General features: G+C 44.6%; 3 protein-coding genes across 7 annotated transcripts; 2 read left to right on the top strand and 1 right to left on the bottom strand.

Annotated features, from left to right (window-relative positions):
* The first annotated feature begins 64,912 nt into the window (after positions 1–64,912).
* Positions 64,913–239,972, top strand: CADPS (calcium dependent secretion activator). Of its 5 annotated transcripts, XM_085236218.1 has the most exons (29): positions 64,917–65,393; positions 93,018–93,131; positions 95,593–95,925; positions 120,173–120,253; positions 123,521–123,757; positions 125,429–125,550; positions 140,543–140,654; positions 144,894–145,033; positions 147,244–147,310; positions 154,692–154,800; positions 155,335–155,547; positions 165,238–165,374; positions 170,569–170,756; positions 171,799–171,963; positions 180,133–180,234; positions 181,033–181,096; positions 181,718–181,841; positions 193,391–193,497; positions 198,161–198,317; positions 199,197–199,338; positions 205,288–205,434; positions 208,513–208,668; positions 211,886–212,033; positions 215,954–216,028; positions 216,943–217,026; positions 220,712–220,744; positions 223,337–223,444; positions 237,037–237,141; positions 238,628–239,972. In XM_085236218.1, the coding sequence occupies exons 1-29, from the start codon at positions 65,022–65,024 to the stop codon at positions 238,805–238,807; spliced, it is 4,122 nt and encodes a 1,373-aa protein (XP_085092344.1). In that variant the 5' UTR covers positions 64,917–65,021; the 3' UTR covers positions 238,808–239,972. The 5 variants fall into 5 exon arrangements, with proteins under 5 accessions (XP_085092349.1, XP_085092344.1, XP_085092347.1 ...); XM_085236221.1 differs by lacking the exon at positions 171,799–171,963; XM_085236220.1 differs by lacking the exon at positions 205,288–205,434 and having other exon boundaries at positions 64,918–65,393.
* A 10,562-nt stretch (positions 239,973–250,534) lies between these two features.
* Positions 250,535–252,411, top strand: FEZF2 (FEZ family zinc finger 2). The gene is made up of 4 exons (XM_085236224.1): positions 250,535–251,329; positions 251,408–251,542; positions 251,640–251,772; positions 252,149–252,411. Exons 1-4 carry the CDS (start codon positions 250,535–250,537, stop codon positions 252,409–252,411), a joined length of 1,326 nt encoding a protein of 441 aa, XP_085092350.1.
* Positions 252,412–258,685: 6,274 nt separating this feature from the next.
* CEP15 (centrosomal protein 15) lies at positions 258,686–272,618 on the bottom strand. The gene is made up of 5 exons (XM_010718632.4): positions 272,462–272,618; positions 271,275–271,354; positions 270,427–270,550; positions 265,641–265,715; positions 258,686–262,935 (listed from the first exon to the last, which is right to left on the bottom strand). Exons 2-5 carry the CDS (start codon positions 271,325–271,327, stop codon positions 262,795–262,797), a joined length of 393 nt encoding a protein of 130 aa, XP_010716934.1. The 5' UTR covers positions 271,328–271,354; positions 272,462–272,618; the 3' UTR covers positions 258,686–262,794.
* Between the last annotated feature and the right edge of the window lie 15,740 nt (positions 272,619–288,358).

The following is a 288,358-nucleotide window of genomic DNA, read 5'->3' as shown; positions in this document are numbered from 1 at the left end:
TTTATTTTAATGTGTTTAATTCTTTTTTCTTTTATTGATTTATTGTAATGCATCCAATAATCTGTAATAATATTTATTGATTTTCTTTTTATTGATGCATACAGGTGTTCAGTGAGCATTAAAGGAGTTTCTTAGGGAAATAACTGTTGCCCAGTATTACATATTCCAATACATTTGGACTCTGCAACACTGCAGAGCAATACATAGCATTGCAAAAGCCCTCCCAGCAAGGGAAGGAGAGACTCTACTTCAGAGCTGAGCTTTCCGTGCCTCTGTCTGTTCACATCCCTCTCTGAACTCTTGGTTCTTCTCATGCTGTCATCGCTCTCCAGAGCACATCATGGGCACATGAACTCAGCTCTCTCTCCACAGCACCAAGTTTCCTTATGAAACACTACAGCACAAAAAGAAGACAACTCAGAGATTCTAAAATATCGCCCCTAAAGCCTGTAGGGATTTAGGGAGAAAAATGGATGTCTGAAAGCAAGAGGCTCTGGGAAAAGGAGAAAAGGGGAATAAGGTAAAGAAAGAGGGGAGAAACAAACTGCTGGCAGCATGTCAACGTGAAGTCGGTACCTCTGCCAGCTGACAACCAAGGGTGCAGATTAGGGCAGTTTATGTAATGCAGAGCCACGCAGCCTCGGCTCTCAGACCTAAGGGACGTTTGATGTCTGTCACCAGCATCTGGGAGAACTGCTCCCCCCGAACCACATGGCTGTGTTTGACATAACGGGGATGTGACAGCTTCATGTGTGAGATAGCACAGGCTTGGGTGAGTGCTGTAAAGGCTGATACGGTGAGTGCAGCATGGATCACGCCTGAGCAGAAAGAAGATAATTGTGCCATGAAGTCATCCCTAGTTTTGCAATGAACAAACATCTCAGAAGGTCCCTGCTCTTACAAGTCTTCATCTCAGTGAAATGCCGTTGGAAGGACAGGGCAGATATGACTGTCAGTGAAGAGCTTTCTCTCTAGTCAGTGTCTATCGATGCAGGAAGGCTCCCAGAGCCCAGGATGTGCTGGGAGTGCAGGGAGAGGGATGTAGCTCATGCAAACTGCTGGTTCAATCATAAGGCAGTTACAGAGATGTAAATGGAGCCAGGAACAGTCTGCCAGCATCCAGGCTGTGTCTGCCCTTGTCCCAGCACTATTGTGCAGCAAGCAGACCAGGGTGCAAGTGGGTGGTGCTCCCTATGGAAGCAGCAGACAATAGGGGAAATACATAAAGATCTGAAAGGGAGATGAACACATCCCAGTGGCTGATCCTCCAGCCCTACAGGGCGTCAGTTTACGCTGGTTACAGCCAAACCAGAAGCACAGGTAATAAAGAGGTCGGATGTACAGCTGAGCACAGCACTGTGCAGTGCACTAAAGAAGCATTCAGAGGCTTGATCAGAAAAATGCACTTTAATGATAAGGTTTTGCTATGAAAAAAAGGATTGTACTTCTGTTTCTAAATTCTGGGAGCCAGAGGGGGATGTGCTGGTGCTGCAGGGTGCTGAGGCACTGTGCCCCACGGTCACCTCCTGCATCCCCTGTAGGCAGTGTGAGAGCAGACAGTCAGCATTGTGTCAGCTGTGTGAGCATCCATCAACAGGTGCTGAGGAAGAGCTGCAGGACAGTGTGTGATTAGAAGCATTCTTATTTATTTTGGTGAGTTTTACTTTCATTTCTGCCTTTTTTCCTCAGAATGCATCTTTTTGTACTCCATATTCCTAGAAATAATGGTGGACAGATAGCTGCTATTTTATGAATGGGCAGTTATTGAATCAGTTAAAAAAAATGCACTGTTAGGTTCATGGTGTTTTAAGAATGCTGTGGTTACCTCAGGTGCTTAAAATGCAGAAGCCTCTGCTTGCTCTGTTCTCCATTTTCCCACAATCACCAGGAGATACAGAATGGCCTGTGCTGCCTATGGAAGGACTGTGCATCTCCTTCAGAAGTCTGCAGGTAGAAATGAACCAATTGTATCCCAGAGCCAGAGAGCCCGGGAGCCTCCCCAGCCTAAGGCTCGTGCTGATGGATGGCTCACCCTCCTTCACAGCTGAGATACCAGAGTTAGCAGAAAACCAGAATACAACAGATGCCTGCAGGAGAAGAGAAAGGGTCTCCCAGAGGCTGATTTTTACATCCTGATTCTGTCCAAATGTACATATCCATGGGAGATGCGATCTGGGCCCCTAAAGGGGACAAGCACGAGGTTGCTGCCAGCGATGCTCTCAGCTTTGCATCATTTGCATCTCCTTGCTGGCGGCCACAGCATCACCAGGAGCAGTGATGCTGCTTCTCATCTCTATTTTAATCATCCCACAATACAAAGGCATTATTAGTACCCCACAGCCAGAGGGCTGCTGGCCAAAGCCACATGCTCAGACCAACCAGCTGCACTGGGAATTGTCTCAGAGGTGGGAGAGGAGCAGGGAGATGCAGCAGACACTTTCCAGCAGCACATTCCCAGACTGTAAGCTACTGAAGTCCATGCATGCACTGTTCCTACAGGCAATAATCTTTGGATGGGGCTGTATCATGATGATGATCACTGAAGAATGGGGATTTTGTTCCAGAGCTGCATTTTGAATGTAATCCAGATTCTCTTCAATCGAATTCATTTTTCTTTCAAGGGAGGAAAGCGTCAGGATGAGGGTGTGAACATGGGCAGGCAGAGGACCAGGCTGTGTAGCAGCTCAGCCTTCTTGCCCAACAGATGTGCCAGGTCCTTGGCAAACCCCAGCAGATGGAGAACTGTGCATCATCTGCGTTTCAGGAGAAATGGAACATTAGCTCTGCCTTGGAAGGTGCAAACTTCACCCTCTTTAATCCTCTAAATTGCACTTGCGAGCAAGAAATGCTTTGGCAGCACTGGATTCCAACGAGAACTTCTTTGTTGTCACACTTCATACTGTGAATCAAAGTTGGCCTTGATTGCCATTTAGATGTACAGTTTGCAAACTCTTTTATCAAAGAGCTGACGTGTTCTGGAGAGGTTGCATCAGCAGATCTACTTATTTTGCTGGAGCAAATCCTTGAGTACAGACATTTTCAAATCACTTCTACAAATTGTGAAGCAGAGCTTTGCCTCCTGAATACGTGACCCACCTGCTAAGTCTTTTCCATTTGCTACTTTGCTTTTGCATTATGAAGGCTCCCAGCTTCCAGAAGTGCCTTTAATTTTCCCTTTATAGGTTATAGACCCTCACAGTTAAAGGATCTGATCTCCTTTTTAAGTTCTCCTTCTCACAGGGTTGTTAACACTGCAGTTAACATCTGAACCACCGTCATGTTGCTCCAGTGGCTTTCTGTCTGTGTTTGCCATGCTTCAGAAATACTACAGCTGCACTGCTGTGGGCCTGCAGACAGCAGGGTATATTCTGCTAATCGACAGCTGACGTCTCCCCTCTGTCTTTTTGCTTTGGATCAATTTGTTCGCTGGTTTTATCTGCACGGTTAATTATCTTATGAGCTCTCACGATAATTGAGGTCTTTGCCCTGGATGTATTTCTCAGCACTGCAGAAGATAAGAGCACAGCTGCATCCCCTCCCTTATCCATTGCATTGTCCCCACACTGCCACCAGCACCCCGTGGGTCTCATGGCAGTGCCACAGAGTGCACACAGCGCTTCCCAGAGCTGCCCAGCACTCTGCACAGATCACACAATTACAAGCATTTGTCTCCCAAACTTTATTAAGAATTTTCTTAAAATCTATCTGCAGCGCCTCATCATTAGATGTAATTAATGGCTGTGCTGCGGACAGGGGTAACCTCACAGATCAAAGCTGCAGTAATTCATTTCTTCTGTTGCAAACAGCAACAATGCCCAGAGCTCCCTTGAATCGCTCCATTTTTATTAAATAGGCAGAGCCTCTGCTGCTTGGATCTGATAAATCAGGGGCCATGATGTGGGCTGAGGTGCAAGTGTGTATCTCCAAACATTCAATCAACCACCAATATAGCGAGCAGAGGGCTGATAATTATAGAAACCTAGCATATTAACAGGAAGAACGTTAATGGTGAGGAACAACACAGAAGCTTATATTCCCTCCGGCTGAGAAGGTAAATTGCATTTCCAAGTTACGACAAACTTGACATTTATTATTATCTATTATTATATTATTTATCTCCTTTAAAGTATCATTTAGAGGCCTCAGATGTGGTCAGAGTCTGACCGTGTTCTGAAAAGGTTATATTTTAAGACCTTGACATTAAAGATAATATTTCCTCTTGTCTTGGCTCTACCAGCTCCAGCAGAAGTTGAGCTAATTGGGAATACGTCCATCTGAGTGTGCAGAGGAGTGTCAAATGCAAATGTGAAAAGTTCCAGGTGTACAACAGGTGCATATCCACACCCCCTCCTCCATCCTTCTGCATCTTACACCTCATCACCATGTGCCATCGTAATTAAGAATGATGACAACGGAGTGCAGATGTGTTGGTGTCACAATGGCAGCATTTTCTTTTCTCACTTGGCATTATGAGATAATAATTAAAGCTTTACATTTTTAGCAACTTCTAATTCAGGGCCAATTTGCTGTGGTGTTCCCTGATGTTCTCTTCATAACCCAGACTGCCACCAATCAGAGGTGATTTTTTTCTTAAAAAGACAATTAGATTAAAAATTATATTGTATAAAAACAAATTGAGGCTGAATATATCTTTCAAGATGGATGAATGAATTAGAAGACAGTTCTCTTCTGGTTTTACATTGTTTTTGTGAGCTTTGCTTCTTCATGCTGATTATGAAACAAGGAGCTCCCAACCTGCCACAATATTTTGATCTGTGAACAATACACAGATATAGGAATGTATGGTTAAAAAATGTTTAAAGAGCTAAGTAGTCTGAGGTCTTAATTGCATACACAATTGTAAATAAGAACACAGGGGAACTGCTAAGAGTCTTGGGGCTCTTATGACATAAACTGGGGGGACATTGAACAGATGTGAATAAAAATAAGAGTAGATATCAAAGAGCCCCAGAAGGCCACTTCAGATGAACTTGAGAAATATGGTGATTATTGCACTGGTAAGGAACGCTGTGCTGCAGAAATGGAGTGTCTCATTGCCAGGAAATAGATCAGCTGGCTCAGGTGCAGCCTAATAATTCAGCTGAATTTATCTACAGGTAGGTGCACTTACGAACAAGTATCAGAAGCATTGGAGCGTTAGAAAGCCAAAGTGAATCATGGATGGAAGCATTCCAAACTCCACATATCAACTTTCCTACTTACAGGAAAGTTACTCCAGCACTCACACGTTAGATGTTTGCTCTTACTTAGATTTAAACTTAACAAGCTGTTAGCAACATCTGTGTGCTTCACTTCATGTATTTCATAAGGAGATAGTCACTGATTCCCCACCTTTACTGAATCTGAAGGCAATTCCATGGAAATCACCAAGCTTGCTTCCTCCCTTCCTTCCTCCCTTCCTCCCTTCCCCCCTCCCTCCCTTCCTTCCTTCCCCCCTCCCTTCCTTCCTTCCTTCCTTCCTCCCTTCCTTCCTTCCTCCCTCCCTTCCTTCCTCCCTACCTTCCTTCCTTCCCCCCTCCCTTCCTTCCTTCCTTCCTTCCTCCCTTCCTTCCTTCCTCCCTCCCTTCCTTCCTCCCTCCCTTCCTTCCTTCCCCCCTCCCTTCCTTCCTTCCTTCCTTCCTCCCTTCCTCCCTTCCTCCCTCCCTCTCTCCCTCCCTCCCTTCTCTTCCCATGGCTGGGAGTGCTGCATTGGCTCCAATAAGGACATTTTTCATGCTCACCAGAAGACAGATGCTGCAGTAATAACCATTATTTTCTAGAAAAAAGCAAGCAGACTGATGGCACGAGAGCTTGGGGTGGGTTGGTTACAGCCACCGAACAGCACTCTGCCTTTTGCCAGGTCTCAGGGAGCCCTTTCCCATCAGACTGCACTCAGAGGCTTTATCATCTCTGCACATGGCACAGTGCCTCCCTGGCTGCCCCAGGCTCTGCTCACATCCAGTCAGGAACACACCTGATAGCTGCTGCACCATTCCTCATTAAAAGACACTGCTTAATTTTTGGTCTATTTCTTTCATTTGAGACTGTTAGTCTTTTGTTCTCGGCTCAGGTTGTTTAAAACACTGTGTTTTGCAGGTTTTTTTTTTTTAATGAAACTCCTCCAGTGACCTACTTTGAGTTTAAAATAACCTTATTAGCAACACAGAAATGATAGTTAGCCTTCCTACGTACATTTGTCTTCAAGGCATTTCTCCAGCCTTAGGTAATCTTCACAGTGATGGTGAGAGGCAGGTGCTCATTGCAGTATTTTGAGACATTTCTGTTAAAAATGGAGACAATGCAGCAAAAAATGTTTGATACTTAGTCTTATCTTCCACCTGCTTTTATTTAATGTCTATTACTAAATTCTGTTGGAAAAACGAGGTCATTAAGAGATGTGGAGCTAATGGCTGTCTAACACTCAGCCGGGAGAAACTCTCATGTATGAGCAGCCAGGGGAAGGATAGCAGCATCTCCTCAGTCTTTTTTGGCACCAAGACCATTCCTAGCACTTCAATCATTAAGGGATCTTCTGGGTCATTTGACATAATGAGACAAGCAAGAACAAGCTGAAAGCCCAGAAGAGCATCTCCACGCTCTCACCTACCCCAAAATATTTGAGAACGTGGTCAAGTCCTGATAAAGTGAAAAAATCAAGTGTTATGCTTTTGCTGCTTGTTCTTTCCCAGCTCTCTTGCTTAGTCCTACATTAAACCAAGTCTCTTTCATATGGAACATCGCACTTAACCCTCCCTTGACCGTCTCTGAGATGAATGCCAGCTCTTGCCAGCCTCCATCCTCTTTTGAAAAGAAGTTTCCAGAGGGAAGCAATTGCTGTATTTTACTGCCATGCTGTTGCTGCAGTTAGATCTGAGTAATTCCCTGAGCAGCCAAAAGCCCCCTTGCTGCTCAATTTTTGGACCATGCTAAGGCATTCGATATGCTGCCATATGTTTTGGCCTAGAGACTGGATGGAATGTCAAACAGAATGGGATTCTACGTGTAATTTAGTGACTCATGTGAATAGACATCAAATTGGCACATTTTAAACAGATGTAGGAGCTGAGCCTTGCAGGGGAGAATGTGAAAGGAAAAAATGAAAGGGGCAGATTTTCTGAGTCTGGTGCTAGTTGGGCACTCTAGTTTTAAGCAACAGGTAATCTATTAACCCCAAGAAGGCTATAGATGCCAAGAAAGGAATCTGAGTTGTGTGTATTTTCTGTATATCCTCCCCCAGGGCATGGACTTATCTTAACAAAGACTTAAACTGGGGGAGCTCATCCTTCCCAGCTGCAGCAAAGCACTGACAGACTCCCACTGCAACGAGCCGGCTTTCCTCTGCGCAGGCATTTCACCTGAATTCCCTTGAGGTGAACCTCAGGTAAGAAACAATAGGCTTTGTGATTCACTGCTTGGCATGTGGGAGAGAAAACCTCGCCGTCAGGGGCTCAGCACAGCATCTGCAGCTTCTCTCAGCCCTGTGGGTACTTGGGGCTCCTGGAAGCTCTGTCCTGAATGAACCATGATGGGAAGGCCAGACCCATCCTCTTCCACTTGCTCAGCAGAGACTCTGGTGACTCCTTATCTTACTGATCTTTTCTGATCTTAATGATTCTATGAGGCTATGATTCTTACTAATAAAAAATGCTTACCGCGTCTTTACGTGCTTCTGGGAATAGCCAGCATTGGCCTCAAATACAGAAATGTTGGAGATTTTCCTACCTTTTATTTGGTCAATTTAAATCTTTTCTAATTCTTCTAATCTTCTCCTGGTCCTTTTCTGTGGGAGGTTGACCTCAGTCTGACTCACCCATCTTTTACAGGGAAGGAAATCGATGGGGAGTATGGTTCCCATTTTGGAGTGCTAAGAAGTTGTTTTCCATCTCATGGTGTTTTTCAAGTTTTCATGCAGGAGAAAACATTTTTGGCTTGTCAAACTAAAAGCAGAAATCAATTCAGAGTTGTTTCATTTTCTCTGAAAATAAACCATTTTGAAAATATATTTGGATGGAGAAAACTGAGGTGAAAAATTATGTGAAATTACAGAATTAAAGCAGTTTTAGAATGAAAATCAAGGTTGCTCTTTGACTATCCAAACACGATCTTGCAGCAATGACAAGGCCATCATTATTTTTGTTGGAAAGCTCTTTAATTTGGTTTTCACTTTTCATTATCAGTTGCAGAAATCTGGAGATGATTTAACTGGTCTTCGCTTCATTAAGTTTAGCAAGAAATCAACAAAGTGGGCAGACTGGGAGGGGAGATGTGTGAGGAAGCCCTGCCCAAGCGTCTGGGAACTTGGCCCATGCATATGTTGAAACCTGTCTCAGGAGATGGATTGGGTTTCTTGAGGCAGGTCCTGTGCTGCAACTTCGAAAAGAATTAAGTCGGATGTGTCACTGTTCTCAAAAACAGAATGTGGCACCATGACTCATTCCACATAAACCTGATGGTCCTAAAACACAAAGAAACGCTTATAAATGTCTGCTGGAAAGTTTATTTCTCTGTTCACAGAGCTAAAGCAAATGGCTTGGTACCACGTAGCCCTTTCATTATTTGTGCATTCTATTTTTTCCCCATTTTTCTCTGCCAGTAACTTAAAATGGAAAATACCTGCAGGAGACCCAGCATTTTCAGCTGTGCTGTGGAGCATCAAGAGCATTGGAAGGCTGACCTCTGAGTAATATTAATAAATTGGCCCTCATTGAAAGCCATGTTAGCACTGCATTCTCATCCTTGAAGTGCTATTTGAGTGGTTTCTACATAATGAAAATTACAGCACCTTGTAGGGCTTAATGAAAACACCTGGTGTCTGCACGTTACTGCTTCTATTGTAGCTGAATATCTCCAAGTATATGTACAAAGATAGGTTGACACTGAGATTTTCTTTGATGGGGAAATCATCATAGACTGAAGGCAAGCTGTATAAAGCCAGGCCCTCCTCTGTGCTCAGCAGAAAGCAGCAGCTTTCTGTTTAACCAAGGAGAGCTGAGTTGCATGCTTGCCAAACCACGATTTGGAGAACCAAAAAGCCAAAGCTCTGAGGCAAGCACAGAGAAATCAGCATTCATCTAAACACAGAATGAAATTAAACAGAAAATTTTAAATGAGGAAGGTTGTTGGCTGTCTCAACAGGAAATTACTGTTCCCTAACACAGTTAAGCAGCCTGGCCTCAGGGTGGCTGGGCAGATCTCTTGTCAATGCCCTGAGCACAGAGAGGTTGGTAAAGGAGGATGCTCAGACCAAGTTCAGGCCTGATGCGTGATGTTTCCTCCATCATGGGGTTGGTCACCAATGTGAGCTCTTTCTCCTGTGCCATCTCTCCAGAAAAGAGGCTACAGAATGAGCTTTTCTCAACCCAAGAAGGGTAGGATCTGTCACAAGGCAGCATTGTGCATTAGCACTTTGCATCTTGCTCAGCTTCCCCATGGGCAGCAAGGATCACCAAATCCAGCCCCAAAATGACAAACTCTGTGGGGTGATGGCCCTTCAGCTCTTCAGGTTTTGTTTCGAAATCACACAGGGCAATACAGTTGATGATTTCAGCATTCCTGGGAATGCTGAAATGTTGAGGGCAATAGAGAGAGGCCATGAAAAGGTCCCTGGGTGGAAATAACAAAAAATAGACTAACTGGGTGTAAAAAAAGTGCTAGCTTTGTTCATCCAAACTTGGAGCACAACTCAAGCCCAGAAATTCTCCAAGGACAGAGTGAATTAATGATAACCCTCAAGAACAGAGAATAAAGTTTGCAACTGAGAACAGCGTCATCTTCAGCACAGACAGAGAACAGAGCAGAGCAAAGTTAGTCAGTAAAAACATGAGCTAAAAGGTCTCCTTTGCATCAGCAGTTCGATATTTAATGCATATTTTCTATTAGGAAGAGCAGGTAAGTTAGAAAAGGTCTTCTGGCAGGTTACAAGTCTTCTATAATGTTTGAACATATTTCACCACTTTAGAACTGTGTTCACGTTTATGCTAATAATCCCTCTTAACTACCAATTCAAACACAAATTCCTGAAGCTGAAATCCATTAAATATACTGTAGATGAGTGCTGCAGATCTGAGAACTTGTATAGCTCATATTGTAGTATGAGAAACAGCAGCAACTTGATAATGCTAACTGCTTAGTAAACATAATGGAGATGAGCAGAGAACATTGAATACTTAATACAGCTCCTTTCTAAGTGCTGAAGACTGCCTTAAAGTGGTGGGTAAGGAGGTGAGGACTTGCCAGCTCCTTTTAAATGAGGAAAAGCATAAGATGTCAAGTCATGCATTTCAAGATCCAGAGAAGCCAGTGAAAACATCTTCAAAAGAAAGTCTTAAGTGTGAAGATTTCCTGTTTGCTGCCTTCTGCCTATATATGGACAATATGCATCTTCATCCCAGCCTTACGTTTGGTGGAAATTTGGATTTATCATACCTTTAGCTGAGTTCATGTTGGAAAGCAATTAGTAAAAGAGCTCAAGCAAAGGCCATCAATATTGCTTTGCTTGATTAAAAAACCCATCTGGAGCTGGCACTGAAGTAGCCTGCTATTGGCAGGGTTTATTTATTGCATCACTGTTCCTCTGCAAAACTGCATTTCCTCCATTATCACAGGGTGAGATCCCTGTGAGCAGATATTTGGGAGATGGTTTAAAAAGCAAATATGAAATGGAGTGAGACTGCAACGTTTGTCAAAAAGATCAGCCCTAGAGGCTGCTGGCTTTCTGGATTTTGGTACAATAGATCTAATTGAGGGGCATCGGCATCATCATTTGCTCCTTTAGCTGCTTATCACAACAACCAAAGCTTTTTTAGCTCCTCTATTTTAATCCCAGGGGTCGAAGGACATGAACAGAGCAAGACCTTAAGGGAAAGGTAACATATTACTTGATATCATCACCAATAGCTGGAAGAAAAGCCAACAGGAGTTCTTTTTTCAGCTCTGAAATCTTGTCAGTGTAGAGTTGTGTGGGTTGAGCACTGCAAAGAGAACAAAGGAAGGTAGAAATTAAGCCTACCTTAACTGAGCTTGAATTCTCCTTTTTCTGTACTGGGTCCAGTTTTATTTTGGAGCTAAATCAGGCAGTGCAGAGGTGGAGAAGGACAGCATTTAAGATGGTCAACCAAGAGCCAAAGGTCTATTTATGTTGACTGGGAGCTGATAGTGAACTGAAGAGATCTACATTTGAGGTGGAGAAGGAGAAAAAGGGCCAAGTAACATGAAGTAAGGAGTTATGCACCATGGATATAGTCTCATCACTACTGGTTTCAGCTGCACTCTCATTTTCATTCAAAACAATTGATTCCAAAGAAAGCTACTCCCAGGAGTAGAACCCTTCCAATCTGAAACATTTTATCTTGGGTGAATCACTGAGTCATTAACAAAATGAAACTAGCTTGATTGCTTATTTTTAAACCTGCTTTTCTTAGATTCCTCTGGAAGTGGAATTTCACAGCTCTCATGGCCCAGTCTTTACTTATTGCCTGCAGCATCTAAGAGCTGTGGAGGATCACCTCCATCATATACATTCCTGAAAGCCAGTGTTCAGAAAGCTGCATTACCTTTCACAGCAATATATGTGCTATTTCTCACCAGCTAGGGTATTATTAAGTCCTTTTCAGCTCAAGACTGGCACATTTCCCTTGAAGCTTAAGACCTGAAGATGAAAAACGATGGAAAAATTCTCCTTCAGTCACTGCTGTGACAAAACCCTTGGATTTCACTAACACCTGGACCCAAATTTAGTTGTGGTAGAACAGGGCATAGCAAGTATTTAAGTCACTTAGCTTGGATGCAGAATAGTATCAGTTCTAGAGAGCTCAGCTACTGCTTCCTCCCAGAGTCACTTGGCCACCTGAAGACCAAATATGTTGATAAAGGCATGAGATCTCAGGGAACCTGTGTGAAGCAGAAGTGAAGGCTCTGGAGGTGTTCTGGCACAGGAGGGTTTCTGTCTCCAGCTATTACTCATTTGTGAGTGTGATGGGCATGGTGATGCACTAGGACAAGAAAAGTATTTACAAAAGTAGTTTCTAATTTGTTTAATATCTCAGTCTATGGAGCATGAAACCATAAAGGATCACTCTTGTGTCCCTTGGAGCCCTGCAAAGGGCCCCAGACATGTCCCAGGGAGGGGAACGGCACAGGGCCGTGCAATGACAGGATGGCACGTGGAGGAGTCCTCCGCACTGGAGGATGGAAGGAGAAGACTGATCTCCACCATCTGTTATTAAAGAATCTCAGTTTTGCCAAGATCTTTCAGTTATCTGCAGCAGCCACCCCACAGTGCAGGTTTTCTTTTCTTGATGGTACCAAGGATCCTGCAGATAACAAAATCTGTCTGGGTTCTTCTGCTTCCATTCAAAATCATTAAAAAAACGGCACAATGTGAGATCTGTACTGAGCCAGGACCTTGGTCCTGCTGCCCAAGGACACTGGAGCATGGCACATCTTGTGTCACAGGTAAGGATACCCAGACACTGAGGGAATACAAAACATGATTAAAAAAATAGTTTTGAGTTAACATTTTAACAGGGGAAAAAAAAAATCTGGAAAACAAACTGTTGTTCGTCGGCTTTAAGCAGCTTTAAAAGGAATAAGAGAAGTACAAGACCATTGATTGTGTACATCCCACTCTGGTTTATGAATTCAGGTGTCAAAGCAATTCTCTAGGTCAGATTTGCCTTGTCTGGCAATGCTAGTGGTGGGATACAACAGTCTGAAGAAGGACATAATTGGTAGAGCATATTCACACTATTTTTACAGCTAGATAGAAATAAGTCTGTTATTCTTTGCCTCTCTGGGTCAGGTCAAGCTCCCATGTGGTCTCCTCTGTAGGAAAACCACTATAAACAAGAATATGACCCTGAGTAAAAGAAAATACATATAAACAATAATATAATACAGTGAGGCTGAACAGCAGAATATGCAGAAGGGGAAATCATTGAAACCCAGCTGGACTGGTTGCCAGGATGGTACCACAGAGCTGGCAATGGAAACAGTTTTGTTGGATTTACTTGTGGTCTAAACTCAACTGAAATATATTGGTCACTGTGGATTTTAATTAGTCTAATAGCCATGCCTAAAATGTACTCAGATTTAATTCATTAGAAATTCTTCAGTTGTCTTTATTTTGTGAAGAATTAATGCTAGAAGACAATTCTAGAACAACAACGAAGAAAAACATTACTCATATGGTAGGTATGATTTAAATACATAAATTTCTTCAGGCCTTAACTACAAAGAAATTACTGAGAAGATTCTGGATGTATTGTCTGATTAATTTATTTGTATCAAAATAATGTTTTGAAGATCAACAAGAGCTGAGGCCGTATTGCCCACAAACATTGAGTGCATCTTTTTGGAAACCTCAGGGACTGTCCCCAGCAGCATTAGCAGGGGGAACAAACCTGCCTATTCCTCTTAGGGTTCACTGACTAATGGTCTGATTTTCTTTGGTCTGATTTTCTTTGCTTGTTTTACGGAGCACAGTTCTTCCCTATGTATGTGTTTAATGGTATGATTAACTAAACTTTCCTTCCTTAATTCAGAAAGGCTCTTCTCTACCAGCCTACCTTTGTGTTATATGTCGATTGTGCAGACAAGGAGAGGGAATACAGAATATGATAAATTCACGAAAATCACTAACCAGATTGAATTCTGGGTGAGAGCCTCCCAAACATCCATCAGATTGAGCCTGGTGCTGGGCTTGGCAAGCTGCTCTGTGTTTGAAGACGCCATCCAGCAAGTCTTCAGCAGCCAAACCTGCACCGTGTGGCAGTCACTGGGGATGCTGGTCAGGTTTTCAGCTCTGAAGAAAATCCTGAAGTTTGCTTTCATTCTAAATGAAAAATACATACATTCATCAGAATTTTCCTGTAAACATGGTTTTTGTTTTTATTTGGTTTGGGAACGTGGGAGTGTTTCTTTTCACTCATAGTGGATCATGTAGTTCCGATACAGCACTAACTTTTGTTTCAATAGAAGGAAAACAGCTATAGTCTAGTACTTATCCTGTTATTACAGCTAATATTCTACTGTATCAAAGTCCAAGTGAAACAGCTTCAAGCTATTATGAAGCAAAGCATTTTGACACAATAGAGAAATGAGTAAGCCAAAATGATTCTCTTCAGAATTCAGAAACTTCATCCAAAGCCGGGCAAGCATTTCCAAGGCTGAAAATGCTCCTTTGGAAATATGTTATTTATTCCCAACAAATCACAGCCTTCTTTTGCAAGCACAGTCTAGAGGAAGGGATCCATATTTCTTAGACTCTTTCTTCTCTGACATCTGCTGGGGAAGAAGCAGTGAGCGATGCTTCGCTGCTCCAGAAGCTGCAGCCCCAGCAGGGATGGCCCAAGGGACCAGGCAACAGGCTTCGTGCTCTCAGACGTTGGCTCTGTGTTGGAGGTGAGACGACTTGGAAAATAATAATGAGGTTTAATCTAATTGAAAATACTTTCTTTACCTTTGGAAAGGCTCAGGTCCCAGCTCAGCCTATGACCTTCAAGATTTGGGGTGGAAATTCCAGCAGTAGTGACAATCATTACATAAATTATCCTCCCTGAATACAGAACAATCACTACAGTTAATACAGTTCACTAGTTAAATTTACTTTATTGTATTCCACCCAGCCCTATTTACACTTTAAGACCCAATTTGTTCCTGTCTATTAGAATACATATTGATTTTTTCAGTTTTAGAGTGCTGCAGAGCAATAGTGAGGTGAAATTCCTAGATTTATGCTCTTGCAGCAGTATTTACACCTTTAAGCAAGCCCAGCTCTCTACTGCCAGACCTACAGTCCTACACAATGGAAATATTCAACTGCCACTGGAGGTCAATTTTATAATAGTTAATAAAAGCCAGAACAGTGTGAAAAATGTCATGTAAAGAGATGGCACTCAGTGTGGCTCTGACCACTCATTCTTAAGCCTTCTTGTAAGGGACTCATTTTTTTTCCAATATTCCACTATCAGAAGAGGATTACGGTGTGATTCTTCAGCTTTTGTTCTCCAAAAGTAATGCAGCAGTGTGAACAGTGCTTTGAAATATCATGTCTGAAAGTGTTGTGTTGGAGAGTACTTTCCTTTGCTGTGCTCATTCATTGTCATCAATAGTTACTGCTGCCTTCCAATGAGAGATTTTGGAACTGAAACAAACTCAAAAATTCAAGTTTTTTTAAGCCCCATGTCCTTCAGAAACAGAAGTCAAGCAAATAAACTTAAGCCAATAAACTTAAGCCAAAACTTACCTAAATTCTTAAAGGCAACGTCTCCAACATACTAAGGGGGATTTATTTCTAACCTCATTCTCTTCCCAGTCAACTTGGCAGAATAACTGTGGGGAAATCTCACTGTAATTGTAAAGGAAGAGCATCCATCTGCAGCATCAAGGACCTGCAGACTGGGGTCTTTGCCTATGGGGAGATCGTTGACTGGGAGTGAAGTGTGGAAACCACAGCCACGCTTCCTTCTGGGTTTTGTTAGCAGTTCAACACTTTTGCCAGCTGCAGAGATTGTTTTTTGGATAATGGTCTTACTCGCTGAAATAACAATCAACATCTCTGCTCAACAAGAGGCACCTCAGAGGGACGGAACTATACCTGGGTGTGAACCTTTCAACTGAAAAGAACTGGAAGGGAATAAAATGGGTGAAATGTATGGCATTTTGTCTAGTTTTAAAAATACAAAGTTTTTGGAAATGTAAAGCATTTTATCACAACACTTTCAAAGTATTATTTGAGCTTTCATTTGAAAAAATAGCTGTTCTACTTTTAAAATCTGTCTTGATTTTCTGCTGAAGGAGAATATTTAAACTGTTTACAGTGAATCAGAGCTTTCCATCCAAAGCCAAACAAAAAGAGTCAGGTATACGCAAACAATGTTTTCATTTCCTTGTTTCATCTAATGGTTATTATTCTCAGTTCGGTTAAACCTGAGCTTTGCCTTGGGCATGAAGAATGCATGGAGTGTCCCAATTCCACCTGAGGGTTTTGAACAGGGCACAGGGCAATTGCACTTGCTTTATGAGGGAAAATAAAAAGATGTGACAAACATTTAAAATTAGAGATCTGCCTGGGAAAAACAGAGACAACAACTAAGGCAGACATCACCTCATTCCTCTTCCTATGAGTGTTGGGAGCTCTGCTTTGACTGCCCTTTTTAAATCTTTCCTTCCAAGCAGCCCGAGTCCCTCAGTTCCCTCAGACCAAGGTTCTGTTAGAATGGTGCTCACCATGTCTTCCACGTAGTGCAGAGGTCATCAAGCTCCATGCAAAAGTAAAAAAAATAGGCATGATACAGGTACTGGGATATACCTAACTGGTGGATCTATGGTTGGACTAGATGATCTTACTGTCCTTAATCACACATCCTTAATGATTCTGTCAGCCAGTGATTGGCATACACCAACATATGGCACCAATTTCTTCTTTAGAATATAGTAACAGGCTCCCTTGGCTATACTACAAGGGATATTTGCATAGTTGAGGGCAGTATTTGGCAGCACATTACAGTTTCTATGGAAATACATGTTTTTGTTTGCTTGGTATCTGAAATGTAACGGCAGACATGGCAAATTCCACACCAGAGGCTCGGTGCTATAGATGGCTGTGTGATGCTTTGCCTCGTGGAAAGCTTTGTTGTGTGACAGAGGAGTTCAGTTTGAAGTACAGAGGAAGACTAATGAGCCTTTGGATAGCTGAATGCTTGCAGTTGCTATCACACAGCTTTTCCTTTCCCTAAATGTAAAGATTTACATTTCTATATAGGTCCTGATCTCACCAGTTTGTAACACTGATAAGATATTAAAAATAAGGGGGAACAAGAATGAGTAAGAAAAATGACCAAAAAGAAGTGAAGTGCCAGTGATGTTAAATCTGATAAAAGACATTTTGTGGACAAGTAATGTTTGTATCTCACACCTCAGAAAAAAACTCATTATTGTGTATGACCCAAACCTCTGCAGATACATTGGTGATGTCCAAGGTAAGATTTCTATTGAAATCCACAACACTAACATGGATTTAAACTAATCCCATTGAAATGCACAGAAGATGGCAATTCATATCCAGAGTCAGCAAAGCAACTCAGCTTTCCAGGATGTATGGAAATGTCTGTGTGAAGACAGCCCACAGAAGCTGCTTTGCTAATGAAAATGGAATTGAAAGAAGAAAAAAAAGAAATATTCTGAAGAATGCTGGCTGTAAAAATAAATCCCATGTAGGAAGCTTCACTGACAGAATAAAATAATTGTCACAGATGACTCTTCTGCACTATCAACAATAAAAAACTCTTGAAATAAAAGGAAACCTCAGCTCAGCTCCGAACTACTCTCTGGAAATAGCAGCAACAGTGAATTTTAATCTCAGAGATAATTGCATGGGAGAAAGCAAAAATAAGAGCCCCTCCCTAAGTTGTTGCAAAACCTGGTAAAGCAACAAGATTATCAATTCTGGGTTTTATATTGCATGGGTCAGTGCATGGATCTGACACTGAGAGCTGCAGTTCCTGCTGTGGATCCTGGGGGCATTTCCTAACCAAAGTAAGGAAGGGATGTGTCTCTGTGATGTGCCTCAAACTGAACCCAGAATGCCCTATCAAAACTAGAAAAGTAAAGTCACCAGTGGAAGATTTTTGTTGATAGACATAGCAAGCAAAAATATTACACAGATTTCATCCTCAAAATTAGAACTCTAATTTATTCTATTATTTTTAGGTGCTTTTTTTCCTACTGTCTGCATGAGGAAGAACTATTTACATGAAGGAGAATTTGCAACAAATATAAAAATAAATCCCTTGTGTATGTGTGCTGGTAACATTGAAAATACGTCCCTGGAGAAGATCTGAATGACCCATCAGCAGTGACATGGTAATGATAACAGTGTCCTTCATCCCTGCATCCTCAGTCTGTGATGTCATTCCCGTTCGGAATACAGCAGCATGCATCAGCATCAGTACAACAAAGAGAACATTTCACTCTAAACAGATGCTTAAACCTTACATTCATATCAGCAGGACATAGGCAGCTGCATAAACGCTTTATTGAACAGGAATAGACTTAAGGAGGCACTTACATGCTTTGCTCCATCGGGACATAAACTAGCTCTGAAGCAAATCAATGAATTTTCTCTTTCTATATGCCCATGTGTAAAACATACACCCAAACTGAACGCTAAATCAGAGCCTCAGTCTAAGTAAATTCTTGTTTGCTCCAGACTCCACTCCTGCCAGATATTTTTCATTTTGGTTCTGCTAACAGGCATAGCAGGCTTAGCCTCCCCATCTTTAATGAACTTATTTTGATGGACACAATGGAACACACTCTGCATGCTCTGCACAGAGAAAAAGGTATGCAGAACCCATCAACAACTACCACGCTGGTTCACCATGGAGAGCTGAATAAAACAACACAGGTGGAGAAATTAGAAACATTAATCTGCCTCTAGATTCACACTGCTACCAGTCTGAAAAGGAAGGCCTCCAAATTGTATAGAAGTGCACCTACTAATAACAATAAATCAGCTCCCACCCCTTCTGTTCTTCAGCCCAGTTGGCTGTATGTATACATAGAGGTGTGCTGCGGCTGAGGCTTTGTCAGCATGACCATTATTAAATCCTGTTTTCATAGTTTTTTTCATAGTTTTATAACTTGCCTGTGAAAATTTACTCCAGGCTCAAGTCTGACATTTAAAGTGTCAGCTAAGAAGAGATTAATTCCTGAAGTCTATTCTTGAATGTGCATGGTTATTGGTTAAAGTTGCATAAAAATAAAAGGAACTGAAAGTTGATGAGTTGGATTGTTTTTCCAACTAATAAATACTTCCAGCACCCCTGGTTCTCAGGGAATTTTCTTGCATTGCTTTTATTTAAGGCAGAGATGTTCTTGCTCCCCAAGGGCTCAGCCAAACCCAGCTCATTGCTTCAGGTGAGCCAAACTTACAGAGAATTTCCTCTGCAAATTGTGTGGCCTCACAAGAGGGTGATGCTAATGCAGCACCTCCAATACCACCCAGTCTCACAGTCATGGAGTCATTAAGGTTGGAAAAGACCACTAAGGTCATCAAGTCCAACCATCAACCCACCCCCACCATGGCCACCAGCCACATCCCTCAGCATCCTTGCCATGCAGCCTGCACACTCACAGCACATCCATTGGGTACATCCCTGCATTTCATCTTCCTGCTCTCAACTCTTCAACATTTCTACTTGATGTAAATTGAAACCCATTCCTTATGGAGACCTCCCTTCCTTCCAGGAGTGCTGCACACTTCGGTGTTGCTCAGGAGTGATCTAATTTGGCCAAGGCCTCTCTAAATGACAAACTAAGTTTTTCTCTAGTGGGCATTTAAACTTTTGAAAAAGCAGAGTGATTGTAAAGACAGTTTAGAGCCAAACGTCTGGCAGGCATTGCATTTGTCACTAGGGAGACAAGGGCTATCAATCTAACTAAATTGCTGTGTCTATATGAAATACTTGGCAATAATCAGGAAGTGGAAAAAAACAGAAAACAAGCACAAATCGTAGGCTTTGCACCCCCAGCCTTGCAGAACTGAAAATGAAAATTTTTTGCAACTTCGTCTCTGCTGGTTTGGGCTATGTGCTGGCAGTGCCAGCTGACATTTGCTATCTGCCCAAGCAGCAGAGGCAAGGAGCATTGCCATACAGAACACAAAGGGACCTTTCTGAGCCCGTTAGGAAGGGCATCACTTGCTAACAGAGCAGTAGCCATGAGGGCCATTCACAAAACTATTGCACAAGCCCCCAGAAAGCACAGGTCTGCTCCAAAGAGCCTCCTGCCCAGGAAGACAAAATCAGCAGTAAAATATTTTGCCATCTTGATGCACTCACTCTGTTCATCATTCACTCCTCCACTCATTGCTGCTGGTCAGCCTGCTCCCAGCTGGGTCAGAGCACCCGGCCCTAATGCAGAGCACCTGCAGAGATCCCAGGACAGTTTGCTGTGCTGAGTCTGCCCCAGACTGGCTTTTATTGGTGGCAGATGGGTATAGCTCCTGCTGCTTTTGTCTCCTCCTCCCTTGCTTTGTTGAATACAGTCTCATTTCAGGTAAGCATGCTTTGCTTCTGTACATTCGTTTTTTGTTCTCCTCTCATCCCAAGTGCTCACGGTGATTAGATTTGGGTTACTTGGAGGTTTGTTTACAGAAATACAGCTTTTCTCCAGCCTTTTTTTACAACAATATGTCCTATCCCTACCTTCTCCCTCAAACTGCCAATCTGATTTGTAAGTGATATCAATAGTTTCCTTGCACTGTTTTGGTCTTACTTTGTAAATCATATTCCCTTTGTGCCATACTGTCAAACGCTTCCCTGAAATCATGATGGATGATGTCCTCTATTACATACTTATCAAGCAATGCCCTGATGTACTCAGAGAATTCAAACACATTTGTCAGGCTCAAGCCTTCCCCCATGAATGCAGCAGTCACTCAGCAGGTCCCGGTGATATCTGTTCCAGGCTTGGAGGACATCAATTCTGCTGCAGACTTCAGGTGTTTTTGGTGTCTGTTCTGTGTCATTGCATGGGATTCCATTTCTCAGACAGCAAGAAAACAATCAGTGAGACATACTCAGAGGGACAGCATTCTTTAAAAAAGCAGCAAGGACAAGCCCCCAAGTGTCAAACGCAGTTTTTTCTTATTTTGGGAAGAGACAAATTACCCTTTCCATCACCCAAGTGGTCCTTTCCACCTGGACGAATTGTATGTGAACATTTCACAGGAACTAAAGGCTATGTGTTCCCCAGAAAGCATGCAACACCTGCAGACATCAGCAACTCAATGTGAGAAGGCACATCTTTGGCTGGATGAAGCAATACTCTGGGCTGGGCCTCAGCCCATGGGGAGGCCCTGATGCTGAGGAGCTCCATGAGAGACCAGCAGGGAGGGGGTTAAGGGGAGCAGCTCTGATGTGACAAACAGTATGGCTGGAAAGCCTCAAATGCCCTGTAACATGTGGGCTGGCATATGTCGTCTCCTCGTGTAATTGGGTGGGTTGCACTGTGAGTGATGATGCCTTGGCGTGTAGAAGCCACTGCAGACATCAGAAGTGCCAACTATACTCTTGTGTGACATCTGTCCCATGTGCACTTTCTGGATCTGCCTGTGTTACTCAGGTTGTTATCACTCCCCAGAGATGCTTACCTAATCTGTTCTTAAAATTGGAGCACAAATGCAGTCTTGCAGTGCTTTTATATTTCTTTTCAGCTTCCTGGGAGCTCTCAGCTGGTGCTGAGCAGGAGAAAAGGTTCTCTCTATTCTTCCAGAGAGGGGAACTGGAATACCATCCCCTAGCCCTGTGGGAAGAAGGCATGGTGGAGATATTGTCACTCAAGGATATGTCCTCCAGGATGGCTTTTGGTGACACCAGAAGGAAGAGCTCCTGGGTATTGCCTCTGACCAAAGGTTTGGTGCTTTGTCCATCTGTTTCTTGCCTGCAAACACAAGGCATAAGAGCCATATGGTAGAATAGTCAATGCTGACTGTTTGTCAAGTCCAGCATTATTTTTATTTGAAACAGATACATACGTACCAAGGCCCTCCACCCTGCAGAAAAATGTACCTGCCAGCATTTATGCTGTCTACAGCGACGTCCAAAAGAAGCTCTTATTATGCAGCACAGCATGCCTAGAAGTGTCAGGCACATAGATCAGGTATATGTGGGACTGCCCAATCTCCAGGCTACCCATTAATTTTTATGTGTGTTTTGCCTGGAAGTCCCCAACCACAAAGGGAAGGAAATAAGACATGTCTGGGTTTTGATGCATTAAACCTACAGAGACCTCCAGAGCAAACCTGCACTTTGTGCCCACCCAGCTCAGGTACTGCTGCTGGCTTGCATCTCCAGTATACAGCCTTGCTCACAGGCCTTGCAGAAACCCACAGTGGTGTGCAAATTAATGTGGTTTCACGTTGCTTCTGGGAGCAGTTGGTTTGGGAGCAGAAGAATATTTTAATGATGGTCTACAAATTGAATTTTAATTGTGAACAAATGGTGAGCTTTGTCTCTGCATCAGTAGTCTCACAAACAGGCTCCTGACCCTATAAATAAATGCTAGTTGAACCTTTGCATTTTAAACCAGCCGATTCCCAGAGAACAATTCTGCCTTTCATACTCCCTCCCCATAAATATGTCCAATTTATCTCCATCATGCCATGTCAACCAGGGCCACCAACAGCACCTCACCATGAATAGGGCTTTTGCTCTCTTTTCTATGTGACACCACGAATATCCAGCACCTGTGCTCACTCCAAGCCATCAAGAAACCGTCCTCGGACATGGGCAGGCTGAGATGGGAAATGGAAAGTGTATCTCCCTGGTATATCTGGATGGATCTCGTACTTCTCAGATGGACTGGCTGTCCTCAGATCAGAGCACGTACTGTTTAAGCTCTCATCAAGTGACAGAAGCAATAAGAGCAATTAAACAAAGAGGACTAATGGGAATTTTAATCTTCTCTCTGCTAAATGATGATGGATGTCAGCAAAGCATACGTGGAAGAGAATATTTGAATAAGCTCCCCGTGCTGTGTCTACTGTTCCCAATGTGTTTGGATGTGCAGAAAGTTTCTCTGCTATAAATAAAGCACAGTATTTTCGGGGCCCACCAGTGACACCAAACTTGTTTCCTGCTTTTTTAGTAGTTGTAGTGAGATGGTTTCATCCTCTCATCTGTTCACGTTGGACTGATTTTCTTACCTTTAGTATCCATCTCCAATGTTTACGAAACTAGAAAAGCAGTGTTAGGAAGCAGGTTCTTTACCTGTGTCTAGAGCAATATTGAGATGGAGGTTTCAATACTACTTCTTGGCTCAGACGGGCTCTTCAGGTGTAAAATTTTTAATTGGACATTTGACTTCTTATGTAGAAAGTCATTTACCTCCTCCTTGCCAAAGTCCATTCTCTTTCCATGAACTCAATAGAGCTTACAAAACGTCTTTTTATTTACAACAAGCAGCTTGTAGCATGTGAAGTGGTATCATCCCACTTCCGGATCAAAGGCTTGAAGAGAGATTCTGGTGACATCCCAGTTCCTGTCACCTCACGCTGACCTTCTGAAAAATAAATGCAAAACTGCCTATTTCCTCTAAGAAAAATCCCAGCTGGTGATTTTCTGATGTCTCCATAACAACTTTGAAGATACTGTTGAGGCAGAAAGACTAAGCTAAGCAAGGCACTGGAATAAAGCCAGCATTCAGGTACAAAATTGATGGCAAAGCTGAATTGTTACAGAGGAAATCTATAGAGGAACTCACAAACAATTAAAATAAATTCAGAATGTGAAATGTAGAAAACCCATTTCCAAATTGGCCTGAAAATGTTTGTTTAAAAGTAAGTAAAAGCAACACAGTCCCACAGCCAGACAGAACAGCTTAAGTTCAAAGAGAAGAAAAAAATAAAGAAGAAAGGACTCTAACAAGAGAAGATGATGTGAAGTGATTGACAACGTGTTGGACAGAATTGCAGTAACAACAGAAAGCTCATTACATGAAGAATTACCACATTTAAAGTCAATCAGATTGAAGAATCCCAAGTTGCTAAGGTTGGGCTTGGAGACAGGGTAGTTTAAATGGATTTGTGTATCACCTTGATGACTGCACCAGCAGACCTTGCCAAGGAGAGGTAATGCATTGCACCAAGAAAAGTGTTACTTAGCCATGGTGCTGTTGGATCCAAACTAAATGCAGTTCAGTTCTGTTTCCCCTGAACTTACTTTTCTTCAGTGATTCATCAGAAGCTTCTAGATAGCTACAAAATATGAAACTTTAAACAACTTTTACTTTCAGCAGTGCCATTAGCATAGAAAATTTAAAGCAAAGGTTAGTCATCCACTCAGACATGGTCAACAGCCTGCCTGCTCCATGGCACTTTTCCAGACGGTCTCAGAAAAATCCAGAGCAGGTCATCATGTACTGCCTTTCCTGCAGTGCTTCCATGAAGGTGGCTTGAGTCCAATGGTACAAAGGGTGCTGTGGTAACCGTGGTACCATCTCTCCTGCACAGCACTGGAGTCTCTTCTTTCTTACTCTCTCTGTGATATATTATGACAATTTTGTACTGAATAGCAAATGTGCTGTGTTTAATAACCATTGAGCAGCTCATGAAAACTTAAAGTAGTGAGCTGGCAATAGGGTGGATGTGGTTGGATTTAATATCTTGGCCCAAGCAATCTGACTTGTAATTATCTGTCTAAAATACCCATGAGGCTGGTCTTTCCAGGGCTGCAAGTGAGCCTTCTGAAAAAGAAAAAAAAAAAAAGTAAATAATAATATTTGCGTAGAAAGGTGTATTTAAAAACCTCCTTAACTTGGTTTTCCATGAGTAGTGGTGAGAGCACTGCATGTTTGGCATGTGCCCTGTGTGCATGCTCATCTCCTTCCATCTCCTTGCAATCCCCTGATAATTCCCTCAAGCAAGAGGAGCTGGGCTCTGTTCCAGGTGCCCTCAGGGCAGGCCTTTCCCAACACAAAGTTGTGGCATGGCAAGGACATGACATGGAAGAGCCTCAGTGAGACATAGACCTTCAGGAGAACAGGCTGTGTTGGGCCTGCTGGCTGCATAACTGCTTGCATCAGTTAGGCAATGTGCCTTGAGGTTTGGAAAGGTAGAAAGACATACATCAGCTTAAAATGTCTCTTATCTGGAAAAATACGACATATTACTAACATGATATGAGAGGAAAAAGTGCTGGAGGCTGAAATGGAGGGGAATTTGGACAGAGAGAAGTGCCATTTTCCTCCTTTCCTCCTTGACCTTGAGTACATCACTTGCTCTTTGGGCCTCCTCATCTTTTCTGGAGGAATTATTAACCAGTGTTACCATTAGTACTGCAGTGTGGATGAAGAGAAGATGTTCGAAAAGCTCCATTTAGATTCTGGTGACTGGGAAGAAATAATGTGGTTTTTTTAGCTGTTTTTCTATTGCTCATGAAAAACTGGCCAAAGTCATACCTAAAATCTCAAAAGACAGAGCCACAAAATTGGTTCTTTTTTGACAGAAATGGGTGGATTTTTAAGGTCTTAGTGAGATTAAATGTGTTAAGAGCAGTATTTGTGAGAGCTTTTAAACTCCCTTTATCTTTTGGCATAAATAATAATCACCGAGTTGGTCCTACTTCATTGTGTTTGGAAAGCACCAAAAAAAATTAATAGAGACATGACTAATCATTTGCTAATGACTTATCTCTTGACAAATTCCTAGTGACAGAGCAAGAGTTTTATCCCACTGTGCCTCACAAACACTGTAACTCAACAAGTCTTCTAAAGGATTGTATTTTGGCTTTCCAAACAGCTTATGTAAGGTTTCCTTGGGAGAATGAGATGTGCTCTTTACAGTCCATGAAGAAATGCGGTTTACCTGCAAGCATGTCACCTAGAAAGGACATGGGGAAGGAAAAAGGGATTTAATTACAATTTTTTTTTTAATCCATTTTGCCTACTTACTTCTTCACAAGTCTCAGAGATAATCCAGTAGCCTGAGCCCAAGCTGAGTCTTGTTTGATGGCAAAGTATCTGAAGGCGTTCAGACACTTCGATGCTACCGATTTCAGGGGTATTTTAGTAGATTACTTATCTGCCAAACAAATTTCATATCGAATCATCTTTTTGTGGTGAGGGCAAGAAGGGGAGAAATGAGCAAGAAGAATGACATTTATAGACCTTTTTTTGACTTTCAAAAACCATTAATCCCCTCAGGGTATCTCACGGCAGGAGCCCAGACCAAAAAGGAGAGACATCCAGTTGTTGATTCAGTCGTTCTCATGTCATTTTATTCTGTGTTAAACAAAATATTTTCTTTGGAGTCTCTACTCCTTTTGTACTGAATAACGGCTTTGCAGCACCACATTCTTCCAAGAAAAGTGGTATTGACAGCTCTATTTTAAGCCTCAGAACAACAGGCCAGTAGGATCCCATGAGCAAGGTAAACCTTTGTGGGGAAATCAAACCACTGAGATATATTTTGCACTACTCAAACATGTCAGCTGAGTTCACAGAAGCCAAAGATTTTAGAGAGGTATTAATAAGATAGCCCATCAGATTCTTTACCTTTAAAAACAGTACCATTTCATACTAACTTTACAAGTGCAGTACTCATTGCATGGTGGTATGATTGGCATGGAATGGTGGAAGGCAAACAATTGTTAATTTCTATTTAATCAGAAAGGGAAGAGTTGGCAAAAAGCTTTAGGCTCTTGGGACAGAAAGAAGTTGCTGTTACACATCTGAGAAAGACCCTTAAAGACAGCTTCTGAAAAATTACACCTATATTTACAGGGATGCTGTAAATAATCAGTTTCACTTGTTAAGGTAATGTTTGTATCTTGTACTGCAAGTTCCCTTTAAAAAGTAATTCTTGCTATGCACAATGCCTTTGGCTACCTGCAGCATGGAGCAAAAGTGAGTACTGAGAGCTCTATTAAACTGAATGGATAGTTGAAATTTCTGGTAAACTATCAGTACCAAACAGATCATTCAGAAGAAAGGCATGCACCTGGAGTTGTGTAATGACATGAAAATGTTAGGAAGGGTAGAATTCTCAAGGAGGAGTAGAAAAGAACTCAGGTACTGCCTATAGCTTAGGAAAGGAGGAAGGATTTTGGCCCTTGCTTCTGCAGCCCCAGCCACTGCCCCACCAGCCACCACTCACCCACCATCAAGGCAGCACTTGATGGCCACCAAGCCTGCTGCCTCCTGGTGCTTCTCTCTTCCTGATGAAGCTACAGTGGGCATTTCATCTCTGGGAATATTATGTCAGCTGAGTCATTCCCCAAATTATTGCAGAAAAGGTCAGCCGCGCAACAGCTTTTCCTGGCACAGTCGTGGGAGCTCTTGATCAACTGGAGTGAATCGTGCATCATGCACAACAGCCTCTCACTTTGGGGTTATTTGCTGTGAAATGACCATGAGCTTGTAACTCAATTTAAAACAGGTTAAAAATTAATATGTCCACAGATGCTGGATGAGATGAACAATGCAGATTGGACATGCCTGCATGGTCCCAGCAGTGGCCCACTGCTGTCACATAGCACTCATGGGGTGTCTGATCATAAAGCTTTTCATGCTTGCAAAAATGGAGTGATGAACTCCCTGCCTCACTGAGCTTCAAGTTCAAAGGCATGATGGCTAAATGAGATAAAGAGGAGTTAATATATACTGTTAATTTTGAAATATCTTTTTTTTTTCATCAATATAGAATTGCTTAAGTTGGAAGGGACCATCTGGTCCAACCCACCTGCAATGCACAGGGACGTCACAGCTCCATCAGGTGCTCAGAGTCCATCCAGCCTGACGTGGGGTGTCTCCAGTGATGGGGCACCCACCACCTCTCTGGGCAACTTGTGCCAGTGCCTCACCACTCTTATTGTAAAAAAAACGTTTTTTCAAATCTTGTGATTTGGTCTTTTGATTTCATTTGATCTTGATTTACTTGGATCAAGGCCCAGAGTTTCCAGATCTTTAGGTAATTCTTCCAGGCCAAAGCTGAGTGATCTTCAGTTTTTCCACCTCTATTCAGTACCATAAATCCAAAGGTTGGAAAGTAGTAGAAGAGTTTGTGATGCTTACAGAAATGAGCATCTGTTTAAGTAACGATGAACATATTTCTCCTAAAATTAAGTCTTACAACTGCATATTGGAAGCACATTAGAGCCATTCTGAGCCAAGCCAGCTCCCAGTGCTGTCAGGGAAAGTCTTTTGGTTGACTTGAACCAATGCTGGAGAAGTACAAGAGGCTTTAATTTCAGCTGCATACACACCCAAATACAAAAGTATGAGCAATGCATGAGCAACAGTAAGGACAAATCTTCCCGAGCAATGAGAGTGAAAGGGGTTCCTGTTTTGTTTTGGGATTTTGTGATGGAGTTGTTCACAGTTTTTTATTTTGTTTTAATTCAATTTTAAGTAACTCCTTTGGAGGTTTGCATTCAGAACTAGTAGAAAACAATGCTTAATTGCAGCTTGACCCTGTGAATGATCATCTTTTCCCCTTCTGCTGAAACCTCCTGGCTATGGAAAAGTCAGGACATAGAAATCAAATCTGTGAACAGCACAGATTGCTAAGTCATTCTGCTGCCTCTGGATCTCCTCATCCCCCTCACACAGTCATTTTCAAATGGGGGGAGTTCTGGGGGAATTCCAGAGGATAGCTCAAATAAATATTGAAATGCACATCCGGGCAAGCTGATGATCAAAGTAAAACAAGTGCTGTCTTATAAAAGAAGTGTCTAAATGCAGCGTGATACGGGCAGTTATCCCTGACCTATTTAAATGTTTCTGGCCTTGGGCAACAAAGCTTCACAGGAAATGAAATGAATAACAATACCCAAATGAGATTCACCTCTGCAATGCTAAATATGCTTCAGAGTTGGAATTATATTTATTTTTAATCCGTATAATCACATTATCTCAAGTGTACTGTATACTGAAAAGAAAAAAGGAATAACCAACAATTTTATTATGCATACCAGCAGCAGTGTTAGGAGAAAAACATACATATATGTATACATACATATTAATTATTGCATGATGGATATTTCTCTGAATTTATCTTTTCTACTTTACTCTTGAGTTATGGCACCTCAGGAATACATTGCATTCCCTGGAAAACCCTGAAGATAAACTTCCAGTTCAGATGAAAGGGAAAGATAAATAGAAGGACAGTGGGAAATTCAGCCCAGCAGTGCCAATGCTCTCAGTCTGAATGTGTTCAAGTGGTACTGCTCTCTGTTCAGCAGCAGAGGCAGCCTCAGAGCTGGGGACACAACGAGCAGCATGGTGACCTTTCCATGCCAGGAGTTAGAAGGTTATTTTCAAAAAGTCTGAATTTTAGCTCCCAAATGGATGTCTAAGCATCCAGTGAAGACTTTCAATGGGAATTATCACATGCACTGCAGTGCTGCCTGCTGTATGTCAGCATCTTCTGCCACCAGAACCTTCATGAGCTTCGTGCACCACTGCACCTCCTGGTCTGGGTGCTAACAGCAGCAAAGGATGCAAATAGCAAGAAGCAGAGCAGATTGTCCCCAGCTGACTGCCTACAGCCCCGAAGTTTGGTGAGTAAGTGCTGTATATCCAACGCTGCAGTTATTTCAGTATGTGGCTACGTGATTAGCGATGGTCTGTGGCTCCAGTCTAAATGTCAGGTGGATTCGGGGCATTTGTGTGTCATTCACAGCGCAAAAGTCAAGGTCGTTAAAGTGAAGGGGCGTAAATATGTATACAGCATAAATTAAATAGGGAGTTGTGTGGTGTGGTCCTCCCTGTGCTCAAGACCTTCCCACACCACGTGTTATCCTCCAGCTTCTGAGCTGCAGTGACTGTTGTGTGCTCTCAGCACAAAGAAAATGTGAGATACGAGGCATTATTGTAACCTCTGTGGGAGAGGTCTGAGGCTGACTCACCAAAATTCTATTCTAAATTGAACATTTTCGAAAGTATTGTCATGCTTCAGCTAAGTGCCCCAAAACAGAGCAGGCGCTTATTCAAAATTAGATAAACAGCATTATTGAATAATGGTGTAATCTCAGGGAAATTACCTCCGTGTGCCCTGTTCCTGCTGCTGAGGAAGAGCAGCACAAGGACTGCAGCTCCCAGCACAGGGCTGTGCACATCCACAGGGCAGGGACCGCTCTGACAGTGGGAAATGCATGGCTTTATGCACAGATGGTGTTCAGAGAATGACGTGCATTTACCCCCCTGCTTCACTTCTGGGTCAGGATGGGGCTTGAGAAGCACATGGGAAAGGTTTTTACTTTGTAGATATCCTACTGGAAAGTGTTGGAGAAATCTTGTTTGAGTTTTCATGTCCAATGTTTTCAATTTCGGATTAAAGCAAGAGCTGGGCATGAATTATGTGTTTTGATTAAAGATACATTCCCTGGAAATATTAAGTCTTCTTAAATGAAACTATTCAAGGGAATGGACTCATTTTGCTCTAGTTTTTAGCACAGCAATAGAGGGAAAAGTCTCTGAAATGGAATGTTTTGGCATTGATGTTTATCACTTGGTACAAAATGCTGTTCTTCATCTCCCCAGCAATATTAAGTTGGCTGTGAAGCTGGTTTCAGAAAGAAACACTTTAAAGCAGTTGATACAGGTGAGGAGTGCTTTCAATAATCAAAATGACTGACCCAGATAATGTCCCATCTTCACGTATAATTGCATCCAGGTTTTGACACTGAGTTCCAGGCCTTCGGATGGGCTTAGGATACATGAGTGTAAATAAACATGTATACACACGTAGAAAAGTGCTCTGTGAGCAGATGCAGTCTCCTGAAGGAGCATCGGGCTGTGCACTTGCCGTTGACAAGGTGATGGTTCATGCCCATCTCACATATTCACCTCTGAGCACACGGTCACTGGGATATATGCAAGGAATCAAATGATACTGAAAGAACGCTTTGGTGATAAATAAAAGTGCTAGCACTTAATGAGCCTCATCTTTTTCTATGAGATAGGAGTGGAGGAGCTCAGCAGTGTGTTTGTCATGCTGAAGGCATCACAGGCTTTGATAGGAATGGAAATGAGAGGAAGGGAGGAGAAAGGATGGCAGTAGGGGAGCAATGTTTGGAATAGGAGCAGCTTGCCAGCTTCCTCTGAGGGCAACAGGGGAAGTGAGATATTTTCATTAATGGATAACTGGCATTCCTCTACTTTTCAATTTTAACAAACCTTCTGATGATAATTACAGACTTTCTGTATTTATAGCGACCCAATGTGTCTGCAGACAATAGCGTCATCTACCAAGCCTTTCTTCTACCACTGCACAAATCCAGCCATTAGCTTTCCTGCCCTTCATTAAAATATGAAAGGAGATAACCAATAAATAACTGTCATTTCCCAGTAGTATGAAGGGAGGATTGGAATTAGCTCTGGCTAAGAAGAGTTAGAAGAAAATGTGAAGGGTTGGAAAGAAAGGTGGGCAGAGCTGTGCTCAGAAACACCCCTGCTGTCAGCACGGGTAATGCTTACGGGCACGACCAAAGGTGATGGAAATGACAAGGGACTATAAAACCACAAGGTTAATGCTCCAAAGAAGGAGACACATGGCCTGTGGGCTCTCCTCTGCACTGGCCATGCCCAGCCAGGCAGAATTCCCATATAATCCTTTTCCCTGGTTTTCATCAACAAATGCACACCTTGGAAAGGTAAAAAATTCAACACGTGAACTTCCCTGAGATTAAAAAAAAGCTTAAGAAAATTGATTTCTTGATTTTGCATCCTTTTGGATGCTGCAGGAAGTATTGGGGTGCACAGCCAGCAAAGAGCCTTATTCCTGTCACATCTGCCAGCCCTATATCCCTCCCAGCACAGCAGACTCTGTGGAACCCAGGCATACCCTCTGAAGCTCAGGCTCCTGGCTGTCTCAGGGCTGTAAACCAGAGCAGGCATCATTAAAAGGCACTTTAATCTTGGCTGTAATTTTTATGCTGCAAAAAGCATTTGAATGATCAATTTGCATTAAAATAAGTCATCCGAAACACGGTACCTGCAGCCTCTGAGCTGCATGGGAAATTCGCTGCAGAGGTAAGCATGGGGAGGAAGTGGTTTTGGGGTGGTTGTCCCCATCCCTGGCTGCCCAAGAGCCTGTTAAACTCATGTGTTTTTATGTTTTTACTGTCCTGTTACGAAACCACAGCCATCTCTTTCCAAGCTTGAGAACGCCTCCAAATTCCTCTCTCTCTGTTTACCTCACTTTCCAAAATCATGGTTCTCCATAGGACTCACCCAAAAACTTCACCAGAGCATTTGAAATACAAAATACCTTGATACTCTGTTAAATCTGTGAAAATAAAAGGAAATAGTCCAGGAAGGTGATGGTAAACTATCTCCAGTGTTTTTCAGTAGCAGGGAAGGCTCAGAGGCATTTTCTCTCTCTCTGGGACATCGTAATATGAATAAATTCATACAAACGATGTTCTGTAGCATGGAAATTGCTTTTCTGGCTCAAAATGTAAATATTTTCATGTTCACTGAGTGATTCTAGACATGTAGGGCCGTCTCTTTTGGACTGCTGCATATTTATTGCTGATAAAGCACAGGCAGTGAGTGATGGAGCAACCCCTTTGGTGGGGGAGATGGGAGCTGTTGGGTTGGCTGGAGAGCCTCGAGACTGACAGCAACAGACACACAGCAGCAGGGATGATGCGAGCCCGCATCCTCCAGAGGCACTGTAGAGGTTGTATTGCAGTCAGTCATTTTGTCCCACATCCCGGTGACGCCGTTCGTCACCTGCCCTTCCCAAGGTTATCTAATGATAGCACTTTTATTGATATCCCTAATGGCCAGAGACGGGGACGTTTGGTGGCAATTCTTCAAGAATTGGTTAAAAATAGCAGCGGCTCTATCAGACTAGGGAGGAAGGCTGTAAGGAATCTTGCAGAGAATTGCTAATCCACGTCTGCAGTTTCATTTCTCAGGCTTTGGGGATGGAAGCGTTTTTTCCCTTTGCAAGACTTTATGAATACCTTTGCAGTGAAAGATTTGATGTTTGAGTCAATGACGTTACGGGCCAAGGGGAGCCTGGGCGTAAGAAATGACCATGTATTTTCTGCATGTTGTTTTATGTGAAATCATAAACGCTACCAGTATGATTTTCCTATTTAATTTTGCCTTTCATGAAAGCAGCAACTTCTTCCAGCTAACTGGCATTTCCAGTCATATTTAGCATTTGTCTACCCCGTCGTTCTTCAGTTTGCATTTTAATAGTTACCAGAGGAGGCTGTTTAAACCGAAAAGTAACTTGTGTTCTTTCTTTGCATGGATAAAAACACAGAAAGTGAATGTGATATTAGGGGATTACATTTCTAAGCAGGGAAAAACATCACTGTGGTTTAATGCTATCGGAGCCCAATAGTGCATAACCGTGCGGACCACTCTGCAAACACACTGCCCTTCATGGTCTGGTCCTTACGGAGAGAGGGACACCTGCTTGGCCTCTCCTGAGGGGAAATGTGGAAGGAAGGTGCAGAGCAGAGATCTGGGTAATAGGGAATTGCCCAGTGCAGAGAATATAAACACAGTTTTTTTTCCAAAGGCATGAATGTATCACGGTGAAGCCATGAGGCTGCAAGGAGGAGGCAGCAACGGTTATTTCCCTTCCCATGTTGCTGGCACTTTTCATCCTCGCCATCCTTGGCATCATTATTTTTTAATTGCGACATGATTTTTTCCCTCCCTGTTTCCCTTTGCTCTGTGCCTGGCACCAGGCTGTGAGCTGTAGCGTTACACAACCTCCGCCAGCCGTCTGCCTCAGGAAGGCTCACCGTAACCCAGATGTGTCACATGAAAGAAGTTGTGCTGATGACAGTCGGAAACGCTTTTGCTTACTTCTTAGAAAAACCTTCGTGGCTCCATCCTGAGAGCAATCCCTGCACAGAGCTCGGAGTGGGTGGATGGGAAGAATTCTCGTTGCTGTTTTATGGTGCTTTCCAAAGGTAATTGGGTAATTAAGATGAGAGTTGGAAGCTACAACACTGGAATGACTGAAGATACACCCCTGCAGGGACAGTCAACATGATTTGGTCAGTAAAATTGCTCAGAATCATTGAATCAAAGCGGTTTTGGTTGGGCTCTCTCCACAAAGACCACGCTAAAGTGTTTGCAGGTCTCACTCTTTATTTCCCATATCAGGAGGGACTCTGCTTGTGCCATTGGTTATGGCAACTGATCCTTGTGTCCAAAGCAAACTGAAAATAATAGAAAGAAAATATCAGCAGTTCTGACATGCATCTCATAGAATCATAGCATTGTTTGAGTTGGAAGGGACCCTTAAAGGTCATCCAGTCCATCTCTCCTGAAATGAGCAGGCATATCCTGAGGCGCTGGGCAATTCAGGCATTAGATAAACAGTACAATGAATGATCCTGGAAGAAATAATCTTTGAAGCATAATGCCTAAGCAGAAGAAACGTTAGGATAAATTGCCACGTGAGCCAATAAAATTGAAAGTCAGACCCGAACTTATTTGAAATCAATGAGTCTTCTTACTGATTCACCAAACAGGCTTTGAATCAGATCATAAATAAACCTCTGTGGAAAATTTGATGGATATCAGAGTAATGTTAATGAGAATGTTAGAAGAAAAATAAATCTACTTGAAAATATCCTCCCATGATTAACTCCCCCATGCCACTGTATAATGCAAACAAATATTTTTGCTGTTTATTAAGTCTCTGGCATAGCTAAAGGTACAAATGACTTTTAAGGAAATGACATTATCACCGGCTCCAGTTTCTCATTTCATTGTAAGTTATTTCTCATCCTAAAAAATGACTTCTGATCCTGTTATCTTATGAGTGTAACAGACAGTCCATACCCTTAGGACAGATCTTCTTAAAAATAAATACAAAATACATGTGGCCTGACTCTAATATGTGGAAGGGAAATCCCTACATTGCACAGCAGAGACTTGTAGTTTGAATGACCATATATTGTTCCACTGCTGAAGTCATATTCAGGTCTGTTAGTTGGTGACATTTACTGTGCAGATAAGAATTAGTAGCAATTATTCTTTTTGTATAATTAGATTACCAGCAAATACATTCTTTCATATTCTTGTTTTCTGATATCATAATAAATGGAGTGACTGCAGATTTTCATGCACAGAAACAGTTGGAACTTCATTCAGTTCTTTAATAGAACAGCCCCAGCTCTCTCAGCCTGTCCTTGTAGGAGAGGTGTTCCATCCTTTGGATCTTTTTTGCGGCCTTTCTCTCATCGTGCTCCAACAGGTCCACATCTCTCCTCTACTGAGGACTCCACATCTGGTCGCAGTATTCCAGGAGACGTTCACAGTGCAGAGCAGAGGGTCAGGATCACCTCCCTGACCTGCTGGCCACAATTGTTTTGAGAAAAATGAAGCACAGATTATGCCTTTGGTCTGACGTTTTGCAGGCATCCATCTTTCAGTCCATTATGAAATTCTTCCACTTCAGTTTTCTCTGAGGACCCGGGGACATAGAGCACATGACAAAAATAAATGAGAACTTGGTTTTCACCAGGGTACAGAATTCCAGAGGCAACCCTACTGGCCTGTGATATTAAAAAATGCTTTGGACAGAGGAGATAACCCTCCTTCAAGCTTTTCAGCCTCTGGGTTGGAGCCTGACTACTCCAACAAGAGAAAACAGAAAATAACCAGTGTGTGAAATGCAACATTTCCATTCCTAGAAACAGACTTTAAGAAGAATTTGTGAGTAAATTGATTGGAATCTTCAAATTCTCTGGTACCAGCATATGCTATGACATCTGGGTGCCACTGGAAGAGGGTGCTCAGTACCATTGGTCCTGGCAAGACATTGGGCCAGGGGATAACTCATTAGGGTGGCGGGATGCCAGTCAGCACTGGCACTGCAAGGGGCTCTGCAGCCTCTGCACCACATCTAGGACTCAGTCCAGAAACTCCAGGAATCAGAGAATCAGCCAGACGGGTTTGAAACATTATCTGATACTCCCTGATGATAATTCAGTTGTGTCCCTTTCACTCTCTGCCATCAGTTCTGAAGGGCTCTTTTTTTTTTCACTCCTTGAAAAGCTAGAAAACTGTGTCTCATCTTGTCACAAGGGAGTTCAAGGAAAGCTGGTGTATTAATTAGATTTCCTTGCAGCTTAATCAATCATTGCTTCAGGCTTGGGATGGAAAAATAGCAACAAATCTTTTTTCCAATTATTTTTTTTTCTTCATGAAAAGATAACCATTTGAGTATCCCTCATTAGCAAAAGAGTAATCTTGCACTGCTACCAAAATTATTACCATTACTTATGGCTTTACAATGTACCACGTATGTGCCTGCACAATCTATACCACTAAACAACACAGAAGTAGGATCACAGAGTCATAGCATCACTAAGGTTGGAAAAGAACACTAAGATCATCAAGTACAACAATCAACCCACCCCCCTCACTAAACCACGTCCCTCAGTGCCATATCTCCCTATTCTTGAACACCTCCAGGGTGGTGACTCCACCACCTGCTGGGCAGCCCATTCCAGTGCCTTACCACACTTTGAGAAGAAATTTCAATTTTAATTCTAGTTTTATAACCAGTGATTGAAGGAACAAGATAGCATTTCTGACTATTAAAATGAGAAAACTCATGGATTACTGCAGTCTCACTGAGTCCATGTGCATTTCATGGGGTCTTTCCCATTCACCCTTTCCATTTTCCCTGAGGAGCGGCCACGAGGTTATACCCCCATAGGAGCTGGTGAGTCCAACGTGCTCTGGGGAGTGCTAATGGCTACGGCAAAGTTCTGCATCTCTCCTCAGCTTACAGAAAAGAGAAGGGCTTGGCCCCATTCCAGCACTGCTGAGCACCAGGCCCACGATGGATCTGCGGCTCCGTGCAAAGTTCAGTAGCTACTTTATCCGTGCTGCCATGCTAATGTGTTGGCTTGACACTGCTGCAATATGCTTTAAATTACTTCTGTGGAAAAAGCAGAGTGACTAATAATTCCAGGGAGGAATTATTTCACTTTTGGCACCTTCAGTCCATGCAATTTCCAGTGGCTCAGCAGATTAATATTTTGCATTTTAACCTTTACATCCATCTTGAGATACCATTGTGTCCAAAAGAAAATGCTTTGAAAGAAACTGTGGACCTAAGCTAGCTGAAAGGCCTTAAATAATGTAAAGCTCTTAAAGAACAAACAGTTCATTATGTAGGTTTAAAACTGTTCATTTATTTGTAACTGGGCCCTTGAAGAAAGATCCCTCAAAGTACACCCAAATGTATCACTGCCTGAGAAGCCCCAGCAGGGGAGGGATTTTGTTTCCCATTCAATATTGCACCAAGAAGGCAATCTTGAGCAACTGATGAGACATTTTTGCATCAGGACTCCTAAGCACTCTCGACAGGGTGAAATTAGAAAGTGAAAATTGTCAATGAAAATGAGAAGTGTAAGTATTGTGATGCGTAATTCGTGTTTGTTTTAAGTTTTTGAGGCACTGCTTATGTCTGGGGTAAGCTGCATATTTCAGCTATTTAATTACAATGTAAACATTTACAAATCAGAAGTGTATGAATCAGGCTGTTGTTACTGCTCTGTCATTAACATCCATTTGCTCCAAGTGATGTTTTGCTCTAGGTATGATGCTGAGGTCTTCATTCTACCAGCCTGCCTGTTAACCTCAGCCTTGCTGTAACACCATTTCTTCAATGGGAAATGGCCTGACTCCCCCTGTGACAAAATCCCCCCAAATGCTGCCCTTGTCTACAAAGAGCTTTGTGAGCATGAAGGCACATCTCTCTCATTTGCAGTGTTCTCAGTTTGGGAGCACAGTGGCCCAGCACTGCCTCAAGAGAGCATCTCCCAAAGCTCCCAACCCTACAGCAGCACAGATTGGGCTCTAATAGGCTGTAATTTATGTGTAATTTTGTTACCAAGCGAAGCCATTAGTTGTGCACTAGGTTACCTGATATCTCTGCAATGCTGTCATTTATTAGGTACTTCTCTGGATTAATATTTACTGTTATTGCTGTGTTTATTATCATTCTAATGGTTATGTATATTGTGTTTATTCCATGTATCATGAACTTCAGTGCATCAATGCCTGCATTACCACCTGGCAAGGCCTGGCATGAAATGGGTTTTCCAAACGCTGCCTGGCCAGAGGCAAAGTGTCTCATTTAGACAGATGCTGAGCCCTGGGGTGGGCAGAGAGTGCCCTCAGGCTGGCCCTGGGGTCAGGCTCCTTGCAAGAAGCATGTCAGCATTCAGAAAAGCAGCACAGAAGTACCTGTTCATGGCTCTATTATTCAGAGCAATTCCAACCTCCACCCCACCCATCCGAAATGTGATGCATCACATAGGACTGCAGATCAATTAGCATTCCCTAATTGGTTCTTGGCACTTTGCTCGCTGCTGCTTCAGCACCACTTGCTGCAGAACCACAGCGCTGAGCTGACCGCCATCCGCTGATCCCAGGCATCTCAGCCTGGCCGCCAGGCTGGAAGCAGACCCAGCAAAATGGCAGCCTCACTTTGCAATTATTTTTCTAACACCAGCTCTTTCCATTCGCCAGAAAGACTCTGCATGCTTGATGCTTTCCTGGTGTATGTTCCTTTCAAAAGTAATCAAAAAGGTGTTTCAAGATGCTGCTGAAGGAGCCTGGATGCTGATCAGCAAGAGCTGCCCAATTTCTGAGCATCCCTGGCTTCAAGCAATGCCCAAGCGGGCTCAAAGCCTACTTCAAAGCCAGGGAGAACCCAGGGTGCTGGGAAGAGAAAGGGGGTTGGAAAACAGGTTTAGGAAATTGGTGACAGTTCAGCATATTCACTTATGACTTAGATCCCTCAGTTGCTTGTGGCTAATTCAATATTTGGAAACAGTTTTGTTGACATATCCTGTTGTCAGCTATCAAGGCAACACTGTGGAGGCAATTCACTGTTACTTTGTGTGTTAGTGTCTTATAGAAAAATGTAGAAATATCTGGCATATAAATAAATAAATAAATAAATAAATAAATAATGGAGTGTTTGATAGCTTTCAACTATAATGATTTTCCAGACTTCGTTGCCATAAATGATCTTGACATTGTCACTCAAACTTACTGAAAGCTAGGTCAAGCAAGGCATATTAGACTAGCAAATTAAATTTCCTTGAGAGGAGACTGACTGAACTGTGTTCTGTCATTTGTCTTCCTTTTCCCCTATTCCTTTTCAGATAGGTTGGGTCTAGCTTGTGGCTATTTGCAGGCTGTTTTGTTGGGATGGCCATGGTCTGTCATCCACCAGTGGCTCAGCTCCACTGATGCAGATTTTTATGGGCACGGCATGCAGGCTCTTGTTCTTTGCTGGTGAAAATGCACAGTCAGTGGTGGTGACTATGCTGAAAAATAGTGATTTGTAGCTGAGAATTTTCTTTATGAAATAGTGCTGTTGTGCTCTTTGTAGCTGTTGTACTTTCCATGAAAATACAAGGAAGGCAGTATTTTTGGAGCAGCCTAAGTATCTTTTCTGTGATCGATACTTGGAAGAATAAACAGATTTTTCATTTAATTTCTGAGTGGAAAACATTCTGTTCCAGCACCTTTCCTACCTTAAGGCTGTTGGGATAGTGAAGGTGTTTGATTTTTACCCAGCGCTTGAGGTTAGAAGACAAATTAAAATAACAGCACGTTCCAAACCAATTGGAATATATGTGCGGGGCTTCTTTCATTTGATTTCTTTGACTGGCATATTAAATTGAACAGGCTAGTCACATACTTCACAGGGCAGCAAATTGTTCAAAGCAAAGCTTGAACTGCAGTGAATTTAGCCTCCTGAAAACCCCAGTTAAACTCTCCTTTTCAGGGGTTGTAACCTGGGCAGTGGAGAGCTGCAGTCGAAGATCTTCTGGACTGGATGTTCGCTGAACATTAAAGGGACTTTATCCCCCACCCCAAGTGCACTGTGCCAAACACTCTGTGCTCTTACAGAGGCAGATTTCAGTCCGTTTAGAGAAGGCCCAAACCCTCTTGCTCAGCGCTTTGCTTTCCTCTGTGCTGTTGGCGTCGCCAGACCTTGTACATAAAAAAGGAAAAAAATAAAGCAGTCAGTTCTCACAGCTCCAATTTTAGCAGTATTTTCACAGTTACTATTGTGGCAGAGCTCCACATGACACGAGGAAATCTAGTAGGTCAGCGGCTTGAAAATAAAGTCTAATTTTATATTAAGGCAAGTTATATAAGCGTTTGCTAATTAAGAAAAGTGTTTGCCCATCATTCTCCCAGAAGAGAAAAACACACACAGTGCTCAAAAGGCTCCTTAAAGTTAAAAACTAGAATTGCATAGAACTGCCCTTTCCATAAAACATTTCTAAGAAATTTTCACAGGCCACATCAATATTTAAAAATAAAACCAAGTGTTATGTTTGAAAACAAAGTGAGAAATGTGTTGGGTTTTAAGCAGCACAAGATGATAATGTTAGCACCTCTGCTAACAAAATCTCTGAAGCACTTGAAAGGACCCAATTAAATTAACAGGGACTTTTTGTTTTCTGCTTCTCATGTTGTAGAAGTAATTTGGCTGTCCTTGGCTGGTGCTTTCAATGGAGCTGAACCAGTAACCAATTTGCCAGCTACGGAGGGGCAGTAAAAAATGTAGAGGTCTCTGGTTTTCACTTGACATGAATAATTAGTGGGATTGCTTTTGGAAAATAAGCTAAATTCTGAAATGCATATTCATTCAGTGGGGAGAAATAGAACTGACAGTGGCAATATAAGCTGCAGGGTGGAGCAGCAGGCACGGCAGAGTTAGAGATGTCCTACCCAGAAATTTTCTTTTCCTTCTGAGAGATGAGTGCTGGGGGACAACAGCCTGCATCAATCAGCTTCCTCCTTATAAATGGTTATTCAGCCAATTTTTCAAAATGACAAAAGCTCCCAAACTTTTTTTCTGAAACTGCAGTTAAGAATTATTTACCTACGTTGCATCCTGCTGATATATTCTAATAACCATCCAGTGCACACTCCCTGCCTTGCTATTCTTCCAGCAGCTCCGAGCTACTGGGTGAGTTACACAGTGAGCCAGCTTTCATCTGACATTAGGATCTTCTTTAACTGGAGACGTTCATTAACTGCTCATCACAAACTACTGGCAGCACTTGCTGAAAGTTTTGCTCGGATATGGACCGCCATGTAGGAGCATCTCAGGCTGGCTTCTCAGCTCAATGAATTTTGTTCCCTGCAGGCTTGACTGAGCAAAAACACTGCCCTCCTTTACCCTTTGTAAAAGCACTCTTGTGAGGGGTTTGCAAACCTCACACTACCACTGACAGACCTGGCCACCTTCACATGTTTTACAGCCCTTTTCCTTTCGTCAAGGTTTCTGGGTTCATTTAATTAATCATCTTTGTTCCAGTTCATTCTGCTTGATGATTAAGCCCATTTATCCTAACCAGCTTTCTTCAAACACAGAGAATTCATATGCATGAAGGATACCTCTCAGCAGTGAGGAAAACAAGCTGCTGAGGGCTATGGCCACATTGCCAGCAGTGGGAATGTCTACAGCTGGATTGCAGATACCCTTCAGGAGTCATCAATTAAAGGGAACACTTCTAAAACAATGAACAAAATCCTTCCTGGAGGAAATAAAGCCATTTGCTTAGGTGACTTTATTGGAAATAATCAACACTGTTATTATAGCCTTGCATTTCTAGACAGAAAACCTGATTTTCCTGGAACACCCAGCAATTTTAAGGGGAGCCTCCTTTCATGAGAGCCTTTTCCACATTTGACTGGCTGGATGAAGCTCTGAAATGGGAATAAGCGACAGCTAATCTTCCCCTCTGGTCTCTAGGCTTACTGCAGCACTCCTCATTGGAATGCACCCCACGTTGATCACCTCATTTCCTAACCAGATGAAGCACAATGGTTTCTGGCCCGCCTGGCTCCGGAGCTCTCATTACAATAGCAGTCTGGGTATTAAAAAAAGACAAATACCTCCAAGATCCTTGTCGGTCTAATACATTCTTACTAGGACTAATAAAACACACGTAGTTTAATAGATGAAGACTTACTCATTCTCCGAAAAATATCTTGGTGGGAGTGATGATAAAACTATTCACATTCTCCCATTTTTGCACCGAACGTTATTTGTGTCGCTATGAATCACCGCCTCCGCCAGCAGGGGAAGGGGAAGCCGGCATGGTTCCTGCAGGCGAAGGCTCCAGCTGAATGTGGAGAGGGTTTTTATGGCTTTCTGGGAAGCATTTGTATTGCTGTCATTTTTACCAATGCTGAGTACACGGGAACATGAGCTACGAGAGATGTCTCATCGGGTCTGCAAGAGGGAGCTTCTACCAACGCTTCCCAAAAAGAACTCGTGAAGAAGACCTCAGATTTATAGTGTGAACTCCAGAGCGGTTCTGTCCTTGGTAAAGTGGAGAATTTATAACATTCAGAGAAGTTATGCATAGTGAGGCTGGCAGTGTTATACATCCCTCAGCCAGCCCACCTGTCTGCGGTGGTGAGGAGGGATGGGGAGGGACATGGCAGGGCAGCCACAGCTAAACCCAACAGGGCCTGCAGATCAGAGCAGGGCTGTTCTGAGTGCTGCAGGAACATCAGCAGCAGTTGGGATGGGCAGGTATGTCTGTGCCTCCCTCATGCATGGGAATGTTACGAGCGAAGGTGGGACAGCAACTCCTGATGGGGAAAGAAAGCCAGCTGGGATGTAGCTTCAATGCTCTGTAATCTATTCAGCAAATCGTGTTTCATTTTCTCTCTTTCTTTTTTTTCTTCTTAATTTCCTTCTGTATATTTTCTCTCTTCTCTCTCTCCTTTCCTTTTTCCTGTTCTGTGCAGCCCTTCATTAAATAGATATAAAGCCACTTGCTGAAAAAAATGCAGCACCTCTTCTTACAATTTGTTACATTTTTTTTATCTTGAAGATAGAAAGTTCACATTCTGTGCTTTGCAGTGCTTTATGATGACAAGCAGCTTTATGAATCTGTGTGGGCCATGGAATTAAGCTGGAGTAAAAATTTGCTGCAAATACAAAATTGCATCTGGTGAAAAACCCTTTGTTTATCAGGCTTTGAGCAAACTCCTCATCACGGTTGCATTTGAAAAAAATGCAAAAAAAAAAATAAATAAAAAGTTTTATTGAAAAAAAGAGCAGATTAGTGAGCAGAATCCCCGTGCCAGCATGCATGCAGAGCAGCACGCTGTGGTCCTGGTGTTAATTGCCCAGCAGGGACATGCAGGAGCAGGGTGATAATTAGGGAGCAAAAGGCCTTTTACTACATTAAATTCAAAACAAAAAAACATGGTGTTCGTTTGTTTCAATAGGGAAGTGAAGCTTACGTTAAAAAACTTGAATGATAAAAACATTTTATTACATAACACACTTAAATGTTGCTTTATGAAGTCTTGCTTCACCACCTCATCGTTTCTTTTCCCCTTTCCACAAGCCAAGCTTTCATCTCTCAATCCTCTGAGAAATACTTTTGTTGTATTTTATTTTATTTTTTTCAAATTGGGAAAATTCTCTGAAAAAATACCTGCCTCTTCTTCTTTGACTCCCACCTGCAAATGATATAAACAGAGGTATAATGATACATTAAAAAGTCAACACATTAAGCTTCTTAATTAATTATGATTTGCCTATTGAGTTAATATCCTTATAAATCATTCTGCAGATGTGATTGCTTTTCCACACATAATTGCATTGTTTATCCTATAGAGGCTTTCCATTGAGTATTTAAGGCAGAAGTTACTTGTTAATTGTAACAATCCATGTATGAAGCAATTATTTGCATCATCTTTTCTTACTCCAGACTTCCAGATATGCAAGCAACTCACAAAATCCCACAAAGTGTCTACTTGCATTTTCAGCACACTTTTTTTTTTTCTAAATTCCATCTATGAACATCTTTAATTCAGGTGTGTAGATGTATATATCATATACTGTAATTAACACCCTCTGTATCTCACATTTTTTGGCCCAGTATACAGGCTTCAATAACTTAGTCTATGGGCTAGGTAGATTATATTACAGTTACCTGTATGCCTCTAGGAGAAACACCAATGAATTTAAACTATTCCCTAAGGTCACGGGGAATAAAAAGCCTGATAACCCTTTCCAGCAGTTCCCAGCAGCTACTCACACACCATCCATCTATGAGGAATACTAATTAACAGAACACACATTTTTCCCACCTGATATTTCACAGAGTTTTGCAATGAGTGAACAGCTTTGAACAGCTTGATAATCAGCTACAAATTAAGAAGGGGTGGAAGAGGGATGCTGGAATCACTAAAAGATCAGACAACCTCCTTTTCTTAGATTGTAAAGCTCCCTCTCAGCTCTTGGGATAAGATCTTCAGTTTGCTCCAAGACCAGTAGCTCCAGTATGTGCTCCATGAGGTCTGGGTTCAAACAGAGCCTGATGGCTCTGACACCATGTTGTGAGAAGCTGTGGTCTAACCTAGCTGTGGGGAAATGGGGATTCACTTGTAGGCAGGGTGTACAAAGTACACAAGAGAGAACTGGTTGGCTTTAATCCAGTTCTCTAGGTGCCTTTGGTGAGTTTGTTTTTGTTTGGAGGAAGGAAGCTTGCACTTGCACTTGTCTCACTGAATTAGGTGTTCTGGAAAAATTCAGGTGGTTGCTTTACTATAAATCAGGCTCCATCTCAAAGGCAGGGTGTAATGGTAGATTGATAGTATTGATCTGCAGGAGTGAAAAAACTGTAGTATTATACCTGCAAGTCCTGGAGGTCCTCTCTGTGTTACCAGCTACACCTTTTGTTTTTCTTAAGAGCCAGTCCCTGTGTGATCTGATGATGAGAAGCTGTATAAAACTTCCTACTGAAATTCTCACCTCTTTATGTCACCTTTCCCTCTCCATGTTTCCAATATCAGGTAGACCTGCTTAACCCTTTCCTTCCTCCAGCTGATCCTTTCTGCCTTTCTAAGGCTTTCTCAGCAGAAAAATCCTCTCTGCATCTTCCTCCTCTCTTCTCCCAGGGCTCAAGCACCAGCCATGGGCAGTAAGACTCACTGTGCTGAGCTTGGTGGGCATGTTTCTGAAATTAATAAAAGCATTGACTCTTCATGACAAGATTTGTTAAGTGCCTGCTTAAAGAGAACAACCAACATTAGCTTTGAACCTTTAGAGAGATGGCAAATTGGGGTTCAAGGCAGGTAGCTCCCTTCCCATATCTCCCTCCCTACCGCGTTGTCTGAGTGCTGTGCAAGGCGTGCAAATGCTGTTTTCCTTTCTGCTGTCAGCTCTCTTCTCCACATCAGTTACTACTTCAAATAACGCTTTGAAAAAGGAACTCTGATGTCTGCTTTCAGATGAAAAATGACAATTTCTGGGTAACCTGTTCATGCACATTGACAGGAAAGCTGTAATTTCAGGATGGCATCTTTCCCTTAGCAGTCATGAGATTTATTGCAGATGAATGGAACAACTGAGAAGTAATTTCTTAGTCACAGTCTTCAATAGATACAAGAGGAAATGCCCTGATAGTCCATTGAAGAGCTGCATTATACATAATTTTTGGAAGTGCTCTCAGTAGTCTGTCTGCCTTCCTTACAGAATGAAATGGTGCTTGCACAAGCGTGCTTTTTCCAGGAAAGCTCAAAGGATCTTGTTTTGTTTAAGTACTGTAAAATTTGTTCCACTCTTAGGTGAAATCATTGTATTTTGAAACAGGTTTTCAGTCTGGGTTTAACTGTAGGACTGACTGTAGGACCAACTACTGGATTAACTATAGAAATTCTTGTTCACATGAGAAACTGCAGTTTCTGCTGTATTTCTGCTGCAGGGTGTACTTCAGTTTGAACCTTGAGGCTTTCCCTAGACTTGCTGCTGTCCCTTCAGCCAAACAGAGAGAAGCCTTCCACACAGGGTTTGTACCCAAGTGGTATCCATAGACTGCTTAATAACAGATCGATGCTTTTCCTAAGAGATCGTGATCAGCCAGGTGACTTTTCATGAAGAGCTCATTGTCATAGAGATTGCCATAAACCTCTCTGGCAGGCAGGACACAATGGAAGTGCTGGCAGCCCTAGAACATGGGGCCACTTATGCTAGAGTTACGATAAACGCTCTGAAAAGCACTGCCAGTTATTTTAAATTGCTTTATTCTCTGCATCCCCGAACTCTGATCACTTTCAAATTGAAGTGCTCTTAAAAACTTTAAGTACTCCATTAATTTTAAATTGCTCTGAACTGCACAAGCCCAGAAACCCAAAGCGCTCTTGAAAATTTGAAGCACCACAATTACTCTAAATAACTCCAAAAATGTGGGTTCAAAATCCCTTTTGGTGTTTATTTTTTCTGTATTCATATTTTCCCCTGCAGCGCAACAAACAGAGCAGAGACATAACATCTTTATCCCTATAGAAAATGAAATACTCATTCACACAAGTCTTCCCCCACACTGTTGAAGTAAATAAGGAACAACTTAAAAAAAAAAAAGCAAAACAAAACAGTAACAAAAACCTTTAGTTATAGACAAGCACAGACAGAAAATGTGTGTCTCTTCATATACTCCAATCTACCTCAAATCTTAAATGCAGATGGACATCTGCAATGCTGTTTCCTTCTTACTGATGACCAGTAAATCCAGTGTTGGCCACTCTGTTGGTGCAATGTCTGATGGCTGGGCTCTTCTGGGACACAGCAACATTCCTGATTTCCATTTGATTTGGCAGCAGTCCCCATCACAGAATCATAGAATTAAGGTTGAAAAAGACCTCTAAGATCATCTAGTCCAACCGTCCAGCTCCCAGCAATATTGTCTACTAAACCATGTCCTTAAGTACCACATCTATCTGTTTCTTGACCCCCCTCCAGGAACTGTGACTCCACTCTCACTCTGGGCAGCCAATGCATCACCATTCTTTCAATGAAGAAATTTTTCCTAATATCCAACCTAAATCTCCCCCGGTGCAAGTTGAGGCCATTCCTTAAGTCCTATCATCCCTAAGAATGGCACTACCTGTGTGGTTGTGTGGACTAACGCAATGAATTGCGTTAACTGAAACAGTGGGAGAGTGAAGCTCGTTGGTTGCTGTAGCAGGCTGTGTGTTCCCAGCTCACGCTGCCAGCAGCAAGAGGTGGCAGCAGGTCCCTCTCCAGAGATGTGGCCCTGCAGAAGGGTGACAATTGGTCACGTACAAACACTCAGCAGCGTAAAGATGGAAGAGGAAGATCAGAAAGTGAGATTAACTTTGAGGCAAGCACCTCTAGGGACTGGCCTGAACACTGCTGAGCTAGCAGCGAACTATACATATTTCTTATTCCATATGTATTGGACACCCTGGGAGATGCTGTTGGAGACCTTGTGCTGTGCACACGCTGCCCAGAGGAGCACAGCTGGGTGCTCTCCCCATCCTGGGGACAGCAGCCTGCTCTTGCTGCCTTAGCTCAACGCAGGCAATGCTTAGGAGGAGCTCATAGACAGCAGCTTTCAGCTAATATCTAATCAAAAGGAAATCCCCCTCTGGCGAGGCGTGGGAGGAGCAGCACAGCACTGTGCTTTGCTGGGGACAAGTCACGCTGTGATCTTCAGCTGTTGAAGAGCACTAGGGATGAGTAATGCATAATGCAGCAGCACAACAGGTTGGGCTTCTGGTGAAGGCTTTGATTTCAGGGGCAGGCATTGACAAACGGCACCAAGAAATGCTTCGTGTGCTCGGGTAAAGCCACCTCAATACTATCCTAATTAGAAACTTTAAGAAGTGTTTCATCACAAAGAAGTTACAAAATAATAACAATGCAGGAAGGCTTTTGGGGACCTCCAAGTCATTTGTTTTACATTTGTCTTGCCAGTTGTTGTTGTTGTTGTTTTTTTTAAGTAATATTTATTGCAAAATAAATAATTCAGCATCTTTAAAAACATAAATAAAATCTCTGATCATTACTTCCAAGAAACAATATCAAATATTTAGGTTTTCCTCTTTTCTAAAGTAACTGTTTCCATCACAGGATTGTGGCCTCCTGTGTGGTTCAGCAATGCGAAGCTTTAATCTTCAGTCAAAACAACTATCAAACACTTTGCAACCCTCCCTGTCATCAGGAAACCTGCTGTTTAAAAGCTCTCAGCTTTCAGGCTCTGATCTCTTTGCCACCTTCAGCTGGGAATAAAAATGTGAAAAATTGGAAAAATTGGAGTAAAGCGATTTTTCATCTCTCTGAGGAGACTGATTATTTTGGGAGCGCAGTGGCATCCTCTGTTTCCTTTGCTGCAACCCTAATTCCACGAATGTGAGGAATTCAGGCTGCACAAGGGCTGCTATCCCTGCATCCCTGAGTGTTTCCCACCACTACTCCCTCCTTGTTAATACTGTGCAATCAGCCAGTCTACAAGCAATTAATAGCGGCTCTGATTGCCTTCCTTATCCCCTGCTGTCCTGCTGGCACAGGCATCCACACAGGTCTGCCATGAGCCCTTCAGGGCATGTGCATCTTGTCCCCTTGCTGCCAGGTGGAGAGCAGTACCTCAATGTCTTTGAGAGATGTAGGTTGGCTGTCCAGCACTGATTTACTTCATTTATCAGCAGAGCAGGTTGATTTTGATTATTCTTGAACTCAATTTTAACTCAGTTTTAATTAACAGAACCTTACCCCCAAAAGATCTACACTGGTATTAAGGCTGCATGAATCCACGAGAAATGTAATGAATATCTGCGCTTGGACATTTGGGCTCCTGAATGAAGTAGTCAACTGCAAAGCGGGTTGGAAGGTTCCCTGCATGGCAGCAGGTAACACAAGGAAAGAATAATGCAGCCTTCATGTGGTAGAATTATAGGATGGCTTAGGTAGGAGCTTAAAAATCATCTAATTCCAACCTCCTGCCATGGGCAGGTTGCCAGTTACTGGATCAAAGGCAAGGACCAAGGCTGTTGCTTCTCTTGCCGAGTTGCAATATGGAGGGTCCAGCACTCTTGGGGTGGTTTAACCCCATCAGAGCCCAATTGCTCACTCTGACAACTCCAGGCATGCCAAAGCTTCTGGCAGAACACCTTGGGTATTTTGGCTTTTTTGGAGGAGCAGCAAGATGATGGAGAAGAAAAAGGCTAGAGGACACTTTCACTGTGGTTGATATGCTCAGTTCAGAAAATAGCTGGCCAGCACCACTCAGATACATGACCTCTGGCTTCAGGGTAGGTATGCAACAACCAGATTTCAATGAGATCTGAGCTCAGAATACTTGATTTCTATCAGCTCTCAACAGCTTAAGAGAAAAAGATTTAACCCATAGGAATGAGGCTCCCTGTGGGTGTGCAGAGCAGGCTGTTCTTCTTGCCTGCAGCAACTGTGGTTGATGATCCAAATGGAGCTGACTGGGTGCAACTGGGTCCTACAGCACTTCAGCCATCATCAACTACTAGAAAGAAAAAATAAATGTACTGTATGGAAGCCAAAGGACTGAAAAACCAGTATGTGCTGGCTGTCAAGTAATGCATAATGAGGTGCTTCAGGAGTTGATTGCACAAGAGTTGGGGCACTCTATGGAAAACGAAGGGGAAGGAGGAAGATAAGAAACCGCCTGCAACAAGAAACCAAACAGAGCCCTCCAACTGGTGAGAGACCAGTTCTGCTGCTTGGGCCTTAACAAATCTGTATGATGAAGGATAATAGAAAAGTGTAACACTAAGTCAAAGCAGCTGTATGGAGTACAGCAACCTGTAGCATCTGTTGATTGGTCTGGGGCTTCAACAATCACCAACTCAGTGGAAAACTGAGTGAAACTGCCTGAGTGAAAATATCGAAAACCATTGGATTTGAACTCTAAGAAAGCAGAGACCTTTGTTCAATAGGTACAGCTCTTACAGCAGTAAATGCAGTCTCCAGCTGTGTCATCACTCTATTAAAACGTGCTGCTTTTCACTGCAAAGCCTGATTTCCACATTTCCACAGTAAGGGGATCCACCTCAGCACTTACGAGTGTCCAACTGCACAACCTTTCAGAAATAATACCTAATTACTCATCCTCAGACCCAAAGCTCTCTCAGAGGCTATCTGCAGGTCCTAGCTCCATCACGTCTCCATTCTTGCAAGCACAAGTGCCACAATCTCTTTCAGCACATGCCTGTAACTAAAAGAAAATGTGTGCTGTTTCATCACGTTCAGTTCAGCAGGATGCTCACCCTGCATCTGGCTCAAGCATGGGTCAGCAGCAAGTCGGATCAATTGGGAATTCATAATTTTATTTCTGTTGGCCAGCAAAGCATTGCCTGGTGCAGCCCCAAAGAGTGATTTCTGCAGAACCACTTGAAGCATACCCACATCATCCAGTCTTTGGCAGCAAATTCTTTAAGCTCATATTTAATTCATTCTGTGTGTTGTGTTGATTTGGCACTGATCTGTCTTCTTGAACATTACATTGTTGGATACCAAGTCAAATATTTTACAGAAGCTAAAATCAACACTATTTCCTTTATTAAGCAAAATTGTAATCTTGTTATAAAAAAAATGCAGTTAGTTTTAGGAGACCTATTCCTCATCAGCCCCCGTTGATGGGATTAATGGTATTATCGCTTACTATTTTTTAATTTCTGCAATTGTTCCTCATTGCTGGGATCCATTATCTCCCCAGGACCAAAGCTCAGCAGGCCTATAGATATCCAAATCACTCAGCTTTCCCTTAAATAGCACTTTTTCTTCTGCTGCTGTAATTTCGCTTGTTCCCCACAATCCATGTTAAAGCAGCATTAGCAGTCCTCGAAAAAGCAATGAGTTCTCTTAAAAACCCTTATATGCAAATTATTTAGATGGCTGATTTGGAGATGCTTCAGCAGTTATAACCATTGCTTACTGCCCCTCTGTACTTCTGCTGTTATGCAAATTGTTGTATCATCATCATCTGACGGGAATGCATCATTTGTGGTTGTTTTTCTCCCCAGGTTCAGAACAGGAATATTTGCTCATTAAAAACATTTGCCTTTCTGCATAATTATTGCCATTTCTATAATTTCAATTTGGTAGAAGTCCAAAGACATTATCTGACTTCCCTTCATTCCTACTATATTTTGAAGATCTTATTGCCCTTTTCTCTGTAGCCCATCCCTTGTATTCCTTTGCTTCCCTTATCTAATTTATCCCATTTCTAATTTCCAAATTACATTAATTGCAACTTTCTCCTTCTCTGTTTGTTTTCTGTTTGGATGCAAACATTGCTCCTTTCTTTGTTCCTCTGAGACTCATCTGATCTCCATACCCTTTTTCAGCAAACCCTCATCAACAGAGCATCCAGGGCTCTCAGGGGCACAAATGTGATATCCTATAGAGGCATTTCTGGATTTTCCTGAGTTCTGTTCACAGTTTGCTATGCTGGATAATTATTCCACACTGTGAAACCCAACAGACATGTGACTATCTGAGATTTTTTCCAGCATTCCACGATTATCACTCGATCTTGTGCTCCCAAAGGAACGGCCACTCCTCTGTCTCAGAGATGATTCTGCTCTGCCTGTCAGCATGAGGTCTGAGAGCAAAGGCTGTCTTGTTGGATATCACGTGTTTTTGCATTAGGTGACTGAAATCAGCTCTAGGGCTTCAGTGGGTGCTGACAGGTATGTAAGGATATGACATGCCGTAGCATTCATGATCACAGTACTGAGACAGCCACGTTTTACATGACAGCCCTATGGACCCATTTATGCCATCCATACACAAAGCTTAGAGATTTGCCCCAGGGAACCTCCAGGGCTGTCAAGCCCAGTCCCTGCTATCTGACTGAAACCACCTTACTATGATCTCCAGTGATTTTAGTGAGGAAATACTGCAAAACTATTTCACCCAAAGACTTTCTGACCATGATGTCCCTGTTCATTGCAGGAGAGTCAGACCAGATGACCTTTAAAGGTTCCTTTCAACTCTAATAATTTTATGATTCTAAGACATGTTGCCTCAGCCCTCATCCACTCAGCGCTGGAAATCTCAGTGCCTCCAGGCTGGGGCTGTTTCCTACTGGCCCTTCCAGGAGGATGCAGGACCAGTCAGTGCCACAGGTGCTCGCACTCATCTCTTCCAAGCCTGCAAATTATTGTTCAGGTTTGGCTGCTGGAGGCCTGAGCTGCAGGTAGGTCATGATGAAATTCATATGATGAAATCTCATGCGGCATCCCAAGATGCCAAATGCATAGCCTCAGCCTTCTCAAGACACAGCACTCTCTGCCAGCACCTGCCATTAACTTGCTAGGAAACTCCTATCAAAGTGAATTCCTGGCAACTAGCTACTGGCACTAACCCAGCTCTCCAATAACCCCACTTTGTGTTTGCTTCTTCATCCACTTCCAGGCAGGAGCTCCTCGCTCCTTCCTTTACTCCAACTTTTACTGCTGAACATGACACTATATGGTATGGGATATCCCTTTGGCCACTTTGGTCAGCTGTGCTGGCTCCTGTGCTTTTCTCAAATAATGAGGTCTCAATGCAAAATTCAGCACAAGTGGATAGCATGTGAGTTGGTTACACACCCTGTAGGTGATTTAATCAGAAGATGAAGGCCACCAAGCTATGAACACAACTCCCTCCTCTTTGATGGTGATGCTTTTCCTTGTATTTTGCTCAGACAGTTTCAAACAAATTGTATCAATTTCCTTCACGCTGCACTGTTTGAGGCTTTAAAAAAAAGCATACTGTGGTATGAGTAAATGGAGAGTAAACTGTTGTACTCCTGAGAAGCTTCAGGCTTCCAGAGTCTGGCTACCTACTTTGATAACTGCATGTTCCACACAGCAGCCAAATAAGTAGTTCTCTGCTAATTTACGTCACTTGGTTGTAATTAGTTTCTAGTAATTCTCTCATGCAAAGCTCCGTATAAATACAGAACGTAAAAATAGTCCCTTTTCTGGGAACTTGCAGTTCAAATGACACAGAAAGTAGTGCCATAGGAATGAATGCAGGACAGTGATAGGCCTTATCCATCAATAGTTAGCTACCAGATCAGGCTGATAGTAGATAAAATATGATTAATTCACAAGTAACAAGTCTGCTTATAATAAAATTGTTACATAAATACATGTTTAGTTAAGAAAGAAAAAGCATAGTTTGTGCTAATTTTACTTTATTGCTAAATACAAAAAGGGGTTCTGTTAAAGTAAAACCTTACTAGTATATTCCTCTTTTAGAGCAGTCCATGCATTTGTCAAGCATTGAGATTCTTGGCAATGCTGCTCTTTTCTGCTTAGACCAAAATCTTTGCTATGGACAACCACAGCTGCTCTGCAGCCAGCAATGCTGACTGTGCTCTCTCCAGTGCATGGCTGCCAGGTGAAGGGATGCTCATGGAACCCAGATGCCCGTGGTACCCAGGGCAGGGAAGCAGTCACATTTCCAAAGCACAGGTTACTGCACATATCTGTGGCATCAAGTTTCTTTCTAAGCTTTCTAAGCTCTTGTAGGAAGATATTTGTTGGACATTTTTCATTCTTCAAATCATCTTGGGATCTAAAATCTGCTTTTCTATAGAGAAACAGTAAGTGAAAGCATCTCCAGGAGCCCACTCACAGTGATGACCTCTATGATACACAGCAAAATTGATTATATGTACACTTACTTCCCTGCAGTTTCAGCAAGGCCAGCAGGTCAATCATATTAATATCAGATACTCTATTTTACTGGAGATTTCTTGCAGAAATAAATGTCAGCATGGCTGCAGTCCAGAAATGTAAAGAGTCGTTGAAGAAGTCAAACATAAATGGGTCAAATCTTGCGGTCTGACAAAGCTCTTTTTCCATCGACACACTTCACGCTATGGATAGAATATAGGATTTCCTTTATGGCTGGGAGAAATGTCTGATCAGACGAAGTATCCGAGCACAGCACAGAAACAAGTAAAATGCAGCAGATGTTGGAATGCAGTCCATCCCCCCTGACACTGAAGACCTTATTCTCCATCTCCATTAAGGACATGATCTCATGGGGGTGGAAAAGAGATGATCTTTGAGGTCCTTTTCAACCCAGGCCATTCTATGATCTCCTTTCATAGGCAAGGAGAGCACTCAGCACTGCTCAGACATGATGTGATAGACACATTTCAGACACCTGCTGTAAAATGAGAGGGACCACAGCCTGTAAGTTTCTGTTGTGCTGTGATCTCTGCAAGAGATGGTCCTCGTTCACAAGGACTGAGCAAATTAGGTGACAGATGGCTCATAGGGCACTTGCAGCAGCATTAGAGAGACACCCAGTTGCTGTCGTTGAGGTTTTCCATCAGTGCACATGGGCTGGAAACAGGGAAGTATGGTAGCTCAGGGGTTTCTTCTGCTCTGCTTTAGTGCCCCAAAACCTACCAATTGAATTCCACACTTACTGCAAAACCTGAAACCTCCAGGAGACTTTAAAGCTTGTGCAGTTTATTGAGGACACAGCATATGTTCAAACGCATGACTTCAAATATCATGATGATATGGATTAAGGTGGAAAGTGGAAAGAAGGAAAAGGCTCATGCTTCAGTGGTGCAGTCCTCTCACGCCCCAGCATTGTGCAGGCAGTGTGAATCTGAGCCTGTGCATCCCCAAACAGCTCGAGTACCTGATGCAAGCAGAGAAACAGCTGAGACACAAAGCTACTACTGTGTTTTTGTGATTGGCAACTGCTCCCAAAATTTTATGATTTGTTTACTTACATTCATCCCCATCAGTTTAAATTATGCTTCCAAATGATTTTAAAATGTTGGAAAAATTAAGTAGCTCAGCAAGGCAAGATTTATGATGTGGGTAGCATTATTAAACTTGCATCTCATACTTTTTAGCACCAGTTTTTCATAAGTTAATTAGCTAAAGCTTTCATGCACCAGGAACACTAACGAAGCTTCTAACATGCTGCAATCAAACACTTCTTTGTTAATACAGAGTAGTGCTTGGATTTACATTTAAAGACAACAAATGAAGAGCAGGGTCAGATCTTTGAAGAATATGCATTGTGCTGCATTTCCAGAGGCTGGCTTGTTCTCTGATCACTGTGTCCATGGATTATTCCTATAGGCCAGGTAAGCGTGCCCCTCTCTACCTGCAAATCACAGAGTCAGCCACAATTGCTCTTTTCCTGTGCGGGGCTCAAACCTGTCTGTGGACTCAGCTATTCCTATGAAGTGCCAAGTCACCATCTCCAAGTTCAACATCCAGTCCTGAGCAGCAGGGCCAGCTGTCTGAGCACAGCGTGGTAAGGCACAGCAAGTGGCATTCACTGTGATGTGCAGGAAAAAGGAGAGAAACAACAAAAATATATTTATATAGAGAAATGACAAGAAAAATGGCTCAGAACGAAACAGAAGCTCTCAGAAATAGGAGATGATACACTGGGAAGATACACGTTTTATGATTAAAAAAAAAAAAGAGAGAGAGAGGCAGAGATTGTAAATATCAGTGTTACAGGGAATATATTAAAGAAGAGCTCCCTGGGAAGGGAGCTGGGATGAAGTTCCACCACCAGGAGCAGGAGCAGCTCTCCTCAGACAGGAATTATCAGGGGATATCAGACAGCGTGAGGCAGTCAGCGTATGGATGCTGCTCTGTATGCTCTCAGAGGACTTGCTCAACTGCAGCAATATTTACCTAGTCACCCACTTTGTATTTCAGAGGGGAAAAGGGCAGCAAAAGTTAAGGAAAGAGGCCCTGTGAGAGCTTTCTATCTCTCACTGATCTGCAATCACAAGAATTTTAAGAGACGAGGGACAGACGGCTAGAAATAAACATGACACCTTTACTGGCTTATATATTTTTAGATAGCGAAACATGCCATCCCAGAGGTAGGAAAAATTATATAAAAGAAAGGTGCACTTGCAGTGCTGTAGTGCTTCACATAAAACAGGGCGAGGAAGTCAGGTGAGCATTCAGTGAACAATCCTGAGCTGAGCTCCTCAGGTACCTCAGTGTAATTTATTGCCTCTTTAGAGGTGGCTCAACTGAAGCCTGCACAAGTCTATGCAGGGGGAGTGTATGATGCTGTCAGCTCACAGAAAGTGGCGCAGTGAAACGGGAGCTAAACCGAGACGGAAGGCTGAAAATACAGCAGAAAATGTTTAATAGAGACAGTATTTAATAAGCTGTGTACATACACCAGCCTCCCCCGGGCTGGAGAGTTTTGCATCAGGACAGGAGATTGTGAACCAAGCCACTGTTGAAGTGCAGGCGTGTTCAATCAGGAATTATTGGGGAAGATTCAGAGATAAGCTGCAGTCAATCTTGAAAATCCATTCCCATCACTTGTGGCCAAAAAATATCTGATAGCACCTTCCGTTTTCAGCTTGGGCAGAGCCAGCACAGGACAGGGAAAGCCAGGCAGCTTCCTCCTCCTTTGTGGCAGGGTGTCCCTGCCCACATGCCCTGACACTCCTGCATGATCACAGAACAAAACATGCTCAGGTGACAAGAGCTCTGGCTTCTATGGGGACTGAGGAATCCACTGACAAATTTCTGCTGTTTATGTTTTTTTTCCAGCTCCTCATCTTCTCCTGCGCTTGGACCTATAGGGCTCTAGCTGATATTAGCTGATTTTATTCTTCCCAGCCATTTGAAATTCAACAAGCAGTTCTGCTTTGCTTCTCCTTTCTGCCATTGCTGCCTCCAGCAGCCTCCCAAAAGCCACGGAGAGGCTGTGAAGGAGCAGAGCTCCCAGCAGACCCAGTGCTGATGTTTCCACCTTGCTCCCAGCCCACCTGTGACCATGGCACCCCATTCATCGTCACCTCCAGCACAAAGAGCTGCCAGGGGAAGAAGCATACAGACCTGCTCCCTCCAGTCTACACACAGTAAAATGGCTGCAGTAAATCAGCTTGCCAGAGGTTATTCCAGAGAGGCCAATAAAGCAACGCCTGTTCAAACAGGCTGTCGTGCAGCCCTGCTCTTTGAAACCTGCTGTTTAGAAGAAACAAGCTCTGTCTCGATAGGCACAGTCCTAATGCAGAAATTCAGAAATGAAGCCTGGCTCTGCAAAACTGCCCCTGAAGTTTAGGACATGTTCTGAAGCAATGTGATAGATTGATATTCCGAAAGCAACAAGGTCCTGGGGTAGGAAATTCCCATTAAGACTGATGGGAATCTGGTGGGCATCTGGGAGACCCAGCATCTCTGTGGCTGCAAGCTGGGCTTCTCCTGAACCAAAACGTGCAGCCCCTAGGTAAGAGCAAGTGGGGAAAGACGTGTTAGCCCTGGGGGAGCTGAGCTGCTGCCCCTGTTCCACGATGTTCTATGATGTTACAGCATCACAGACCAGCAGCTGCGAACCACCTGCTGAAACAGGGTTTTTCTGTAGGACAAGCCATGCTCTGACAGTGGGCGGCGGTGGAAGCAGTTCAGCAGGTCCACAGTCTGAAAAACAATGCCCTGTGATGCTGACTAACTGTTGCAGCTTAATTTGCTGGTAAACATGATCCTTTCTGCTTCTGTGTAATATCTTTGCAGGCAGTGTTCAGGCCAAGCACCACTCAAGGTTAAGACAGCAAGATGCTCTCGTGAATCCCAGAAACCACAACACAGGAGAATGCCTTTTGTTAAGTGATCTGACCATTCACATTCTTTAGAAGTAGGATGTGAGTTATTTAAAATCAGTACTGTCCTCCGATCACTTGCTGTTATTATGTTCACCACAACATGCATTTAGAAATATTCATTTATGTGCATATATATGTGTATATACACAGTGCTTGACATCATCCCAGCATTGAGTTTCTTACAGAGGGAGAAAAATTTGCATCTCACCTGAAAGATGCTGCTCACAACAGAAGTATTTGCAGAGTAATGGGAAATGCTAACACTGCACAAAAGCTTGGAGGAGGTCCAAGTCAGTGCTTCAAAAACCTACATCAAAACTTGCAGTCCTGTTGCTGCTGCTGTGTGATATCATGTACAGAGATGTCGAATTACTTAGAAGGCTGAAATCTGTGCAGCTCAGCACCTTTCCTGTCAGTAAATTAGAGAATCAAAGTGAAATCAACCTCCTCTTAAGAGAGATTTCTGTGGCATAAAGAGCAACATTTTCCTCTGTTAATAGGCTTTTAAGAGAAAAATACACCCAGAATTTTCTTTCCCAGTCAGTAAACGTGCAGAATAAGCACAACTGGAGCATTCGCAGCACAGACCTGCGCTGCACTGCCCACAATATTCTCTTGCTCTGTGCAGACTTCAGCAGTTCTATCAGTCTGTGATGTTATCAGGGCTCTGTCCTGCTTTGGGCTGCATCTGCCGATGAGCCTGGAACAGCTGCATCTCATCCTGGCAGGCACATCCCCAGCTCAGGGTGGGTGGCTGCACAGGGATATTTAATAAGACAAAGCTTTCTGCTTCCTTCTGTCTGGAGAGCCTACAGCAGGAGGAGCAAAGTGTGAATAACTGAAAAATGTTGTTTTAGAGTTGGCAAAGAGGAATTCCTCACTGAAAACTTAACCAAATCCACCAATTCCTGAACAGCACCAGAGAGAACCTGAGCACTCTCCTCCCAGTGTGCCCTGGTGGGTCAAGATGCTCACTAACATCTTGGAAATAGGAAGGAGATACCTCCTCTTTCAAGGTGTGTGAACTTTCAGTCAGAAAAGCTACAATCTCTTTTGCTCTACAATCTCTTTTGCTCTTGCCAGCCCAGCCAAGCTCCTGGATGGAGCTGGGTGTTATTTGCATCTTGTCTGATGGCAACAGCAAAGTCCTTATGAGCAGCATCCGGTCTGCCTGCCAAGTCTGAGCTGGTCCTTTGCTGAATTTATAGCAGATAACTTTCCAAGCGCTGCGAGCCACAGCCGTGCCACCAGCGTGGATGCTCTGCAGCATGGGAGTGGTGTATCTCCAGGAAGCACACGAGCAGCCGGCTGGAATTTGTTGTCGAATTGTTGATATGTAAGCAGGGAGCATGCTGTGCATTTAAATCACTTTCACACTAAATTTGGAACAGAAATCATTAAATATTTATTGTGTGCCTAAAATACAGCTCGAGCGTCCTACTTACTGATATTACATATTAATTCACATAGATTTTGCACCACAGATAATGCATTTATTTAAAAGTGGTGACTCTGAGGCATTCCTTATGATTGTGCTGTTTAATAAGAAGTGAGATTCGTGCCCCCATAGGAGCTCCATCTCGTCAGTTCTATAAACCTGAGGAAGTGATTCGTGCAAAGTGAGATTCAAGGGTTCATAATTACTGGGAAAAAAGCTTTAGCTGAAAGTTCTTAGTGATCCTTTGCAAACCAGTAAAATCAGCCCTTCCAAAATAAAAACATCCCAAAGCCTATAAGAAATGATCAGTTATTTCCTTAACGGTGGGAGGATGTGCATTCAGAGAAGCAATCACTCAGCCAGAGTGTAATTGCTACACATCGATTACTACCTTCTCCAGTTGCTCTCCTGAAAGGTGAAGACCAGCAGAAAAACTACTGCAGGAAAGTTAAAACTAAGCAAATACACCTTGACTTGCAGCCACCCTGGGGATCTCAACCAGGCACTGAATGACAGCAGCAATCCACGCCAGGTTTTGCAGGAGCCCTATGCATGCTGGAATAGATCAACTGCAATTATTTCCAGGCTCTGGGCTAGCAGAGTAGAGTGCATTTAATAGAGCTCCTTGTTCCTCCTACTGCAATAAGACTCAGTCATTTTTAATTACAGACGCCTCAAAAGCTGGGAGCCAGCGCTGACTGGGCAGCAAAATATTGTTCAATCTGCTCACTGGTGTTTGGAAAGGATTTTGGTGCTAAACCTGTCACAGATGTGATGCTGCCAGTCTGGTCAGAAAGTGGAGATAAGCAGCTCGCTGATGGATTTTGCTGAGTAGCTGCAGATATCGAGTCTGCCCTCTTTCAGGAACTGCTGGGTGAGGCTAATTTGGTGTTACTTATTTTAACACCAGGTGTAACAAACCTCTGAAGTGGCTGCAAAAACCCAGGGCCAAGTGCCTGGATGTGCTGTGTCCCAGCAGGAATGGGCGCTGCCCCAGCCTCAGCAGCAGGGCACAGGGCCAGGACATGCAGCATATCTCTACCTCCTCTTGCCTCATGCTATCAGAGAATGCAACCTCTTCTCCTCTGCCATGACGTGCCTCTCATCTCCCTTTATCCCCTCTCTCCTGGTGCTGGCTGCCGCAGGAGCTCTCCTTTCCTTGCAGATGCTCCTCAGGTCTAGAGAGCAGCACACAGCACCCTCAAAGGGGAAGGTTTCTGAGAGGAGAAACACAGGCAAACAGCATCTCAGGAGACGTTCTGAGAGGCTGGCATGCTTTCCCAAAGCATCTTCAAACACATGACCCATAAATAGATTAGGAGGTGACCTCATTGCAAGCCCCAGTTTCCTGGCAGCACGGTGTGGGGCACACCACTCTCCTCCCCAGCAGGCAGCTGCACAGAGCAGGATGCAGATAACTCACCTGCCTTGTGATCTGAGGAAATGGATTTGCTAATCCCTGCTGCTGCCTGCCCTCACATCCAGAGGCTTTATGGGGACAAGTTACGAAGTCACTCAAGAGCTTTTGGGCTGTGGGGATGCTGCAACATACCAAGGGTGCTCAGCACTAGCTACACCAGAAGTCTCACAAAGAGGACAGGTGGCTTGTAGCAGCAACTCCCTGGCTACAAAGGCCATCAGTGCTGTCCCTAAGGTCCCCTTCCAGCACAAGTCTACGGTGAAGCAGTTGTATCATGAGCCACCTGCCCCACCGTGAAGGAGATGGGAGGCTGCCCTTTGGGATAACAACTTGCAAAAGATAGGCAAAATATACCGCCCGTTTTGTAAATCAGGGAGCCCTTTGCCGTAACGATCCAAGCACAGGGCAGGGAGGGAGCTGAGTGAATCTAACAGCATGAAGAATGCTGAGATGCAGCTGGGGCCAGTGCAAGAGCCAGGCATGCCACTGCCACAGCCAGTCTGCTGTGCTACCTTCCCCATCACACATCACTGTGTTGAGAGCTTGAGCAAGGCCAGCATCTTCTCTGCCCTTACCTGCTCCTGCTGCAGCCAGCAGGCCAATGTAAATATTAGCTGAGTGTGCACGAAGGGGTGAAAAGAGCACTGTTTTAAGCCCTTCTGTTTGGGAGGCACAGTAATCTATATAACGCTGTTACCAAGAAACGGGGATTGTTTTCTGTTCTATTTTAGGAAACCGTGAAACAACCGGAGCCTCAGCCATACCAGGATTTCTCTTTCCCTCCTGTAAATTAGCATTAGTACCAAGCAGCAGTGTTTCACTGTGGCTTTCTGTAGCTGCAGACCAGACTCTATTTATGCCTGAACCAAGGACGTGCTGCTCTCACTGCTCTGTAATGTACCCAGCTGCAAAAAGCACATCTTCCAGGTCCCCACTGCGAGCACCCAAGGACATCACAGCAAGTCCTCAGGAAGATGTAGTAAATGAAGCCCTCATTTACTACCTGTAGCACAGCATAAGCAAGGCTGGCCCTCAGCAGCTCTTCTTCTTCAGCTGTTGCTGAATTTTCCCATTTGAATGAGCCGAGAGATCTTTTGATCTTTCTGTATTTAGGCAGACTTTCGGCCATCTCTTTTGGCTCTTTGTTCTCCCTCCCATGTCACCTGCTACTATACAAAATCCAGACTTGCATCACAAAACTGCAATTCCAAAACGAGAGGCTCAGCTGAGCAAACATTTACTCCGAGTTTTGACAGCATACTGCCAAAGGGCCATGGCCATGGTGAGCTACAGCCAGAACAAACGCTCACAGATGTGTGACTCCTGGACTTGCCATGAGCAGCAGCCCACAGGCGATGTCTGACTGCTCACGGGCTGGCACTGGGCAGCACCATGCCCATGTCCTCACCACCTGAAATCAGCTCATCCTGCATCCCACCAAGGCCCCTCACACCTTGCAGCATTTTCAGATTGGCATCCTGCAGGCATAAAGGCACTTTTGTCTGAAAACATCGGAGCTGGACAGGAGGTAGCAGTGCATGAGGTGCATAGCTGCAGCCATTAGATGCACCCAGCAGCAACAGCACGCCTTGCTTTCCAGTCCCACTGTTATATGCAGTGCAGGGGACTTCATGTGCCCGAAGAGGACTGCTGTTGATGTAATAAACTGCACAAGGGATGCACTTTCCTCTCTTTTCTCTCCTAGACCATCTCCATAACTTGCTGCAGTTGGCGCATGCACGTTTTACAAAGGTGCTAACTGCTTCCAGCTTTCATAAACACACAGGCTCAGCTCTGTAACAGAGATTAATAAAAGGAGAGCGGGTTTGTTTGTTTTTCATGCAAATATGAGCCTCCCTGTGGGAGCCATTCAGTTAAGCTCTCCCAAGTGGTACCTATAAATGAAGTTTACTCTTTTGGAGGGCTTCTTCCACACCGTTCTGTCCTGCCAGCCTGAGTTCAAAGGCAGTAAGTGGCAGTGCCACGAACACAGGCACGGTCTTTGCAATGCTGAGGCCTTGGCTTCAGCTCTGCTTTTCTTTACAGTCATTTCCACAAATCATTACCTACACAGATTCCTCCCATCTAATGGGGATAAATGGAGAGGAATACAAATTCTACAGCAGTGATTTCTTCTAGTATCAGCAGGCTCTTCCATTTCACGCTGTACAAAATGGAAATAAATTTGAAACATTCACAAAATACTTCAAATATCCTTCAGCCTGTGATGCTTCCAATATCAGAGGCCACTTGATATCCCCAGGCTCCAGCCATGAGAGGTGTGCAGCATTATTTCCTCCTGGGATGATGTTGGTACTTCCAAGTGCATCTGCATTTGCTGTTCCCTGTTTGTCCTGTAATCAGGAGCAGGCACAGAGTTCAGGTATTTCCACACAGGGTGCATTTCCTCTTACTGGAAGATGCAAGAGAGATGGAAATGTAGGCACTTTGGAAATCATTAGGCAATTATTCTGGAAAGTGTTTCAGAAGAAGCAATTAATTCATGATGCTGGGAACAAATAGATAGGGGCAGATCTGGAGCCTGCTGTGAAGTGAGAGGCTGGAAAGAGCCATGGGTTTTGCAGCTCTGTTGCATCTTGAAAGCAAACTGCCCAATATTCTGCATCCTTTTAGCCCAAACCATGTCCTGGACAAACAGAAATGCACACCAGTATAATATCAGAAATGGCTTAGCTAATGCTCTCATTTGTCTATATTAACCCACTCATAATGGGTAATTACACAATTACCCACAATGAAATATTTTCACTGGAAGTTACACACACATAATTTCCATGATGGCTCCACTCATGTTGTTCTCTTCCTGTCTGATGCAGACAACGGTGCCTATTGTGAGGCTGCTTGTTGGCTCATGCAGCATGTCTCCAGCCATGCTTTTTGATGCAAAATTTGGGATTTCCATGCCATTTGTATTTTTAACAGGGGACCTTATAGCTCCCTTTGAGGGAAACGGTCCTCATGTCACCCTTGCAGCAATGGAGCTAGAGATGGGGTGCAGATTAGGATCTCCCAAATTCCCAAATCCACCTTAGCTCCTGCAAAAATGTCAAAAAGATGAGTGCAGTGAGGCCAACACTGAAAGATTTGAAAGTCCTACTCCTTATATCGCCATCAAAGGGGATACTTCCTGCAATTGGCACTGCTATAGTTGTGCTGCTTTGTAGCAGGATGCCAACAGCTGTGACTTGGAGGTGTTTCAGAGAGAGTTGGGCATGTACAGATCTCTGGATAACAATGCCTGATGGCATTTGGAAACAGAAAGTAAGAGGGCTGAGAGTTTCTGACTTTGTTCTTTCCTTTATATCAGAAAAAAAAACATTGATGCTGAATGCTCAGATGCAACAACCAGGACAATTGCTGTAAGGGGCATGTGTCCCTGCTTTGCTGGGCCAGCAGCACTTCCCATGAACCTTACCTAATGCTTGCCTGATGTCTAGCCAGACCCTGTCAAGCATATCTAATTTCAAAATTATCCAGTGAGCAAAATCTCACCCACTAAAAGATAAATATAATTCTGAAAGCTCCCAAAGAAGAACATTTTTGGAAGGAGGAAGGGAAGCAATTGTGTGTATCTATTTTGCATCAATTAATTTAAGAAATCATTTCAGACAATCTGTCAGAAGAGTCAATCTGTCTCTGTAGAAAGATAGGCACTGTCTGTGATGTTCCTACCAGCAAAAGTTGCTTCTGTCACTTCCAGCTGCTTTTATTCCCAATGATTCCATTTCTTCTCAGTACTTCCAGCCACTGAACCAGACCAAAACTCACTACTGAAAGAAAACCTTTCATTAAAAAATGGTCCAATTTTCCTCTAATCATCTTATTTTCATTGCTGTCATGTCTGGGATAGGGAAGACACAGAGATGCAGCTCTCAAACATCTACTCCCAAAACTATGAGGGAGTGCAGCCATGGGAAGAAATGCCTTCATTCTCTAATACAAGAATCAGCATTTTTTTCTAGAAAATCCCCAAGTCTTGTTGTGGAATTACATGTACCATTATAGACACCGGTACCATTAATTCTGTTTGCTTTGTTTTGTTTTGTTTTGTTTCAGTTAGCACAACTGGACTCAAAGCAATAAGAGATTTTTTGATGGATAGTATATATAAAAAAAGCATAATTAAAAAAAATAAAAGAACTTTGCAAAGGAGGAGATCCTTGAGATGTTCTTGTCATCGTATTAGTGATGTAAGAGCCCAGGAGCCAAGCAAAATGCCTCATGGCCAAGAATCAGCGTTTGCCTCCTCTGAGAAGTGACAGCCATTTACCAACATGTGGAACAGGTGGTGGCTGTTTTGACATTTCCAGTGGAAGCACTACTAATTAAGCAGAAAAAGAAACAAACTTTGAAAGCAACCACCCACCACAAACACGCATGTATAAGCAAACAAAGCCTCAATCAGATCTGGAAAGCACCAAAAATTGAAGTATCAAACACACGCGGCGTCTTCACTGATTCATCCCCAAAAGCTGCTCCCGGAAATCTGTCCAGTTCTTCAAATCATAGAATCGTAATGGTTGGAAAAGATCTCGCAGATCAAGTCCAACTGTGGACCAGTCCTCACCGTGCCCATTAATCACGTCCCTCAGTGCTAATTAGCGATTCGGGTCGGATGGGGCTCTGGGCAGACTGATCTAGGAGGGTGTAACCAGCCCACCAACCCAATCACTCTGTCATAGAATCACAGAAGCACCAAGGCTGGAAAAGACCTTCAGCATCATTTACGAGCGTATGATCTGCGCGACCTTGCGTGCCGGCCATGGGGACGCTGCGAGGTGTGTGGCTGTGTGGCTGTGGAGGCACTGCGGTGCCGGTGTATGGCCGTGAGGACGCTGTGGTGTCAGCGTGCGGCCGTGGGGACGCGCACAACGCGGCCTCCTTTCGGCCCCCCTGAGATAAGCGCCATGGCGGCGGCCGCGCCTCGCCGGCCCCCAGCGGGCATGCGCAACGGGGCCTCCGGCGCGCTCCCTCCCTCGCGGCGCTCCCGCCTCTCCTCTCCTCTCCTTTCCGCTCCGAGCCGTGCAGCACCGCGGCCAGCGCCCGCCGAGCCGTGCGCGCGGCGCGGGGAGGGGCGGGGCCGGCCGAGGGCGGGGCGGCGCGGGGACGCGCGCGGGCGCGGCGGCGAGCGGAGCCGGGCAGAGCCGCGCCGCGCCGTGCCGAGCTAGCCCTAGCTCCGGCCTCGACAGCCGAGATGCTGGACCCGTCGTCCAGCGAGGAGGAGTCGGAGGAGCTGGTGGAGGAGGAGAGCGGCAAGGAGCCGCTGGCTCCCGCCGCCGCTCGCCTCTCGCCCAGCCGCCCCGGCGAGAGCCCCGGCCCCGGCCCCGGAGGCGGCGGTGGCGGCGGCGGAGGGCTGCAGCCGGGCGGGCGCGCCGGGGGAGCGGCTCGGCCCGCCAGTCCCAGCCCGTCGGTGGCCAGCGAGAAGGAGAAGGATGAGCTGGAGCGGCTGCAGCGCGAGGAGGAGGAGAGGAAGAGGAAGCTGCAGCTCTACGTCTTCGTCATGCGCTGCATCGCCTACCCCTTCAACGCCAAGCAGCCCACCGACATGGCCCGCCGGCAGCAGAAGGTACCGCGGTGCTGCCCTGCCCTCCCCGTCCTCCTGCCCTCCTGCGCCCTTCGCGGCGCTGTGCCCTCGCCGCCCTCCTGCCCCGCAGCTCTCCTTGCCGCCCCCTGCCCGCTCCCGGTCCCGACGCCCCCCGGCGCCCCAAGGGCAGTCCCGGCGCGGGGCACCTTGGCCCCGTATGGGCCCCGTCCCGGTGGCGGCTCCGCTGCCGCCCAGGCACCGCTCCTGGTTATGCAATATGGGAATTGGGGATGTCCGGGATTTTGGCCAGCTGGAGGTTGTTGAAAGGAGACAAATAGCGTTTATGGCGTGCGCCTTGTCCTCCTGCAAAAGGAGTCTGCAAGTTTGCGCTTACTGCAAAGTTCCTTTCTCTGGGAGTTGACTTAAGGAGTTGCAGAGCCTCCTTCCAACTTCTCCCAGCGTGTTCTCCCCAGTTCCTTGGCAAAGCGTAACAGCAGGGCTTTGCCACAGAACAGCTGCCGCGATATCCTCCCTGCGTGTGTCACAGTGGCAGCCGGCTGTGCCAGGAGCCCCTCATCTGGGCACTGGTGCTGACACAGGGCTGGCTGTGCTCACCAGCATAGACACGAAGTTTCTGCAGCACAGGGATGCAGACATATCCCAGCAAACACAGCCCACTCTCCTTCATGGTGGGACACAGCTCGGGGTTGGACGGCTGTTATTTATTCCTGGTTTTAGCTGAGTTTCATAGATGGCCTTTGTAGTCTTGATAGCATACTGCCTCCACAAATGACCTTTATACCCAGGGAGACTCCTGGATGTATCGATGGGAATGACATTCATTCAGCTCTGCTACACCAGAGGACTATTATTAGTCATTGCAACATACGGAGGTAGGGAAGTGTATCCGTTCTGCACGTAAAGGCAGTATAGGACAATCTGGTGCTGCTGGAAGGCTGATGATCTGCTTTGTGAGAAGGAAGCATGTGGCTGAAGATAAGACAAGGCTTAGAGAGTTTTTGATGCGTGTTTTTTGCTCACAACTCTTTTTTCAGCAAGTTGTGGATTTTCAAAGTCGTCTTGACTTTTGTTTCCTACCTAACTTCTTCATGTTAGGAGAATGTAATGGAGTTTATGTAATTCCTCGTCTTGAAGGAATCCGAGCAAACAAACCCAGCAGCTGTTCCTCACGTGAAAGTGAACTGAGGACAGAACTGAGTTTTTCCAAAAGCAGCATCTGTTGGTGTGGGGATGTGAGGCTGGAAAGAAGGGTGAGACACAGCTGTGAGGTCAGTGCTGCGCTGTGCAGAGACAGGAGGGGGTAGGAGACAGGGAGGGATGTGCAGGTGGAACAAAGAAATGGGAAAATTGATGACCTGGCAGCAGACTCAAAGGAATAGAGAAGGTGTGTAGGACATGGGGAGAAAATAATCTATTCTGTGTGATGTGTGGGAAATATGCTCGGCTTCTTTATAAATACAGCTCAAATAGATGTCTCGCAGGCGCTTAGCATCTCCCCACAAACTTGGTCCTTAAATGGAATTTGGAAAGCTAAATTTAACTTGACAACACATGTCAAACTGAATTCACCCTTTTAAAGGTGATTTCACTCTGGGTTTTCTTCTCTTGTATGTTCCCATATTCAGCTGTCACAGGTTCCTGGGAGTAAATCCTTGTCCGTGTTCCTAAGCCTGACTCGTGCTGAAATCATTCAGAGCACTGCCAGAGCTTCTTATGGGATCCATGTGATTGCTGCTTCTCTCTCTCTTTTGACTTTCCTGCCAAAACCCCATCCCTCCTTTCCCAGCCTGCAGGAGACCCCAGGGTGACACGTGTAGGACTCGTTCCCCCTTTAGCATGGAGTTTTTTTGGGGAGGTTCTGCTGGGTTTAGTCTTTGTAATGAGAACTTTGTGTATTGCTGCAAATCCAATAGCACTGCAAATAGCAGACTGCTGCATCCTGCTGAGCTACTTGGTGCTGCTGAGTCCACTTTGTAGCTTCCTTCTCCATCTCACTGATGGAAGAGAGGGCAGTTGGTTTCGTTGTAGGTGATGCAAATGCAACCAGGATGGAAATAGCAGCTTTGCTGCATATCACCCACTGGAGCTTGTTTGGGTCCTTGTGAAAGCCTGCAGGTGGTGTCAGGTGTGCTAGCAAAATAGCAAAGAACTTAAGCTTGTGCTCTGCTGGGCAGTGACTGATTTAAGCACTGTGCTTAGTGCAGAGCAGGTGTGTGGGGTCAAACTCTCTTAAACCTGTGACAGTGCATCTTTCAGTACAGCCTTTCTGCCATTTTGGCATGTGTACAGGTGCTGCAATGGTTAGGATCTTAGTAAAGTGAACACAGCCTTCTAAATAATCACGTATTTCTTCACTCTCCTGGGTTGAGTTGTTGCTCTCATCCTGTTTTTGCACAAGTTCTCTCTTCAAACCGCTGACGTGCTGTGAGTGGTGAGACTTACTGGGGGAGCTGGGATTGTGTGGTCAGGTGCTGCTCTGCTGGATCCAGGGAGCCCTCAGAGCTGTGGGGTTTGCAGCTCTGCAGCCAAGAGAAGAAAGCAGACTCTTGCTTTCTGTCTGTTCCTTCGTGGCTCCTTAGCAGCACAGAGAACAGAACACGAGTGTTGTGCTCAACGAATCATCTGGAATCCACAGAAAATGATTATTTTCAGTTAAAACACTTATCATTTATTTTGCCAGTGCCTTATCTTAATTTAATTCTAGCGGATATTAAGTATTTGCCATAGTTTGGCTATTTATGTGCTTGCAGCTGATTGAATCGGGAAGCAGGTAATTAAATAGGCTGGAAGCTTGGTCTTCGGCTGTTGTAAAACTTTGCAGCTCCTGATCTGGACCAGTGATTCAATTATTCAGTCTCTCAGGCCAGAGATGTTATGAACTGACAGAGAGGAGGACTCATCTGACCATGCAACCCCTGCTAAAGCCCATCGTTTGCAGAAAGTATAATTTACAGCCTTGCTCTGCGTAGTCTAGACACTCTACTCTCCCCAAAGCACTTTGCCTCTTGCACAGTTTGTAATTCCTTCTGACAAGTTATGAGTCACTCATGCTCAGTTCACCTAAGTGGGAAGTGGTCTGCAAGTCATTTCCATATGTATTTCTTTTGCTAGCTGAAGAAGTAATTAATTTTTAGTGTTTTTTAGTGCGGTTCAGCAATAGGAACCCAGGCATCACAGTGCTGGCACTAGCAATGTATGAATGCAACTCCTTGTTAGCTGCTGCCAGTACTTTAATCCAGAGGAGTACAAGGTAAGCATCCTGCTTACATTTAGTTATGTATGTGTGATTAATATGCAAAGCTTAATAGATATGGTATGATCAGTAAAGCTGTTGCTCAGTTGGTGTCAACAACAGTTCTGCCAGTGGCTTTGGCAGCACCAGGATTTCAGCCTCAGAGTGATCTCTGCTGTAGTATGTCTCCAAAAAATCTGGGTTAATTAGAACAATGAGTTCAGGAGAAGGGACCTGTCACCCAGGGGGATGGGTGGAACCCTGCCAGGTGGGTTTTGTTCCCAGCTCTCTTTCCTCCTGGGAATGGAGGTAGAAGGGAAGGTGGCCTCATTCCCTGCTCTAGGACAGCCTGGAGCACACAGGAGGGAAAGCAGAGCTTGGGAGACTGCCTCTACCTTGCCTGGCTGTTCTTCTGGGTCAGGTAGGCACTGTTATGAGCACCACCTGTAAGTGCTGTCACTGATTTTGCTGTGATTGTGCAGTTCTTGGTTGAAAAAGTGCTTCTAGTGACCATTCTGTGCACTGTACTCCTGTCATTCAGGCTGATAAACAAGTCAGACCTTTCCTCTAATTTAAACACCTGAGTCAAAATGTCTTACAAATGTTTATTCAGCTTGGGGTAAGCCATGCAGTGCTCACAGTTACCGTGGTTCAAAGCCTGCCTGTCTCAGAGCAGGATGGAGAGCTTGGACTTCCAGCAGCGTGACAAATACAGGCTGCTGGATCAGGACCCATCGCTATGGGATGCACTGTAGCATAGTAGTTCAGTAGTTCAGCTGACAGAAGAGTAGGTGGAAAGCTGCCCCGACACACAAGTTGTGACTCTGAAGCCCTGTGCTCGATCCTGCAGTCCACAGTGGTCTGTCCACACCCGGGTGTTAGTGGCTTAACTTAATGAAACCTAGATTCAGTCATGCTCCAGGATTAGTTTTGCTTAGTTCACTGCCTTTAGCAGGACTTGGGGTTGATGTAACCATGTGTTGTTCAAGCACTCTGGCAAAACAGGATTGCATGCTAATTGTCCCACAGTGGCCACTCAAGCTGATTTAGAGTGATGTTCTCCCAAGGACAGGACACTGATTGCCTTTAGAATAGGATGAGACAGTCTACAGGTACAAGACTCCCATGTTTCCACTTCTCCTTTTTTAAGTGAGATTTTCAGCCAGATGCAATGATCTAGGACAAGTGTCTCTGGCTATGAACTGGATCTGGTCCTGTACCTGCATGGAGCAGCGTATCTTCTGCTTGGGCAGGGATCCTGAGGGAGTAGCTTGGTTAACTTGGTTAACTGCTTGGCAATTGGGGGGAAAAAAAGGCTATTTGTTAAGAAGTGGCTTATAGAAATCTGTCCTGTCTCACAAGATCTGGACTGATGCCTTATGAACTGCATCATGTCAGCTGTGACTTCTGAATTTGATCCTGAATACGTGCTGAGCTGGATTGGACAGCACTGGGAGTGTGTGGATTCTGTAAGTTAGTACAAAAGTTTATTAGCTGTGAGATATGTTTGCAATTGATTAGGCATACAGGATGTGCTTATGCCTGCAGGAGAATTCAGTGGGGAATTTACCATGTTCCAGGCCCGGGTGATTCTACTTGGCATTGCTTGAGCTTGGAACAAGCTCCTCTCCCAGCTGAGGTCCCACCAGCTGATTGCTTCTACAGTGGCAAGGATTTGCTGCTCTTGTATCTGGATAGAAGAGTTTTAGGTACTGGGGGGTGATGTGAGAATCACACAAGCTGAAAATCAAGCCAAAGGGAAATTTCTCTAAGATGCTACGTGTCCTTTCCTGATTCAGCTTTGCATGTTGCCAGCACGGAGCTGTCAAGGCCTCAAGCTTTACCTCCCATCTTAGCTGACTGCTTCCACCCTTGTAATCAGAGATTACAGACTCATCGCTGCCTCGGAAGGAAGCTAATGGGGTGACGCAGCAGGAGCCAGCTGCCTCGCTACCTGCATGGTGACGATGCAAGGATGAAGGAAGGACACTGAGCGCTGCTTCAGCTGGAGCTGTACTGTCGGGCTCAGCAGTGCAGGGTGCCCCCAGCCCACCCTCTGCCAGCTGGGCCTCCAGGCAGGGCCCATCTGCTGATGGTAGCTGGGGATGTGCAGCTGCTGGAGCAGCGAGGGGTTGTTTTGGTGTGTGGCCAAGGCCTAGCTGGAGTTAGGGCTGTACAGATAGCGTGTGGGCTCCCAGGTGGGAGCTTATGTGGAAGGGTGAGGGGGGCTGGAGGAGGATAACCAGACAGAAAAGATCATTTTACACCTCCTTTCTAAGGTTATTCTGCATCTTTGCTGCTGGACTTTTATTTCCAGTTCCTTAAGTTCCTTAAGCTCAGACCTCTGAAGCCTCCCATTGCAAAGCTCATGCTTGATGTGTGTTTCATGCGGAGAGATACGTGATAGATTTATTTTTTTTTCTGTAATCTCCTTTCTGTAAACTCTCCTCTGTCAGCTTCTGTTTCAGACCAGAATTTTTCTGTCTGCACAGAAGTCACCCCAGAAGTGAATCAGATCCTGCTGAGCGGGACAGTCTTCCCATCCCCTATTTATAGTGCATGCAATTACCCTCCATGCATCTCGGAACTCTAATTGCCTTTTTATTGCTGTTTAGCAGTGTGTTAAAGGTTTTTGAATGCTCATGCCTTGTTTTCTCATTAGCTCTATTTATTCCTTCTTTGGCTCCCTTCCTTAACCTCATCAAATTTAGCATCTTCTCCTTGCCTTCAGGGCCTTGTGCAACTGCCACTTCTCACTTGTTTTCCTGTGTCCTGTCTCATGTTGCAGCTCTGGATGCTCTGTGGTCTTGCTACAGCACTCCATTGGGGCTGTCCCCAGCAAGGAACTCCTTTGTTGGGTGAGATGACTTGGATAAGATGTGCTGGTGTCTGCTATGGGAGCTGCCTTGTGTCAGGCAGGGCTCCTCAGTGCAGCTCTGGCAATTAGTGGCAGGTAAGCGATGCAGGCTGCCTTTGCTTTTAGGGTTCTGGTGGGAAACTGTGTTCTTCCAAATCACTTTTTATGCTGGAGGGTGCCATGCTGTGGTGACACCAGCTCTGTCCCCATGGTGCTGATTTGTTGGTGTCACAGGTGCTGCAAATCAGCTGTGCTCTCTTGGGAGCTTTGCAACCACACGTACACAGGGCTGCTGCATCACGAGCTGTTCCTGTGCGTTGTGGCCTCTCCAAAGCCATGTGTGTTGGACTGGGAACACACAACTGCTGTCACTGGGGTTTCTATATTAGCGATTTTCTCTCTGATGGCTAAAATAGATGTGGGCTTTGTGCTTGCATGGCACCTGGCACACTGCATCTGTACCTGGGAGCCAGCAGTAGCCTGGGTTTGTATCATGTTGTCCCGGACTTCAAAGTCCTTTCTAATGTTATTTGCTCTATGATTTAGCCTTGTTGTGTGGCATTTCCATAGCTTGAATTAATTTAATTATCCCCCGAGGTGCTTGCTTGCTCACAGTTGTCCAGGACTTTGTTGGCCTCCTCTTGTGTATTGAGGAGCCCACACGACTCTGAATCATCAGTAAACGTAATCGTGGTGTTTGATGTTTGCTCCATGATATATACAATAAATAAACCTGGCCTTAATACCAATCTGTGCCTCCCCTATAGGAACATACTTTGTTCCCAACTGCGTACAGCCCAGCCACTCCATCCTAATAGCATTCCTATTGACTAGAGAGATTAATATTTCATGTGAAATTGTACCAAAAGCTTTCTCAGCCTATAGGTACGTTGTGCCCTCAGCACACCTATTAAGCATGATGTCAGCTCTGCAAAGATTCGGTATCACAGGCTTGGCTCACTAGCCCATGGCTCTCTGCAATTCACCAGTAAGCTGGCCCAAACTGTGTGGCATTTTCCTGGGCTGAGCTGCTCAGCAAGGTGCTGTTTCTTGGTCTGCCATCAATAAAATGTTTTGGTTTTTTTTCTACTGTGTCGAGTGCTGTGGGCTCATAGGGTGCTGCAGTAATTGTTTAGGGCAGGATGCAAGAGAGCACCAGGACCAGACCCATTGCTGCATTCAGGCACTGAACATCCATGGGCTGCCCCTTCTGCTACTGCATGTCTCCTCCCCACAGCCTGCACAGCTGCTCCCTCTTATTATAAGGCAGTTAATAGTCTTGCATAATTCATGCTTACAAGTTGTACACACTTGCTGATGAAAAGAGCCGATGTTTAATTTACACACGTGGGGTGTCATGTAGACCTGGCTACATGAGCCGCGCTGAGATGGAAGGCGAGGTGGCAGTGAGGTGTGAAGGGCAGGTCCTGCCTGCTGCTCTCCCCTGGCTTTGCAGAGCACGGCGGGGCTCTGCCTCTCTGTGCGTGGATACACCACGTGCTGACTGCCCTTGTTTCAGGCTCTCGCCGTGAGCTGCACCGCATCCCGGCCTCCAGATGTTTGTCCTGTGGCCGCGGCACACGGATCAGCTGGCTGCAGGACGGCCCACGTGAGACCAGCCGCAGAGGGGCTGTCAAACTGGTGGAGCAGCTCAGCTGCTTAAACCCACACGAGCAGAAGAGCAAGGCCCCCAGTTCCATTCTGTCTGCTGAAAGCACAAGATTCAGTGGCCAGCCAGAAGCAGATGGCTTGCTATTTCTGTGTCCTTTCATTTTATTATTGCAGGTCTGCGAGGGAGTTACAGCTGCTCCAGTAGTGTGGCAAATCATCTCCATTTATCTTGTCCTGTTATGCCTCAGTGATGTCAGATGGTCTCTTTACATTTCGTATATGTTCAGACTGAGCCAATCACAGTGTTTTTTCCATGAAAACTTAATGATGAAAGATAACACCAAGTGATATTTTTCTTCTTTAACCAATTGTTTCTTTTGCTGCATAACCTTCATGTTAATGGTCATAATCTTTCCTTGCTATGGTTCAAGAGAACAGATGTGCTTTTTGGATATATATGTATATGTATATCCAAATATATATATATTTGGACCTAGAATCTCCTTTTTTCTTTTTTTCTTTCTTTTCAGCTCTGATTACTTGCATTGCAATGCTGTGACCTATATTCAAGGTGAAACTTTTGATAAGTATTTGCTTTGGGAAGGGAGGCACACAAGCATGTTTTTGAGGAGATTAGAGCCTGTCAGACAGCAACACACATTTCAATTAAACGTCAAAATGCAAATCATTCAGACTTCAGTGCACGTCAAGGTGAGACTAGGAAGAACTTTAATCCGTTCTGAGATAAAGTTGAAATCCTTGTGCTTTAGTTATCCCCAGTCAATTATGCTTGCTAGGAATTGTGTGCTGGCAAGTCAAAGCTGTACAGGAAAATCCTCCCATGATATTTTTGTCACTTGTTCAGATGTTTGCTGTCCCCATGTAGGACTCATTTCCTCCAAGGGCTATTCCCCTTCAAACAATAGAAAAATGACTCAGAAAGTTGCAGCTGCAGTGACAGCTCCCATGATTTTAATGGCTTGATGATTATTTGTATTTTTGAGTGTCTTAGCCCTGAGCTGGCCTGTGGTGTGTGCTGCCTCACTGTGATGCATGGATGCTGAGCAAGAAGGCCTGCCCTTCATCCCTGTCCTATGGACCCATGGGCGATGGGTGGGCTGCTGGGGATGCCGTGTGCCATCAGTGCTCCCATCCCATGGGTGCCCTGGGCAGGGTGAAGTAGGGGCCAGGGCAGGGTGCTCTATGGAGCAGGGCATGGCCAGAGGCTTCTGAGCATCACTAAATAGCAGGTCTGAGGGTTTTCCCATAGCCCTCGTGCCTGTGGGAGGCAGAGCCTAGAGGTGGAGTGCAGCTTGCTGAATCAGAAAGGAGACTGCTAGCCGTGAGACTCTGGGGGCTGGAGGGAGGAATTGCTCATGCAGGCACTTCAAGCAGGGCGGGTATGTGCTTGGGAGGTTTTTCTTCCCTTTGGCTTCGAGAGTTTGAATTGAAGAGCTGCAGCGGTGAGAAGACTCGGAAATATTTTCTTACCCTCTGCTCGAAGAGATAAGTTGCAGTTTTAGAAAATGTAAGGTAAATGAAAGATGCTATTTCTGCTCTTCAGTCTCTACGTTTTTCATGTATCTTCTTCTCTTTCTGGCTTCTCAGTAAACGTTAATGAAAAAGTAGAGGGTGTGAACCAGCAAAAAAAAAACACAACTTTTCTCTGTTGAAATCGTGTACAAGGTCATAGCTGTTTGTGTAGCAAATCTCACAGGACTTGAAAAATGTCCTTGGTGTCATCCTATGCAATTTGTCAGTGGTGTTTATGGACTCACAGCACTACTTTGCACCAGAGATAGCAACCATACGCTGTGATTATACATCAAGCCTCTTTTTTCCCCCAGGTTGGATGACTCAGGTTTGTAGATACAAGGCTTGTAAGTTGAATGGGGGAAAAAAAAATAGCAAAATGTGAATTATGCAGCTATTTTCACAGCAGAACACTTAATTATGGTTTCAAATATACTTGGCACTAGAATAAATGATCGAGATAGAGCAGCTCTATAAATGTCCATGTGCCTTGGAGTTCAGACCTTGCCTGGGGGATACTCAGGCACTCCCACCACCCTCTGCCAGAGGGTCAGGAGCAAGGCAGGGAAGGTAGGGCTGCAAGCAAAGGGAGACAGAGGCAGAGGAACAACCTGCATCACGTGGGCTGCTGCTGAATCACTGTTTACACCGCTTCTGTACCTGCTGACTAGATGCATGAAAATAGGATACTTCTATTTTTAGTTCTTACCTTGTGCATTCATGCAGATACGTGCACTGAAATTAGGCTTTCAGTGATGGGAGTAGCATTGTGCCCACATGCAAAGTATTTCAGAGTTATAACTCCACCATCTCACCTACACGAGAAGCAGTGTGGGTGTGGAAGTAAGGCAGTGTGGAGCTGAGCACCTCGAAGCTGCCCTTGCTGCCTTCCTGGCACCAGCACTGCCAGGATTTGTTCCAGATCCTGCTGGCTGCTTCTGTGCTGATGTGCTGCCCACATGGGGACAGAGGAGCTGCTGCAGCAGGACTGAGCCAGGCTGGTTGGATGCTGAAAATGGGGAGGATGATGTAGAAAGTCATTACTGGGGTCCAGTACTGCTGCTGTGACATGGCCAGCTCCAAGAAGGCAGGTCGTGGTGCCTTCGTCTCAGGCTGCACAGCCTCTGTGCCTTTCTGTAGAAGACATACTGCATGGAAACACCCCTACAACTGAGGAGGTGAGGGATACTGGCATGTTTGCTAAATGTAGTAAATCATAAATTAGAGATTTCCCCTGCTTAAGTTTGGGATGGAAAAAGACAAGGGGTTGGAGGTGTCATGTGGAATATTCCAGTGAAAGCAAGACTTTCTCATCTGACTGTACTGGGATTAAAAATAGCATTTGGGAAAGAGAAGAAATGAAAAATAAGTACTCTGCTTTTGAATGGTTTCCTGATCTGCATGACAGCAGCTCTGTGGCACTGCCTGCACTCACTGCTGTGACTTCAGAACTCGGCTATGATTCCCTGGGGCTGATAAGATTATCTGACTTAATGCATCCTTTAAATAACATTGCCCAGCCTTTCCCTACCCCACATCTGTAGCCACAGGTGTTTCCCAGTGGGGCTGGGAAGCCAATGCCCTGAAAGTGCCCTGAAACCAGCCAGAGCATCTTCTGCTCTGTCCCTGCAGGTTGAGCAGACAGGCCCCAGAGGAGAGACGCTGCGTTGCCAGAACCCCATTTCTGGCCCTGAGCTTCCTGCAGCACTGATCTCGGGGCAGTCTCACCCCCCACACCTTGCAAGTTCCCGTTAACTTTTATCACCTGTCCTTACCCAGCCTGCTCAGAGCACGTTTCAAGACACTGGTGGTGCCTTCAAATTCAGCTCTGTTTCCCAAATAACCATTAACTGTGCTGTGAGAGTCTGGGCTGCCCAGAAAGAATGACTGAGTCACTCTGGTACTTGTTCTGGCCCAGCGAGGCCTGATGTCTTCTGGCTTCCTTTGCTATCCTTCGTCATTGCATGTCCAGGAGAACTCTGTGTCCTTGTGAAATCTTCCTCCCTCGCCCTTCTGACAGGGATATCTCCTCATGTCCCTGTAAGATAGGGTTTTCTGCCACTGGGGCTGCACTTGCCCTTTCCTCGCCTCACCCAGAGCATGCAGAAAGTCTGGATTGTTTTGAACCTTGATGGCAGGAAGGAGCCTTGTTTCTCGTAGCCTGTCCTGTTTGCCAGTGGTACTCCTGTGGTTGTGAACACAGCAGCCTTGCGTGGACTGGTTTTCCTTGAGCTTTGTTTGGAAGAGGCCTGTGAGCTCCCATTGAGGCTGCCCAGCAATAGAGAGAGCTTTTATGCCACGTTGTCCTTTGGGGTCTGAAGGGTCTGGCTTTTGTCTCAGAGATAAACCTGTCAGGAAGGGAAGTGTTCTCCAGACCATGCTGGAAGCAATACCAGAATTGTCTGCCTTCCTTTCATGGAGAGCCCCACTGATTTTATTAATGCCTCCATAGGGGAATGGGCTTAGAGGGCTATTACAAATGTGTGTTACAAAGCCTGCTTGCTAGATGGGTTTTCCCAAGCCTTTTAGAGGTGGATTCATAGTGCCTCTCTGAATTTGGGGGGGAAACACTACAGGTTTAGGTACTTTGTATCCTTTATTTTCTGGACCCCAAACTGAGATGGAGGTCTGTTCTCTTCGAGGTTATTCCGCTTCATGGCTCATGTGGGGTGTTTTTTGACCACTGATGCTCTCCTTCACACAGAGCTTGCAAGTCAGTAGTCAGTCACAGCAGATCCCCGTGCCTGGCATGCTTCTTTACTCACTAATTGCCTCCTCCTTGCCTCCTATCTGCATCCAGTAAGCAAGCTACAGCAGTAGTTAATTACTCTTCTGGGCTGAGTGCTGTATGATAGTCTGTTCTGTCAATACTAATTGTTTTATAGAAATATGAAGTACCACTTTCCCTTCCCTCTGAGGGCTTTGAGATGCAATGTGGGCTCTAATATCGTTTAGCCCTTCTGTCCAGTGTGAGCAGGAAAACATGATCTCCAGTTCAGAACAGGTACTTTGGGTCATCTTTTGAAGAGCTGCTTTTGGGATCTGTTCCTATGCCTTTCCACTAAAGCTCTTTCCCTTCCCTGATGCCTTGCTAGTACTGTGTACTTAAAACTGGTTGACCATAACGCAAGACCACAGTGATAGCTGTGATATGTATTGGTGAATTCAGACAGTCCTTTCTTACGCTGGGTTGAGGTTCCTTATTCTTTCTTTTCAACCTCTGGTTTAATAAATAAGTTGCATAAAAGAATAAGTAAATGAAGATGATGTATGCAGGCATCTCCTGAGAGTTCACACAGCAGTACATAGGGAAAACTCTCCTACTGGTGCATGGAAGTCAGCCCCTGGCTTTCAGAGGTGTTCTTGCTTGTTTGAACCTCCTCCAGTGACTGGTCACAAGTAGATATCCACTGCTGATGTCTCTTTGGCAGAGATGTGTCATTCTGCCTCTATTTGTTGTTCTGGAATAAACACCAGATAAAGACACATTTGTTCATAATTAGAGAACGGTAAATTAAAATGTGTCCCAAGTGTGTTCAGCTTCAGTGTGTTCGCAGTGACGAATGCTTTGGGGCTGTGTTTTGATTCTCTTTGCGTCACTGGAGGTTTTGCTCTTGGCTTTGGTCATTAACAGCCTTGCACAGAGCAGGATAAACTCCAGGGTTAGGGATTTTTGCATCTCATATGGCATTATAAACAGCTTACTCCAGTGTGCTCTTAGCTTTTCCCGTATCCCATTAAAATAGCCGTGGGAGGACAGCTTTTTAGACTTGGTCTCCCTGTTGTCTGTTGTAAGGACTGGATGTTTTGGCAGCTTTGTGAGCAGAGGTATGCTGTCTGGTTTGAGTTTTCATACAAGAGCTTCCCATCCCAGCCAAGCACTCACTGACTTCAGTGCAATTTTTCCGTACAAGCACTCAGCAGCGTGATGTACTGCTGCTGTCACCTGCAGAAGACCTTGTTCCATGACCTTAATATGCATCTCAGCTTCAAACTTGCTCAGTCAGGACTTGCAAAAGCCTGTGTTCATGTCCTTTGTATTGTGTCACCCAGGCTTGTTGAAGGCTGCATGTAAATTGCTCTTTGCAAACAGTTTTCTGATCTCAGCCACAAATCTGATTATGGTTACATTAGGGAATGGAAGCACGAGAAGCCAGGTCGTTGCTTTAAATTTTAGCATTAAAGGTCAAGTTCTGCTGATTTTTAATCCTCTGACAGCAGCAGCAGCCTCCTACCTTGTGGTCCCACAGCTTCTCCCCAAGAAACATGCAGACTTGGCACGAGTTGTGGGTTCTGCTTGTATTTCGGGGCTGTTTCCTTCCATTCCTTATTAAAATGCATGTGTTTATCCTCATTTAAAGTGATCATCTGTATCAAAAAGCTAATGATCACAATACCTGGCTTACTTTTCCCCAACAAAGATGACAGCAGTGATACGAGTCATTATGTTGCTGATAGTAAAATTGCTACCTTCAGGCACGTCTTTATGTTAGGGTTGGTTTTTTTGGCTGCCACAATTCACAAGAGAGAGACAGTTGGAAATTTTCTCCTTTAATAAGTAGTTTTCAAACCTCTCAAGTTTCTTAATCGAGTCAAGCTGCTATAGCTACCAGACTGGAAAGAGCAGAAGAAGCGCTTTTTTTCTGTTAATATGCATCTGTATGTGTAAGAATATTGTGGCTTCCCAGAGGTAGGATCAAGTCATAAAGACTTCCTGGTAGGTTCTTGCCGTTGCCTGGCTATTGTGGTTCTTGCTGCAGCAGGCTTTGTTGTCCTATCCTCCCACTGTACCATGGCACAGACCCCTCAGCCCCAGGCTGCAGCTGGCAGTGTCCTGCTGAGGGGCTGAAGCCACCAGGATTTAAATTTCTAGTTTTCAAAGTGAAGTCTCATGGGATTATAACATAGCATCACATAAGAACATGATTGATTTTTATTCCTTTCTCCAATGTGGGGAGGCATAAATGCTGGAAAACCAGCAGCTGTAGGGAGTATCCCAAATGCCACCATCTGCACACCTCCCAGCGTCTGAGAACTGTGCTCTGTGAATGACGACAGCAGGCTCTATCAAGGGTATGACTTGTATTTAATTGTGTTACAATCCCCTTAATCTAGGATTATATCCAGTTGTTTTCTTCATGTGGGATGTAGACTGTCAGATAAAAGCTGGGAGGAGAGAAATGGCTCTGAAAAGAGGCTGAAAACCTTGAGCATCTGCAGATGCTTTTGTTGGAAGCATGAACCTGTCTCCCAAAACCATCCAGGCAGGTGCACACGCTGTCAGGACCCTCCAGCTTTGATAACTGAAGACCCTGGGAAGGCAACCGGCTGCAAATGAAATGGTGATTGCTTTCCCCTCACTGAATGAAATCTTCTCTGAGGCGATTATGCAGATTAAAGCTTCCCACTGTAATGTACCAGAATAAATATAGTGGTGGCTGCGTGCTGTAGGACTGCATGCAGTGTGGCTCTGGGTGCAATGCCTGGCTCCTTGCAGGGAGAACTTGCATTGATTGCACGCCCAGGCTGACCTCTGGTTTATGGTATCAAGGTGTGGTCATGGGGTAAGGTTTGCAGTATGTCACAGGGCTGGTAATGCCAATATGATATTTTGATTTGCACAGGACCTTTTAAAAGCAGCTTTGCCACTCCTTAGCAGGAACATCTGCAGTAAGTGTTCACTGCAGCACTTGCCCAAGGAGCATGCTTGCAGGGCAGCTACATGCAGGATAGTAATGTTTTTAGCTCAGTAGGAAAATAAACCATCATCAGACACCTGGGAAAGGAAGCAGTTTTGGAGCTGAGGATGCAGCCAGAGCTGGCCTAATCTAGCTGGAGTCCAGAATAGGAGCCCTGTTAAAATAGGGCTGGAAGGATCTGTCTGAGCTCAGTGCAAGCCTGGAGGCACTCAGGTCGCTTCTGATTTCCTCACTGCAATTTACACCTGTTATTTCTTGTTGTGGGCATGGGGAATATGTTGTTCTCCTTTTTGCAGCAGATTTCTTCAGTGCTTGGAGGACTTCTGTGGTGTTCCCAGGCTGCCCCTGCTCCACATTCCTTCTGCTGTTCCTGCTCCCCATCCTGATACCCCTCTCCTGTTCCTTTGTACAGTCCCTGTGCATCTGATGCTTTTGCTTTTTTATTTTTTTTTCCCTTAGAGTGCAGTACAACTGTATTCCACTCTGCTGACAGCTGAGTAACACTGTGCAAATGACTTAATGTACCCCCAGCTATGCACTCTAAGTGTTAAGTTAAACCATTACCCTCAGTAACGGATGGTTTTTGCCAACCTGATAATTGGCAGTAGGTGCCACTTTGACCGAGGTACATGGGAGACTTTGCCATGCCTACACAAAATCATTTTCCTTCTTTATCACAGCATGATTTAACTACCCAGTGTTGTTAGTGCTGTTTGATTGGGTTATGTGCTATGTAATTCCGAATAGAATGTGTGCACTGTAACCACATAGCAAATTATAAATTTCTGAAGTGCAGAATTCATACACGTGAGAGCCACAGAGAACCTTTTCCACTGTAATCAGCTCCTTTCAAGGAGGGGGAGAAAAAAGAAAAGGCAGTGAGAAAGGCAGTTGGGTTCAGCGTGTAGTAAGAGCAGATTTGTTGTAGGCTGGGCCAGGGGCTGCATAGTGCTGAGTGCTTCCCTCTGCTTGCCATGGCCTTGGAGTTGGGACTGTTGATGGCTCCCGCAGACCCTCACGGGACTTAATTTGAGGTCTGAGCACCTTGGGCTGTCAGCTGGTGGGCTCTGATAGTCCGCTCATCAGCCGCAGAATCACAGCGGCTTCAGATCAGCAAGCCTGGAGCTGACCGCGGTGCTGAAATGAGGTGATGTTACCTCTGTTTTTTCACTGTGTCGTTTTTTGTTTTGTTTTGTTTTGTTTTTTTTTGACACTTAGTTGATGCACTCTTGTAGGACTTCTGTTTTGTATCCGGCTTTCTCTAAAGGATAAAATCTGTATTTACATCTAGGCTTTTGCATATCCAGAATCTTTGCCCTGCTACAGACGTGCCTGCAGAGAAGTGCTGAGTCCTGTTATGTGTGGCTAACTTGAGATTTAAGAAGGTGGAGATGCTGGCAGTGTGTGTGGCAAATTCCAGTGCTGCAGGAAGAGCAGTCTTATCTTTAAGGATGCTTGAAACCCACAGAAACCTGTGGCTGTGAGGAGTCTGGCCTTGCAGAAGGAAATGTTTTCACTGCAGAGCTGAGAAATCATACTGCGCTGTATCCAAAGATGAAAAATTCTACCTGACCCATCACAGTCAGTTGATACCCTGAAATGTATGAAATGGAGACAGTTCTGGAGCAGCCCACACTTACTTTCATGCATGCTGGTCAGCCTTGGTTCTGTGTGCCTGTGTTGCAGTGCCATGAATTGCAGCAGCCTCCTCTCCAACACTATTTCATAACTTTTTAATTCAGAAAAATCAAGTGAAAGGAAATAAATCCCACAAATGGCAAAGATCAATAAGATACTAACTGCTTCTGAGGTGCAGCCTTACCCTACAGTGTTAGTAGCAAACTCAAGATGCCTCTCATGTCTGCTGCAAACCCAGTTTGTTTATCCTTGCTCTCAACCAGCCCCCATACTGACCAAAGGCTGCAAACATGGTCTCACCACCCTGTTCTCTCCCTGTATGGAGAACAGAAAAGAGTATGTTGAGACCTATCTGTTTCCTCGTATGGATCAAAAGGATGGATTGCAAAATCACACTGTCTATGGGTCAGAACCCTGCTTTTGAGCAAGTGTTTGTAGGGGCGGGGATGCCAAGTATCTTGAAGTTATGGTTGTAATGCTAGACCTTTCCTCCTATCCTAAGTGCTAGACCGCTATGGAGGTTGAAAATTACTGCATTTAATGCAGGATTTGTTTCTGCTAAAGTGCAGTGATTGTAGAATTGCTGTCTGCTTAAACACAGTGAAAACTCTTTATATTCAATTTAAAAGGTGGAAACAGCACTGGAGTATCCTGCTCCTTTCATCCACCTTCAGTGGTGCAGCTGGTCTTCACTGGGCTGTTTCTCTGCTGGCCATCACCCATCCCAGCACTTCTTCAGAAGCTGCTGAGCTCTCCTGGGGGCTCTGGGTCTTTCCTCATGTTCACAGCAGCCATCGTTTGCATAGCACAGCTGCTGGGGCAGACTTAATGCAGTTCTGTACTTATTGAAGGCGATCATCAAGATGGGAGACATTTTGGCTTCCTGACTGCCACTGTTGTCAGCGGTTCCTATTAACACTAATGGAAATCACAATCTGGTGTCAGCAGCACAGCACGCCCTGTGATGCTGCAGGATCGACAATGTGGAGGTAATTCCTTGTGTGTGACACAGAGCTTTGCTGCCATTGGTTTTGCTATCATGTTGAGCTTGCTGTGCTGGCTTAATATTCTCTTATTTTCTATCCTGGGAAGAGCCTATAAAATTGAGGAGCATGGTAGGGATTGGTCCTTGTTTTGAAGGCAACATGAATAAGAGAGGTCTTAGTTCTGTTGAATTGACTTGGTGCTTCAGAGGGTTTCTCTGAGGCCCTCAGTAGCTGCATGGAGCACCAGTCTCCCTCCAGGAGTGCAGCAGCAGCTCTTGAGCAGGGGAGGCAGCTGGTGTCGCCCACCCTTCTGTCAGCTCCTGAGCAGCAGAGCTGCACACACACTCAGCAGGAAGCTCAGTCCCCAGGCTGCTTCTGAGTTCTGCTCAGCCTGCAAAGGGGCTCCTGGATGCCTTGCTGGCTCATGTCAGACCCTGGGTGGCTCAGGATTGATATCTGTATCTTATTGTGCATTTTCTGCAAGTCTGCTTACTGTGTGGTTCCTTTGCCACATCACAGGCTATCTTTCTGGTGCCAGTTAGTTTTGTTTTTTTCTTTCTTTCTGATACCATTTTCAGTTTCTTTGGTTCCCAGTTGTATCTGGTTGAGTTGGGATTTGTTTTGCTCATTTAAATCCCATTTCTGAGAAAATTGTCTTAGAAATAAATCACAAGGCTCAATGGAACAGTACATGGTTTGAAAAGAAATGATTATAGTGTAGAATACTAAAAGAAGTGAGAAATTGTCTTTGCCCTCTAAATTTCAGGAGAGCTTAGGTGTACCCCAGAAGATAGTATGTGGAAAAAAGGAAAATAGCAAAGTTTAGTAGACAGATGCCTGCCACTACTGATGAATGAGGCTTGCCCAGCAGCTCTGCACCTGGGCTTGGCAGCTTTGCCTGGTGCATGCAGCAGAGGGAGGCAGCTGGGTGCCGATTCATGGCAAAGACTTGGGCTTCTGCACCAGCCAAGGAAGAAGTTTCCTCGCCAAGACTGGTGCTGGCTGTTCTCTTCCTAACTGGCAGTGGCACTGAAGTCCTCAGGTACCTTGTATTTCCAACTTACTGGGCTTATTCTTTCCAAGATTTCCTGGAATTGAGGGAATACTTGTTGCTGATTATTATGTGCGCTCTGGCAAATGATTTCTGGCTTTCTGAGCCTGCAGGCAGGGTTCTGGTTGGAGCAGACAGCTTTCTGTCTCCTGTGCACATCAAGCCAAGCACTGAAGGCTGATTGGGAACGAACCGGAGGTGGAACAAAGTTTCACACCAGTTTGTCCCTGTTCTGTTAGTGTGGGTAGGATACTTGCCCACTCAAGTAACCATCTTATGCAGATCTCCAGTGTTTGGGAACTGCAGAAGGGACTGATAGGAAAATAACACTAGTGTCAGGGACAAGAGCACGGATGCTTCCGCATGTGAAGCTGCTGCAGTGGGAGAGTCTGGCATTCTTTGTGCTGGGTTTATGGACCCAGCCACATGACCACTGTTGTGCTGGGTCCTTTGGGGCAGCTGCCAGGCAGCTCGGTGCTGGAATGTGAGGAGGCACTTGTCTTGGAGACAGCGTCAATCAGCAACGCCTCCTCAAGCACCGGTGTGTGGGTCCCTCTGCAATATGGCACAGGCTGGCGGCGATGCTGGCTCAACACTCGGCACCCCAAGTGAAGCACCCACTTGATCAAATGTTTTGAGTGCTCTCAGGTAAATCACCATGTTGAGGAACATCTAAGATTAGTGTTTTTCCTCTGGGTCTCTGCAGATAACAGTTATCTCTAATGGTTCGGTGTAGGCTGAGGTTTTAATAGGACTGTTCTAGTATGAAGCAGGGCTGAGGCAGGCTGAGCTGCTGGAACCTGTGCGCACACGTGATGTGGGATCTGTTTTGCCAATGATGGGATCACAGCACACTTGGTCCTGCCCCAGGAGCTATATCCTGCTCTGTGTTCTGCTGCCTGCACAAGCCTGCTGCCATGGCATAGCTACTTCCTCATGCTTGCTGGAGGAGGAAAACAAGAAGATAGTGATTTGATGTGTTGTGCTCATTCTTTAGGGCTTATTTTCTCCCTTTTTCATGTTTTTTGACTCTTACAGTTTCCATCATCTCTTCTAGGGCACCTGGGAACAGGAGGGCAGCTCCAGGATGCAGAACGCCTTAGGCAAATTCTAGCACAACAACTGCCTTTCACAAAGAATAATCTGATTTTGTTTTTTTTTTTTCCTCCTTCTCTATGCCCACATATTTTCTGCTCCTACCAACACTGAAATTGTATGCTTGACATCTGTGCTGTCTCTGTTGCTTTTTGTGGAGGTTTTGGCTTGTACTCTCAACACACAGGCACTTGCTACCAGAGAGGCACTTCTTCTTCCTGCCCTGCAGGATGGGGTTCTGCCCACCGCCCGCTCCCATCACTCCTTCAGGGCTTTTCCACCAGCAGCACAGTGATAGCAGGGAACAGTGACCCTCCCAGGAGAAGTGACTGGAACTTAAAGCCCTTAAAGTTACCCTGCCTCAGGCCTAAAGAAGAAGAATGACTCCCTTCTCTTTTAGGGACAGCCTTCATTGTACTCCATTGCAGAGAATTCCTTAAAACAGCTCTCACTCCTGTAACTGAGAAAGTCTTTCACATGTAGCTGTGTTTTTGTAAAGGATCTTTATGCAGGGTCACGTACAACTGATGGTTGAAAACTGCCAGACTTTAGGTGTTTAATGTGTAATAATTATATCAAATTTGCTTTTTGCAAGATTTGTTAGAAAACTGGTATCTCATGTTTGCCCAGAAAAGTTAGGGATGGACACTGGGGAACCTAGTCACAGTAGACCCAATTTATCTTCTTTGACTTCTAAAGGGTTCTGGAACATGGAAAGCAGCATTGAGGGGTGTTATTTGGTTTTAATTAAACTGAGCAGGAGGTGAAAGGTAAAAGGAAACTAGCACGCCTGTCAGAGGCACCAAAGGAAGAGGGATATTCTCCCAGGAAGCTGTGATATCCCTCCTGTCCTTACCAGATGCTCCCGAAGGTTGTAGCAGAGCTCAGACCACTTGCTGCAAAGCCAGCCAGCAGATGGCCTTTCTCTTATCTCAAAGACTGTTATCAAGCTGCATGCCTAATTTCACGCAGGCAGCTAATTGACCTCTTTGGAGGCGCCATTGCAGGACCTGCATGCACTGCACATGTGCTTCATGTGCACCATGGTGAACACAATTTGCCATGGCTGCATTTCATTTTTATTTACAGCACAAAACTGAGAAATGGGCAATGCTTCCTCCAGCCTCCCCTGCTTGGCGAGCGGACTCTGAGCTTGGAAATCTGGGAACTTGTTTGAGGTAAACTGGACCTGAAGGTATATTCCCATGGGGCTCTCACCCCATCTCTGGGATCCCTGAGAAAAGTCACCAGGTTTGCTTCTTTCATTTTCAGCCTCCTGTAATATTCCGGTTGAATACAGGGGCTTGGAAAATTTGGATAACTTTAACAGTGCATTTCCTTAAAGTAGGTAAGAACAATTGTAATAATAAACCTTTCCAGTGGAAATCATTATTATTGCAAATAATGTATCCTGATGCCTTTCTCAATGATTTATGTACATGCCAGCCACCGTGCCAGTGCCAGTTCCCACACCTCGTGTCTCTGTGCAGCAATGGGAATGCAAATGCAATGCTCTGTTTTCTAGCAGCAGTTTGCTGCCTTGGACCAAACTACCTTCTACCAAACTTTTTCTTCCAGCGCCAAGCAACGTGCCCTTGTAAAATCTGAGATTACTCATTTCAGCAGGAAATGTGAGGAGGAGGAGGAGGTACGCTGAAGTTTCACACCTTTTCTCTTGTTTTTCATCTAGAAATGAGTTCTGTTCTGGCTTGAGTGATTGATTGAACCCTTTTCAAGTGCTGTCTGAAGGAGACAACTGATCTTCTACTGAATCGCAGATATGTTTGGCTCTTAGATTTTCTTAAAACTGAGAATGTTTTCTTTCTTAGAGTTTGTTTCCTGGAAGTCACAGTACATGCACAGAATAAGGGAAAACTTCAAATATGACAAGTTGTTCTTAGCCACAGCCTTGGTGTGTAATAGGTTAGATCTCTTGCTGGGGTGCTTTGAAAAGTGGTTGCCTTTGGGCAAGACCCATTGCTTTGACTTACCTGTGCTTCCCCTTCCACCCCACTAAGCCCATCTCAAGCTGCTTTAGATGGCAGCCCTCTCTTCTAGGGGGCTGACAGTTTTTCTTGGAGCAGAGCAGTGTGTGGGTGCGAGCAGGGCTCAGCACTTCAGCCCTGTGTGCCTGGAAGCTTCTCGCCAGTTCTTGCTGTATTGTTCAGTAGCATCAAAGGTATTACCTCCCCTGCTAACTTTACCAGGCTGAAAATGGCACTTTTCGCAGAGGCTGGGACACACCAGGAGTCCTTTAGTCTCCATTCATTCGTCCGTCTCTCTGCTCAGTAAGAAGTGTTCTTAAAATAGCCTGTGAAATGGAGGAGAAAGTCAGAGCTTAATGATGAAAAAGGTACAAAAATAACTCAAGTGATGGTGGACACATGTACCTTTTTGTTCAGAGACAGGACTGTTTGTTGTTTGCAGATCTGAAGCGTCAGTCCAAGATCTTTGGATCACATTAAAGCTTTCAAATCAGTGTGAGCTGCTGTACACATTAACCAGCAAGGACGATTAGTTCTGCAGTATGTAAGGTCTGCCTGGAGTGGGAACATTGAGATGAAAATAGTTCAAATGGTGATTTGAAAGTGTCCCTCTAAAAAGTAGCTTGCTTTCTTCTCCCACAGCCCACCATCCTGGTCCACAAGAGGTTCTCAGTCTTCTCATGCATGTAGCTGCTTCTGAAGAGAAGCAAAGTGCTGCTGTTCTCTTTAAGATAGGAGATGAGGCACAAAAGAAGTGGACAGTAGGGCTGTTGGAGAGCAAGGACTTACCTGGGAGCTGTTCTCTGAGGCACACGCCAGCACGGTCAACTTGTGTTCCCACTCTGTCCTTCACCCTCTTCTTGGGCTTATTTAAGTTTTGGATAATTAGCAGTCCTTAGGTTGTGCCTGGGATCTACTAGTGCCTTGCACTTTGGGGAAATGTTTGATCTGAATGAAAAAAAGGAACTACTTACAAGGGGAGATGCAGAGCTGGATGGACACACCTGATAGAGACAGGTAAGTGGTAAGGACAGTAGGCATCTTCTGGTGTCCCCATTCAGGCTTCCCGTGTAACAGCAGGTTGCAGATGGAAGATGTCAGGGGAAGGTGATCATGGCAGGCCCCAAACCCTGACTTTGCTTTGCTCTTACAGCAGCACACATCATTGCATTTCAGAAAGTGGGAGCAACCATAATAATGTTTAATGTCATTCATGTGTGTCTAAAGAATGGCATGGTGAATCACAGAAAAGAAATGACATTGAGAGAACAAAAAAGAGTGAGCATTTATGTCCCTGCAGAAAAGTGTTTTCTGCAACGAGCAGCATCACTGGGAGCTGAGAGGAGCAGGCGGTGCATTCCCTCTGGCAGCACCCTGCCCCATAGCAGGCTCCAAGCACTCATCCTGGAGTAAGGGATGTGCTATGTGTGTGTCCTGGGAGCAGTGATGTTGGAGTCCGTAAATCACAGATGGGGTCCTGTCTGTGAGTGTAGGCACAGGGAGGGAAGGGCACGTGCCTGCCTGTTGTGCCTGGAAAGATGCATTGCGGCTGTCAGGAGCCAAAGCACAAGGAGCTCTCTGGTAACAAATATTAAACTTCCCTGAAACAGCCAGAAAAAACGCTGTTAGGCAGCTGGGAGGACTTCCCTGAGATGCACAGTTAATACTGCTTGCTTACATTGATAGCAACAAGCCAGTGACATTCAGCAGTCGGCAAAGCAGCCACATCTGCCTGGGAGAGAAGGCAATTAAAAAGACAAGTGCTGGGGACATAAGCCACCCCCTAGAGTCCCCTCTCCTGTCAGAGAGAGCAGCACCAGCACAGGAGGAATGTACTGCAGTTCCCAGCTGCAGGACAGCCTGCTGGCTGGGTTTGTAGGGTTGTGCCCATAGCTGGGACTGTGGGGCAGGTGCAGAGCTAGAGGTGATGTATCAGTAGAGGTGGTCAGAGATTTAGTGCTGCGTACAAAGGTGATAAAAAAGCAGTGGCAGGTGTGTTCTTGAGCATCTTCCCTGAAGCAGCTGCTCTGGCTCCTTTGGGCCAGGAGTAGTTGCCCTCCTTATGGCTTTCCACTGGGGTGTGTGCCCCCAGCACCAATGCTCAGCTGCTCTGACCCCTAGCACATCCCTTCCTTGTCCATAGTTCAAGCCATGGCCAACTTTCTGGCTGTGGAAGCACTGACAGCGAGGGATGCTCATTCGAAAGCTTGCTTTAGCTTTCTCCTAAATTACCTGGTGCTGAGGAGCAGTAAAATATTTATTAGATGTTACAAAACCAAGCCCAGAACAACAGCCTGCTGAGCAGTTAAATATTCCTCCTTGCGGTTGTACTGGAACAGCAGGTGTCCTAAGGAAATAGAGCTTTATCTGCTCCCGGTTGTGTGCTGCAAGCTGATCGCTCTGAGACAAAAGAGAGATGCTCCCTCTGGGAATTCCCCGCGGTATTCCACCGAGCTGCTTCTTGCCAGACACAGGTGGTGCTGATGCTGACACGGTGCCTGCAGCGCAAAGGGCTTCCAGGCTCCTGGCTCTGATATCCCTCTGTGTAAGTGCATCGACTACTGGTTTGTCAGAGGCTAATTGAAGTCCTTACTGGATGAGCTGGATCTTCTTTTGCTGGTGTTCCATGATTTGCTTAGGACTGTGGTAGGGAAATGGCACATAACAGAGTTTGTTCTGCCCCATTTCTCAGGTCACCAGGTTGTTCTGGGCACACAGTTTCTTGAATGTCAGACCAAGAAGGCAGGAAGCATTTGGATGCCCAGATGATCCAGCTGCTGGTGAACTCTTCCCAAGAATGTGTTCTGCTACAGGGAGCTTCTCTGCCAAGTGTTTGCCAAAACGCCCTGCAGGTGATGCCAAGTGCTAAGGGTGCCCTGCCTGGTACCAGCACCAGTAGTTCACCATCCCTGGGTCAATTAATTACCACTTTAACATGCACATGTGTATTTTGGCTGCCAGATAAACATGTGCTGCAGATAAAGGCTGTGAAATGCTCCACTGTACGAACAGACCATGACGGTGACTTGAGGCGTTCACTTGGGTCCAGTATGTGCAAGCAGGGCATTCTGCAGTTTCTGTCAAATGCAGAAATGGCTGTTATTTCTTGTGTAAAGGCTGCTGGGCCTTGCAAGTGGTTGTGGGAAAAGCAGGAAGGGCTGGAAAATGAAGGGAAGGTCGTTAGAAGGAACCTCTGTGAGCCACCACAGTGCTCCTGTTTGCTCCCGGCTCTTTTCATCTTTATGTTTACAACAGAGAGCACTGCTGAAACTAAGTTTAATATAAAAGCAATTAATTCTGGCTAAAACTGACTTTCTAGATAACCTCTGTAACAATAATATGGACACGGATCAATACAGCTGTGCTGTTTCACAGCCTGGTGGAAGAATGATGGTCCTGTTAGCCATGGGCTGATCCATGCTGCACGTGTACTGTATCAGAGAGGCTCTCCCTTGCTGTTGATGTGAAAATGTGTCTAGAGCTTGGGGTGAGGAGGAGGCAACCGACACTCCAGTAGAGAAAAACCCGGTGATTCATTTCCACAGCCCCCGGGAGCTCGTGTGCCAGATGAGTATTGGGAGCTTCTGTGTATTTGAAGAAGCATCATTTGTTTTGAAGGTAGCCCATTCAATATTGAGGAAGGAGCAGAAAGTATTGCTGCTAGGTAGTATTACAGGAATTGAACAAGCAAAGACTTGTGGAGAATGTACTACGAAATAACCTGGGAAAAATAATAAAAATGTCATGCACATTGATAAAATCCCTAATGAAAAGCCTCTTAGCTCAGGAGATCTGTGCTCCTAGTTTGTCTTGTGCCTTGGCACAGTGATTTCAATGTTGCCTGCAGTTTTCCTATTTCTTTTCTTGATTTCTTATGGCTTTTATTCTTTCGCCATTCCTGCTTGACATTCACACTGGTTGCTAATGCAATATTGTCAATACATTTAATTAACGTCCTGATTTTCTTCTCTTCCAGATAATTAAATGCTTAATAAAAACAGACCTAGCACCTTCCCACAGGTATCTCCCACTTATCACTACATTGTCTCTGTCTCGTCTTGTTGCTGGCCCAGTTTTCTTTCCAATTACATCAGGAGATTCCATCAGCTCAGATAAGTCTGGATCCCGTTTTACATCTGATGCTGTGGGTATTGCCCAAGGGTTCGTGCTATCTGTAGTGCTGTTAGCAAATGCTACGAAGGGTTTTAGGTGTCTGACAAGGCAGGTGGACTCTTCTATCCAAAAACTGAATCCTGCCAACCTCACGGGCAGGAGCTTGGCAGTGATTTTCTGCAGGGCTTGTTTCAGAATGACCACGCTGAGGTGGTTTAGAGGGATGGTTCTTGTTTCACCCCTGGTGATGCTGAGCCTTGTTGTGTGTGTCAGACTCTGTGAAGTCCGGGTGCTTCTTAGACTGCTGTTTTGGGAGTGAGAATGACCATTCTTCCTGGCACCTACGCTGGTAGCAAAGGCTGTTGCGTGCTTTCTGAAGCAAAAATAGCCAGTCTTGCTTTATGTAGCTTTGATGAACACCTCTCTATAAGCACCAATACCAGATTATCACATTATACTGCCATTGCTCACTAACCCTCCTCAGCAGGGTGTTGCAGAATTAATTACGAGTATTTGTGGTGTTCGTTACTGCAGTCCCCAAACACCACACACGGTGCATCATCCAGACGTACTGATATTTATCGTCACATTTTCCAAGTGGTCCCTCTCCTGCTTTTTATCTCTAGCCGTGTTTACCAGGCTTCATTATACTCTAGTCATTTGGATCTCTGTAGTTTTTGATGCTTTATTCAAAGCCATTTAGACCTTTAGAGCCATTACTTTTATTTCTTTCATCCATTCTAATGGGCTCTCTCCTTCTGCTGGCATAGGAGCAAGAAAAAACGCTTCTCTTACCTTTTCCTAGACCTTCTGGTCATTAGTTAATAATTATCCTAATTTTTACTGCTCTCTTTTCCCTCTCAGTTTGAAGTTGTCATGTATACATCTTGTTTTGTTCCTTCTCTTTTGTCTAAATTAATTCTTATCCTCAAACCTGAAGTAGGCACATAGCAAACCGGACACAACAACGCTGAAATCCTGCAGCCCTTCAGATGAGTGTTACCCACATCTGAAAGTGTTTTACTGCCACTGCTGGTACATTACTTACGTACCTGCTGTAACACTGTGCAATGAGCTGAAAAGGTGGTGGTGTTTGTTTTTTTTTTTAGCTGTTTTTAAATTGACAGATAAATTGGCAAAATAATGGTGTGTTATCTTACAAGGCTGAAATAAAGCCCTGTGAACCTTTCATTGATATAATTGTGCCAAAATTAGAGTTCTCTTGTAAGTTGTACTGGCTGCGTGATGGGCAGAAACTGTTTTGAGCAGTGAAGGGACAGCAAAGTCTTTGTTTTGATAAGGTGAACAGGTTTGCCCTTGAATTCGCATTAAATGGTATCAAATTCTTTCACCACTGGTCCTGACTGAGGTTTCATCTGTGACAAACCAATAGAAGCCAACAATACATAAATAAATAAATGAAAAACACCCAAGAGATGAGTCCTCATCTTCTGGAAAGCAAAGCAAGGCTAACTGGGGAGAGAAAATACTGTGTCTGCCAGCCATGCACACAACAGTCTGCTTTTGACTTTGGTATCCTGAAGTGGTAAGAGTCTGTTGCATTAAAAGCAGTAAAAGTTCATTTTGTGGTGGTGGAGTTGCTCAGAAATGATGTTCAGGGTAATTTTTAGATGCTTGTGATTCTTAAATGAACAGGATGAAGAGTACGCGTGTATGGACAGACGGGTGACTCCTCATCCTCATTCCACTGCTCACCCCAAAGGGGAGCAAAAATGCATATCATAAGCACCTTGCAGAGATACTGTAGGAGAATATGTGTGGGGTTTTTTTTCCTCCTATATAAATCTTTCTTGACTAATGTTGTCCTTTCGGTGTGTTTTTCAGATTAGTAAGCAGCAGCTCCAGACAATCAAAGATCGTTTCCAGGCCTTTCTCAATGGAGAAACCCAGATTGTGGCAGATGAAGCATTTATAAATGCTGTCCAGAGCTACTATGAGGTAAGCAGAGGTGATTTCACTGCTCATATGAGTCACTGTTCTCACCTTTTTTATGGACAGGGTCAAATTTTGAACGAATGGACTCTCTGTACTTCGCACTTGCCCTTTTTTTGGTGCTTTGTTGACAGAGTTTTTCCTTTTTTAACACATCACAAGATTTGTGAAGCTCAGGGTGTGCAGATGTGTTGTCCGTAACTCAGCAGCAGCTCTCCCATGCTCCATGGCGTGTCCCATAAGTGGATTGTGGAGCAGCTCATCCTTCCTTTGCATTGAGAGAGATCTTCCTGATCTTCTAACCAACCTGTTTTAAAACACTTACAAGTGCTCTAAAGCAAAGGAGGAGGGGGGGAGGTGTACACCACCAAAACTAGATGGCTCTAAAGAATGTGTAACATCTCATAACTGTGCCAAAGAACGATTGTGTGCCTTTCTTTTTTCACCTCTTTATGTGCAGCCTTTTTTAAAATCTTTTCTCAGAAGGAAAGAGGTTCTGTTTTTGCAGGAAATCAGAGCTTGTGATTTGTATGAGGAGGATTGCTTGTTTTTTGTTGTTTTTTTTTTCCTAGCCTTTCTGCAAACCATTTGTCTTTCTCCCTAGAGCTGTACTGTCATAAAAGGTGAAGATTTTGAATTGCCTACATAAAATATTTCTGTGGAAGTGGAATCTGAGAGGTCCAAAATCAGATACTGAAACTGAAGAGAATTTTAACTCTATTTAAAAAACAAATGACAGCAGCTGCTTCTGTGGTAGGAAAGCACAAATTATCCCTGGATTAAGTCTATTAAGCTGGCCTAATAGTTACTTCTCCATCATTCTCCATACAGGAAGGAAGCTGAGAGTAATTTACATCTCTTATCAGGAAAGAAATTGCCAAGGGATCCTCAGTTTATCGCAGCTTCACTGAACAGATGCTCTTAGAGAAAGTTTTCAAGATGGCGTGAGCTGCATTTTAGGATGTAAGAGCAGCATAATCTGTTTAGATGAGATTAGTGGGCAGGAAAATGAAACTGCTTATAAACAGACAAAATACATCCCTGTTTCACTGGTGACTCTGTCTGAAAGCATCTCCTGACCAGCTCCAGAGTCCTGTGCTATGTAATTACATCAAGTAATCAAACTTTCAAATAACAACTATACATTTGGATGTATTCAACTGGATGCTTCACTAGAATTGTCCTACATAACTCAGGCCACAAAAAGCATGATGCATCCCTATCTGTCTTTTAGAGCAACTTTCCAGGCTTGGTTCCAGTGTTGCAAGACAAGGCTGTGTGCAGCAGTGATATTGGCTGTGACCTCCTGCTGTCTATTACAGTCAGCAAGCTGAACAATTTCTCAGTTGCAGGCTGTGCTGGGATCTTAGATTCCGATAGCTCTCACCTGTTATCTAACCTGAAAGCCCCTGCGCACACCCAGGATGTTATCACCAGTGTTCAAGTGCTGTAAGGATAAGAGGGGTGTGCTGGTATTGTTGCTGCACAGGCTCTCCTCAGAGCTGGGCTGGTCCTGGAGGAAGACCCACTTCCATTCCTGATAGACACCTGTGTTACTGAGCATCTGCAAACATAGAGAACCACGTTGCTGAGCAATACAAAAACCTACCATGTCTTTAAGTCATCCTTGAGCTTTTTAATTATTGAGAGCTGACAGATACACCCCTGTGCTGGCACACCTTCTTCCCAACCTGCCACATTTGTCAGTTCTCAGCATTATTAATAAAACAGCACTTCTCACTAGGCACTGATCGCCCTTCTGCCTTCAGGGCTTGAAGGGGGGACAGCCAGCACAACATTTCCCTGTCACCCTCTCACCCCTTGGCTCTCTATGGCTCCCATGGAATCTCCTGCTGTGCTGGGCCCTGTTACATCTGGACCCTCTGTTCTTGCAGTGGTAAGAACACCTTCATCAGATGTCTTCTCCCTCCTGCTGCCCATGTCCTGCACCTCGCAGGGTGGCCTGCAACGGTCTGGTCTGGTTTAGTAGCTTGGTGTAAGTCTGGTTTCCCCGTGCGTGGCTACATGGATCTATGCAATGCCGTTGATCTGAAGTAGGATGACTGGACCCCTGCTAACAAGGCAGAATTCGGCTGGGTGGACATAGTTATGCAATAACTTTCTTATTAAAACATTTGATAGGGTAAAATATAATCCTTCTTTCCTGAATGGCATTTACTTATCAGGCAAAGCGTGGCAGTGGCATTGCCTGAAGACCTACATTGCATCACAGTGTTTCCATTCTAGCAGACACAAAGCAGGAGCTTTACCTGATTTCATTAACATCACACCATACAGATGCAGCCTCTGTCAGTCTGGCAGCATGTGGTTGTTGAGTGGGAAGTTGGAAAGCACGCTGGTGATGAGTTAGCACTTCTCCTGGCAGTGAAATGCTATTTGTGGTCCTTGAGGAGCGAGGGGGGATTGTTTTTAACCAACACCATCTGAACTCACCCTTTCCTCACAGGTGTTTTTGAAAAGCGATCGCGTTGCAAGGATGGTGCAGAGCGGGGGGTGCTCAGCCAATGACTCCCGAGAGGTCTTCAAGAAGCACATCGAGAAGAGGGTGCGCAGCCTGCCCGAAATTGATGGCCTCAGCAAGGAGACGGTCCTGAGCTCCTGGATGGCGAAGTTTGATGCCATTTACCGCGGCGAGGAGGATCCCCGCAAGCAGCAGGCCAGGATGACGGCGAGCGCTGCCTCCGAGCTCATCCTCAGCAAGGAGCAGCTCTACGAGATGTTCCAGAACATTTTGGGGATCAAGAAGTTTGAGCATCAGCTGCTGTACAATGCTTGTCAGGTAAGGTCCTCCTCCTAGCGCGGGGGGAAATGGGTTCATGGGGAAGTGATTGCTGATGGAAATAGCACCGTTATAAACTGGAGACTCTGGGTCTGACCAAATGAGAGAACTTCCAAAAGCAAAAGCGTTTTGGTTCATGGTGGGATTTGTGCACTGCCAGTTCCGTTCTGGCAGTCCAAGCAGGCTGCCTCCTCTTGAGTGTGTTTTTTCTCTGAGTTGGTTTCTTAGAGGTTTCTGTGGGTGTTTTAGGTAGTCTTTATAAAAGTTTTCTTTCCTGAAACCCCATAGAATTGCTGAGATGGGAAAATTTCATTCCTGAGCTCTGTGTCTGGTTGAGCAAGTCTTTGATGGGGCCCAAGAGGGCTATTTTGCTGTGACTTGCTTGCCTTTATGCTGTCACATCACCCACCTAAATGACAGAAGCACTTTATTGCAGCCCGCAATAACCTTATTAGCGTTGGAAGCTCAGCTACCCTGAGGGTGAACGTCTTATGCAAACTCCCTTGTTTAGGGGAGAGGGGAAGCAGCACATTGCAGGGCAGGGCTGTGCGCCTGCAGTCCAGCACCTTGTTTCCCATGGCTGTTGCTTCCCAAAGCAGGGAGCATCCCAAATCTCCACTCCCTTGGGGCTGCTTTGGTTGCAGCAAGTTCCTAGATGGATGCAAACCTTTCCTATGTCTCTTTTTTCCCCCTCAGTGAGATCTGGTTCCCCAGGGACGCTGGGCTGGGTGCTGCAGAGCTGCTCACATTGGCTCTGCTTGTGCCCCAGATTGTGGTCCTTCCATTGGGTATTGATATCTCAGCAGGATAAAGAATGGCGGTCACAGGAAGGGCATGGTAATCTAGGGAGAGTTTTCTGAGGAGGAGTAGACCCTGTAATTATGGGGTTCTGCTTCTAATTGGAATTAATACATTTGAGACCAATTCTGTCTTATGTCTAGACATTTCCAAGTTTGTTCAAGACATGCAAAATTATTTTGGATGTATTTTTTTTTTATCCTGTAAGGAGCTTAATTATCTTGCATTTGTTCTTCATCTCAGTTCTTTATGGCAGAGTGGGGAGAGGATAAACGTCCCTGACTAAGGCTTGTTTGCAGCAAAAGCAGTAGCAAGGACTGCATCAATCCTCATAAATTATATTTACAAACTAGGTTTCGTGCCTCTATCCGCTGATGGAGAACTTCTGTAAAATCAAAATCACAATTTTGTCAGTGGTGGGTTGAGAGCTGAGTCAGTTTTGCAGTTGTTTTTTCTAACCTGTACTCACTCAAGCCCTCAGACTCACATCCTCCCTGACCTGCATGCAGCTCAGGAACTTGGATGGCTTGGAACTTGGATCTTACTCTCTTACTTTGTGGTTCCCAGGGATGCAGAAAGCAGTATTTGATCTCTGCTGCACTGCTCTGTAGATGATCTCTGCTTTTGAGAGCCTCTCTGGCTGGCACCTTGAACCCAGTGGCAATTTGTGCTGGCTGCTCCCTGCAAATTGCCTTCTTGTATGCAGTAACCCATTTCCTGCTGTCGGCTGTAGCTGTATTCCGGAAGCCAAGAGTCTCTGTCTAATATACAGCGACAGCAAACCTGTAATTTGAGCTTCCAGGGGATGACATAATTTCTGCTGGAAGAGAGTATTAGCATGAGATTTGCTCAGTTCTTAGTACCTGCATAGCAAGGATGAGATGGGCACTTCGGTCCTGCCTTGGAGCACCAAAATTGCTGTGGACCTCCACTCCTACCTGTATTCTCCTAGTTAGTCTGTTGCAGGAGATATAATTAGAACTTATCAACCTGAAGGTGTTTTGTTTGATAAGGTTCCATGGGCAGCTCCCAGCACAAGCCAAAACTGCACATCACTCATCTGGAGTATTTTCTGCAGCAGAGCTGCTGGGCACAGTGACTGATGTGCACTGAGCAGTGGTTTGTGCTGCCCCTTTTCTTCTTTGTCTCTTATGATTAAGTGTTTATGCTGGTCTTGGAACAGATTTCCTGAATTACCTGTGGCTGGTGGAGGACCCCGGGTGCAGCTGCGTATGGGGGAATGGATGCAGGTTCTGTATTTTCAGATGTGCTGTGGCCATGGCAGGGCTGGGCGATGCTTCTGCATGATTTCCTTCCAGCTTCTCTGTCTCTCCTCCCCAACTTTGAATTTTCATCAATTCTCATTTAATGTATCTGCCTGACAAGTGCTTTTTTGCAAGCACTCTCCCAGTCTGTCAGCCTGTGCTGCAGATCAGCAGCTCTCTGCCTGCACATACAGCAGGAGCTGCGGCTCAGAGCTCTGTGGCCCCTCACACCTGAAAATGGTCATTGCTTTCCATTGAGTGTTTTATTTTAGTCCTGATTTATTTCAGTCAGTCCAATTATTTTGCTTCCCTGACGTGGGCTGGGTAAAATGGTTGTGTACTGTGTTAAATTACTGTGTTATGACTTCATACTCAGGTTTCATCTGAGTTAATTGGAAGTTAAGCTTAAATTCTTTTCTTAATAACCTGATTGAAGCTCCCGTCACCTGTTTCTGAAGAGCAAAATATGTGGGATGTTCTGTTTGTGGATAAACTTTAAGCAAAAGGAAGACATTGGTAGGGGTAAAGAGTGAGCAGGAATGGTGCTGAGTTCCAAAAAGTTGCTTGAAGTTCATTGTGGAGCAAGGAGCCTTTCTCTTATGTGCTCTCCTATTGCATCCTACTCACTAATTGCATAAAGATTGCATCACTGAGACTGTGTTTCGGTTCACATCTGAGATATTATTTCATTTATTCAGGAGGAGGATTTCAAAAGGGATTTTTTTCAATGCAGTATCCCCAGGTGATATGATATGAGTGAGTTTCTTAATGCGATGATACAGCAGGATCTGAGATAGCAAAAGGGACTGATGTGGTTGGAAAAGCATTTAGGAAACAAAGATGGGAAGCGGTGCTGTAGCAAAATGGATTTGGAGGGAAGTGTTGTTAGGCACAGCCTCTGAGTAGAGCATTTTAAATAATACAGAGACACTAAAGTTGATGTGCTTTTTGGTTTTGCACACAGTGTGGATTGGTGCCTCTGCTGAGGGAGAGGTGTTGGAGGTTTGGGGTTCTGCTCCAGAACTCAGGGCTTGGGCCTTGCAATGAGCTGTGGAGGAGTCATGCAGGAGAAACAGATGTTATTTTAAGGTGTTGGGCATTTCCAGACTTTGCTCTTTGCTGCAGTCAGCTTTTCCTTTGGTCCAGCTCTCTATTTCACACTGACTTTGGCTGAATTGCAACAGCATCTCTGGAAATCAGGCTGTGGTCTTGTTATTCCCCATCTGTAGGGCAGTGATTTACTTCTCTATCTCATACTGTGTCTGAAAGTCATTTTTAGCACACTCTGAAGAGGAGATGCAGTCGAGTGCTGTTCAGTTAATCCAGCTGCAATGATCCCATCCAGAGCCAATCTCTGATAAGCTGTGCGCTTCTGTCCGCCCGCGCTGGGCTCTCAGGCTGTCCCTGCAGCATTGCCTGAATTCACAGCCTGCAAAATCAGACTTTCTCTTCCTCCCAAGACCTGAAGCGTTCCATGGCATTTTTGTTCTATCTGAAAAATGTCTGTGCTAAGCTTCCAATTTCACCTAATTCCCTTAGAATGAGGAACAAGTAGTTGAATATAGGCATGTCAGACCTGCTGAGTAATACATAGTAATGCATGATTGAAGGTCACGTTCTTTCAACATCTGTTCCTGTCCATCTGGGTGTAGGTGTAAGTTGCATGCACGTGTGTGTGGTACAGCACAGAGCACATACCAAGCCCCTATATCACCTGCAGGGATCAACACCACTCTTCTCTGCAGTTATTCTGCATGCTTTAAGGACCTGTGATCTCAGCTAGGAAGCTTTTCAACCCAAATCTTACCAGCCAGAGCTGGCTCAAAACTGGAATGCACTGTTATGACTGTTATTTATCCAGCTGAATTAGAATGCTGTGTCCAAAGGCTGACATCTCTCACAAAGCAGAAAGCTCTCTTGCCAAAAAAATTGGTTCCAGAGCTACTAATAGAAAAGATATTTAGAATTTCTGTCCCAGATCAAATATTTGATTTTAGCTCAATTCAGTATTATAGATGATCCACTGCAGTGGTATCTCTCCGTCTACCCATCCTTCATCTTTTTAGGTTGGATACTAGGAAAATCTTCTAATCCAAAAGAGTGATGATGCACTGGCACTGCTGCTCAGGGAATGGTGGAGTCACTGTCCCTGGAGGTGTTCCAGAACCATGGAGATGTGGCACTGAGGGATGTGGTCAGTAGGCAGTATTGATGGTAAGTGAATAGACTAGATGGCTGTAGAGATCATTTCCAACCTTGATGGTTCTATGATTCTGCAATTCATCTCTTCCATTCAGTTGGTTTTCCTGAACCTGATTTCAGTATGGTGTGTTGAGACCTGCAGGCCGTAATTGTTGGCAGAGATGCTGTGGTAGTGCTTGGAGGATGTGGTCTGCTTTGGTCCAGGGCTGGAACACATTGGGGCAGAATATAAGAGGCCTTCGGTAGCACAGACAGCGGGATGAAGGTTAGGCTGACCTCAGAATCGAAGCTTAGTTTGTGCCTCCTCTCAGAACCATGCGCTTATCTTTTTTCTGATGAAAAATTCCCAGCCACACCTTGCGACGAGGGCTGAGCCCAGGGCATGGAGTTACCTGTCTGTGGGCATCTGTGTCTTTTTTTCAGGGATACTTTTTAACATCAGATCACTAATTTCTGCTCCCCGTGTGAGAATTTTGGAGAACAGAGAGCAGTTCCTTTTCATTTTAGCTTCATTCTGGAGCTCAAAGTCTAGGAAATGGCCATCAGTAGTGTGCTGGATGTTTAGTGCTGGCTTTGTTGACCCCTGCAAAGGGCAGAGCAGATGATGACACAAAGCCAAGGGCTGCCCGTGTTCTTTGCCAAGGCCCAGAGCATTGGCCTGAGCCTGTTTCCTTTTTTCCTATCTCCTTTCACTCCTACAAAACACCTTTTGGTTGCTCCGCCAATCTCTGCACCAACAGCATCATCCCCCTGCCTCCCTTAGAACAAAGCTACCGCCAACCAAAACGGGCTGAGGGGCTTTCAAGACGATCAAAAGCCTCAAAATCCATAAAGCATCATACTCTGCTTTCAGTAATTCAGTATTTATTTCCATGGAAACAGAAATGGCAGCCCGGAGCCTTCTGCAGGGTTGTAATTACTCTTGTAGCAGCCCATGGCAGCCACAGCGTGCCTGTCAGCTGCAGCCGCTCCGAAGGACAGCTGTGATTTAGGGCTGGATGGGAAATTGAAAGAGGAATAAGCATTGGGAAGTGAATGGAATTTCCCCCTTTGTATTAGTGCAGTGTGGATACACACAGTGACTCAAGAAGAAGGGAAATTGCCCTTCTTTTGCTTTGAAGAGCTGCGTTTGCACGGGAGGGAGGAGGTGCTGAGAACTGGGGGTAAAGCAGGTGATGGAGGGATGTGGTGGCAGAGGGCAGTGCTGCTGGCCTGGTGTGTCACATCGCCGCTGTGTTTTGGGGAGGAAAAGGCATCAGTCAGTCTGTGTCAGGGCAGCCTGTGCAACACTGGGTGTTGGGTTTGTGCAGGACGTGTAAGGACGCCTGTGTGGGTTTGTTAGCTGTAGGGTCAGCCCGTGTTCTGTGCTGTAATGGACTGAGAGAGCAATCTTGGCCCCTGTAATTAAATTTAAAGCAAATTAGCTCTTCTATTAAACAAAATAAATCTGATGCAGCCTAATGCTGTATTCTCCAGCTATGGCTGATCAATCGCTCCTGCAAAGAGAAGGCAAATGCTGCTGAGCAGATGGTCTTGGCTGAGGCATGGTCAATTAAACTAATTAAAGATACTTTCATTTAATCAGAGGGTGTTTTAACCCTGTTAGCTGCCAGTTGGGATGTATGTTTTCGTGCACTAGGAACTTCAAGTTCTGGCCCCACTATGGACATCTTCTGGTTTTACAGTCCCTTTACAGAAACCAGAGTAGGATACATCCATAGAGCAGATGTTTAGCAGGGAAATTATAACATCGTGCAACAACAGTGAAGACTTGCAGGGGAAAAATGAGTCGCTTGCTTCTGATGCCCCCCAGAGATATTTATGGGATTAGAGAAGTCTTCTGTGCTGAGTCCTTCCCATGCCACCCCCTGGCAGATGGGTACAGGTGCCTCTCTGCAGCAAAGCCAGATGTCACTTGGTCAGCAGCCACTGGTGGCTTGCTGTAGCAAGTTATTCAAGGGGCAGGGAGAGGTTTTGGTATCCATAAAGGCTCTGGGCAGCCTCTCATTTCAGCTCTCTTCTGGGGTACAAAATGTTTTTGCTGCAGAAACCCGCAGGGCTCATTCAAGCCAAAGTTCTTTTTGATTTGCTTAATGGAGCACACAGTTATTTGTCACAAGTGGGCGTCTTTACCATTCCCTGTCCCACATCTCTGATCTCCCTGATGCCCTCTCCTATCATCCCAGTGACTGGTGACCCCAGCCAACAAGGCAAGTGTTACCAAGAGCTTGCTGATCTAATGGAAGAAGCACACAAATTATCTCAAATTGCAGCAGAGAGGACTAACACTAACAGCCCTTAGTGACACAGTCAATGGGCAGCACTGAGGGACTGCAGCATCCCTCTGCTTTTCCAACAGCTCGTGCAAATTAAATTACAAACAGTTGTGCTTTATCCAGAGGGCTACGTGGGCAGCTTCATGCATCACACCAGATCTGTCCTACTCAGCAGTATTGATCCCTGCAGGTACATTAGGGCTGAAATGAGGGTGATTTTCAAGATGTTCATCCTTTTGTGAAAGTGTTTTTTTTTATTCTTCTATTTAGTGAGGGTTTTTCTGTGGTGTGGTGTCAGCAGAATGTTCTTTGTTGTCTTCCTGGACTGATTACCACTGACATATCTCTTCAGTTTTATTTTTGTTTCAATTGGTCCATGAATACTTCTCATCAACTGCATTCATGCTGCAAAGGAATGCATAAAATAACCATGGTTACCTTATGAAACATCAATGGCTTGACATTTTCAATCTACCTTAACCTCTCTATTTAGGAACTGCTAATTCTCTTCTTTCACCAACAGTCTATTTGTTGGCATGACTTTCCTGCTTCTTAGCCAGACTGACTTTTTTTCATTGAATCAGGAGCCTCACTTCAAATGCATATTTATTAATACCATTCTGATTCCTTGCCACCACTTTGCATTTGGGAAAGACTAAGCTAAGCAGCCTATTCCTGACATCTAGTAGGACCAGCTGGGAAAAAAATCCGAAGGACTGAATTGTGAGCTGATCTGCTGATGCTGACACTTGCAGGCTAGCAGAGAGCTCTGGGAAGGGTAACACTTTCATCCTCAGTTGGGAGAACTGTGTCAGTGCCTGCTGCCTGGCAGCTTCCAGTGCTCAGCTTTGTCACAGGAGCAGACCAGAGCCCATGGGAGGGCAGGAAAGTGAACCTTCCCTGGCACAGCTGTACGGAGGGAGATGCTGAAGCACTGGAGAGGGTTTTGCAGAAGCTAGAGAAACAGGACAAGTTCTTGAGCATCATTAAATGTGACAATATAAGGGAAATGTAACTTGAAAGCATTTCATTGGAGAGGAGATTTGGGATGGCACAAAATAGACATTGCAGAGGCGTTTCCCTTTGTTGGCAGAGAGGAAACTGCTGGTGAAAAGTTGGGGAGCAAATGGAGAAGTTGCTGAATTCAGGGAAACCTCTTTGCCCTGACAGCCCTAATGATCTCCACTCACAACACCCAGTGGGTCTGCCCAAGACCTACCCTGTCAAAAATGGTTGAGTATGGTGGCAAAAGGCGATAATTAAAAAATAGACATTTTATTGCTGATCTCCCAGTAAGCAGCCTGGAATTTAACTGCAGTGAGTTGTATGGAGGATTTTGAGTTGGGCTCCCACATGGCCTGGTTCCTGGAGATGGGACTCGCCTCTCAAAATACCATGTTTATTTCAAGCCATCCCTCATTGCTCTAGCTTTGGACTCAGTGCAAGCCATCAGAAGTAAAAAGAAGTTCCTCAGCATGCCTTGTGTTTTTATTAGGAAAGGAAAATGTCACCCCTCCTCTTTGTCTTTCCCTCAACCAGAGATGGCGAGCAGAAGACGTGACAAAGGAATGACCCCCTTGGCCCCCTTCTGAGAAAGCAATCTTGTTTTTTATTTCGGCAGCATTTGTTCCCTGCAGTACATGTTCCTGTCAATCAGCCCAGGAGGCCTTCAGAGACAGAAGGGGTGTTATCCAGACCTCTCTCTCTTTAAGCAACTAATGCTAACTGCAAAAGAACCCATATGGGATGCTTAACTTGAGGAAGGCTGGAATACTTAATAAGACATAACTGGTGCATGACCCTGCACTATGTTAATGCCTCTTTCTTCCTTTTAACTAGAAAAACAATGCAGTGGCTAGAATTTAATTTTGCTCGTAGGTCTTTAATTTGAATTCCCCATGAAAATCTCAGCACTTTGCAGCCTCACATGTGTATTTTATCACAGAAATCTTGTCGCTTTCCCAGGAGACCCTCAATGCCTTTCACGTGGGCAGTGGTGACGTGTAGCAGTGGCTGTGCTGGAGGCTGGTGCCAGAACTCCATGGTCTTCATTCCCACCAGGAATATCTTATCTGAGCATCAGGGCTGCTTTTCTCTGAGCTGCTGCAGCCTAATGCCGCACAATTCTCTTTCAATTTTCTTTTTATTGTCTGAAATAGAGCGATCATTCTTGTGACATACATCATCTACTAAGTGAATATTTTGAAAGTTCCTTATTAATGTTTTACTGTGTTTTCTCTAATCTTCATTTCTGAAAGAAATGGTTTCTCCAAGGCTGCCTCTTCCCCTTTGCAACCCATATGGTGTTTAGTATTGCAGAAAAGAGAATTATTTAAAACCAAAAAGTTACTCACCAGTTCTTTCCTCTACTCTCTGCATTTCATTCTTCAGACTACTGGTGTTGCTGTGCTACATGACAAACATTTCATGCCACAGCTTGGGATGTGATAGACAATGTCATTTTAATTCAAAAGTACTTTGGAAATCAGATGGATCTGGCCATAGAAAGTACTGCATGAATATAAAATACTGCTAGGTTAATCTTCTGGTCTGCATCTTAAAAAGGACCAAAATAGAAATAAAGAGTAGGTATATTTCTTAAGAGAAATGAGAGGTCAAGGATTTCTTCAGGCAGATGCCTAAACAGGCACATATTTGTTCCCACTGAGCTGGCTACAAATTGGGAAGTTATCAACAAAGTGGATTTCCTGCGTCTCAGAGGCTCAGTGTCCATATCCCTACCTAAAGGGAATGCAACTTACATAAGCTGTTCTTTACCACTCTTTCAGTGTTGAGTTTTCATATTCAATATCCTGTGCTTTTCTGGATCATCTGATCCTGCTCGTTTTGTGAGAAATTAGAGCACAAGCTCGATGGGGAATTCAATGCAAGACATTAAAATACAGCCTCTCGTGTTTAAAAGGCAGCTCTGATAATGTTCTATAAAACTGCAGGCCTCCGTCAAAGAGGCTTCACTGTGTAATGCAGGAAGTGATGTCTCCTAGCAGGCATATGATTATGGGTCTTTGTGTCTTGTAGCCTTTGCCCAGTTCTTTTATCTCAGGAAAAGATGGCAGTAAGAAGCTGGGAGGAATGTAGTGATGACACCATCGTCTTCATCACTCATTTGTGTAGCCTTCGTATAGAAGCCGTTGCAGACAGCAGTGAAAGGGAGAAAGCAGTCACATCCCCTTGTTTCAGTAAGGGAATGATGGCACAGCAGCCTTCCTTTCCAAAAAGTGTTGTGGTATTAAAGGCAGTATCGAGCTGAATTCCACACAACATGGGGAGAGTTAAAAGGTGAGAGAGATGCATGCAGCTCTAGGGGTTAAGCAGCCAGAGTTAGGTTGGACTTGGAGGACCTGTGTGCTTTGCCCATGCCAGGGATGCTGTAGATCTGGGTACTGTGGACGTTTGCCATTGAGTTACAGCAGGGAAGTGAGCCTCGCCTCGCAACATGGCACTACACCTGACCCTGAGCCATTGGCTTTTGTGGAAGGTTTTTAAGCCTAAGTAGCTTCATTAGTCCCTTGCTAAGTTCAGAGAAGGCAGTGAGAAAGTCTTGTGGGCGGTCTGAAGTATATAACGTTGTAATAGCAGAGTAATTAAATGGTCTCTTACTTGTTCTTAACACCAGTCATTTGTCCCGCTGATATTTCTGCTGGTTTGCTGCCAAGCTGGTGTTGTGTAACGCTGGTGAAATAACTGCAGGCATGTGCTCGACTTCCAGGAGTCTTACGTGTCTGTGTGCAGTGCTGAGAACAGAACTGATAGCCACAAAGCCGAGATGCAGTTTCATGGTGAAGTTATTGGCACATTAATTAAATTGGTGAGGCTGTTGTGTCTGATGAGAATATCGAGAATATCGTTTGCCAATCGCAGTATTTTATTTTGTTCTGAAATCATTTTAAAACCCAGCCTTCTTTGTTTCTTTCACATGGAGCTTATCAGCAACTCTCCTTCATCACTGCCCCTGCTGTCTCCTTGTGGCTCAAAGTCTCTTCCCTCTCTGTGCATACCCAAATTCTCAAAAATATAGAAAATAGCCTTTTCCATCATTTTCCAACTCAGTTCTTCATTCACCTTTCTGCTCGTGTATTTTCTCTTCAATTGGCCTTTTCCTCCCTCACAGTAGATTTTGGCTGGGAACGGTTGTGCTCAGATGGTTAAATAGCAATTGAGGGTAAATTAGCTGAAAGAGCTGTGACTGCCACTGCCTAAATGATTCCAAAATAACTTTGTGGAGGAGAGTGGCTGTCAGGTCAAGGGAAAGCAGCTTGTTTTGGATCTGCTTGGGGTGAACAAAGCTGGAGGGGATAACACAGGTTAGATTAGTGAAGAGCAAAACGCTATAAATAATGAGTTATGTGCTATCAAGGATCTACGATAAATTATGGCGAGGGCTTGCAAGTGCACAGCAGCACCTGCTCCCTGCTCCTGTTAATACATCTGCAGTGTTACGAGGAGGCCTGCATGGTTTCTTTGAGGCTGGTGCAACAGCTTCCCTTGGGGAGTCCCCACTGACAGCATGGTCCTCAAAAGAGGAGGATGCTGACAGATGCCTTGGGGCCCCCCTATGGGTGCTGCTGGAGCCCATCACCAGCACACAACCCTGCCCCTTCCTGGGCTTCTCTGTTGCCAGCCCTGCAACTCCTGGTCTTCTTTACTGCCACTTAAGGTAGGCAGTTGTTCAGGGTCATTGCCTGGTCAGTCTGTTCTGCAGTTACATATGGCGATTGCAAAACAGCTGAGAGTGCCTGGCAGCTGGTAGAAATTTTATTTGTGTGGATGAGAAGAGGCAAAGATACACTCGAAGAGATAATTGGGATCACTAAACTTTCCTATCATAATGCTAGTTGCAGTTTCATCCCTTATAAGTCTAAAAACATAAGCAATATCGAGTATCTATTTTTCTCCCAAACATACCTGCAAAAACAATGGATTTGTCATGTATGGCCCATTGTGAGGCTGTAGCATTCTAGTTAGTGGTCTGGGGAATCACAGAATGGCTTGGGTTGGAAGGGTTGGAAGGACCATCCAGCTGCATCCCTCAGATTGCATCTCAGCTGTGGTGGGGCAGTGACAGAGGCAGAGCAGAATCAGGGCAGTGTGAGATACAAGGGCAGGAATGCAGGCAGCCTGCCTCAGCACGGCTTTGTGCTGCACCAGTGTGCACAGCAGAACGGGAGCTCTCTCCACTGTTGCATGAAATTACTGGATTCCAGACATGGATCAGAAGTAAATTGCTGCTTTTCAAAGACGGAGAGTTCATAAGAATCATTAATAACAAAACTCTTTCTGTGTGGGTTAGTGCTGAGCGGACTCGAGGCTGCAGCTGGCAGGAAGTGCTGGTGAGCAGAGGAAACAGTGGGGTCAGATGATGTCCTGCTGGAAAAGGTGTAAACAGCATTAAGCCAGATGTAACTGGAAGTCAACAGGGACAGACTCTATTAGATCTGAGTTGGCCTGCCCTCAGCATGGTCACCCTAGGTAACAATGGGGGATGTGTTGTCCATCTATACTTCTGCATCGGAACGTGAGATCTGTGCTATAGAACTGTATTGGAAGGGTTTAAGAGTCACGTGAAAGGAGGAGGAAGGACAGCTTGGCTTACCTGGGGAAATGGCTTGAGGCAATGGGATCTGCCTGGAACTACGCATGTACAAGCACAGGAACATCCTGCAGGGTGCAGGCAGGCAGGTGCCAGCTGTGCTCCTGGGCAGGCAGTGTTGGAGGAACAAAGGTTGCTGTAGTGTTTCTGTCTCCTGAAGGCACACACCACGTGTTTTTTCTAGCAGATAAGCTCAAGTTTTATTGCAAGATACAGCCTTCATGTAGCAACCATAGGCTGTTTTATGGGCGTTATGCAGGAGAGCTTTGCCAGATTAAACTTGTTATGGATTCCCATCTGCACGGAAGCAGAAGTTACAAGGTTTGTGCTGTGCAAATAGTTATTTGTTGTACATTTTGGACTAGACATGAAATCTAGTCCAGACTTCACATGTTCCTAGCGTGTGTCATTGTGCAGGCTGCCAGCAGCGTGCACCTGAGCAATTCTGCATGATGATTGGAGTGCAGATGGGAAGAGCTTCCCCTCAGGTCACTGCCAGCCCTGGCCACAAGTTACTGCACAACATGTTCCCAGTGCTGCTGTCAGAGGAGCGCTGCTCATGGGGAGCAGCAGCTGCTTTGTGCCGGGCTCATGTTTGCCTGTGGATGGTGTTAGACTGGCAGTGAGTGGGGTGAGGTGTGATGGCACAGCTAGGTGCTCTGCAGACAGCTTAAGGTGGAGAGGAAAAATAAATCCGTGAAGAGAGTAGGGTGGGTTTTCTGCTTAGCCCATCTTACCTCTCTCACGCTTAGGTCTCATCCCCTCTTCAATCGATCTCATCCAAGGCAGCATCTGGCCCAACAAAGCTGCTTTCTCAGCCCACTCCATTCACTTCACCTGCGATGGGAAGCACACATCTGTCACAGGTAGGAGGTGGTTTCAGAGAAGCTGGGAGAGGATTGCTGCTTTTTCCCAGTGGAATACAGAACAGGCAGTCTCACTTCTGTTACCAGTGGTGCATCCTGTAGGGTGCTTTGCAGCACAGGCAGCTGCTGTTCTTTACCAGCCCTGGGGCATCCCTGTGCCCCCAGCATCTCTGCAGCCAGAAGGCACCACAGCCCTTTTGGATCTCCATCACTCACCTGCATCTTGAGGACAGGTTATGCATGCCCCTTTAATCAGCTTAGCAGGGAAAGCAGGAGCAGAAAGAGGCAGACAGCGAGCGATGGACTTGGGGAGGCCATCCCAGCTTTGTGCAGAGCTGCAACGAAGTTTTTGGTAAGTTGTGGACAAGCCTGGCCCCCACATCCCTTAACATTAAGATGCAGGGGGCAGGGCTGAGAGGAACAGTCTCTGCAGGCACAGCTTCTTTGTACCAGCTCATGCAAATCTGGGATGAATTAAGTGCTTTGGAGATACTCAAGGAATCAGATGAATTGTTTCAGGAATGCTTCATCTCCACTCTCAAGCTTAGAAAAGAAAAACTGGGGACAGGTCTAAATGTTTTAAAAACAGAATGAAATATATATATATTTTTTTAATCACAGAAAATATAGTAAGGAAAACTGTCTGAAAATGAATGCATTTTGAGGGGATGGGGACACTTTTGGATTTTGCTCAGCCTGCAAGCAGAATGATTCAGTTATTCCCATTGCTTCCAGCTAGGGCTGTGACATGGTCTGCAGTTCATTCCTTTGCATCTGCAAAGCATAAAGCAGGTCCCTGCACCTCTCCCAGCTGTGCCATTGCCCAGCAAAGGTTCTCTTCCTCCACCATTCTCAACAGCTCACAGTGTTTGGGCTGCAGTTCCTTTGGGGGTGCTTTTTCTTGTTGTTCTTCCCCATAGCTGCAGCTGGAGGGAGAGAGGGACACCGAGGGAACTGCTTTTCAGCATGGAGATGCAGCAAGGAGAGCTATCTGACCCCGTGGATGATGGCACGCACTCAATATTTATTCCTATGCTCTGGGCACTGGCTGCAGCCCCCTGGTTTCCATAAATCTGCTTTAGCAAGCAACTTGATTAATAGAGAGAAGTGGAGGAAAGGGATTTGAGACGTAGGTTCTGTTTGTGTACACTGCCACAGTTTTATAGCCTGTAGCATCCGATGATACCTTCATTTGAAGTAACAGGTTGACTATAGCAGCACAGTTTTGACATGGTTGTAGTGCAGAATGCAAAAAACACCAAATCCTGTGAGAATGCTCCAAGCGTTTCTCTTCCCTTTGATCTCTTCATTGGTGATTTTTCTCTTTCCGAGAAGAGCTGCAGCTGCCATTGGAGATGGGCAGCACAAACACCGTGGACCAGCAGGCACATTTGCACTCCGCATATTCTGCACTCTCTTACACGTCCTTCCTGCGTGTGAAGTGTGTTGCCCTCCACAGGAGTTTAAAGGAGAAGGCGGAGGATGGAATGCAGATGAAATGTGTTCAGGGAGGAGATTTTCACCTGATTTTTGCAATGCACTGCTGTTCAGAAAGCGTCAGGAGACCTCAACACCAGCAGAAAGTGTAATGCTGCACTGTCAGGATCTAATATATTTTTCTTCACTCTGTAAGCAAAAGCCTCCTGCCCCGGTAACATTTTCAAAGGAAGGAGGTCACGCCGTGCTGAATGTAGCTCAGAGTAAGCAGCATTTCCTCAAAAAGCAGGAGGTCAGAGAGCTCCTTGCAGATGAGATACCTAGAAGAGTTACAGTGAGACCTGACCCACCACCCAGCTCATGTTCTGTCCCTAAATCAATCCATCTTTTGTTCAAGAAGCTCTCTCTGGTGAGGGGTGGATCTGGTAAAGCCCCTCTGTCTGCAAAGACGTGTCATTTGGGATGGCAGTGCACTGTAAAACTTCAATCACAGCCAACAAATTACTGTATGGATTGCAATCCCAGCTAGGCTGAGATATGATCCATCTCAGCTCATGAGATGTCAGGAGAACAAAAGCTCTAAGGTGATGAGCGTGGCAGATAGCTCTGGACAAGATCCCAGGGCCATCTCCTGGCAGCACGTCCTTGGCTGCTGAGGGCTGACTGCAATGTGAGAAGGTGGTCCTGTGGACTGTGGGTCTGCCCCATCATCCTAACCCTTCCAGGACTCACGGGATGCGGATGCCTCTCCTGCAGCACTGCTGTATCTTGGTGTGTTACACAGCTGGGATGGCCCAACCTGGGATGTGTGATGAAGAACAGCAGATATGCCACTGTCCCAGCCCCACAGCCCCAACACTGCAGAGCAGCTCAGAAGCTTCACCTGATGGTTTTCCCCATGGAGAAGGGTGTTAACGATGGGATGTGATCGACTGCCATTTGCTGTTGCTGCTGTATTATCTCTATTTGAATTAGCTTGCAATAACTGCAGTTATATTTAACACCGTCTGCACGACTGAATTTTTAGGTGGCTGATTTTCAATTGCAGATCACTTAATTGCATCTCACTTCGTATAAATATTTGCAGCAGGAGTTAATGTTTTCTGTTATGCCAGACACAAGGTTGGTGCTGTCAGGCAGGAGCAGCCCTGGCCCTCCCTTATCTCGCAGCCTCTTGCTGATGGACCAGGAATCAAGGCCACGTGCCATGGTGGAGCTGGAGGGAAGCCACCAGGTGAATGCTAATTATTTTAAAGAGAGGTGACTTTTCCAAAATGCAGTGATAAATTAGAGATTGTTGCATGGCTAACAGCATTGCTTCTATTTAAAAATAGGAATTTCCCTTAGATGCAAATTTCTCTGAAATCTTATAATGCATAACACGACATGTTAGGGCAAATAACTGACCTTTTTATTAGCCTATTAGGTGAAGCTGTTAAGGTGGTGTGAATTCCTATGTGAGATTCTTAACCTGGCTTTACAGGTTACGCAGACACTGCTGGAGGTGTTCCTACATCCTTAGTGTGTCACTCTTAATCCCACAGAGTGACAATGTACTGCAGTTTTGTTTTGACTGCGGAGGCTAAAGCCCATTTTGAGTTATGTGACCATTGTATTTAACATTAATTAAGATTCTAATCAAGGGATTGGGATCTGAGGATACATAGATCTTTATTCCATGTAGTTTGGGATGAGTTAATTGCAGATAATTCTAGCTATAACAAAATATTTAGAACTGAATAGTACTTTATTGTCACGTGTCAGAAATCTAGATTATTTCCTTCGTATTAATCAATTTGAAAATGATAAGCTATAAAGAAACACAAGCAGACTAAGCATAGGAATCTACCTTGGGCTGCATGAGCTCTGATTCTGGATTTGGAGCTCCGATTTCTTTCATGGTGCCGTAGCTCAGCATATGCCCCAGGCAGGCCTAAAAGCATCCTTACGCAATACATAAGCAGTGAGTATTAAGGCATGCTCAGAGGTCAAGAGATTCTGGACAGCTTAGTTTTTAAGCCCTTTCAGTGTTGTACACCTCTTACGGATGATCTTGCAGAGGGATTTGTGGGGTTCAGAAGTTCTCTAGGGCCAGATTGGAAGGCTATGCCATTCGAGTGGAAGTGTTTTCCCATCCCTTTGGTGTTTTTAATGGCCTGCCAAACGTTTGCAAAGGGAGACAATGCTTTTTCTTCCCCCTCTCTGTTCTTCTGCATCCGTTTTTATTTATTTTGTTTTATCACCACTCATAAATTTGTAGCTATCTCTGCACATGCTGCCAGAAAGCTGCGCGCTGGATTTGCTTGTCTCAGCCTTTCCCAGCCCTGCAGCACAGAGCATCCTTGCAAAGCTGGGGTCGAGGTATGCTGGTACACTGAGATAGGTGGGGGGGGGACGGATTTCCCTTTTCAAAGCCCTTCCATGCAGGGAGCCTGGCTGACACCTCTGCTTACAAAGCCACCAGCACGAAGGAGGGCATGAGAAACCTCTGCACTTCTCCATGTATGTGCTTGCAGAGATGCTGTGCTCCTCCAAAATGTGTTGGAAGCCTGCTCAGCTGATGGGGTAAGCATTTCTCAACAAGGCAGCATTTAGATGGAGAGCTTGGCCTGGCTGTTTTGTGCTTACATGATGTGCGAGAGCCCAGCCAGCTGTGGAATGCAGCGATTTATGGCTCTGCTATTGAAGTCAGCACTCAGGCAGAGAGGGGCTGCTGGTACATCCCAGTGAACGTTCTCACTTGCATTTCTAGCACAGCCCCAAAGCTTATGAGCTGTGAAATGAGATTTCTCTTAGAGGGGAAAGCACCAGCCCTAACCAAATGGTGCAAGTCCTTTGTGCTGTTTTAAATCAATTCCCCCCCAGGACCCTTTGCTTCCTTACAGCAGCAGTGGTTCACTGAGTAACACAGAAGCTTGCTGGGATAAAGGGAGCAGGCACTGATCTGCAGCTGCTTAGCAAATGGCCAGGAATTTGGAAACGATGGGCATCCTGCAGAAGGTCAGATTTTGTGTGTGTAAGAGCCAAGTGGTGCAGGGCTCTGCTCCAGCAAGGGGAGGGAGTTTGTCACCTTGCATGGTGGTTTGCTTAATGAATTCTGTAACATTTACAAACAACAGAAAAACCCTCCATTGACCAGCTTTTGCCCAGTGTAAAGCCATCTGGGCACATGGCACCTATACTGCCAAACAACCTGGCCAAGAATTAAACCAGTGTTAAACCTCTCCCGTTCTCAAATATCTAATGAGTCATTGGAATTTTTCACTGGGTTAATGGATTTCTTTTGACTTTTCCCAAAGTTTTTGAAAATTGATTTCAGCTGGAAACTCAGAAGTTTTCCTGCTTGAAATCTTGTTTCTACTACTGTTTCTGATCACAAATATTGTGCCCTAGGAACAAATGTTGGCAAAGTAATAGATGCAGATTGTTATTAGTTGGATTATTGGAAGTTTACACTGTACTAGAAATATTCAGCACTTGTTTTGGGCTGAAGGACTGATTTTAGGAAGTCTGACTGGTCAGAGGAGAGGTAGCCTTGAGCATCACTGTTGCACAGCGGTGCAGGGGTGTACTGATGTTTAGTCACATCAGTCTTAAAACAGCTTGCAGAAGGCTGGTGCTGTCTTAAAAAACCTCTCCCCTTGGCAGCAACTATTTTTGTATTCTTCTGTCCATGTTAGCAGGCAGGGTTACAAGGGCCAATTCAAAGAGAAACTCCTCATCACGCATTTCTTGCAACTTGGCCACTGGTTTCAGGAAAGGGTTTTGCTGCAGGGGAAGATGGTTTTAGGGACATCCTTCTGCTGCAGGAGCAAGCACAGCACTCAGATATCTTTCTTTCTGGCTAGAGATCATTTGACATCTGTGGAGCTGACCCAGTGTTCCACTTAGGGTTTGGAGCAAAGCTACTGGCTCAGCATCCTTCTGGAGCATCCTTCCAGAGCAAGCTGCAGGCATTCCCTTTGCTGCTAGAATCCAGAGGGTTTCAGAGAGGCCCCATCACAAAAATCTCCCCTTTCATTTTAATCTATTGGCCCAGAGTGGGTAAATGAGGCTCAACTGGTTTCTGACAATCCATTTTTTGGCTGCAGTCCCTGAAAGAAGGGATTGCCTGTGTGCATCAAGTGACCCTCTCAGCAGTAAAAGCATGCAGTGAGTAGGACAGATCAAGACACAGCCATTGCAGAGCCCTTCTAAATAGGACACAGTCCTGTAGCAACCCCCAAGCCCCATCATGAGCTGGAAAGGAAGAAAGACGTGCTCAGATCCACATTCTGGCTGTGCTGATGCTCAGCACCTCCTAAGCTGATCCAAGAGGTGGGCAATACCTGGGACACTGTCCTTGCTCCCTTCCCCTCTCTCATTTCAAATCCCAAGGCAGCTGGCAGGCTTTGGGTTGCAATTTGCTGCACAAAGGATTAGCATGTTGCCCAGGGTATTGACGTAAGTTACGAGACAATTTAAAGTCCTTCATACTCCCAGTTGTACAGAGAGCATCCCACCTGCATGTGGGGAGGGAGCCTGCAGCCCTTCCTGCAGTCTAGTTGAGGTATCAGCTGAGCTGAGAGCGTGATGGCCCTTGTGGAAAAGAATATTTCCTCAATTGTTGGAATTTTTCATGGGAAAGGATGCTACAGGTAAATTATGACTGTGTTCCAGGTGGGGTTTGTCCTGGCTCATGTCACTGTATCTGCCAGAGCAGTGGCCAATGAACCACTTTGGGGCCATGTGTTCTTCAGTTGGAGCACTCCATGGTGCCAGACACCTGAGTTACTAGCGAGCCTTGACTGATTGATTAATTATTAATTGAAGGGGACTTATGAATTTTTCAGCATTTTCTCTCGTTGTGCATTACAAAGCGAAAGCTCCCTTTCCTAGACAAAGATCTCTCCTAAAGCTCTACATCAAAGCTGCAAAATTGTCACCCATATTGTGTTCTTGTTCAGCCTTCACATCCAGCATGTTTGCTTTGAAATACTTAATCTACCATTTGCTGAGCTACATAGCTGCTGGCATGCCGAAGGATGTGGGGCCTGGGTCTTGGTGGCTTTGGCACCAGTAACCATACATGACACAGTGATCTGGCTGCATTTTGGGTGGGTGAGTGGCCAGATCAGCGTTCAAAGGGTTTCCAGAAACTTGACACGTGTTGTCATGGGAGAAGCATTTCATTAAATCGATGTGTTGGAAAATCAGTGCAACCACTGAGCTGGTTTTAGTTCATTATTTTATGAGAACATCAGCTGTGGGTTCGGCTACTCGGTGTCGGTAACCTTCCCTTGTCTTGGCTGGGTGGGGTTCAACAGAGCACAGGTCAGGAACCTGAAAATCAAAGTGGCTTTATTCCTCATGCAGCACGAATCATATCCCTATGCCTCTGCATTGCCAGCACTGCGTTGTGCTCTGCAGCAGCATATGGTGCAGGGGGATGGCTGCACTCATAGCCACAGTGAAACCTTCCTCAGAGGGAGGGGAATACCCTTCAGCAAGCCCCACTTATTGCAACTTGGTAACACGTGCTCTTCTGGCTGGGAAGTGATGTTAGCATTAACAGTGATTGGCAGGGAGGGATTACGCTGTTAAATGGTCCCAATGGTTTCTGGCTCCTCTCCTGTGGCTGATGACAATTATGCCGACAATACCTGTCACTGCGTGCGTGCTGTCAGTGCCAGGCTGATGGCTGCACGTCTTGCCTGCTTGTCGCTTCCTGTCCTTACACATCCTTGTAGCATACTACAAAGTTATTTCCAGCGGTGCTATTCGTTGTGACGGCTTAAAAAGCAGGAGCTTCCCGGTGCTGAGAGCACGATACGTTGGTCTGCTCCACTAATGTTGATAAACATTCGGCGTTGTGTTGGAATTGCGTGTGTCTGTGGGGAGAGAGCTCTGTCGGTGCTTGGTGGCACGGCTCTGGATGGCTTTGGGTGTTGCTGCTGACAGACTGCGGTCCGCCAGACTCAGCCTTTCCTCTGCAGCATCACGCGCTGCAGTGAGCCCAGCGAAATGGCTCCGGGCATAGGGATGGATGAAGGAGGGAGCAGAGCAGCCCAGCATCGCCTTTGGAGCCAGGGCTGCGTTTGTAATTGTTGGGCTTTAAGCAGTGATAAACTGAAGCCTTAAGTGGGGCTTTAAATCTACAGCGCTTTGCTCCAAAACCACTGGAATGTAAAGTCTCCATTAACACTGTTAATGCCCTTGAATGCTCCTGGCTTTTTCTGGGGTGAGTGGAGGTGAGACGGGGCTGTGCCTTTAAAAATCACAGGGCTCAGCCTGGGTAGTGCAGGGAGGTGTTTCCCAGAGGAAGGAAACAATTTCAGCATGGACTGGGAGGAGTTTGTGCATCTTACTGCAAATCTTAGGGCTAGGTTAGGTTAGGTTGGTTTGTTTCCCTTCTCTTCCACCTTTGAAAGGAGCAGCGAGACTACCTGCTATCCCTTGGGATACTACAAGGCAGAACTCTGCGGCACATTCATTTCAGAGTGGAGAAAGCCATGGGGTTCTCCTGCATGCAGGTGATTGGTTTTGCCCGGAATTAAATACTGTGTTCTCCAAGTCACATCATAGAATCATAGGACCATTAAGGTTGGAAAAGACCTCTGGGGTCACCACATCCAACCCCAGTGCATCCCCACCATGCCCTTTAAGTCACGAACTGGAGTGCCAAATCTCCGTCATGAAGGTCTTCAACCTCTTTTCTTTCATATTATTAGCACTCATTAAAATTTATTCACATTTAGCAGTTTATAAAATGGTCTTTTGCAAGATCTTTTCTTTGCAGTTAACAGTGACCATGTGGTTAAAAGTAGGCATACACCCCACGATGCATTCAGTGACAGACGAGCTGTGATTCTGGAAGATTTTGGGCTCCACTCAAAATCTAATCTGCATAATTTTATTTTATTTTTATTGTTTTACTTTAACAAGTGTTAACCGACATTGATAATCTCTGCAGGGCAAGCAGAGAGAACTAATGTTGTATGCGGGCAGACATATGAAAACATCTAATTTACCAGCAGGCAGTTGGGTAATGTTCAGTTGAGAATTGCAAATTATGTACGTCATCTATTTGTGGTGTGCTGCTGAAGAAAAGCCCAGCACATATGACAAATCATATATATCCTGATATTTATAATACTTTTCCCATTTAATTGACTGGGGCAACCTTCTGATGTATTTCCTTGCTTTATTCATAGCATACCCATAACATAGTCATAATGCAGAACGAAACTAATTCAATTTCTCCTTGACTCTGTAAATCATTTAAGTATTTGCCTGTCAAGTATTTGAATATAAAGTGGGCATACATACGGCAGGAAATAAATAGCTCATTCTCTAGTTAAGAAGTCGGGTTGTAATGACGTTAGGGTCTGCATTGCCTTCCCTGGCTGTTCGATATTGCTTAGATAGCATGGATTACATTCGCCCCGTACCTTATTTCACGAGCAGGGTATATTTTATGGGCACCAGCACTCTTTTAATAGCCCTCTATAGTGTTATGGCTGTATAAAACGTACGTGGCGTGCTTTGATGTCAGCAGGAGCAGTGACTGAGCTGTGGGAGCACGCAGGGACTGCAGCCTCACCCTGCTCCTTGCACAACAAGTGGGAGACGTTCTGTTGGCTGTCACGGGCTGTCGCTGAGCTTCTTTGTCATCACTTCCCGACAGATGAGTTCTTGCTGTGGAGCTGTTTTGCAGTCATTGAAAATACAGCCTGGAAATACTCTTTGTTTCCTTCAAGTCTCAGTTACCAGCTTGGCAGCCCATAGCTCTGGGAAGGAGTGCATTGCCCATCCAGCTGCTGCTGCAGGGTGCTGAGTGTGTTGCCTCCTAAGAGAAGTAATCTGCAGTCAGATCTCCCCACGACACAGTTTTTGACACCTGTAGCATCATTGCAAAACCTCTGCAAAATCAAGAAAGTACAGAAAGCGTGAGACAGTTTGCTGGCTTGTTACCATACCACAAAACATCTCCAAAGCAGCATCCTTGGTTTCTAAATTTGGCATCTGAGCTATTTTGAGTGATGTGTGATTAGCTTCAATTATTGCAGCTCAGATGGAGTTCGAGTAATGCCCCTTTTTTTAGAGCTGCAAAGATACGGAAGTCTGGAATTGTGCATTTCCTTCCTTTAATTGAGCAGCTCATCACATCACTGATGTGCGAGCATCAGTAAAGTGATGTTTTTGTTTAGGGGAGAATCATAAGGGAACTGTGCTTTATGGCTCCATACTGGTTTGGGGATCAGGAATATGGAGGTGAGAGTAGCAGGTTATGAAAAGTGTACTGGTGCAGCTGCAGTGAGTGAAACTGAGGTGGCTACGCCAGAGATCACTGAAGCATCAATGGAATTTGGATCAGGGTCCTAAACCATATCATTTTCCTGCTTTAATTAAAGCTGTAACGGAGGCTTTAAAAAACTGATCAAAAATGTATTTTCCCTCAATCTCAGTTGCAATGAATGTCATCTCTTTGGAAAATCTGTGCTGAAGCAATTTGCAGCTATCCTCCTGCATGCACACTGCTCCACGCAGGAGTGAGTGTGCCTTGCAAGAGGACACAGGTTATGTGGGCAGATGCTGGTTTGGGGGAAAGCAAGATATTTCTGCACTCTTGGGGAGCTCTAACAGAATTGCTCATAACTCATCAGCCTTAAAACTGAAACTTTTGTCATTGCCACGGCTGTAGCTTTCCAGACTGCACTGCACCAGCCCTGCTCTGTTCTGTAAAGCAGTTTGTCTCCTGAGGAGGATAAAACACAGGGAGGTGGTGAGAGCAACCCCAGACCAGCATTTAAACCTCATTTATGTGTGGCTATCATGGCAGAGCTAACGTACAGCAGCTGGTGGCAGTGCTATTTGCTGGTGGCCAGAAGGATCAGTTCTTGAACCCTGGGTAATTAAGACACAGGTTGGGAGGTGGCTGTCTATAGGCACTATTTCAAAAAGGGGCAAAGACGGGATTTAGGCTTTCAGAAGGTGATTTGTGGGTGCTAACCTTGGATTCTTGAGTTGCCTATTTCCTCCAAATAGCCAGAAAAGGGTGCTTGGATGGGAGAGCCAGCCCTCCTCTGTGGAGTCACATTTACAAGAAATGAACCAAAATGGTGAGGTTTAGCACCAGGCTGAGCTTGGTTTTGCAGCTCATGGGTGGAGCAGCCCCACTGCCAGCCATCACAGCATGTTTCTAGCCTTGTACTGAGGCCAAAACAACTCTGGAGGGGTCTGAAGAGTGGTTGGAGTGGAAAGGTGCTATAAAATTGCACGTCATTACTGCTTTTGACTTCTTTGGTGTCTGAATTTGATTTTGTGCTTTTTTGTTGTTCTGTGATCTATACTTCGTATTCCCACTGAAAATAACATACCTACCTCTGAGTCCTACCAATGGAAAACTGCTCGCTGCAGACACCTGTGTGTTGCTCATGCACTGTAGTTGCTTCCTTAATTGGCAGGAACAACTTTTTATCTTCAGAAGATGTTTGAGGGCCAGGCAGGTGCCAAACCCTGAACCACAGGGCTGTAGGAAGTGTTGTGGAGAAGCTCTCAGCTGGAAGCTGCAGTCTTTTTCTGGATGCCAAGCAGGAGCAGGAGAGTGTTTGGCTGGTGATGGGGCCTTGTGTGAAGAGGCTGTGCAAGCATCTAACACAGGGTTAGCATGTTCCTCTGCTCTCGTCCCTCTTGGGACCTTGTGAACATGGCATGCATACTTTGAGTGATCAGCCTGAAAAACTGAACGGCTTCTGAAGGTTCTGCATTGGTTGATTTTTAACCTTAATATTTTTGTTTGGTTTTATGTAGCTGGACAACCCAGATGAGCAAGCAGCACAGATCAGACGTGAGTTGGATGGACGTCTTCAAATGGCAGAGCAAATTGCCAAGGTAAAAAAAAAATTTTACAAATCTTCTGCACTGACAAGTGTGTAAGCAGTTTGTTACTCTTCCCAGGTCTTGTACTTCTCTCACAGATTTCTCTTCCCAATAATCACAGTAAAAAATATGCAGTTCTTCAGCTATGAAGAAAGCAACTACTGCAGATGCTGTTACAATGTGATTTTCCTAGAATGTCCCTAATGAGCTGAGATAGTTTCCAAAATATTCAGGTGCATTATGAGTTCTCAGAATTGGGAAAGAAAATGTCTTGAACTGCTGCAGCTAGATCTGCACATGTACATCTGAACACTCTTCTTCAAATTTCTGTGCTGGCTGGTAATATATAGCATGTAACAAGAAGCCAGGAATTGCCCTAAAGAGTTTGTGCAGTATACTGGGCTGCTGGGAGCCGCAGTTCCCTGCCTGTAGGTACATTCTGCCTCAGTAAGGGTACTGCACATTTGCTGTCTCAAACATGTTCACACTTGGCATGAGGACAGGCAGGCCAGTATTGCACCCCTGTGGGCATCATTGTCATCCAGAGCAGCAGACGTGGGAGTTCAAGACAGTTTTTGTAACAACACATCCAGCAAAGTGCCCCAGGAACCCTTCTGTAAGGAGACATCTCCCTAGGAACAAATCACACCTCTCTCAGTGCAGATATATTTGGCCTCCGATTGACCACCTGTGGAGAGAAATTCTGGGCCCTGTTGACATCAGCGCAGCCAAGATTTTATCCTTGCTTCCGATCAGATGCTCTCAGCTATATGGGGCTGAAGACATTGGGAATGATCTATCTGGCTTTTGGATAATCTGGGAACTATTACCAGATGGAAGACAAAAAGGCCTAATCAGAGAGACTTAGCTCAGGCTGGGGACCCACGTCCCTCCCTGTGTGCACAAGGAGCTGTGTCCAAGTGCTGAGGCTTTTGTGAGAAAGGTAACACCAGAAGCAAACTGACTACAGCTGCTTTCCTTTGTTCAGCGCTTGGCCTTCTGCCATTTTATTTTCAAGACAATATTTTTTCTTTACAGTGAGATGTACCCCCTGCGTGGTGCACTGCAGCCCTGAGATGGGTAGCCAGGCCCTGGGTACCAGATTGAGATTGTCTGATTTTGTTGCTTTGTTTTGTCTTTATGGCACGTGCATAGTTCAGCAGCAGCCAGCAGAGGCTGCAGCATCAAGAGTTATTTTTGCAAACAACGATTTGCCTTTTCCACTCACCCCCAAGGATACTGCAAACAAACTGTGCTACTGCGGGACCTGCGAGAGACAGTCACACCAAGGTCCCAAACACAAGCTGACATTTCCCAGTGCAGAATTCAACCTTCAAACACAGCAGTGCAGCTTGGAGGGAGGTTAGCAGTAAACATGACTTACCAGTTTGGCAGTTATTGATATTTAATCTCATTCACACGACTGCTGGAGGCCTTCTCTCCAGAATGTCAGATCCCACCAGTACCTGTCTGCAGGAATCCTTGTTCTTTTAGACCCGTGAATGCTGCCTTTTAGAGGCATCCAAATGACCTTTTGAGTCCTTCTCTGTATCCTCCTTTCTGGGCAGGACTGCTTTTCCTGTAGCACGGAGTAGGCTCACAATTCAATTCTGTGAGAGGGCAGTGTTTCCAATTTTATCTCCAATTTGCTGCTTTTAACACAGTTTTGCTGCACAGGGAAACTTGCAGTGCTCATTGAACCAACACCGCGCTAAAGACAAGTTAGCTCCTCATTAGGAGGACATTTGTAGGTAAGAGGCAACAAAGGCAGTGGATTCTAAAAGGACCTCATATCATGGTGCTGCAGGACCATGCTGGGTAACTTGGGACTGTAGCTGCATCTCTGCATTTCCATCATCACACCCAATACCAATGAAACTGCTACGCATCGCTTCAAGCTACCTGCTTTTTGCCTCGTTATAAGAAGCTGCTGGTGACACGCAGTGAACTGTTTCAGGCCTTGCTGTGTTTGTGAAGAGGTTTTTGGGGACAGAGCTAAAGTTGAGTCCCTGGAGAGAGTGACAGCAGCAGTGTGAAAAAAGCAATCGTTTGAACATCGTTGCTTCAGCAGTAGTTCTCAACATCTGAAGCAGTTGTGGTTTTTTTCTTTCTCTAGAGGTGGCTTGCAACTTTCTTAATGCCTATGCAGTAACACAGACTGATTAGGTAATTTATCTTACACCAGCTCTAATTTACTTGAGAAAATTGCTTCCCAAGATTGAGACTTGAAACAGAAGACTGTATGGAGTAAACGCAGCCGTGAGTTGTGCTTGCAGTGGGTAGGCTGTTGAGTGCAGTAGAGTATTTTTCCAGCAGCCTTATAACAGTCTTGTAGAATGAACGTGACCTTGTTTTCTTTTTTAGCATACATTTTACAAACTGCTTTTTATTGTGTTATGAATTGCACCTGAGAAGATGCTTTGCATGTCAACCTCAAGTTCTCTGACGGCAGATGTGACTGCTTTGCTGTCATATGCCTCATACAGTCTTGCTGTGAGATGTTCAAAGCCTGAGCACATTCAGGGAATGGGCAGACATATCTGAAGGTGTAGGTCATAGACCAGGAGCCCTAACAGAGCTGGGGCACGGGCAGCAGTTCAAAGCAGAGAGCATGTTCTGGAGAACATCACATTTTCCTTGCAGTGTCGTGTTGGTTCTCATGGTCTTGTTAATAGCAGGCAGCATGAGAGGATCTCCCAGTGAAGTCCCCAGGAACCACAGGCAGAGAACTGCTAGCATCAGGGTTGTCTCGGAAGGAGAAACTGTCCCTGACAAGTAGTGAAGACGGTGTTCTACCCCTCATTGCAGTTGGGTCCAAGCAGTTCTGCCCACTTATAGCTGGTTTTACCTCCCTGAGCTCCCCTCACAACTTGGGCTCAGAAGTGTTTTTTCAGCTGGCACATCTGAGAGATTGGGGGAAAAAAAATCCTGAAATGTCTGCATGCTTTGACTCGTTAGTAAATTGCTGTTGGTTGCGAAGTTCAGCAGGGAACTGACCTGGTATTTCTGTAATTGGGAACTAATACATAAGAAGGAAGCTATTTGCAGACAGGAAACAAATGAAGTGCAAGTGCATGCAAGAAACAGCAAAGTTGGATAAGGACCAAGTAGTAATTCTATGGGAAGCTAACGATAATGGTTCTGCATTACACAGGGGGAAGCTGTAATTTGTCATCTGGTTGGTGGGCGTTCCCACCTCTCTGCAGATGCTCCTGAGGGATTCTCCCAGTGCTGATTGTCACTACAATTCATTCTGTTGTTTTTGTTTTTGAATCCAAGGAGCGCAAGTTTCCCAAGTTTGTGTCCAAAGAAATGGAAAACATGTACATCGAGGAGCTGAAGTCATCTGTCAATCTCCTGATGGCCAACTTAGAGAGCATGCCTGTGTCTAAAGGAGGCTCCGAGTTCAAGCTGCAGAAGCTGAAGCGTAGTCACAACACCTCGATAATTGACATGGGAGAAGAAAATGAAAACCAGCTGTCCAAGTCAGACGTTGTGTTGTCATTCTCCCTGGAGGTGAGCTTCACACTGTGTTCCAGCAGGCAGCCTGCAAAACTGGTGGAACAGAAATTTCAGCAGCCAACTTCTGCAGAATTCAGACTTAACAGTTAGGTGGAGAGAGATCAGTAGGAGTCATTTTCTGATCTCCATGAGGAACAGTTCCTCTCTGAGTTACCAGAAGCTTTGCCTGTAGTCAGATGCTGTCCTTTCTGGCTTCTGATTATCTTGCTGGAAAAAAGTGTAAAAGATAAACCTGCTGTAAAAGAATTTCCTGCTGATGCCTATCTACTGGCTCAGAAATATGCCTGTCTGACTTCATAAGGCTTGTTTCTGACTGCACAGCAGTAACTCCAACCAAAGCCCCTCTCCCTGTATTGTTTCTAAAACCACTGCAATAAATGCAAGGATTGATTGGGCTTCTATGTTTTGCGATACCCCTGAGATGTGCACAGTAGGCTGGCTACTGCAGTTTGTTTTCTGCAGCACTAAGGGAACAAAACCAGAACCTCAGGCTGACAACTCTGCCTGCATAATGCTACAGGGGTTCCTCGTTGGCAGTTCTAGTTCTCAGTGTACTGAAACACACTGTAAATGTCAGTGTTTAATTATTGCCAGTTAGAGGTGTCACTTTATTTCTCTGCAAGCTTTGCTTCCTCTTTGGAAAATCATTGAAAATTGCTGAGGTTTGAATGCACCCAACAGATTGTGTGGAAATACTGTGGTTTGCTGGCTTGCCATTTGCTTTTTGTTGAGCTCTGAGTTTCTGCTGTGGGTTGAGCTGTTGGTCTGTACAGCCCAGGGGATGGCAGAGTGCTGCAGGGACACACGGTTTCCTCTGAAATAGGCTGTCTCTGTTCTGAAAGAAGTGCTGCTATAGCGCTGTTTTCAGCTGAGTTAATTGTTCTGTGCAAACATATCTGTGGTCTAGGCAATGTATTTACTCCATGGAATTATCAGCATCTCAGAGCACCAGTACAGAGATGTTGATTGTCAATGGATTTATGTTACGTTGTCAAAACAAGCACCAGGATGGGGTCAAAAACGTAGGATGTAGAAAAATAAGAAAATCCTGTTTTTGTGTAGTTTCCTGTTTATTTCTCTCCCTAAGGAGTCTCTTGCTCGATACACTGTGCCAGTGCAAAATGTACAGTGATGGTTGTCAAGTCTCAGAGTTTAACTCATTAGAGGGCTGAAACCATCTCTATAATATTCAGTTCAGTCTTTCTTAGAATAGGGCTGTGAACCCAGAGACAGTGCCTTCAGTGGCAGCTTCAAATAAAGCCTGACTTCTGAGTGTTACTGTACAGAGGAGCAGAGAACTATCACAAAGACCAGGACCTCTCTGTTGGAAAAGCCTGTGTAACGTGTATAGCTGTGAAAAGACTCATCCTTACAGTGGGATGTTGAAAATGCTTTGCTCCAGCTGAACCCTTCCAGTGGGAAGCAGCAGCAGAGTGAACTTCAGTGACTTCAGGAGGTGGCAGGTCTGTTTGCTGCTCTGCACACTGAACTCTTGCTCATCAGAGGGGAGCCAAGGCAGGCCTGCCAGTCTCCTCGTAGGCCTCCCTGGTGCCCCTGCTCCCTGCTCACCCAGCAGCACAGGGAAGCCCCCAGTTCTGCCTAACCCGTGGGATAATTGAGGTGTGAGGGAAGATCTCCTCTCACACCGCCTTCCTTTGCCCACAGGTCGTCATTATGGAGGTGCAGGGTCTGAAGTCATTGGCCCCCAACCGCATCGTGTACTGCACCATGGAAGTGGAAGGTGGTGAGAAACTGCAGACTGACCAGGCTGAAGCATCAAAGCCAACGTGAGTCTTGCTTTTCATTTCACTTATGCAGAGCACCACTCTGCAACTAAGAATGGCACATAAGCCTTGCCTGACCGAGGAAAAAAAAGGTGTTAATGACAGGCTTATGTCTCCTGTAGCATGTAACTTTGTGCCTGTACGTAAATACTTTGCTAAATAGGGATGGAGTTAAGCAGGTGCTTAGATGAGTACTTGTCTGAGTGTCCATCTGAACTGATGCCATCAGGTGTAGCTACATAATCTCATCCTTACTGGCAGGGTTTTGGCAGCTCTGTGAGGAAGGGAAACAGCAGCCACAGCTGGAGGTGGGACAGAAGAGTAGGGGAAGGCTTTGACTCGCTTGGTTAAAGTTGTGTCTGAGGCCCCGGTGCCTGGGTTAAGTTCAAGGGCAGAGTTTTGTTCTGTCCTCTTTGACCCAAACCACCCTACAACTCCCAACTCAGCCCTGTACTTTGCTTTTCCTGTTCCCTCCAGATGTTGTATTAGCCTGCAAGTAGTAATTAATCATTGTTAATTTGGAAGAAGAAAATGATGAATGGTTTATTTCCTTTCTGATTTGTTATATTCGTGACTTGAAACACAGTTCATGTGGCTTTGAGACTGTTTTCCTCTTGTTCACCACAGAGATTTCACTCTTTAATGGCATTTTGAGTGCACATCCTCGTATAATTTAAGTTGAAAGCTCTTCCAGAGATACTAGGTGGTGCAGGAGGGGCTGCCGTTGGGATGTTCCCTCTCTGATCCCATATCCTATTTCCTATGATGGACCAATCCCTAGTGATATTTCACCAGGAGCTTTCAAAGCTCATGGAAGGAAGGAAGCTTGGAACCGACTGAAACCGTGCAGTTGCATCACATGCAAATGCACGAGCACTGCAGGCAGATGGTTAAAGGGAGGTGCTCTCATGGAGGTGTCAGCTAACATCTTCCATCAGCTGCCATCCTCCCGCAGAGGCACAGAAAATGCTGATGCTTTGGACCCTGCAGAGTACCAGAAGAATAGGAATCTGCAGTAAGTTATTTAAACACAATATTCCCAATCAGGGGAAGTGCTGCAGCCTGGCTTACTTTTCAAAACACATTAAAATCTGCTTCAGAGAAGGAAGTAGGAGAGCTGCATGTGGAAGAAAATCTCCATAAGAACCTGCAGTTGTCACTATTTTAGGTTTTCTTGTTGCTTCAGTGAGGAAACTAGAGCTCTATTTGGAGGAAATTACTGTTCCCCTTATTAAATAGCAGACTTGCTGGTTTACACGTACTTTCTTATCTTGGTCTTTTCATTCCACTGTTGCTCTAAGAATCTGTCCTTCCTTATACAAGCCTTCTTGCTGTCAGCATTTATACAAGTGTTGTTTTGGAAATAAGGGATGCAGGAGTGAGCTCTTTAATTGAATGGGTCTTTTTATCGTAATGAAATGTACAGTGTCTGGGCAGAAAGCCATCAGCCCTCAGGAACATGCAGCCAACACTGAATGCTACGGCATGGTACAGGTTATGTAAGTCCATCACCCTCATCTCTGTGCTGACTTCCTACAGAGGTGCGAGTCGGGTTTGAAGTATTATGCATTGCTCCATCACTTGGGCAAATATATATGAAAAAGCCTAAGGGCTTGGCAGTTCCATTCGTTGAGGGCCCTGGGACTTACATCCAAAACCAAAAGCCACCCAAGCCAAGACTCTACAGTAACATTCCACAGAAACCAGAGACCATCACAGAAAACGTTGCCTTTTTCCTCCTTTGTGTTAGAAGTACATTGTTCACCTTGCTTCCTCGTGCAGGGGACGCCGAAGCTGAGTGAAAGCAGTTTACTGTACTTACTTTCTCCTCTTTAGACAAGAAGAAAAGAGAGAATGAACCAGATGTGACGTGTTTGTCATTTTGCTTAATACATGACTTGAATGCCCTCAGGTATTCCGGTGATGCACGCAGTGATAGGAACTGCTCAGAAAAGTCCTTGGCGTGTTTTGTCTGCTGTGTTGCAGACAAAAGATCTGTGCTGAGCCAAAATAGACTTCTGAAGTGTCCCTTGGATGCCAGCATCACTTTCACTGAGGTCATTCACACCACGTCTGCTCATGTATGTTTTGTCATAAGAAAAACACTCATTGGTGAAGAAACTAGATCAGGCAAAGCATGCTGAGCTACCCCATGGAGCCCCGTCGTGTTCCCCAGACCTGAAGTTTTTGTGTGTTTTTGCACTGGGTGCTGCATGGCCTGGATGCTGTGGGGCAGTTGAGGGGATATTGAGCATCACTGCTACAAAAGTGTGAGTATTGAAACAGGGAAGTTTACCCCTGCACATCCCAAATCATCTGTATCTCAGAGGCTCAAAAAATAGGAATGCAGCTTAAGTATCTGTGGGCAGATTAACACTGAAAAGAGTTCTGAAAAAATGAGGTATTCTCTCAGATTAAATTGTGATTCTTTCAACTGTGAGCAGTTTTTGAGAATCAGAAGCATCTTAGTGACTCTGGAGCCTGAATCCTGTTAGTGGAGCCTGGAAGAGGCAGGGTGAGCAGTGGGGTGTACCAGACAATCAGCTTGGTTGTGTATGAGGGGTTTGGCTCTCAGAATGGCAGTAAATAGTTGTCCTTTTTTTCTTCTTAGGCTCCATGTTGGATTCCTGACATTTGAAGCACAATCCCCTCATGTAAGGATTATCTGTCTCAGCACGAGTACTGAGGATGGCACAGTTCTAGAGAAAGGCAGACCTGAAATAGCAAGGGTTATTTCAGATCAGGCTTGCAGTGTATTATTAGTAGTGCTTTTAATAAGTTGTGTAAGAAAAAGCTTTTGTATTGTGCCCTAACCCACAAATGCCTCTACATAATATCCCAAATCCCAGTCCAGGCAGGATTTTATTGCTTTTTGCACTGGAACAGTATTGTTGCAGACTCTAAAGGGTTTTATTTCCCTGCCAGTTATCTTGATATCTTCTCTCTGCAAAAAACTCAGAGGGTGAAGTGGCTTCTGCACATCTCCAGCAGTGCCCTGCCAGGAGCTGCTTTTCTGATGTGGCAGTTTGCATGGCTGGAGAGCAAGGTGGCCAGCGAGCCAGGTGACAGCACCTCTGTCCCACAGTCTGCAAAAAGGCCGTGGGATATATTTGAATGTTGACCTATGCCTGTAGCAGCGCTCATGGGCTGTACCAGTGATTCACCTGCTCATAACACCACAATTCTTGGATGTGAGCAGAACAGAAGAAAGGAAGGAGACCTAAACAACAAGGTCCTTCGTGCCTTGTAAATAAATGCTGTATATCCACCTGGACATACTTCAGCGTGGAAATGAGTCTCATTCTCCCCTTGTTTACAGTAGTGAAAATCACTTGTACCTGCACTGAGCTCAGATGAACTGTCTGGGTTAAAAGCAGTAAGCAGGTGACTGGGAAAGAATGTGCATGGGGTAGTACTGGAGTAAAGACACTGGACTCTCACCTTAGTCCACATCAGGTCTTATGTTGCTCGTTACAGTCAAAGGCTTGAGCCTCATGCTCCCTTCAGAAACTCACTCTCAATTGAGCAATGTTGTTGGTAAACTTCTAAACTTCTCTGTCTCTGCCATCTTCCATTCCCTTAGATGTTGTGCCAGGAGACAGATGCCCTGCTTTATCCTTGTCACTGCTCCTGATGCTGCTCCCTGATTGACTTTCAGGGTGCTCAGATGGGTATGTTGTTTAGTTCTGCCCTGACAGGCTGCCCGTGTTTGGGTTCTCCCAAACCCTCTCCGCGAGCTTTATCACCTGATGAGTGTCTTAGCTTCAGATCGATATGCAGCATGCTACTGACCGTGAGCCCAGCAGGAGCTGCACCACATCCTCCCACAGTGCCCTGTGAGGGTCTCCTTCTGGGAGGTGGGCAGCAAATTGCAAAATCCTGCAGGAGGGGCGGCTGCAGGGCAGGGATGTCCTCTCCCTTTGCAGCAGGGGAAAGTCTGCTCTTTTCATTTGGGAAACCCCTGCCTCAGACACCGCAGTTTGAAGTGATGCTCAGTGGCTTTGCATGGAGTAGGAGCGTGCTAAGAGCATTTTGTTGCACGCAGTGTTTTGTTGGCACAGCTAGCTGGGAGATGCTGCGAGCGTTCCCCGGGGTAAAACAGCAAAGGTCCTTTTGAGATGAGCTCACATGTATGAATTACAAATAAATACTCCATACACTGTAGTACAAATTTAACTCCATTAAACTTATAAAGGGGTTTATACTAACATGAGCAGAAGCAGCATAGCCTAGTTCCAGTTGTGTATCCCCAGCACAGCTGGCGGTACAGTGTGTGCCTGTGGTGCCTTTCCAATGGGTGCAGCTCATGATAAAAAGCAAAGTAATAGGAAATTTCAGGAGGAGGCTTTTTTTCCCCCCCTCCCCTCCTTTGGATTTGCTTCAGCGTTAACGATAAGCTACCATAATTACCCAGACTGATTGGCTTCCATTTCCTCTTGCATGGTTTTGATTCACAGCTGTGCAGATGTTTAGGGCTCTTTTTCCTCAGAAAACCTACAGGAGCCTTATGATTGTATAAGGGCAGGTGATGGAGCCCTGGGTACAGCTAATGTGAGACACCAACACCTCTGGGATACCAAGCTGGGTGAGGCTCTGAGCAGTGTCAATCTTGGTCATTTTTTTTGTTGTCGTTTATTTTGGGGCAGCAAAGGAATGTCATTCACACACCAGGCATTGTGCCCATAGAACATCTCTCTTCTATGGCTGTTACCTGCAAAGTGAACTGTGGTCCTACTGCTCACCAGTACTATTGATAATTGTTACACGGTGTTGAAGAGTAATGAAATCTTGTTTCAATAGACTTGGCTCTTGTAGTTGTTCCTGTAGACTTGCCTGTGATATCAAGTAAATGCAAGCTCTGGCTGTGTTTTTTCTGACCTTTGGAGTGTATGTGGCATTGCTCTTGCATGGATTTTTTGATGTCTAGTAAGGGTTGAGCTCATGCACCTTTCTTTCACCCTGTTTTCTAGCCAGCTGTCTAAATTCTTGAGTGTTCCTATGCATTTGGGAATTATGTATTCCTGTGATAGCGCATACATTCAAATTTAAGTAGTCCAGAAGGTGTGATGATGCCCAAGGCAATTTTCATCTACACCCGTCTGCTGCATCACTCCGATGCATGCAATCAATGTTAAGATGGGCTAGCAAAGACCAAAAGGACATGGAAATGAGCCTAGGATCCAGTGTACTAAAATATTTGCTGAATTAAGAAGAGAGCTGCATAACAAAAGTCCTGGGGTACATTCAGTCTTCTTATTTAATATCCATGATTGGTGTTTAAAAAAAAAAAAACAAGCCATGCCTTCATCCAAGTTCTGCACGTCACCCGCCAAGTGCAAGGCAGGGGATCAGACATGAAAAGTGCCAAGTTGTTGGTTTATTTATCAAGTGCTGTGTACAAGTAGAGCACATTATTATTTAATGAAGGGTACTGCTATTGCTGTTGCTGAGCATTGTAGGAAGATACAGAGCATGGTTTAAAGAACAGCTTTAAAGAAGTGCTACTCTGCTCACTCCTGCCCAGACAGAGCTCTGGATGAAGGATTGGTTTAATGGAATGGCCAACTTTGACTGTCATTTGTCAACATTTTGGCTGTCTTTTATGAAGATGAAGGTGAAGACTTGTTTCCTTTGTGAACATGCTGAGGTCTCCTGAGCATGTGAGGGCTGAGTGAGCAGTAGCCCTGTGTGAGCAGCACAAAGGAAGCTGTGTGCCGTTGGCACTGCATGGGCAAAGACTTTGTACAGTTTTTGGCTTAGTTTACATCCAGGAGCTATTTCGCTGCTTTCTTCTTCTTAACTTTATAAGGGAGAGTTGGCTATATGCCAGTAATCTGTATTTTCAGAGAGAGGACTTCTCTTTCCTTTTCCATACCTGAATTTTCCTTAGTTTGGATTTCTTTCAGGGTGGTAAGATTTAATAGAAGTGATTAACCACATCTGAGTTAAATAGTTATTTGTATAAAGCATGTGGCTGTGTGGCTGGCTCAGTGGGACATCTTTGCACTGATTCAGCAGCAGGAATCTTTGCTCAGCTCCTGCATAGCATAGCAGTGAGAACATGCATGGTATTGCAGTGAGCTTATGCTAGAAGTGCTAACAACCACAGGTAGTAAATGCATGCAGACCGATTTCATGAATGAATCTTTGATTCCTTCCGTATCCTTAGCAGGCACACTGATAAAGTATTGTCAAGCACATAGGGTAGGCAGCCCTATAAAAGCAATTATTCTTTCAGTTCAGACCTCCCAATAAAAGGTAGCTGGGCTTACATTTCTATGTCCTCCTGCTGAGCTGTTTGCCTCTAACTGTAAAATCATAGTATTAAGCAGGAGCACAGGGCATTTTAAAAGCAGTCATCATTTAAATCACACCAAGTAATCACGGTGCTTATTTCTCTCATAAATGCTCTGAAGGTTGTGGCCTTGCCATAAATTCTCCTCCAAACCAGACCCATTTCTGCAGTAAAAAGCAGAGCCTGGGTGTGTGCTCCTGTGTGCACTGGGTGCCGCCGTGCTGGGTACAGGCATGTCAGAGGGACATCACTGGGGCAGGAATGCCATCTCGTGGCCGTGAATAGCTATTATGTGATGTAATCCATCTCCCATCCCTTCTTTCAGCAGCTGCCTTGTGTGCTGGTTGCAAGGTGCTCAGCAGGATGGGGTCCATATATGTGACATTGAGATGGTGTCTCAAAGCGGTGGGAAAACATGAACAGTCCCTGACTGCTGGAGGTTTGGAGAAATCCCTGGCTGTGGTAGGAGCTGCTCCATCCTTGTCTGCTCACCTTTTCCATAACACATTTAGTGCTATCTGCAGTGGTGTTTTGGGGTAAATAAGCACACTTTCCATAAGCAGAAGAATTTTTGATAATACTTTGTATTTTTTTGGCATTTGAGTGATGCACCCTCTGTGGGAAGGAGTTAGGAGTCCCAGGAAAGCATGGAATCTCAGAAAGCCGTTGAGTTGCCCATCAGGGCAGGTGTGCCTGTGCACAGCAGGAAGGCAACCACGGCCTGTGTGCCTACCAGGCAGTGAATTGTCTGCCACCTGCACACTGCCTATGTCAAAGCCAGCAGGTCTCACCTTCTAGGAAAGCCTTGAGGGAGCCTGATTTGTTAGTGCTGTCACTCCCACTTCAGCTTATTCCTTGGGGGTGGGGCTAAAAGGCTTTCCTACCAACAACAGAGACAAGAGGAAACAAATATGAGCAAAAATAGGACACACTGTCCTTCTGTGTCCGATCACCTTGGTTATCCCCTTTTGACACCCAGCAGCCATCCTCTTAGAGCAGGAGGAATCTCAGAGGAGACTGAGCAGGTCTTGGGAGCCAGGCTGTGTGATGGATACAAACCAGCCTTAATCCATTTCTGTAGGTGGAGTAGAAAGATACCTGTCTTCATGCCCAAACTTGGTTTCCTGGAGAGGACACTTTTGCATAGATGAAACCAGCATGTTCTCTGCCTCTAACTGTAGCCATTGGGGTTTTCATTTCAAACCTTTCTGTGCGCCTGCAGCAGTGGATGGACAGGGGCACTTGGAGGACAGGCTTCGTTTCATCTTTTTTCAGCCTCTCGATTGGGGTGAAGCAAGTTAAGGCCTAACTCCAGTGAATCTTAACTGAGTCTCCACTTACAATAGCAGGAGCCAGGACAGGTAACATGGGTACATCTGCATGGCAGACCCCAGGAAGCAGGTATATCCCTCTTCAGAGCTATCAGTCCCTGATGTTGTTTATTTCCACAGCTGTGACCTGTCTCATACCTCAGCATCCTTTCCTGCTGGTTAGAGATGAAATCCTTTCCTCTGTGACAGAGTTCCCTTTGAGGCCTGCAGTGCCACGTGAAATCCAGACTCAATCCCACAACAACTACCATACAGGTGGAATGATTTGACATTTTGCCAGTGGTTTGCTGCTGATGGGATACTTCACCAGCAGTGTGATGCACACCTGTGAAGCAAGCAGCCCATGTTTTCTTTCTTATTTTGGTATCTTTGTTCAACACAGTACTTAGTTTTTGAATAATATTTTTTCTAAATAACTTTTTTGTCTTTCTGTTACATATTAGGAGGAAGTTCTTCACACAGAGAGTGGTGAAGCACTGGAACAGGTTGCCCAAGGAGGCTGTGGATGCCCCATCCCTGGAGGCATTCAAGGCCAGGCTGGATGTGGCTCTGGGCAGCCTGGTCTGCTGGTTGGTGACCCTGCACGTAGCAGGGGGTTGGAACTGGATGATCATTGTCCTTTTCAACCCAGCCCCTTCTATGATTCTATGATATTATTCTATGATCTCTCTATAAGTGATGTATCACCAGCTGACCTAAAGGTAGGTCTGTAGTCTTACTGTAAAACATGACGAATCATTTTGTAGCTGTTCCAGCCCAGTGTCTCAGCCTGGCTTTGCTCTGTGGGCTTCTCTTGCAGGAGTGGGGCCCCATATGAATCAATGCCCACTGAGACAAGTCTGTGAGTCACAACAACGTGTGACCTAGCCATGTGTTTTCCTAAAAACCCTCAAAACCCCTTAGTTTTTCTTTTCCCTTAGTTTGTTTTTTCTTTTTGAAATTCCAAAGACACAAACTGAAAACCTTTGCTATTAAATATAAAATATTAGCTATTGCCATTACCCACAAGAGCAGCAAAAAAAATATCTGTTTTCCTAGAGGCATTGCTATGCCCTAGTTCTTTTTATGACTTCTTTGTGGGCCAGCTGCTGAAGGTATGGGTGCCTCCTATGCCATGCATTGCAGACCCATCCCCTGCTCTGTTGTTGCCTTGCTAACACCTCCCCAGTGGCCACTCGTGCAGGGATCTGCACGTGGGCTGTGCTGGCAGCTGTGCATCATTCCTAGAAATTTGCAGAGACTCATTTCTGAAAATGAAATTAACGTTTTCAGCCTGGCAGAATGAATGCTGTCCCTGCGCCAGGTTGTCCTGCTGAGCGGAGTAAATCTGTGCTTACTCTGCAGTACAGAGCTGCTGCTTCACAGGGAGGTGAGAAGGCAGCTTGGGAAGCTCACCAGGGACTATTACCTTAGTCATCAGCTTCTGCCTACTGTTCTCAAATAGCCGGTGTATGGGAAGAATTAGAGAATATAACAAAAAGCTTTGCAGCAGGCTTCTCCAACATATAAGTAACAGTTAAACACTGTTACATTTAATTTATTCGTTGTTGCTATCTCAAGAAATTGGTAAAAATGAATGATGCCTCAACACTGCAGTTAGGGAAGCGAGTGTTGCTTATTCCATTGGCTGCAGGAAGGCAAGTTTGCTCTGTGCCTTTTCTAATATTGCTTGAGCTTCAGGCATCTGTGATGCCCCAAGAACTAAAGCTGCTCCCTGGAAAGGTCTCTTCTGGGAGGTGGAGAGCGGGCTGAAGAAGGAAACCATCACTTCTTAGGCAGGATTTTGAGAGAATGTAAATGCACACAGACTGTAGCAGTGCAGCCACATTCCTGCACCAAGCAGCCATGCCAGTTTTGCCCTGGACCAGGACCACATACGTGGTGTCCCCCACAGTGAGGTGGCATGTCCCAGCTCCTGCTGTGTATGTTGGCTGTAAGGTACATCTGCAGTGAACACACGTAGGGAAGAGTGTAGCTCTTCTTTAATACTTTTTACTTTTATTTTCTGTCTGTTCTCCATTTGTTTCATGCAAGCTGCTGGGCAAACTTCTTTCAATAAATGTATCTGGAGAGAGAGAAAAGGTGTCCTCCAGCAGTTCTGAAGCCCATGAAAACTGATCATAGATCACTTTTAAATGTCAACCCTTTCTAAAGCAAATCACTCTCCAGCTGCTCCCACGTTAGCCTACTGACAGACTGAGCTGGTTAGCGGGGCTGATTCATGGCCCAGTGATATAATTCAGTTGCACTTGTTCGTTATTTACAGAAGTCACAGGCATCGGTGCTCTAGCTGGATGAAGTTACAGGACTGTGGATGGAAGAAGGCTCTCACCTTTGTAAAATGAGTCAGGGGCTGTATAGGCTTGCTAGAGACAACACGATATGAATGATAGGATTTAATTCATTCCCCTGGATATTAATATGTAAGTTCAGTGCTTGTAAGGTCATTGGTGTGAATGTTTCCCTTAGAGGCACGTAAGCACTAGAGGTGAATAGAAATGATGAAATCAGTGTCTCTCAAGGACAGCTGAGAAAATTCTTAACTCCTGTAAGCAGGCTGCTGTGAAGAGAAACAACCAGACTCAGAGATCTGCTGCCTGGTGTACTATGCAACACAGTAGGGACAAGACCCCAGAAGCCTTGTAGTTATATCCCAAATAGTGTTCTCATACATACTGAGCAGTGTGCAATTAGCAGCATCGTGGTCTTTGAGTGATTTTGTCTTTATGGCTTCAGAGTAGTACCTTCTCTTCTGGATATACATTATTTGTTTCATTCACAAAAATACTCTCGCTCTTCTAGGCAGTGTTGTTAGTAATGTTGATAGTACCTTTAAGGAAGTATTTTCCTAAAGCTTCCACGTAGCCTACAGTGATGATCTGCCTATTTTGCTTGTAAAAAGTAAAGCAAGTTAAACTCATAGAAGGTAAAACAGATTGTCAGGTTAGCAGCTGGGGCGGATCTCACCCTCTGATTTTTTGCAGCCATGAGAGTTTAGCTGCTCATACCAAATTTGATGCCTAACTGGAACCCTGGAGATGCAAGTAGGTCCAAATGATACCACTGGAATACCGCAGATGGCACAAATAGGACTATAATTCTAGCACAGTCCTTATGCATGGCATTAATTCCTGGCTAACTTCAGGTTTTGGGATACATTAGGCAGTAAGACATGCTGGGCTGAAGGTTCAGGTGGCATTCAGGCTATTAATATGGTTCTACCTGAGAAGGCACTGTCAGGATTTTGATGCTCGCATACTTTTTGTATATTGCTTGTATCCTTTTGTTTTGCTGATGTATTATTGCTTTCAAATATAAGCATGGATTCTGACATGAGGAAGAGATGGTGGCTATTTCTTGATAGAATTTGCCCAGAATGGGTCCAAAGGCACTTTCCTAACAAATCAATTTCTGCAGTAATAACTTGCTTAAGTATAACATGTGAAAATGAAAGCACTACATTGTTATTCGTTCAAAAGTATCCTAATACCTAACTATTGTCCAGAACTAATTTTGTGTACAATAACTTAATACACAGCACAGATAAACTGCTTACTTGATTGAATACAAATGGTATTTCAATGATATGAATTATGGCCTTATGCTGAGCATCACTATGGCAACTAATGACATCACTGCAGGCTTCAACCTGCACAGAACCCAACTTCTGAGGGTCTCTGTTTGCTGGCGTGGATCTTTTCATGGCAATTGGGGGTATAAATATGTAAACACCACAGTGTTGTCAAGGGTTGCTATGTGTATTTACTGTCATTGGAAAGATTTATTCCCTTTGTGGTTAATGTTGTTCTCGTGAAGGAAACCTAATGAAAATTACTGTTTGTATTTGGTTAGTAACATTTGTTGATAGCATATGGTCTGGGAGTGCTTCAGCAAATAAGAGCTTTTTAATAGTAAACAGAGATATGAGTTCTATAAAGCAGCTGCTGTCAAAATAACACAGCGTAAGGTTGGATATTTTATTACTTTCTCCTCTTATCCAAATGAAGCTTATCTTCCCAATTTTTCCTTGCTAGTGACAGTGCAGTTCTTTTTAAGAGAGAAATCATGATCTACAATTAGAAAATTAGGCTGTTTCTTGGTTCTCATGTTTCAAACATACATTAGGAAGCTGATGCATCACATGTGAGTGAGATGTAGTATTGGCATCTGACTGGAACTGCAGTGCTGTAAGTAATTTCTGCCAAACACATGCTCCGTGGCACTTTGATGCATCCTCCTATAAGACGAAACATAGAACAGGACACTGGAAAAGAAAACATCAGAGCAAAGCTGATGAGGGAACCAAATTTGTTAATCAACTCTGCACTGAACATGCTCATCTCCTGAACTCAGTTGGACTAGATAGGCTTAGAGAGCAAAGCATTAAACCATATTCCTTGTACACATAAGAAAACAATTACTTTTCCCAATAATTTCTAAAATACAGAAGATGCTGTTTGGTATTTCTGTCTGAAGAACACGTAATTTAGTGTTTTCCTTGTCGTTTCAAGGGAACTGCCCTTCTTCAGCAGAGGACCTAGTTTGAGGACAGTAGGAAATGCAAAAATCATAAATAGGATGAGGATGAATAGGAGTGGTTAGTGAGATGCTGTAGTTCTCATCTGACTTGCACTACTTTAGGTTGTGTCATGTATTCCATCACATCACTCTGATGTGTTTGTTGCTCATGGCATGTTGTTTGTTTCTTTTAGTCTGTAAAAAACACCTCTGTGATTCACCTTCAAGCTTGCTTGTACACTTCGCATGAGTTTTGAAGTGCAATGAATATTCAAGGTCTTTGGGAACAACGTGGAAATCTAGCTCATGATGAATTAAAGGAACAGAGACAGTAGCTCTTATCTGTTAGCTTCATGTTGGGCTTCAGCATGGTCAGGTGTTGAGGACCATCCTCTTTGCAGCAGAGCCATCCTTCCAGCCATCCCTCTGCCCTTCACCTTCAGCTGAGCTGTTCTCTTCTAACAAGGGCAAGTGCTGAGTCAGGAGTGCTTTGCTTAGCCCTGCCTGGAAGTTTGTGTCTTGCTTTATTCTAATAACTTCCTAATTCTCTAAGATGTAGAAATCTTGAAACATGTCTGTAAACTCTCAAACATAAAAGCACCATGGTTTCTTAGCTCTGTAGAAGGCATATTTTTTTTCTTTCTCTGCTACTTTTAAACTTGTTTAAAGCTTCCAAAAAGACATTAATTCAAGTTTCACTTAATTTTTGTTCCAAGATGCTGTTCAGTCTGTTCTTGTTTGCCAGACACATTTCCTGAATCAGAAAAACCCTATGCAGGTGAATAATTTGAGGTGTTGGTGTGAATGGTACCACTGCTGAGCCTGTTTGAAAAGCTTTGGGCTTTGGGATGTTGAGCTGACTTGGCGTTTCACAGATCTCCTTTACCTGTGTTCTTTCTGAATCAAAGCTGACTGTTGTGTAAGTTCTGGGTAACTTTAAAAGAGTAGTCTTTCTGTAACTGAAATAGAGCTCAGCTGGGGGTGGTAATGAGTAGAAGCAACCCAAGATGAAATTAATGCATTGATTCGTGAGAAGAGGGCTCTGAAGTTCATGAACAGGTTCTGCATGTTTGGAGGGATCTGCTGGGCACATGAGACCTCCAGAAGTTGCAACAAGGATTAGCAGTGAGTCCCGGGGTTTGGCATTGCTCCCTAGAGACCAGCAGGTTGTCACCACTGATTAGCTGAAGAAAGGGAGTAAGTGAACTAGAGGGATCCATTCAGAAAACATAGCAGGAAAGCTGCTAATCCAGGCGAGGTGGAAAGAGACGACCTTTCCTTGCCACACAGTGTGGTTACGAGCACAGAGAGCCTTGTGCTCTGGTTTTCCAGCACAGCAGCATCTCCTGGTCCAGGGCTGGAATACTGTCCAGGTGCTTGCCCTGGCACAAGTGTTGCCTCTGTCTGCAGCAAGTGCTGGCTATGCTGGGGTGTGAGCAATGAGCACGGGATGGGGAATGCAGCAGGGAAGATGGAGTGGTACCCGTGGGAGCACATGGCTCTGTAAGGTACCAGTGTGCAGCTGCTGCCACCTCCTGCATCCTGCGAGGATGCTCATCACTGGAGTGCAGATGGGCCCTCCTGGCTCACCAGGCAGCGGCTCCAGCTGCAGCAAGCTGCTCACTGGGGATTTGAGGCACAGCTTTCCCAAATCTCTGCAGCAGGACAAGGACAAGCCAGGGTCAGCTTTCTCTGTGCTGGCCCAAGTGGCTGTGCAGTCCTGTCTCAGCTGGGGTAAGAACAGGGCCCAGGGGGAAAGCGTCTGCAGGAAAATGCAATGAGCTGGTCTCCATGTGTTCTCTGATGTCCTGGTTCAGAAGAAACCTGTTATGTGGCTGATTGGAAGACTTCCTCATGCCTATCACTGAATCTTCCCCTGCGGTGCTGCAAGTCCTTGTATCCCTAGCAAGCCTCCGTAGACTTGCACAAGGGAGGTCAGCTGCAGAGAGAGTTCCCATTGCAAGGCTCAAAATGGTAACTTTGGCAATCTATGTTGCAGGCTGTGGGTGCAACCCTGTGCCTGGAACTCATGGTATTGTACTCCCCAAGGAACTGTTAGTTGCACATATTTTCCTACCATACTGCAGCTTAAGGCTAGCAGCCTTAACTGAACTTGACTTTTCAGGAAAGGGTCTTAGGATGCACTATTGTGCACTATCCTGTGGTTCATTCGGCTTCCCTAGCACTGCTTTCTAAGCCTCAATACCTACCAGGAAGAGAACTCTTGGAGTACAAATAATAGATGGTGCTTAGGGTTCATTATGTGCTTGAAAGGTGGCCGTTTCTGGCCCTTGCCATCCCCTCCCCATGCAGCTAGTGTCCTGCTCTGCAGTCCCACCTAGCTGGGTTTACTCTGTATCGTGGCTTGAGCCTAAATCTGGGCTAGAGGGCTGGGTTGAGCCTCAGAAGAGAACCCAGGTTAAATGTGACATTTCTTCAGGAAAGGAAAACTTGACTGTGAACCTGGAAATGAGAGGTTAATTAGCCAAGAGAAGTGCAGAGGCATGAGTGATTACAGATGTCCTAGGTGCAGGTGTTCTCCACATTCTCAGATTCTGTTGTAACTATACAGGCTGTCACTGCCAGAGACATATTGTTCTTTCTTTCTAAATCAGTTCTCTTAATTTTGATTTCATGCTGCTTCCAAATACCATCTTTTCTCCCAAAAGTACCATCGTAGTTTTTCCAAACATCTGTCCCCTCAGTTCCCTAAGAAGATAATTAATACCCTTGTCACTCAGTCAGCCCAACAACTTCAGCTTGTGCCAGGCACGACATTTGTGGTTAACCATTGCCCACCCAAGCAGCTACTGGCCTGTGAGTAGAGCTGAGCATGTCTCTATTTTTGCAGCTGGGGCACCCAAGGAGACTTCACGACAACCCATGCGCTTCCTGCAGTGAAGGTGAAGCTGTTCACAGAGAGTACGGGTGTGCTGGCACTGGAGGACAAAGAGCTTGGGAGGGTAAGGACATTTTGAGTTTAACAATTTTTCCTTCTGGCCCTGCTTTTCTAGAGAAATCTCTCCCGTACGGAAATATCTTTGGAGGACAACATGCTCTGCTTCTTTGCCAAGCTTCAGGAGGGAAAGAAAGCAAGCTCTCCACTGCTGGAAAGTAATGCACCTCGCATGCTGTCTTTGTTGTTAGTTTTTAATGGCAGCATTTCAGCTGGCTGTGCCTGCACTGAGCAAAAGCGAAGGATCTTGTGTGTGATACTGGCAGTCCGGAAAGCTTTAGAAGTTGCTTACGGAAATGGACATTCCTGAGGCAGAAAAGGGGATTATGCTGTAGCAAAAAGAGGGGTTTTAAGTTTGGCAGGAGTGTGTTAAGCTACTCTCATATCTACTGAACAGCCAGTGCACAGCTTGAGCATCTGAAAGCACTGATGGCAGTACTTACGGCAAAATGCTTGAAATCCTGACTCCCCCAGGGACTGTGGCTTAGCCCCTGGCTTCAGTGGGATTGGGCTAAGGAGTGGAAGTGAGAGTCCACTGCCCCTGTCAGTGGTGTTAATAGCAAGGAGCTTGCATTGCCCTGGCACCAGCCATCAGGACATCAAAGCCGCCCTTCTCACTCCATCAATACCCCTCACCTGTGGTCCCTATGCCAGAGCCCTGGGACTGATGTCCTTCCAGCACCACAGCCCACTGTATCTGTGGACAGTACTTCTCTAGGGTTTTAAGACACTTCACTTAGTCTCCATGGATTTTTTGCATCTTGCAGCTGTTCATTTGTCACAGTCTATGCCTAAGCAAACTTTGCCACCCCCTTCCTCAGCTCCCTTGGCAAGAGAGGCCTCCTTGGTGACATGGGCTGGCGTCCCTTGTTCCTTAGCTGCACTCAAAGTTGGGGAGAAGAAAGCAGCCTTGAAGAGCCTGTACCACACACGCAAGGTGAAGCCTTTTAATCCGACCCAGTGAGAAAATCCCGGTCTGGAGTCATCCCACAACCTGGGTATGAAAAGCTGGAAGTTGTGAAGGATCCCATGGTCTGACCTTGAGGTCATGGATGGTAGAAACCTCACCAAGCCTGATGTGGATTCCCCAGCGCTGGCATCACCAAGGATGCTCCACAGCCACATTGTGACTTTGAAGCACTAACAAGATTTTTCACTCATGCTGTTCATGCAAATGCCAAAGGTTCTTTTAGGTCTCAGTGAGTTGTTGCTCTAATTTATATCTTTACAGCGGAGAGCACCACAGATAATTTTGTCTTGTATAATTTGTGTTCATTTTGACCATTTGTCTTTTCGCATTCTCGTAACGCCCTTTGTTCTTGCACTTGAGAGAGAGAAAAGCAGAGTTCTCCTGCTTTCCTTGTCTCATTTTTCTCTTCAAGAACAGTCGTGTCCTCTCCAGACTTTCCTCATCCACAGCTCAGTCCTTCTTTCTCGCTGCCTCTCTTCCTCTTCCCCTTCCCCTCTCTTTTTCAAAAGAAGGGTGACCCCAGCAGGCTGCAGCACTCCAACTGCAGACCCGCGCTTGCTTTGAGGCACTGCATCATAACATTTCCAGGATTATTTTCTAAACCACATTGTTCCAACAGCCCGGTACCTCCCTTCATCCACTGCTGCCTGCTGAGCAGAGCTTTTCACCCAGCGATCCACAATGCCACTGAGAGCTTTTTTTCCCCAGAGTGGTTACGCTCTCTGCAGACCCGCTTGCTTTGTAGGCCTCGTTTCCACTGACTGCCATGAGCAGCGCTGACTTTGCTGCTCTCGGGAAGCAATTAGCCCTGCGCCTTGTTGTGAGAAATATGTCAGGCCCCAGCACGGCCCTGTTGCCCCGAGGTACGGAAGAACTGGCCGTGCCAACGCACGTGAATCCTGATCCGGCGGGAAGCCATTGCACCCGGAGAGCTCCTGAAATCCCAAGAATGTGGGCCAGCAGCAGCGGGCACGGGGCAGTTTCCTCTGGCTGGCGGCCACCGGTGCTTTGAGCAGGCTGAACTTCAAAGGGACGCGCGGGTGCCTGCAGCGGCTGAGATGACGCGTGTCCGATCGGGCCACGTCAGGATTTCTTTTTAACAAAATAATGAAACCGGGAGCGTGCTAAGCCCCTGATTTAGTTGTTTGAATGGGCATGAACCTGTCTACGAAGAGAGAAGGGAAGCAAAGTCTCCGTGGAGCAGTTTTATACACAAAAACACCCATGCTTAGCTGCCCTTTGAGAAGAGGCTTTGTGCTCTGCCAGGCCGGCACAATGCTCACTTTCTATTGCAAGTGTTGAGCTGGCAGCCAGCCGGCACTCCTCACTGCACTGCTTGTGTCGGAGGGAGAGCTGGAAAGAGCTCCCAAGCCCCGAGCTGCTGGATGGGCAGCTGAAGCCATGGGAATCCGTCCTGGCCCTATTGAAGCCAGTGGCAAAGCGCCTGCAGACCTCAGCCAAGGCTTCATCCACTGTGAGGAGGGGAAGAGCCATGAATTGCAACAACACTGCACAAAGTTTATGCTCCTTTTGATGAAAAAAAGTTAGAAATCAAAGCAGAGAGTATCCCAAACACCCCGAGTGGCTCCTGCCTTGTGGGGATGTGCAGGTTAATGCAAGGCCTTGGTATTGGGTCATGCTCAGAGCTTGGGCCCATCCATGTTTCTAACATCACCCATGTGCAGGACTCACTGCTTTTCTTCAGGTTTTGCTGAAATACAGGTATTTTTTCCAAGAGGGGTAAATTAGAAGAAACTGATGTTGCTCAGTTAATCTAGGTGACTCATAGATTCTTGCCAGAGAAAGCATGAATGTAATTCAGTAAAGGAGGTGTGAAAAAATGTTTATGAAAAAGAGTGAACTTCAAAATCTACTGATGTTAACCTTAGGCTTTGGAAGAGACAATTTTTAAACTCAATTATCAGAGGCTAATAGCATCAGGTGTATTTTAGTGGGAGAAAAAGCCTGCTTTGTTGGCTTAGCAGTAAAGGGAGTATCTCTGGAATATGAGCATAGTTTGTCTGGAGTTTGGCAGGAACCTGGACAAAGCATGAGTGAGTAATGAGTGATGGAAGCACAGCAAATAACAAGGGTGAATGCTGCCATTTGAAAAGGAGTATGCTTGCATAAATGTTAATGGATTTAGAGGAGATTCATCTCACTGCAGTATACTGGAGACTGTAATGAATTTGCATCCAGCAAAGTCACCTTTGAGAGAGAAATTGTTGGAAAAGAAAGGGGCGTAGGAGGCAGAGAGCATCAGAGAGGGCATAATTCTGATGTGAAGACAGCTATAGCTCTGCTATGCTTCCATTCACTTTGCAGATAGACATTTTACAGTCATAGGGTTAAGCCACTTTAGAGGACACATAGAAATATGAGGAGAAAACTGTGACTGCTGTGTAGTTCTTGAAGAATATTCTGTGGCTTGCTGACAGAGTGAGATGCTGTGCTTCATGGGATGATGAATGAGTGGAAAAGCACAGCTATGAACAGAAGGGATTACTTGAAGCCTTCCAGTTTCTTTGATTAGCTGAGCACTGCCACTGGTATTCATCTGCACAGCTCCACTGAAATCCCTGGTGTTGCACTGATTTGCCCCAGCTGGAGATTGCCCCATCATTTCCTCTCTGCATGAAATGAAAGCAGAAAGTGCTGCAGCCACTGCTGTCATGATATGTGCTGCACATTTGATCTGTTGTTGTAGCACAGTCAGACACACTGACCTATCTACAAGGTTGTCTACTGCAGCTAGTCTTGCCAGTAAGCAAAATAACAGAGTAACTTCATCAGTTTGATGTTAGTGATTGATAAACCATTTTAGGTATGTTCTGTGGTGGACCTCACATGGAAGCATCAGGAAGGTGAGAGGCTGGCAAAGTTGTATGGCTCTAAAAGTGGAGGTCGGCAGCAGGCAACCTCAGCAAAAATTTATTGGTAGTTTGCTGATCACATCAGTCCATCATCGCTTCTAGACTGATTTGCCTGGATAACTGCAAGCTTGTTTACTGTCCACTTTCCTTAAACAGCTGCAAGATGGAAACCGATAAATGCAGTTCTGTTCTGCCCAACCCTATAAACAAGGGCACATTGAGGACTCAGAGAATGTATTAACTAATCTCAAAATAATAAGCTGTATGTTAAAACAACTAAGAGAAGTTAGTTTCAGTGGTGGAAATAGAAATTTCCAGGCTGACTTTCAGAGCTCTTTTGCTGTGCTGCAGTAAAACTCACGTTGAGAACAATTTTTAATGTTCTTGCTTTTGATGCTTGCAGGTTGTTCTCCATCCCACTCCCAACAGCCCAAAGCAGTCAGAGTGGCACAAAATGACAGTTTCCAAAAATTGCCCAGATCAAGACCTGAAGATCAAGCTTGCTGTACGAATGGATAAGCCCCAAAACATGAAGCACTCTGGGTAAGTGTCTTTATCCGAATTCCATTTGTTTTGCATGAGCATTAGAAAATCTTTCTTAAGATTCTGAAAGTGAATCTTTATCTCAGGTTCACAGGAGATCAAAAGAAATGTAAGTATAGAAATGGCATTAGTTTGGTCATTTATAAGGCATTTTCGATATTCTTAGCATAGGTATGCATTCCTAATACATATCAGCCAAACAATTTAAATTTTAAATGGTATTCCTTGGGAAATTGGTAGATTTCTTCCTTCCTTTAAGGAAATAAGAAGTGAACTGCCTAACTCTCTTACTGGTAGGTTGTAAAAATTTCCTAAGTTATTCCGTGTTTCCCCGTGTTGACATCTCATAACCTAAAAAACAGTGCACCTTCCGCTTGAAATAAACTCCAGTGTGATCATCATTATTTATACAGAGATGCACAGTACAACTAAACAGCAGTTGCCTGGAGAGAGGCAAGAGAATGTAAGTAGAACTAACAAAGTGAGGTGTTAAAAGGGGAATCTCTCCCCTCTGTGCATCGGTATCAGAGGATTTGGGGCCAAGGGGATCCCCATTTTCCTCTCCAGCGTCCACATGTCCCACACAGGGACAGAAGAGGTTGAGACGCTGTAGGAATTTTTTTAGTTCAAGATTATGTAATTCCTGTGCACTGTAACCTGACCTGAGCTGGCCAAAAGGGAGTCATTCCTATCTTTTCCTGGTGCCCAGAAGCAAACACTGAGACATGCTTTTCACTGGTAATGCAATTACAAATTAGATCATCTTTGGGAAGATGTAGCTAATGTCATTGTCAAGGCTTTCCTCTCTTTGCTCTTCACAGCTGAGGATGTGATAAAAAGTAGAAATTATCTAGGAAAATCACTGCTTTGATTAACTCTTTATCTAGTATCATTTTTGGGCTATAAAAGTAACTTTGCTTTGTTTTTGTTTTCTTAATATTTTGTTAGGTTCAATCCATTAGATGGATTAAATCATGCATCTTTCTTTTAATTTCTTTTCCTCATCCTCCTGTCTTCTCTGTTAATGAGATCAGAGCCAATAGCCAGATGTGAAGTTTAATTTTTCCACTGTGAGCACAGCACGCAAAGCAAAAAAGGAACAGCTCTCCTGTCATGCTTGTTTCCTTGATCAGGTCTGATGGCAACAGGGCTGAGCAGTCCTGCCTTTTCTTGTGCTCTTTACAACTAACATTTAATATACAAGATGGTGCTGGAAACAATGTGATTTGTAATATTAGCTTGCTATCATAACTGAGGTTGTCTTTCTGCTTGTTTTAGTTGCAGTAGCAAACAGGACAATTATTTCCCTGTTCTCGAGCTCAAAGCCCACTCAGTGCCCACATTAGCACAATACATGGAATTTTGTAGCTTAAACATTCACCATGTACATACTTTGAATCTCTTCTAGTATAAAAAGCCACCAGCATAACCAAAAAGGAATTGTTTTCTATTTATAGAGCCAGAACCAAAGTAATTATAATGATACGTAAAACATATTAGTGCTGAACAATGTCTTTGTAATTACTCCTAGTCTGGTGCTGCTATTTTTGCCAGTGTTTGTATTACAGTGTCACAGCAGCTGCTTCATCACAGAGATTAAATGCTAATTTTGACATTAATTTTAAAAGTTAATTCTTCCTTTGTGGTACACAGTAAATTCACTCCTTCTTAGAAATTATTCAGTTTGCTCATAGCCAAGCAATTTCAAGGAATTCATCTTCAGCTGTTCAGCAAAGTGACCTGGTTTAGTCAGTCCCTGTATGGTGGGGTCCCTGGCGCTGCCTTTGATGCAGTAAGGTGCCCTCTCGTTGACACTTCCCCTCAGCCAAATGGTTTTGTGAAGGCTTAAAGCAACACTTAGGGTTTCTTTCTCTTAATTCTGCCATTGCAAATGTATTCACCCATCTGACCACATAGCAGCTATTCACTGGCATTAAAGGGCTTCTGGATTCTGAGCAAGCTGTAAAAAACAAAAAGGAAGAAAGGAATAATACTGTGTAACATCGAGACTCTGGGAGCTTTTTGTGTCTCTTTCTTTACAGGTTATTCGTTCAGGCTAGAAATAATCACATTCAGTAATGCTGCCAAACTTGAGAGTCTTGTAATTACTCCTTCTTCTGCATTAACTTTGGTTTCTAGCTGTGAAGAAAAGATACTGTAAACAACAGCTTGTCATTTGTGTACTGAATTCACTTATTCTTTTCTCCTAGATATTTATGGGCCATTGGTAAAAATGTTTGGAAGAGATGGAAGAAACGATTCTTTGTTCTGGTGCAGGTAACAGATTTACCTATAAGTGACTTTAAATTACAACATGAAGTATTTGTTCTGATCTTTTACAGTGCTTTGTAGCTGCTGCAAAACTGTGGTTCTGCATAGGTTCTTTGTTAAGTCCTGGGTCTTTTTTTTCCAGTTGTGGACATCGTCTCAAGGACAACCCTGTTGCAAATCACTAGCTAGGAGTTCTGTGATGCAACTGAATGCTTGATGAAATGGAGTAACAGTTTTAGGGAGGAAATTAGTGAGATGGGAAGGAAGCTCAGTGTTGGCTGGAGGTACTTGAGTGCTCCCTTTTCAGCCTCCAGGTCAAGTTTCAAGGCTCTTGAAATCTACAGATGTTTCATCATTGGCTGCATCAGAGTCGGTATTTCAGTTCTGATGCTTATCTAATCTTCAAAATCATTGCTCATTCTTTTTTCCTTTTCTTTCCTATTTTCTGCCCTCCCACTTTCAGTAGACCTGTATATTATTGGTTAATAATTTCAAGTAAACGGATGGAAGGTGTTTTACATGAGCTAAGAGGATCTGGTCAGTACTTGACGTGTTACGTCTTCCCTTACCTTCCTGATGGCAGCTGAAAGCACTGAACCCAAAGACGTGTGGGGCCCTGGTCTGGGTGGCTGCATCTTCACCCTAGCCTGATCAACACTGCCACAGAGCACACCGGGATCCATCTCTCCCTCTCTCCTGCCCGCATTCCCTAGGCTGTGCTGTCTCCAACTATGAGAAATAAAAAAATTAGATAGTTGCCTGTGTCTGTCCAAGCAGCATATTTAGATTTAGGTTAAAAATGATGAGGTTAGGGCATTTGTAAACCATTCTCAGAACATCTCATTTGCAAATACACCCTTCATGCAGGGACCAGCCAGGTAGAAGGGGATCCCACAACTGGATGGGGGTCCCAAAGAGGTAGAAGAGGCCATGATTAAGGAAAAACCTTTGGGGAATGCTGCACAACGAGCCTGTTTTTATGCAGGTGTTAAGGGATTGCTTTTCTCTGTCCATTTTCTTGTCTGTGTTCTGTGCTGAAATTAAAAGTGCTGTGGCAATATGTGATCACCTGTAAAGCAGCCTGTCCTTGAGAGGCAGCTCATTTCTGCAGAATTCTCAGGAGCATTTTCCTTGTGAGCAGTTCTTCAAGATGGGATCCTTTTTCAGAGAGCGTCTGTGTATAACAGGACTATTCCTCTTTCCTAAAATAGCTTCTTCCATATCAAAGTTTGTCAGTACTTCTGTGTGTGAGGCTCTGCAGGTGTGGCCACTAACCCCCACGTTTCTCTTAGGAGTCTTCATCTGGCCTTTCTGTGGGGTTGCAGCTCTTTCTCTCATCTTCAGTTGCTATATATTTCTCAGCTTGCAAAGGAACTGAAGCGCTCATTATTCCATGTTTTCTTCTGTTACTAGGTCTGTATTCGTCAGTTGGCATATGCAAGTAGAATTTGGCCAGAAAAGCAGTTCATTTGAATAAGATGAGCAGACTTTTGCCCCCAGAGAGTCTCTGTAGCCCACCTCAGAAATTCCAGCTGCCGCTGCAGCTCCTCTGTTACGTTACCGTTTGCTCAACATTTGGTGCAATGTAAAGTGTTCTGCCGTACATCAAATATAAACAAGAAACACTCTCTATGCAGTCCCTCAGATGTAGTTTGAGCATATTGAACATGTCAGCAGGCAATAAAGATGGAATAAAAATACTTTGCTGTCCGTATGTTTGTCATTTGCTTTTCATGCAATGCAAAGGATGGGTGCTGATATGAGCAGGGATTGGCAGTAAAGGTGTTGATGTCCAGAATGCTCTGAACTCTGCTGAGCACAGACAGGGAGTAGCCCCAGCAGGACAGTGAGCTGGCCTGGCTGCAGGAAGAATGGACAGGGATCAGGCTGTGTTTTAGGAGTTCAGTCAGCTGCACCAGGCTCCTGTTGGCACCAGTGCCAAGAGCTGGAGTTCAAAGCATAAAATCTCTTTGGGATATCGCAGTGAGGTCAGCATCTGACACTGCCTACAGGTCAGGGCTGTAAGTGTGGATGAATAAATATTTCCTTTCTCATCCCTCGTCTCTGTCCCTTACCTGTAACATCTTCTGCCATACCTCTCCCCTCTCTTGCAGAGTAACCTCTTCCCCCCACTCCCACGTCCTCTCCTGCCCCTCATTCCCTGATTCAGATGGAGGCAGCTGGCTCAGCCCCAGTTCCTTCAGTGCTCTGCAGTCGTGTCTGGTACCAGAGGTTAAGAAATTCATGGTAATAAATACTCAGACTCCTCATCCTCATCTAAACAAGGCACAAAGGTGCCAAGCTGCATAGGCAGCACTGTGGAGGAAGGTGTTGATGGCAGTTTGGCTCTTTCCTGTCAGCGATGCCTCACCAGTATGAACGGAGGCTTTGCACATGTATGGAGAAAAAGGAGCTTTACAGGGAGTGTTCCCACTGATACTTGGCTCCTGTAAGCCCTGCAAAGAAGGGGAAAGGAGCAGTAACTCTCTTGTAATTTGGGCGGAATAATCCCTCGCACCTTCTGTGTCTGTGGAAGCTGTACAGGAGATGGTTTGTTTGGGTGCAGTGGGTGAGAGCAGCTCCTTTGTGCTGCTTCTGTAGCTGGGCCTCACCCCTTCAGCACATGCATTGCTGGGCAGTGCTCATTCCCCCCTTGGTGAGGGTGGGCAGTGTGGTGCGGCCTGGGGAGCTCAGGTGCGTTTCTACTGCAGGCACCCATGTAACACAGGGGAGAGTTTTCTCTTCCGAATGAATCGCAGTCCTCTCCGCACACTGCCCACCCTTCTCGTAGACACCCTTTGAGATGAGCAGCAGAAGAGCAGAATACTGATTAGATGTAAATTACATGGCAGAGACTCGTTACTTGCCTAATTTTAAATCCTGAGATATGCAGTGTGAAAGTGATGGCAGAATATGGCCCTGAGCTTAGATGGAAATGGTCCGCAGCATCACAAGTGAGGAAAATGCTTCGTAAAGGCAGCAGTCATGCCAATGGCAGTGGTAAGAGAAAGCAATGGGATGATTTAGGGCAACGTTCTCTATGACTGGTTGGGAAAGAAAATGTCTATCCAGCACAGATGTTGTGTTTCATAAGTTGCTATATCAGCTAACTGAGCACAGCATACAAATTTCAGTCGGTTTGTCAATTGGACCCTTGATCACGCAGAGGCTGGGATTTTTGGTAGCTGACAGAGCTTGCATTAATTCTTTGCATGGTCTAATGTGCTCCATTGGCAATAACACTGCTGCTGGTTTTGGTGGGCTTGCCAGTTCTGTGATAGGAAATCTCCTCTAATGATTCTTAAGGGCAAGTGAATTAATTACATTGAGATTTCAGACTGAATCTGTTTTCCTCTTGTCATAACCCCATTTCTGTGCGCTGGCAGCATATGGGAAGTAACACTCCATGGTACCTGGATGACATGTCTGCTGAGTAGCTGGAAGCAGATTTTGTCTGATTGTGTCTCATGGTGTTTGCAGAATGTTGTTGGATGCAGATCAACTCTCTGCAGATTAAAACCAGTTGCAGTGTCTACGCCTGGATCTATTGTTCTAGTGACAGACTCCCCACACTCATTATAACTTAGAGTAATGGTGACAGCTCCTGCTTTTAGCAAAACTCAGCTAACTTGGGTTGAAATGAAACAAAGTAAGTGTTCAGTAAATCTGCATAACCAACTGAACTAGGAAATAATTCCACAACATCGCAGTGTACTACACTGCAGTGCCAGCCTGTGGTCCTCAAATCAAAGAGAATGACCTACAGCTGGTCCCTGCAACCGTACTAAATCATGTTCCTCACTGGGAACTGGGCATAGGCAATGAATGCTGAGGAACCCTTGAGTGTTGGTGGTTGATACAAAACATTTGGAAGCTGCTGGTTAAGCAGCTACACGTCTGCTTGCACCTGGATGCCTGTACATAGGCGAGCTGGTGGTGTGGGCACAGCTTCCCATGAGGCAGACCTGCCCAAAGAAAACACACGTGCTTGGAGGGAGAAGCTAGGACAACTGCTACGTGCAATTGTTTAGGGATGAATGGATGTGCTGAGATGTGAAAACTGTTGTTTTCACATTTGTTTCTTTAAGCTAGATCATTTCCTCTGCTCATTTGTGTCAGTAAAGGGCTCGGGAGGCAACATACAGCTGCAACCAGAGGACAAGAGTCTCCCATCAAAGTAGAAAGCTGTATTACAACTGGCAGTGTCTTAGCACAGTTTCTCTCCCTTGGGACAAAATGCATGCTGTTAATCCAGGAAAGGTCCGTTTAAGAATTTAACCCAAGTGGGGCAGTGTTATGTCAACACTGGGAAAAAGGAAAGCGGATGACTGAGCTGTGTTGTGCTCAGAGTGCAAGGGACAACAATTAACAAGTTTGAGCTGGATTCTCAGGCAAGCATTGCTGGCTAGAGCAGGAGTATTTGGTGGAAAAACAAGGGTAAAGTCAGTACTGGTTAATACATACCTACTATATTTATTAATCACTCGGATTATATAGCTGGTGACAGAATATGGTCGAATGCCAAGAAAGTCAGATCTAATTTAGCAGCCTGGGAATAGTGAACTTTGGCATTTGTCTCCTGCTGTTTCTTTCCTCTTCTCTCAATTTCTTTGCCTTCCTCTTTTTTTTCCCCTGTTTTGTTCCTTCTGTTCTTCTGTCTCAAATTATTCTCTAAACCACTTTACTTTTTTATAAGAAACCAGCCAGAACAGCCTTGGATTATTTCTCTTCCTTGAGCTTCACTCAGTTCAGCTTCCTTAGCTGCTCCTTTCCTGGCCCTCATCTGGTCCCTGGATCAAATCCCAGTTGCTTTGAGAGTTTGTCCCTCACTGGGCAGAGATTTCCCCTCAGTCTTCCTTCAGCTTCCTCTCTATCCATGCTTTTTTCAATTACTCAAACCATTCATCTCGCCCATCCCATCTGCTCGCTCACTCTCATACTCAGCTATGGTTCAGTGTGAACTCAGCAGGCTGCAAGATTAATTTCTGCTATTAACTGTTTCTCTGGTCTGGCCAGCTTTTGCAGATGGCAGGCTCTGTATTTTAGAGGGCTGATGAGAGGCTAACTGCAATCTCCACTTGACCCTGCAGCGCTGTTCAGCAGTGAAACATGACAGTGTCATATCAAGCTTTCTAGAATCTCATTTTGTAAGATTTTTCTTTACCACTACTCATAAATGGAAGGAACCACATCTTGCTAGTGGCCAGAGCACAGCTTGTTTCTGGCCCCAAGCAATAAATTGGCATATCACATCTTGCACACAAGATGCTGGCTGGAGTTGTATTTGTGCAGGCGCTCTGTATGGCACCATTGGCTCCTTTTCCAGAGGACGTTCGTAGCAGTCCTGGCTGGTTGCATGTTGTAGAGTGACTTGTAGGTTTCTCTAAGAGACCTCTTGTAATAATGATGTAGAGCAGCTTCTAAGGAAACCATGTGGATACGAACAAGAGAGCAGTTTGCACTGCTCGTCTCCCAGAATGACTCCACCAAATCTTTTGTCCACACCTGCCCACAGCATGGGTTGGAGTCTGATGATATTTAAGGTCCCATTCAAACTAAGCCATTCTATGGTTCTATAATCTCTCTTCTGTAACTTTTAATGTGAGAAGTATAAGCTTTGAAGTGCCTGTATATGTTTCCATTTTTTATGGTTGTGTTGGTACAGCTGCTTTATTGATAGAGATTAATAATATATGCTAGAGCCAAAGATGAAGTGAATTATTTGAATGTGAGGAAGAATTTAACATTCAGACCTCAAATTCAGTGTCAGAACAGAAGAAATTCTTAACTACTGAATGGGTTTTACCTGTTGCTTAGAGCCTAAGGACGAAAGGAAAGCATGACTTGTTTCAATGTTTTCAGTCATGTCAGCTTAGATTAGCACTGACTCATTTCAGGAATTGCATTTGTCATAACACAGTCCCTGAAGTTCAGACTGACTGAGGCAGAGGAACCAAATCCTTGCCTTTTGGGTGAAATCCCCGGGATCGTACTGTGAATAAGGCACATTCAGGAATTTGTCCAGGAGATGGCAGCAATACACTGTTATTCTAACTGAATGAACGCTGCGGGAGTCGTCTGAATATTGTGCAGAGGGGCAGCAGGTTATTTTTAGATTTCTTCGTGTTAATCTTTTTAATTTTCATGTTGCCGGTACGACGGTACGCATTCAAAGTTCATAGCATATAATATGCACTGGTGTGCTCCTGCTATTGGTCTGTTACTTGTCAATCTTTCCTCAGAGCTGGTAGCTTTAAGGAAGTTGCAAGATGCTTAAAGCATCACTTTCAGCCTTCCTCCCACAAATGTGTTAATGATAGGGTTTATTCTTAGGTGGATGCTGGAGCTGTTCCTGGAGGAAGGCACGGTGCAGGCAGGCTGGCAGCTAGCAGAGCCCGCAGAGGGCAGCAAGACACCGAGCGCTGGCTGGGGATGCTCAACCGGGTCCCCTGACTTAAATAAATAGCATTTATTAGTGAAAGGTGCCACTGAAATATATGCTGTTTGTAGATTTGTAACAGAACAGTTAACAGGCAAAATCCCCCAGCTGCTCGGGTGATGCAGAGTGCAGCCACTCACGTGGAGCCCATGTTTCAGGATCTCTCCCAACTTCCCAGAAATGACGAGCATGATCTGTTGCCACCCACCAGAGTTTGAAAGATCCCTCAGAAGTCAAAGTTTTCTCCAGAGGTCAAGAAAACGTCCACACTAATAAAATTACGTAAAGCGTCCAGGATGTGACACAACCTTACCAAAGTCATTTGAAATCATTTGACAGTAAATTTCCCCGTGAGTTCTTAGCCTGGAGCACAGAGAATCCTCTCCTCTCCGGCCGGGCTTCTCACTGCCCATCCAGATCGTGGTGCGGGGAGCACGCGCGGGGTCTTGATGCAGGCTGATGGGCCCCCAGCGGCGATGGGAGAGACCGGCCGAGCCCCGCAGCTGAGTCGGCTTCCGTCAAGAGCTTGACATTGAATGTATCGTGTCATGCAGATGGTACCTCAGAGGAGTGAGAGCTGCCATTTACAGCACTGATGACAACAACTGCCGAGATCAGTGGGATCTTAAGATTGCTTTAATATGACTGGCACCTAGCAATTTAGCTCACATTGTTTGTGACAGGGTGTCACTCTTGCACTTGTCTGGGGATGAGTGATAGAGCTTTCTAACGCATGGTTCTTCCTCACTGGGAGGAAATCAAACCACTGTGTGTACCGGCGTGGAGAATGAGGGTATGTTAGGAGAGTGCTTTGAGAATGTGTGTTAGAAGTTCAGCCTCATGAGAAATGATCCCCTGACACCCCAATCCCTCTCAATGCATAAATGTACAATTTGGATTTCTTGTCGTGATCACCTGATGCCATCTTAACTTTGTGATTTTCTTCAGGTTAGTCAATATACATTTGCTATGTGCAGCTACCGGGAGAAAAAAGCCGAGCCTCAAGAGCTGCTGCAGCTCGACGGATACACTGTGGACTACACCGACCCGCAGCCAGGTATGGCACCAGCCTCTCTCTGCTGCGGGTGCTTTTGATGCTTAACAGCCTCTGGCTGGGATGCTTTCCCCCTGCTTGCAGCTGAACTGTGATCACCATTATTGTAAATATGTTTGTGTTTAGGCTGATCATTAGCTATGCATAACTTTGCTATAAATAGATGGGAAGGAGTTGAGAGGAGTTGCACAAGAGGAGAGGGAGGCTTGTCTTTTCTAGGGAGCCTAAGTGAATTAGATGCTTAACACTCATCATGCTATGGATAAATGTCCCTCAGAGGAGATGGCGAAAGACACTGTCGGTTTGTGGTCAAGACCTTGCTTCCAGGCTTATTCTGGTGGTGGGGAGACGGGAAGATGGGCACTGAATCAGGGCAGGGATAGAAGCAAGCATCCAACAAAGCAATTCTTGTGCAGGGAGAGCACTGGCTCTGCTGGGGGCACCCAGTGCATCAGGACTGGGGGGTGGCCAGGGGGAGCCTGTCATCAGCCTCAAAGTCTCTTGCCATTTTCAAAGCCTGCCTTCCTCTCCTGCCAGGTTTGGAAGGTGGCAGAGCATTCTTCAACGCTGTGAAGGAAGGAGACACAGTGATTTTTGCAAGTGACGATGAGCAGGACCGCATCCTGTGGGTCCAAGCCATGTACCGAGCCACCGGCCAGTCTCACAAACCTGTGCCACCTACCCAAGTGCAAAAGCTAAATGCTAAAGGAGGAAACGTTCCCCAGCTAGACGCCCCAATCTCTCAATTTTGTAAGTAAATAAGTTCTCCTAGACAGCAGAAGTCTTTGATGGAAAGATTTTTCTGCACTGATGTAAATCAATATTCACGCACATGTTTCTGACTCCAAAACAAATCTTTTTCATTATCATTAAGCTGCTTTTTACATCATTGGATCCAGAATCACTTAACTTGTCTGTTTAACACAACCAAGCCCGAGAAACCAAATTCCCTGGGGAAATTGTTAATGAGTATTTGAAAGTGCAATACTTGATGGAGAAGAGACTGGGATCTGAGAGCCTGCAACCCAGCTTGCTTTCTGCACACGCCCGTCTTACCCCCACACAATAAACTGCAGACCCAGATCAGAGCAATTCATTAGTGCCATTAGCTGTCTATCAAATGTATCACGTGCTCAGAACTACAGGTGCAAATCTTGCAAGTATGAAATGCACACACAAAAAGAGGTCTCCTGTTGAATATTCAACTGTAGGAAAACATATGGTATTTTTAACAGGTTGCTTTGCAGGCCAGTTAGATGTGAATTTAAAGCAATCATCTTTTAAGTTGTGGCTGTGCTGTGTGTCCTGTGCCGTTATATCCAATTCAGTTAATTTGAAATTTAGAGCAATTTCTTTTGTCTTCTAAATTACATTTGATTATAAACCAGACAAATCCCTCCTCACTCATTTTTCTGGAGGGTCTCAGTAGTGTCTCGAATCCCTTTGTTGTGTAACATGCAGCACTTCTTGCTCATTTCAGCAAAACTGAGTATGAGGGAAATAAGGAAAAGTAGTAAATATTAGCAAAGTCACCCAATTACACCAGATTTTAGCAGATAAAATTGTAAGGCTTTTCAGATTTTGAATACGTCATTATAAGCAACTCAGAAAATCTACTCCTTGCTTACTGATTTGGGCATCTTTTATATCATTTTAGCTTCACGTCAGTATTTATAAAAAACGATAGCGCGAGGTATACATCTCAGTGATTCGTTTTACAGCAGAAAACCACTGCTTGCCTTTTCTTACGTGTGTCCCCTCCATGTGCCTGCATATTTTGGACTCCCTGCTGTCTTGCATTGCTGCTGCTGTGAATGAGGACATAGCATGATGCATCTTGGTAAACATAGGCAGTATTTTCATCTCAGTGCCCCTCATTGTGTTCAGCCTATTCATGTAAATGATTTGGGGGGAAAAGGTTTGAAGGGTTGGGATTGAGAAGGAAGAAAACCTCTCAGAACTCCGAGATGGGAGGTGGGAGTTGGCCACAAGTGGGTTGCATCTACCTCTTCCAAGAACGTTTAGTCCACAAGTTGTTGGGGTGGAAGAGGAGGCACTCAGGACCATGAGCCTTTGGGTATGTTGTCCCCATTCACAGTCATGTGAGGGAAGCCAAACCTTGCTTGGTTTCCTGGGAGATCTCACCCGGGACCTGCAGGATCTGACCTCAGCTTCTCTCACTTGTACCAGCTCCGAACCCAGATCATTCAGGCTCTCCCATGCTGTGTTGTGTTGCATTGTGCCAAGGCATGGAAGCTGGTCAGCTCCTCACTGCAATGACAACTTGCTTCTTCGGCGTCCTCTGGCTAGGCACATCGTTCCTTTGCTCCTCAGTATTCCTTCCTCCTCCCACCTTGGACCTGGATCCCTCTCAAACCTTTTTGTGCATAGGGTCTCCTTCTTTTAAGAGGAGGAAGGAAGCATGCTGTAGAAGCCCTTCATCTCAAGAGCAAGACCTGCTCAGTTTTCATATTTTAATGTTTGTATGCAGCAGTGCTCGTTGGAATAGTCAATGGGTGCAGCAGTTTAATAATGAGAGGCAGAAGTGAATCATGCATGCCATACATGATGGCTTACACGAGTCTTAAATGCACAAATACATATCTCAGCTCCTTCAGTCTTTAAATTCAATCAGATCAAGTACTGCATTTTTAAAAGGGTCTTGGTTTGTTATCGGTTGTTTTTGGTTTGTTTTTTATTTTTTGGCCTGCAGAAAGGTAAGGACTTTCACGAGACATTTTATTCTTGTACATTTATCTTTATACCTGTCATGTTTTTGTGCTTATTAAGGCTATGGTAAATGAAGGATTTGCAAAGAAGTAAATGTTAAGCAGTTTGATGAGTAACTGTTGTTGTAGCGTTCATGTTGTAGCAGTCCGAAATGGCACATGCACATGCATGCACATGCAGAGAAAATCCAGCCTTCCGCTCCTGTGCCGGAGCTGTCTGTTGAGCAGAAACCTGGAAAGAACACATTTTACTGTTGGGAAAACTTGGGAGCAATAGTGAATTTATTTGGTTCCCATCTCATTTAAGTGAGTAAATACAAACTTAGAGCACTACTTAAATTCTCATCCGCCATTCGATAGCAGAACTTGACTTGGAAGCAAACAGACAGCTCCAAACAAGGGTGGAATATATTTTATTTGCATTTTAAGTACTGAAAAAATAGATCCTGCTATTCATTAATTTTTGTATGACTCTACAGTCCCTTTTATGTGGGTGAACAATGCCCGTTAGAGTGAAAAGTTTTGCTTTTTTTTATTTTGCTATAATTTAAAAGAAAAAATCCATTACCGCAAAGCTGTGCTTTTCTCCAGTAGTTGCATTACAAAAGAAAGAAAACAAAACTGTTCTTGTTTAATGTTGAAATCATGCACAGTATTGTAGTCAATGATGCTGCCAATACATATTATACCTTTTGGTAATATTTAAGCTTCATAAAAGTGGTCACTTGTCTGAAAGCACCAATCTTTGTTCATTCTGTGTTAGTGATGCATTGAACAAAATTCCCAAACATGCTCAGCATTCATTTTTTTCAGACCCCTTTTCTTTTCAACATGAAAGATTGGTCAGTAATTGTCTTACATATCACTTGTGCTTATATTTCATTTTTAATGTTTGTTTATATTTAATGACTGTTAATCACGCCATATACAAAGAGTTGGTTGTTTTGAGAATTTGTAATGATTTGTTCCCCCATGATCTGTAGCTAGGTTTGTTGAGCTTCATAAGAAATTTTCAGCTGTAAGTGTTTTGGTTTTTTTTTCGGTTGGTTTGGTTTTCTTTTAAGTTTCTTTTTCATTCTTTGCTTGAACCCAAATATTTAGCTGCTAGGTTAGGGCTCCTGTCTGCTTTCCTGAGCCTTGTTGCTAGTCTTTATGTTATTCTGGTTTGTTCCTTCTTACCCTGCTAACTTCTAGCTGGACTCAAGGGTAAGTGCTTCCCTGTAGCTAGCACAGCTCAGATAATCAGACTAGATTATCTGACGTATGCAATGTGCTTTTTTTTTCTCTTAAATCTTTCTCATGTTTAGATTTTGTAGTACAAACTTTCCATGTTATTTTCCTGAATTTAGGTTTGAAATGTAAGTTTCCATACTGAAATTAGGATGCATGTGATGTTTGCATAATTGCCTTCTCTCCCTGGCTTTCACATTGGCATCAAGTGATCCTCTTAGTAAAGCCAATCATTAACATCTCTATTTTTCATTCCAAGATGTAAATATTAATTAACATCACAATAAAACTGTAAATAATACCTTCTTTTGTTTCATGGAATTTACATCTAGTTGACTGCTTACTGCCTGAAAACAGATCATTTTGCACTCTGACAATATCCTTTCTTTCTGTTCCGATGCCGAGCTTGGTGCAGCGCACCAGCAAGCGGGGCTAACCACGGACTGCTCAGAGCCTAGAAAGGTAGGGCAGGAGCCCGGCGAGCTCTAGACGAGGTGCAGGACTCCAAGGAGCCAAAACCCACCCCTCCACCTCCACGCACGAGCCCAACTCCTCCAGGTTTGGTAGTTCCACGCCAATACAGCGGGGGATTATTTTGGCAAGGACCCCAACCCGCTCTGACTTAAATGTGTCAGACACAGAGGGGCTGCTGCATCCCCTAAATTATCATAACCAAATATGTTAGTGGGGGTCTCAGCCACCAGCCATTGCTGAAGGATAAGACAGGGGAATTGTTAATTTGTCCTCAGTCGTTACCTTTTCCTACTTTAACACCTGCTCTGAAAAAGATAAAAGCACAAAGTTGTGCTGTAAAAGAGCTCCTCCTTAGTCTTTGTTCAGGCTTAAGTACGCACTGTACAAATCCTTTACTGGTGCCAAAATCTTGCTTCTTTAATACCTGGTGAGTGCCTGCTTTCCTTAGGAGGGAATAGCATCAGTGGGTCATGAGAGCTGGCAAATATGTATCCGGAGTATCTGAATGCAATTATGAGAAGGAACAGGCGGTGTCATCCCTCCTGGCCATCTAGCAAGACTCCTTTTTTTCTCCTTTTGTTTCTTTTTCTTCTTCTTTTCTGTGTGTGAGTATGTGTGTGTGTGTGTTAACTATACCCCTGGGTAGCAGGCAGAATTCCTTCTCAGCAGACACTTTCTTTTTTCTTTCTTTTTTCTTTTCTAAATGTTTGGATTTCCAAAGAGGATTCTTACCAGACTTTATTACTAAAAGTTCAATTTGACGGAAATACAGATTTTTGCCACTTTGAAAGAAAGAAAGAAAGAGTGAATGAATGAATGAACTTGGGTCTGGCAACATTACATGTATTTGCACTACAATGCATTGCTATCCTATTAGATTATTTTATTAGTTTTGTGCTTTAATTGCTTTATTTTTGTTAGATAGATAGAGAAATCATGAGAACGCTGTTGTGTCTTCTGTATTGTCAACTTGCAGATGCTTCATTGCAGGAATGCAGAATCAAAATGTTAATTCAGTTCTCACATAACTTGCATGAATTTAAAAATAGCCTGTAAATCACTTTTACATGCTTTAAGAAGCATGAGGCTCTAACTGATAAAATACAAATTCACGGGGTTCCGCAGTCATCCAATTCAAAATATTTTTAAATAGATATAAAAACGCTGTGAAGCATTGTTTTGTATTATAAATAGCTCTTCTAAAAACGTGTCTTTAACTTAGTGCACAAGGAGTTATGTCAGTGCATAGTACAAATTCCCATTCACTTAACTACCAAGCAGCAGGTAACGTAGGTTTCAATTCAGCGCGCAGTGCGTCTGGTGATTTACAGGAACATTCTTAATTGTTTCTTAAAATCGTAACTCAAGCAGGAGAGAATTTGTTTGCAGCAAGATGCCATAAAACAAAAGACTAAACAGCCGATTAAACACCAGGCTATCTTCTAAGTCAGGATAAGACGAGAGGAGGAGGCGAGCTCAGGGAGGCTGCACGCAGCGCGGCTGTGGGGGCTCTTTGGGAGTGGCCGTGCTGTGGTGCTGCTGAGAGGGGATGGGTAAGTCATGGCCTGGCTGCTAGCAGCTGGCTCCTCACCAGCACCCGGGCATTTTTAAGCCCAGCGTGTGGATTTTCCCCCAGAACACTGATATTGGCTAAGGAAACCCCTTGCTCCGCTCGGTGTGTCCATCCCAAGTTGCAGCCCATGCTCTGGCAGCTCATAGGAGCTCCTCTTTGCTCTTGAGCCCCCGAGCCCAGAGAACTTCTCCCACTTGCCCGACTGTGCCAGTGAAGACTTTTCCAGACGTATCTGTAAATGAATAGCTGCCATCAATCATTGTCATTCCTTTATTTCATGTCTCCTGATGAGGTTGACTAGTGTCATTGTTTGTTACTGTCCAAACCACATCTCCATTCTTGTAATGTCAAGCAGATATGACAAGCACACATTTTCCAGATGAGTAGGATACAAAGTCACCTTTTAATTTACAGTTCTTTGGTTGTTGTTTTTTTGTTTGTTTGTTTTTTGTCTTTTTTTAACCAACAAACGTGTTTTAAATTTACTGGATTTTTAAGTTGCCTTTGGTACTAGAAGTCATTCATTAATGAAAAGAAAGAAATCCCAAGTAAAAAATTCTTACAATAAAATGGCTACCTGCAGCCTTTTATAACAAGAATTCTTTTATGGAGCTTGTCCCCCGTTATTAACTTCACTGCTCTCAGAGCAAAATCTGCCAAAATTATCACTGCAGCCAAAGAAATGCAGAGGGCAGTGAAATACATATTAAAAAAAAAAATAAAAAATCCAGGAGTGAGAGATTTGACTATTTTGTCTCTTCCTTTTTAAACAACATTTAGATAAAGAGGAAGAGAGCCCTCGCAGAGCAAAATGGTGGGACAGTCCTTTGTTTTTCACTATTGCTGTTGTTTAAATCTTTGTGTTCCCAGCGCTGGCAAATCCCAGCGGCTCTGATATCAAACACTTGCACAGGGTGTGTGTTTGGCGGAGGGCTAGTTAATGGACTCAGTGTAAGATGCAAACTGGATAAAGATGGGCAAAATGAAAAAGGCAGTAGTTAAGAGGAGACAATAATGTAAGCTCCCATGTGTAACACAAAAGCTGGGGTCTGTAGTTTGGGAGAAGAAAGGTTTGTGGAGGCTGTGCTGCCAATTTACCTCTCCTCGCAGCCTCCCTTCTGAGACCACCATCGAACACCTTTCAGCTGCACTTGTGTGCAGCTTGTCTAAATATGTAAGATAACTTCTGTGGGCCTGCAGCAGCATTTTGTCTGGGAGCTGAACAAAGGAGCACCAGCTAGCTTGGCACAGCACCTTGGAAAGGGATTGTAAGTTACTGGAGCATCGTATAACTTTCTTTCTTTGGTTTCTCCTTTCTTTTTGATTGGAATAACAGAGTAGGGTCAAAAAAGCAGCCGTATTTGAGTGAAACAATTAATTTAAAGTACTTACAAATTAGCTGTACAGTTTGGGTATAAATATTAGCCATTCCCATTTTGTTAAAAATCTCATATAAACTCTGCAAGGCATTTTGAACAAGGGTGGACTGTACGTGTAACTTTATAGGCAGATGTTGACAGTTCAGCTCTGTGTAGTGGAGGAATATATTACATTACAATATATTTAGATCCCTCCTTGTCTTTTCGTGTTTTTCTAGGGATTTAATGCTTTTGGTAAAGTTTGATTCCTAAATTTCATTTTAAATTGAGTCCCCTGGAGAAATCAAAATGAAAATTGCAGATTGCACATTTATTTTCTAATAATTAAAGGAAGCTGAGTTTAGAGTATGACTGTCCTTTGAAACCTGCTCCTGAATATTCTTAAGACTTTTAAACCTCTAGAGCAGTACAGATGTGGCATTTTAATGAAGTCCGTGTGTGTCTGACCATCCTCCAGACATCTCCTGTTCCACCACACCTGCTGCAGCCCCGTGGTGGGTGCACACCCAGCCCAACACCTTGGGGCTCGGGGTGCGGGACCTGCAGCACTGGGCTGGTGCATGGAGAGCTGTTCATCTTCCTTTCCATGTCAGAGAACCATGCTTTGAATCACTGAGCGAGCAGAACTCATGCTCATATTTCCTTGAAGTGCATCTTGATCATGCAAGCTCATACAGTGTCATGCTCAGTTCCTCCTTCTCCAGTGGTTGTTCTGAGCTAGGGAGGTTTGGGGGAATGGGTGTCCAGGAGGTGCCCAATGCAGTAATGTGTACAAGTGGAATTGATAAGCACAAGTACAATTGCCCTTGAGCACGGATGGTCGTGAGCCATTCAAGGGCCGTGCCAGTGCTCAGCAATTGCCAAGAAATTGCTCAGAGAACACAAAGTGGTGGAAATTTGATTAGTTTGGAGTAAAAAACTTCATTTCCAACATGCTTTCTCACACATCTGCTCAGGAAAGTTCACCAGCTAAAGGGCTAGAGGACTCTTCACATTTCCAGCTGATTTACTCAAATCTCAGAGCCTTGCTTGCAGAGCAAGAGGATTGACAGTGTATCAGGGCTCCTAATTGAAAAGTAATAAAATCTCTGAGTGAAGCTGGCAAATTAAGGCCTCCAGCCAATTTGTCAGCTTGCAGTCAACTCCGAGGAACCCGGGAGAGCAACAACCCATTAAAAATAGTCTGATAATATCTGCTAGAGCATTTTGTGGGCGATGGAGATAGGTCAAAACCAGCACGGGGGGAACTCTTCGGGAGTGAGCTCTGTCAGATGGATCTTGGCCCAAAGGGACAGATGATGGGGCAGAAAGCTGGAGACTGGCTTTGCCATGACGGTGATGCTCTGACCGAGGAGGTTGTCCCTGTCCTCAGAGCCAGACCTGGTGCTGCCACCTCGGTGCTGCTTCCTCTGCACCAAATGCACAGAGCTGCCAGGAGGCAGAGAGGGGGCTTGGGAGCAGGGAGAGGCAAAGGGGAGGCAGGCAGGATTCAGTGTATGGGATGGACTAGAGGAATGGACCAGCAAAAAGCATAGAACTGGCTGTAAAAAAAATAGGGGAGGGGGAGGATGCAATTGAAATCAGCATTTATTCAGCAGGGTTTTAATGAGGAAAATTGCCAGCTACTGCTGAATTAAGTATTGCTAGCAGCTAATTGAAATGTTATATGTTTTAATTTGTCTGATTTCCTTCCAGTGGGTGATGTTATTTATATGGTTTGTATATAGCTAACGACAGACTATACAGAAAATGCAAAGATTGCTTCCAATGATCAGCAAAATCTGAGAGCGCAGACGTGTGCGAGGCAGTTAGGAATGCATGCCATCCTTCACAGATTAATATAAATAGTTAAATAAAACATACATAAAAGAATACTATCTCATTATCATTTAAAGCTCCTTTTAATTTATTTTTTCTTTTTAATTAAGGATTTTTGTTTCTTCTGGTAAAGAGCAATTTTGTTTTGAAACAAATACAGTTACCTTATGGTACTACTGTGGAAAACTGCATTTTTGTGTCCTTTCAGCCACATTGTTTCAAGGCCACCCAGTTCCCTTAGGAGGCTATAAACAGGGGAAGGATTTAAATCCCATTCTATTTGTCGAGGATTTGGCAAGAACCCATATAGTAGGAAGCTGAGCACAGACAAAACCGAGTGAAAGGTGTCTTTTAATTCCCCGGTCACTGGTGGAACAAAGACTGCTCCCAGCAGGGTCCCGGCTGGCCGCACCCAGGCTGGATCAGTGGCTTCATTTCAACCGGTGTACTTCTAGTTAACTATGTTGAGTTTAATTAATTAGCCGCTAGGAGTTAGTGCCCATAAACGTCACCAAAGCAGAGAAGTGTGAGTATGGTGAGACTGTTAATTCACCCAAAAATGGCAGCTCGGAATCCGAGCAGAGGGAATTTTGTCCCTGTCAGGATGACTGGCAGCTCCAGCACACTATCAGGTTACTTTCTCAGTGCTAACAAACTACACATCAATTTAACTTATTAGCAATGTTTAAAAGAGCATCTTTTTATTTCTTTGAGGTAACATTTAACGTTGCCATTAGCAAAAAATTGCCATGGGGAGACAAATGTTGGCATTTGAATAAAGAGCGACGTAACTGGCTTGATACCTAGAAAACCTAGTAAATGTAGAGAAAAATGCTACAGATATAACTTCATTAGAATGGCAGAATCTATTATAATTAACCACAACTAACTAAATAGGAGCTAATTTACTTATCTGAGCCAAAACTCTGTTAATTCATAGCCTATTGTAAGATACAGAGTAAGTTATTGGGTTTGTGTTCTGTTTTTAAGTACAGAATAAATGCACTATAATGAGCCATTAACAGTGCAATAAGATTGTCCATAAATGATGCAAGTTGACAATGGGAGGTGAAGAGTGTACTGTGTAGCCTGCAAAGAAAAAAGTTAATGGCAATGTAGGGAAGAAGAGATATTTAGCTTTCATGCTTCATACTGTATATTTTTCTGTTGTTTTTGTCAACTAAAATATGTTATATCTCTCTAAATGGTGTCTTTCTCTATATGTATAAATGAACAGATGCAGATAGAGCTCAAAAGCATGGCATGGATGAATTTATCTCTTCCAATCCCTGTAACTTTGACCACGCTTCACTCTTTGAGATGGTTCAGCGCCTCACTTTGGACCACAGACTTAATGATTCCTATTCTTGTCTGGCAAGTATATTCTTTGGTCTCTAGTGATATAAACACCAACCAGCAAAATCAAAGCTAGTACGACTGGGGGCTAATCCCCCATTGCTGGAAGATTCACTTCTGTTTGCACCAGGTTTGAATTTGGGCCAGAGGTATTTTCTTTTGAGAGGCTACCTCCAGTGAACTGACTGCTGTTCTTCTCCAGTAGCACTGTCTTTATCATTTCTGTTTGCAATGTTTAAAATGTTTCTTCCTGCAAAGACAAACTCCTGTGTGGGGATGTGCAGTAGAGAGCAGAAGCAGTGTTTTGCAGCCTCCCACACTGCCTTCCAGAGTGTTATGGATGAAAGAACAGGGGAAGGATGACGGTCTGGTACCACCTCCCATGTCAATGGAGTCACACCAGGAATAACTGTTGCCCAGCTCTGTGTCTCGGTATGAGCAGGGATTCCAAGCAGGTAACAGGTGGGACTAGATGGATCCTGCAGTCAGCCCTTGCTCATGTAGTCGCATGCCCATTATGTTTGTTCCATTAGTAAAGATTGCAGCTCTCAGGCCACTGCTGTATAACATTGTCTGTATGGCAGTGGCACGGAGATGCTCCATGACTGCTTGTAATCTTTGGCTGGGTGCAGTGCTTGGTGGCTCTTATTGAGAGTTTATATGTCAAATAACTTTTAGCAGTACAACATGAACAAGGAATTTCTAGTGATTTGGTGAGCGGGAGTAAAGAGGCTCTTAGTTTTTGAGAAAACAACAGGATGAAGCCTCTCTAGAGGGTGCAGATGAGGCCTGAAATGCAGGACCTGTCCTGAAAGGTGTGAGACAGACCCTGACCTGCTGCCCTCCTCATGCTGCACACAATTCTCCACACTGGGATTTCATCGCTGGCTTCTCCTGCAGAAGAACCACTCTGACAGTCTCCACCTTTTACCAGCTTGCAGTCCATGGATCTGGCACTGTTGAGTGGCATTCTTTTAAAAGCAACAAACTGGGAACACAGCTGAGTATCTGCCAGCAGGCCTGTCCAGATCAAATCCTGTCCTCCAAGTGCACCTTCACTGTGGTGCTTCTCTCATCTGCTCAGCTCCCAGCGCCACACACCCTAGTTGATCTCAGGAAGACTGAGATCCAGTAAATAGCAGGAGTGGGTTATCACCTTCCTAATGATAGGCAGGGCTAGGAGGTACAGTTGTGGATGTCCCCTGAGGTAAGGATGGGTTGGGGAAAGGCTCCAGTTACACAAGTGGTGTGAGTAGGCTTGGTGGGAGAACTGTCTGACCTGCAGCGAGTTTCTCACCAGCTCCATCAAGGACTTTGCTACAACAGGCAGTAGGTTTGGCATGCAGCTTCTGCTCCCCACGCATGGCTGGCTCTAGGGAGACCATCCCCATCCATGCATGTCTGACAGGTTGGCTTGCAGCTGGTTTGTCTTTGTGCAGCCTCGGGCCCAGTGAAGAATCTGCGGCCTTTTAATTAAATTCATGACTGAAGGATAGTCACAAGGCCTCGCTGAAAATTATTAATAATGTTTCTCTTCAAGACACCCACCAGCCGTACATCTGCTTGTTATTGAGATGTTTAGGTTTCTTGGTAGAAGCTACTGGAGTGATGGCGTCCCCTTCAGCACCAAGACTTCTGCCTCTGCAGAGCGTCACCAATTAATGATCTTCTTTCAAATCACCTGTTACAGAGTGTTATGAAGATGAGAATAATGGGCTGTGTTCACCTACACTTGGATTTCACATGCTTCTTTATTTTAATATGATTTTGTCCTGATTGTGAAGTTGAATCAATCTGGCCTCAAAATTTGAGTTCAACTGCATGGAGCTTTCATTGCTCTTGAGGTGTCTGTGGGAAGTTGATGATCCCATTGTGCTGGCTTGCCTATAGGAGCTGTGAGCCTGTGGTAAGCCTGCTCTGTCTGCTCTGTGTGCTGCTGAGCAATTGTTCTTCCTAGAGGATGTTCATGTGCAAGTCCCAAAGAGTTTTGCCTTGTCTTACATCTTGTTTTCCAATGCCGACTTGGAGGTACCATGGAAGACTTACCCAGACACGGTGGCTTACCCTGACACAGAGAATAGCTCAGCTTTGCCTCCCTTCCATGGAACCAGGTTAAACAATGTTAATGCAAGCCCACTCAACTGGCTGAGCCAGGCATCCCTATGAAAACAAACAGGCTGTCTGACTAATCTCAGCTATGGCAGAAATGATGTTTGCTGGCAGAGAGCACTGTGCTGGGAAAGGGGAAGAGCGTTGTCGGCATTGCTTACTGAGGCTCTTGCCCATCGACCACAAGCTGAATGCACAATTGCTTTCACAGCTCTTCCTGGACTTTCTGATAAGAAAAGAGTATGTAACTTTTCCAGCCTTATATCAACCCCACACATGCATGGGACTTCATTCCTATCTTCATGGACACTTACGCTATTTCTGAGCCTGCCTTTCTACTCTTCCGCAGACTTCCCAACCTACTACCAGCATTCAGCTCGTGAAGCTGGATCCCTGCTGCAGCAGTTGTGTCAGGATTCATATAATTCACGTCGAAACACCCAGCTTATAGCAAGATGTGGTCTTCCAGAATGCCTAGCCTAGCAGAGATAACGTGTGAAGATGTCAGATGAAGAGGCCCATAAAGCAAGCCTCCAAAATGAAATTGTCCATTTTTTTTCTCCATGGTAAATGAGAAGATGCAAGTGCTGACAAGTGAAAATTTTCCCTCAAATTTTCATAGAAACTGCACTCTGCCATTTTGAAACTTTTCCAGTGTTTCACCAAACCTGACAGGCCTAGCTCAGAAGCTCCTGCTGCACTTCCCAGTGGTGCCAGGGATGCATGGCGCAGTCTCTATACCACTCAGCTTCTCAGTCACAGTCATTGAGCTCTCTATGCTCTACAGCCTTCTTCCAATGTCCACTCTGCCTTTCTCAGTGCTACTGAAGACATCTGGGTGACCAAACTGAGCTACACCTAGCCATGCTGGGTGAAATATCCAGTGTGTCACTACCAGTTGTGTTTGTCAGACTGGTGGGATGACAGTTGTGCCAGGCAAATCTTCATCAAGAGCCAGGATCTGCTTGGAGATGTGGGGGATTTGTCTGAATACAGCCTTTCATCAGACCTTAGATTTTTTTCTGAGGCCATGAGGAGCAGCACTTGCTGCTCTTTTGTACCTCTGTTCAGTTCTTGTTTGTTTGTTTGTTTGTTTTTTATTTCATATCTCTGCCACGCAAAGGGAAACCTTCTGGTCTTCTTTGGTCTGGATTCTCCCACGGCTTTCTTGGGTGTGCTCTCATGAGATTCAAGGTTTGAGGCTCATTACTGAACCTTTGAGCTTCTGCTCAGACTTCCCTGTGTTGCACCAGGGGAGCAATCTTGAGGATTTGCCCCATCTCTCCTGTCTAAGTGCTAGCACTTCTCAGCCTCTGGTGCAGGGGAGCAAGTGTAGAACACAGCAGGTCCAGCTTCCTTCACCCCAAACTGTGGATTTGATACCCAGCTCCAGGGAAATTAGTGCCATCCTTCCCATTGATGTCAGCGGTGCTAAGATTTCACCCTGTCGGAAGGATCGAGTCCTTTCTATATATCGAGTGAATGTAGCAATTTAAACTGCATTTCTACCCTGGTAACCAAATCCACACATCTATTTCAGAGCAGTTATGGTATTTCTATATTTTTCCCGTACCTAATTACCAAAGACTTAAAAGAAAAGAGGCAAGGTGAGGTGATGGTCCAAGGATGTAACAAGCAGGCAACATAAAGACATCTAGAGTCAAGCACAATGCCTCTAACCAAAAAGCAAACAAAAATATCAGTAAAAAGCAGTGAAAGCAAATATACCCTCCCAAAAAATAGCTTTCCAGAGTGCTGTCCCATCTGCATTGTTCTGTATCTTCATTTTGAAATGTGCACTTCCAGTGATCCCAGAATTGTAGCTACTCCCTATATCTATCATTTTCCCCTCATTATTTTAATTCTTTTCTCAATCTGTTTTGGAGTTGGCCCAATAAGGATGAGCAAATCCTTCTCTATGTCTTTGAGCTCTTAATTGATATTTCTTCAACTCTTTTCAAAGCAGCTATTTTGGCATCTAGAAAAGATTTGGTGTCATCTGAGTGGTAGAAAATATATTTTAATCTTTCACAGCAGTGTTGTTTCTAAGATGTAGCATTTGGGGTAACAGATGGGGTGGCAAAGAAGTTGCCTATAGGGGCAGTGCTCTGCCTCAACTACTCTCCCGCCCGCTGCAGGAACTTTTCAATTAAACGATGAAAGATTTTGCAGCTTGATGCATTCCAGAGCTGCGTCTTAGCAATTGTTTAGCACCCAAATTTCCATGTAAATATTGACGGTTTTGCAGCGTTTTGAAAAGCAATCTACAAGAATATTCTCGTTCTCGCTAACACCTTTGCTGAAGGCAGAGGCACACTTTGGCTGTCCTGGGACATTCACCGGGCGCTGTGCAGTCCTCTCATGGGACAGAGTCCTCCTCGGGAGCATGGACGTATGTCACCAAGCCCTTAGGACTGATGGGCAACAATTGTTGGAGGTTTGTGGATGCTCAAGGGAAGCTGAAGGAGCTGTGCTTGCTGCGATGCCGAGGAGCGCTGGCCTGCCAGGTGGTGGGCGAACTGAGCGCGTCTCCAAGGGTACGCAATGAGAACGACGCAAAATGTCCTTTTCTAATGCTGTGGATCTGCCTTCCTCCATCCTCAGGACGTTCCTACATGCCAAATGCAAGAGAAGTCGTTGTTCACTGTAATCCTCCATGTTCTCCCCAAGATCACTCTTCTCACTCCTGGCCAAATGTGCAGTCTCTTCCCCAAAATGAGATTACTGTTTAATGTTGCTTAAATAATCTAATCTTTGTCATCTCTTTAAAGGTGTGAATCTTTTCTTTCTTTTTTTTCTTTTTTTCTTTTTTTTTTTTTGCTAGGCACTGACATGAACTGGCCTCACTTTTCAGCATTTTAAATGACATTTCCTGTTAATGGTAGTGTAATATCTTTTTGTTAACAGTTGCACTGAATATATGCTGTGATAGGTGATGATATGCAGACTGTATTGTTTAAGAGTGACCTCTCTCCTTTTTTCTTAATGTAGCCTTAGGTTTGTATTTCCTTTATTAGAACAGTTGACCACTACGCCTCCAAATCTGATAACATTTGTATTTAATAACTTATATTTAAAATCAAGTCTCTTTATTTCTAAACAGGGCTGGTTTAGTCCTGGCCAGGTCTTTGTGCTAGATGAGTATTGTGCACGTAATGGAGTGAGAGGCTGTCACAGACATCTCTGCTACCTCAGAGATTTGCTAGAGCGCGCAGAAAACGGAGCTATGATTGACCCCACCTTACTTCACTACAGCTTTGCCTTTTGTGCATCACATGTTCATGGCAACAGGTAAGGAATTATTCTTGGCTAACAGCTCCCTGCCAGCAAGGGATGACTTTGTCAGATATAGGTTTCCTTGGATATGTTTTCACGCTGGATGTTTGGCAGCAGCGCTTCTAGTGGCATAGTTGGTTTGTTTGTTTGTTTCATTGCTTGTTTAATGTAAGCAATAAAAATGCACATAGAGAATCCAGAGAAGAAGGTTGGTAACTTTCTTTCCCAGACACCTGCTAGATGCAGTTCTGGACAGGATGGAGTTGAAGTACATGTGACAGTCATGGGTCTAATATAATATAATGGGCATAAGCAATATCCTGCATTGATTTAATTACTGCACAAGGGGATCTGACAAGTTGCAGCAATGAAATTTTCAGCAGTATCAAACTTCAGTGTTCAGATGTGCTTGAAGCCCTCAGGCACCTCTGTCTGATCAGCAGTGTGACGTCAGCTCTTGAATTGCTCAGGCATAGTTGGGAATTTTATCTTGCTGCTATTGCAGAGTAATTTCAGTTTAAGCAATAGCCCTTTCCTTCCTCTCAAATATGGAAAGTCTTTGATGGCAGGGAGTGGAGCTATGCTTTTTCCATTTCTATTTATTTTGTTGTAATGTATTGCAGCTTCTTTTTCTGCTTTTTTTCCCCTGTTAAATTGCATTATATACTTGGAGATATTGGTATCTATCCTGCACATGCTGCTGAAGAAAAGAGTGTTATAAAATAATAACATGTTTTCATAAACCCTCTGGTAAATAACATCCTGAATTATGACACACATTGCCCAGGTTTCACGTTGCAAGTCTGCCACTTGCTTTGCAGTTAGTTCCATACATCTTGTCATGGAAACCAAGTTTTTGCTTCCTTAGTTTCTTTTTCAGTTATAAGTTTCTTTCACTCGTTTGTTCCATCTTTGCCAATTGTTCTTTGATGTCATTTATTTGCTTTCAGTTTAGTTTCCTTTTCTTTTGCTTTGTGGTTTTTATTTCATGTTTTCTTCTGTTTCTTCCACTTGTGCTGCTGGCCTCCCCCCCGCACATCCCAATCACTCCCCAAAGCCACCACATGGCAGAGTTGCTTGGCGGGTCACAGCCAAGCACAGACGGCGAAGGGGGCAAAGTGTCTCAGCCCTCCGCTGCTGAAGTGGAGACAAAAAAGGATTCCAAAAAGGAGTCCAAAAAAAGGAAAGATTCCAAATCCCAGCCGAATCCTGAGCCAAAAAGGTAAGCGAAACGCGCAGTGCACAGCAGTGTGTTGTAGTTGGCAGCGAGCTCCTCGGTCACCGAGCACACTGGGCAGGCTGCGGGGCTGCGGCATGCAGGGGTTGGGGGTGGGTGTGATTCAGGTGTGTTCAAGGAACTGCAGATGGACCCTTGGTTTGTAGATGGGACCTGGTCCAAGTCCTGTTTTCTAGAGCTGTGTAACAAAAAGGAAGTTGGCTACTGGTCATGGCTATTTCGTGTAGCTCTTCTCAGGGTTCAGCACAACAGAGCCTCAGCATCCTCTTCTTGTGTCAGGGGCAGGATGTATCTGAAGGTGCCGTGATGCCTTAAGCCCTATGGGATGTGCAGACTCCAGTGCTGTGCCTCTGTGTGTTCCCAGAGATGTGGGTGGCTGCTGTGCTTTGCTGGGACACAATCGGGTGCTTCCAAACATGCAGCTCTGTGAAACTGGCCTGGTAGATTTGATTAAAATATTGCAAGAAGGGAACTGTGTGCTTTTCTCCATCTTAGTTATGGCTAGCTGACGGCTGACTCCAAACCAACTGTGTGAGGGGTATATCCCTCTCAGTTGGGGCCATCTCCTGGTTGTCTCAGGGCTGCTGGGGCTGCAGCATCGTGCTTCTTTCCAGGACCACAGACACATGTGGTGAAGAGTTTGGTACAGAAACTGAGTGGTGTGGCGTCTGCTATCAGGAAGTCAGAGAACCACAGGGGGTCTGCAGGAGAAAATGTGACTCCCTTTCTTTCATTTCTACTAATAGAAATCTTGTGGCTGAGTGGAAGAGTCGTGGTTTCTTTTCAGAATGCTGCTTAGGCCACTTACATCATGCATTTGAGAGCTGGCTGGCAGAGTGCACAGAGAAGCTGATATTTATCCATGCAGTCCTTACTGACAATTATGGCGTGTGTAGGGCTGGGTTCTTTTCTTCTGCATCCTTTCCTCCCACATACCATTCCCATCCATTGCCTAGGGTTAGCCAGGGGCTATGGTCTGCCCAGCTAGCGTATAGAAGAAAATTTCCCATGTATATTTGGTAGAGGTGGGAGCACGCCCATGTTTGGGACTGTGTAGCACGCAGCAGTGTGCCTGATGGAGCATCTTGTACGCTGGGTACCACTGCCATCCGTGCGCCCCAGTGCAGGGGGAGGATTCAGGCTAGGAGGCATCTTTCTGTTTAACAAAGGCTGCTTTCCTCTGTCAAAACCGAGAAAGTGTTGATTTGATTTTCTTTATAAAAAGAAGTTACTTCAGTTTTTAGACAGGGGAAAAAAAAGAAAAAAGAAAAAAAAAGAGAGAGAGAAGAAGTTGGGTAGTTTGATTTTCTTCAGAATGAGGTTGGCTGTCAGTCAGAATATGCCACCCAGCACCGAAGGTCGAGCGGGGAGTTGATTTCATGTGGCTATCAATCTCCTGTATTAGCAGCAGACAGTGATGGAGCTGAGGTGGGCTGTCTGTTTGCATCGCGTTTGTGTAAGGTCAGGCAGCGAGACAACAGTCGCTCGCAGTCAGCGGGGAGGTGCGGGGCGCTCGGATGCCGGGGACAGCCCGGAGCTCGGGGCTGACAGGATGACAGGCGTCAGTGCGGGCGCGTTGCCTCGCCTGTCCGGCACCGCCGTGCCCGGGCGGAGCGGGTGGCATTGCACCTCCAGCTTCGGGCTGACCCCGCCGCCGCGGCAGGTGACGCGGTCACAATGCGATTTTGGGGCTGGTTTGGAGCCCTGGTGTTTTAGATAGGGTTTCTCTTTTTTTGCCTCCCTTTGGGTTCCTGTAGCTTATTCAGAGCCCTGAAAGCCCGACATAATCTCTCCAAAAGAAGGCTGTAAATCACTGCTATTTGCATGACAGTTCCCTTGGTTTTTCTGTCAATTTCTTCCTTTTTGGAATAAAAAAAAACGTGGTTAAATGTAAATTGCTTGTCCTGAGTTTCACCTCCTGCAGATACCTGTGTGTACTGTGCACAGGCTGTCGGAAAAGCAGGGGCCAGAGGCAGGCAAGCCCTCACTGCCGAATACTCGTGAGTATTCGAATACTCGAATATTCTGGTCCCTCCTTACTTGCTACAACACCCGAACTGAAGGCTTTTCACTGCTGTGGCCACCAGCGATTTCACAGCAGGGTCGTACCCACCAGGTACCGCTGATGCCTTGTGAAATTCTGCTGTTATGTGAGGTCTTAGGATTTCTGATGTGTATACATGCATGAAAATGCAAGGAACATGTAGTATCACTTGGACACCAACAGCACAGGCTGTGTGGTTACTGACGTCTGCGTGCTCCTGGGACCATTAAGGCCATCACTTTCCTTTACCAGCAGTCCTCCAGAAAGTAGGGTAAGCAATGGACTGACGTGGTTTAAAGAAAGCAAGTTCCATGTCTAACTTTCTTTGTAGATGTTCAGATTGGCACCAAAAAGGACGCTTTCTGTCCTTGCTGATCTGAATCTTTTACAAATTGATTGTGTGTGCGCTAAGTGTTAGCAGACGTTGAGCTTATCTGAATCAGGATGCTGGCCTGAATCTCCTGCAGTCTGATAGCATCCTTCGTGGTGAGCTGTTCAGTAGCTTTTACCCAAAGTCTTGACCCCCCCAAGTCTCCCTGCTAAGTATCCTGGTATGTCAGTGACCTATGCTTCCTTCTATGAGCTGAGTTTTATGGCATAAAACCAGAAATAATATTATTGTCACAGACCTTGGACGATCAAAAAGTCTGCCTAACACTTTCATATATTTTTCCTTTATTTTCTAATTACATATCTGGCTATCCCATATAAAGGCAAGATTTCCATACCGCGACTTTAAAAATAAAAACCAAACCAACAAAACAGCGCATTTTGGTCCTGGGAGAGAAGCACTAAATACATCAACACATCGCTGCGCTCAGATGAGCAGCCCTGCCTGCAGACCTCACAGGGCATAACACCGTAACCCCTCGTTAGGTGCCGGCTCCGTGTCGCACCAGCCCCGCAATGACACGGCGTGTGTGGCGGCCGTCTGTCGGATGCAATCCGGCATCGCCCGCGACCGGCAGACGCACGACTGGGGCTGACGTGATGCGTTGCAATAGGTGTGGGATGGCAGTGCTCAGAAGCCATTCGGTTCAGCCGCGCGGCGTCGGGGGTGTGGATGGCACATGGGAAGCGATGAGCCGTGACTTGGCGCTGGCATGGAAGGGAGCGAGAGCACGAGGAAGGCGGGCTGGGAGGACGGAGCGGCTCGCACCTGCGGCGGCGTGGAGGGAAGGAGAGCGGGTGGCGGAATGAGCCGAACAAAGGGCTTTCAGCCGGTGTGAATTCCCAGAAGAAAGGGACGTTGGGCCAAACTGGTGTTGGCTGAATAAGCTTATTCAAGGGGTGTAACCAGGTGGGATCTTTCAGGTCGGCTTTGCTAGGGGCGATATAGGAAGGCAGGACACCAGCTGTGGTCCCGCATCCCGACGTGGCCCAGCACCGGTTCCCCCTGTGAGCTCCTGCCAGACAGCCTCCCAAAGCCATCCTGACACGTGCTGTCCAAGGCGCTAATCATCCGTGTTTACTGCATGGCTCATATGTGCTGCACCTGGCAAGCAGCAAGGGAGCTGAAGGCAGCACGTGTTTTATATTTGAGTTGTTACTTTAAAAATCAAATTATTTGCATCAGTTTTTGACATTGTTTTTTTTTCGCTGGCTGTGAATGCCAGGGCTCACAGTGCGTGCAAAGATCTGTTTGCTACGTGTAAGCAATATTTTCCCCAGTAGAAAAAGTGTAGACAAGTTAAACATAAAAGGTGTAAAAGATGATCTGTCTTTCCATTCGTGAGCCGCCATGGTATTTCGTACAGGCTTATGTCAAAGAGATTAACCCACTGGAGCTATACTGTATATTTATAATTGCATACAAATGCATGCTATTGCTTCATATATTAGTCTTTGTTAAAAATGATTTTGATATATTTGTTTTAGCAGCATAACTAGCCCTGGGGGCACTGGGTATAATTAGAAAAGGGCATGGGGGGAGGCGGGGCTAGTAGAATAAAGCAGTGGCCTTAGGATCACAGGTCCTAATTATAATTTATAATTAACCCTGGAATTTGCACAAACCGTCCAAGCTAAACAAGGACTATCGTTTTCGCTGTTTAAATTGCAGCCCCTTTTTTTAATTTCACCACCTGCTTTGTTGGTGTTGTTATTTTCGTGGCTTATAACTTAAAAACAATGAGGAATAGGGAAAGCAGCATTTAAAACTTTCCGTGTGAAATATTTACATTGGGAATTGACTAGTTTTGAGCCAAGATAGTGAATCTGCAGCAGAAGGAGTGATTCGAAACTTGTTTACTTATAATTAAAAATTTCCTTATTTATTTTTCTTGCCTTTTTCGCCCTTCTGCTTCCCTTTCTACCCACAACTTATGGCACACACCTCGAGTGTCCGTGAGCTATAGAGAATCAGATGAACTGATGGCCCCACTTAGATGGCGATGTTTGTTCTGTTTGCAGACCTGACCCCATAGGTTCAGACCCATTTTGTCATTTGTGGCTCTGCACAAATCATGTACGTACAGAACTATTCTTCACCACTTTGCTTTTTTCTCATTGCCCATCCCTGCTTAGCTCGGTGCTACAAGGATGCGGTTTAAGATTTTGTGAGCGCATTCGTTTCCTCTGGCTGTGTTTTAGCCAGCCTTGCTGCAGAAATGCTGCTTGCTGGAGGAGTCAGTGCTTCTGCCCATCAGAGATAAGATATCAAATGTAAAAGTTGAGCTGGAGATCATTGTTAAAAATGAAATCACCAATAAGCATCAGAAACAAGTTGGTGAGACCTGAACTTCTCTTGTGGATTTCTTTCAGCCCCATCAGCCACATAATGGAATTGTCTAGAGCACAGAAGTGAATCTTAAATGCTAGGCTACATACCCTTTGTGTTCTTGCAAAGGGAAAATAAATATGTTCCCTCAAAAAGATAGCATTTTCAAAGTATATTTGACTTGCATATTTAATTAGGTTTTAAAATTATCCAGCTAATAAATTAAGTGCAAGGCTTTCGGTGGTGTTTTTCCAGTTCTATGTATATCCTGCATTTGTCACTAATTAATGAGTTCCTAATGTTTCAGCTTCTGAGAAGATGAGCAACAAGATTAACATAACTAGTAAATCCGAAGACGTGCAGCTGGGTTATAGTATTTGAAATTTGACAAAAACATGGGAAGTATTATTATTTGTGACATGGCTCAAGATGGGGGATTGTGAGGAAAGCAAAGATGACAGAACTGGTGCTAACCACTGTGACAACAACTTGAAAAGCAGCCGACATGACATCTTTCCTATCATGCTGCCGAAAATGTCAACTTTGTGAAGGACAGTGAGAAAATGGTTTGCCGAAAATTTGAAAGGTAGATTCGAGAGATGCTCATCATGTCAGATGCAATATAGTCCACAGCTGGGTGAGAAAGGGAGTCCTTGCAGTGGTGATGGCTCTCTCCTGGCAGGCCCTTCCAGACATCCGTGCTGCTCCAAAAATGGCTACGACTGACCTGTGGCTTGTCTCAAGTTTGCTGGAGCATGATCCAGGAGAGCGGCATGGCGCTTGTGCCATGTGTGGGTCCTGTGTGGGGCCTCCAGTGGGATGGACTCTCCTTCATGCCTCACGCTGGCTACTGGCCATGGGCTGTGGGGGCCAAGGGGCACCATAGCTGAAGGCATGGCTGTTTGCTCCTGGTCTTTGTTCTCCAAAGCCCGCCATGCTTTCTCACGTGGGTCTGGTGCTGCGAAAGCAGGCTGCAGACAGTGGTGGCATATCAGGTGTTTGCACCGCTCATTACATGCTTGTTTCTGATGAAACACAGGCCCTTCATATGCAGTGAGGGTATGATTCGTGTGGGAGAGCTGCGGCCCGCCTGCATGGTCAGACATATGCTGACCCTGCCTTGACCAGCACCAGCAGTGGGATGCCCAATCACTAGTGTGGTACTGCATTTTGCTTCCAGTTAAATCCCTTCAATATGCCTTTTAGGGCTAATGGTGGTTTTAAAAGCAGCCCTTCCTCACATAAGCACTGTCTGCTGGGGAAGCAGACCTCACCTAGGCCCACGCAGGTGGCCTGGCGATAAGTCTCCCTGTTGGAGGCTGTTGACCCAGCAAAGGGTAACATAACTTCAGACCATTTCCAGTCCATCAGCAAATCGCTGCCAGTGTGGGTGGCTTTCACTACCTCGTTTGTCAGCGCTGACACAATTAACCCAGTGACACCGCCGGTTGTTGCGGGTACAGGAGTGCCAAAAGTCAAACGAGAGATTCAACCCTGCCCTTCATGTACAGCATATATCACAACCTGCCCTGAGTTATTTGCTTGGGAGCAAACGAGGCACAGCACAACAAAAGGCAGACATATCTCTGTCAGAGTATTAATTACTTGATGGAAGTTGGGAAGAAAAATATATTGAGCATCTTCAGACATTAATTTTTGCTCAGTGTCTAATTTTTATTTTTTTTTCCCCCGTGGCTTGCTCATTTCTTCAAAATAACTACTCCTAATTAGGTACTAATGAGACCAGATCCATACTTCCAAAAATGTTTATGAAATGCATTCCCCAGATGAGACATTTTATCCAAGTTTTAGCCTAAATCTTTTTCCCTTTTTTTTCTCCTTAATGCACAACTGAATTTGGCAAATAGTCAAATAACAATTTCTGATGAAATTCTGTTTGAATTTAAGTACATTCCCTTATATTCAAGTTTTTTTTTTCTCTTTCCGTGTTTTAAGTTTTATTTAACACAATGCTTTAAGAATGTGCAGTCAACATCCTGTAAGGCTTGCTGGTTACTGTCCTGAAATGTTTTTATTGTGTTCACTTGTGCTGGATTATCAGAGTTTGTACTTGTGATATTGAGAACTTTCTAAATATGGGGTCAAGGAGAAGAGATGGTACAAATTTTATTGCTTTTCATTTTTATAGGGTTTTTTTGTGTTGTGTATTTTTTTATTTTAAGTTTAGGGCCTTTGATTCTTTAAGAGGAAAATAAAGCCAACCAATTAACCCCTGACAGGAGGTTCATTAGAAGCTTTGTAATCCCTTGCCAAGTCTTTTGTATAGCCGAACCAGTCTAGTACTGAGGATTTATGCAGCTTAAGCCGAACACTGGAGGAGGCCTTTAAGTAAGAACATTTGTTCAATTTTAAGACGCCTTACATTACCTAAAGAGCGCCTGTGCCAGCAGAGTTGCCCAGGAGTACACAAATCTGCAGATTTTGCTCATCAGGGCTGGGAAGCGGTGCTGCCGATTGTCTGGCGCGCCGAGCCCTTTGGTGATGGATTAGGCGCCTCTGCCCGTGCTGCTCCACCGTGCGATTTGCCATCTGGGTGCAGGGAAAAGGAGGGCATGGCTGCTCATAGCCGGGTCTGTGGCAGGAGGACGGGAGCATGGGGACACCCATCCCAGCCTGGGAGAGCCGTAGCAGTGCTCATTGCACACTGTGCTCGGTGACGGATGGATGAGGAGCGCCCGAGGCAGACCCAGTGCCTGAGGTCTTACAATGCAGTCCTGTGCACGCAGCAAATGCGAGGGTGTAGCAAATTCTCCCTGAAATTCTGTGATAAGACGTGTTCATTGTTATCACTCAGGTAAAAAATACTTACCACTTTCTAGGTACATTTCGGCAGAATATATTGAAGACGGTTGACTTCAGGAAATTATTGTAATAAGGTGATTCAGTGACACAGAATTTTATGTTCTGTTCATATAGAAGCTTGTTGTCAATATTCTTAATGCTGTGAATTATGTTAAATTAACAGCTGAATTTTTCTGCAGAAATTAAGTCCGCATTTTGCCAGCAATGAGCCCAATCCCGCTGTGAAAGCTGGCGTTGCGCTCCTTGTTGTATACCTATGTGTAAGAAAGAATTCTGGTTTTTCATGTATTTTTCAGGCTTTTTTGTCACAGAAAAAAAATACGGGAGGGTGGGGGGAGGGGGTGTCCATATACAGATTATCATTCTGAGAGGGGGGTATTTTTTGCTTTCTTGCTCTCTGATACCTTTGCGGTTGTGCTGCTGTGACTGCTGCATCTCAGCTTGCTCTGTCCTGGGTCTAATGGCTGGTGACATCTGTGTCCCAACCTGCAGCATGTGCTTTGCTGCGCAGATGATATCCCAGGGTCGTGAGGTGGAGTCTGAGTCATTCATGGCATTTCTCCTTCAGGCCGGATGGGATAGGAACGGTAACCGTCGATGAGAAAGAGAGATTTGAAGAGATCAAGGAGCGGCTGCGTGTGCTTCTGGAGAATCAGATCACGCACTTTAGGTAAAGGCAGAGACTCGAGGCTGAATGGGAGAGGACTGATTTCCTCCAAACTCCCTCCTTAAATCAGGAAAGCCAAAAGGCAGGTTTTGAATGCCTGCAGGAATCTTGCATAAGCAGCACAGACCTGAGCAGGGCAGTGACGCTTGCACTGTAGCATTTTTCTATCTGGAGAGTGCCTTGAAAGAAATAACCTTTAAATGGGTATTTCAAACCATCTTGCTTCTGTAAGCAGAGTAGTGCTGATTTTTTTCTAAAATTTAACCCCTATTGTCTTATTTCTGTTCTCAATTATTAGCCATTTATATTTACTAGCATACAGAAAGGCAGGGCTTTCTTCAGGGATGTCGATATTACAGAAACGGCGGATCCTACCTCCCTTAAAAGGGATAAACTGCCCCTGTAGCACACCAGCTTCATTCTGTTGCACATGCGGGTGGGTGACATGGGCTAGCACACAGGGTCTGTGCCAGAGCCCCTTGAACCTGGGTCTCCCGCTGGAGATCGCTGGAGCTTTGTTTTATTTTCGCAAGGAGATGATAGTTAACTCTTCCTTAGGAGACCTAAAAACTCCCCAGGTAACACCAAGATTTAATAAACTAAAACTAGCTGATCTGCCCCTAATTCTGTCTTGCTTTCTTCCATCTGTACCATGAGCCCTTTCTGAAAATTACTCAGTGGAAGGAACACTAAGATCGGGACCAGAGAATTGCTTGAACATATGTGGGAAAGCATATTCATAGCACTGAAAATGTTGATTGACACACCTGGTCTGATGTTAACATGCTGTGATTTTTCTAGGTACTGCTTTCCATTTGGCCGTCCAGAAGGTGCACTAAAAGCCACTCTATCGCTGCTGGAAAGGGTAAGCATAAAAATGACAAAGAGTAGTTAAAATTACTTGCATTCATAAATCTTTTCATCCAGTAGTGCTTAAGGAACTGTTGTTTTGCAGAGGATGTCTAATTCCGGTTAATATTGAAATATTAGATGGGACTGTTGATTTCTCCTGCTTCAGCTTGGAGGCCAGGTGCAGTGCGGCCCTTACCACCAGTGCAGGTGATACCTGTGCCTGCATAAGGACTAACTGTCTCTCTGATGAGCATTCGTACTGCAGACCCTTACATGCGATGCCTTGTTGTTAACCTGTGCAGCCAAGCCCAGACATGAGCCCAAATCATCAGAAATGCAAACTTTGTCCAGCCATGGGGAAGCTGGGATAAATCTTAATGTCTTGCCCTAAGGAATGAGAAGCACAGATTTTGGAGCATACCATAGGATATGGATAGAGACAGGGAATGCTAGGGAAAAGGCAGGTCCCACATCTCAGTGTGGCCAAGGTGACCCTGTCGTGGGTTCTGCCTATTGTGAGCTTACCCCGAAAGCCACGCAGCACTGGGGCAGAAACAGATGTGTTTGTTGGGCTTGGAGAAAAAACAGTTATGTGTGCCTGATGCCACAACAAATCAGATTTTCTTGTGTCAAGGTTCTGATGAAAGACATAGTTACTCCAGTCCCTCAAGAGGAGGTAAAAACAGTCATCCGTAAATGCTTGGAGCAAGCAGCTCTAGTCAATTATACTCGACTATCAGAGTATGCCAAAATTGAAGGTAAGGCTCTTTCTTTGTGAAATTACAATTTTGTTATATTTCTAGGTGGCAACTGTGGCTGGGAGCTATTTGAAAGAAACTCATTTGCTATTTATTCACTTGTCAATAAAACTGATGTGATTATGAATCATTTTTGTGATGTTTGCTTTTGAAGCAGTTAAGAGTGAAAACTGTGTAAAACATTTCTTTTTTTTCTGGAAAAAAAAGAGGGGAAACAGTTAAAAGGAACTGAAGCTTTTTTTTTTTTTTTTTTTAATATCTTTAGTGCATTTGGCCAGTGGTGTATTATTCAGGCTCACATAGTGGTTTAAAGAACAAATTGAGAAATACTTGGGTTGTCATCTTTGCAGCTGAAGGTATAGTGCAGCTAATTGTTTGTGACAGTGGAGTTCAGGAAGCAAATGAAAAATAAGAAGCTGAAAAGCTGTTTAATCTGTACTTAATCATTTGTAGCCGATTTAAAATGTCTTTTTCTGGGAGTGTTTCCTTGTCTTTGCATTGTGCATAGCAGTCATTGATCAGTTGGTCCTGTACTTGCATCAGATTTCTTTCTTGTCACTCTAAATCCAGCATAACTGATATTATTGACCTTTTAAGTTATGGGAGAATAATAACCAGTGACCAGAGACACATGTAGCCATCAAAAAGACATTTTAAAGCTTGCTGGAGGATACGTGTCAGCTGAAGCTCTCTGATCCAGTAGTTCTTTATATGTTGATCAGTTTATGTTGCTACCTTTGTGGGCTGCTGTTCCCAACTTGAAACTCCTACCCAACTGTATCCGAGTTTGCAATTGCTTAAACCCATGTGTTCCAGATGAATGGTATGTTCTGCTCTAGACTTTGGGTTTCTGTTATGTGTGATGTGAAGCTTTCCTACAGCTGAGATTATCATTGTATGCCTCTAGGACAATATTGAGAGGAGAAAAAAAACGGCTCCCTCTGATCTTTTCTTAGTTCTTGTTTACGTGAAAAATTGGGTTGTTGTACGACAAATTGTCCAAGTTCTGTACATGACATGTCCTCTCTTTTTCCATCTTTTTTTTTCTGTCTAACGATGCGAATTGTGTACCAGTGGTAATGAATTCATTGTTATGCATCCAGTGAGAAACACTTAAGAATTGGGCACTAAAAGGATGTTTATCAACTCTTGACTTGGTAATGAGTGACTAAAATAGAGAAGGAATGAAGGTTCCATAAGCACTGCATTATCAGACAATTTATCAAAGTACTCAACTTCACAGGATATTTTAATTGGTGTATTCTGTAAAATGCAATGTTTAAATATGTTTGAGAGACTGGAGAAGGACTGAGAATCAAAGCAGCTTTTCTGTTGATAAATGCTTCTACCCAGTGCTGGCTCCCTTAGGTTCTCTGTGTAAATATCACTAACTCGTTGGTAAGATTTGCTCTCTTCTTTCAGATAAATCTATGCAAAAACAAACTTTATGATCTGTAAGTAAAAATGCATTCATTTCCAAAGTAGAACAGTTAGTGTGTACTTTTCCTTTTGTGCCTCAATTCTTCTTGGTTGTGTTAATTACCTGCCCTCTTTTTTGCACTGTGACTTTTAGGTCTGGGAATACTTTGAAGCAACGCATTTTTTTTCCAGCTACCTTTTCAGGGAAATAGTTCATTCCACACTACCTGCTCTCTTCTGCTTTTCTCCTCCTTTATCCGTGATTGGCCACAGCCACTTTTTTATCCTGTTTCTATAAAAGTGGTTGTAACACCAATTTCAAAGCATGCTGGGCTTGTTAGTTCAAACAACCCAACATCCACCAGCTGCATGCATCAGGTTTTCTCTCATGAGCATAGTCCACTGTGTGTTCCAATAGCTGCTCAGAAGAGCAAAGAACAAATTTGCCTTGGTAAGGTGCATCTCTGGATGCCATGCTGGTTTTGAAATCTTGCTTTCGAATGCTGATGTTTGAATAGCCACGTGATGAAAAGAGTTTTGTCAGAGGTGCAAAACAGAATCAGTGGCGGCAGTGCTCAAGGCTATGTTTATGAAGAAATACCTGTGAAAGCCTTAGATACTGAAGGCTGAAATCCTTAGTATCTTGGAGCCTTAAACCAGTGAAAATCTATTTCCCTCTATTCATGACGTTTTGATCATATTCTTGCAAACAATTCTGAACAAACCTCTAGAGTCATGGTCACAACCTATCTTGTGACTCATGGGCATGCTGAATGGTTAATCCAGTAGATCTCCAATTTTAACCCTTTTTTTTCCTTTTTTTTTTTTTTCCTTTTATCCTGTATGTATCCCAAAATACTCTGCGGCTATTTTCCTTTTAACCTGATATGAAGTTTTCCTCTGACCTATAACCTTATAACCTCTTTACCTCTGACCTAAGCCTCTTGCATGCCCAAATCCTCTTTTATAGGGAAAAAGAGAGAAATGTATGAGCATCCTGTCTTCTGCTTGGCCTCTCAAGTGATGGATTTAACCATTCGTGAGTACCTACCACCCTCCTCTCCATGCTGTCCTCACTCTCTCTGTTCTCATTACCTCGAGAAAGTCCAGATCCAAACAAACTCACTCTCCTTGCTTCAAGTCTTTTAGCATTGGCTTGTCTGTTGCTTCTGTCTGTGAACCCAGTGTGAGAAGTCCAGTCACTTTTTATCAGCCTAAAACAGGTTAGACGATTTAGCCATTTGTTTGTGATAAACTCAGACTGTTTGTAAGTTTTTTCAGTTACTCTTTATGTCTGTGACCTGAATGCATTTTTACTTTGCTTTCATGTAACCCCAATTTGTAAAGTGCTTGTCACTGGTACACAATCAAAGGGCAGCAGCTACACCGGGGAGAAACGAGCTAGCAGTCAGGTAAAGGACGTGGGGAAAAGCTGTCCCTTCTCCCGCGTACACGATCTGTAAAGAAGCCTGCGTATGAGATCATGTGAGGCTGTCCTTCCTGCGTGCATCAGCTCTTACATGTCTCCTGGCCGTTCTCTCAAGCGGAAGCGCTGTACTTGCTCTCCTGGATTTTTGGGTTGCTTCTCTCTGCTGAGCTCTGGAGGGGACACAGGAGCCCGGGTGCTGCTCGGAGAGCCCCTGTACATCAGCAGAGCTCGTGCTCTCCTATTTCCTGTTGGTACAGCTTTCTCTTTCACCTCTGTGAAAGGAGATTCTTTTGGTAACACCACTGGGCGTGTTGCTGGGCGGGGGGCGAGACGGGGCAACTTATCTTATTTTCAAATGTCATATATCACGCATTACTGGGGGGCTGTGCGGTCCACTTGCTCATTAATCCTGCCTATCTGTTCTTGTTTCTCTCTTTTCTCTCCTTGTTGCTTTCTCTCTTTCATATAGAGAATCAAAAGGACGCAGGTGAACAATTGTATATGCATTATAAATTGCTAGGACTGTTAAGTTATATTTATTTTGTTTTTTCATAGCTCCTTAAGATATGTACTCCTTCAGGCTGAAAATGGAGATGCATTAATACTTAAGGAGTTAATTTGTGCTGTCTACGTAACCTCTTTTGTCTCCATCCTTAGAATAGAGTGTAGATTAGAAGTACCTTGTAGCAATAGTGTTTCTTCTTAAGAGACAGTTTTAATGGACAACCTAGCCTTTGTAAAAGGAAAGTATCTTGTTTTCCTAAAGAACTGCAACTCATTTTTGGTGCAGAAACGTTGGTGACCTGGCCGTTAACACACCCAACAGGTGCATTTCTGATGAAACTAACGTTCATTTTTGGTTTTCATAACTTCTGTTTTATGCCCTACTGGGAGAATTGGTTTGATTTTTGGTTTTGTTTCGGTTTGGTTTTTTTGTTTTGTTTTGTTTTGTTTTCAATTTTATTGTTAGTGTGTAACAAATGATCCGATCAGACAGAAGTCTTGTTTGTCTCTTGTTTATAACCTGTGGTGACATGTGGTGAGGTAAAGTTTCAGCACAAACCAAAGTGCCTGAAGTGCCTGTCTCTTCAGAAGGGGTTTTGGAGGTCTGTAGCCCCCTGTTCTTGTTTCTGTTGTATTCCACAGTCCTGCTTTGGAAGTCCTTGAAACCTGAACTGTTCACCCCTTTTTGTGAGTAGATTGTTGTGTTATGTGGGGTTGGGGGAGAAAAGGATTGGTTTGATTCCAGCTGTTATCAAAGGGAAATTGCTTTTAGAAAGCAGTGTGAGGGGCTGGGTTTGTTCTGCCCCAGCTTCCCCAGACCCCTGCAGCTCAAATTTGACTCTGGATCTAGAGCATGACACTAAAACCAATTTTGATAAACAAAGAGTATTTGGGAAATGAAGATTAATTCTTCTCTGCAACTACAAGAGGAACAGGTCCACAAGTTGCAGATACAACCATTGCAAGCACAGCTATTTCCAGTGGCTGCAGTGGGCTGTTGTGTGTTAAGCACAATTCTTGCACTAGGCATCTCTCTTGCTGGCTAAGGCTTGTCACACGTGTCAAGTTTAGGAATTGAGAAGAGCATATCTAGGCCCAGTTTGTTTAAAAATACAACTGCTTCTCGAAGCTCAGAGTGAGTGAAGGAACATGGTAGGATGTGGCCGCCCTGCTTTGTGCCCACAACTCTCCCAGTGTCTTAAATGAAAAATTTTTGGGCAGTGTCAGCAGGATTCAACTTGAAATCAGTTCTTCAGATGAAGTGGAATCAAAAGTGAGTAGGTTTTGTCCTGATTTTGTATTTGTTTTCCCAAAAGCAAGAATGAAAAATAAGATAATGAAAACAACTTAAACACACAACTGTCGTCTTTCATTCTCCTTTCACATGAAAAAAATTGTAGTCTCTTGCCCCACCTAAAAGTATGGATTTAAAATAGAATACTAAACAGAACATTATTCTGAAATAATTAAAGATTAGTGGGTTGTTTTAATTACTAATCAGACAAAACTAACAACCTTATAATAAGTGTTTGGTATGCATATTCATGTCAGTTGGAAATCCATTTTTCTTTTATAAAAAAATGACTTCTCCATCCCATAAGCACAGGAACTGAGGAATGCACTGCACTGCGTTGGAGTTCATTGGCAATGAGGGATCCCATTTCCATGAATGCCACTTCACCCTGCTGGAGCTGAGTGCAGGCAGCCTTAGAGCTAGTGCCAGCCATAATGACAGTTGTCAGCTTGACCATTTGTTGTGTTTAGTGTAAGACATGAGTTTTTAGGTTTTGACAGTTTCTCTCATAGTGACTTGGTTTTGGCCTCTGTAAAAGAAAGTCCTGTGGTACCCTTGGGGATGAAAAGCAAAGGAGATGTGAGGCTGGGATGGCTGTTGCTTTTGTACATGGAGCCAGAACTGCCATCTGGGCAGCTCTGCAGGCAGAGGAAGAGACTTGGGAGTGGATAGACCCCATGATATCCATTGCTTTGTCCTTGGGGGAATTCGGCTTCTTTTGGGTCAATTGTGGGCCAAAATTGCAAATTTATGCTTGTCCCTCAACATCCTTAGTCCAAGGATGCATTTCCCTGACTGTGTCAGCGGCGACTGGCACCAGCTGCAGAGTGTCTTGTGCATCATGCTCACCCACCAGGCACAGGAAGATCCTGGGCTGAGGAATTGCATGCAGAAGGGGCCAGTGTTTGACTTCACAACGCAGCAGGTTGCTGCCAAGCACTGGTATTTGTCACAACACTCTCACTGGCCCTTGTCACAGTCCCCATACTCTCTTCACGTCACTCGTGTTTCCTATTTCTGGATCTCAGCCTGGGGAGTTCCATGCATGTATCTGCAATATTTAGCAAATGTGCTGGAACTGTAGGGGCTGAGCTGCCTGTTTGTTAAGCTAACCTGGGATAAGAGGAGGTGCCATGGGATTTATCAGCTCATCCATCACTCAGCAGTCACCCCAGCAACTGTGATAATGCACAAAGCTCAACAAGAAAACCAAATGAAATTCCCCAAATAAATATGGATGCAAAATGTAGGAAAATGTTAGTCTTTGAGGCAGGAATGGAGACTGAAGTTGTTAATAGATCGTACATTTTACTATTGATGTAGCCCAGACATAACTGCAACCTGCATTTGTCTGCTTACTGAACTGCTGCTTTGTTTGGTTCATTGAGGTGGCATTCAGTTGGTTTTAGCAGAGAGCTGCTAGGCAAATTGCTAGCTTTTCTCTTGCCCCTTATAAAACATTGGAGCAGCATCAGAGTTGTTACTAGAGCTTCAGGGGTCGCAGTGATCTGCTCTGTGGCATTCTTTCTACAAGGTTCTTACCAACCGCAGAGCAACTTGCTGCCTGAAGCATGAGATAGAATTCAGATGTGCAAGAACTCATCACTAAGCTGAATAATTACCAGAAAGTCAGGAGGTTCTCATTTCAGTATGTTGCATTTTGAGAGCTGAGTCTCCTTCTAAGTTGAAAAACCTTTTTGATTTTTCTTAATTGTGCATCTTGGTTTAAGAGAAAAAAGTTATCATCACTGAAGTCCTTTTCAGGAACACATGAATCATTTCATGAGGATAATAAAGGCTGTTTTGCCTTCTCCTTGGGCTGTGTCCATTATTCTTTATCGTTATCTTGAGAACAGCAACTCTATCATTGCCATGATTGGCTCACAAATGGATGCACACAACAATACTTACACAGCAAAGCCTTTGGCAGAGCTCGTATTTTTAATTATTACAAGGAAATCACAGAGTTGATAGCTGTGCTTGTGAGAAAAATGGAAAGTCAACGCTAGTCCTTGCTTATTGAGGTTTAATTTCAGCATTGTGGTTGTGCTAGCCCTTCCATCTCACACAGACCACCATGCATAGTTGGAATATATTCTGGTCTGCATACAATGAATTTTATGGAACACACATTCCCAAAGTAGCACTGATTTTATAATACACCTGTTATGCTCACTGCATCCTAAAGCACAACATACAACCCCAAAACTCTTACTTGCCAAGTAATTCAGGTTTCTGCAAGTGTTTTATTTGCAAGTATCAGGGGGAGGTGTAAAATGCAGTCTCATGTGCAAATTTGTCCAGGAGAGTGCTTTAGAGAAGCCCTTTGCCAGGCTGTTAGGGAGGAATAAGCTTCTCCTGCCTTTAATCTTAGTGACCGATGCATTCAAATCTCACCAGCAGCTCTTGCTGCTTCCTCCTCATCTTTCCCTGCTTCTGACTTTTCCTTGAGGCAGAAAACACTTGCACAAGTCAGGCCAATTTGACACTGCGGGGGCTTGATGTCATTGAGGGCTGAAATGTGTTCACCACTGGGGTCCATGGTAGCACCTCTCTCTTTCAGCATGAGCATTTTGATGGTTGGTGGCACAGAGGTGGGCTCACTTTTAGGGGCAATTTCGGGTTGTGGTACACAGAGGTGTGATGGGGCGTGGAGTTCCTGGAGGCCAGAGATAAAATCTCCTTCCTAAGCATTACCTGTTTTGCCCAGCAGCCATCAGTGAGTAATCAAATTGATTTCTTGCTTATGTTTTAAATTAGGCTGAAAGTCATTAGCCCAGTGCCCAAAGAACAGTTATTTTTGTCACCTGAGGGTGAGTGGTATTATTTCTGGGGACAAAACCACCCTGGGTAAACACTGAGCATAGATCAGGGTGACTCCAGCGATAAGCAAGTAGACCTGCTTATTTGCTATCAGAAAACAACCAAAAAAACAAAAAAAAAAAAAAAAAAAAAAAAAAAACACCAAAAAAAAAAAAAACAACCCAAAAAGCAGAAGCTTGAATCTATGAGTCTGAATTAAATCACTACATATCTAAAAAGACTAAAAGTGTGTGTGCATGTGTGTGCATGTGTGCACTGTGTGTGTGTTCATGTACGTGTGTACCTCTGTGTATGGAGAGAAGGAACAAACCTAACTTGTACTCTTTAAGTAATGGTTTACTCAAATATTCTTTATTTTGCTCTGATAAGTGTTGTAATTCTGTGAGATTTAAAAGCAATCAGAAATCTACTTTGCACAAGCCAACCCATTTTTTTTTTTCCCGCTGGAAAATGCAATCAAAATGGCAAGGACTTTTGGCAATAGAATGTCCAGATAAATATGCCAGATTCTTTGCAAATGGAATTATTAAAAATAGTCACTCTGCTGCTAGAAACTGTTATTAAATGTAATAGAAACTATTGTGTTAATATATTCACAGTACATAATTTATTCTCTGAGTGCATGTAAAAGGAAAGGCTATTTTCTTTGAATTTTTCCTATGCTGATATTGTAAACTATATGACAGATGGGTCAAGTCCTGATTGCAGTATTCTAACATTTGGAATAGCAAGTAACATATTTGATAGAGCTGGCAAGTTTTTATATATGATTCAACCCAGAATATAAAAGCCACTAGAATTCCAAGTTGAAAATAATTAAATGAGCTGGAAACGATCAGGAACCACACATTTTTAAGTGACAGATTTTTTTACATGTTTAAATTGCACAAGAATATTTTATAGCTCCCTTTAACCAACAGTGACGTTTAATTCTAAAATGTGTAATTGATATTTACAAAGCAATTAATTACTGTGGCTCGTTATTCTATTGCTAAATGTACCTAAGCAGGGGGGCACTGGCTTCAAGTGGTCGTTTTTGGTCACCTTCTGTGAATTGCAGAGTTTTAGCTCTGTTTCCCAAATGGAGGTTTCCCACGTGGCCACACGAAGTGCAGCCCCACACTTGTGTCGGGTGCTCGGCTTTCTGATTGCGCAGTGCCGTAGGATGTTAGAATCTGCCGACTCCTAGAATTTTTGTTGTCAAACGGTGTCATTCCCGTGTAACTCCTCAAGCGCCAAGAAGCAAAACCCAGCAGCTTTTTCCATGTGTATTTGATCATTTCTGCTTTTGTTCCTTTCGAAGTTTCCATCCTTTTGTCACTGTTATGACGTCATTGTCTCTTTACTTTTGGCGTCCCTCCGTCACACCAGCAGCCCGTCCATCCAAGCCTAAGCCACCGGCTGGGCCACCGGCATCTCCTCAAACGCAGACTAACATGATAAATCATATGCTCAAAGGCATGGCCAAACAGACGCCAAGTACTGTAATAGTCTTCCTTCCATTTATTCAGTGGCTTTCTAGCCTGGCAGTTGCTTGTTTAGCCTTAGCAAGCTAGTTGTCATGTGCAGCTTTATAAACCACCTAGCGCGATGTGGTAGGTTTGTAGAGATTTAGAGGTAGCATTTATTTCAAAATGTCCACATTTTTTTTTGTCTAGCAATGTCTGACATATGCAACATTTTCAAATATCAACGTCAGCACAAAATAACATTGTTGTTGCATAACATTTTGCATGAAAACTATAAATATGTATGAGCTTTACATGATGTTGGATGAAATGTTTGATAAGTATATCGTATATGTTTCATGTAACTGTCAGTGCTCCAGCTATCTTAGCGGAATATTCTGATGTATAGTAACTTAACCAGGGAAATATTTAAAATAAGAAGAAAAAAAATTAAGATTGACATCTGCTGGCTGCCAAAGTTGTATAAGCATCAATATTTTCTTTAAAGACAGCATCTCTGAGCAGTTGTTCTTATTAACACTTTTGTCTTTTAGTTGTATTTGAGAGCAGATCAGTGTTGCAAATGAGAGTGGGTCTGATGCTGCTCTGATCGATGGAAAAGCTTCCCTTTGGCTTCAGAGGTGCAGAAGCAACCAGAGGGACATTTCTTTGAGTTCTCTTTGCTTAAAAGGAAGTTTTCTTGTAACCAGTGAGGTGTTGGATTGCATAGGAAGGGGGACAATGAGTTAAACACTAGTTCTCCAATTTCAGTGTTTGCCCAATGGAATATTTTAAGGACAAGCTGGGTTTCTTTTGTTATTGTTTCCAGTGCTACAAGAGATGAAAGGGAAACCAGATAGGAAACCCTAAGGCCCCTATACATGGTATCCATCAGCGAAAATGTAGCATTAATTTGCCTTGATGCATCCCTCAGCTGAGCTGAGCACTTGCAATGCCAGATCTCAGCTGCCCTGGCTGCTAGGCTCCTCTGACAGCAGCACCACATGCCTCTCTCACAGCCCCTTCTGAGAAATATTCCTCTCCTCTTCATGGGAGATTTTTTGCCTTAAGAATAAATCCAGAGAAGACTAGGAGCAGGCAAGATGTTAAGATGGAGATTTGAGTCCTCAAAGCTTGCCAGGCCTTCAGCAAGTTGGGGTTTGTGCCCTGAGGCTCATCAGAGCAAAGTGGGACATCTGTGTGCAACCACGAGTTGCTGTTATGTCAGTAAATAAAACCTAAGCACTTAGGTATTTGCAGACAGCTGATGCATGCAGGAATCTGGAGCAAGGTGCTCAACTGTCTTGCACTTAGGCATAACCCAAGCTGCTGGCTTAGTGTTGAACATCCCAAGGTGAATGCCTTCCTGGTGGAGGAGCTGTAATTCATGCACCTCTAGCATTTGGCTTTGTTGCTCTCGTTCAGCCTGCTAATGGCAGCGCACTGATTTTACTGCCCTTTGGGATTTTTTTGGTACTTCACCTGCTTATGAAGTCTCCAGGTTTAATATCACAGAGACCAAAATGTTCATAGGTGGATAGGTATGGGCTGGCTGGTGTAGCTCCTGAAGCATGATCCTGCTCCTTGCCCAATCTAGTACAGCAGAACTGGGTTTGCAGCCCATCATTAGCAGGAGGAACACCTCTGCAGGGACCCACAGGCACGTCCCCAGGGAGCAGTGCTCCTGCTCTTCTCCTTGGAGCCGGGAGCGCTGGTGAATCACCATGTCAGGTCACAGAAGCCCTGTTGGTTGCACTCAGCCAGATCTGTAGAAGCTCTTGTTCAATGAACAGATCACTGTTTTATTTTTCCTGTTATTCCTGTTGAAATACTCTAAGTTGAAAAACTCAAATGTTCCAGATTGTTAGCACCTCAGATTTGTAATACTTTAATACCAGTTACCTGGAAGAATATGATTTGATTGTTTTTAAAAATCTTTTTAGAAAATACTGCAAAAGAACTCAATAGATCTAAAGCAAAAGCTCCAGGATTTAAACTCCTTGGTTTGTTTGCAGGGTTTTTGCTGTAAATTTGCATCTCTTTTCCCATATAAATCTTACGTATCAACGCCTGGTGGGCGTCACCACTTTCCACTCCCCCCAGCATGCATAACTCCTCAACCTTTGTGGAGTTAAATCCTGGAGCAAGCCAGACCTGCAGCTTTTGCTTTCAGTAGCAGGTGACATTTAAATTGCTCGAGTTTGACGATTTGTTAAAGTACGGAGAGATTTGTTTCAATTGATCATAAAAGTATGTTAAGTCATACAGACACGATCTGCAATGCATCATCTACTCTGTAGGATACATATTGTTCATATATTAGTGGCCAGATGCTGTCTTTAGGGAATGTAATGTTCTTATTTGAGCTAATAAAGTCCCACTGCCTCACCATAAAGCAAAACAACTCTGACTATGTTGTGAAATTTGGAGCTGGAGCACTGTATTTTCATAGTATAATAACGAATGTGGCTTTCTGGTTTGCACAGTACTAATTATACAAGCATTTAACATATGCATGAAAAGATCTTTAAAGCTGTAGAATATTATGGGATTTTTTAAACCTCTAAAATTACTTGCTTTACATCGGGCTTTTCACTCTGCCTGCCTTTTAACTCGACTTCTTGTACTACAGAAAATGTAGGCCGGTTAGTCACACCAGCTAAAAAGTTAGAAGACACAATACGTCTGGCAGAATTGGTAATTGAAGTCCTCCAACAAAACGAAGAGCACCACGCAGAGGTGAGCAGCGGTGCCCTGTGTCCTGCAGCTCTCGAGCAGGGTCCGGTCGGTTGCTGGTGGCTTTGCGCGCTTATGGGATGTCTCCTGAACAGGTGCTGGGTTATCTTTTTTAGAAGGCAGCAATGGGGATGAAGTGTGATGAAGGCACACGGGACAGGTCAGGAAGACTGCTTTTCCATAGGGCAGGGAGGGCCAAAGGGGGGATTGATTACATTCTGCTGTCTGGTATGTCAGTCCGCAGCACCAGCAAGAGCCACGTATGTTCACCACCAGCTCCATATAGAGCAGGCCCATCCTCTTAACTCTTCAAAGTGCTTTAACGGAAAGATTCATGTTTTAAAAACACTGAAACCGTATCAGGGGCAAATAGATGTTAGAGAACCCTGAGGCTCAACCTGGAAGCACTGAGCCCCGAGGCAGCTGGCAGTGCTGCCAGGACAGTGGCACCTCGCAGGGACTGCCCCAGGCAGAGACCTTGCCCACCCATGTAAGTATCTGCAGGATCGAGCCCTGTGTTGGCTGTAAATCTGGTGTTCTTGGCTAAGTGTTGGAAAGTTGATCATTCTGAATATCAGAGCGAACAGTTACTGTATATGACTGTAGGAATTGTTACACTCATTCACTCTTTTCTCTTTTCCTTCCCATTTTTGTATATACTCACTATATTTTGCATTAAGAGCGTTTGATAAGTAATTTCACAATCACCTAAAAATCATTCCGGTGTATATTAAATTTGCAGTATAACTTGACTTATTGATAATACACAACAATCCACGACACCCAACTAATGCCTGCTTGCATATTTAAATTTCCTCCCTGTTTTTCTACTGTTCATTCAATCTTGGATGATCCTGGCAGGGGAAAGAGGTATGTGACTAAACCGAATGACACGAGTCACTCCTGTCATATTTCGTGCATGCCCTCTCAGTGCCATGTTTCCTACTGGGATTTTACCTGGTTTGCCCTCGCTTCCGTAACTTTGACCGAGGAATGTAACAGCAACTCCCAGTCGGCTGCTTGTGGAGCTGGTAGCCTTACACAGAGGGTCAGTGTGGCGTAGCAGTCCAGTCCATGCATGTAGCAATGGGTATATTTTACGAGCGCTGCAGTTACATCCCAACACAACCCTACCCGCCTGGAATCTCTCCTCAGCCTGTTGTTACCTCTGTTGTTTTGCATTCACCTGATCTATAGTACACTGTGGTGGAGGTGGATTGAGTTCTACACAAGTGACTAGAATGGTAGTGTTCTTCCTCTGGTTTTGTCTGTATGTGCCTTGTACTGGATATACAGTATTTATATGTAGAGAGAGAATATACGTGGTGAAGAGTGAAATGAACTTCACTTTTGCAAAAGCAGGGGGTTGCCTGAGAGCTCTGCACTTACACACGAGCTGCAGGAGCTTGCCCGATGATGACGAGTGCTTTATTCCACTCATCACCAGCTTAGGCTGTGTGTGCAACCAGCCTGGAAAGAGCTGATTTTAAAGCACCAGTTGTTGGGAAAATAGTGGACTTTTGCAGCAGGCAGCTAGAGGGCCCGTGGTGTTCAGCCAGCTCTGCTGCTCTGATCCTCACATGGAGGAAGATTCAGAACTGTTCTTCAGTGTCTTCTGTGTCACAAGGCTTTGATTAGAGACAGAAGGTTAATGCCAACATGGATAGGAGGCATCCTGGCCCCTTGTTCTGAATAGTGACCTGGAAGAGTGACATTTATCTCTGTCCAGAAGCCCAGCACTCTGTCGGTACGTTATTGAATCCCTGTCCCGAGGGTTTCTGTGGCATTTCAGTGGTGTTCAGGCAGTGGGCCAGCTCTCTGCACACTTGGAATTGCACCCAAAGGAACAGAGAGATGAGAGCCTGGCTGGTTTATCACACCATCTTTATTATGCGTTACAGCCCCATTATTCTGTTCCTCTGCAGAGGGAAGCGCTGAAGTATTGCATGTTTTTTTCAAATTATTCCAGATGAGAGTTTTTTATCCATCTTGTCCTTCTGCCTGGAGGTGAGAAGGTTCAACCTGCAATGTGAGACTCCTTGGTCTGCTTTGGATGTTCAGCAGAATTAAATGGCAGCACTTGCTGAAGGAATGCGTTCTTTGAAAATCATGATTTTTTTCCATTAAAATACACCCCTTTTTTTCCAAGCATGGACATCCAGCAGCCATGCTAGTGAGAACCCAGAAAACAAAACTCAGAGCATGGAATATGTTCAAAAGCCATTAGACCAAAAGCGTCATGTCTTATCAGTGGGGTTAGTCCTACCCATGAGAAAGAAGCACAGACAAAAATGCAAAAGGGACAGTGGTGCCTTGGTCCTAGGTGAGAGCAGGAGGTCTCTGCCATTGCAATATCTCTCTCATCAGATGTCTTCCAGCTCCATTTTTGTCTCCCTGGACAACTGATGGCACATGCCAGAGGCCATGGTCTTCACGTATTTCTGAACTCGTGTTCTCTCTCTATGTATACATATGTGTATATGTATATATGTATTTTAACCCTTTGAGGTCATACATATATACATGTGTATCCATGTGTAAAACATACAATAATAGGTGTGTTTGGCTAGAAAGAACACTTTTTTTTTTGCCCTTACATTCAAGTAAAGCAGGTAAGTAGATGGTAAATAGAGAAAATGTTACCATCTTGAAGGAGCTCTTCAAAGTGTGGTGGTTTTGCTCCCACTGCAGGAGGGTCTGTCCTCTGAGAATAGCGAGGAGGAGGTTGGGGAACCTGACATGAGTTAGAGACATGTGGAGATAAAATTTGACTCAGCAAAAGGGAAACGGTGACTGATTTGGGCATTATTTCCAACCCTCTCCTCTCCCCTCCAAACAATGTGCTTTTCTTCCTCATTCTTTTAAAATAGCTTTTTTTTTTTTTCTTTTTTGTGGAAGCAGGTTTTATTGCAGGACTCTGCAGCGATTATGTCGGACTTGTTGCAGAAGATGCTCTCTCACCTCCCCTCTCTTCCACCCCCAGGACCTTGGTTGCCACTGGCCTTTGGGGCCAACTCAGACTCTTCATCATAGTAGACATTGGGCTGCCCAAACATCCCAGGGATGGAGTTGCTTCACAGCACAGTTCATCTCTTCCATGCCCCACCATAGGGCTGGCCCAGTACTAAGATTAGCTTGGGGTTCATTTGTTTTTTTTTTTTTGGCTATTTTACATCTGAGATGTGCTCTGGATGCATAATGCCCCATGTCACATCCAACCTATGCATGTCTTATCACCAGTTTATATCAACTCATGGAATAATAGCAGAGTGATATCAGTCTGCTTTGTATTTTGAGGGACCAAAGGAATGGGAATAGTCTCAAAGACCTTCTGACAGCTGCCTGGTGAGAAGTCAGTCCAAAATAGGAATTGTTATAGGGGTCTATGGCACTGACCTGGTTTGGGGGTATGAATCCCTCCCTGTGGCCAAGAGAACCCACAGCAGGACTTGTTCTCTGTGTGTCTCTAGAACAGCATTAACCAAAGCATTCTGCTTCAGTTAATCGAAACTGAACCCTAAAAAAACTAAAGTCTATCGTGCCAAAAGCTTCCATCCAGGAGGCAAAGAAACCCTCCCCGAATGACAATTCCTCTGAACTGAATGCTTTATGCCCAGTCTTTTCTGTTCTATCTCTAGTCTTCTGCCTATGCTAGAGGTTTCTTTCTCTTGCAAAGTGCTGGAAAACCGTTCCTCAGATCCTTTAAGTCACTGAGTAATTTTCTGCTGCTTACAAATTATAGCACATGGTCCTAACGACAGCCCTTCTCATATTGCATGTTCCCAGCCAGAAGTGATTACTAAACACGCATGCATGCGTCTGGAACATTCACATCTGAGCCATGTATGATGTGAATGTCACGTCAGAGGGCCCGTCCAGTGAGTCTGAAGGACCCATGTGCATGAGAATGAGTTACTTCACTGATCTTTTTTGGTTTTCAAGATTAGATATAGATATATATATATATATTTTTTTTTTCCTGCCTCTTTGAAAATACAGGCTTGTAGACTTATTTATTTATTTTTTAAAATCTTGGCATGTTGATAATAGAGCTTTGTTTCCTGATAAGTAGCATTAATGAAGGTGGTAGTGTATTTAGATGATGTGTATAGCTGGCCATGTAAAACGAACAGTGCTGTAGTAACTTCCACAGGTGATGCTTGAATTGCTTCCAAATGAAAGTGAGTGGGACTTAGGGCAGATTTTAATGTCTTGGGCAGTTTTTAAAGAGAAATAGAAGTAGTGAAGCCAAGTAAAATTTTAACTGCTGAATAACAGCATAAAATCCACCCACAGTGAAGAAACTCCCCAATTTCTATCATTTAGAATACAAATTAGTTGTTTTCTGATAATTAGCATAACTACAGATGAATTCAGCAATTTATTGTAAATTGAACAGACGGAACCTTCTCTGCCATGTTACACCTGCCTGCCTTTATGGTGGAGCCCTGAATAGATCTTCTGCAAGAGACCTTTGTATGAAAACAGCAGTGCCTAATTCCCGTGATTAGCACTGTCTGTGCAGGCTAGCACTGGAAAGCACTGTTCTCTTTACAATAAAGGTAGTTTCCATGGGGTGCACATTTTTTGGAGGTACGTGGCCTAGCGTCTGTGACTGTGCTTTATTGGAACTGACATAACTGCTCTGTTATCTTTTTCTACCAAGGCCTTTGCTTGGTGGTCAGACTTAATGGTTGAGCACGCGGAGACCTTCCTGTCGCTGTTTGCGGTGGATATGGATGCTGCGTTAGAGGTGCAACCCCCCGACACGTGGGACAGCTTTCCACTCTTTCAGCTTCTAAACGATTTCCTCCGTAGTGACTGTATGTATTGTATTTTGGTCGTTTCTTTTCAGTGGGCGGCTCAGGTTACTGCTAATACTTCTCTGTGCTGCACAGAGAGCTGAGCTGGGTAGAGATGCACAGTGCAGACTCTTAGCATCGGCTTGGTTTGGTTCCACTTCCACTAGAAAAAAGCAATTCTCTGATGCATACACAGACACCCCTTAAGTCAAATGCCTCAGATGAAGGTGAGAAGTTGAACTTTTATTTTGCTTCATCTTCTCAAGTCTTTTGTAACGGCTGCCTGACAAGCAGGGAATTATGTACACCGTCATTAAATGTGTGTGTTGTTTTATATGTGTGTACTGCATTTATTTAGCTTGGAGCAAACCAGTCCCTGCTTTAAAATACCTCACTGAAGGGAAGAAAAGATTTAAATTAAACGAGAGTAAGAGGAATTCAGAAGCTTAGTGCTCTGTGAAATAAGGCGCTTCTCCAAGGCATGGAGAAGACTCACGCCTTCAAATCCCACCACTCACGAAGCAGGGATTCATCCTCTGAGAGTGTCATGGTAGTGAGTAACTGAATAAGAAACAATCCTCCTACCTGCAAAAGCCGTAATGTTTGCCATGCAGTATTTCTTACACCCATTTTATTCACAGGAAGTAACAATGTATTTGTAACCTGTAAGTCCGACATTAATGGGAAAGAAGATTTGTTGTCTGTTCATCTGTTTTGATTAAGAAGCCATTCCTGCTGTCTTTGTCGTGAGCGTTGGTGCACGATGCCAGCTCCTGTTCTGTTCTCAGTTTCTTTCCGTTCACTGACAAACTCATTGTGTAATAAAGTGCCACACTGTGGCTTGTTACAGAGCTTTTAGTAACAGTAGTTTCTTACTATACTTTTATTTATCTATTCTAGATAATTTGTGCAATGGAAAGTTCCACAAACACCTCCAAGACCTGTTTGCTCCACTTGTTGTTAGATATGTCGATCTGATGGAGTCCTCAATTGCACAGTCAATTCACAGGGGCTTTGAGCGAGAGTCATGGGAGCCAGTAAAGTAAGGAAACCTCCTTTGATACAATCGGAATTTGGGTGCAAATGGATGGAGATTCGTACAGAGATGAATTAGCAAACATTAGATTGGACATGCAGAAAGTGCTTGATGTTTTCTAGTTGAATGCTAAGAATAGAAGGCCTGAACTCTTCAAGGTTTTGAAGTTAATGAAGGAAATGATATTTGCTTTTTGAAATGCATTGCTGCCTCAGTTCAAACTGTGTGCTTTTGGATGTGGTAGCATGAAAATGTGAAAACTTTCTTAGCTGGCATGGCTTTTTGGATCCCATCCTAAGAGGCCTTTTCCAGCGCTGCTCTTGAACTCAAATAACTCCTTTTCAGAACAAAAAACTTTGATTCGCTATGTTCAGTACAGCCCCAGAACTTGAGTGAATCATTGCTGTATTGATTTTTCCCAATACTCATTTTTTCTACCCACCCCACGGAGGGACAGCACGTCACCCCCATGGCTGGTGGCTGTGGGCTGCATCCCCGGCAGCTCAGCTTGTCCCAGCCCCAGGCAGCTCCAGGGGTGCAGGAGGGACCAGCCCGGAGGGGATGTGATGTGATGTGATGTGATGAGCCATCTACCAGAACCAGTTATTGGATGTGGAGGAGTAGGGGTTGGCCAGCAAGAAATGAGTGGCCTGAGAGAAATTCAAATGGAACTCAGAAGCTGGTGAATATAAAAACGTGGCATTTGCTTGAGATTGCTGCTGTTATTTCACGGGTTTTGAAGCACTGCTGAACCCTGCTGTGCTTGCTCTAAAAACTCATATTGGGTCCTGTGAAGGGAAAGAATGGACTTTTCCTTCTGTTAACAGACTTAAAAGGGAAAGATTGACCCTATGCAAATACCACAAGGCTGACAGTGCCCCAGACTGGGGACTCAGACCAGCTGACTTCTGCAGATGTATTTTCCCTGTTTCTTTGTGATTCTCTAGGCAAAGTTAAGTGGCACTGTGCTCTCAGAGGTTGCTGTGTAAAAGAAGTGTGGTCTTTCAGGGCTTTTCACACCAAATATGTTCGGTTTACAAGGAAAAGAGATTTTGTTCAGCAGCCAGCCTCCCATATGCAACCTGGAATCTGATTACCCAGGTTTTTTCTTTTCTTTCGTGAGCATCCTCAGCATCCATAAGGATTCTGCCTGCCAAATCACAGGCCTTTCTTGACACCTGATCATCTCCTCTGTTTTGAGTGGGGTTAAGTGGCTGGCGTTCAGGAGTCTCTCTCACTTTCCATTTGCTGTCTTTGGTCTGCAGGCTAACAAGATTAAAAATCCTAAAAAATCTTGTTTCAAATAAGCAGATGTGACCCAGAAAACATAGAAGAAATAGATCTTTCGAGTAGGAGAATGCCATTTTTACAGCCACTCCTTCAAGCAGAATTGCACTTCGAAGTTAGCATTAACTTCAGTTTCAGAGTTCTGCTTTAGCAATGAATCTGTTTGTATTTCCTGTCTGTTATGAAACAGAGGCAGTTAATTCAGTGTAACTGTCCACCTCATTCGGGCAGTCACAAGCAATTCATTCTGCTTTTTCCTTTTTTTCAGAAGATGATATTATTTTGGCATTCAATGACTTGTGGCATAACTGTAGATGTACATGAGTACTTGGCTGTGATACTTGCCTGTCAAAATGCTTTGTCCCTGGGTATGCCAATATCTATCATTTTCAAGTTATCTTTGACACTTTTTCAAAGGTCTTTTCTTCGTTATGTTGCAGTGGCTTTGCCCTTTGGGGAGCTTCAGCTGCAGAATGCTTTGAGCATCACAATTCCGAGCAAAAGCCCAGGATGGATTATCTACGTGTCGTACAGCCTTCAGTATTAAAATGCTTTGTTACAGCAGGAAAGTGGGTGCTTTTCACAAGAAGCTCATGTCCTTCTGGTGAAAGGATGAACTCTGTGTTTTTTTTCACTAGTTGGTATTTGTTCTTGTGTCTCGCACACTGAGGTGTGAGTTGCAAATGCTGCCTTTGTGCAATCAGACCCAGCAAGGGGAGGAAACGGCAAGCGACACATGCTGTGTGAAGGCAAAGGGGGGGTGCTGTTCCTAAGACCTTATGACAGCTTTGAGGCACTGTTCAGAACTAATTGTTGAGGATCTTCATCGTTTGCCTCCTGGGCAGACCAACTGCTCTTCTTTGGCGGATCTACAGTGAACTTGCAGGAAAAACTGAGGTCAGAGATATAGTTGGTTTCATTTGCTTTCCTGTATCTACTTCCTTTTTACCTTATGTGTCCACTGAAGCACAGTTGAGTTTTCAGGTCAGTGATGCTCCAGTATTTCAGACCAGCCAATTCCCATCCAAGTTGTAGCCTTCTGCTGCAGACTGTCCAGCAGAGCCTTTCTGGATCTGGGCCTGCTGTCAGAACGTGGCTCCATGGCTTTCCTCTGCTTTGAAGAAAGGCCTTTAGGTTGGCCAGGAAAGGCCATAAATGTCTGCTGCACTGAGCCTCCTGCAGTCCCACATCAATTCTCTGCAGTGAAATGCAAGAAGGAAGTCTCATTATCTCCTCCAAGCCAGGAAACTATTCTACAGCACAGAGACTTTGAAAGGGTATCTCTACATCATGCTTGCAATCAAGGCTGAAATATGTAGCCCACCATAACCTGACCAGATGGCAGTTTGCAAGCATGTATTTCTTCTATTTTCATTGCTGAATACTCTGCACCTTATGCTACAAAGAGTTAGGTATGGAAATCACAAACAGTGAGGGAGATACTGTGAAGTACTGAAAACACGGGGGAAAAAGCACCGATGTAACGTGCTCATGAGGGCTCTGTAAGCTGCCTCTGCAGAGCTGCTGAATTTGCAGGGGGTCCTTGCCCTATAGCTAGAGCAGCTGGTGTGCTTGTATGAATCCATGCAGAGAAGCGTGGAACACTTGTCCCTCGCACAGTCATCCAAATATGGAGGATACAGAGCAGGTCTGTTCTCTGGTGAGTTGAGAGGTCTTGGAAAAGTAGGGTTGTGCAATGGGTTTTTCGTGCTAGCTTCCCAGAGAATGCTGGTTGATCTGCAGCCAGCAGACACGTATGTGTGTGTGTGTGTGTGTGTGTGTGTGTGTGTCTCGGTATGTGTGTTGGAAGATCTTTCTGAGCAAATGCTAAAGCCGGTGTGGGGACAGCCAGTTTGAGCTGCTTGATGAGGAGGTTACTCACTGACCTGAGGCTGTCCCTGCTGCACTCTCATCCTGCCTCTAACATCTACTGATTGCTCACTAACCCTTTGCAAACTTTATAAGTTTATCCTTCACATAAAATGTAAGAAATTGAACCGTGTGATTATATTAATCATTGGAAGAAGATGTACTACAAAGCTATAGTGCTAGTGAAAAATGTTTCCCCTTCAAAGAAAGCACTGCTATAGTGAAAATGAGTATTTTCGTTACTATTCTGGGTGTCAGTCAGAGAGAGGAAGAGCACAGATTTGACTGCCTACTTCACTATAAGCTCTTTGCTTCACATCAAGGCTTTTGTGAAAAGATTTGCTCTCGAGCATTTGCTCATCCTAGGCAGGAAGGTAGTGAGCATTTCTGGTGATGGAAGAGACAGGCATCTGCCTCTTCAATCCGTAAACCATCACATAGGACCTAAGCATTGCATGAGGGCCAGGGCTCTCATTTAGCTCTGCTCTGAAACCAGGAGACCCTTCGGTAAAAGCACAGTGATTTCCTGCCCTCCTTCAAGCCCTGGGGCAGCCCTGGGGCCTCTGTGCATTGCTACGTGTTTCCTGCCATCAGCACCATAGCACAGTGAGCGTGGGGATGCTGGCACAGTGTGCTGCCAGTCTGTCTGCATGAGAATTCCCTCGCAGGCAGCACAGGTGAAAGCCATCTCCATTGCCAACAAATGGGGTGAAGCAGAAGAAACCAAGATAACAAGCAGTACAGCTCCGGAGTGCACATCTTTTCTCAAACATATCAGGATCCAGTCCCAAAACTTCTTAAATGAGACAGCCCTCATCTTGTTGATCCAAATGCCCACATTCCCTGCCTGATGGCTGAGGTTATATTTAGCCATCTATATTAAATAGACATGGCTAGCTTTTAGAAACAGTTTCTCGTCTTGGACCTGTGGTTTTTATGGTCTGAGCAACTGCGGGCTGGAACATTTGTTGGTAATATTAATCATTTTTTACAGGTCTCACTGCAACTGTTAGTCAGATAATTAGACAAGTTGAACCTGCAAAATTGTGCATGTCAATTCAGGAGAATATTTTTAAAATTAGTTACTGTATGTTAACATAATATACGGCATTATTTTGCTGTTCTGTTTCCTTTCAGGAGTACTAACTTATTCTTGCAACATATCCTTGCATCAGCAAAATAATGTGTTGTATAAAAGAAATATGTTTCCGTGTGAATATAGTATACTGTTTACTCTAGAAGTCACATTTTATTAATACAGTGTTTTTATTAATATAACACTGTCACTTCTTGAATTTTAATATTAAAACCAAAGGTCCTCTGATTTATGTATTTACCATCTGGCTAAGTTATTTAAGTTGCTTTTCCTTATACATTTATATGTTGTCCACCTCTTGCTATTTCTTTATTCCACAGCAGTATCTAACCACATGCACTGCCATTTCTGAAAATTTAACACACTCTCAATCACTGTGAAGTCTGTGTCTCATTCAGTAATCATATCTTAATAGGCAGATACAGTATGAATGGAAACAATGGGTGGCTTTGTTGCATTAGTAAATTCTCCTATCTGCTTACTGTCTAACAAAGAGAGCAAGCAGATAAAGTGAAGTCTAATCTACTGAGAAGCATAGAAACAAAAGAAAACAAGAACAGACCTTTTTTTTTTTTTCCACTGGAAGAAGGATTTGGATTGTGTTTTTTCCACCAAAGGAAGCCTGAATGCTGAAGTTGGTCAGCAGAGAAGCTTCAGCGGTACAACACGAAGCTGAAAGCCTGAAGTCCTGATTCCACTTTTACCGAGCTCAAATAATGATCCAGAAAAGATGGTGTTTTGCAAACTTCAGGCATGTGGTGTTGCTATACCACACATTGTTTCAGGAAAAACAATGTTTCAGATTAAATTAATACATTAGCCCATTTTTAAAAGATCTCTTTTTGCATAACAGTTGCATATCTGAAAATGCTTATTAAAGTCATGATGCTCAAGTACACTTGGTTCATAAATTAACTTTTGATTGCCTTAATCACTCCCTGGCCCATTTCCAGCCAAGAAATATTCATATACCAGCCCTAAATGTATCAAATGCAATTCATTCACAGTGCACATATGTAGACCTGGACAACCTGAGAGACACAGAAATGCAAGGTTGAGTTTAGGGCACAAGTCTTCCTTTAGGAAGTGATTAATCCAGATTTTAGCATAGCTTTGTTATTTTTAGAGTACAGAAAAACAAGTGGTTTTGGAGTGAAATCCGGGCTTCGTTGAATTTGGTAGCAAGAAAAAGTCTGAAGAACTTCAGCAGAGTTAGTATTTCAAACCGTGTTTATTATTTTGAGTCCTGATGCCAAGAAAAGCACACTGACTTTTCTGGGAGCTCACTTCATTCAGCTATTTCATGTATCCATGCAACCTGAGTGTCTTGAACTGAGACTCACTTCCTTACAGATAGGTTTTTCCAAGTAAAGGTTGCTTCCTGTACTTTGAAATGGTATCAGGAATTGAAGGTTAAATTATTTTGTGTGGGTGTTTGAGTACTCTGTTAATCTGCTACTTTGTGATTCCTCTTCTTCTTTCTTTTTTTTTTTTTTTAAGTAACTTGTTTTTTTATTGCAGACTGCAAAAACAGTACACTTAAGCTTCCATACCCATGCTTCTTTCTGAAATGTTTTGCTTTAGTTTCCTAACTGTTGTCGTGCTGTGAATTCTGCAGATTTGTTTATAAGTGTCACGTGCTTCTGCTACATCTGCATTGTCACTGTTATGGTATTTTTTCTTTCTGTCTGTTTCTTCCACAGGAGTTTAACAAGTAATCTGCCCAATGTGAATCTACCAAATGTGAATCTCCCTAAAGTACCAAATCTACCAGTTAACATCCCACTAGGCATCCCACAAATGCCTAGCTTTTCTGCACCGTCATGGATGGCTGCTATTTATGATTCTGAGTGTGTATTCAGTTCAAATTAGATCTCATTTAAATTTAAAGTCATCTTGGCATGGATATGTATTGTTTGTTTCTGTGCATTATATAAAACTTTAAAGAGTGATACAGTTAATTAGACGTTTTCTGAATGAGACACTGGTGAATTTCTGGCAAGTGTATTTTGAGCGTTTTTTGTATAAATCTTCAAAATTTTCTTACTCCCACTGAGAGTTTGAGCAAGTATCTTGCTTTACAAAACAGCTGTCACCAATGGGACACGTTCTGGCCAACATATGAAACACGGAGTGCATAATGGGAAACGATGTGTCTCAGAAAAGAGTTTTGTCCAAAAGAGGAGATGAGCCAACTTCAATGCCAGTCAACCAATTTCTGTGGACCAGATGTAGATCTAACACTGAATTTTATTTAATGCAAGTTCCACATTCCCCAGATGATAATTACTGTCTTGATTTTGATGAAACAGTTTAACATAGAAGAAAAACTCTTATTCAGGTTGTGAGAGGGCCCAGAGAGCAATTGAAATTCCACATCCATCACTGTAGCCTGGGTAATCCTTTGGCCAACTAAAGAAAGATATTTTCAAAATGAACCTTTGATTGTGGATGGAGAAAATGGGCACTGTGTTAGTGCAGTTGCTCCCGAGGAGCCTCGGGCTCTACTCTGGCTCCCTGTGTGAGCTTGAGGTGCTCAGGAGGGCAGGTCTGCTTATCCCCATCTGAGTACACATCAGGCAACTTCTACTCTTACTCCAATTTTCCCCCTAAAGGTCCCAGCCACCAACCAGTGCAGAGAGTAGAAGTGGGCTAAGCCCAGACTGCTGCTTTAGAGGCAGCTGGTCTCCCAAGATTCCTAACACAGGACTTTGGATCACTCCATTTCTCCTGGGCTAACTATAGTTATGCTAATATGAGATGGTCTCAGTCAGCTCTACACAGATGAATTGCTTTTTCCCTACCATGTCCTTTCTCTTAAAGGATAAAACCAAAGAAGCTTCCCAGATTCTCCCCCATCACTGTTGCTGGAACACCCTAGGTTACATCTACACCTGCGGTCCACCAAATGCCTCTGCCATGCACAGGCTTTGCTGTAGAGCAGTGGTAATGAACCATAAGTAAAGCAAACACTGGTATTTAATTTTTTATTAGATTTTTAAATTTTTTGTTTCAAAATGATACAACTCATATTCATGCTAAGAAAGCTATATTAAAGGCTAGATTAGGCAGTTGCCTGTAAAGAATACTTGAAAGTTTTAATCTTTTTCTCTGTGCATGCTGTGTGGTATTGCCCTTGAAAAGATAAGAATCATGTCATGACAGAAAATTGGATAATCCCTCTGAAAATGTGAGTATTAATGGTATATTGCAAGCTGCCTATGTGACTAGAGTAATTGCAGTGCTCACGAGCAAAATATTAACAGTGCAACTTGGAAGCAAATCTGATATAATCCAATATATTGTTTACTCGCATGTAGTCCTAATCAAAAGTGAGAAAAAGACCAAAAATAATAATTCTAAAATTTTTAAACCAAATGGGTGTGATAATGTTGCTGTGGTAAATACCAATTACTGCATTTGCACATAATTATTTCAGACATAAATCCGTGCATTTCCAAAACTGGGTTTAGACTGCTAAAGCTTACTTTTACCCGAGCAGAGGTTTGAACCAGAGAAACCAAAGATCAGTGGCTAGATGAGCACTGAAGCCTTCTGCACACTTGTCTCCTGGTTAAAGGAAATGCCTGATTCTTTATCTTTTCACTTTCCTGGTTTCCTTTTACTCACCCATCCCCTCCATCAAGGATGTGTTACCTGTCGCTTAGTGTCAGATCTGTTTCTCTTGCCATGGAGATGACCCATCCTCTCTATCGTTCTCCCTGCTAGCACAGGACCACAGGGCCCCGGCATGTTGGGACGATGGTTTTCACCTGGTGATAGCCATGTATGCATTGGCTCCGATTTCCTCTGGCATTAACTCAATGCAGCTGGCATCTGTCACAATAGAAACACCCTCCCTCATCTGTTTCTATAGATGATGTCGGCACAAGTGGTGATGCATGGTGTGCTAAATATCTTACAAATTACTGTGTTAGCATTAGTGGTATGCGAGGAGGGGGTCGAAACTCTTGAAGCTCCCTTGGTAATTGTTCTGAAAAAAGTGAGGGAGATGGAGAGAGGGAGGGAGAAGGGCTATGGATGCATAAATTTCTCTGCACAAACAGCACCATCGAGTTCTATATTTTTGTTCTGTCAGTGGAGGGTTGGGAGATATAATTATACTGTGAAAAGAGCCGGTGTAGCTGCAGGACCAAAGACTTCCATCTGGGCAAGGGTGTGGGTTCGAGAATACAAGCTATGGAGAGAAATTTAGAGTTTTGTGACAGGCCAAAGATGTTGCAAAAGAAATTAAAAAAAAAAAAAAAAAAGAAAAAAGGAAAATCTGTTGTCCTATAGATGCCTTTGCAAGAGGCGGATCTGTGGAGAGGTGCAGCAGTCAATCCAGCCAAAAGTCCTGGCTTTGAGATGCCCAGCTCAATGGACTTACCCCCGTTCTGTTCCGGCTGTTAAGAGCTAACGCGTGTCCTCGCGCACCACTTGTTAGCACTGCCACTTCCCTGGAGCCAGGCCCTCAGCGGGCGGGACGAGGCCACCTAAAGATACGGTTTGGAGGGGGGAGGATTGCATGAGATCCCACATCTTAATAACTGCATACATTCCGGTATGGTAGTTATTACTGAGCGAGGATTTTCTACCACAGTTTCTGGCCTTAATTCTTAATAATCGCATACGTTAATGTGGTTATTAACTAAGGCTGATTTTTACCATACACACATTCTTCCTGTTGATATGTGTGACTCGGTGTTGTCTCACTCATCTGGTCTGGAGAGTTTTGTGAGTTATGACAGCAAGGTAGATTAGGCAACTGTATGGTAAAACTCAAAATCCTGATGGTGGAGATTGCCAGCGTTGTCCTGTGTATGAAACTACTGTCTGCTCCACACTTGTTGCAGGAATGGTCTCCACATCAGGTTACAGAGAGCCTGATGCCACCTATGACTTTTGTTCTCCTTTTGCCCTGCCAGCAACGGATCAGGCACCTCAGAAGATCTGTTCTGGAAACTGGATGCACTACAGACCTTCATCCGGGATTTGCACTGGCCTGAGGAGGAGTTTGGGAAACACTTGGAGCAGCGCTTGAAGCTTATGGCGAGTGACATGATCGAGTCCTGTGTGAAGAGGTACGTGTGCACACGAGCTAGACAGGAGCTCACAGGGAGCAGCACTTGGTTTTGTCTCACTATCAGTACTTTACTATGGCCCCAGCTCACCTCTGCCCAGCACCAGCTGAGCACAAAGGCACCCACTGCTGTGGGCTGCGGGCTCCACAAGCACGTCTGCTGTTGAGACTCTGCAGAGTGTGTATTCATATGGCAGTAATGAGTTGATCGTTGGACTGGATGATCTTAGTGGTCTTTTCCAACCTTAATTATTCTGTGATTCTGTATTCGCGAGAATACAGTAAGGCAGTGAACCACCCACACTTTCAAGCTTTACGGGCTGTTAACTTGTTGACTCATGAGAGGCTGAGTCTTTGTAAGTGCAGTTTGGTGTTAGTAGGGCTGAATGTTGAAGGCATAGCCCCTAGTAAGATCCCAGCTAGAAAACACAGATCCATGGGGGAAAAAAAAAAAGAAAAAAGAAAGAAAATAAAAAAGAAAAAGTGGTTCCTAAAAGGGTGATAGTGTAGCTTGGCACACAGGTTCACATCTGCTGTTGAAAGAATAAAGCCAGTGTATCATCAGCACGTTGCAGGATGCTCACCTGCAGATCTTCCAAAAGAGAGAGGTTTCTTTAAAAACCTTCAAACACACAGGCAGCTGTCATTCTGAAAACAAAATGTTACCGTTAAATTGTCAAACTTCCCACAGTAATTTATGTTCATTTGGTGTCAGAGCTGATTAGGCAGGAGGAAGAAATGAACTTTGCATTCCATCGCGCAAAAATTAATAGACAAAGAGACAGACCAAAGGCAAAACGAGTGCCAAATCCAGCTGGTACTGCTAATAATAGATGCAATGTGTGATGTGGCTGTTCTGTACCGCAGTTGCCTGGCCACTCTGCAAGCGTGAGCATGGGGTTTGTTGTTCACACATTCTCGCAGTCTGGATATCCAACGTCACCATAGGAGAAGGCATGGTTGGTCCCTGAGATGGAGGCAGGAGGCTCGCCTGCTGGCAGCAAGCAGCTCGAGGCCTGCTCTCACCCTTCTGAATGCAATGAGGTGGTCGTGGTGTCTTGATTTGAGCAAGCCACCATTCATTGCAGCAGCTGGTTTTAGTCCTTTGGCTGGCGTGAAAGCCAATCTTCAGTTGTCAGATCATTATTTAAGAGCAAATGCAGCGTTGTTTGTTCCTGTAAGCAGCAAATGTACTATTGGAGCCAACACAGGGCAGTTTCTGGGCTCTGCTCCTTTTGAAACTGAACTTGGCCCCCCCAGGAGCTGTTCAAGGCCAGGTTGGATGTGGTCCTGGGCAACCAGATCTGGTGCCCGCTTGTTGGCAGCCCTACCCATGACACAGGGATAGAACTAGATGATATCAGAGATCATTTCCAACCCAAGCCATTCTATGATTCATGATAAAATGGGCAATTTTGCTGCATCTGCAGTGCAGCTGTAGCCATGATGATCTGCAGAAATAAGATCAGGTGAGATTGGCTGAGATAACTGGGAAAAATAAGCACATTTCCAGGTACATCTGAGGAAGGATTTTTGTGCTTGAGAGCTGGCTTTTTCCCAATTGCTCCAACTCTTCTACAAATAAGTTGCCCCTCTGCAAAAACCTGGCCCAGCTTGTAATGGTATGACTATATATAATGGTTCTGAGCGTAAGTAAGTAGGAATATGCTCATCTCTGCGAGGAGATGGAAAATCCCAGTCACTTTTGGTCCTTTCAGTAATTATCAAGATTCTAGTCCCCGAGTCCAGGCTAAATCTGGCACTGGTAATTAAATCAGTTCAAATGCCACTGCTGATGTAAACCAATATGCTGCTTTCCCTATTTATATCACCTGCAAACAGGGCCTGGCTAAGGTTTCTTTAGCAATTTCAGTTTGACACAACATTTTTCTTCGCGTCTGTCTCTGAACTGTTGAATGCCATGGAGGAGCCACCCCGCCTTCCACGTTTGGTTGTATTTCGGGGCTGTTAGGAAAGCAGCCCTTGCAAGGCAGAGCTCTTTTGCTAATACATCCAGGCAGCAGGACCTTCATACCAGTTCACATCTGATCCCAAGAACAGGAGTTTCACATTTGTAAACTAGTTTTCATTTGTGTAAACCTTGGGGGATCTTTCAAGATCAGAGTTATTCCTGAGCTGCAGATATTATTTGTTATTTCTAAATAGAAGCTTCTATGTTAATTTGTTGGCAGATTCTGTCTGATGTGATAATTGTTCCGTGCTAGGTTAGATTAGTGAAGCAGATACCTCTGGAATCTGCTGAGGGGCTCAAGAGAAAGATGAAGCAGTGCCCACCGTGCTGCAGGGATTCCTGATGCTGGTCACACACAGCTTGGTATTTTCATACACAGCACAGATCAAATTATGTAGTCTTTACTTCCAAAAAGCTGTATGTGGGCTCATGTATGTTCATCTGTACATAACTGTGTGTGTTAACTGAGACAGAGGAGGTTTAGGTTAAATATTAGGAGGAAGTTTTTCACGCAGAGGGTGGTGAGGCACTGGAACAGGTTGCCCAAGGAGGTTGTGGATGCCCCATCCCTGGAGGCATTCAAAGCCAGGCTGGATGTGGCTCTGGGCAGCCTGGTCTGGTGGTTGGCAACCCTGCACATAGAAGGGGTTTGAAACTAGATGATCATTGTGGTCTTTTTCAACCCAGAGCATTCTGTGATTCTATGATTCCATGATTCTATTCTCAAGGAGATCAGTTGGATGAACTTTGAGACACTTAGGAAATTTTGGCAAGCAAAGAAAGTCATACAGACCCAAAATCATAATGATCCAACAGTGTTCTTTCAGTCAAGCAGTGAAGAAGTTCCCATTTTTTGTAGTAGATATCATAAGGCAATAGTAGCTTCCTTTAATGCACCAGGCTTGCTGTTTGTGGTTGTAAATCAGCTAATGCATCCAAATGATAGGTGTACATTGACACTGCTGCTTGTAGCATCATCACACTGTTTATCAAGCATGAGAAAGTCATAGTGCCTCTGAAACCGTTGCACACTTTATAAATAGTGTGTATTCTGGGGAAAGTGTTTCTTTTTAAACTGGAAAATCACTTTTAGTAAAAGCACATTTGTAACGATTGTACTGTAACGCTCCCAGTAGCACTCAGCTTTCTGTTTTGTTGAACTCTTCTAAGCCTTGTGTTTCACATTGTTACTAGCTTCGGTATTTTAAAAAGAAACTGAAGCATCTTTTTCTGCTTTCCTTAACAGAACCAGGATTGCATTTGAAGTAAAACTGCAGAAAACCAGCCGATCAACAGATTTCCGAGTCCCTCAATCAATATGCACCATGTTTAATGTCATGGTAGATGCCAAAGCTCAGTCAACAAAGCTTTGCAGCATGGAAATGGGCCAGGAGGTAAAAATGCAGGTTCTTCTTTTCACAGCTTTTAAAGGCAATGTAATGAAATTTCCTATCTCCTGTTGTGCTGGGTTCAGAGATGTGTTATCAGTTGTGAATGTAGCCTTCCTTATAGAGTGTGCAGATGAATATGCAGGGCGTTGCTCTCAGATAAATCTGATAAATATCTACACTCAGAATCCCAGTCACTTAGGATTAATTTTTTCAAGGACTGTGGTGTGCATAAGGTACCTCTGAAGCTTGCTTAATGTGAGATGACCATATGTATTAAATGATTAACCCCATTTTGGAGCCAGGTATCAGCAACAGACTTCTATGTATGACTGTTTTCTGGACACAAGCACATGGAAAACAGCAGTGCCAAGTTGTTGCCGAGATTCTTGAATGGAAAAAGAAATAATAACTTACATAAGTAGACTGAAATTCCGTTGTGACTTCTGAATACAGGCTGTAATCAGCAAGCTTGGTGATTTCTGGGTTTTTAATGATTTGAGTTGTTAATGGGGACATTTTGGAAATCAAGCTAATTCCAGTAGCTTGAATGCAAGCTCATTGCATTCATAAAATCTCAAGGTGAAGTGTTTGCATAGCACAACTGCCTCCATTTGTAGCATGACCAGGCCCTCTCTGCGTTTTCCCCTGCTCAGTGTGATGCTCAGTGGTTGCAGATTTGCCTGAGCTGCTGCAGGATGTGTTGGGCATAGCAGCACTGAGCCTGTGGCAAGCAGCACTTACAGGGGTAAGAGGTTTTAACAGCAGAATTAAGAGACCTGCAAAGCAGATGTAAATTAGCAGTGCATAAGTTACCGTGTAGGGCTGCAGTATGGTGTACACTCTCCATTTTTCTTTTCTTCCTTTTAATGTGTGTTCCTACACCCCATCAGTTTGCTTTTCATTTTGGCTACCCCTGCCTCCTCTTCCTGAAGCTGCGGGTTGAGGTGCTTGTACAAAGGATGGGTCAAGGTTAAGGAACAGAGCTCTGCTTTTGGACAAAGGGGCAGAATGCCACCGCTGCTCTTCCAGTCCCAGTGGTAATGATGGAAGAGACTTTTTAGGGTTTTTAGGGAGATTTTGGCATGGAACAGCCTTCTGATTTTTCCTTGTTGGCACTGTACGTGGGCAGGCAGACTTGGTGCACTTTCTGCCCTCATTCTGGGGCTCCCTCCCACCCTGTGGCCTTTCTCTGAAGCCCACCTTCAGTTCTGCTCACTTTATCAGATATTTGAATGCATTTTGAGAGCATTACCCTGTGAAACAAACACCCATCATTTCATTTCCATTTCCTTGTCTCTAAAGGCAGCTGTTAAAACATTTGGTAAACATACTTTACCATCTTAAATATTTATTTTTCCTCTGAATTTTTAATACATCTAAGGGGATAAATGTATGTATTAAATGTTTCTCAGTTGGTCTAGTATGTTTCTATTTAATATCTAAGGTCAGATGGTCCTTAGAGAAATACAACGTACACACAATCTGTTACATGACAAGGCAAGATACTCATCACATAAAGTCAAGTTGAATCATTGTAGTGCGCTGATTACGGATTGTAATAATAGAGCTAATAGAAAGCCTCAATGAACTCTGCCAGCAGCTGTGGCTGTGGCTGCACTGAGCAAAGCAAACCACTTGGGTGATCTTTAACCTCAGGCATTTTCCTAGGTATTGCAGAGGGAAATGTTGTTAGGAAGGCTGGTTTAGGAGCCAGCCATCTCTGAATGCTGCGCTGGGCATCACTTTTCACTTGCTGGGACTGCCCCAGATTTTGTGTCCTAATGGGAAGGTGTGGTCAAAGCCCTTTGGACACTGCCTCAGTGTTTGCCTAGGGCACTCTCCGGCTATCAGAGCTGCATTTTTATTCCATCAGTGCTCTTATTTGCTTTTTAAGCATCCTCTTCTGGGAATGGAGGAGTGCAGACTGGTGCCATCACATTTCATCTGATCAGCTTGGTGCTAAGCCCTGCCTCCACCAGCCCTCTTCCACACTTCCTTCATTTCTCCTCCATCTCAGAGCCCTGGCAGCCCTTTGGCTGTCCTTGTTCTTTTCTTTGTCTCCTCCTCGCCTTCCCAATCTGACCACCTGCAGTTTCCTTCCTGAGGAGTCAGCCAAAAGTCTTCCACACACACACAAAATACAGTTCCAGAAGGAAAACATGGTGAGGAAGACAACCCCAGTACACACTCAGCTCCTATAGCATTTTCCTTAGCAAGTCCTGGCCTTGTGTGCTGAGGACATCATCAACTCTCACCCATATCCCACTCTTACCAGTCTCTCTCAACCTACAGCCAGGTCTCCAGCTGTGTCAGCTGTGCCAGGTCCACCTGCAAGCTGATAAGGCCTAACTATATCAAACACATCAATCATAGGTAACAGTGACTTCTACAAGGGACTCATGTTTGTCTTGACATTGAAATGGAATCTCCAAATGCAAACACTGCTTGTTGGTTTATGTTTAGGTGGGAGCAGCCTGCCCTGCCCCAGTGGGCATGTGGGCAGTACTGCAGACCTCTGCCCTGCTGTTGGACAGCCCATAGGGGACTGTCAGCAGATGGTTCATGTCCTGTTGTACTTGCTGCAAATACTACAGGAGGAATTTCTGACATTTCAGTGGAAGGTTTTGCTCACGTTTCGTTTTCCCTGCTAATTGTTTCTGTTGCTGTGCATGATGCTGTCATCGTAACCACATTTAAAAGGTCCTTTGTTGTGTTGTGTTTTTTTTTTAATTTGTTTTTTATTTATCTTCATATTTTCTTTCTCCTGTCTTTTGCACTTTTCTCTTTATTTCTGTCCCCAATCATCTGAAAAGTTTGCTAAAGAGTGGGTAAGTGTGTCTGACTTCTTTTCTTCATTCTAAATTCCCGTGTTAATGTGTTGTTGTCACAGAACGAAAAAAAAAAAACAGTAGAGCAGTTCAGACTGCTGACAGACATTGAGACCAGCGTCTAGCATTTGTAAAGCCCTCACAGTCTTCGTTCCCAAAGTCTGATTAGTATTTAAAGCAGATTTGTCTCTTTCAATGTGATTTGATGTTAACATTTTAAAACAATATTAATGCCAAGTGGTAATGAATATAGTGACTAGCACCAATGCTTGAAATGTTTGACTGAAAAATCAAATGTTTTGTGTTGGAAAGCAGTCATAATCAGCATTTTCTCAGTCCATTGAAAATAAGAATATACTGTATGTTTTCACTAATTAAATCTTGTATTGGAAACAGGTCTTTTCTAAATTAGTAGAAGACTGTATTCTAGTACCTATTCTAGCCATATTGCAGCTGATTGCAGCAGAGCTCCCAAGCTGAGGAAGGTTTGGCTTGTGCAGAAATTGGGCTGCAGACAGACACAGAGCTGCTGCGAGCAGCGGCTGCGGTCACCAGTGCTGAGGTGAGCTGCAGGGCTGCTAATGCAAAGAGCTCTGCACTTGCTGCCATCTTTTGCATGAGAAAAAAAACTGGTCTCCATTTGCTGGGTTTCTTTAAAATCTGTTTTAGAGTCTCTGAGCATAGCATTTGGACAAGTGCTTTATTTTAACTTCGTACCTGCTGAACCTGACACATCACACTCCTTTGAGTGCTTTGCTGAAGTACCTTGGTGGTTCAGCCCATTGAAAACTCCCAGTCATGGCAAAGCCTCCCCTCCTTTGTGTGGCTGAGGTTCCTGGAGCTGCGGGCATGCAGAGGTGGGAAGGGTTGCCCATACTTCATAAACTGATGGAGGATTTGCCTGGATTCAAGGTCTCTAAGTGTAAATAAACGCAGGCCACTGTAGTAGAGCACATGAGAATCAGCAGCATAGTTCTTCAGGCTAATACTGCTGCAATGTTGTAGTTTGCCACAGGAAGAGACTGATGACCATAAAGCTCTTGCCTGTGATCAATGCTAATACTTTCCTCCACCTTTCCTTTTATTTTTCTTTAGCACCAGTACCATTCAAAAATAGATGAACTAATTGAGGAAACTGTCAAAGAAATGATAACACTCCTAGTGGCAAAGGTAACCTTCAGCTTCAGGTGAAGTGATTCACTGCTAACATTGCTTTTTAATATGTGTTTCCATTAAAATATGACACGTTAAGATGTTGAATTGGCTTCTTGTTTTTCACAGGAAAGATCATAAATCTCCCCACCCTTTCATGGTGAATCTTTGATGATTAGGAACTGCATGAGATGCATTACAGTGTTAGCAGGATTGGCATACTAGCCCAGAAGTGGTTTTAAAGAATGGAATTTCTATTTGTGGGGTACTAGCATCAGCCCATGCAGTTGGGTAGCACTGCTGTGTAGACATTGGGTGTCGCTCAGGGTGGTCACTGCCCCGATAATCACCAAAGGGACCCAAAATCACCGTATGCTTTCCTAAGAAAGTCATTTACAGGCAACAGTAGTGGGAAATGCATTCCCAAATGTCAGGTTTCATTGTTTGGAAATTGTGTTTTTTAATCAGACTCAGCTCCTCTAGATCGGCTGCCAGCATTTCCCAAGGAGTGTTGTGTAGGTCTGGTATGCCGTGATAACACACAGGGTGCTGGGAGGTAGGGAGGAAGATGGCAGGGTGTTTTTTCCTGTAGTCTCAAACTTTCTGAGAACAAGTCATCCCTATTATACAGTGGAGACCTTTAAACATATGCCAGTTGGATTCTTCCACAAGAACAGCCATCTAGCTGCATGCTTGACACTGTGTACTGGAGCAAGGACCACCAGCTTCTTCCCTGGGAGAGGCTGTGCTGGTTGCCACATGCCATGCTGCACCCACATCCCTTCCCCACGTCCCATGGCCTCATGCGTGAGGCCACGTTGTCCATCCCTTTGGCAATGCTGAGAGCTCCACTGCCTTCTCTGAAGCCAAAGCTGATTTATACACCCTTGTTCAATTATTGAAAATAATCACCGTGTTTTTTGTGTTTGTAGTTTGTCACCATTTTGGAAGGAGTCTTGGCCAAACTGTCTAGATACGATGAAGGAACTTTGTTTTCTTCTTTCCTGTCATTTACTGTAAGTACAGACAATGTCTTCCTTTCCTTGTTGTTTTTTTTTTTCCTGAGCTGTAATCTCCTGCTCTCCCAGGACTAAATCAGCTACATAATAATTGTGCCATTCTGTGATATTTGGACACTGAAATTCTCACAGGAGCAGACAAACATTGTGCTCAGTACTTGGATACCTGAGAAGCATAGGGCATCATATTGTAGCAACATGTAAAGATAATGATCAGTTATCATTCAGGTTGGTGGAGTTCATTCTGTTGAGGAAGCACATGAAGCTGCACTATAAATCCAAATTCCCTAGTTAAAGAAGTTGCTTCATTGCCACCTTGCATGACAGGTGTGTTCCTTTCATTCTTCTAGCCGTAACAGTGAGCATTTTAAGAAACTAAATAAAGGAAATCTAGAGAGTGCCATTTTTCTTTCTAGAAAAGAGAGGGGAAAATACCCTAACCATAAGGTTATGGATTAGGTGCCTCTGATGTCATGTTTCTCCCCAGCACTGCATAAGCAATCCACAGCTCATCACGTTAGGTGTTTACTAGAAACATACTGGACAAAAATCCAGGCAAAACTGGCCTCAGTATCCTCAAGGACTTAGCAATCTGAACTGCATTCCAGAAAGGGTTTTGGACAGCTTTTTAAGGCAAACACATAGTAGATGATTTCCAAAGGTCTTCTGAATGTGCATGGATACAGAATTTACAAGAGCACTTGCCTTCTCTCATCTGGGCTCACAAAAGAGATTGCACTCAAATGCATGTGTGCGGGGTTGCTTGGAAAGTTGCACTGAAATTCTCATAGACCACCAGGTCTGTGAGACCTATATTGTGAGTCCACCACCTCCCTGGGCAGCCTGTTCCAATGTCTCACCACTCTTTCTGAGAATAATTTTTTCCTAATGTCCATCTGGAACATCCCCTGGCGCAACTGAAGGCCAATCACTTCGCGTCCTGTCAGTTACATGGGAGAAGAGGCTGATCCCCACCTCTCTTTGACCTCCTTTCAGGGAGTTGTGGAGAGCCATAATGTCTCTCCTGGGTCTCAGCAAGGAGTAAGAGGCACTGCAGAGGAGCAGGGGGCTTCTTGCTGGGCAGGGAACATCTCTCACTTGGTCCCAGTGTTTACTGGGTGCGCTGGGCAAGGAGAGGCTGAGGGACAGCCTTGACCTCTTCAGCAGTGTGCTTGAGAAGCCTGTGCTGAGCAGCACCACTCCCTGCAACTCTCTGTGTTTGGTTTTTCCAGTGCTAAATACAGAAATTCTCTCTTGTTACAGCATGCTTGCACCACCTCCCACGTTTTCCATGTCTGAACAAATACAACAAAGTGTTATGGTCCAAGCCACTGAGATCTAGGAAGCATTAGTCTCCCACCCCCTTCTCCTGACTTCTTTCAGCGCGTGTTTTCCAGGCTCTCGGCAAGTGGCATGTAACCAGGGGTCTTGTGACAGACAGTTTTATCACCTAGTAGGCTCTCCTCATTTCCAATTCTTGCCTCGAAATTTGAGATAAAATTAATGCATCTGTTGTCCTAATAAATTCTCACTAGCCACTTCCCCTTGCAGAGCACTTTGAGAGGAAAATACCCTTCTAAATTTGGCCAGACTTTTTTTTCTTTAAATTTTATTTCTGTTTGTCACCACATTCAAGTGCATCTCAGCAGCAGCCCAGGCCCTGGATGGGTGTCTGCATGTGAAGCTCCACTGAGTCACAGGAATGACAGCTGCTAAAATTTCCTTTAATCTGGATGGCCTCCGTAGGCGGAGAATTACACCTACGGTAATTAAAACTAAAGACTGCATATTACCCGAGGGAGACAGAAGTAAAAGATCTTATTTTTGTTCTGCACAAAAATTGTATGGTAAACTGAGACGTTTCATGGCAAAGTCACATCATTTGTGAAAAACGGCAGCCTAGCAAAAATCACACAACATCCGGCAGTTTGGAAATCTCACTGAATGTAGCCAAATCTGAGTTTAAAGAAAAACAAGTAATTATTCTGATTAAAGGGGAGTGGGCAGGAGAAGAAGCTCAGTTTTGTTGTGGGTGGAGGGGGGGGATGGCAGGAAGTTGCCTGAGCTATTCTCGCTGCCTTTTGGCTTGGGGGAAGGAGAGGCGGTGGCACTGGGCTGGGCCCAGCAGCCCTCCGATCCAGGTTGCTGCCCCAGGAGGGAGCAGTGAGGATAAATGCAGCTCTGGGGCAAGGTGCCCAGGCAGCTGCTGGGATCAGGGATACCTGTGAGTGAGATGAGCTCATCTTTGAAGGAAGCCAGCGCTTGGCATAGGTTTTAGAGAATCATTAAAGTTGGAAAAGACCTCTGAGATCAGATAGTCCAACCACCAACCCATCATCACCATGTCCATTAAACCATATCCCTAGTGCCACATCTACCCTTTTCTTGAAAACCTCCAGGGATGGTGACTCCACCAGCTCCCTGTTTTGCCACTTGCTTGGCAACACATGGCTGGGACTTGCCCCGTACCCCTCCAGCCTTCTCTGCCCCCAGGAGCCAGCACTGGGGACGACCCCATAGCCCCTCCTGCCCTGCATGCACCTGCTGCCCAGGCACTGCGAGTGCTTGCAGCGTTCACCTCAGCAATTACCACCAGTCTGGTCTTTTGTATCGCCTCATTGTGCTTAATTATGCACCCCCCACACACACCATATGAGTACTTCCACCCACTCTCACATTCTGTCTCACACATACATTCATTCTCTCATTCGGGACACATAATTTATTCATCCCAAGATGCAACTGTGTGCGTGTTATATTTAGGCTGTTTTAATGGTAGCTTTAGAAATATTTAAAAGCAGGTGAGCTTTTACACCCAAACAAAGATGGCCGGCAATGCTTACCCTAATTAAAAGCAGAAGCGTTGTGGAAAATCCCAGCTAGACACTTTCTAGACACAGTGCCTTATGCTGCATTGGTAAGAGGGTCTCTCTGGCCAGCTGGGAGCTGCTCAGTTGGAAAAGTTGGACCTGGCCTTCAGGGCCACCCTACCACATGTGCCGGGCAACAGGCAACCACATTTGGGGTCTGAAAGGCTCACAAGGACACCTCAGAGTGCACGATCCTCCCTGCAGTACTCTCCAGAAAACAGCATCTTTAAAAAGGGCAGAAAAAAGGTCATCGGGTATCGTCGTGCTGCTGACAGTGGTGAGGAGGCTGAGGGGCTTTGGGTACTGTTCTGGTGCACGATGTGAATGTGCTGTCCTGATGCCAAAGCACCCCAGGTGGTGCAAGGTGGGATGCACATGGGCACAGTGCTCATGTTGGAGCCTATGGCTGTGTAAAGAGACACGGTGCTCACTGGGGCCACCCCTGCACCCTTGGGCACAGCTCCCACGGGGACGGGCACAGCTCGGAGTCATACATGATGCTGAGTGTGGAACGAGGCCACCCCAGGACAATAACAGTGTGTCCTGGTGAGCCCCATCTTCTGCTCGCTTAAGGAGAGGAGGGAGAAGCACAACGCCCACATTCATCTGTTGCTATTAGAGCCTGTAGAGCAGCGAAGGTATGTGTCCCAGTGACAAAAACACCGCTATTCCCTATTATTTTAGGTGGGAAACATATTTTTTTCCCCCTCCTGAGTATTGTCCTGAGCCTTTGCCTACAGAGCTATTGCAGCTTCTCAAAGGAAAAGCCTGAAAGCATACTGATGGTGACTCTGTTCTTGTTCCTTTTACAGGTGAAGGCTGCTTCCAAATACGTGGATGTACCCGTAAGCACAATTTAAACAACTTGCTTAGTAATTTGCTTTGTACTTTGTTTTATGGCATGTGTAGCAACCCACATTGCACATTAACAGCCAAGGTTGAACCATCGGCCCTCACACTTCTAACATTTGAACTGGAAAAAATGTCACCACTTACCTTCTTACAGAGACCTTTGAAGCTTTTTAGGCACTCCTTTGCAGATGGTGTCAAAAAGGTACCACCATTATGCAATTGGCTTGAATCACATTAAAAATTAAAAAAAAAGTTGAAAATAAAAACAGGAGCAGTGCATTCTGTTAATTCTTCATTTGGACTTGTGCAAATACAAAAAAATTTCCAAACAAAAAGGTCCAGATATGTTAGAACTGAGCCAACAGACGTCTAACACATTAGCTAGTCTATTTTATTTTTGTTCTTCTAATTGTTGGTTTATTTCTCTCTTTTAAGAAAAAAAAAGACTTTATTATTACTTTTGGAAAATGGTGAACTAGCAACATGTGTTTGAGAAATTGTTAATGAAAATAATTTTTTCCTTTTTTTCCTGTAACTGGTACAGAAAAATTATATGTCATCAGCTCTAATTAGACCTTGATTGATAAGGCAGAGAGACCTTAAAGTTCTTGGAGCACTTACTTGCCAGAAACATACAGTTAAATGAAGTTGAAGTATCATTTGTGAATGTTGGATGGAATAGGGAGTCACTGTTATGTTATAGGCAGAGAGGTGATTACAAATGAAAAAGATTAGTCCTTAATATAGCACACAAATCCTGCATTCAGTCCGGTCGGTGGACATCAGAAGTGACTCAGTTGAATTTGGTGGCCTGCACGTGTAGTGAGCAGACATCTCATGGATGCAATTTTGCTGCATGTTCTCATATGACAACGTGACAAATTTATTGGGCAGGCTGCATCTTTTGCACTGTTTCTCCTGAGATAGATAGATAGACTTTTCCAGTGAAATACTGCACATTTAGTCCAGCATGGAGAGGACAGGCTCTGGAACATCAAGAGCTCTTGTTTGCTTTGAGATATCCCAGCACAGAGATCTGCATATTATTCTCTTTGAGCAGTAGAAATAAGTTACTGAGAGCTTTGGAGGAAGGGTGTACAATCAATGAACGTACAGCTGTTACAGTTATGAGGTATACCAGGGAGCTTGGCTATGTAGTTATTACACCAAAGCAGAAAAGATAGGACACTTACCCATATCCTGGGCTCACTTATGAAACTCCAGCAGAGCAGATCTCCAGAGAGATCCTTTTCCCCAGCAGTCAGCTTTAAATGGGTCTAGGAGAGGTGCAGCCAGGCTCCACCCCTTCCTGCAGCACAGGTGAATTGCCTTCACCTGTGCTCCCATAGCTGACTCATTGCTCACCTCAGGTGATCAATCAGAGGTTCAGGCCGTGATTCAGCAGATCCCATACAGAAGGGCACAGAATTCATTTTTCCTGTCCTAGCAAATGTGGAGATTCTTTATTTGACACTCTTTGTCAGTCAAGCGCATTTTAGTATTAGTCACCATGAGTCTGAGCACAGAACTGTTCTTTCGGGGCACCCAACATAGGAGATGATGTCAAGTCCATGTGGTCTCTCCCACACCGATGGCTGTTCTCTCCCACTTGCTCACTTGAATGTTTACATTGGTTCTGACGAAATCAGCAGCCAACCCCACACAACTCCCAGCCCACCGCCAGCCAGCACCGCGGTGCTGCTTCAGGTCCCTGCTGCAGGGGAAAGAGGAGAAATGGCTTGGTTAAGCAGATACCCACCAGTTAAATCTAGCTCGGCAGGCACTGCTGCTAGTGCCCAACACAAAGCAATGCCTTCAGTGCCACCTTGCACGATCAGCCTGCTGAAAATTGCTTGAAAGTGTAACACTTGACTACTGCCACGTTTGTTTGTCCTCATTGTTTTTCAAATTAATACCTTGTCATTGTTTCAGTAGGTGTTAAGAAATGTTACTAGCTTCCCAAGGGCTGAGCGCTGGCCCTTCGCTTGATAATTGTTTGCTTTGTATTAAAAAACTCCCTTCCTACTGCTTTCCAAACTGTCCTCATTTTCACCCTGGAAATTACACAGATGTGTTAACTAACTTCAATTTGCAGCGGCTGACAATCGTATCTTGCACAGAAACGATACTCTGTGATCTGAGGTAAATCACAGTAATGGAAACTAATGACACTAGTTATTAACAAACTTGCAATGTGCCATGGAAATTTAAGATTTTGTGGCAGCTCTTGTAATGAGTCGTGTTACAGTATTTTAATGGCTTTCCTTTGAGGTAAGTTGGATTTCAATATATCAAGCAATGTGAACTCAGGATTATTATTTTTTTAAAGCATTTTCCCCTCCAACGGTATCAGTTCCCACTTTCTTTAGGGAAATGCTCTCATCCCTGTCTGGTGTCATTGCATGGCTCTGTGCTGGGCATGGGCACGCTGTCCCCGTCCCCATCACAGCAGGTAAGGAAGGGGTGATTTGCACGAGGACGGCGGGAGAGAGATGGAGGAAGAGAGGCAGTGCTGAGGGTATGCGGAGGAGCTGCTCCTGTGATGTATTCATGGTTTTTTCTCTCTCTCTTCTCTCCCCATGCAGAAACCAGGGATGGATGTTGCTGATGCCTATGTGACATTTGTCCGCCACTCTCAGGATGTCCTGCGTGATAAGGTCAATGAGGAGATGTATATAGAAAGGTTATTTGATGTAAGTAAATGCCTTCTCCTCCTTGGACACCAAGCAGGAGAGACCCAAAATGTGACAAAATAAGACAGGAGGATAAGTCACATTTTGAGAAAGTTTATTGGTTATAGCTTTAAAAAATAAATAAATCCTTCCTTTCTTTCTGACTAAGGCTCGTATCTGCTCTCTGCCTGCTTTAAATCTCTACTCTAGTGTACTGTGTCTTGGTCTGTCTGTGCCTGGATTTCAAGGGAACAGCATCTTCTAAGAGAGCCCCGACTATATTTAAGCTTGTGGAGAATCTCTCTCTGTAACGGCACATTTCGGTCATTGTTCTCAGTGTGAAAATTGGAGCTCATTTGCTGAGGATCATCTATCTCCTGTGCACAACTCACAGTGTCTGTCACTGACGAGCTCTCCAAAACTGGCAGCAAATCGTGTGTATACCAAATTTTCATTTAAAAAGGTAACCAGCACACTCCTGGTTGGGAGTGGACATTCTGGAGCTCCACGATATGGTTCCTGGCACTAGAGGTCAGGTTCAGACACATTTTCCATGGTCTCAACAGCGTGGCAGGAGGCTGACCCAGTTGTTCGAGTTTTTTTTATTGCACGGGATAAATGCATTGGCCTGTGAGAGAACAGTGACCTGTGATGCCCATTTGTTTTGGTTTTGGATGCATGTTAACCAATGTATGTTTCTGCTGCTACTGTTGTGTTACAGCCTTTCTGTCCTCGTAGCTGTTCTAGAGCAAAGGTTTTCTGCTAATGGCCAGCCTGTAGCCTTAGTGTCTCAGTCTCTTCTAGGGTATTTGTCCATACAGCGATTTCTGTTTGAAGCAGCTTCTGTTCCCCTCTCCTCCCTCCTCTCAGCAGTGCCATCTCCAGCTCCCGGCTCTGGCACTGTAACAATCTGACTTGCTTTCTCTACTCGCTCGTTTGCTTCCTCAGTGTGTAGGGAAAGCTGCTTTCCTTCCAGCCAACCTCCTCCTTTACTCGATATCTCTCTTTCTGCGCATTTTCTTTCCCTTGGAAACCTCTTCCTCCTTCTTAATTCCCTTTCTTTCTTTCCCCCTTACCCTCCCAGATTAAAATGGAACTTATCTCTCATGTCAAATGTTTTATCACATTATATCAAGTGGCATGAATTAGAGTCAAATAATCTTACTGTGTACATCTACTAGCATGACCCATATCCACTGAGAGCGCCTCATTCATGCACGGAGCACGCTGCTGCTGCTGGCCCCGCACAGAGCACAGCCCATCGAGCAGGCACGGGGAGGAAAAAAACAAACCACAAAAACAAAAGCCTGTCGCTTCCATCTGCAGCAGGCCTGTGAGTGCACTGCTCGCTTGTGGGGAATTGCATTCCACGAGCAGTTAGATTTCCAGAGCTCATCTGGACTGTTCTTTTCAATGCCCACACTGCCTTTTCCCTCATCGTTTCCCTGTGATTCACAGTTGGTGTGTTTATACCCTTTGGGCCATTATTTCCAATTTTCCAAAAGCTGTAATTAGCACAAATATTGATTTCAGTTTGATCCGTTCGTACTTAGTTTTACCAAGCCGTGTTTTAAACAAATTAACAGTGACAACAGAAAAAAGAGCAGCTACCTTGGTGGAAAGCAAGAAGTGCAAAATCTTTCCGTTCTCCCCTGCTTCCCACAAATCTTCCCTGCTCCCGTTGGAGGGCGGTAACCTCAAGTGGGACGTGGTGCTGTGTGTTGTACCCACGCGATGTGCTGGGGGGCTGAGGTTGGCATGGAGGCAGGGGACACAGTTAGCACGGAGCCCAGCCCAGCCCTGGTCCTCAGGCTCCGCTGGTCTTGTTTCTCAGAGCAGTGGTAGTGAGCTGTCCTTTTCTTAAGATAAAAAAAAGGTCTTTGTGGCGCTGAATTGGATTTGGGTCTCACTTTGTTCTCGCTCCCTTCAGTGCAGCTGTGGAGCAGTGCTCGTAGTGTGGGGGTTCCTCTGAGCAGCGAGATTATGAACACATTGGAGGCTGTCTCCTCAATGAGTTCAGTGCTCGCTCCAACCAGGTGAGCCTTGCTTTGGGCCGCCGGGCAGCAGTGTGGTGCCAGTGGCAAGTAAACCTCTCTGGCTGCAGAGAAACTGCAGGGCTCAGTTACTTTTCTGTGCCATTAAAAAAAGACTTCTGTCTTTTTTTGGCTTTGAGCAGCATTGCATGGAGTGAGGTTGCCTCCTGCACGCTCAGTGAGATTTGCAGCCCTGTGTTGTTCCCAGTCGCCCCATTTCCCCGCAGCCCTGCCCAGTGTTTTCGTTCATTTCCCTCTTTGTTTCCTCCCCATAGCAGAGGTTGCAGAGTGCCGTGTCCCAACCGAAGGTGGGTTAATCCATGGCTTTGGGCATTTTATACCATTTCTTAGTTCCAAAGCCAACTCTCCCTACACCACTCCCTCTGTACTGCAGTACAGGACTGTACTCTTCAGGGGATATTGCTGTTTGTGGGAGATTATTGCAATATTTCTGTGTGGTCTGTGCATTAATCCTCTTCATTCTGTAAATTAGTCAGGGTTGGGTGTTGTTTTTTTTTTCCCCAAAATAGAGTCATCGTCTTAATTTTAAAAATCTGTATTCTTGGGATCATTGAACGAACAGATTGATCGTGGAGTTCTGCTGGTAATCAAAACCTAACTAGCTTTTTGGCAGTGCTGTTTACTGCAGAGTAACATGACTTATTTACTTGGCCTGGCTCACTAATTTGATAACATTTAAAGCTAAAACACTGTAATAAGGCCCCGTTGGTACAGAGCACTGGTAGCAGAGGAGTTTAAGAATAGAACTGTGGCATGCAGCCCTTCCCTGAGGTTCTGTGTGCTTTAGGACTGAGCCGCTGCGATGCTTCGCAGCAGCACAGAGATCTCAATCTCGGTTTGGTGCTGACAGAGAGTCCAAAACTGCATCTTTTTTCCCGTAGAGATGTGGACACTGAACTGCAGAATGGGAGTGTTTAAGGGTGATTTGGAGTCTTTGACCAATCACAGAATTCAGCTCCCCTTTAGCTCTGGGCACTCACGTGTGGTAGGATCAGATTTTGTGCACCCACAGTTTTCTCTGAAGGCAGCAGGAGTCGTGCTTGCAAGGGCTGTGCTGTAGTGGAAGTTGCTTATACATGTGCACGTGTGTGCGCCCTTAGGTACGCACAGCACAGATTTCAACCCGCCGGCATATATGTGCTGCAGAGGATGAATGACTGAAAAGTAGATAGTGTGGGTGCCAACCTCATCAGTTGGTACACACAGCTGTGACACAGAGCAGGAGCACTCCCTGCCCGGCCGCGGGTGAGCATCATGTAGACAAAAGGCTCCGAGCGCCGGCGAGCCGCCCGCCATCCTCCACTTCCAGCATCCCGCCGCAGTCTCTAAATAGCGCAGATGGCATTTTTCTCTCTGATGATTAATGCAATATCTTACAAAAAAAAAAAAAAAAAAAAAAAAAAAAAAACACCAACAAAAACATGCTTTTGATATGAGAGATCAAAACACCAAGAGAAGCTTCTAAGGACCTAAAAAAAAAATTAATTTATTTTTTTCCTCCTTGTACTTCTTGAAGACACCAGCCTGAGTAGAAGATAAGGATTAAGGCAGATATGCTTAGTGCCGCTTCATCTGCTTAAATCTAGCAGTCCCTGAGATCAGTGATTAAAAAGCCATCTCTGACTTTGATGAAATCCACTGCCATGGTAATTCTGTGCCTCTGATAGCTTTCTTATGGGCCCACGTCTGCCTAAACCGGACATGGAAAACATTTCACTGGAGATGATACGTGGATTATATGGGTCAATTATACACTTAATCTGCCTTCTGGGGATTAAGCGTGCATGGATTGACCCTGCGTATTTGGCTTGTCCTTGGCAGTTATCAGATCAGGAAGGTTGCCTTTACCAAGAAGTCTGGTAAGCACTTAATCACGTAGTGATACCATGCGGGAGGCAGCAGCGTTGCCCGGTGCAGAGGCACTTCTACCACTTCACTGTCACCGTGTTCTGCTTGCTGGAAGGTCTGTGACATCAGACAGAGCATTTCCCATAAAACTTGAGCATGAGCCCCCCCGTGTCTGCAGGGCAAAGGTGATTTCTTATCTTGGTGTCAGTGTGGCATCAGCAGGATCTGGGCCTCAGTCTGTCCATGCCCAGCACAGTGCAGAAGGGACAACCGCAGAAGTCCTCTGCAGTAGCAAATCACCAGGCAGGGCCAGCAGGGGAACAGCCTCAGTCTCAGGCCAGCGTCCATCCCCAGGACTTAAGCAGGGGCAGAGCTTTGCTCCGCTCTGCAGGTTCTGCAGGCAGCAGTGCTGTCCTGGTGTCACACCTCCTGGGGAAGAGCACCTGCCTTTCCAGTCAAGAGCGCAGCAGTAGCATCAGGCTGATGGCTCAGGACTGTCCACTGGGAGCTGGCTGCCGAGTGCCAGGGGTGGTGAGCAGGAAGGATGCAGGGAACTGTGAGTCTTCCTAAAATCAGAGCTCTGGACTTCAGCATGATTCCTGCTTGGATGTGCAGTTCCCATTTGGATGCTGGCAGCTCCTTCGAGCAGCGCTTGCAGGACCGTGGCATTTCTTCCCAGTCAGCCGTACGCAGTGCAACCAAATGCCAGAACAGAGCCCTCCTCACCCCCCATCCCCTCCCGATCTCGCACCCAGCAGTCAGGCCGTGAGTCAGTGCTGCTACTCGCCGTGCATTAGATTACTCATAGGAGTTCGGGTTGCAGGATCAGGGAAGAACGGATGCAGGGCTCAGCTCTCATCCCATTGCTGCCTGCAGCTGCACGCAGTGTGTTCCCCAGGACAGACAGCATCCCGCTCCCTCCCACGCAGCGAGACTGCTCATTAGGGCACAGACTCTCTCCCACTCCTGTCCTGATATGGCCTCCACTGAGCTGTTTCTTCTGCATTGCTTTTTGCCTGTCTTTTTTTCTCCCAAGAACGAGTTGTGCCATGAAGGCAGTTGGGCAGCTCTACCCCCAGACGTGCTTTTTGTCCTCTGTGGATCTGCAGAGCCCAGGACACTGCTTTGGACCCACACCTGCACCACTGGGAGAGAAAGGGACATAATGGTGATGTCCATTATCCATGTGGGGACAAATCCCCTTTGCTGGAGGATGCACCCTTTCCTTTGGGAGCCCTTTCCATTCCCCACACCTGGATGAGAGGAGCTGAGTCCTGTCCCATCCCATTCCCACCCCTGAGCCCTATGGGCACGTGCAGAGAGCGGCCTTGCGTCTTTTTGCTCTTGTCCTCCCATGGAGTGTTCATTTCAGTAGGCTCTGTTTAATTTATTTTAGGGAGACTCTTAATAAAATAAGTCCTAGATCTGTCACTGGATTTTACATGCTCATAAGGTTTTTTTTTCCTCCTAAATGTCTTTATCAGAACAGCTTTTCATGTTCCAGTAGACATTTGGTTGAAGACAGTTAATTTGATTTCTTTTCCAGAGGAGATTTTCCATTAATCATTCTAAGCAGGCAGCCTGATTGCTCTGTTGCTCCAAGGTCAGTGCTGCCCTGATCCATGCGGCACTTTGAGGGCAGTGTTTGTTTTGGGGTGTGGGATTGTGTGCTCCCCCATAGCAGTGAGTGGCCCCAACAGGAGTAGGGCAAGAGGAGCACTAAAGGCAATGATCCCAGAGCTGCCATAGGGAGTGTATAGACTGTGGTGGACTCAGCTTCACTTCCCCATAGCCCGCTTTGGGATGGTTTCCAATTCAATCTAATAACAAGTGCAATTAAAACATTCCTTAGCATGCATTGTTGGGCTGCACCTCATCGATCAGCCTTGCATCAGGATTGCATTGCATCCGTGAGGCTCTGTGATTGGGACAGGAAAAAAGCAGCGCTCTGTGTGGATACGGTGTTATACCCAGCTTCCTTATATAGGAACTCAAATTTTAGCATGTCAACTTCATTTCTTTTTTGAAAAAAAAAAAAATAAAAATGGAAATAAGCAGGGAATATTTTAGAGGTTAAAAAAAAAAGCGTTTGAGAACAGGCAATCGGTACAGAAGTGGTTGTGTGTTGCTTTAGCAGCTTTCATGCAGAAGCTCTTTCATTTAGGAGTTGTGTGCTGAGCACCCAAATATAGCTGCCCCATCCTCAGAAGGCACCACAGGGCCGACCCTGGCCCCATGGTCACCCTGGGGCAGTGCCAGTCTGGGTGTCTGCGGGCAGTGGGGGAGCACAGGTGCCATCTGTACTGCAAGAAGCGTGCAGCACGTCGGGGTGCCCAGCTCTGCTTTCATTCTGAATTTCCCTCTGTTTGAAGGCAGAGCTCTTACACCATGCAAAGTGTGTTTCTTTCTTTGTGTGTGTGTGTGTGTGTGTGTGTGTATGCGTGGTTTATTTTTGGGAAGAAAGGAAAAAAAAAAAAAATAATGTAATTCGGTGATGCCATTTGCATCCTAGACAGATGATGAGTTGCTCTGGCTAGCAGCTTAACCCTATTATGCAACGCTGGGACTGTGACATTATTAAATAATACTAATTAATCAAATAATAACTCCCTCGTATAGCTGCATCGTCAGTGTGAATGAAACCTCCCTGTTAAAGGATTGGGCATAGAGAGAAAGGCAGTGGGAACTGCAGTGCTGAGGACACTGCCTGCACCCACAGCAGTGGTGTCATGGAGATGGACAGGGGTGTTGGGACAGAGGGGGGGGTCTGTAGGGTTGAAAAAGATGTATGGCTGCTTATTTAGTGTGCTTGTGACTGAGGGACCCCAGGCACAGGCGTGAGGTTTTTAGAGAAGAAATGCTATTTTAAAAAGAAAAAAAAAAAAAGATATTGAGGTTTCTAGGGATTTTTATCTACTGGTTGGCGCTCTACTCGAGCTCTATGGATTGAATGTAGGGATTAATAGAGCTTTGGCTGAGCATCAGGATGTGCACTGCTACCATAAGGACCGACTGCCCCACCACTGAGTGCTGTGAGAGCAGGGGATGGGGGCGTTCTCACATCCCAAACTCTCACCTGTGTGGACAAGTTCAATTTGCACAGTGCTGTCTGTTACCAAAATTTAGATTTATCTTCTGAAAGAAAAGGTAGATGAGTTTAAGGGAAAAGTACCTTTCTGATACCAAAAAGAGGGCTGCCCAGAGACCTCTCAGCGCTTTGCGTCTGTGTTCTGTAGAGCTGTAGGAAAGACGTACCCTTCAGTGTGGTTTCACATACCTAAAGAGTGTGTGCACGTAAGGAATCCCATGGGATGGAAAAGCAACCCAAGGATCTGCCTGGTGAGCAGCAGGAAGGGAGCACTCGGGTTCCTCTTTGCAGATCCCGTTCTGTTGTTTCATGGTCTTTGGCAATAGCGAGAGAGCATCTGATCCATACAATATTGGTGCGTATCCAATTGTTGGTGAACATCAGAAGTTTTGAAACACGGTTGTGAGAGAGGAATATCAGCTTAAGCCTGAAAGGCTAAAAAGCGGCGAGCCCCACACGTAAATGCCATTATGCACTTAATGAGGCAGGGCTTAAAAAAAATCAGCCACACAAGTTGGTTTTATCAAAGAAAATGTATAAATAACAACCGGTGATTCAAACTGCCTCACAAAGGGAGTAGCGGGGAAGGGAAGCGAGCACTTCACTTGTGGCATTCAGATAATAGTATTTACTACACTAATCTTTTTGGCTTAGCGATTGACAATCAATATATGATTATCAACAAGCGCAAACGCAAACAAAAAGCTTCCATTCCTTTTCTAACCTCGTCCCCTAAGTCTCTTAAATTTAATTAAAAGCGGACAGCCCTCCTTGCAGTACAAATTAGAGCTAAAATCATATTAAATATTTGTTCTGCCGGGAAACAAAAGTGTCAGCTTGTGCTACCGGGTTTGGCTGCTTTTTTTTTTTCCCCTTTTTCCTTTTTTTTTTTTTTTTTTTTAACACAGAGGGGAAAAAAAAATCCCAGCTCCTCAAAGTTAAAATAAAGTCTCTCTCCCTCCCCGTCTCCCAAGACTACTGTCTATAACATGTTGTTCCTTATAGAAAGTGGGATATGGTGGCATTTGCTTGATTAACTTGCTCGACAAAAGTGACAGCTGCTGTGGGTGCATGTAGCTAAGCTGCACAGCGCAGTTCCGCCTTTGTACATCTGTCAGCAAAAAAGGAGGAATAAAGAGTGAAAAGAGACAAATTGGTCCCAAAAGGCAATCCATTCAACTCAGGAGGTTTGCTCTATTCAAGCACTCGCTGGGAATCTCAAGTGCTAGGTAGCTTATTCAATTTCATTCATTCTTTAGAATGAGCCCACAAGTGTTTAATTTCTTATTCTGTTGAATAAAAAGGGGGAGCTTTTTTTTTTTTTTTTTTTTTTATTGGAACCATTAATTGTAAGACTAGCTGATCAATGCCCGCGATATTAACTCATTGCGTGGTTTCTGTTGGCTGTGTGCTCGTGGCCCCAGGGCTGTGCCGTGCCAACACCGCTGCTCCGGGGTCCTGGGTACACCCACAGCATCCTGCAGGGTCCCCAAGCCTTCATCTTGCATGATGTGGTGGAACTGCATGGCAGCACTGTCACTCCTTTGTTTGTGGTGCTGCCCATGGCCTCAAAGCCAGGATGCTTTGGGGCATGGGTTCCATTCTCTGTGCCAGAGGAGGTTCTGCAGCCAAAATGTTGACCTGGAGGAGCAGATTCAGGGAACCCCTCGCCAACAGCATGCAATGATGCACAGAGAATGATTTTTGTTAGAGGGAAGAGAATCACAGAATCATGGAATGGCTTGGGTTGGAAGGGACCTAAAAGCTCACCCAGTTCCAACCCTATGCTGTGGGCTGGCTGCCCCTCACCAGCTCAGGCTGCCCAGGGCCCCATCCATGGCCTTGGACACCTCCAGGGTTGGGACAGAGAAGTTTATGAACAAGTGTAACGGAGAGTGCTGTGTGGGCAGGTCTGCGTTCTATCTGCCATCCCTGAGCCAACATGGGAAGATGAGAGCTATGTGCATGGGGCTGTGTTGGTGGCACCACCTCTCCAACTCCGTTAGTGCAGGGCTGGGACAGGGCAGAGTGTTGGACCAGCCACCGCTCCATCCCTGCAGCATCACAGCAGGTTTTGGAGCAGGTTCTCAAACTCAGGTTGTCCTCACTGCAGTGTGTGTTGCAGCTTCCCAGAAACTTTCCTTTTTTAAAGAAAAAAGTAGGAAATTCTGTTGGCCGCGAGTCTCTGCACTTCTTGCTTGTTGTCATCACCAAGTTTTTAGCATTGCAATGACTGAGTGGGACCAACAGCCAAAAAGCCACTGAAGAAGGATGGAGAGAAATGCCCCAGTACTCACACAAGCCCAGGGGGACATGCATGGTCCTTCCACTGCTGCCATTGAGCAGCCTGGGCTGTGGGTGCACACGGTCAGTCAGCTGTCATGGACTGTCAGCTGTAAGTCAGCCGAGCTGCTGGCCCATGGGATGGATGCAAACATCAGGCACAAGGAGTTGGGAATTTCTAACCTATATTTTTTTCCCTGGCTGATCAAGTTGCCTTGAGAGCAGAATTGGTCTGCCTTTGGGAAATGAGACCCAGCGTCAACGCGTTGCTCTCTCCTCCCCTTGCCGTACCCCTGGAACACCTTGAATTCAAGGCTTCATTACAAAGCTGCCTTTCAGCGTTGCAAAACAAGCTGGTGTCTCAGACAAAGAGAGGAGCCAGGCAGCGTTCGGGGTTTCCTTGTGCCGTGTGTGTCACAGTTTTAAATAGATTTGCCCTGCTTGGATTGGTTCTGGTTGGAAAGTGAGTACTGAAATGAGAGGTCATAGGGGAGAGTTACTATGGTAATTGAGTAGTATCACCAGTAGTTTTGCTCTTATGAGCATTAAAGCACGTAATAATAGACAAACAACAGTGGTTAAAGCAAGCAGGTAGGATTACTATGTTCTTTTGTCAGAAGTATATAATGTCTCGTAGTCAGTTTTAAAGACTTCTCAACCCCCAAATCCACCCAGCAGTCACCTGCTGAGTAATTTTGTATGCCTAATCTCTAGCCCTTAACTACAAGCTTTCTGCTAATTTGAGGCAAATGGGTATTTTTGACACTAAATAGGGCAGTAAAGAATCCCTGACCTAGAAAAACTCCATTCCGAGGCACTGAGAGCAGAAAAATATTCTTTCAGCATCCTTCTGAGACCTTTGCAATGACATAAAATAGCTTTGACTACGCTGTGTCGCAGCCTTCGATTAATGGTTTGCAGAAACTTGCTGAACATCCCCACTACAACTTCCCCCATAAAACTTGTCACTTCAGATTGCCATCAGCCACCACAACAATAATCATTTCATGCCTATTGCTAATTGCAAGCACAGCTGAGGCTCAGCGGGGTGCTCTTGCACAGTCCCAGGCCTTTATACCAGCCTCAATCTGTTGTATGGCACTTGTTCACACACAAAAAAACTACCAGTAAAGGCAGAAAGAGGCAGAGTCACAGGTTCCTTGTAATCCCTCTGCTACCCTGCTGACAGCCCAGCCCTATAAGCATTCCTGGTTTTGTCCCGCTCTTTACAAAAGCTGAAGTGACCTTAAGCTACTAGTATGTAAGCTTTTGAATGAAGAATACAGCTCCTTCAGGTGCCTTAAGAAGCAGTGTTGCATCTGGCTTACGAGATTCTGTTTGCCGCACCCCTGGGGTGAGCTGCGGCTTCCTGTAACATGTAAAATATGAGTGTGAACTCAAGGTTCATGGCAAGGAACAGGAGGTCATGCTTCCATTCAGCTCACACCAAAGAGAACGGGGGTTTGCAGATGTTCCTGGCTATGTGTAATGACACCACCTCCCGGAAAGCAGGAGCCCAGCACGGGGTTCTTTTTTTTGATGAAATGTGCCACACTCAGTGCGCTACTTGCAGATTTATTCATATCAATTTTTGCCATTTATATATTCAGAGACAAGCTTGCTATTTCGGCAACTTATTGATCATGCATTTGCATTCCAAAAAGGAGAAGAAAAAAACAGCGAGCCGATGGCTTGGGCAGGTTGGGATGCACGGGCAGCACTCACAGCCCTGTGCTGCTTCTGCTGTTGGCCTGGAGCATCCCAGCTGCCGCGATGCACCTGGCAGTAAGGGCTGCTGTGAACAGGAGGGGCTAACCCCAAAGCGGGGTTACATTCCTGGCCGTGCAAACGGGACATCTGCTTGTTGTGACCAAGCTCTGGTGCCATCCTAAGGGCATTTGTTTGCATTTCCTTTGCTGTTACCTTGGAGCCATCCCTCTCCCTGTGCCCCTTGGGCTGAGTGCAGGTTATCTACGGGGATGGCAGATATCATCTGTAACAGGGTGGGCGGCTGTGGGTTGAAGCTGGGCTCCATGGATGCATGGGAGCATCACTCTTTACGAGCCACAAGGAGTTTTGAGAAACACGTTCATACTTTGGTGCCTGGGAATGCATTGCAGCCCCATGGGAAGGGCACCTCGTGCATGGGGACAAGCCCCAAGGAGCCCCGTGTCCCAGGAGGACATCAGAGGCCACCAGTGTTGCACTCTTTTGTCTGAAATGATCTCGTTCCCATTCTGGAGCATTTGGTTTTGTTGTTGTTGTGTTTTTTTTAATAATATAATCATATGCAAATGTTATCCTCTTTGGAGGGTTAGTCATGAATCAGAGGGCTTGTGCGTCTTGTAGCACATTAACACTAGTGATAGCTAAAGGGAACATTTAATTTATGGGCTAACTTATTTTTATGAATATGCAGGGCTTAAATTCAGCAGTTGGTGCGTGCTCTATGAAGTGACGTGACGGTTTTGTGTATCAAGATCAATGAATTACACTTTGTCTTTTTTTCACAAAGCAGAAAGTCTTTGGAGTAACTCAGCTCTGAGGAGGAGAGCTCCTTTCATGCCGCTGAGCAGTGTGCGAGGCTGAGCCCCCGCGGGGTGGGATTCGGTTCTGTTCCCCATCTATGCAGGTGTGTGGCACAGGACAGACATGGCAGGACTGGCCTCTGTCCCATTCCGGGGCTACATAGAGCTTCATATCACAACTGAGGCCCCATCTGGCACCAGGACCTTAGGGACAGACAGCTCAGCCGCCAGAGCTCCTTCTTTCCTCTCCAAATTAGCTTCATTTGTGCCCTCAGCACTTGCCAGGTCCCCATCCTGGAGATGGAGAGCCAACAAAAATCTCAGCCCCAAGCTGGCCCAGCAGGAAATCACCACTTGGCATGTCTTTGGTGGTTCTTCCATCCCTTTATTTCCTCCATTTTATTAAGAGTTCTGTAAAAATAGTAGTACAGTTAGAACAGTGTTGGTAGCAATAGGAGGTTAATGCTATTTTTTTCACCATTGTGATATATTTAGCTCCACGTGGCAGACAGGACACCAGTTCCTACACTGTACAGCTCTGGGCTGATGAGGCACAGTGTAAGTGCTATGCCATAAATCACAGAATAGCCCGAGTTGGAAGAGACCCATTAAGGATCATCAACTCAAGAAGTATCATAAAGGGGGAAATCTCTTCCCCATGCAGCATGCCAGGTCCTGGTGGAGGGTGGCAACTACTGGGTGTGTTGTCTTCTGGTTTGATAATCCAAGCCCGAATTTTGGCTGCTTTGTGCTCTTCTTGCTGTGCTCAGCCTTGTGTCAGCTCGTGCACGTGGCATGCAGACACCGACACTGAGGAAAAGGTGCAGTGATGGGAGGAAATAATGCCTGAGTGAAACTGATGCAAGGCTTTAGGTTAGTTAGGAAGAGGCTTCATTGCCAGCTAATCTGGATGGGGCTTGATTGGGATTTTTATAATTTGATCTATGTTTGTTTTTTTTTTTTTTTTCTCTTTAACTGTTTCTAGATAAATTTCCACAGCGCTGCAGTACAAGGTTCTGATCTGTGCATGTCTAAGAGTAAACAAGAGGACTATTCCTGTGCACACGGAGCTGTGATGGTCCCTGGGTACAATCCATTTGGGAACCATCTGTGGTGCTGAGCACAAAGAGAGGTGTTGTGATCCCCACCACACCTGACCCTGCTTCCGTGCCTCTCAAGGGCTGTGCCAGCCCTGCTGAGTGGGGCACTGAGCTGCATCCTGCACTGCAGGGCTGGCAGGCTGCTGCCACGCAGCTGCAAGCCTTTCTCACAGGCAGGCAGTAAAATTTCAGCCCCTGGAGGGGCCCTGCAAGCTCAGCGGCTTGAAGCAAGCTCATTTGCTTGCTGCTTTGCCATCTTTCATAACCATGAGGCCAAAACCAAAGCATTTCCCATAGATGCCTGCACCATCACGCCCTTGCCCTGCAGCACTCCAAGGCTGCTCGAGGCGACCTGTGAGCGGTAAGTACCCGAGCGTGGTCCTAAAGGCAGGGCTGTGCTCACTGGGGCAAGGAATGGGTTAAAGACCGGACTGGGCCAAACTCCCACCACTGCTGCCAACTCAAATCAGTGGCAAAATAGGATTACAGAAACCGCACGGCGTTGCTGGTGGCCGCTGCCCCCGCGAGTGAGATTTGCTGTGGTTGTTACTCAAAGTTAAAAGCTCGTGCATGGAAAATCTGTGTAAAAGAGGGTGCCTGTCTCCCAGAAGTCTGTCACATCCCATTAGCGGGCTGGCAGTGGGGAAGGTTGGTCCCGCTGCGTGCTCGCTTGCAGGGCGCGGGTGCTGGAGAAGTGCTGTCTCTCTTGCAGCAATGGTACACCAGCTCGATGAACGTCGTCTGCACCTGGCTGACGGACCGCATGGACCTGCAGCTGCACATCTACCAGCTGAAAACGCTCATTAGGATAGTGAAGGTAACACCTGCTGTGCTTTCGTGAGCGTCTTGCTGCTGAAAGGGACACGTGTGTGTGCAGTGTGTTCTGATGGGAAGCGGTGGTCGGCAGAAAATGCGGTCCTTCATTCGGATGCTTAAAAATGAAGAACTTATCAGATGGATAAGCAGGAACTTGAAATGCACATGCATGCAAAACACACGTGGAAGTAAGCTCAGAGTAACTGCTTGCATGAGAAGAGGGAAAATAGTGCTATTCAGCCCTACCTGTACAAAAAGCACAGCTGCTCTCCCGTGCTCACATGGGTTAAATCCAACCCAACCTCTTTTAACACTGTTTTCCTAGAAACATGCAAGCCCGCCTATGGCTTGTGATTATCGTCAGAATGCAAATGAGGATTGTTCTCATAGCTAATTGAAGTTGTTTCTTTTACAATGGGTGTATATAATCAACTCTTAAGAGATCCCAAAGGTGAGATAACATACCCTGAAAGTATCGTTTTTTCCTTTGAGTGCACGTGTATCTGTACGTGTGTGTCTTGGGCTAATGATAATTATTTCAGTGTGAAATCACAGTGGTTTACATGAAATAATAAGATCACAGAAGGGGGTAAATATATTTTTGATCATTTTAGGTTCTATCTAATGCTTTTTGTGTCTAGTATTTTATAATGTTTATGGTCTCGTGTGCAGTGAACACATTGAAGGCATGAATAAATTAAAACTGAGCAGTATTAGTGTGCTTTTCATAACTGAAAACAACAGCACAGGCAAATGATTTCTCTTCGTCAGCTAGCTGAGGAAGGCTTTCTTCCTTGTGCTTTATTTATACCAGTATTACTCTCAGAAGCAGCTACGACACATCCAAGGACTTTCTGAAAGTGTATAGCAGTAGTTTCCATGCAGAGCACAGAGCAAAATGAATGGCACTCAGAGGCCCAGAGTTTTATCTCACAGGGTCAAGAAGTTTTAAAACAAATAGAAATGCAAGGAAATTATCCACAGTAATGAGGGAAGTACAGCTGACTGTGGAAACGCAACTCCAGCTTCGGAATAAGGTGAAGAAAGAGAGATTTGAGGAATGCATATCGTGTGCTTATCTCTATACATACATGAATAGCTTTCTCAGGTATCCTGGACTTAGCTGATTTAAACTCAGTATTGAGGCAAGATTATTTAATGCAGAGCATTCCAGGAGCATGTAATCATGTCTGCAATAGGCAGTAAGCGTTGAGCTGCGTGAAGAAAAGTAACTTCAATTACTGGCAGCTGAATGCATCTAGAAGCCAGGACAGTTGCTTTGAGTAGCACTATACTGCTTCCACGTGCTTTTCGACCTCAGCATGCCTTATGGAAAGCTCCATCCCAGCCTTTAGAGTGGTGGTCCCAAAGTGTGGGGACATGGGGACACAGGGGCACGGGCTCGCTCCCGTGGCAAAGCCGGGGAGCCAGGGGCAGCCTGAGCTCTGTGCTGTCTCCTCCTCCCCTCACACCTCTCTCCTCTTTAGAAAACGTACCGGGATTTCCGATTGCAAGGCGTGCTGGACTCCACCTTGAACAGCAAAACCTACGAGACCATTCGGAACCGGCTGACAGTAGAGGAGGCCACGGCGTCGGTCAGTGAGGGCGGAGGGCTGCAGGGGATCACCATGAAGGACAGTGATGAGGAGGACGAAGAGGACGACTAGGGCAGCTGGCCCGGTGTCCGTGCATGTACCTCGTCCATAACTCAAGTTAGCCACATTAGGAATTCTTCTGTCAGCTCTAAATGCCCATGAGAAGTTTACCAATACAAATGCCATGTTAGCTGTGTGGTAATAAGGTTAGCACCTCTCTTCGATTCATTGGTTTCCTGATTTCATATCTGTATGTTCATAAGCAATATGGAGCACCATTGTTTAATACTGTTTATGGAAAATTACATAGAAAACATACTAGGTGTGTCCCTGTTATAATTAAACAATGCTTCATTAATGTACTGTATATACATTGATGGTAAATTGTTGTGAAGATGAGTGAATCGAGTCCTTTCATTTCTTTGTTTCTCTTCTGTGGATGCCAACTGCTTAAAACTAATAATAATAAAAAAAAAAAAACAGCTTTGTTTTTAAAAGAAAAATGAGGCAATTACAAATGATTTTTTGTTCTCTCTGTTCATTTAAAAACCAGAAAACAAACAAACCCAGACAGCCGTTTGAATCATTCTGCATCCTTGTTAATATCCCAGGCTCTTCCCTTCAATATGCAGTTAACTCCATGAAGGCTACATCCCAAAGGATTAGTCATTCTAATTGCCACACCAGATTAATCCTATCATTATGGATATATCATGCCACATTACAAGTCCAAAGCAGTTGTTTTATGTTGACATTCGCTCCTCTAAATGTTACACTTTTGTTTAAATCTCAAATAACCGTGTATGTACAAAGAGAACTTTAATTACAACCTTAGACTATACAAATGTGTTTATAATAATATATTGAATATTTATTTCAGTAGATTGTAACCATAATTTACAACTCCTCTGTCTAACAATGGTTTTTATATATGTCATGTACATTGCATTTTGAGCAGTAACTGCATGTCCATCAGTCCCCCTTCCAGAGCTTTTCTTTCTGTGTAAAATAGTGATAATCCATCTTGCTTTTTTTGCCTTATACAAGCCGACAGTTGTAAAAGTGTGAGAACTGTGGCTTCTCAATAAATAACTATTCAGATGTCCTAAGAATAAATTATGGAGTCTTTTTATGTCTGCCTTAGAAAAAAAAAAAAAAAAAGAAAGAAAAAAAAAATACCAACAAGCTGAGATGTAAGAGCCCCCACCTCTCGGAATAAAGGCATTTTCTTTTCTCATGGGTGTTTTTATAGTTTATTAATTTAGAAGATGGTTTCCCAGTTTATTCCCAAAGGTCAGGGTGGAACCACGCTGTGTATTCTCCAGGTATACGGGCATCTTGGCTGTCACCACCCCAGTTGCTTCCACCATTATCTGCCCACTGCACCCTGTCACCTGTCTTTGGATGTCTAATTGATGGTCTGCTGTGGTACAGCCCCCACAATTACACGGTCATTAGCCTTGCCCAACACTTACTTCACACAAATAGGCTTCAGTTTGTATCTTCTCTTAAAGAAGCCAATGGCAGCAGCCTGCAGGGCATTTACAAACACGGGGCACATGGACAGACTCCCAGCTGAAATTGAAAAGCAGGTATGAGAGAAGCAGAAGAGCTGATGTCCTTCACTCCCACAGATGGCAACCTGTTGCCAGCCTGGGGAATGAGGACACAACTTCACTACCCACAAATAAATGATGGGCATATGCTGGAGAGCACCCTGCCTGGCATAAGGAAGCATCAAACCAAAGCATCTTCTAGTGCCCAGGAGTCACAGACACTCCCCAGACAACGGGAAGAGATAGAAGGTGTTGGGTCCCAGTCAGGGCTGGGATGGCTGCGGAGCCCTACAGTTCTGGGTTTTGGGTCCGTCTTCTCCATGGCAGAGTTTACCCAAAGCTCTGGAGGTTATCTGCTGCCCCACCTGGCTCGCCGTGCCTGACACATCCAACACCCACCTGCCCATAATGACCTGCGTGCACCACCTCCTCAGGACAGGGACATCAGCAGCTCTTCGCTCCCAGTGGGTGGAGGCCATGCACAGTTAGCAGCACTTGCATGTGATAAGCCATGTGATGCACGAGTATAGAGGAGCTACAAACCCCTACTGTTGTGTAGCCCAACAAGTCATTTACTGACTTTTGCCCACAATGCAGGCAGAGGGGAGAAGTACCTCTGGGGACCACAGCCTTATAGACATATCTATCTATCTATCTATTTCTGGGGACATGATTTAGTGGACACAGTGGTGATGGGTTGGTGGTTGGACTGTTTGATCTTAGAGGTCTTTTCCAACCTGAATGATTTTATGATTCTATCCTGACCTCTCTATGATCGGAGCCTTGAAGCACGCCCTGAAGCCCACCTCAACTAAGCTCCTGAGCTATGCTTATGCACACTCGTGTCCTCCTCTTGTTCTCCTTCTCCTGCCCAGATACTGCTACCCAGAATGGCTTCAGCTCCAAGAGGAGGCAATGGGAAGAGCTTACTTGAGGTGGTCAACAGAGCAGTAACAAAAAGAACCAGGGAAGATCCAAATTTGCAGCTCTACTCCCAGTCACGTAGAGCAGAGTGAGAGAAGCAGATTGATTCTGTTCTGGAACAGGCTCCCCCTATTTTTTTTAATATATGAAATATTTATTGGGTGAAAACACAGCCCACTTCCACCTGCCACCTTCAAAAACAGCGAGCCCTGCTCAGTTTTTTGAATGAACAACGTGGGTGCAGCCTTCAGGAGCTGCTCCCTGCTGCACATCTCTCCACACAGGTGCTTCCCTGAGATGGCAGTGATGGACAAATGTCTCTGGGTTTCTGTCATCAGAAAGGATCCTGTGACAGCTTTTCACATAACCTCAAATCCCAGCACAGCAGCTCAGAGACTCTGCAATAACCCAGAGAATATAGCAGGCTTGAGCACGCAGCCACAACGAGGAAGCATCCAAACTGGTTCTCTGAACAATGTAAGACTGGGCTTAAAGCCCCCATGACCATGCACTATGCTTTGGTTTGGCCTCAGGCTCCTGTAGGGCAAAACTGCAGCTTGGGCAGCATCTAAAAGGCTCTGCTGATGGATGGGAGCTCTGGCAAACCCAGCCAGGCAATGCAAAGGTCTGCTGCTTGTTTCACTTCAACCCATCGCTGCGACGGAACAAGATCCAACAGTCAAAGGACTTTCTGCCAGTACAACTGCACCTCGATGAAGAATCTGCCAGTACAGTTATGTCAATCAGTTTTGGGGAAAGAGGAAAATTTCATTCCTCTGCCAGCAAAATTTTAAATGATAGATCAGGCCAAAACTTCTCTCATATTTACAGAGAAGTCCAGCGAAAATATCCTTTGACAGACTTACTTAAAGCATGTGGCATGGAGACTGAAAATGCTATCAACTATTTGACTGACAAGTGTCAGCAGCTGTTCATCCAATTTGTTTTATATTTCAGCAACTAACAGATTCTTTCCCCTCTGCTGTAAAGCATGTCTCTTGGCCCATAGGCATCTTAGAAATTGCTTTTCTGCCTCTCCAGTGACCAAAACGTCAAAAATATTAGAAGACAATTTGGTTTCAGAAGCATAAATAGGCACGCAGCTAAGCAAAGATGATTTTGTCAGTGTTCAGTCTGTGTTCTTTTTTAAAAAGTCACAGCAAACCTAAGGCAAAAATTACTCTTCTAAGCTTAAAAAAAAAAAGAAAAAAAAAAAGAAAGCCAAAGCAAACAAAGCCCCCAATAAATCAGTACAGGTTAAGCCACGAAGAAAAAAAGCACTGATGGAATGGCCAAGCAGAACACTGTTCAGCTATATTCCACCCTCTGTACTTAGTGAAGTTCAATACTACAACTATCATCACCAGTTTTTGCTCAGAAAACTTCACCATGGTGTCACAATCCAACACAGCCACCTCCATGTCAAGCTGAGGAGAGTCCCCCACCCCACTCACAAAGCTCAGCCTCCTTCTTCTTAGCTCCAGCGATGCCTTCAGGACCTATCTGATGCCTGAGTCTGTATAAGGTAAGTTACAATTACTGAATTACAAGAGAAGTTACAAATTACAAATTACAGTTCTGAACTTGTGTGGCTATAGAGCCAGTGTGACACCTCTCTCCATCGGGCTGCGTTCAGCGTGTTCTCTTTATCCAAGTGCATTGAGGTTCCTGAGCTGAACACAGTGCTATTTTCTTCAGCCCTTCTACAAGATACATATTCCATTGCAAGTTGTAAATCTGCATTTGTTGTAACTATGCAAAATATGGGAGAAAAAAAGTGCAGAGATTATATGCAATCTGCCAGCAGAGTTGTGTGCCATGAGGAAAATGCCTCACAGGTCAAAACAAAGAAAAACACTGAGCAACAAATTAGTTGCAGGCAGTAGCTAATATGGAGATCAAAAGATTAAAATCAACATGCAACGATGAAATCACTGGAATAATAGGAGCACTTAAGAAGATTAAGTCAATAACAGAGTCCAGCAGTAAAAAAATAAGATTTTGATTATACTGTAAAATTTGATATTGGAAAGCAAAAGCAATTACAACCACGGCGTGCTTTGCTCTCCCCGCCTTAGACCATCTTGGCTCATTTCCTATGCAAGGAATACAGTTGTTGAAATAAACAGAAATGTTATGACTCGAGTGCTCGATTCAAAAACAAACCAGGTGGTCAGATCAGATTGGGGACTGACAAGAGGGGTCTGCACGGCGAGGACTTGTTGCAGATCCTGGAGGACGCGACAGCTGGGGGGAACAAAGGCCGTTCTGCTTTAGGACTGTGCTCAGCTGATCCCAGGGGTCCCAGGCTGTCAGAGCCTCCCATAGGCACAGGAGCCACTGCCACCTTCAGCAGGGACACGGTTCAGTCAGTGCACAGCCCGTTATTGGGTATTTTTATGGAATCTGTGGGTGTTCTTGAGCATTTGGGGAATACTTGGGTCACACACTGAAGTTTTTTCCTGCAATAAGCAGGTCTGGATTTCCAGTTTGAACTGCTGGGGGAATGTTTCAGTGGTTCTTTCAGCTCACATCCCGTGGGGCTGAAATCACACAGACAAAAAAAGAGATTTTTGATGCGAAGGGTTGCAAAGCAACAGCTCCACCTCCCAGCCACCGTCAGCCCAAGCAAAGGCAAATGCAAATATTGACCAGTGTGACCCATGGTACAGCCAGTTGGACAACACCGAGTGGGGAGCTGCAAAATGACTGCAGGAATGGCAGCTGTAATTGGCTTTGGAAAGGTTCTCCCTCTGTTTGATTTTTTTTTTTCCTTTGAAAAGCATGGAATTCTGAAAATGAGATGTTTTTCTACCTCATTAAGAAGAGAATAATTCAAAACACGTGGGGGTTGTCCCACTTATCTTTTTTTTTTTTTTTTGGCCATCCTTCTTTCAAGCGAAAAAGGGAAGGAATGGAAACACAAAACGGGAGTGGGCTTCTACCCATTCTCACTGCTTTTTGCTCCTTTTTCTGAGATGTTTTCAGTAGGAAAGTGAGAACAAGGCCATCCCCCCATTATATTCTCCTTCTCTACTTCCTCCCACCTTTTATCCTAAATAGCAAATACAGGGGAAAAAAAAAAAAAAAAAAAAAAAAGAAAATTTTAAAGCTCCCACTCTTTCAAAATGAGAAAGTACCATATTTCAAAACATAGGGAAGGGACATCTTTCAGTTATCAGAGATGAAATAGAGCATTGGCCCACTACTGCAACGTGGGAATGACTCTTTTGAGCACTAAGAGTGGCCACCACCCTACAGCATCTCCTTCCTTCCCTCGTGGCCAGGTGAGCTCCTGGCATAGGGAAGATGCCACTGACTCTTGGAGCACAGCAGTCCAGCAGAGGGACCTTCACCCCCAGTGCTACTCAGCACTCCTCACAGCAGCGTTCGGGGCACAGAGCCCGGTTGGGATCGAGCCGTTCGTAACCATTCCTGTTGACAGCAACTAGAATAGGTTCTGGCTCACACTCCCCGAGCTACGGAAGGAGGAATGAGCAGAGAAAGGAGTTCATTCAACTGCTTCTGTTTGGCAGCTCTGCAGGACTCTCAGCATGCACAGAAAGGGATGTGGCAAGTGGGGAGGTGCCATTTTTAGAATTACATAAGCTGTTCTGATTGCCATCAGGGCACTCTACGTGCAGTTGGTGCCATGGTGTCTTACCAACCGCTCTGCACTGGGGCTTCTGCCCCAGCTTTAGGAGCAGCTCAGGTACCAGCTCCTCCAATTAGATACAGGTTAAAAATTCCACTGCTTCTGTGCCATCACTGGCAAATGCAACCAGCCACTGTGCTCCCAAAATCCCATTCTGCTTGCTCTGGGACCCACTGGGAGCCCCAAAACCCGGTTACAATGTTCCACTATGCTGCATAACAAAGGGGCAAGCAGTCAGAAAGGTAAGTGCATCCTCACCCAGCTCAGCTTTTGTTCTCCTGATATCCCTGTTGGTGTCCCACTAATTTGTCCACAGCCCTGCTCCCCTGCAGCCCGGCACCACCCTTAGCCCTGCACTGCTGCACCTGGCACAAAGCCCCCGAGACACAACACCACGAAGTCTCAAAGCCACAAAGATACAGAGATATGGAACCAGGAAGCCATGGAGCCACTTCAGAAGCTGCCTCTTGATTGGCAAAGGTAGACCCATCCTAACTGAGAACCAAAAGCTGGATGTATGATTTCATAGAATGAATGCTTGGAGTCCTTTTCCATAAATCCTCATATTTAGGGATCTTTTACTAGCTACTCCTCAGCTCTTCCTTGAGCTTCACATCTTGCACTGACAGCAAAGATGTGCCATAGCTCTGAAACCACAGATAAATTTACCTTTCCAAAGATCTTCCCTGACAGACTGCATTTTGCAGAGAGAGTACAGGAATAATCCCAAAACTTATCTGTGAAAAGCTGAAAATTGACCAACCTTGTCAGAACACAACTATACCACAGTAGGAACATTTTCTACCGCGACTGGAATGAAAAAAAAGAGCAAAAGTAATTCAGAGTGACCCACATGGTGATCCTTATCCATTGCACTGCAAAATGATGATGCAGAAAAGCAAAGGTTCTATGGATGGATAAAGAGGAAGAAATGATCAAGGATCAATAGATTTAAGTAATAGGCAAATGTATATTAAAAAAAAAACAACAACAAAGTGGCTATAAATCTAATCTATGTGAGCAAGGTGACTCTTGAGTAGGAAGGTGGCCTTGGTACATATAACATGGGCTTCATCCTGCTTCACCTGGCAGTGAAAATAAGGTGATGACATCAGGGGAAGATTTGGACCCTGAGTGGGTTTTAAAAGACTGGAGTGGCCTCACCTTGATCACCGTGCATCGTTTGGGCACCACAAAATAAGAACATGAAACAATGACAGAAAGTTCAGTGGAGGGCTACAGAGATGGGGAAGGGCCTGTAGGGAAGAATGTATGAGGAGCGGCTGAGGTCCTTTGGTTCGTTCAGCTCAGAGAAGCAGGGGCTGAGGGGAGGCCTCGTGGCAGCCTGCAGCCCCCTCATGGCTGCAGGGAGAGCTGGAGCTGAGCTCTGCTCTCTGGAGACAGCGACAGGGCCAAAGGGAACAGCATGGAGCTGCATCAGGGGAGGGTCAGGTTGGGGTTAGGGAAAGGTTCTTCACCAGAGGGCACTGGGCATGGAAGGGGCTTTCCAGGGCAGTGGACACAGCACCAATCTGCTGCAGTTCAGGGAGGTTGGGCACCGCTCTCGGCCACGGGGTTTGGGTGATGCCATGTGGGGCCTAGAGTTGGACTCAGTGCTCCTTGCACCTCGGGGTAATCTAGGATCTGATGATTCTGTTCTAATTCAGTTCTAATCTGGGCTGGCAGCTCACCTGGGTGCCTTTCCTCTTCTGCTATTAAAAAAAAAAAAAAAAAGGAAAGAAAGCAAAAAATGTAAAAAAAAAAAAAAAAAAAAGCATTGAAAAAATATGTACACTTATGTGTATATATACACCTAAAGCACAGCAGCGCAGAAATCAAAGCCACCATTTCCAAAAGAGATCGAAGCGTAACGCTAACAACTTCGGGCAGCTTCCGCTGCGGAGTTTAAGCAGCTGCCACGTTAAATAACGAGGAGGATCCCAGGTTATCTCCCAGCGGAGCAGAACGCGGCCGTGCAGGAGGGGTCGGACCGCGGGATGCCGAGCGGCCGTCGGGGGCGGTGGGACGCGGTCCCTTCGTTCGGCTGCTGGGGGCGGCAGGGGCACCGCTGGAGGATTTCGATGTCAGCGCCCGAGGAGCGTTTGGGGCCAGGGCTGCGGGGTGAGGCTGTTCCCAGCGTGAAAACTGGCGTTGGGTTAAAAAGGGGAGGAAAGGCAGAGAGGTTTGGGCACGGAATTGGGCCGCCCTGTCGGGCCGGGCACCGGGAGTCGTTTTTCTCAAGAGGCAGACGCAGAAATAATAATAATAATTGTAAATAACAACTGTAAATAAACGTGTGTGTTGCAAACGGCTTGGCGGTGCGCTTTTCGCAGAGAAAAAACAGAAAGAAAGAAAGAAAGAAAGAAAGAAATCCTCAAACCATTTCTTCTTCTCCAAATGTCGGGGTGAGGGATGAGGTGAGGGATGAAGCCTCCGACGGGGAGCAGCCGGCACGGAGAGGCGGAACGCGGCTCGAGCCCCGCATCCCAGCCGACGTGCTGCACCCCGGCCCCCCAGAGCCGCCGACACCGGCCGGAGCTCGCAGTGCAAGGAGGGAGAAGGCGCGGCGGTGGGCAGGGCGCCGTGACTGGGGCAGCTGTATCAAAGTCAGTCATCTTTAATACGCTTGCCGGAACAGCAGAAGTCGAATCGATAGAGACAGCCTCCAGCTGTGCCTAAACCTGCGATTTCAATTAAAATACTGAGCTTCGATGCCCGGGTCTTAACCGCGATCCCAAAGCCCGGCCGCACAAGGCATGCGGCACCCGGGCACGTCGCGGCCGAGAGCAGCGGTACGGGCCGGGCCGGCCCCGGGCTCCGCGGGGGCTCCGCAAGGGCTTCCTCCGGGGCCGTGGGAAGGAAGAGGCCCCGGGGCTGCCGTTCGGGGTCCCCGCCGCGGCTCCTCGCTCCCGGGGAGCCCTGAGGCCTGCGGGTCCCGCTGCCCCGGGCGGGGCGGGGTGCGAAGCGGAGAGTACCCGGGTCGGAGAACGACGGCCCTGGAAGGGCGAGGGAGGCTCGGGGAAGCTGGCAGAGAACTCCCGGCCCCGGCTCCGCAGCCCTCTTTTATCCTGCCCGAAATCATCTCGTTTACAGAAAATATTTGTTTGCACTATTAGTTGGTACTGGAGTTAATTACTCAACGTGTGAGCGGGGAGTAATATGGATAAAAGCAGCCCCAGTGTTTATTGTGTGGGTGAGCTGTTGAGCGGTGCTTGAATAAACTGCAATTAGGGTTAGATAGAGATTAATTAACATGTGAGTGGCAAGGTGTAAAATAGTTCCCAACCCTCCACTCAGTATAATCTGCAGGCGAGGAAAAGAAGTTTGTGGAGGCTAATTAAATACTTTGCAGAAGCCGACGAGCCTCGGCAGCGAGAGGAGCCCCGCCGCCTCCTGCCCGCCGCCCGGCTCGAGGCTCTCCCGCAGCCAAACGTCGGGAGCGGATCGTCCCAAAAAGCGGGACGGCTCTTTCCATCCCTTACAATCACCGCTAGGGCAGGGACGTCGGCTCCGGGGACGCCGACAACCGATGCTGCAGATGCGGGATGACCCCTCGATGCCAGCGGTCCCACCCGAGCCCGGGGCGCAGCGCTCCGCCCGTCGGGAACCTGACGGGCCGCCGCCGCCGCTTTCAAAGTTTGTTTCTTCAGCGTGTTGTGGTTCGCAGGTGAAAAAGCCGTCTGCAAACAGCCGCCAGCGAGCTGCCCCGGCGGGGAGAGGAGGCGCGGCTTTGTCAGAACCGCATAAAAGCACCGAATTCCTCCAAACTTTCTTAGGCGTGCGAGGGAGGAGGAAAAAAAAAATTATATATATATATATATATGTGAGTCTCATATATATAAGTATACATATATATGAGTCTTTTCATTGCTTGCTTTACCTCTAGCCAGGCTCAATCTAAAACCCTCACTCCCCCCCCCCCCCATCCCACCCCCCATCCTTTCCCAATCCCTTCCCCCGGCTAATCCTCCCCTTTATTTTAGAAACACACAAAACCAGGTTCCACGCAGCGCTATAGTGGCTCCCAGTGAAAGAGAATGGAGCGCTGTGAATCGCTGGGGGAGAATCGCTCGGGCTGAATGGCCCCGAGAGGGTCCGGCGGGGCCGGGCCCCTTCCCCCAGGTGGGCTCCCCAGCTCCGCTCCTCACATCGCGGCGTTCTGCGAAGCCTCCCCTCCCGCCCCAACTCCTTCTAATTAGAGAAGAGAAGGAAGGAAGCTCGGCACCCGGCCGCAATAATGTCGTGTATTTAGAGAGGGGGGAGCGGGAGGGGGGCAAGAAAATGAGTAAAAGGGAAAGGGAGATGCACCCGCTTGTACGCGCAGGGATGCGGGCGTCTCTTGGAGTGAGCGTTTGCAAAGCTCCCGTCGCAGCGCGCGGCCGCTTTTCTCTTTTTGCCCCTTTTTACTTTTCCCTTTTTTTCTTTTTTCTTTTTCTTTTTTTTTTTAAGCAGCACAAACCCAACCCCGGAGTCGACCCCCTCCGCGTTTATTTAAGGCTAATCACCAGCCACTCTGAGAGGAGGGGGGGGGGGGGTGGAATTAAACTTAGTTTAATTAACATTAATACACCATCCTAATTAATGGGTTGGCTATTAATTTATACATGCTGGGGAGGCTCACAGATAAGTGACAATTTATTAATTATCTTCCAGCTCGGTTGCAACGGAGCTGATTGCAGATGGGTTGCCAAAATAACTCGGGCACGGTTGCGTGGTAGTCGCTTTAGGAAAAAAAAAAAAAATTCTCCCCCTTCTTAAAAAAAAGGAAAAAAAAAGAAAGAAAGAAAGAAAGAAAGAAAAAGCAAAAAACCCTCACGCTCACTCCGAGCGGCTCCTCTAACCCCAGCGAGAACTGGAGCACTCTTTTCCACCCAACTTGTGAATCGCACTTGCCTTCTAATTTGCCACATGCAAAACGATTCCTCTGCTTTGCAAGTTGCTTTTTAAGAAGGGAGAGAGAGAGAGAGAGGGGAAAAAAAACCCTGCTCACACACGAGCGATTTGAGCGTCTTAAACTGGAAGGAAATCGTGCGTGGAGGAGGGGGGGTAGGGGGGGGGCTTCTCTTCCTCTCCCTGCCCCAACCCACCGCGCTCCAGCCCGGCGCCTGGGCTCGGGGAAGATCCATGGTGGCATCCCCATGTCATCCTGCTCCAAGTGACTTCATGTGATGTCAGCTTTAAATGTACGAGGCGGTGAGCTGACGCTCGGGAAGATGTTTGCTATCAAAATGTGACTGCGGCCGCACCGCGCTGCTTGGATGCGTCTCGTCGGAGCCGGGCTAAGGTAAGGGGTGCCGAGGCAGCCCCACGCCCCGTCGGTGTGGCTGGGCAGGGCGGCAGGGGCTGGGGGAGCTTCTTCTGGCTTTTTTTTTTTTTTTTCTTTTTTTTTTTTTTCCCCCTTTTAAATACTAGCAAGGTCTAGCTCGCATGTTACTTTAGCGTGTTCCGCTTAATGAGCAGTAATCTGGTACCCTACGTGCCATTGTTCTTGGATATGTTCATTTGAATGTAAATAGGGAGGGGGTGCCGGTGGGGGGGGGGTGAGTGGGGGGGAAGAGAACAAGGTGCTTATTAAATTGATTTGTCTCCTGGCTTTTCTGGAATGCAGAGCCGAGCGCAGGAGCGAGCGGCCGCTCAGCCCAAGTTCCCGCACGGCGCAGAGCCATGGCGAGCTCGGGGTCGCTGGAGACGGTTATGCCTTCCCCCTGCCCCCGGCACGACGGCCGGGCCGCCGCCGCTAACCCGTCTAAGAGCCTGGCCTTCTCCATCGAGCGCATCATGGCCAAGACGTCGGAGCCCAAAGCAGCCTTCGAGCAGAGGCACGGCGGCCCGGGGCCGGAGCCGGAGGCGGGCAAGAAGCCGCTCAGCTTGTGCTCGCCGCTGCCCTGCGTGATCCCCATCCCTCCGCTGGGCTACGAGGTGCCCTCCAAGACTCTCCTCAACTACTCGGAGCTGTGGAAGAGCGGCCTGCGGGGCGCCGGGGGGCTCTGCAAAGCCAACTGCGGCGTCTGCTGCAAGGCAGAGCTCGCCCTGGGTCAGCCCAGCGGGCGGCTCATCAAGCCGCAGGTCATCCACCAGGCGGGGGCCGTGCCGGCAGCCCCCCGCTCCCTCTATTACTTCAACTACCTGGATGCCGCCTACCACCCGGCCGACCTGCTGCACGGACAGCTCTTCCCCGCCGGCCTGCTGGGCCCCCCGCCGCCGGGGGGGCTCTCGGCTCACCAGAAGCTTTTCCTGCTGGAGAACGCCAAGCTGGCGGGACTGGCGGCCGAGAAGCTGCCCCCGCCGCCGCCCTTCGCGCACAAGGAGCGGCTGCCGGGCCACCTGGACCAGGTGATGAAGGAGGCGGCGGCGGCGGAACGCGGCGGCCCCCCCAAGGGCCACGCCAAGCTGGGGGGGGGCGGCGGCGGAACGGCGGAGGGCAAACCCAAGAACTTCACCTGCGAGGTGTGCGGCAAGGTAAGGGGAACGGGGGGTGCGGGAGGGGCCGGAGCGTTCGGGAGCGGCCCGCCGCGTCTCACCGCTGCTTCCCCACAGGTGTTCAACGCGCACTACAACCTCACCCGGCACATGCCGGTGCACACGGGGGCTCGGCCGTTCGTGTGCAAGGTCTGCGGGAAGGGCTTCCGCCAAGCCAGCACCCTGTGCCGGCACAAAATCATCCACACGCAGGTAGGTGGGGAGGTGAGGGTAGGGGGTAGGGGGCGGCTTCTCCCCGCAGCCCCTAACGGGCCTCTCGTCCCCTCCCGTCCCCCCCCTCCCCGCGCAGGAGAAGCCCCACAAATGCAACCAGTGTGGGAAGGCGTTCAACAGGAGCTCCACGCTCAACACCCACATCCGCATCCACGCCGGCTACAAACCCTTCGTCTGCGAGTTCTGCGGCAAGGGCTTCCACCAGAAAGGTGAGCGGGGCCGGGTCGAGGGGTGTTCCGTTATCATTAACGTGGGGATTTAGCGGGCCCTGCCCGACTGCAGGAACGGGGGGTGCGGGGCCGAGCTGCCGCCACCTCTCCCAATTACAATCCTAAGCCGGGCCGCAGCACGGGGACCGCTGCCGGGGCTCCCGAAATGCTTTTTAAATGAGAGGTGCGGGGCCGCGGGCCTAATCCCGGGCGCTCTCCATTTGCCGCGGGTCACCGGGCTGACCCTGCCCTCATTTGTGCCCCGGCGATGACGCGGAGCGGCTCTGACAGCGGGACGGGGCGCGGGGATTCGCTTCCTGCCCCCCTCACCTGGCACCCTCGGTAACCCCTTTCCCACCTTCCTTCTTCCTCGCAGGCAACTACAAGAACCACAAGCTGACCCATAGCGGAGAGAAGCAGTACAAATGCACCATTTGCAACAAAGCCTTCCACCAGATCTATAACTTGACTTTCCACATGCACACCCACAACGACAAGAAGCCCTTCACGTGCGTCACTTGCGGCAAAGGATTTTGCAGAAACTTTGATTTAAAGAAGCACGTCCGAAAGTTGCACGACAGCGTCTCCAGCGCTCCTCCGCCTCCACCCCGGGACCCAACGCGCAGCGGGCAGAGCTAAGGGCCGGCACAGCCAAGGGCCCGCACAGCTCCCGGACCGCCGCTACCCCTCCCAACTGCAGCCTTCGCTTCTCTGTCTCTTCCCCAGCGAGCTCAGCCGCCAGTAGCAAGCGACCTCGAGCTGCAGCTGTATATAAGAGGAATCCTATTTAACGGCGCTGCGGGCCAAGAGGGGCCGGGCCGGCTGCCTCCCCCCTGCCAGGACAGCGCTCTTTATACGTGTCTGTAAATCTCCATTTTAAATGTACGCTCGAATAAGTGAGGAATATATATATTATATATATATATATATATATAATCTATCATGGGACAATAAACCGGCCCTTCGTAGGTGTCTCATTTCCCACTCCGGCCCAGAGCCCGGCCCCGTAGGGATGCGGCGTGCGGGGCCAGGAGGAGCCCGAGTGAGGGCCGCAGGGGGCCGGGCAGGGCCGTCCCCAGGAGAGGGGCTCGTGGGCGCCCGCAGCTTCCCGGGGCCGCTCTCGTTCCGGCGCTGTTCGGCCGCTCCTCGGTGCCGCTCCCCGCATGCAGATGAAGTGATCTCACGCTCGCTTTCCGAGTAATGACCCAAATTAAGAGAGAAAACACAGACCCTTCAAACCGCATTACATTAATCTAATCACTCCCAGCAGGCCTCAGAAACTCTTTTTGATCAGAATACGGATAATCAAGCACTTGGATTACACTAAATATTCCCTTCTCAGCTCCCCCCTTTCCCTACTTTTAATATGCGAGTGTCTATTCCGGCCACGTCGTTAGGAACAATATTATTCTAGCGGAGAAACGAGGCTGATCTCTGCGTGCTGCTCGGGCCGGGCTCGCCAATGAAGCGGGGAACGAGCGCGACACCCGAATGCCTGGGGACGCCGCGATGGGGAGTTCACCTTTCCCCGCTTAATGGAGCGATTAAACGGAGGGAGGCGAAGGCGAGCACAGCTCTGCGCCGAGAGCGGGGCCGGGAGGCGACCCCGTGCTGCGCCTTTGCGGGATGCGGTGCCGGGAGCGGTGCTCCGAGCCCCCGGACTGAGCTCCTCCTCACTCGAGTTTTGGGTTTTTTTCGATGCCAAAACGATCGCTTTGATGGTTTGGAGCGGTCGAGGCGCGGAGAGCGATGCGTACTGACGCTGATAGCGGGGAAAAGATCGGGGGAGAATTTGTTTTAAAAGACTTTTTGGGAGAGTTTCGGGTTAAAAAGAAATTAATAATAACAATTGGAATCCCCGTCGCTACAAGTCACCGCTGTTGGAAACCTTAGGAGAGAGGGAATCCGTCCCCAGGCGAAGGGGCTGTAGCTCAACCTCTCGCAAGCGGATCGCGGCTGTAGAGTGAGCCCGGCCCCGGCAGCCAGACGGGACGGGATCGGCGAGGGGGGCCCCGGAAAGGCGGCGGGATGAAAAACCACGGCGGGACGAGGCCGGGAATCCCGCAGCCCCAAGTCGGTCCAGCCGCCGCTGCCGGGGAAGCGCACCTCGGGGTCGGGGGGAGTCGACAGCCAGAACCGGGCTCAGCCCCGAGCCCTTCCCGCAGCCCGGTGGGTGAGGGCAGGGCAAGAGCCGCTCCCAGCCAAGGGGCTGCAGAAGCGCTCTTTTCTCGTTCTGCTAACACGCAGCGCTGCCCGCAGAGCTGGCGGAGGGGCAGCGGCAGCCTCGTCGCGGCTCGGAACGTCCTCGGGACACCTCGAAGGGCCGCGTCGGCCGCCCCTGGACGGGTTTTGTCACTTCGTCCCTCTGGGGGCAGCGGGCAGCGGTCCCAGACCGTCCTCGCTCCGGCCGCACCGAGAAACGGATGGCGAGGATCGGAGCCCCGGGAGCGCTGCCCGCCCCCGGCCGGGCTCTCACCCCCATCCCGGCACACACAGGCGGCGGGTGGCGGGGGAGGGGCGGCTCTGTCAGACGCACACACGCCAGAGACTCCAATTATCTTCTCCCTCACAAGATGTTTCTGCTGTCCACGACTGCTCACACTTCAGCGCTCTTGCCAGCAAGCCTCAATGGTAACACAAAACCCGCACACAACCCCTTCTCCCGACGCCGCAGCCGCGCACACAACAGATTGAGCGGTGCCGGTGCCTCGGGGGGAGGGTTAGAAGTGCCTCCGGGCGGGGAGCGGTACGAGGAGCTGTCGGGTCTCCCTCTCGGCCCGGCCCGGCCCAAAGCGGACTCCCGAGCCGGGTGAGTCGCGTCGGGCACCGAGAAGCGCCCGAGCCAAAGGCAGCAGCGTTGCCCTTTTCCCTGCACTCCGCTCTCCAAACGTCTGAGCAACCAGTTTGCTGCTAGAAACATGTTAATTGCCAACGGAGCTCATTAAGGCATGCACATGCAAAACACAGCGAGGGAGATTAAATGGACAAAAGCGCAATAATGAACTGTCAACAATCGAACCCATCTACAAGACCAGGAGCACTCAAGAATGAGGCATTTAGAGGCAACAAAGGATTGTCTGGGACAGGAAGAAAGGACGACCTAGACTTTTGTTTAGTCAACACAATTGATTACAAATGAGAGATTAACAGGATAGCTTCAGAGTTTTTTTGAAGGAGGCAGAAGAGAAAAGTCCAATTAAGTGCACCGAATGTTAACTACATTGATTTCCACGGCCAGCCCTAGAGAAATTCTCATTAAACCATCCCTGGCGATCCCTTTTGGAAAGTAATTTGTCTCCCTGATGGAGCAGAGAAAGGGAGCCGTGTAAAGAGAAAGAAGCGCTAGTTCTTGGCACAATGAGCTTAGGAGACACACTGGAAAGAGCCAAAGGGGGAGTTAATGAGCATCTGACAAGCCGCTTGGACCCGGGCCTGGAGAGCAGCGATGAAAAGATGGAATTGGCCAACAACTATTCTTTATATCAAACATAAAAAGGCCAATCTGAAACAGGGCTGCTCAAAGCTGGTGGGGAAGAAAAGAAAGGCCCCCACTGGGGGGTGGAGTGGAGGGCTCAACTGCCCCATCGGGACGGGAAAAAAAAAACGCTCTGGCATGTCCGTGTCCCAGCGAGAGGGGCTGCCCGACCTCGGCACAGCCGGGCTTCGGCACAGCCCGGGCGGACACGCCACGGCCGAAGCGCTGCGGGATGCTGTCCCGGCCCTTCCCGAGGGTGCCGGTATCTCCGAAGCACCCGGGGGCCCCGCGCCTATTCTCCTCCCGTGTAGACACGGTTCGTTCGGAGGCTCTTAAATCAGATTAGAGCTCGTTAATAACAATTTTGGCTTAAGTCTGTATTGACTTAGGTTTAGGAATGGCTTAGCGCTTTCGCTTAAGTCAACACGACGGCTGAATTGACACATGCCTTGCCCAGCCTGCCGATCCCTGCGGGCGCCCAGGTGCCCGCCGAGCTCTGCCCTCCTGCTTTAAGCCGCACGGAGCAGCATTTCTACTATTTTTAAGTAAGACGGCGGAGCCTCGAGAGAGCGACTCCCGCGTGTCAACCACGAGGGTCCCCACCGCCTCCCAGGGCACCGCTTTCCCCGACGGCGTGGTCAGAACCCGCTCCTTAACATCTCTCTCTCTTCGCATTTGCACCTCGAGGACTTCAGCTATCCCTCTTTAACTCCGGGGGCAGGGACAGGTGGGCCCTGGAACTCCGCAGGCACAGTGCCATGAATACCACGGCGGCGGGGACAAGCTGGGAGTGACACGCTCACCCCACACCCTCTCCCGAGGGCTCCCGACCCGCGTAGCAGATCTCACACTGCGGCGGCTGATCTTACCTCGTGTCATCCACCTACTCGCTTTGGTTATTTGGGGTGAAGCCATCCCACAGGCAAAGTACCACCACAGACTCATTTCATAAAGAGAAAAGCCCCTCACTTACCCCCTTAGCTGCTGCTGCCATTTGCTCTGACTCTCCAGGTGACCAACCCTGCCCGGCTATTACTCCCATTCCCATGCTTATCGCTTAACTGATTTAATCACGGAAAGGTGAGCCCAACACGTGTCCTCAAGTAGGAATAAAAAAAAAAAAAAAGAAAGAAATCAAACAGCTGCGATTCCCTCTACTCTCTTCTGCACCTGTGGCTGGGGAATCACGTGTAGGTACTGAGAGAGCGCTCTGTAAGATTTGCTTTGAACTGCTTTACAGCATTTTTTGTTCTGGGGAAGCCTAATTGTCCCCAGTAAAGATGGGGACAAAAACGCTGTCAGATGTGGAGCAAAGAAAAACGGGCCCGAAGTTCAGAATCAAGCTTATAAATCCCAAACAGCGCAAACTTTTCCTACAACTACGGCAATTCTGCCGTCTTCTGCGTTTGCCCAACGCTGCGGCAGCGAGAAACATTCGAAGTGATCTGCAGGCAGGGACTCAGCACCTCGCCGTGCCCGCACAGGGTACACACGGTAACCAGTGGGGCAGCACCGCAGCCCCGCCTCTGCCGGTCCCTCCCCGAGCCCCGTCCCCACCGAGCGGCCCCGGTACCCACATGGGAGGCACAGCCCGGCCCCTAAACCCCACGGAGAGAAGCGCTAACAGCCGCTCGGAAGGACCGAGCCCACAGCAGCTGAATGTGCCCCCAAATGGGTACGTTTGTCGTGTAAAGCAAGCAGGAGTTTTGGATCACACAAAGAGCACTTGAACCCTGCTGCAACCGCGTTCCCCACGTCCTGTTATCTGTCTGTTACTCCTTCTACTGTCTTCCTCAGTGCTGTCAGTTGCCAAGCTATTGCACATAAATAGAAGCTTTCTGATTTATAACCAGCCTCTTCCTTCTGATTCATTACGTTAATGAATTGAGATGTTACCAACATTGGATTAGCGCATAACTGAATGAATCCAGCAAAAGAAAGCTGATTATAGAGGGAAAAGCCAATCGTGCCCATAAACTAAATAAAAAGAAACGCCCGAGCAATGGGGTAAAGCAGCTGAAGTTGTTTCAGCTCACCCCAAACACCGCTCTCAGCAGACGGGGTGCTGACATCGTCTGTTCCCATGCAAAGCTCTCCCCTGCAGGTTCGCGGACGTGGCTCCCACCGTCACGGCTCTCACTACGGATGTTACCGGGGATCACAGCGGCCGCCCCGAGCCGCCTCGGGGATGCCGGCGCCGCAGCCCACGCTTCGGGCACACTTTGCGGCGCGCTGCTCCGCCGGTGCGCAGCCCGAGTGCCCCGGTACAACGCACCGCGCCCGTCTGTGCTCCACGTTGGGCTTTCTACCCATTCCAAACTGGAGAACGGCGGAGGAATGCTATTTCTCTCCCCTCTTTTCTCCCATTTCTAAGCTTGGGCTTCCCGCACCCCGAGCAGCTCCGTGCCCAGCGACGTGGGCACCCCGCGCACACCGGGACGGAGCTGCAGGTGCAGGGCTGCCACGGCGCCGACCTCCGGAGCTTCTGTTAAGCAAGTCAGAGCACCAGCCATGAAACTGCTGGGGACGCACACAAACTAAACGGGTAAAGAAACACAAGGCTGGAAACAGAAACGACGTTTCCAGCCCCGCTGTGAGGCAGGTACTAATTACTGCCGCTTCAAGCTAGGCATTAGGCAAGGAGACTGCAATTTACTTAAAGGACACCGAATTTTTCCTTTTATTAATTTGCAATATATTTGTAAAATAATCTTACGGCAGCTGGCTCTGCTTGAATCTGTTTCAAAAGTGTGATGTAAATACCGTCTCACACTATTCTGCAGCCTATTAGGGCTTGCTGGTAGGTGATACGACTGAGAGGAGAAAGAACACCACACATTTATTTTTAAGATCATCATCACTAGTGATAAAACTTATGGGAAGAAGCGATCATACTTCCTATTTGTATGCAGCAATGACAAACGTATGCAAAGTAACTCAAATGAAAAAGATGCAACTGCAGGGATATATATGCACACGCACAGTGGACACAGTTCAGGCATTTTTAAGAGCCATTTCAGCTATGTTTAAGAGCAGTAGCAAATTCTCAAATTAAATCACGCTATTTACTGCAGGGGAACCCACAAAACTTATTTTTTCCACTCATTTTCTTTGTAAGAGCTTCAAATTTATCCACATCTTGCAAATAATCACACATTTGAAATAATTAAGCACACGCTTACTAGGAAACAATAGAGAGAGCGTAAATAACCTACCCTGGATTTATTACATTTTGATTTTTCATCAATAAACTTCTGAGATTCTAATCTTCATTCAGCAGATAAACATTTCTGATGGGTCTCAAAGGAAAATGAAGGATAATAAGCAGCACACCTAAGCAAAGCATCCATCACCTGCAGACTCAGTGCACATCAGCTACAGCAAGCACCGACTTACACACGGTTTGTCCATGCAGTACAACACCAAAATCCACCAGGCTGTGAATACAAGATGAAAGCTTTATTTAAACTGTATCATATTGTATCAGTGGATTATAATCCTCAAGCAAACAGAATATTACAGTAATGACGATCTGAGCATTACAAATATGTTAAAACAGCTTGCATTTGGGGTGATATTTAAGGTCAAGTTGTATCTGAACACAACTATTAAAATATTATGAAACTTAGCATTATGGAGTAAGTAATGTTTTCTTTCAGACATAACCCTCTAAAACTGCATTCCATTTTTTTTTTTCCCTTATCTTTCACTATCAGCGAGCTCAAAGTGAGCACCTCTAACCCTGGCTGCACAATGTGAATGAAATAGAGAGGAGGAACTATCAGCTCTGCCTAGAGCCTGGCTCCCAACTTCTATGAAAATGTGACCCTGAAGAAATATAACTGAGAGGAACCACAGCGACAAGTACCATGTATCCAAGCCCTTCTGTTATCTCATATATACCCTCAAATGAAACCAATAAGCTTGAGAAGGACTCTGTGGAGTAAGAAACTTCCTATCCCAGGAAAAACTTTCATGCCCTCTGCTACTGCCCCCACTGCCAGAATGGCTGAGATAATAAAATCCTTGGGAATGTGAAGGTAGAGGTGAGAAAATGGGTGAGCAGGCTGTGCTCCTAGGCTAGTCCTGTGCTTACTCATCCATGCACAAACCCAAAAAGGCCAATTAATTATTTCTTCTTATAAGATTCTTGATAATTAACTTACAAACAGGCAAAACCATTCGTTTTCTCTCCTGCTTCTCTCTCCCTTGTGTTTTCTGACCCACTGGGAAAGCAGAAGCAGCAAGAAGCAGGACCATTGCAGCTTATGCATACATATGCTTTAGCACAAAGGGGCAAGCAGCACATCAAGAATGCAGAGTAACAGGTTACTTTCAGAGTAAAAAAAGCCATTTACCCCAGAACGGATAAAAAGCCTGGGATGAGACAGTGGGATGACTACAATGAATTCATCTTCTTGAAGCACTGGCCTTGAGACAGAAGAGTACTCATTCAAGATCTCATTTAATGCCAGTATTAAATCATGGCAGTACAGATCAATTTATAGTTTGTTTGTTTTGTTTTTATCGAAATACACTTCAGCTATTGCAGAAGTGCTTTCTCAAATGCAGATCTACTCAAAGGCAGGTGGCAAGCCAGCTCAGCCGCATAAAAAAGGTGCCAGGTATAACAAGAGATACCATAAAATCACGTGCTCTGCCACTGCTTGCCCCAAGCTCTGTGACACATCAGGACACACTTGGCTTCTACCCTAGCAGCTCTGCTACGTGCCTCCTTGCACCTACTGCTTTGCTGTTTCACTCATACACAACTGCATTTCTGCCTTCCAGACCACAGGCCAACAAAAAGGCCCGTCAGCCAGAGAAGATGCCTATACACATTCCTACTTCAAAACTTTCCTCTCTATTTTTATTTTAATCAATTTTTCTGGACCTGTTCCTATATAACATTCTATCTGCTAGCTGTCCTGTTGCTCCTGAAGCTACAGCACAGAAAAAAAATGTAATTTCCTTTTCTGAAAAGAAAACGAATTTTAATCTTCACCTCTTAGCCTGATAAAAGAGGGAAAAAAAAAAATCAGAAAGACAGCATCCAAGTATCTAATGAAGTATCTAATAATACCTGACAGTTCAAACTATATTTGTTACCAAGGGAGTTGTTTTTGTCTTCATTTTTACAGCAGTTAAACAACGGCACAGAACCCTCTTCTCTCCAGCTGCTCTGCCCTCACAGTACACACAGCCTTCCTTCCACGAGAAATCAAAAGCAGCAAGGAAATGGTGAACATCTGCATTGTGTCCCAGTGTTCAGGCGGAGTCCAAAGAGATAAAGACCCAGCTTATTCACACGTATAAAGTACTTAGGGGCCCAGATTTTAGTTTAAGTGATTTCCCTTTCCCTGCAAAGACCAGGATGAGTCCTAGCCTTTGTTAGCAACAGCTCGCCCACCCCTTTTCTAGGAGAAGGGCATTGCATGTGATAGCTTTTCCCCTCTTGTATGTTCAACTGATTCCAATTATTTGCTTTTTTAAATTGGAGCTCAATGATTTGAAGATCCACACACATTCCCACTAAATCAGACTGAGAACCACGTTGCGATCTCACAGAAGAAAATATTACCAAGTTGTCTTTGTGACAGAACACTGAGTAGGTATAAAATTGCAATGGTCTCTCTGCCAGGTTTTTTTAAGCTCTCTGCTAGTAAGATGAAAGCCTAATTTGATATTTTTGTAGTTATATAACAGTTCTAATATTTTGTGACATTTTGTATTGTGACACTATAGATGAAATTGTCATCGGACTGACACCCTTTACTGTTTATTCCTTAATTACAACTGTTAACAACACTGCAGAGAAGCGTGCTAATCTGCCATCACATATTATGAAAACAACGTTATTGTTACAAACACCAACACCCACTCAACAGGATATTTCTAAGATGGCAGTTTCTGTAAAAACTTATCAGTTTAATGGACACTTTAAAAGAAAAAGTTTTAAATGAACTCCTAGCATTCCCACTGAAAATATACAACATTTTTAAAACCGAAGTTTTAATCTTTTTTTTTTTTTTTTTCCTGTGTGTAAATGATACTTTGGCTAATTTAAATCCAGACAAAACTGAGTGCCTAATTTCAGGAAGGAGCACTCACGGATGTTGGTCCTGCAAGTTCAGCCAGGCTTCCTAGAGTTCCCAGCTAGAAGTCCATTCTCTAGTTCAGACTGAACCACGAACTTCTCACCAACAGCTAATCAACCTGTGAATATCTGAGCTATGTTTACTGGAAAGAATGCGTCTTTTTCAGTCCACAGGTCTGAGCCAATTCAGGTGTTTATCAACAACGCTGCTACAAACTGAGTTTCAATAAAAGTACTTCCCTAGCCTAGCACAAAAAATAATTTGCATCTCTAAGTAACATGGAGATGCATTGATCAGTTCATTAACAGATCAGCAAAAATTAGTAATTACAATTTTTCCAAACCCCCAGGCTCTGGCAGAAGTTAACTTCTTTTATTCCTGTTCCAGATCAGGGGGCGTTGCTGTTGTCCGGATCAGAAGAACGCTGTAGCATGTAAGATTAAATTTTAGCAACATATTGACTCCAGCCCAGGTTCTCCTTTCCTTTCTTTCTTTAAAAGCATCCTTCCCATAGGAAGGGTGAAATTTCTTCAGGCCAAGTCACAAATCTAGAAGTCTTTTCCAATGAACTCTGAAAGAAGATGTGGAGGAACAGTTCAGTGGCTGAGAAAGAATCTCTGCAGCTTCTATGTGCTTGGTTGTATGACAGCTGCTGCAGGCAACCTTCCTGCTTGCTCCCATCAAACTCCTCATGCTCAAGTTGAAGACCTCATTTATAGGATGCCACCATAAAGAAAATAGCATTAAGCCTAGGAGTAGCAAAAAGTTCCTATGGATTTGTTTGTATTTTCTTGTCCTTACATGTTAGATAGGATGAGGCTGGGAAAAGCAGCAGCAGTTAAAGGAGAGAGATGCAGAAGCAATAGAAGTGGCAATGCCAAAAACAAAATAAAAATCAGGGAAAGCAAGATGTGCAAATTTGAGGTGCTCTCCCCACATCCACTATCATGAATGTTTTCACACAGATTACTGCTGCTGAACCAAGACTGATGCAAAGAGCCTTTCCCACTAATGGCAAATTCTTCCCTTCTGCTTCATCCACAGAGATGCATGCAACACAGATGAATACAGTGTAGAAAGATTATGTATGAATCTATCTTTAGTTATCACACTTATACAGAAAAGCAGAGGACTGCAAATAACCTAAGACTCTACTTACACTGAAGCAGTAATCACCTTGGTGGGTGATTTGACTTCTGATCCAAAAAGCCCCCTTAAGCAGCACTGCTTCTCTCATTGTGAGGAATTCTAGTCTAAGCTCTTCAAAAGCAGATGCCACCATTCAAACTGAAGTTTTACACACCCAGACAACAGAAACAAATTATCCAGTACAGTTCATTTTCATTTCAAACAATTTACATTACCATTTAATGGCATATTACATTCTACAAACTGGATGATATTGTCTGCTCAAACCAGAGTTACAAAACAAAATCAGAGTATTTGTTTTTATGAATCTTCTTCTGGGTAGCTTATGTTGTTCTGTTTTGTAGTTTTCAGTTTCTTAAAACCAATGGGATATTCTGCTCTTCCTAAAAGAAACTCTTCCCAGTTGGGAAGAGAGTCTTTTACTGAAGCCCAATAGAGAGTCTGAGAAAGACATAAAAAAAAGTAAAAATCAATTTTATTTCAAAATCTGCATCAGCATGTCTACAAACAATAGATATATGCAATGGATTTTCAAATCTTGCCTTATGAGTGAAGCAGTTCAGAAAAGAACAATGTACTTGCACACAAAGTTATCAATCTCTCATACGATGCAAAACACCAAGCTGGAAGGATTTCATCTTGTAGCATGAACTGTGAAGTGACTGAATCTGCCCTCTTGTGGTAAGCTACAGATTAATTCAGACCCTCAGCATACCTTCAATAAAATATTTTCAGTGATTCTAAGCTTCTCCAAAAGCAGCTTTTGTATTTAAATACATGCATTAGTTGCATTTAAATTTGAAATAAAAAAAAATAATCTGCTTAATGCTATAAACAGAAAGCGCTATGTAAACTGCTTTCCTTAGAAAAGTTCGCAGCAATGCAGTTCAAACTATTTGAGTAAAACTTCAGCTGTGATAAATCAGTGACACAGTAATTGGCTCCAGTATTTGCGTCACGGAAGGAAAAGGCCATCTAGTTATCTCGTGGTCAGAAAAGAACACTGGATTATCCAACTCTGTGCGTTACTCAGTGCCTCTGACTAAGAAACTTGACTTCCATTCTACTACTAGAATGGACATACTGTTCATCATTTTTGGTGTTAGCGCTCAGGAGAACTTGGCTTCTTCTGGAACTCTGAAGAAGAAATTCTTAGTGACGCCTATCCTTTTTTCTCCACAAGATAATGTGATCAAGAGCCAGATGAAACTTACACATTCAATTCTCCAAGGTAAGTGGAGGTATTTTTAGATACCTATGTTCATTCAGTAAAAAAGCAATTTTGTAGCAGAAAACATGTATGGTACCATATGCATTTTTTATTTCCTCTACTTGTTTAAATATATAACGTTCACTTTGTAGTACTCTTCTACATCTTTTTACAGAGTATTAGATTCCTGGCTAATCATCCTGATCCTTACATGTAACTCAGATATAACTACAGCTCTTGCAGATTTACAAAAATATTTTCTTCAACAGATTTACTCAAAGAATCTTTTTTGACAAGCATATGTGCTGTCACACAAAACTACTCTGACTTAGCAAGCTGGGGATCCATTACAGCCATAACTTTCAAAGTATATTAATACAGACACATATATGGCTGAGTGAAATATGCTCAGAAGTGTTTTGGAGCAGAGCACGCACCAGAATTTTGTACCATGAAAAAGTTTTCTTTTTCTACTATTTATAGCACTCTTCTTTAGAAGTATAAAAAAAGGCTGAAATAGGATCTTCTGCTTCAAATAGTAACATCGTTCTCTCAAAAATTCTACCACTATACCACTATGCTAAAGAGCACAAAGATCTCTGCAGCTATCAGCTCTGTGCTCTCCAGTACACGTGGACTTCAGTCTACATCCCATAAGCAGCTTAAGCACCAACATAGGACAAAGACAGAAGCCAAACTGCCTAGTCCAAAACTGATCCAAACAACTCTTCAGGTGCCTTGAAGTCCTCTAAGAGTCTAAAACTCTACTTCTGAGCACAGTCAGAATGGGCTCAAACAAATACTTTGGCAGCCTTCTCAGTGTCATTCAAGATGTACAGGTATCCAGGAAGAACATTTGATGTTTCCTGAAAATCTCTTAAAACCCCACTAAAAGGGCATTCTGAGAATGTATCTTGTCACTGTGATGGGAGCCAGCCATTTATGAACTACAAAGATAGACAAAATCTTTTAACAGTAACTAAAACAAGAAATGATGTTTCTCATTTAAGGAGCAGCCTAAGTATTACAACACTTGCCCAGCAGGTGTGAAATCAACATACAATACACCTCGCCATCAGATGAAAACACTACAGTTCATACCTTTTCTCTCCTTTCACAACACACAGAATAGTGTGGGACATGCTATGTTTGTGGGAAATAACTCACTGCATAATGATGAACCCACAAATTACTGGTCCAAGAAACACAAGCAGGAATATGATTTGGTGTCCCCGTGGTTAGATGTTTAGTTTCTACCAGGAATAAGCTGTGTCCCTATTTCTGTTCCTAAGAATGCTCCTGTCCTCCTTATTCATTCATCACAGCGTAATACTGAGAAAACGGTCTTGAGATTAGGGAACTGAAATTGGTGTGTTTTATCAGAACAATATTTAGTTCTCAGAGTAGCAACTTCCTCAAAATTGCCATCTTTAAATAATGCTTCAGGGACTGTGAGTGAGAAGAAAAATCCCAGGTTTAGCACTACTTTTCCTGAGATCCTGTACAACCTGATAAAATAACTGCGAGAAGTGAAATCTTCTCTGTTCAAGTTGATAAACTGTTGACTCTGAAATGGAAGGATGACAACCTGCAGCACACTGAAAACAGGATGTCCGTGTAAAACAAAGTAGCTCTGACATAACAGTCACAGTAGTCATTATAAAAATTGAATTTTGTCAATATCATCCATTTCCATTTTTAAATACAAGTCTGTAAAGATCTGAAAGCTGCAAAATCTTTCCACCAGAATGCTCTACAATCTAGGGACCTTGCCCTAGAAGTTAGGTTCAGCTTGCTGCACAGCACACAGGCCTTTGGCTATACCAGTCACTGGATTTTAAAATCAATTATTTTCACTTTAAGAACATGCTTGGGGGGCATGGGGAGCAAAATATTTGGTAAACAGCAAACAAAAAGACAGAGTTCTAGGACTTACTTCTAGCTTAACAGTATCGGGATGTGGAAGTAAATACATTCTTTCTTGCAGCTTTTTTTCTGCTGCTTCTATGTCCTAAAACACAGGCAAAGCACATTTAAAGAACACAGTGGGAATATTAAAAGGAAAATATACTCACATAAAGACATTTAGATTAAGTTTAATGAGTTAATTTAATTAAACAGTATTCAAATACCAACACTGGAGGTTGAAAACTTTCTCTGCAGCCATTCTGGAATCTAACAGAACCTACAGTCCTACAATCTAGGAATCTACAGTTTCTAAATGTTTACTGTAACTTTCTGATAAAAGAATAAATGTTATTACCACATAGGTCTGTTGCTGTAAAACACTGCTGTTCTCTTTGAACACAAAAGTAAATTACAATTAAATTCCATTCTCTATAACTTACAGCAATGGAGAAGAATAGAACGGTTTGATCTGTGCTGCATGAAAACTGAAGTATGTATTCTAGCTACTGTAACTGTAAAGTAACTAGGCAAATTATGTGCAAGATCTTTACTTCTCAAGACAAAGATGACTTGCTAATATGCATGCATAACATGTGCACAAAAATGTAGAGCTGCAGCAAGCTGTTCACCAGACAAACTTGGATGACAATGCACCTCATACAGTTTTCTTACAAAAATCAGTATTTGGGTTTCTGCTCGCCCAGTGGATGCGTGCTGGATTCACAAAGGCCTAAATAAATTTTAAAAACAGAAACAGCAGTGACAAACAAATAAAACCCATCACTCCAAATTAGCCCCCTTGCCCCCTTAAAGTTCTGACCCGCTCCTGTGGGCTTAGTTCCATACCCAAACATTGAAGAGATTGAGTGGTGGGCAGATGAAGAGAGACAGAAAGGGACGTGGGAGTGGGGTGTGAAGAAGCCAAAGCTGAACAGAGTGGAGGGGGAAAGAAAGTGTAGCAGATGGCAGAGTTGGGAGCAGAGAGCGGGTGTGAAGAGTACAACAGAAAAACTAAATGAGAGAGGAAATTCCCCAAAGGGACTTCCCAAATATTCACCACCACTGCTGCTGAAAAGAAGAGTGAGATGCTGGAGAAGCATATCCTCAAGAGAGACCAAACATGATTACTTGTGTTGAATAATAGCCAATCTGAATACATCAAAAATAAACAGTGCTCAACTTAAGTTTAGTTTGAGAAATATGGCTCAAATTCAGCTGGTACGGTTAATAAAAACAGAAACTTGTTAGCTCAAGTTCAACTTAGTAACACACACAGTTCATTCACTCTACAGTGTTCAGCTTATTCTATTTCATTAATTCCTTTTACACCATGACTATATAGTCATATATATATATATGGCTATATATCTCTTGCACATTCTTGGAAATCTAATCTAAGTAAAACTCCCCTTTCGTACAAGGGAGTTTACATCTCTGGAGAAGCTAAGGGACATTTAAGAAAGAAGAAACTTAGATCTTGGATTAATCCAAATCCCAGGAAGCAGCGAGTGGCTGCCTCTTGTCAGGTGAGAAAAGAGAATTAATATACAGAGGGAATGTAAGCAAAACCAGAAGCCACCTGAAGTCACAATGTCAAAAAACAACAGAAGACATGAAAGAATTCACTAAACTAAGTATGGACTTTGTCTGTGGCACGTGTTTAAAACAGGTCCATCAATCGCACTGAATGAAGCTCATCTCAGTATGGCTCTGATGAAGGCTGGAGAAGACATCACCACATTGAGAAGTATCAATCACTAAAATTTGTTTCATATTCTCCCACAGCATTTCTCCCCTTCCTACAGGAATTTTCACAGGAAGGAAGAGCATCAAAAAATCATTTCTTTATCTATTCAGTTAAGGGCATCAGAATGTTTATGGTCATAGGAAATTTATGTATTCCAGGCAAAAAAAGGAGAGAGCAGTTGTGCATATATGTTTAGTGGAGAAGGTCACTTTGGCATAGCCTAGATATTGGATGTGTCTTTTTGTTGCTCACTCGAGTTTGTGTTGTGCAGTCTATTGTCAGAATACTGATTTAATGACAGACAGTGAACAAAATTTTTGCTGGAAGGTGTAGTATGCTTTAGAAAAATAACTAAGATTAGATGGCATTTCTTTCATGTCTATGCAACTGGTAAACTTTGTAGGGAAGAGAAATTTCCATCATCAATAAAAAAATAAATACATTGGTGTAAGCTTCTTTGGAAAAAAAAATAGCAACTATTTTAATATGTCACAATATAGAGAAAAAAAAAAAAGAGAGCATCTTGCAGCACTTTCCCCTGAAACTACAAGGACTGGAACAAAAACAATTCAAGACCCTTCCCCAGAGGTAAAACGGAATGCATGACACACACATCGCTTTTAGGGGACCAAATTCAACTGTCACTTATATTGATAAGAGGCTGGCAGTATCCCACCTCGGTAATTCTGCAATTACATGCCTGTACAGGAAATCAAATTCAGTCTAAATTACTTACATAGTCAGTACTAAAAATTGAAGAGCATATTCCCTATTTTCTATTTCATGATATAAGATGCTGCACCAAAATAACAACAGAACTGATAAACCAGAAATGTTACTGACAAACAAGTCTCGTAAATTAGATTGTAAATACTGGTCTAATTTCTGCTTTTGTTATGAAAACATTATATAAGCACCAGATGATACAGATTTCTCTAATCTGTAGTATCCCTCTAAAGACATTAAGTAAAATACTCTGACAATTATGTTAAAATGCTGAACAAGTGCTTATAATGCTAAAATTTCAATTAAAAAAAATGTTTAGTTCCCTGCTTCCTGCTGATTAGAAAATAAATTAATCTTGAAATGCTTTCCTGTGCATAAATATCAACTAGTATTGAGAAAGAAAAATGCCTCTTCCTATGATCACATATTGAAAACAACTGATTTTGCTTACATGCAGAAAAAACAGAAATGCAAATAAAAAAATAACACTTCATCATGTCCATGTATTTTTTAGTAGGCCAAATCAACAACTCTCCACATGGTAACTGTGAAATGTACAGTGCCTGGTATCAGGAACAATATTCTGAAGCTGGCACATTAATCAGTCTTGTTTTCAAGCGTCTCATATATTATTCTGCAGAGATTTTTTTTGTTCTTTTCTATTCTGTTATCAGAAAGCATCTGCAGGAGTGCACGTCTGTTAAAATCAGTATAAAACAAATCGATTTAAACTGATTTATGCTACTTTATCCTGCCACAGAATTTGTTTTGATACATATGTTTTTGCTTTTTTTTTTTGTACAAACACCAACATTTTTGACACTTGAAAGGAACAATTTTGAGGATGTGACAGAAGATGGCAAATATCTGTGTAGCTGCAAAAATATTTACGCTCTGTATATGTCTAAGTTATTGTTAACATTTCCAATACAACAAGTTTTCAGCATGCAGAAAATATATCCTGCATTTGTTATGCTTGCTTGTGTACATTAGCTGAGAATGCACTGGTAAAATAAAGTCATTTACAAAAAAAAAAGACAATTATCAATATGAAAAATAGATCTATGGTAATTATAAAATGGGAGTCATAACAGATGAAATTACTAAAGCAGAGGAAAATGAACTATGATGCAAGAAAACAAACCACTCATCCCTTTCTATCAACCTCACACTGGAGCACCTACATAGTCCTTACCCACTGCAGAGGCATTTGATTGCACCAGCCCAGTAAGCAGCAGCTGACTGGAGTCTGAGTTGAAGTCCTCTTTCATCACACAGTATTTAAGAAGGCATCACACATAAACTGTTCTGCCTTATCTGCCACTCCCTAAATATAGCTTCCATTTAAATTTACAGAGAGCTTGCTTCAGAATCATACCCACCTAAAACGTGAATGTTTTTAAACCTTGATCAGGTTCTGCATGAAGAAACGAAAAATATTTGATGGTACAAATAAAACTTTTAATTTTCTAGAGTAAAATTTATAATTTCAAAAGATTCAGTACACACACTATATGGGATCTTAATAACTAAGAGTTGAAGAAAATGCCTGTGAGAAGCAGATGACCATTTTTCAAATGCATGCCCATGTCAGTGGTCAAGTGCCATCTCTTCAAACTCAGATGCCTAAGCTAAAGGTTGAGAAGAGATTCTAGCATTCTAGTCCCTGACATCAAACTCAGATCTTAATTTCCAGTTCTCAAACATCCACTTAACTAACCTAGGAAACATAAATTGTACCTAAACATGACAACAGATGTGTAGAACAGCTATTAACATTAACAGTATCACCACTAAGAAGAACCAGAAACACCAAGCACTGATTTTACAATACTTGCAAGTAATATTCTTGAAGTCATTCTACCTCTCCTTAAAGAAAAATAACTGAGGACTTCTTCCATAACTTCACACAATCACAGCTGGACAACAGTTCCTACCCTGGACTAAAAGCATCTTAATCTGGGCAGCACCCATTCCCAAACATACTCCCAACTCTTGAATCAAGGTGTTAAGGTATTTGGAGTCTAGTTACACTGAGGCTGTCTTAGGCAGACATGTAATAGCACGTGTTGCATCTCTGCAAATACTTCAGAAAATAAAAAAGAAAAAAAGAGACAGCAGCTGCCACCACAAGGCTCAAATAAGAAGGGCATGTAAAATAGGTAGTAGTGCCATCTGATAATAAAGACTTGCCATTTGATACTTTTGGTCAAGTTCCAGAAGAGAAAAGAGAATATAGGAGGACTCTAATGATAGCAACGGAGCAAACATTTAAAAAAAATTATCTTAGCTGCATAATCATGACATTTCAACTCAGTTCCTGGTAGTTGCAGAAACTTACATTTAAAAGTGCTGCATTCCTTCTACGAGCTGCATCAGCTGCTTGAGTTTGCCATGTCTTTTTAGTCTTTTTGTCTCCTAGATAAGTCTCCATCTGCTGTAGCAGCGCTGATCTCTGAGACAGTCTACAAAGGAAAACATTTTGCTAAGTGGGTAGAACATTTTGCTCAGGAGCTAGAAAATAACCTTTTTACCTTACCCAGTTTTCTCAAAACCATGGGGCTAATTAAGCCGGCTGTAGGGTGGGTGTGCTGGGGGAGGGAAAAGGTACAAGCAGACACCACCTGCTGTGCTTGTACAAAGCTATAATATTGCAACCAGCACTCCTCATATGCTAAGGTGCTTAGAAGCACTGAATCTCCCAGAAGAGGAAAGATAGGGTGGGCTGGGGTGACCTGATCAGTGCTACTCCTGCGCATCGACAAGTTGTTATAACTAGCTGTTACAAGAAAAGCAGAGTTTCCTGAATATTACTGTATTTGCTTCACAAGCCGAGTTCATGGGGTAACAAAGATGCAGCTCAGTAACTGAGGTGCAGAGTGACAATCCAAAACCTTTCCCACAAAGGAGTTCAATGGTGACAGGAGGTTAACAATGGAGATCTTAAACCAGTACCATCATCACAAGTCAAAAACCTCATCAGTCTAAATACTCTCACCAGCAATGACACTAATTCCAGCAGTTCATGAAGGAAGAGTGCCACCTCCTGGATCACTGGCCCCTCCATAAAATACCACTATGCTCTCTAAAGGTCTAATTAACTGTTCAAAGGATGAATATGCGAGACCCCTCTGGACCACAGCACAAACTGCTGTGGGGACAGGCCCAGCCACTGAGGAAGTCACTTACATCTCCTCATGTCTCTTAGCCAGATGAACTTCCTGAGCCAAATAGGATGACATCTTCTGTTGTTTGTCCAGGTTTTGTCGCTGTATTAAAGCAAAACCAAGTGAAATTAGAGTCCTCCAAAGACATGCACAAATGGTTGCTTTTCAGTAGCAAAGCATTCCAATTTAACAGTTGCATGCATTATATTTATATAATTTATCAGCCATGTAAATAAAACCTGCTTATAAATTTTAATGCCATAAGACATTGTTACATTATGGTTTGAATACAAACACACACACCACAAGTGCCCACAATACACATTAGGAAAACCTTAATGAATTCTAACATTTTACTTGGGAACTAAAATTTGACTTCCAACCTTCAGATTTAATGAAGTTTTCACAAACGTCTCCTGCTTACAGCCACACACACAAAGGCCCTCAGAGGTTCCTTCCAACTCTAAGGCTTCTAGGGTTCTATGACTCTGTTATGTGCTCACATAGTTTGTGTATCGCTGTTCACAGCAGTGATTTCTGGCTTCGTGGTGGTACTATGAATACAAAGTTACACTTGCAATTGGAGTTCACACTACACCTCACAGTGCCTCCTGTGAAATATCACAGAATAAAAGGGACCTTGGAGGACCATCGATTCCAACCCCACTGCTAAAGGTTCCCTACATTAGCCTGCAGATACACGGGTAAATACAGGCATGATTTAAGAAGTGAAGTCAGTGAACCAGCTTAAATTTCGGGCCCTTGAAAGACTTAGCTCTTCAGTAAGGTAACAGAAGATAACTGAGCAGGGGTTTACGTTCACACCTTGATGGCTTTGGGTTCTTGTAGCTGTGGTGGGATCAGGTGCCCACTGCCCACATCGCAGCCCCCAGCACTACTCAGAAGCGTGGAGGCGTTTTGCAGTCAATTAATCCTTTCCACCTCAGAAGCGCATTACTGTCCCAGAAATCAGCCTCAACTATCACATGAAAGGCGGTAGATAAAACGTCAGGCAATCAGAACACCTGAGGGCACGTCCGAGATCCGCACCTAACTTTGCAGCAGGACACACGTGACTTCGGCAGAAACTGATGTGCTCTACCTCACCCAGCAGACTCCCCGCCCTTCCGCTCTATTTCCAGCGCTTCCCTTTCCCCTCAGGAGGTCCCCATCACCTCCGTGCTCTCTTCCTAAAAAAACCTAGTTTACCTTCAGCCTTTGCGGCTTGCAAAAGCAAAGCCACCTCTCACCGCGGCCTCCGCGACGCCACCGCCTCCCCCCTGCTGGCTGCCATGGCGACGGCCGGAAGGGCGGGGCTTAACCGCCAGCTCGCTATGGCCGCGTCGCGCCTCCGCGCTCAGGCCCCCCCCCTCAGCTGTGATTGGAGAGATGGGAGGAAGCAGGAGCCAATCAGAACCGGGGGCGGACAAAGGGGCTTCTTGAGCAGTGACTGTTACCCCTCAGAGGGCGTGGAGGCGCCTCGGGGTGTGGTTGTTTCTGCTGGGCGGTCGGCGATGGTTTGGGCTTTGCGTTCTAAGCAGGGCAGAGCGCCTTCACACCTCTAAGCTCTAAGAGCTGCTCAGGCTGATTCCTTTTCTTCAGACTTCCGTTAAAACGCATTTCTTTAAGAGGCACAATTAATCCACTTTTTGTGTTTTGCCCTTGCAGAAAACATGAGCCAGGAAACTGTATGTCAAATACATACAGCTGTTCAATACCACTCATATTTTCTTCATTTTTTTCCCCACTGTTGACAGGCGGTTTCTGAAGGAGTTTGTTTTCCCAGTTCAAACATTCTCTGTTCCCGTTAGGAGACTTCAGCAGGAACCTTTCCTGCTGCTGATCAGGTTTTCCTTGTGATTCCTCAGTTCCTTCTCTCTCTCTCTCTCTCTCTCCCCCTTATTTTTATTTTTGTCTCTGATTTTGTATTTCTTCTACAAACTCACATTAATTCGCTTTACGACACATAATTCTGTAAGACTTCTTTAAGGCACTTGTGAACTCACCTGTCCTTAGTACAGCATGCGGGATAAATAGTCCATAAAATCTTCATTTTACTTTTTTTTTATGGTTGTGATTGGAAGACAAGACTTTCCAGTAAAGGAAATGGGGAAATAGGAGTCTTTCCTCACTTCTGGTGGTGTGAACAGTCAGTAGTTCTGGTCTTACTAGACTTAATGGAACGCCATTTCCATGTTCTACTGAGTTACGCCAGTTGTCCTTAATGGCAGCAATCTCTCCCTGCTTTTATTTATTTATTTATTTTTTTAGTAGTGTTTGATGAATTCCATAAAGAATGGGCACTAATTGAACTTTGTCTTATGTAAATCACTTCATATGCCGTTTGTAGACAGAAAGCAAAGAGCATTTTTGTTAAGCTGCAGGTACAGTCAGTTGTTCAGTGTTGTGGGAGCAGAGGATGGAAAATATAATTTCTTAATGACCACTTCATATGACAGTGGGATGGAACAATAGTCAATAGCTAAAGTTTTTTTGTTTTTTTTTTTTCATTAGAAATATAGCCTAACCTAGTTTAGTTCCCAACTTGTCAAGAACGCAAGTTCTAAACTTATTTTAAAAAAGAAATCTGGTACTAACAGTCAGAAATCCCCATAGCAGGCTGCTTTGAATAGCTGGTTCCTTGTATTGCAAAGCAGCCACAATGAAAGCCTCGAGGGGCATTGCAGAAATGGGGATTTATGAATGGGGTGGACTTACATGACGAAAGGCATTCTCTTGGTGGTTGGCAACCCTGCACATAGCAGGGGGTTGAAACTAGACGATCATTGTGGACCTTTTCAACCCAGGCCATTCTATGATTCTATGATTCTAGCAGACCTCAGTGTGCTGGCACCTAATCGAAATGTACTCTGTAGATTATCATGCTTCCATCCCTCTCCGTTTCCAATTACACAGGGAATTTTGCATAATCTGATGTTGAATTTCTTTTACTAAAAATATATTTCCTTCCCTCCCCCCAGAAACAGTCATCTCTTCATTAAACACATCTATCTTTATCTGGATTTACTGTTGCATCACTGATTAAATAACAACAACAAAAGATCTTCAACACTAGTTACCTGTATCTGAGGCCCTGAGATCTGTTTTTCCTGCCCTGCTGTGCAGATGTCAGAGTGTAGTTTGACATCAGTTTCGTTCTTGCTTGGTTACTGTCTTTCGCGGCAGTGTTATGCATGAGAGCTTTTCTCCATAGTCTTTGAGTGACTAAATATGGATTAAGGACATGCTGTTAGTACTGAAACGTAGGCATTATGACCCTATGTTTTTTCTTAGCCCACACACTTCGGTTTTACTCTGAAAATGTAGGGAAAAGGGTTTTCAGAGTGAAATTTGTGAACTATAGCACTAGGTGGCACTTAAACACAGCTAACAAAAGCTCTTAAATCGTGAAACGCACAAAACCAGACAAACACATTCTGCTATAACATGCAGTTAATTATATCCTCAAAATGATGTCTTGGATTGATATTACTAAACAAACATGTATAAAATGTAATTACAGACAAGTGAAATAAATACTGTAGGCTTATAATTGCAAGATGTGGGTTTTTTGCTTGTGATACGCTACACACCTGTGCGTAGTTTATATAGCTAGTATTTTATGTTGTCATTTTTGCTGGCATTTAGAAGGGCATAGTTTAGCTTTATGTGCTCTTATTTACTGGTTCCAATTTGTGCCATATGTCAGTTAAAAAAAAAACGAATGTTTTTATGTATTTGGATTTTAAAACTGGAGTATTTCAAAAGGAAAGTCATAAGAAAGGAGCTTTTTATACAAAACCACTTAAAAAACTTGTTTAAAAATGCATGCACTTAATTTTTTTTATGATTGCTTTGCTTTCCTCTTCTTTCTTTGCTTGCATCTCTATTGCTATAATAGTTTAACAGCTACTTGAAGGTCCCAAGTATATCTGTGCATAAACAGATTTCTTATGTGATACTAAGATATTCCATGCCTATGGAACAATCTAAGAGCCATGAAATCCCAAGAGAGTAGCTTGTGGCCATCACCTTGGGTTTTGGCAGTTTTTCCTATCAACTACAAAATGGAAGACAGTTGGCAGCATTTCAAGCAACTGCACAACCCCTTTGCTAAGCTGGCTGAAGTTACACCAAGTTAAAAAGGCAAAGATGTTCAAGGAAATGTCCTTCTAGTCAGGGAGAAAGCTAATAACGCATCAAATGCAAGAAAGTGCAAAAACTGCCTTGTAGTTCCCCTCTCTCCTTGCGTTCCAGTCTTCAGGGGGTTGGTCTCAACCTTACTGTCAGCACATCCGCACCGTTCTCTGTTCAGGGTTAGTTAGTTGGCTTCATTGCAGTACTAAGACTTGAGCTGAGATGAAACTCCTAAGTTGTAAATGATAGGGCGACCAACATCGTGTTCTGGTACTTGCATTTTGTTATTTGGTAGCTCAATTGATTTCTGATATATAGGATGAAGATAATCAGCCCTCAGCTGAAAATTCATTGATTGATTTGTTTATTTATTTATTTTGTGCTTTCGAGAAAGATGCTTTTAGGTTCTGGAACTGTATTTCCAGTAGCAGTTGATACAGCTATGAAATATAAAATAGCTTAGACGGTACCTGAGACAGTTTACTGATGTAAATGTCAAGGGGATACAATACGTGTCCTTACAGGTACTTTTCATATTTAGTTTTTATGGTATAGTTACTTTTTTTTTCTTTTTTTTTTTTAAGATTTCAAGAGAACAGTTTGGTTTCCGAGTAATAACATTAAGCCTTCTCTTCGGAAAAAGAGAAATCAACAGGCCTCAACTGACTTTAACAGATGTACAGGTAGTAGAATGTTTTACACGTAATTATAAAAACTATTTACAGTAATTAGCTTGAATTTAATTGCTTCTCAGCATGTTAGGATCGTAAATTACAGCTTTATTTCAAACAACTCCTGTTGTCTGTTCTTCCTAAGCTGAACACGGGGAACCCAATGAAAACAAACACTTGGAGAACCACAATTCTCTGTTCCTATTTGAAGTATGTTGAATGGGGATGCTTTGCACGCTTTGATCTTGCAGGCAGCATTTCACTTACCCACATAGACTACATGTTACTTCCCTCAGCACTAAAAGTATTCTCCTCCTGTGAGCAACAAGACCATCACAAGATTACCATGGAGCAAGCCAGCGCCTGTTAATGCTTACCTGAATCCAATCCTATGTAAGCACCGGTTATTTAAACAATTGTCCAACTGCTTCCAGCTGACTGCACTATTTAGTGTTTGTCCCCATTTTTTCGCCATGCAAACCTGAACAGGGGTGTTGTATTTTTTAATTTCAGTTTAGATTTTGAATGCTTTTATTACAAATTTCTTCAATCCCTGAGAGAAATTAGAGAGGCAACAATGCTTGTCTTATTGCATAACACCAACATTTATTGACAGTGAAAACAGCAGAACTTGCATAAGAAGCCAGTTTCTAGTAAACCCTTTTACTAGATTGTTGTTACAGAAGTTGAATTTTTCATTTTTTATAGAAAAAAAAAAATCTTCTTTTTAAAGAGAGGTCACTCAATCTTTTTGGAAAGATGTATTAAATGACTTTTCCCCCTTTACTAAATTTAGTCTTTTGTTGAATTGTTTCAGTTCCTATTAAACCTTCACAAAAACGTGCTTTCTATTATGTTTCTTCTAATAGGTTTCTCAGCCTTATAACTGTAATAAATTTGTCAGTCTAGCTTCACTGAACACTGGACTCCTAAATCCTACCACAACAGATTATAAATATAACCATTTCTAAACCCTTTCAAGAAGTTTTACCCTTTCTTTCAACTCATTTTATGTACTCAGCAATTCAGTGAAAATAACCTTTCAGAGTCATTCTTTAAACTCTCCTTTTTGGTGATAGCACAGTCTAGTCATTTGATCAGTCAGTCAGAAAGCCTAAGTTCTGCTCCTGTCTGCCACTGTGGATTCAGAGTCGGAACCATCTCACTTAAAGTTTCCTTAGGTGTTCATTTAGAGGAAATGACCAACTTGACCCATATAGGGCCTGATTTTCAGAGCAGCTGAGTGCTCAGAACTGCAATTTAAATCATTTTGAGTGGTGCTCCTTAGCACTGCTAAAAAAAATCATGCCCAAAGGCATTTTGTTAGGTAACCAGAATGGAAAATCTTCAAATGTAGCCTTTATAATAGATTTTTTAAAGAAACAAATATCCTTTGCTTGACTAATCTCTTTCTTCTAATTTGCTTCTATGGTCTCCTTTCCTTTTTTTCCTTTTCCTTTTCCTTTTCCTTTTCCTTTTCCTTTTCCTTTTCCTTTTCCTTTTCCTTTTCCTTTTCCTTTTCCTTTTCCTTTTCCTTTTCCTTTTCCTTTTCCTTTTCCTTTTCCTTTTCCTTTTCCTTTTCCTTTCCCTTTCCCTTTCTCTTTCCCTTTCCCTTTCCCTTTTCCTTTTCTTTCCCTCCCTTCCCCTTCTACTTCTACTTTCCATTCTTTTTTTGTTGGTGGGGGAAGAAGTTACATTTTTTTTTTAGAAAATAAAATACCGTTTTCTTCAGGGCATGTTTTAAATTTTATATTAATGAAAACAAAGCATAACAAAACCTTTAGAATGTTAATAGCCACACTAAAATCAGAAATGCAAGCAGCACGATCACACAAGTCTAAGAAGAGCAGAAAGAATGTAAATATCTGAAGCCCTGTATCATAAAATGATCAACTTTCCTTTGTAACACTGTATAACAAATGAACAGGAATGCATCATATTTATTTTGTATGAGTGAATAGGAAGTAGAGAGAGAGAAGGGTCATCTAAGTAGTATTAAAGTTGAAATAATGAAAAATTCTGGGGGACACAAGTAATCATTACTAATCCCCAATTACAACATATACTCTGTCCTTCAATTTAAACCCCCTTGTCATGCCTACCTGTAATCAGCACAGAAAGGAGAAGATGGACTACTTCTCTTGTCTTTCCCTTGGATAGAATTACTTAGCTGAGCTTGTTGCAAGCCTTTCAGGGTTCTTTCTACTTGTTTGAGCAGCTGTAACTGTCGTGCTATGTTTCTGGTCATCTGAGTTCAAGAAAAATGAATTCAACCCAAAGACAAAGCTTTTAGGATGATGAAGATAGTGGAGAAAGTTTGCTTTGTGAGAACAGGTTAAAAAGTTTGGCTTATTTATCAGTGCAAAAGCAGGAAGAGTGTCTATTCATATGTGAGTAGTTGACATCAGAGGAAAAAAGAGCTTTTTCAGGAAAAAGAGCTAGCAGAGAGAACAAATGAATGTAATTAGTAAGCATGCTCTTGAAAGAGAAGTTTGAGGAAAGTACTTAAACATCAGACAAGTTAACTTCCAGAGCAGCCTAGAGCAGAAAGGGGAACGATGCAGTGCAAGAAAACAGATTCAGCTTCACATGGACATCAATTGACTTGTGACTTGCAGTCTGTGACATGGCTTCCCACGGGACTTGTGCCTCCAAAGAGAAGTGCAACCTGCAGAGCTTTTCCAATGGCGACGTTCTGCTGAGTTGTGTTAGTGAACCTTCGAGAATGCCATCACCAATGTCAACAGTGTGATAACCTGAAAGCAGGTTTTGAGAGAATATTTGGGAGCTAAAATTGCAAGTCGCCTGCTGCTATGCCTCTAGCTATGAGTAGTATTGCAGAGGGAAGAGCAGCAATAAACCACACAGTGCAGAACTTTACAGTCTGCTTTCATTTGCCCGCCAAGGCAGCCTTCTTGCAGTTATCACCAAAGCTATATGTGTGTGAAGTATTGCTTTGCTATCCAGACATTGGATGGTTAATGTTTTGTTTTGTTTTGTTTTGTTTTTAAATCTCTGTGTTATGAAGATCTTTCTACCTGCATAGGCTTCCTAATGTAAACTTCTATTTGCTGTGATCCCAATGTGAGCTTTACATTACAAAGTCCTACATGACGTTGGCTGTTTGTCTGAACCTATTTCATAGCCTAAGGCACAGAAAGACAGGTGAATTTAAATCTGAGCTTTCAAGTTGGTTTTCAAATACTTGTCAGTTTAAAATATTAAAAACAACAAGTTCTAACAACATTCTCAGATTTTCTTGCCCAGTTGAGCATCTTTGGCTTTGCTGAAGAGGGCTCTATTTGTTATCAGAATTATGGACAGCACTGTAGAGTCCAGGGTTTAAAATAGCTGGATAAAAATGTCAGTGCTGCCACTGACATGGAAAGGGTCAATGCTTGCTTTTCTGGCATTTGTGTTTCGGCTTAAAGTAGTATAGGAGATTTTCCTTGGAAAGGTGAAGTTGTAAACTTGATGAGAAATATGATCAAAGAAATGTAATCTAAGGAATGAGAAAATTACTTTCCTTAGGAAATATCATTTATTTTCTTCATTAAACCATATCACAGAAGGGTATCGGCTGATGGCTAGATCTCCAATTATTGAAAATGGTTACACCTATTTATGCCAGGTTTTTTTAAGAAAATGTTTTTCTACGTAAATTCACAGTCTGTGCATGTGTGTATGTATACCTTTGCATATGTATGCACATCTTTCTTTAACATCTCCTTCTTCAGTAATTTCTGAAGTTGATCAACTGCAGCCAAGTTTGACTCTAAGGTTACTAGCCTCAAAGACATCACAGTTCAAAAAGGTCTGTGAAAATAGATGGCTATGCAGAGAGGAAGAAAGGCTACAAAGAGAGCTTGGCACTTAATATTTGTTAAATGCTCCACATAGGATTTTTCCTAACAGCACAAACTCATAGTAAACCAGGTTCTGTTATTCAAAGAGCTGCATATTTACTTAAAATTTTATTGTATTTAGAGCAACTGATATAAAACAAGTTTATACAAGCAATCAAGCAAACTTCTGCTAAAATATGGACTGTCATATAAATCAAGCAATTAGTGAGATATCGTAAGTTTCCTCTCTGGAAACGGCTCTCTATAATTGGCTAATCTCTCAGAATAATTTGTGATATCCTTTTATACGTTCTGCCAACTGGAATAATCAAACAGGGCTGATTAATATTATGCTTCCCCAGTTCCACTTAAAATATGCAGTTCATGACTTTTATACACTTTGGTTTAGACTGTTCTAGATTTCTAGAAGCGACTTCTGTCTCTGCACTAGAGGAAGCACCGTCAAAGGAAGAAAATTGCTTTCAGTTTCTGTGCATGAGAGACTGTGCGTGTCACTTGTAGAAAGCATGACGGAAACAACATTAGGATCCATGGCCCAAATCCCACACAGCAAAGTGCTGAAGGTCCCTGCCTTGTACCCTCAGTTGTACCCCCAATTGTAATCTACTTGTTCATGTAATCATAATTTTTTAGTAAAGTGTTAAAAATGTATTTTGAAATGTAATCCTGGCAGATAGAGGATCATTTCTAGTGTAACTTGATTATTTTGTATCAAGGCCTCCTGGGCTTTCTGGGGCACATTTCCTGCTGAAGATACAGCACAGAATTGGAAGTAGAATTAATTTAAAATAAAAGACCAAATGAAGGAAAGAAAGTATAGAAATTTGTTCAGTAAGAGAAGTGAGTATTTTTAATAAAGAAAGAACCAGCTAATTTAATTTGGAACAGTAACTTTGGAGTCATACAAGTCAAGAGCTATTCCATCACTGAGTCTTTCTAAAGATGCACTATGAAAGAGAACCAAAGCGAATCAGTGAAGACAGCTTTTAAAGGATGTCAGCACTCCTCCATTGCTTTTAGCTCTACAGCTAACTGCTCCTTTCCGTGTGCCTCCAGGCATAGCTGCTGGGCGGTAGGAGCAGATAAGAACAGGCACACTGTTCTGGATGCTCCCACCAGGGCCTGCCCGTGCTGACCAGGAGCTGCAATGTGGATCCACTTTCTTATCCCACATGATCTCACACTGGTGTCTGTGTGTGTGTGATAAAAGCAGTGTATTGCCCTTAATCATCTGGTTTTGTGCTCTGCAGGAGCAGGAGCAGCTCTCACCATGCACAGGAACCAGCAACTACTACAGAATTTGCTCCTTTCAGATAAGAAAACATTAATTGCCAGTGTTCACAACAGGGCAGAAAAGAAAGGTGCAGCTAATGATGTGCTCTCTACCTTGTTTTGACCCCCCTGCCTTGTTCCTCCAAGCTGAGGTGCTTTTACCTCCAAACCTCAATAGTGCTCCTGCCTCAACCTGACACATAACACCCCAGAAGGAATTACTTTCAAACAAATCATGTGTTTGCAAAACCTACACAAGTTCAGAGAGAGAGGAAAAAAAAGGTTTCCTTGGTTTCCTTTTCCCCTGTAGTTTATTGAGAGTTTTTTTGTTTGTTTATTCTCATTGCATATGCTTGCAAGACCATGAAGAAATACAACTCTTGGAAGGCTAGGAAGATATGATAAACACGCCTTCCTTCTCATCATTTTTCTGGTGTAGTCTGTGTTTAGATTTCATTTATTTGCATTCAGAAAAGTAATTGGATTAGTTTTAGAAAATAACTCAGCATGATATGGGAGTGAAGAGAGACAGAGACAACAAAAGATTTCAGCCACAAAACTGATATACAGTAAATGTGGCTTGGGAAAACTGTTTGTTAAATTTTTGACTAAAACTTCTACAGAGGCATTTGATTTTCTAGCAATTTCTAAGGCCCAAATATATGTCCAAAAACTAGATTAAATTCATGGGAAGCACTACAGTTAAAAATGACTTCATTCTTTTCAAGCTGAAAAATGCTCTGCAAAGGCCCACTAGTACTCACCAAGGAAAGACATTATGTAAGTTTTATAGAAAGAGGCATCCATTTGCCGTCAGGGTGTAGGATTCAGACTTGTTTGCCGTGGCACCACTGGAAGTTCCAGGCAGATCTTCCCAGTATAACACAAAAGATCAGATCTGCATTATCAACAGCATGAGAATATTCATCCTGCATTTTTTTTCTTAAAGCAGACAATAGAGGGTATCCAGGGGACATGGTAAAGAGCAGCACACATAAATTCTTACTGACTTCTGACAGTCTGCAGATGAGGCACATCCTGAACCAGACATCATGACCACATCCTTGTGTTTATTCCTCAGCTTGAACTCATTTGTGTAAATGTCTGAGGATAAGGTAAAGAGCATCACACATAAATAAACAGCAAACCTGTCTCTTCATTATGCATCCACACACTGCTTCTAATGATGCACATGGGTCCACAGCTAAGGTCCCAGGATACCACTACAACAGAATAATTACTGTTCATCATAAATATCTTTGTCAGAAGTCTGGAAATGATATGCCTAAAATTGCTCAGGAAAAAAAAAATGCAGTAATGCTGAAAGCCAAGAGATTTAGTGATAAGGTGACAGTAAAATCTTGGCTCCACTAGACTCAGAATGAACTTTGCCAGTGGCTTCAGAAAAGTCCAGATTTTTTGCCTTAGAACTTGCCCAGACCAGCTGCTCTACCTGGATGTCCTGAGAGAGCCTCCTGCCTGAAAAGGCTCCAAGAAAAGGTATTGTCATGAATTCAGAAAACTGAATTTTAACAAGCCTGTGTATGCCATGAATGGCTCTGTCGCTCTTTTGAGAACAATCTAGTCTTTTCAGTTTGCTGTTATTTTTTACAAAGTCAGATACTGCAGCTGAGCGCCCACAGTGTCTCTCCCTTTGAGGAAGAACTGGCAAAAAGCATTCAAGTACAGAGGATTTTGTAAAATTTTGTTGGCTTGCTATTTGGAGAGCACTGGGAAGGGACTGTTGTGAAAAAGAAAAGATCTGAGCATAAACCATTCTGTTCTCCAAGTTTTCCATTGGGAAAAGGCCCACCGCTATTCCTTCTTTGGTAATTTCTTTGGCCATTTTACATTGAGGGTGGCTGCTTGTTGATTTGATACTTTACCTTGTGGCCACTTCAGGAAAACACGTCTGTTAAGATCATGGCTGACAGAGATGGGGAACTCTGATTTCATGGTGAAGCTGTGCCTTTTGGCAGCAGACAGATCTTGTGAGAGGGGAATTGGGGCAGTAGCTCAGAGAAAGGGATGAGGACAGGGTTAGCCTTCTCTGTGGCCTCTCCACCATGGGCAGACCCATGGGCAGACCCACAGAACTGTCCAGAGCTCTGCTTACTTTGAAAACTGCCAGCAGATTCTTGGCCTTATTCCCAAATCTGTGCATACCAACACAATGTCAGGAGCTCAGCTTTGCTGCAGGCATCAAATGCCGTGTGGGCAAATGCGGGATGTGGATGATTGCTAATCACATCCTAGGAAGAAGTGGAGCCCTCCAGAATATAACAGCGTATGATAACATCTAAATGAGGATCACGTAATGAAGCTGGGATTAACTGCATGGGGAACTTAGAGCTGGAGCACTGCCTGTTTGCTTTGTAATCTGTCGCACTCCATACTACAACCTTATAATGAAGTTAGTTTATAAATCATTAATAGATCATATACACTCCTAACAGATAAGGAAAACAAGGTTTCCAAGCCCATCAGCAGGTAATGTTATATTGCAGTAATAAGCAATCTGCTGAACTCAGTAATCGCCTATAACAATTGAGACCTATCTGTGAAAGTATCTATTAATTCATATTAACTATTACAAAAGGAAAGTTAAGATGACATTAACGGGCATATAATATGAGAGCACTTCTTAATGCTATTTTGTCTGTCAGTGCTTGCTTATGCTTGTCAAGATCCTTCTGTAAATAGGAGATGTGTCAGCTGGAACTCAGGTGGGAGGAGAGAAGAATTTGTTTTCCTTCTATCGTTGCATTGTTAGGAAGCTCACTTTTAGAGCCGGGCAGAGGCAATAATGGCTTCTTGACAAAATGCTTTGTTACAGCAGTGCATAGGACAGCTTTGCAATTAGCAGGTTTCTGTTTGGAATTCTCCCCCAACAACAACTGTCTCATGGGAATAAAATCATATCCCCCCTGGCAGCCGGAGAGCTGGCATCTCCGCAGGGTGGTGGCCCCTGTGCCAGCCCAGCCACCAAGTGCTTCACGCCTGCCTCTGGTCTTTGGTTCACTTGGTTCTAGAGCATGACTTCAGGTGCCTAACAAGGTGATTGTAATTGTAGTAAGGCTAAAATACCATTCTCCCGATGTTCATTGTATCCTAAATTCCCTCAAGTTTAGGGCTCAAAGTAATGCTTTTGGTGAAGCAGAATGTAAGCTATAGCAGTTTAAATGGCACTGCGTGAAACTGATTGTCATCCTTTCCAAACCCAGTGTTCAGCAACTGACTACATAGCTTTACAGCTGTATGTATATTCTCATCTCCTATGAGAATCTGAACTGCAAGGACGTACCTACACTTCTCTAAGGCTGGGACAGACATTTTAACAGTGTAGATGCAGCCTGCCTTTTGTAGAATAACCTTAAGTCTTTCTTCATATTGTTTTGCAAAATAACTTGCATTCAACCAAACTCAACAAGAAGTGGATAGGAAGGATTGTAGGGAATGAATTGGCTTATCTTCTGATATTATAGCAGTAGATAGAATTTTAAAACAAAAACAAAAAACTAGCACAACCCCCTTCCACAAGCACTAGTATTTCTCGTTCATTACACTGGGAATAACATGCAACAATAGGATTATGATGACTGCAAATGCACCATATTGAAATAAAATTAGTTTAAAAGGCAGGAACAATATAATCATCAGGCACCTTTCTTGCAAGGTGGAAAATAACTTTAATTACTTTGTTGTTTGAAACTAGTCTAAAAATGCAAAGCTCTTCCTCTCCTTACCCCTCCAATACAACAGAGATTGCGTTAAAAGCAGTATCTCTGGGTCTGAAGGGCTCTTTTGGTATTGCCCACCTACAAAACACAAGGACCATGGCACACAGCTGGAAATCAGCAATACAGAGTATTGAAATCTCATTCAGACAGGGATGTATTTCAGAGTATGGGACCAAAGCGGAATGTTCATTACGTGGAAAGTTAATGCATCACACTGCCTAGAAAGGATGCTGAGAGCTGGCATAGAAAATAAAGACAGAAGGCCCTGTAAGTGCAGGCAGAACGTGGAATAAGAGCTCCAAAGGTAAGGTATCCCGACACCAAAGTTAACATTCCTTTTTGGAACACGCCTTTTGGAGTCACTGAGATGGAAATAACATAATGGGACTTTGCTTTCAGAAAGGAAGTGCTGTACAATGTAAGGAAGAAAAGAGAGTGGGAAATAAGGCTGAAAAATTGTGCAGGGGTGGCTGTGTGCTCAGGAAGACATCAGCCCTACACAGGGCTGCTCACTGCTGAGGCTATCATTAATTGCCCATTAAATACAAATACCTGGTCACAGCACCTGCAGTGGTGGGTTGTGAGAGCATGGACTTTCCTAATCTCGTATATGGTTGTGAGAATACAGCTTTCCCACAGAATGGCTTGAACAATCTGAAACTCACCAGGGAGCCATTGGACGAGGTCAACACTTTGTGCCATGTTTCCGTAACTTTGTGATCATTTGCAAAATGAGCTTTATCATATTGCAGAACATGGTCTTCGTCCCAGTTACGTGCAGCAGGAGGGGATCGCATGAAAGAGGAAAATAAAAAGCAAGGGCAGGGGAGGACTGCTATTATCCCCTATTGGTGAACTTCAGTGTAATTTGACCGACTTTATGCCATTTATTTTAAATGCCCATGTTCTTTTCATTTGTCATTTTGGAGCTTATCCTTTTTCTTTTTGTCATATCTTTTATGCGACAAATTCCTGCTCAATACATTTTTTGGCAGTTACATACTTAATCTTGCTGATTCCTGCGGATCCCAGCACTGCAATGTGTTTCAGACACTGTTAGAGCTGATGAATCAGAGACCAGTCCCTCATCTGTGCTGGGGACTCAAGGTGCTGAGCCCTTGCTGATCAGGCACCCATACCTCAAGCTGGGAAATTAAGAGGAGAATTTTAGTGAGCAGAGGAAACTGCATTGTGACAGTGCTCTGTTCATCTGACCATGTAAGCTTGAATTAGTTCTTGCTAAAACACCCATAAAATGTTCACCCAGTTTATTGGATGAATGTTATGAAGATATAGCAGCACGCAAGCTGGCTACGGCACACTGCTATTGTGATGCAAGAAAGATAGTAAATATTTCTTAATGAATATCTAAATTGTGAACAGATAGTGAGATAAATAAATGCTGTAAAACTGTACCAACATCCTATGTGAAGCCAATTAGGTATGTTACTGGTGTTCCTCATTCTTTCTGAATACTGTAATGCAACAGACTACTATGAGATATGTCGACCTATTAGGTGCCTGCCACATGGATAGCACCCTGTCTACTGCAAATGTGTTTGGAATGACTACACAAACCAGCACAAATGACGAGAAGTCAAGTTTGACATACTGGCATAACAATGACCACAATTGGCTTCATAATGGGTGAGCCAATTGCTACACGTTTCAGGAACCGCTTCACTGATAGGAGATCAATTGTATTTCTGAACTGCGTACAGAAAGTATGTTCTGATAGTAGATCAGCCACCTGCACCCTTTTTATTTCAGGGGAAAAAAGAAAGAAAGAAAGAAAGAAAGAAAGAAGGAAAGAAAGAAGGAAAGGAAGAAAGAAAGAAAGAAAGGAAGAAGGAAAGAAGAGAAAGAAAGAAAGAAGGAAGGAAAGAAGGAAGGAAGGAAGGAAGGAAGGAAGGAAGGAAAAGGAAAGAAAGGAAGGAAGAAAGAAAGAAAGGAAGGAAAGAGAAAAGGGAAAAAAATGAGCTAAGATTTACTTATAGCCAATTTCACAGGCTGCTATCAATTTACAGGTCACTAGGAGACTTTCAGGCAAAGGCACAACATATGTCTAACAGGATCCAAGTAAGAGGTTTAAGTAATAACAAAGCTTATTTAAGGCACTAAAATTCAGAAGGCAGAGCCTTTCCTAACCTACTTACTGAACTTTTAAGAGCTTTTTTGATTTTTTTTTTTTCCACACTAATGGTATGTTTCAGCTGGAAGGCTAGTACTAAGCAACACAAAGGACAATCTTTGCTAGTTGCTAAGTGTTCCTATGCTTAGCTAAGTGAAGTGTTAAATAGCCTAACCATTTTACTCTGTCACCTATTTTTATACATCTTGCTGTATTACAACTAAGATAACCTGGAGTTTGCTCTGGTCAGAGTCACACTCATGGCATTAACACAGAGGATGTTCTGCAACCTGATGTTCTCTACAGATGTCATTTGATAATATCATGAGTGAAATGATATTGAATTGAAATGAGATCCAAATATTTTAAATGGAAGCTACTGCTTAGAGTGTTGATCTGAAGATTGGAATCAGAGTTTGTCCAGTGGTTCTGATGCTAAGCCAATACACTGAAAAATAATGGTTTGAGCTTATTAGGAAGAATTCCTGGAGGGCAAAGCTGTGTGGTGCTGATGGTCCCATCAGGCTGCATGTAATGAAAGCCTCAATTTATTGTTTCTCTATGGTTTTCTATTCTTCTTGGTCGTCTGCTGATGAAACCTGATAAGCACCTTGTTACAAGAAATTGCTCATTTATCTAGTACATGCAGGACACCCCTATTCCATTCTTCTTGTGTATGGGGTAGGAACTGCTTTGCAGAGAGAAAACAGACAGGCTTTATTCAAGAGATCATTTACTCCCATGCATTGGCTGAGAGTGCGCTAAAGATCTCATTTTTTCCTGCAATCAAGCTTGTCGACTCTCCCCTTACTTTTCTTTCTCAGCAAAGAAATAAAGACGATTGCAGCCTTCCTTTCTTGCAGAACGTGTATACTGCATCTCAGAGCTCTATTGCTGAACCACAGAACATGCTATGCCACCTGCCAAATTGATACTATTTGAAGTAATTCCCCTCAACTCCTTTTTACAAAATCAATGCTGATTGCCATTTTTCCAGGTTTTCCTGTCTTGCTTTGAGGAAAGCACCTCAAAGGATGACAACACACCAACGTAAGTGCCTCTGACATGCTAATTTCTTACTGAAGCAAACCATGAAGCCTTTGTCTATGTCCTACAGCCTACTGGTTATCCTCTGAGAACTGAGTGTAAGCCCATAGAGGATGGGCAGATCAGTGTTCTTATTTCTGATGATGCAGTTGCTGGCACAAGGACAGTTGTACCAGTGCATGATGGGCAGCACATGGGTAGGGAGGGACTGAGAGTCTGTGTGACACATGGCTGAGAAGTCA

This window comes from Meleagris gallopavo, chromosome 14 (assembly GCF_905368555.1).
Source record: "Meleagris gallopavo chromosome 14, MGAL_WU_HG_1.1, whole genome shotgun sequence".
NCBI lineage: Eukaryota > Metazoa > Chordata > Aves > Galliformes > Phasianidae > Meleagris > Meleagris gallopavo.
Note: the sequence above shows the minus strand (reverse complement) of the source record. Positions and strands in the feature narration are given on the sequence as shown.

What these genes read in the sequence shown, in the direction of transcription:
- CADPS (XM_085236218.1), top strand. Translation starts at nt 65,022, where the DNA reads ATGCTGGACCCGTCGTCCAGCGAGGAGGAGTCGGAGGAGCTGGTGGAG. An exon ending in GATTCTTTGTTCTGGTGCAG is followed by an intron (nt 147,311 to 154,691) that starts GTAACAGATTTA and finishes GATTTTCTTCAG; the next exon opens with GTTAGTCAATATACATTTGC. An exon ending in ATATAGAAAGGTTATTTGAT is followed by an intron (nt 223,445 to 237,036) that starts GTAAGTAAATGC and finishes TCTCTCTTGCAG; the next exon opens with CAATGGTACACCAGCTCGAT.
- FEZF2 (XM_085236224.1), top strand. Translation starts at nt 250,535, where the DNA reads ATGGCGAGCTCGGGGTCGCTGGAGACGGTTATGCCTTCCCCCTGCCCC. An exon ending in CCTGCGAGGTGTGCGGCAAG is followed by an intron (nt 251,330 to 251,407) that starts GTAAGGGGAACG and finishes GCTTCCCCACAG; the next exon opens with GTGTTCAACGCGCACTACAA. An exon ending in ACAAAATCATCCACACGCAG is followed by an intron (nt 251,543 to 251,639) that starts GTAGGTGGGGAG and finishes CTCCCCGCGCAG; the next exon opens with GAGAAGCCCCACAAATGCAA.
- CEP15 (XM_010718632.4), bottom strand. Translation starts at nt 271,327, where the DNA reads ATGTCATCCTATTTGGCTCAGGAAGTTCATCTGGCTAAGAGACATGAG. An exon ending in GCTAAGAGACATGAGGAGAT is followed by an intron (nt 270,551 to 271,274) that starts GTAAGTGACTTC and finishes TTTCCTTTGTAG; the next exon opens with ACTGTCTCAGAGATCAGCGC. An exon ending in CCGATACTGTTAAGCTAGAA is followed by an intron (nt 262,936 to 265,640) that starts GTAAGTCCTAGA and finishes TGTCTTTCTCAG; the next exon opens with ACTCTCTATTGGGCTTCAGT.